This window comes from Talpa europaea, assembly GCF_964194135.1.
Source record: "Talpa europaea genome assembly, chromosome: 2".
In the NCBI taxonomy this organism is placed as follows: domain Eukaryota; kingdom Metazoa; phylum Chordata; class Mammalia; order Eulipotyphla; family Talpidae; genus Talpa; species Talpa europaea.
Genome location: NC_140068.1, coordinates 22691771 through 22980128, shown reverse-complemented (window position 1 = coordinate 22980128; position 288358 = coordinate 22691771). Strand labels below are relative to the sequence as shown.

At 36.8% G+C, this 288358-nt stretch overlaps 2 protein-coding genes across 9 annotated transcripts; one reads left to right on the top strand and one right to left on the bottom strand.

Moving 5' to 3' along the window:
- Positions 1–25278: 25278 nt before the first annotated feature.
- MYB (MYB proto-oncogene, transcription factor) lies at positions 25279–55983 on the top strand (the record flags this gene model as incomplete). Of its 8 annotated transcripts, none has more annotated exons than XM_084227767.1 (16): positions 25279–25301; positions 29552–29669; positions 31755–31826; positions 33304–33396; positions 33645–33865; positions 35532–35766; positions 37080–37160; positions 37432–37527; positions 38817–39065; positions 40228–40593; positions 42097–42239; positions 43293–43407; positions 43497–43622; positions 44401–44511; positions 46156–46263; positions 55867–55983. In XM_084227767.1, the coding sequence occupies 16 exons, from the start codon at positions 25279–25281 to the stop codon at positions 55981–55983; spliced, it is 2274 nt and encodes a 757-aa protein (XP_084083893.1). The 8 variants fall into 8 exon arrangements, with proteins under 8 accessions (XP_084083893.1, XP_084083894.1, XP_084083892.1 ...); XM_084227768.1 differs by having other exon boundaries at positions 37432–37536; positions 38817–39020; XM_084227766.1 differs by having other exon boundaries at positions 37432–37536.
- Positions 55984–119621: 63638 nt separating this feature from the next.
- Positions 119622–264878, bottom strand: AHI1 (Abelson helper integration site 1; the record flags this gene model as incomplete). Its single annotated transcript, XM_084228646.1, has 22 exons — positions 264373–264878; positions 260932–261113; positions 258192–258411; positions 257061–257253; positions 254759–254854; positions 251889–252074; positions 250300–250452; positions 248681–248813; positions 245341–245464; positions 240613–240842; positions 239220–239326; positions 236381–236499; positions 232810–232940; positions 231438–231578; positions 219502–219698; positions 218904–218930; positions 205578–205695; positions 181003–181055; positions 154797–154959; positions 151441–151541; positions 130870–130928; positions 119622–119706 (listed from the first exon to the last, which is right to left on the bottom strand). Exons 1-22 carry the CDS (start codon positions 264846–264848, stop codon positions 119622–119624), a joined length of 3294 nt encoding a protein of 1097 aa, XP_084084772.1. The 5' UTR covers positions 264849–264878.
- Between the last annotated feature and the right edge of the window lie 23480 nt (positions 264879–288358).

The following is a 288358-nucleotide window of genomic DNA, read 5'->3' as shown; positions in this document are numbered from 1 at the left end:
GTGCTGACTTGGACAACAACTTGGGAAGTAAGGACTCTGACTTTGGGACTCACACTTTTGATTACTAAGCCCTGCAGTATAAAAGAAAAGATGAAATGCAGAATGGATACAGTGACTCTGTAGGTCAGCGAAGACATAATATGGTTAAAGACTTGCAAACAGAATTGGAATAAGGCAAGAAGAAACTTAACCATGCTAGAGTAAGAGGAAGGGTTAATAGATGCTCTTCTTTTACTTTTAAGATGTCATCTAAGGTTGCTGTAAAGCAAATTCTAAAGGATTGAAAACCCAGCTTCCATTGTCTGACCTGATGCACATGCCCACACCCTGCCATTAGCATCTCTAAGATTCTGAGAGGAAAAGTAGATGTCAGTTTATTGCTTTTTAACCACATGAGCTGTGCCCTTGCCTAGTCATAGCAGTAGGACATATTTTGATAGTAAAAGCATGTTAACTTTAGATAAACTGCTTAACTATGCATCAAAAGTCAAGAGCTGACTACACGTAATTTAATAAAATTTTCTGTATAGAATCCAGTAGGGGTTAAAGTCAGACTAAGGTAAAATACTTTAAAGATTTTTAGAGGCCAAGGTATATTACTCAGTACAATTCCCTTTACAATAGTAATTCTAGCTCTCACTGAGAATGTCCTGTGTTCCAGACACCAGATTGTGCTAGAGTGGAATGCGCATTACTTTCTTTAGTTCTTACAAATCCCTGTCATCTACCTACTGTTACTATTTCCTTTTTAGAGCTAAAAAGTGCAGCAACTAGCTCAAGTGACACAACAAAAAAAAATTTTGAAGAAATTTTTTCCCATCTCATTCCTGCTATAATTCCATTGAAAAATTACAAAATAGGTGAAAAGGAACTTTGCAAGCTCTGACTCACCAGCCACAGAATTTGTTCATCTGTGAACAATTTCATGATAATTCATGATAATTTCTTTCTGAAACCTTTGGGAAAAAAAAATTCCATGAGGGAGTTCCTGCTTTGTAAGAAGATTGACAAAAACAATTTGCTTATTGAAGAAAAAAAAAAAAAGCTCCAAAATATAAGAAGCAGCAAAATCATAGCAGTAGTTGTTAACTCTGACATATTCAAATGATCTGGGCAATTTTGAAAAAAGTACTGATATTTGAGCCCCATCCCAGACCAATAAAATCAGAATTTCTTAGGGGCGGGGACTGGGCCTTAGTGATACTTTAAAAGCTCCCTAAGTGCTTTAGTGTGGAACGGAGTTGGGAGAAGTTTGCTTTGTCTCTCTTGGGAGCTCACAACTCCTGGGCCCCTCACCTGTTTCTCTTTCTCCTGCTCCTTAACCACGAATGGCCATCGTAAAATGAAGGCAATGGCAACCAGTTTTAATGCTTCTAAATTCTCTTCACTAATAGGCCTAATTTGTACATTTATATATGACTGCTTGTAATTGCTGTTTATTTTATAAACTTATTTAGGCTCTGCCACCAGAATTTTCTAGGTTTTAAAGTCATACCAAAAGGCAACAGTAGATGGCCCACTTCTCTCAGGGAGATAGATAAAGAATCCACATTGTGTTAATTAAATGGAAGAGCCAAAACTTTCCTTGTAAATTAGCTTTTAACTAGAGTGTGGATGAGAAGTAAAAAACATGATGGAGAAGATAAGAATTCAGATGCTTTCTAGGATAATTGAAGAGTGGACTAAACGAATCAGAGACACAAATGTGAAAAAATGTTAGGCATGGAAATGAGCAAAAGTGATTCCACAGAACATGGTCTTCGATACTGATAATGAAAGTAGTGAAAGTGTGAACAGGGAAGTTGTTAAACCATAAAAGTTGAGTCCCAAAGTTCCCCTTAATCATGGATATCTTTTTTCCCCCTTTTTTTGGTGAAAGTGGGAGTGGAAGACTTGGCTATATAGGGACAACATCTGTAGGAAACTTGATTATGTCTTTCCCCTGACTGTCAATATGCACCATACAATAGGGTGAAAAAGACCAGGAATTTTCCATTGCATCATCTATTTTTAAAATTGTTTTCATTTTCACTTTTGGCATTTATATTACACTTCAGACATACAAGGGTGATATGTCACTAATTAGCAAATAATGAAAATAAAAGTCTAGTTAAAGGCTAACTTCATTCTATATGATTAGTCTTCTAATTTAAGGCATTTGTTATAATTGAAATATAGTGTATTATAAATTGAATATAAATTGAAACAGAGTGTAAGGAGGATATCTTTTCTTTTTTATGCAAGTGTAATTTTTAACCAATCAAAATAATAATATGCTCTTTCAAGAACTTCTCTCCTATAGATAGATATGCATACTCAAGGGATTTTCATTTTCATCAAATAGGAAAGAAGAAATTATTATTTTCATTTTTCATGTAGACCACCTGAGAGAAAAATGTGATTTGGCAAAGATCTTTCAAAGACTCTAATCTCATCACTCCCAACCCTGATTTCTACTCTTACTGACTTTTCTTGATTTAATAAGTCTGATTTAATACAGTTGCATTTTAACTATTAAGGAGAGTTGTGTCCTAAGACCTTCTGCTCACAATAACCTCAACTAACTATTTTTGGAATGTGTCAACTTTGCCAGCAGGAGGTCTGTGGATCCACCCATCTTACAAACATATTTTGTTTGGGCCCTTATAGTGTTTAAAAAATATTTGTGTTTGGACATCTCACAGGACTTGTAACTTCTTATGAAAAAAAAGGAGGAATAATAAACATTGGGTCTATGTTCCTGTACAACGACGAGTTGAAGCTAAGTAAGGGTATTTGCTTTAGATACAGCATGCAGTCTCTCATTCTTCACAATTCCCACCCCTTCTCATTGCACCATTCTGTTCTACTCCATCATTTCCTTTTTCTGTCTGATCCCTACAGGACCATGCACTTTTCTAGTTCCTCCTTGGGAAATATTCTGAGTTTCTCTCTGGTAGACTTCCACCAGTCCCAATTCAGTATCTCCCCTACTATGAAGTCCTTCATTTGTTTCCTTCATCTACAATGCCTTACACATACTGTTATCATAGGATTGATCACAACATATTAGAGCTCATTATAAGCATCAGCTTCATAACTATCTGTGCCTTTCCTACAAGAATTTCAATTTATTCACTTCATTACCAGTATTTAGCACAAGTGCTATACATGAATATATAACTTTAGATACAGCTGTAGATACAAAGGTACTATATATGAATAAATATCCAAGAGAATCACGACATGATGTAGAAAGAAGGGAACTAATTCCCATAACAATGAAGGAGGAGTTGCTTTTTTTCTGAGTCAGGCATCATTGTGTTAATCGTGGTTGAAAGTGGGGCAAAAAAGTAGGGTAACAAGAAAATTAAGAACACTAACAGAACCCTTGTCTAAGAACAAACTCAGAAAACAGGACACAAAATTGTACCTACCCCACAAATACAGAAAGATAAACAATAATAACAATATTGAGGAAAACCATGAAGAAAGTATATAGACATACAAGTATTTCTATTTCTCATATCTAGCTGAAAAAATTTCAAATGTAATCATATTGTCATACAATTAAGAAATGGCAATCTCCAAAATTGTTTACAAATCTGTTCTTTCACATGATAGATGTAAAGTTTCAAACTTTCAAATATAAGTGGAAGAAAAAACAAGAAGAGAAAGTAACTCATTTTTTCTGAAACTTTCACTAAAGAATGAAGGGAAAGGGGTGGAAAATGTTTAATTCATTAACTTGAAAAAGATTTGACTGGTACATAGACCAGAAGTTGCTGTATTTTTACAAACCAAGAATTACCATTACATTGTCTTTCAATCTCTTATGCTTATATCTTAGATTAATTATAGTAAACAACAAAAATGTGGGGAAATGGTTGAGCTGCTGTTGGTTGAATGAAGTTTAGAAAAAGTAAAAATTATTTTCTCACATCATGATAAAACTAATGCCCTATTCAAATAAATAATAGTGTGTTTGTGTAATGGAGTCTTCTTTATTACTCTGAGAGTTTCTCTTGTATAATTCTAGAGTACTCCTTTAGTTTCTAATTGAAGTCTCTGACAAATGTGTGTTTGCATACATTTAAATTCATATTACCTACTATTCATCTACTCCTACTTCTTTTCCATTAGTCTCTGAAAAAAAGGAAAAAGAAAGAAGCATGTAGTAATTGACCTAGAAAGACAAGTTGCCAACGTTTTAAAAGACCAAAAGGAAGTGTAGGACTGTAAGATGACAAGTATATGTGGGAGTGTTATTTTGAATGACTTCAAGGAACCTCATATTTTTCTAGCATAACATCAAGTTAGTGATATGCTCTTAATTTAAAAAAAAAATGTTCACCCTCTTACAAAATCTTGTTGGAGAAATAAAACATGCACATCTAAGTATAAGATACTAATTTCCTCAAGTATCTTCTATGAAGTTACAAAACTCGTGATGAAATAACAGCCTCTTAAAACACTGTGTTCAATATCTCTGACTTCAGTTTATGCCGTTAGAAGGTCCCTGACATTCACATTCAATTCCATGTCCCCAAACCTTTGCCTTATAGGCAAATAAGAGGCAAAAATGTTAAGAAGAACATGTCAGTTCTTACTCCCAGAGGAGGAAGAAAGTGTCTCCACGTTATCATTCTAAAAATCTATTATCATGGTCAAATCCTTTCCTGTCACCAGTTTTTAAAATTAAAGGTTTTATTTTACTTGAATGAGTGGGAAAATATATAAGTCTTAAAGTCTATAAATATATGAAAAAACCGATTTCTTGTATCCATTTCCTTTATGCTTGGGAGCTAAATTGCTTCTTTTGGAAAACTGACTAAAACTTCACCAGAATATTTAAGACAAAATGACATTAATTACAATCTTATTTCCTTCCACTTTTGTTCTTCACCATGGGAGAACCTGACCTTTGACTTTTAAAAATAATGCAAAGTTCATTACCTCTTTTCAATGAATTAGTCAGCGTGAGATCTTACCTATCATTTTCCATTGAAAATAATCATCTCCCAAGTATATCAGTGCCATCTCAATTCAACTTACCTAACTGAACATATGCTTTTAAAAACAAGTTTTGTTTTTATAGCTTCATCCTTGTTTCATTGCATTGCCTGGAAATGTGTGGCTCTGCCATTTATAAGAGTAGCATTTTTACATGTATAGATCAAATATACAAATACAGATCTAGGCTTATTATGGAGGGCGACAGTATGAGCCCTTTTGACTTTGCCAATTTACTAACTGTGTGACCTTGAATAAATTGCTTAACCTCTTTAATTCTCAGTTCCCTCATCTCAAAAAAGAGTGTAATATCTAAATTAGAGTGTTGCTTAAAAAATTAAATGGTGTAATGTATTTAAGTTCTCTGTCTAGCCCCCAGAACATAAAAAAACATGGTAAGTAAATGATAATGATCATCATACAGGGGGTGGAGAGGTATGGTTTTGATGATTTCATATTCAACCCATTTAGACAGAATTCATGATTTGTTCACTCAATCCAGGAAATGTTGGGAAGAATGCAGGGCTTTTGAAAGTATGGAGGGGTGAGACAGCTTATTGACAAGTTGTGCAGAAATAACCATGTCTTTTGTATTCCTTCAAATTAATTGTGCTCAATATATACCAGGCACTTTTCTAGGCAAAGGAGAAACAGTTGTGAGAAAACAAAATCTCTTTCTCTCTTGAGCTTGGAGTCCAGTGGAGGAAGAGACAATTTCAAAGATAAATCCAAATATATTGTACATCAGAAAGTGGTTTTCTGCCAAAAGGATAAATCAAGTAAGGAAGAAACTTTGGGATCATGAGATTGGGGAGCTGGAATATCAGACAGAGTACACAGAAAGGGCTTACTAAGAAGGGAAATCTGAGTAAAGACCTAAAGGAAGTGAGGGAGCAAGTCATATGTTGAAGAAAGAGCATCAAGACAGAAGGGAAGGCATACTCTGAAGTAGGAGCATGCCCAGCATATTCCAGGATCAGCCGAGAAGTCACAGAGAACAGAGTGGTGTGAACAAGGATATGAGGAGAATAAGAGGTACATAGTAGGTAGAGGGGTGGGAGGTGGGGATCAGGGAGGGGTGATCATACATATGCCATTATAGGGATTTAGATCTTTACTCTAAATGGGGAAATTATAAGATTTTAAGCAGAAAAGTGCCATCATGGCCTGAGTTATCTTTTAATAGGATCTGGTTTCTAGGTTGAGACTAGACTGAAGGCCACCAGATAAAAACAATGTAATACTGTAGGTGAGAGATGATAGATGCTAGTCATAGAGTGGCCCAAGTGGAAGTCATGAGATGTGGTCATATTCTGGATGTCTTTTTAAAGTAGTGCCAACCATATTTCTTAATTTCTTATTATGAAGAGAGAAATCAAAGACAACTTCCCAATTTTATAGCTGGGAGAATGGAGACACCATTTACCAAAGTACACAAGACTTGTAAGGGGCCAGAGACGAGTACCAGGTTTTTATCTACTTGAGTCTGAAGTTCAAGAGACAGATCCTAACTGGAGATAAAATTCCAGAATCATAAGTAATAGAAGTTTGTAAAGGATTTAAAACCATTTGTAAAACACTCTAAAGCAGCAATGGGATAAACATCAAAACTAGGCTTTGAGCAAGCAGAACAGAGCATAGCAGAGGAGAAAGGACCTAAGCAGAAGAAACCTGTTACAATAATTTGCTTCAAGGGGCTTCAGGGTCAAGGGTGCAAAGCACACACACTGTAACAGGAAACTGGCAGGGGTGTGATGGTGGGACGGTTGGCAGGGGTATGAATGAAGATGAACAATTCTGCCTCCTGCCTGATGATCTCACCTTGCTGTCAGTTCTTACACCTCAACCTACTCTTCAAATTCATTTGAGAAACACCTGCTTCATTATTCAATCCTCACTTATTTTTCTGTTGAACAGATAACAACTTACCGAAGGACTTACTGTATCATTAAGTAATGTAAAAAATAGTTTAGAAAGTGTTTAAACATTTGTTGTCCAAGCAAAGAATATGTCGTGCTTATATTGACCTTTGCTTGTGCTTATTAGGAATCATTTGTATTGATTTATTGAAACAGGGTCTTGGTATGGGACACCTTTGTTTGTTATAACTTGGCTTATGATACCTTGAATTCCTGACACTTTTCTGCCTATATTCTGCTTTTGACTAGCTTTTCCACTCCCACCCCAGAAATTCTTTTCCGCATCCCTGTGCTTTTTCAACTTGTACTCTCTCTAGAGGATCAAACACCCTATGCAATTGACATACATTGCTCATGCTATGCCTCAATTTTCCATTTCTCTGTACTAAGCCCTTGAAAACAATATTTTAATGAGCATTTCCCATCTCTCCTAAGAATCACAAAAGCTGTACATCTTAAACTCTTTCTCTCTAGCTCTTTCTCCTTATCCAGAATTAGAGGGGAATCTCACAAAAAGCACCAGCATTTATTAAATGCACAAAGTCAAAATCCTGGAAATGACCCTATACTCCTTCACCAGCTCCTTTCTCAACCCAACATCCAATTAGTCTTGTTAATTCTACAACTTAAAATCACTTCTTCTATACCTGCAAGTCCTGTTTACTTTTACCACTGCATATATCAAAAGATTTAGCAATTGTTTCTTTCTATGTCTGTGTCCCTTTTTTAGCCTGTGAATTCCTTAAAAGAAGATACTGGATCTAATTATAAAGGTAAATTTATTAACTTCAGATTTCAACAGAGTGAGATTAATTGTAAATGATAAAGTTGAAGAAAAATGACTATAGCCAGCACCACTGAGAACAGGATCTGACATCTCATAATGGTAAAGAATATTGCAGAGTTGATGTCGGCTGATTCCCCCTAAACAGCCTGCACAGCCACATAGAGAGTTGCTGATTGATGAATGTCATACATTTGAATCCATAAATGAGAGTTTAACCAATGCCTTGCTCTGTTACTATCACCATGATAGGCAGTGATGGAGAATATAGCATCAGACACAGTCGTCCTGATAAGCAAGAGACTTTCATCTAGTTGGAGCAAAGTGTTGGACAGTGCAGAATTAATGCTTTACATGGTATAGACTTTGTACACTAATACAGAGAAAAGTCACAAAGATTAGTAATGAAAGTGTTCATGCAAGGGGAAAACTTGAGAAGGTCCTCAAAAATGAGTAAAATCTACTAGCAAAGGAGACACTATGAAAAGGGAATGAAAAGACAGTTCTGGAATGTCTTCACAGGATCATCAAGAGGTTGGTCTTCCTAAAGAAGAGGGCAGGAGATGCTAGGCAGAAGGTGAGGGTGCAACATCTTCAAGGGTCATTCATTTGAGCAACTGATAAGTAAAACTTAATCCTATATTCTACTTAAGATTGAGCTTTCCTTTAGCTCAATTGAATTTCCTCAGGTCCTCTTTACACAGAAGCACAATGCAGCAGTCTGCAAAAGGGAAGGGAAGGAAAGGGTGTGCCTGCTGTCAATCAACAGAAACCTCCCAGCTGATGGAGGAGGGGCATTAATTCACGCTAAAAGGAGACTCTTTGCTTCCTCCCAGGTACTGAAAAGCCGATCCCTTCAATAGAAAAGGCAACACCAAAAAGACTTGAACAATGGGCACACCAGCGTTAGAACTCAAGAGTAAAATATCAAGGATAGCGTCCCCTCTACATTGCACTGAGAGGCATCTTAGTGCATGAGTGTGATGGAAACAGAAGATATCAGTTAAAGAGGACAAGAAAGGAAATGAAAGAGAGGTGTGAGGTTTGTCAACCTTTTCCCTACGCACCCTCTCCAATTCTCAGCGAGTGCAGTATAAGCAAGCACCCAACATGACAGAAAACTCATCGTGAAACTCAAGCCAGGGCAAAGCAGAATGAGCAATTTCATAGAACAACGGACATGAGGTCTGCAACAGAACTACAAAAGGAAGAAAAGTTAACTGTTAAACCTCCAGCAGTTATGTTCTGCCTGTTTTAGGAACAACATCATTTAGAGGCGATACAGTCTCAACTTTATCTCCAGATGTGAATGTTTTCCTTTTATAAGCTTGCTTAGAAACTGAACATACTAGACTCTAGGAGATTTTTTTTTCTGTAATTTGTTGTGCATTATCAGCTATTTACATAATTACTCTAATTAAGCTAGTTACAGCAGTTCCTGTAAATATGTGAAAGATCACTGAAACATGTAATTATGCCCTTATATCATTAATTAAGCTCTATCAGCTGGGAAAATTACTGTAAATATGTCTGGAGGTGTCATTAGTCTGTGTAATGGAGACATAGAATTCTTTATTGAGCTACAATAAAGCGCACTGCACTAATAGTCCATTTAAAACACCATTTGTGATTTTTAAAGTTCAAGATCTCAGGCATAAAAGAAAAATTTAGCTTTCATACCCACAATGATTTGAAAAACTGATACAAGTTTTAGATGTCCTGTATTACCAACTTGGAGAAAATGCAAATTGAGGATTTTCACAATGCCCTCGTGGTCAGTTCTGGAATTGCAGCTGCACGGGCAGCAGCTGATTCAAGGGAGTTCTTCCCCCAAAACACACAGCGCAGTCTGGTCTAGGAGGGGAAGTTTATCTCTCCTGCTGGGCTTGCCCCAGCTGTCGCCTCCTGGATTCTCACGTGTCAACCAATCAGCCCTCTTTTCTCAGCAAAAATATTAGATCGATAATAGTAGGATTCCCAGCTAAGACTGTATTTTTAAAGACTGTAATTTTTAAAGAGTGAAAAATTCAAAGTACTGCCTTTCTAAAAATGGAACTTAAGACTTTATGAACATGATTTATGAGGCTGAGGATCCAGCTTTTTCTCATATCAAATCAAATTATTTTTGTCTCTCCCTGAGGCAGGTCCTGAAGAGAATATTTTGGAGGTGTTTCAAGCCATATACCAGGAAACAGTGAGGAAAAAATGTAGTTTGCTGTGCCAGAGGATGACAAACAATGGCCACTGAAGCTCTTATTGGTTCAAAAGATACGAACTATAAAAGAAAAGGTAGCTAGGACTGAAAAGATGAGGGGATCCCCAGAGCTTCAGAGAGACACACAGGAAACCCCCTCCCTCAGAAAATAACAAACAGAGAAAACTTTCAGTTCTTCAAGTGCAAAAAATAAAAACTTATGACTAGAATTCTGATTCTCTTTAGTTTAATGTTTATTTCTGGGGAGAGGAAAAGGTTAACTTTGTTCCTATACCACAATCTTGCACAAGTTTTCATCTTTTTTGAAAAGCAAGAGCTACACGTTGAAAGTCCCAGTTCTCTAAAACAGAAACGTGTGTTTTGGAAGAAGGCAGATGGTTTTATTTTGTAATAATTCTAAAATATTACTTCCATTTATCTCTAATTTTTGTATGTACCAAATAACATACTCGATTTTGGTTCCATCAAATTCACATTTACGGATGAAACAGATATTTAAAAACTAGGTTTGGGCTAGGGGTTCCTGCCTTCTTTTAACTGCCTTCCCCGAGGCAGAATTAAACTCATTCTACAAAATGACACATAATAATATACCTCACTTTTTCAGTCTACCAATGACTTCGTAAATCTACTGACTACTATGGAAATTCTTCCCTTAAAAAAGAAAACTTGTATAACTTATATACAACTGAAATGTATTCACAGATCCAGGTTAGAAATCCCTAATCAAATATACTTTGAGTTTTTATTTATGTATTTACTTATTTATTTTGGATTTTGAAGCTCTCTCTTAGGAGCTTGGGAGTAAAGTGAAATAGCAACCAAAAACCTATCATGAAAGAAAATCATGATTGATAACAATGTGTAACATAGAATACTGGCAATATTTTTATATAAACACTGGTCAGGAAATTAGACTTTTAGTACATAAACACTATCACTCCACTCCCACATCCGTCTTTCCTTCAGTGACACTTGAGATCATCTCGGAGTATTTTACATATATAAACTATTTCCCAACATATTCCTAAAGAAGTATTTTTTCTCTGATCTCTCAGTGTTGTCCTATCTGCCACCACCCTCCCCCTCCCCCAATGAGAAAACTTAGCAGATCTCTCTGCAAGCTCCAGATTGCTTCTATCTTTACCACAGATCTCACCTACCTTCTGGTATAATCTGCTCTTCTCAAGGTGAGGGATGCCTCCAAAAGTAGGCTCCTTTCCAAATGAATCCCAGTAAATATGGGGATGGAGGAGACTGTGAAGAGAAAACAGAAAACAGGGGAGCTCTTGGTTTTCTGGCTCCTAGAAGCATCGCTCCCAAAGTTGTAACTTGCTAAATGGAGCATCATGGTGAGAGAGATATTGCCTCCACCTCAGAGACAAGATCTGTGTCTCCTGGATATCTGCTGTGCCTTTTATTTGGTAACAGACAATTCATGATCTTACTGGAAAGGCCTCTGATAAGCTGTGTGATACTACTTTCAAAATCAAGGTTCTCTTAGATCTATACAGACATGGAAAAGCTATTATGAAAACTGTAGTTTTCACGTTGACCTGAAGTCGTACTCCTTCTGGCAAGTAATTGCAGTACCTAATCTCATGGTCAGCCAGAATAAATAAGACTTCAGGATCACATGCATGGCCACAGAGTTCATCCCAGGATATTGGAGTACAGATGGAGGCCCTGATACCATCAGTGGATGAACTCACCTCGATTAGGTATGTAGTTGCTCTCACATATATTGCCAGCATGCCTGTTTAAGAAAACAAGACTTACGTAATTTTAAATAATTTAAAGGTATCCCAAAAAAAGAATATATCTTTGAAGAAAAATGTTTCAAAAACATTTTACAACATATTGAGTATAATATGCACTTTGGAGACTGTATTTATTATAGGCAGGTTAAAAATCTAGGCAAAATGAAAAGTCAAGTTAATTCTCAAGCCCACCAAATGGGATACTCTCACTGAAATTATCTCCCACCATATTTAATCTGGGCCTATTCTCAACCAAACTCCCAACTCAAAAATAAATGTACACTGAGAGGTAATAGTTACAAATGGATTTATTTGGTCACTTAATTCAAAGAAATAGTTTGAGCAGAAATCTGCTATCACCCTAAGGGTTATTAAAAGTCAGGGGAACAGAGAAAGTATTTATGGACAGGCAAGTCCACTAAAAGCACACTAGACTGGCTGATTCAAGGCATGTCCTCACAAGCATCCTCTCTGGTTACTTATAACTAAGGATAATCTAAGCTCTCTCCCACAGGACTTTATACACCTTCTATGGTGTTACTACTTGTTAGTCTGAGCTCCTAGAGGGCAAGGTCTTGACCTCCTTGTCCATCAACACTTCAGGGTTGGAGGTCATGTTGATGTTCAGCTGCATCACAAAACTGCTGATCCTAATCCTGCTGATGCTGAGGGTGGTGCAAGATCTCCCAGCTGGGCTTGAGATCCTGCTTCGCTGGATTTCTAGGAGAAGGGGTCAGCAGAGTAACTCACTCCTGTGGAAAAGACTGATGAGATCATCCCAGTGGAAACTCAATATTTGTTGACCTCAAAGGAATGGCTAAAGTGCTCAATTTATATCAACACAACATGATGCTATGAATCTTGAAAATTATTTTCTGACTCCAAGAAGAAGAAATAGAAGATAAATGCAATTCTTTCCTATTCTACCAAAGAAAAAAACTGTTTAAGTCACATTGTTAGATCTGCCTTACATCCTTCTTGGTACAAAAGGTGGGTCGAGAAGGTATCCAATTGTGTAAATATAATAAAAACCTTGCATTTTGATTTTTGGAAGCAACTGGCATTGGTCACCCCTTATGGTTTCAGTATTTGTTGTTGATTCTCTTTATTCTCTGAACATCAAGCTGTGTATTCCATCAGAGAAAAGTTTTTAGATTCACATGGAACCCGACAGCAATACTCCTAAAGCCCAGCTATTTTCTTTAATGAGGGTTTACTAATCATTGCCAACTAATTCCTATGGCTCCAGGCATGGCTTAAAGCCAGCAATGTCAATTATTGCCAACCTCAGAAGGTCATGTACTCCTTCTCAGGGAAATTATCAGAAGCAAATCCTTACTCAAAAATCTCTGTGGAATTATTTCTCATTCTGTTTGTTGCAATGTGTTAACACTGTTATAGGCCTGGAATTCCACAACCCCTCTCCCAATGAATCACAGTCTCAGAATAATAATCATTAATGGCTTATCTTATTCCATTACTGAGAAGAAACACAGGAACCTCAAATTTTTATTTTCTGGTGGTAATGACAGGGGTAAATATATTAAGAAAGCCCACAGACTTTGGGACATAAAAGCACTGGGTTCAAATCCTGGTTCTGAACCTTGAAGATTGTGCAACTTTGTACATGTACTTAAACTTGACTGCTCTGTTTCATTCTCAGTCCAGTGGAAGCCATGTCACCAACCTGGCAAGGATGTTTTGAAAATCAGAGTTAGCCACAAAGTACCTGGCATATAGCAAGTGATTAATAAATCAAAACACTGAAGTTTGTACTCTATTTGCAAACCACATTTGTGTTCTTATAGTATTTACATTATCCACAGTTTATGAAAAATATTGACATATTTTACCTACTTGGTCTTCACTTTGATTTTGCAAGGTCATGCAAAGAATAGGGATCATCTCCATTATATAAATGAAGATACAAATATTAAGCATTACACCCAAAGTTACATTTTGTTTGGAAGTGCTAAGACTACTCAAGAATTCTGATTCTAAATCAGATACATATTTCTGCCCACATACTACCCTGTTTCTTATCATTGACCCAGTCAACCCATTGATTCATATTAAGTAAATGAAAACATGTTAATTATAAAATTCTAATTTTGGATAACCTAAATGCAATCTATTGGGGAAATGTTCCGTATTTTCAACATTCAAGAATTCTGCAAATACGATCCTTAAGAAAATGATGAGAATGGTATGAATAACTTGAATAGCTTTAAGATAACTTATTAATAAGTATTTGACTGTGAACGTGTCCATGTTCCATAACTCCACTGTCTACCATAATAGGCATTAGCTACCTATGGTCACTGTCGCTTGTATGACTGTGGATCTGAATTTTAAACTATTTTTAATTAACTTGAAACTAAATTTAAAATCTGACATTTGCTTCAGTTAGTGGAAAACTTTTTAATAGGTTTGAAACAATTTAGGTATGTACATTTACTTTTTCAATTGTGTATTTTATGAATTCTAATAACAAGTCAAATGTTTATGATGAAATGTAGCATTTGAGTTATGTTCTGAGTATAATATGTACACTAGCTTTCAAAGACTTGGCATAAAAAAAGCCAATATCTTCTTAAACATTTTTAATATTGATTGTGTATTGAAATGATAATTCTTTGGATATATTAGGTTAAAGAAATATTATTACAGGTAGGGTTGTCAGTTACTTTTTAATTTTTTAAAAGGGGCAGTAAAAATGTAAAAGAACTGTGGCTTGTATTCTTGTATTAAATTTTAGTTGGCAGCATAATGCAACAGGAAATTCAGTTATTTGTGTAACTTGAGAAAGTCACAGGTAATGTCCCATTTCTTTTAATGATAAATTTTAATTTTTCACTGGCCTAAGTCTCAGATTTTTCATTTTTCAGAAGTGTTACTTTCTCTAAGACAACAAGACAGAAGGCAAGAATGTACAAGAGGCTTTTGGTGAGGAAAGGGTGGAGAGACACACAAACGGTCTGAAAAATGCTGAAATTGACATAACTCTTGAATTAAAAGCTAGAGTAAGTCTAATTTAGTGCCACCTACATTTGTGGAAATCAGTGGAATGAAAATGACTTGTTACATGAAGTAACCCAAAATGCTGGCCCTCAGATGTTTATCAGAAACCATCACTTCAGTATCTCGTGATTCTACCTGTTAAAAAAGCAGATTCTTGACTGACAACAGAACTGAGGCTTCCGGAGGGAGAGGGTGGGGAATGGTGTACAAAAGGAGCTCAATGGACTGTGTTGGAGGACTACTGGTGCTTTGGTGGAGGACATGGTGCGGTAACACACATTTGTACACATATGATCTATACCTCTAAATAATATACAGCATTGTAAACCAGAATTACCTCTATAAAAGTAAATTAAAAACAAGAACAAAAAAACCCACACAACACTGCAGTTTCCTGGATTCCAGTGAGGGCTATTGAATTATTCTCTGAACATGATTACTTAGGAATCTGTGTGTTGAATGGCAATTCTTGTGCCACTAAATGTGAGACCCACTGTTCCAGCAGGTGAAAGAGATGTAAACGAAGATTGGACAGAATGGAAGTGCTCTGCTGGTGGTATCGAGGCATTCAGGTACACCATGGAAGACTTTCCTGAGCAGAAGCCTTCTAAACTGAGCCTGGAGGGCCTCCCTGGTGGCGCAAGGGGTTAAGCACAGCATTGTGAAGATATTCGCAGACTCTGCAGCATGAGTTCAATCCCCAGCTGGCCAGGGAGCTACTCACATGGCACAGCAGACCTCTCCTGTCTGGCCCGCTGCTCCCCTCAGCAGTGTATTTCAGTCAGTCTGCCTGCTCTGTTCCCCACTCTGTCTCTGGTGAATTCTCTCACCCTCCCCACTGCACCTCTGGCCTGTACCCCAGTTCTTGTACACATAGATAAATAAATCTTTAAAAAAAAAAAAACTGAGGCTAGAATGACAAGGAAGGATTAATCACCCAAGGAGGATAGAAGTAAGCAGAGAATCAGAATGAGCAAGAACTTATACATGTATCTAGGGCATGTGTAGTAATCCTATAAGTGGTGGACTTATTGGCACATGAGCAGTATGTGAGACTAGGAAGGGGTTTAAATGCAATGCTAATGATTCTGATCTTCAACCTCTAGGTAGGGTTTTTGGAGGATGAAGGGGTACTGGTGAAGGTAGCAGGGGAGGCATGTATAGAATAAAACAGTTTGCAGATGATTCTAATGCTCTCTGGTTCAGAGACACTGCTACAAGTGGGAAGTTTTATTTTTAGAAAAAGAACTTTTACTATTAGATAAGCAGTAAAGTAGAAAGTGATACACATCACAGGCAATTTGCAAGGACAGAAAGAAATCTTACCCTTTTACATAATCAAGCAGACACAGTCCAAGTGGGATTTAAAGCAAAGCAATATTATGGTCATGTCTGTGTTTCAGAATTTTTCTGTCTTATACTGTGAAGAGAATGACTTTTAAGGAGACTAAGGCAGCATCAGGGGGTAGATAAGTGTCTAAATTGTGTTGGTAGAAGGAGGGAAAAAAGGAAGGGAAGCCATCAGATACATTTTAAAGAAGTAAATTTAGCAATAATTTGTGCTTGATTGAATACTGGGGCAAAGAGCGTTTAGGGTGACTCCCAAATTTCTGGCTTGACTAACTGAAAGGGTGATAATGCCATTCACTAAAAGAGAACATCAACAATCCAGACTATTCTCATTTCAAAACTGTGCTTGGCATGCTCTTTTGAATGAGTCATTCTATGCAAAACCTGTTGACAGTCTTCAAAAGGAACCAATAAAACCATAACATAGCACAGGATTGTGTACTAGTATGCTGGCTACTTCAGGAAGTGCCTGAATAATTTTGCTTCCTATGTTACATTTTCAGAGAAACCCCTATCATGGATGGTGCATGGGTACCTCGGGGAAGGAAATTCTAGGGGAACTCAGACTGAGGGGGTGGGGGGAAGCAAATATTGTCTAAAAAATGTAAAAAAATGATAAATGTTAAAATAAAAAAAGAAATAATATTAATAAAACAAAACCTCTATTTACTGTGAAGTGCTTTTGGGATTTTAATCAATGTGATCATCATGAAATTTCTGGTATTTATATACTTTTATATGTTGCGGTGAGAGGTTTTTCATACTTTAAACAGCAGTCAAGACTCTGCATACGTGTGTGTATGTTAAATGGTTAATTAAGAAAAATGTTATAGCCTCAAGAAGATAGTATCTTATTTCCATAAATACTTTCTATATGCATTGGTCTCTAATTGTTCCATGAAGCTATCATTACTTCCCAGTTATTTAAAAGCAAAAAAAAAAAAAAAAGCAACATCAAGGTTGCCAGAAAAGAAACTACATGTAATCTATACTAAAACATAAATTAGAACTTTTATAGGAGAACCTGACATTCTCCAAACAAAATATTGCCTTTCAGTTTGCAAAAGTGCTCTCTCAGTTAGACTCTAAACTAAAATAGGCTCGTGTGCACCTCACAAGATCCCTAACAGAGTCAGCACTTTGCAACTTTTTCAAAAATTTTAATACAAAGGATTATAAACACTTGATATTATTTCCTTAATGGCTTTAATAAAAGTAAAATGTTTTACTTAACACAAATATTTAAACCAAATTAACCAAATAATTCTGGGAACTGATATTTTTCATAGGCCAATTAACTATTTTTATTTATTTCCTTAGAACTAACCGCCTATCATTAATACCGAAAAGCAAATCAGATTGTTATCTCTATAGATATCATATCTATAACTTCTTAGTATTGGTTTTATACTTCTACAAACTTTTGATATTTCTAGCATTAAATTGAAATGAAATGGGTAAAGTTACTGTATATTTTATCTTAATACAGTTGACATTGTAAATTATGAAGTACAATTAACATGAAGGGTGATAAAAAGACTCTTATAGTTGCTGGAATTAAGCACTCAGACTTTTGTTGATTTTATGACTGGTTTCAAAATGGTAGCCCCTTGAGGCAAAGGAATGATATTCAACATTATGTAAAGCTATATTAAAGTAAATAAATGGAGATGAGTATGAGTGATAGATCTTGATGGGCAGAAATAAGATTCAGAAAAACAATATGTGAAAAAAAATAAACAGGTTTTGAAAGAATAGAGCTCTAGAGTAAAACTGCCAAAAGGACAACAAACTCAACATAGGTTAGTAATAAAGCAACACTACTAAAATTAAAATGATGGTGTTGCCATCATTTGTAAGTTTATCAACCTTTAACTAGGGACAGAAATAAGTCCATGTTAGGGATTCACAATTTGATAAAAATTCCAAGAACATAAAGTTGGAGGAATTATAAATTGGAGGCTACCATAGAATAATGGAATTTTAAAAACTTGGGTTTAAACAATTCCAGCTCTTCAATTATTTATCTGTATGACCTTGGGCAAATCAGTTCACCTCTCTCAACCTCTGTTACCTCACCCCAAATTGAGGAAAATAGTATTTGACCCTGGGTGTGCAAATGGGACATAGGAAAAAAAAAAAAACATAAAAACTGCTATAAGGATTAAATGAGGTAACATGACAATACCTGTTGTAAACTTTAAAACCAATGGTAAGGTATTATTCAGTATGTTAAAATACACATGTGCACACATAGGTACACACACATGCTCCAATTAATTCCTCATCAATTGTCATCAGCAGTAATTACATGTATGTATGTCAATACTTGGACACTGCTCTAAGAACTAAATATAGAGAAAGTATATCTCTCCCTTCTAGCTTACAATGGAGAATCAAGATATGAGATAAAGCCAATTTAAGAAAAACAGAGAGCGATGTAGACAGATAGTTAGCATAAGATGGTGATCTAGGCCAGTTAATCAACAGTGGGGGAGGTAGACATTAATGCATCTCATGGGGGAGGGGGTCAGGGAGGAGAGCATTGACTGTGTGCTTGGGACATGTAAAAGGATTTCAGAAAGAAAGGCGCTTCAGCAGGCCCTGAAAGATGGGTGACACTTACATAAGCAGAGGGGAGGAAGGAAAGCATTGCAGTCAGGAGGCATGGTGTAAGCAGAAGCCTGAGATTGCCAATGGATTTTTGGAGAGGAAACTGAGTAAAAAGCATATTAGGAGATAAGGTTGGAAGGCAGGCTGTGTTGTAAAGTAGAAGGACATTCAGCCAGCGCACCCCACTAGAGCTACACAGGGTGTCTGTGGCTGGGCATATTATGATTGGTTGGTTCATGAGGCACCAATTACTACATACCATGACCCCTGGGGGTAAGGTTGTGCAGAAACAGAGGCTACAGCAAGCTCAAGACAGGGAACGCCAAGTTAAGGAGTTCTTATCTTTTCAACATGAGGGAGCCAGTTATGGGTCTTTAGACATGAGTAAACTGCCAAAAATGGTCATAATGAGATTGATTCAGCAGTAAGCTGAGAATGGGAAGGGAGAAAAATTATAGAAGGAAGCATTACTTAGGGAGTTGTTCAAGCAGCTCATGGTAGAGTAATGATAATAATAGAAGAAGGTGGTTGCAATAGGCATCAAAAAGAGGTTGTGAATGTTCTAGAATCATTTTGCAAATGGCCCAGCTTTCTGCAAGACTGTACCTACCAAAGCACCTAACACTAGTACATACTCTCCATGTTTTTATCAATAATAAAGAAGTATGGAAATATTGTCAGGTACATGGATGTGAAAGGGGAGATATGGGTATTTTTGGGGGGAAACAGAATAGCTAAGTCTGGAAGCACCTTGAAAGCTCTCCACTGGGATCCTATTTTGAAGATGTGGGACATGAAGCCTAGAGAAGTTGTGTTGTGTTCTGTCTGTGTACCTGATACACCTGGCTTGGTGAACTTGCCATTTTGTTACTCCAGCAAGCCCCTAAGTGTTACTGGTTTTTCTTGTTAAAATTTCTATTAATAAAAGCTTGCTATGTTGTTGACTCGCTTTGAAAGCTGCTATTTTACATTTATAACATATGTGGGGGAAGTGTAGAGAGGGAGGAAGAATTGACTGAAAAGAGGTGGGAGAAAAATTCTGTAAGCTGGTTTTGAGGACTTCCCCCCAAAAGTTTTGCAAAGGTAGGACTGTCACTTAGGAAAAAAAACTTGCAATGCCATAAAGTAGGTTTTTTAAAGCAGAGAGAGGAAAGGTCTTCATCCTCTCAGCAGTGATCTTCAAACTGTGACTCAGCTTCTGTAAGCAGGGTGCATAAACAATGAGGGGTTCCTTACAGGATGTATTTAAGGTAGAATAGGAGGGGATAGGAAGATGATATAGTATGGGTTAGAACAGGATATTGATAGTATAGAGTAGAAGGAAAAATATCAAATTGCATCACTGGTAGGATGGGTGAGCATTGTTTTGTGAAACTTTATTTTTAGGTATGTGTGTATGTGCACACGTGTGTGTGTTAAGATGGGCTGCAAAATGGGTCTCTTATTCAGAATCACACTAAAAAATACTTGAAAGTCACCACCCCATTAATACTTTACTCAAAGGAAATGAAAAGTTTTCAAAATCAGATGACAAAATACAGAATTCTGTCTGCCAAAAGATGATAAAACATTTGTGTGTGTATATATATACATATCTATCTTGTGTGTGTGCATATTATAAATTTTATAAATATACATGTGTATGAAACTTTCTTTACACCCCAACTGGTCTCTTTATTTAGCCCCTAAACTCAACCTCATCTTTCAAACTTCTTAAACAGTCCCCAAAGTCTTTCTCTTGGTTATCTCTCTATACAAATGCGTATTAGCAAATCCATGATATAGTATAATTATTGTCTTCGTGCAGATAACTCTAGTAAACATTTAGTAACCAGTTTTCTAGTGCAAAGAGGGGGTTTCCTTATAGCCTGTGTTTTCTGTGATGTAAATACTCCAACCACAGCTAATTGCAAGCTACCAGCACAACTTCACTCAATACATTACACAGATAGACACATTGGCACACTTTATAGACTATTTCCATTTTGCAGATATAACAAAGATAATCAAGAGTGTATATATATATAATAATTAGGAAATGATGAATTTTGAATATTGACTACCTTTTAAAATAATGTAATTAATTGTAGGTTTATATAACTTAATTTTTTAATAATAACTGTGTCTAACAACTGGTTCACAACGTTCAGCTCTGCCACACTACTGTGTGCCAACCATCTAGCAGGCTCTGATCCCACCCTCTCCACCACCTGCTGAACCACTCTACCCGGATCTCTTCCATAAGAAACCACAAACTTAACATACCGAAATCTAAACTCATTTTCCTCTTTGAATCTCCTTAGTGCACACTTCTCTTCCCCTGTTTACTTCCCTATTTCTATTAAAGGCATCTCCAATGTCCATCCAATCAGCTACTAAATCTTGAAGGTTCTGCTTGTGCAACATTTTTCTAATATGTCCCCTCTTTCATTCCAATTAATATTACTGTTCTAGTCCAGACCAATTAACTGATCTCTTTGCTTCTACTCTCTTTTCACTCTAATCTATGTGATAATACTGTTTGATTAATTTTCCAAATGCACAGCTCTGACAATGTAGCTCTTTCACTACACACACGTGTGTGAGCACACACACACACACACACACACACACACTAATCTGGCCTTCAAAGTTCCCCCTTTGCTCCAGGCAATCTGGACTGTTCCTTCTTCCTTGTGCTTGGATCATGCCTTGTGGTTCCTGATTGTGTGTTTTTGCTTACACTTTACCCTTCCTCTGGAATACCCTTCCCTTATCATGGAAAAACTCATACCTTTTACTCAAGACTCACCTAAAATAGTGATGAACATATGTGAGCTGGCTATCAAAGGAATATCTAAGTTTCTGAGAATGTGGATGGAGAGCAGAATCAAACAGTAAGTGCCAAATATCAGGAGTCATTTAAAGATATCATTTATGTGGTCACTCTTTCAAATGGGGGACTTCAAGAAACATACTGTACTAAAATAACATTTCCCCTGTTGTTATTACTAAAAGGTTTGTTGTGAGCCAGCATGAGGTTTATCTCAAACCTATGGGTTCCAGTTATACATGCTACAGCTGTTACTCATAAAAAACAATCAAGAATTATCTGCCTTTATCTATTTGATTTTTACTATAATTATTTCCCTCTTAGTGCTCTGAACCAAGTTGAGTTGAGGAGTAGGGGAAAGGTGGGCAGTTAGGGAGATGGAGCCCCTGAAACCTGGCCTGTCACCACCTTTGACAATCCTCATTCATCCTTGGGATACAATCACAGGTATCAAAGACTAACCGCATACCCAGGATTTCTCTGCAGTCACAAGCATAAGAGTTGCAATTTGTATCTTTTCTATATCTTTCTTCTTCTAACCTTTCCCCAATGTTTAGAGCAAAATTAAAAGGCTTAGATAATTACTTTCTTGAGGACAATCATACTGATGATCAGCAGGTTAACAAGTGATCTCTTTTCTTTCACATTTCAGATAGGAGGCTGAAGTTCAGCCATAAAGCAAGAAAGAATGGGCTGCTACAGCCATTGGTGATCACTGGCACCAACTTTCCCATGGACTTAAATTATATTGGGTTGAGAGCTTGGCAAACAGAAGATGAAAGAGAGTGAGGGGAAGGTGGTGAGAGAAAAGTGGCAAAGGTAAGGGCTTGCTCTTACTCTCACATGGTCAATGACTGATGGAGATGACCTCCACAAAAACTACTTGGGTACTTGTTAAAAGGCAGATTCTTGGGCCTTGCCTCAGACTTACTGAATCACAGTCTCTTCCGGGGCTGCCACTTGAGTTTTTTATGGATACACCCAGAGATTTTGATCCACACTAAAAATTGAGGCTCACTGCTCTACTGTTGGTCAACTATGGCCTGCAAACCTTCAAACTAAAAGTTGTTTTTTCCCAAGGGTTGTAAAAAAGGAAATAAAGAAAAAGAAAGGAGAATGTGCAACACAGTGCACAAAGTCCAAAGCATTTACTCTCTGGCCCTTTACAGAAAAGCTTCCTTATCCCTGTCTAGTGCATTGTAAATAAGAGGTTGTATTTGAATTTAGCCCAGCTCTGCCTCAGGTCAGCCTCAGCTCTACCTCAGCTCTGCCTCAGGTCAGCCTCAGCTCTGCCTCAGCTCACAGCTAATACAACTAACGTAGTAGATCTTAAAAAAACACACACACACAAAAAAAACACTAAGAGTGATGAAATCCATAAAGTTGTCTTCTAAAAATGTATCTGTAATATGTGGAGAGAAGAGTGCATCAATAGTTACAATAAACATCCTGCAATGTATCTGAAAATGCATTTTCATCTCCACAAGACTTTACGATAACTTCATCTCATTCTGTTCTTTCATTTACTAATCAGGTAGCAACATGTCCTAAATTAGTCAGTAAGAATTATTACACATATATCAATAGTTTTTATTGCACTACACTTATTCCTAAAAATATGTTTGTCACACATATGAAAAAAATGTAAATTTACACCCCAAAATGTCTGAGGAAGGAAAAAACTTAAATTCTCAAAACAATATACACGTAGAAAATGATGCACAAAAAGAATAAAGGAAATAAAATTGAATTTAGTCTCTTTCTAGTTAAAAGGAGTTTAAGAATCAGCACAGCTTCAACTCTGAATCTTGGGAGAGAGATTATGACTTACATCTCGAAGGATTTAAACATTCTCATTGTGCCAAAGTCTCAACAGGTAGGAATCATTCAAGTTAAATTCATAAAGTAATCCCAAACAAAGAATGCAATTCCTTTAGATGGTTTTTAAGATGTTTTAATTTTTTTTTGATGTGGAGAAACCTTATTATAGGACCCAGAAGTAAATATTGGCATTAAAAACATTTTAACTTGCAAATGACTTGTCTTTCAGAACTATATCACCATAACTTTGTTTCAGAGGCTTTTTTTCTCACGAATTCAGGAATGTTAAAACCTTACTAGCAACTAACGTTTTTTTTTTTTGATAAGGACTTAAACTATATTACAATTTTAAAAACCAAAGTTTAAGGCACCAGATAAAGACTTGAAACCTAACATGCTTCACCATTTAATAAAATTATGACTCATTTCGGTAAGAAAATGTTTTTTTTTGTGTGTGTGTGTGTGTTTTTTTTTTTAGTAAGAAAAATGCTTTCTGAGCTAAGTTTGAACTGCAGGGGCACATGGGACACCCACAAACCCAGTAAGCACAAGTCTCAAACTCCTATAAGATTAAAGGAAAAATAAATTAGCGCGTACAGAGAATGAAAAAAAAAAAATCCCCAATGGTACAAATCTATAAACGGAAGTAAAACTAAAACTCCCCTAAAATCCCCCAATCATCAATCCTTATAAATTCAACACTTGTCATCACCCTTTACTTCCTCGGGAGTCCCTCGTTAAATAAAACAAACGGCTTCGATGATTTTTATCCAGCCAAACAGAGCTCTCCAACTGCACCGAGCTTGGAGACCGACCCTCGTATCCCAAACTGTTAAACTTTCAAAAGCTCGCAAGCCAGCCTGGGGCGTCCTGGTCCAGCGGGGGCGGGTAGCCGGGAAGCCGCGGTTGTCACAGGTGTGTGATCCCGGGCGCACGGCACGGGCGGCGCAGGAGCAGGGGCGCGGGGGAGCGCCCGCGCGGCGAGTGGGCGAGAGGGTGGGGCGGGCGCGCGCCGGGCGTGGGCGCAGAACCGGTGGCTGCGACAGAGGCGTGTCGGCTCCAGGATCCGGGAGGAGGCGACAGCTCCGCCAGGGTGCCCCTCCGTGGTGGCGACCGCTGAAGCCCCCCTCGCATGAAAGCGCCCTTTGCCACCAACAAGTGCAATCAGAGATGTCCCTTATTTTAAAAAATAAAATAAAAAAAAAAAAGCAAAAAGCGAGAAACAGCCTGGCCCAACATCTTGCGAGGACACATGCTCCCCACCTCCCTGATTGCTGAACTTTCAACCTGCCTAAACCCCACTGCGCGGCCCCGGCCGCCCCGTGGCGGCGAGGGGGTGCGGGGCGAGCGGGGTCCAGCGCCGGGGCTCGCGGGTTGGCGGGCGCCGGCCGGCGGGCGCCCCGGGATGGTGGGGGGCGCTGGCCGGCGGGCGCCCCGGGGGGCGGGGGGGGGGGGGCTGGCCGGCGGCCCCAGCAGCGGGACTCGGCGCGGGCGCGCGCGGCCCCGGAGCGGGGTTTGCGCAGGAAAAGGCGCCGCCGCGGGCCCCGGGCGCCCCTCCCGTGCCCGGCCCCGCGCCCGCCCGCCCGGCCCCGCGCCCGCCCTCGCCGCGCGCCAGGCGCAGCGCGGCGGCCCCGCCGGCCCCAGCGCCCCGCGGGCGGCAGCCAAGGCGACCGCGGAGGCGGCGGCCAGGGCGCGTGCGCACTGCAGGGGCGCCAGATTTGGCGGGAGGGGGAGTGTCCAAAGCCCTTTGTTTGATGGCATCTCTGTTTACAGAGTTTACTCTTTAATATCAACCTGTTTCCTCCTCCTCCTCTCCTCCTCCTCCGCGACCTCCTCCTCCTCCGCCTCCTCCGGCTCCTGAGAAACTTCGCGCCGGCGGTGCCGAGCGTCGCCGCGGAGCCGCGCAGGGACGCAGGGAGGCGCGGGCAGCGGGAGGCGGCAGCCCGGTGCGGTCCCCGCGGCTCCCGGCGGAGCCCCGCGCCCGCCACGCCATGGCCCGGAGACCCCGGCACAGGTAACGGGGCGCCGGGACGCCGGGGCGCGCGCGGCCGCGGGCGGGGCGCGCGGGGCGCCGGGCGAGCAGGTGGGAATTCCTTCCCCGACCTTCCGCGGGGCTGTCAGAGGCTGCGCGGACCCGGGACCGCTGCCCCAGCGGCGGAGACGGATGCAGGGAAGGCTCCGGGAGGGGCGCGTGCCGGGACCCCGGGAAGCGCGCCCTCGGGCTCACTTTGCAAGTTGCAAGGGAATGCGCTTCCCCGAGGGCCGGGAAGCGGCGCCTTCCAGCCCGGGGCGCGCGGCGCCCACCTGCCCCGGGGCAGCCGCTGGGTCCCCGCGAGATGCCGCGCGCGTCGGGGAGGGAGGCTCTGCGTCCTCGCTGGATGCACCGCGCTGGACTTGGGCTTGGAAGTGCAGAGCATATGGCAGAGACAGGGAAAATGCCGGCTCGTTTGGTAGCTGCAGGTAGTTCATTTAAATTTCATTCATTCTTTATGGAGGCGAGGTGGAGAGTCAGCTGACAGGCGGCTGGAAAGAAGAAGGTTGGGGGGGGGAGGAAACGGTACATTTGCAAATTGTTTTAAGTGTTCTAAACGCTCTTCTCTGGAGGTTATTTCTAATGCAAACATTACACACACCCACGCGCGCGCGCGCGGCACATGTCACTGCACTTGGGGAGGCTCGTGGAGAGGGCGAGCGACGGAGTCCTCTGAACGTTTCGGCCTGAGCGAGAGGAAGGAGGGGCGGAGAAGGGAGATTCTCGTCCCAACTGTCAGTTGCCGGCGCCCCTGCCTCCCCGGGTCTCTGGACTTCCCAGCCTGGATGCTCCACGGCTCCCAGCCGGGGACCGGGTGAGGGGCCGGCTTGGCGGCGGTCGCGGTGGCCGCTCGGCAGGAAGGGTCGGGCGGGCAGCACCCGAGGCCGCTGCCGCGCAACGGGGACGCGGTCCCTCGGGTCCTCGCCCTGCGCAGAGGTCCGGGCGCGGCACGCACACGTGGGCGCCGCCGAGGTGGCCGCTCCTCCCCGCGCGCAGCTCCCGCCGCCTTAGGTGGCCTGCGCGGGGAGCGGCGATCGCAGGACTCTCGCGAAGGGGATCTGGGAGGAAGCCCTGGAGGCAAAGCAGATGCGCTCCCCGCTCCTCTGGTCTGACTCGTCCTTCTGTGTTTTTGAACCGGCGGCCTCTGTCCCCGCGCGGTGCTGGGAACGCGCCAGGAGCGTGGGCGTGGGTCCTGCAGCAGCACCCTGGGGCCCGGCCTGAGCGAGCCGGGAGCAGCGCCAAGGCCTAGTTGGGCGCCGGAGAAAGGGGGGGGGGGCGACGCCGGGGTTGGGGGTGGGGGTGGGGACTTGGTGCGGGCGCCCCAAGCCTGGCTCTGGGTCCGGCCGCGCGGGGTGGAGGTGCCAGCGCTTGGAGGGGTTCACCTTTGCCCGGAGACTTAACTGGAGAGCGGCCGAGGTCACTTGTCACTTTTTAAATTTTTATTTTATTTTTTTGAACTGGGGAGATGAGGAGGGAGCCGGGAAGGGGTTCGGGGAGGAGACGTAGTGGAGGCTTCGCGGGGATCGCGGCTGTCCCCGCGGGGCGGGGCCGCGCAGGTTCCCCGCGACTCCCAGGTAGCGGAGAAGGGAGGCGGCCCGCAGGGGCGGGAGTCTTGAATCTGCTGCAGGGGGAAGAGAAACCCGCTTGCGGGCTCCTAGCCGTTTCTTGCAAGGCGAGCGTCAACTCGGTAGGGATTATTAACCAGGTCAGCGAAATGAGTCTGAACCCCTTTTCTAGAATCACGGTAGTGGCCACAAGACACTTCCTCCCGCTCCCCTCCCTTTTCCCAACCCCCAACACCTCTTTTCTTTTTCGTTTCTCTGCACGGTTTGTTTCCTTGATAGAATGTAATATTCATAGTTGTACTCTGGTAACCACACCAGGTCTGGCAGGTGGGGGAGTCAAGTGCATCAAGCCTGAAATCAACTTTTGAAAGTCCTCTCTGTCTGTTGGGTGAGATCTTGTCAAAGCAGATAAAGGAAAAGTTATTTCAGGTCCTTAGTAGAAATTAATCATGTTGCTTAAGGGGCCGGGACGACTTAGAGCGAGGGTATCGTATGCAAAACTCAAAAGCGAGTCCCGGTGCCCAGTCGGCTGATGGACCCGGGAGCCAACAGCTTGAGCTGCCTGGAGCTTGCCTTGCTCCCCTAATGGCCGCTTCGAGACCTGCACAAGTCGCTCACCACGTTTCCCCCCAAGACTTTACTTTTGCATGTCTCTGCTTCTGTGCTTACTTTTTAAAAGACACAGAAGACTACGAATTATCACTTAAGAGCACCGGAAAGTAGTTCAGAAATGGAATCCAGGTCCTTACTAGGTGCAGGCAAGGAACTGAGGTCCTGAGAGAGAGGAAGTGAAATGCCCAAGTCTGGCAGCTAGGTGGGGGCAGAATTAGGACTGGCACCTTTGCCTCCAGAACCCTAGTCCACTTTGGTAGCTGTTCTGTCTCACCTGACGTTGCTGCCCCCTATGGGCCACTGAATATGTTGCTTTTTCCTCAGTGTTGAGCTGTTCCCGAGAGGTGCCCAATTACTGGTTTGGAAAATGTAGTCATCAATTCTGAAAAGATGATCTCCAGATCCAGTCAAACCTGAAAAGTTAAGTTGAGTTGAATCTGTGATGCTACTTTCAGATTTCTGTGGTTTTCTTCGTATCCCTGATGTTTCACCAAGGTGCCACTGCGTTGGGGGCTTTCCAAAGAGTTCCCTATGAGTCTTTAAGAAAATGCTGACTTACAGCGCTGGGCTTATAATAGCTTTTTTTTTTTTTTTCATCTTACGATGATTGTGTTTTTTTTTTATTAAGGAAAAGCTGTTGTAATTATTAATCAGAAGTTCTTTAGATCCTGTTGTTGACAGTGAGAAACAGGATTAGGCTCGTGTTTAAAAGGATAGACACTAGATGAAAGAAATTATAGATCATAAATATAGTTTCGTGGCCTTTTTTGTGGTGGTATTTTAAGTTTGGAACACATCCTACTTGTCACCCTGCTTCCTGGTCTTTCAAATTGTTGCCCAAAATAATAGTTTTAAATGATAAAATCTCAATTTGAGGATTTTTGATAAACACTTTTGCTTTACTTCTAGAGGTCAGTGATATGTATTGGAGAGTTAGCTTGGGAAAACAAAACCTGCCGTGAATATAGATTTCATTTAAAAAATCATTTACATTATGATACTGGTTTGTATTGTTATTTGCTTTGGACTCAGCTTGATGGATTCTTCAATGTTCCCATGGCAAATTTTAATGAAGTTTCTAAGATAGTATAATTTTCCTCATATTAAATTTTATCACTAAATATATAACAAAAGTAAACTGTGTAACTGTAAAAATTATTCTCGTCTATTTAGTATATGAGTAATAGGCATTAAGTATAACATTACTTCAAAAGTTATGAGTTCTTTTTAAACCCACCTGAGGGAAATCCCTTAGTTTTGAATAGGTATGTTTTAAGATACCTCAGATCCTAATTAGTCAGAGATAGAAAAAACAAAAGTGTAAGTAAGATTCTGACTATCAAGTGGCCTAGTTATTCTGGAAACTGAGTATTGTCAACATGACCACAAATTGGATCAACCTGGCCTGGAGTTTTGAGCTGTTTGATAGTAATGTTATTTACAAAGCAGCTTAATCACTTGATGGCCTTATCTGTCCTCAGGTTTTTTGATCTTTTCCTCTTAGATTCTCTTACTCTTCTAATCTTTAAGGGATGACTATAATTATATTGTTGGGTGTATTACTTCTTGATTTTTTTTTCTTTTAATATAATACCAGTTCCTATTGCATTGACACAATTGGGTTATTTATTTTATTTGGGAAATATTATTTAAGCGATATGTTGTAAGCCAAAGATTTTGAGTGTGTACTTATATAAAGGATATGGACTCTCATTCCTTTAATTGTCCTTAACATTGTTTTAAACTTCACCTTCATTGGTTGGAAGGTTGCCAAAAGTGTAACTTGTCACTGGCCTAACAGTAACAGCAGGTTTAAACATGCAGAGCAATAAGAAAGTGCCAGGTCCTTTGCCGTATCTGTGGATACCAATAACAGCAGAACCAGTTTACAGAACGAGAGCAATAGAATGCAGAAAACAATCTTGTTGTGCCAGTTCTCAGTTTTATCTTTGTAACCTTTGAAAAGATTGTTGAGGAGCTTTTGTGTATGTTTTGTAATTCGATCGTTTAAATCTTCTTGTTTTAGTCCACAACTGCCTATTTTTATTTCTGCAGCATATACAGTAGTGATGAGGATGATGAAGACATTGAGATGTGTGACCATGACTACGATGGACTGCTTCCCAAGTCTGGAAAGCGTCACTTGGGGAAAACCAGGTGGACCAGGGAAGAGGTAAGTACTAACATTATCAAAACATGGAAGAAAACCTGGAGTGTAGCAAATTGTGTAAAACCAAGTTTCAGCTAAGGAAGAGGGGCTCCAAATCATTAGGCTCTTCAAAATCTTGTCTTCATTTGCATGTGCAGCATAGTTAGCACTTACACTCCCTCATGTATGCTGTGTCAACTGTTTCCAAGCTATTTGTTCTTTTCTGAAGGTCTTCTCCTTCCCACCTCCTGTTTCATCTGTTTCCCTCTACCTGTTCTTTCTTGACTTTTATCTACAACTTGTTCCTTCTTTATCACCCGTGAGGATACCACCTATTCTGTGATGCCATCCCTAGCTTTCCCCAAGTTGGATGCATCCTCCAGCCACTGGATGCATGTTCATGCTTATTGTTGCTGTAACACATATGCCTCTCCAGTAGACTATAAATCTGCTGAGGGCAGGGCAGTTGTTCAAGTATGTTCATTTTTGTGTTCTTGAACTCAGAATTGCTAGACATGGGAGTAGAATACAATAGACCCCCCCCTTGTCTACACTTTAACCTTCTGCAGTTTTAGTTACCCATGGTCAACCACAGTCTGAAAATATTAAAAACAATAAGCTATTTTGAGAGAGAGACACACATGTTCACATGACCTTAATTAAAGTATATTATATATATTATATTTATTATTGCTGTCAATCTCTTGCTGTGCCTAATTTATAAATTAAACTTTGTTATAGGCATGTGTGTATTGGAAAAAAGCATACATAGAGAGTTGTTCTAGCCTCAGTTTCAGGCATCTACTGAGGGTCTTGGAATGTATCCCACTCTGTTAACAAAGGTTCCCTGAACAAATTAATGAATTACTATTTCCAAAAACAAAACACTCATAGATCTGGTCTCATTTTAATGAATTCATTTAACATTCTTGTTATATAATATTTCATAGCCACATACATGAATTATCTGGTCTAAAAGCATTCAGTAGTGGATGGAGATATATTTGTTTCTCAAATTTCTTTTTCTTTTTTATCAAAAGCTTGATCTTTATAGGAATGAAAAAGTAGTTAAGGAGCAAAATTATTAATGTATGGAAATGGTTGCTTTTTCTTTAAAGTTCTCAAAAAATGCACCTAATATTAGAGCGTTTCATGTTAGGGTACATTGAATTGACTCTTACTCCATTTAATTCCACCCTACTTTTACCAGAGCCCCTTTTGATGTCCAGGTAGGATTTCCAGTGAGGTCCATAGGAAATGCATAGTTTACCCATGGAAATTGTGTACTTGAATGATCCTTAGTGATATAGCAGTTCTGTCATTGACTCTGGCTTCGTAAGTCCCATGTCTTGTTCCTACCAGGGACTCATTGTGTGTGAAAGTTTTCTTTGCAGAAACAGGAAGGTGCTTGTTAGCTTGAAAGAACATGTTTACATGGACATTTGTGAACTGAAAAGTTTCCCCTTGATGTCTAGTGTCTTTGTGCTTTCATAAGTTTGGCCTCATTTAAATTGTGAATATATTGATACAAAAACTAAATTATTTTCTTATATCATAGGTGCCTTCAAGTTTAAGAAGTGTGATCTTCTATTTTTTATGTGAAAGAAACTATACTAACAAATTGTGGAAGTTCAGCTACTTGTTACCTGATTTTCTGTCTATTGTCATAGTTCAACATCTACTGGATCTAACTTTGGAATTAATTTTTACTCACAAATTAAAACTTTCAAGTGTTACAATATATTAAACACTCAGTGTGCCAGTCATTACACTGAATGTTTAACATAATTACCTCATGCAATGTCCAAGTAACCCTACTGACATCCGCATTTCCATGGTATAGATGACAATATTTACACCCAGAAAAGCAAAATGATATACCAAAGCTTAGGCAACTAATCAATAGCTGAGTACAGCTTCAAACTCTGGTCTGTTTGCTTGTAAATGTGTGTTCTCCACCAGTATGTTATATCAGTATCTGTTGTAGTTGGATGCTCTTGAGAGGTTTTTTTTTCTGGATTGGATAATGGTATTGCTCTCCTCCTTGACTCTAACAACAGAGTTTACAGTAACTGATTGATATACTAGGATTACCTTTAAATGTCTTAGGATGAAAAGCTAAAGAAGCTGGTGGAACAGAATGGAACAGATGACTGGAAAGTTATTGCCAATTATCTCCCGGTAAGTTAATAAATTTTTTGTCTCTGTAAAAGGAAATCAGCCAAATATTTAAATAAGATATTCTCGAAGAGACTATTAAGATATTACATATATGCTCATTTGAAGAAATAGGGGAGGAATAGGATCAGGTGTTTACCTGATCCATAACTTATAGTTTATATTATACACCATTAAAGTGATGTTTCTAAATAAACAGTTAAAGTATAACATTTTTAGAACAATTTTAAACATTTGCTTCTTATCTTTTCATGTATTTGGATAACATAAATTATTATCATTCTGATGATTTGTCATATGGTTGATAACTAAACTGGTGATATTTCCCCCCACAAGTTAGCTTCTTTTAGAGTCCCTATTTTTGTCATATTTTTGGTAACCCAGTTTCAAATTTTGGAGTCCTTCTAGACTTATTTCTCTCCCTAACCCCTACAATCAAGTGTTTGCTAAGAAATATAGAATTCCTTTGTCTTCAGTTCCCTCTTTTCCTTCTTCCATAAGTTAAAACCCCTTCCTTGGACTACTCCTCCTGGACTGTTACAATGGCTTCCCTGCTTACAATTTTTCACTTTTCTATCCGTCCCAAGCACCAGTGGTAGATGGAGCTTCCTATAATGCTGCTATATCTTATCTTTTCAAAACCAACAACCGTGACTTAAATTCTCACCTATTATGTAAACTGCCTCAATATGGCACCCACAGGATCTCCCATGTGGCCCCAATTTACCACTCTAGTTTTGTTTTTTACTTCCTCTCTGTAAGCACGTTTGGTTCAATTCATTTCTGCTTTCTCTCTTCTGGGCTTTTGTTCCTCATGGCCCTGTCTTCTAGAATGTTCTATCCATATGTCAAAGTCTATATCAAGAGTTATTCAGGACTCCTCCTAAGGAAACATAGTAAGTCATAAGGAGATGCTCCTTTTCCCATTCCAATTTTATTTTGCTTTGGTCTTTTCATATGAATGAAATTCTGTCTTAATATGAATCAAATTCAGGGTCCTGTATCTCTTATTTATCTTTGTTCCTTCTGCAATAATAATACTGTGCTACTGAATTGAAGGGCATCCCCTAGTTTGAATGAGAAGCAAATCTGAGTCATTTATAGTGGGTATCCATAAGAGTCCAACATTAATATGGATCTCTAACAAGTCTTAGTCTCTGTCCATGTAGCTATTTCCAAGTGCAACAAACTCAGGTTAAGCTTAAGTTACATTGTTAGCCATATGTATAACATGATGATCATTTGTTTCTCATGGCAGAATGGTTTTCCTCAGGAGGCAGTGCTTCTGACTTTAGATGTTACTTTGTATATTCTTACACTGTAAATAATGAGGGATGGATGGGCTTGCCAAACATGCCCTAACTACTCTTGAATGTTTTCTCCATATGTTGTCTATGAATGATTCATATTATAACAAGGCCTTCATGTACTTATCACATCATGCCTATATAACAGTGAATACTTAATCTTATTTGCCTAGAATCGAACAGATGTGCAATGTCAGCACCGATGGCAGAAAGTTCTAAACCCTGAGCTCATCAAGGGTCCTTGGACCAAAGAAGAAGATCAGAGAGTAAGTTCTTTCTTCACAGCTGTATGAATCACAATTAAGAATTTTCCCTAAACATCTCTGTTGAATGTTTCCCAGCTGCAGGAGACAGGTAAAGTATGCAAACAGGAAGCAGAGGACTCTATTCCCGTATTTCCAATGAATGAAAGCCGGTTTTTAGAAATTTTCTAAAGCTTTTGTAACACTGAATGATTACTCTGACTCATTATATGACATTAAAACATAGGTTATTTTTGTGTGTTTATCTGAAGGTGATAGAGCTTGTACAGAAATACGGTCCGAAACGTTGGTCTGTTATTGCCAAGCACTTAAAGGGGAGAATTGGAAAACAATGTAGGGAGAGGTGGCATAACCACTTGAATCCAGAAGTTAAGAAAACCTCCTGGACAGAAGAGGAAGACAGAATTATTTACCAGGCACACAAGAGACTGGGGAACAGATGGGCAGAAATCGCAAAGCTACTGCCTGGACGGTAATAATATGTACAAAATATATTAATGGGGATGCATAAGGGAGTGGGTATTGAACATTCTGTTTTAAATGTATGGTGAGTGACATATATTTTATCAATCATAAGTATCCATACGTTTTAGATTCACACCTTTTAGAACTAGAGGAGATCTTAATTAAGGTTTATCTGGTCAAGGACTTCCAGAATCTACCCAATAGTGAGCCTTGGGCCAAATCATTGAGGTTTCCTTGGCCTCAGTTTCCCCATTTGCAAAGTGAGTAAGAACCTATTTCATAGGATCAATGTTAGTATCAAGTAAAATGAATGCCAAAGCATTTTGTAAACTACAAAACTCTAAACACGTAGAAGGAGACTGAGGATAGATGGTTTCTCTCTGGTCTGACAGATTTCACACAGCTGCTTAAGTGACCAGAAGGAACTTGGCCACCATTTTCCTGATACAGTGTTCATTTCATTATACCACTTGAGGAAAGAAATAGTGTATTTCTAGAATCATCATACTGCTTCTAGGTTTTAAAATGTGTCATAGCTTTTTTTTTTTTTTTGATGAAAAAGGCACAAAAATCACCTTATGAACCATCTCTATGGAAGCTCATTTGTGTCCCCTCTTATAAAGTTATGACAGATTTTGTTTAATTTGGAAACATAATTTTTTACTTACATTTTACATTAAAAAAAGTAAGATGGAAAATATTTTCATTTTTGAGCTTCATAACCCAAAAGTGGAGAAAGGATCATTTCAAAGAAGCCCATGACTCTGCTGGATTGTGTAGTGTTCTTTTATGATATTCCAAAGAATATCATTGCTCATGATTCAGTATAAGTTTAGAGAATTCAAGAAGTTAGTAAAAGGAAGCTTTTTATTCTGCATGGTCTGAGAGGATATGCTGTTGATTCTTCTAAAAAATTAAGGGGCTAGTGAACTTCCTCTTTCTTTAGCTTACATCCCCCCATCCCCGTCGAAATAGTAAAAGAGAGGCTAAAACGGTTTTTTTGAATTGAGAAACTGTTTTCCTGAAAATTGAAAGACTTTAGTAAAAATGCTTTGCAGTATGAGAACATATTGGAAGTTAGCACTGTTCCCTTCTGAATCCCGTCTTTCGTTCTCACCCCTGTCTGGTCATAAAACAAATGGGGTGGTTTTGAAAAGTGGAAGTTTTGTGGGATTTTTGTTGCTGTTGTTTTTTGATTCAGAATTTCTGGCTAGTGCCATTCAAGATGAAGAGTGGACAGAGAGGTGACAGCAGCAACATTATCATTCACCAGACTTTATCGAATGCCTATTGTGGTAGGTAGGCCTTGCCAAACCACACTCAAATCAGTAATTTTCTAGACCAGCCAGAACTTTTAGTTCTACCACAAATAGAAAAAAGCATCAGTGTTGTGTTGAAAATACTCTTTCATGAAGGAATGAAATAGTTAAAAGATCTCAAAATTTATAGAAGACTACAAACATTCTATATTTTTAATTAGGGGAAATCTTTGGGTTTTTAATAAGTATTCAGGGAAACATGGTTTTGGGAGGTAGAGATCAAAGCAATTAAAAAAAAAAAAGACTCTTAGTGGACCAAAAGGTCTCTGTTAGAAACAGTTTTCTGTCAATTAACTCTAATCTGAATTGAAATTTTTGTTTTGTAATATTGTTATGTGACATATTTCTGTGCAGAACTGATAATGCTATCAAGAACCACTGGAATTCTACAATGCGTCGGAAGGTGGAACAGGAAGGTTATCTGCAGGAGTCTTCCAAAGCCAGCCAGCCAGCATTGGCCACAAGTTTTCAGAAGAACAGTCATTTAATGGGTTTTGCTCATGCTTCACCTTCAGCTCAACTCCCTCCGACTGGCCAGGCTTCAGTGAATAATGAGTATTCCTATTACCACATTTCTGATCCACAAAATGTAAGCCATTCCTAGGGATTTGGCTTATGAGAAATGGTTATGTTAACTCAAGGTATTAAGATAAACTTGCAGTTGCTACTCTTCAGAAAGTATCCAAAACATGATCATGATCAATCCCCACCTACACCTTTTGAAGTAGACAGGGCTAGATATTGTCATCCCTGACATGTGTTGAGAAATGAGGATATTGATTTGTCCAGGATTAAACAGCTGGCAGAAATAATGCAGACTACAGTCCAGATTGTGTGAGCCTAACTTCCTGCTTCAACTCTAATTCGAAGTTAGCTTTTAAATATAAATCTACCTCATCAGGCACTGCTAAAGAAGAATGAGGGAATGAAATTACATTTGTAGTCTGTTTTTCACTTTCAGAATGAAAGTGAAGGGAACATTGCATTTAAAGTGAAGATGGATTGACACTGAAATTGGGCAGATGAAATTTTAAGTTTGATTCGAGTGGTGATTCAGTGGGAATGTCGTAATTGGTTCCCTCAGTGTTCATCTTCTGTGAGTCAGGAGCAAGTGTATGACACCATTCTTTGATGTCTCCTTTTAAACCTCCTGTGGACCAATATGAGCCCTTCCTCATTTCTAGGTATTTGTAATGAGGGAAAGAAATATTCATAATGGTTGGACAGAAGAATAAAGAGGAAAAATAAAAAAAAATTTCATCTTAAGACTAACAATAATAAATGATGAAACTTACCTAAGAAAATAGAGCCCACATACAAATTCTATGCAAAACATATTCATAAGTAGTTTTTACTCTCTATGTGTTCCATGCATTTGACTACAGACTCTGCAGAAAGGTCTCAGATGAATTTATAGAAGACTACAAACATTCTATATTTTTAATTAGGGGAAATCTTTGGGTTTTTAATAAGTATTCAGGGAAACATGGTTTTGGGAGGTAGAGATCAAAGCATGGAGTATCTGTGGTTTTTTTACTAAAATTCATTATTCCCAGAAAATCATTTTTATGTATAAACAACTGCTGCTATCAGCTTTTCCCATCAAAACTTATATATTCATGAATGTATTTTAGATTATGTTTTTTGTTGTGTTTTTCTTTAATCAAAGAATACTTCCTATGAGGATTGGCGAGCACTTTAAGTTTTGCTCCTTATAATGTTTTAACTCTATAGCTATTTTTAACAGGTCTAGCTAAAATTTCAAATTAAAGTTTGGTTTAGTGAACTTTTTCAATGAAGTTTTTTTTTTCTTTCTAGAGCAAAATTCAGGGAGCCAAGTCCCCTGAGGCATAGATAATAGTGAATGACTAAGCCTTTGTCTGCTTTGCCTTTGTGATCTAGGTCTCCAGTCATGTCCCATATCCCGTAGCGTTACATGTAAATATCGTCAATGTCCCTCAGCCAGCTGCTGCGGCCATTCAGGTGAGAGCATTTTGAGACTATCTCATGGAGAAAACTCATGTGCTGTGAGAGGCACAGCTTATTTCTTTCACCTAAACAATAATTTTCACCTGAATTTGCTTTGGAATTCTCAGCCTCTCTGATGTTATAAATTGAAATAACTCACCAGTCAGCGTGTGCTCTAGTCTCAGCTAAAACTCTGGGTCTGTGGTGCCTGGGAACTGCTGGCCACAACCATTGTATTTACACCTTTTGATCAGAGTTTTGTCTTTTTCTTAACTTTCACTTTCAGAGACACTGTAATGATGAAGACCCTGAGAAAGAAAAGCGAATAAAGGAATTAGAGTTACTCTTAATGTCAACTGAGAATGAACTCAAAGGACAGCAGGCTCTGCCAGTAAGAACATGACAGTGACCTTGTGCTTGAATGGGAGGTGTGGTGGGGGGAGGAATGGATAGTAGCTTTGCTCCAGTGCTTTTTTGTGTCTTTCCTTTTCTTCTAAATATGACACCAATCAAGACTCTATATATCCATTAACAATGTTTAAACATGTAATAAAATATAGCTGCTGCCAGGAAGTAATACCTTGAAATTAGTACATTTTTGTTACAATAGAGACTCAGTATTCAATTGTGAGTGTCATCATCAATTTTTCTATTTTCAATAAGACTAAGGACTGTAATCAATTTCAAGACTAGCCAAGATAAAATGAACGAAAATTTGCTGTTTTTTCCCCATGAAGCTGTGTGTCTGGTTCCTATTCCTTTGATTTTTCTCTTTCTTTTCTTAACCTAGATTTTCATAACTCATAATTTAAAATCTGATTTGATGGAGGTTCAGTATATACATGTAAAAAACATCTATATAATCTCTCCATAGATAACATTAGGAATTCTCTTTTTTTTGCATGCATGAAAGCTATGTGAGCCATTACTGAATTTTGTATCTATTTTAATGATTGGACAGCAAAACCTTATATTTTGGATAGTACCCGAGAGAATAAAAGAGCTGTGACACCTAGTAGGTATTCTTAGGAATAAGGTTCTTTTTTGGTTAAATAATAAAATGATGATGTGTCTAATGTCCAACCACTTTTTAACTCTAGTTAATGTTTTGCAATTTCTCCTGTTGCATGGTCATGCTGAAAGGAGACTTCTGTTAATTTGCTCTTCTGCTTTCCTAACCACGTTGCTTTGGCAGCCCTTCATGGCATCAGTGCAATCATAGCATTAGAAAAGGAAAGAAGCAGCAAGAATATATGCAGATGAAAGCGAATCTATTGAATTCTCCACCCTTTTCACAACTTTGAATTAAGAACAGGGCATTTCTTAATTCATGGCATTTATGGTGCTATTGGAAATTACATTCAAGTAGCTTTTTAAGACACTGCATGTGAGAGTTGGCATGCACATGTCAATGTAGTCCCTCTAGTTGCAGTTTTATGATGACAATTAAGGTAATCATGTAGATGGGACTCTTCCACCATCAAAAAGCCCGGTCTTGCATTGGTAAAAGGAAACATCTTGACAACTGTTTCAGAGGCGTAAGTTTTAGATGATGCAACTGCTTTTATCTTTCCTCCAACAGCATCTAATACCTTGTGCAATTTTATTGCTAAGTTCCTTCTCCCTTTCTTCTCTCCACTCTTTCTTTATCCTCCCCACCCCCCGCCTTAGACACAGAACCACACATGCAGCTACCCCGGGTGGCACAGCACCACCATTGCTGACCACACCAGACCTCATGGAGACAGTGCACCTGTTTCCTGTTTGGAGGAACACCACTCCATTCCATCCCTGCCAGTGGATCCTGGCTCCCTACCTGAAGAAAGCGCCTCTCCAGCTAGGTGCATGATCGTCCACCAAGGAACCATTCATAATGTGAACATCTTAGAACTTGCAGAAACAATTCAATTTATAGATTCTGTAAGTAGACGGGTTAAGGCAAGTTCATATTTTTGGAAGGGGAATTAGGAAACCCATTTCTTTAATCATTGCCATTTTCTGTAGTAAATATCACGTTATTCAGCATATATAAATGTAAAGGTGAAAGTATGACTTTAGTCTTAGTGCATATGTTTTTTCAAAGATCTAATTTCATGGCTACCTAGCTCCTCACACTTTTCCTTCAAAATGCGTATTTTTTTAAATAGTGAAGTTCAGGATCTATAAGTAGGGCTTGGGTCATGAGAAAGATGTATGAGTTACTTTTAACTTTTTTTTTTTTTGGTTGCATTTTGTTATTTCTTTTTTTTTTAAGATTTATTTATTTATTTATACAAGCACTGGGTACAGTCAGAAGCGCAGGAGGGTGAGAGAATTCACCAGAGCCAGAGCGGGGAGCAGAACAGGCAGACTGACGAAGTACACTGCTGAGGGGAGCAGTGGGTGGCAGGAGAGGTCTGCGCACCATGTGGGACCCTCGCCGGGGGCCGGGGATCGCACTGGTGCTGCAGAGGCTGCTGGCAGCTTCGCAGCCCAGCGCTCAACGGATGCGCCACCAGGGAGGTCCTGCATTTTGGATAGTACCTAAATAATTGTGTTTACTCAGAGCTTATGACTTCTTTTTTTCAGTGTACTTGAAATGACAGTAAATTCATTGGTGGCCCATGGTTTTCTCCACAAAATGTTGATTATTGATGAGCAGTCCCAGTTGGTTCGCTGAGATAAGCCTTTGGTGAAACAAAGCTGAGTTCAGCACCTCAAAAGCAGACCCTCAATTCAATTCCTTGGTTTCCCCATTAATCAGAAAGCACTTATTGCATGGCCACTGGACAAGGGACAAACATTGCCCAAACATGCTATCTAGAAAAGTTTTCCTTTTTTGCTTTGAGTGCCATATAGTTGAGCGATAACTGGGAGGTCCCTGCGGCTCGCTAGGGGAACCAGCCTCGAGGCAGCTCGGCAGACCCTCTCATGAAGAGCAACAGCACAACTGCTAATCTTGAAGCTCTTTCTCAAGAAGTCAGATGAGCAGCCCAGGTGTTTTCTTTGCATTCAGCATGTCTTTCTCAGTGCTGTGTTTCAGGTGATGGCACACATCAGGCACACACTGTCTCAAAATTCTGCGCCTCCCACATTGTTTCAGGATTCTTCAGCATGGTGTGAGCTCAGCAGTTTTGAATTCTTTGAAGAAGCAGATTTTTCACCTAGCCAACATCACGCAGGCAAAGCCCTACAGCTTCAGCAGAGAGAGGGCAATGTGACTAGACCTGCAGGAGAGCCTAGAACGAGGGTGAACAAACGCAAGTTGAGTGAGGCTTCGCTTGACTCGCTCAAGCCCTCACTTCCTGCGAGGCACAGCACAATTCCACTGGTCATCCTCCGAAAAAAGCGGGGCCAGGAGAGTGGCCCCTTAGCCACTGGAGACTGTAGCTCCTTCCTACTTGCTGACGTCAGCAGTTCAACTCCCAAGCGTTCCCCTGTCAAAAGCCTACCCTTCTCCCCCTCACAGGTAGAGCAAATTTCTGCACAGCTGTTACTAATTTTCAACAGACACTTGAGCCTTAATAATCTAGAAACTAATCCTTTGGAACAAATGACTAATTACTGATACCCTCACTGATTTCATTTTGTCCTTGAATCTAGCTATTGCTAAGTCATACTGTCTCCCCAAGCATATAGGCTGTTAGTAGGCTGACTGATGATTTTGTCTTCATTCCCTCTCCTTTTCGTGATTTGGAAGATGGTTAGTTGCATGGGATGTGCTTTTATTTCCTCCAACACCAGAAGCTAACATTCTGTCCCTTTTTCTCCTCCCATTCCTTCACTCCTGTTAAGTTTTTTAACAGTGTTTCTGCCTCTTTGTAAACATTATTATGTGAATCACTTCCCCAGGGGAGGAGCAGCCAAACTATGTTTAGATAAGTTTGGGATGCAACTAGAAATTCTAATGGTTCCAGTGTAAAGTGGGAAAAATTTTGGAAGAGGATGAGGAACAAAAGCTGAAGTGAAATAACCTATGTTTTAATTTCAATTTCTCAACATTGACTCTTAGAAGTTGTGCCATAATATTTGATTAGCATTGTTTTTGCAAATGAAATTCTTGTTGCATATCTTTTTTTAAGCATCAAAATTGTAATTCTTATGAGTGATTTGTATTGTTTTTAAAATAATTGAAGTGAATAGATGATTTGGCACTTTAAAACAGTTTTCCAGTTATGTCTGTTGAGGTTTTGTTTTTTTTTTAAGAACATCTTTCAGTATGAACAAATCATGTGCCCACCAAAAAAAAAAAAAAATCTTATTTTTTGCTTGTATTTTCCAGATTGTGTCCTGGAGAATATTAATTCTGCAGGATTTTGATAAATATTTCAGACAATCATCTAAATATATTTGGAAACAGTGAATTAAAAAAGTTAAAACTTAGTTTCTTTACAACAAGACCTTTAGGAATGCTTAATAAATGGATGTGCATTATGAATTTCTTGAAGAAGATTATGATATGTAGGTTACCCACATTTATATTACCTTGGAACTGTTAGAGGAACACCTATTATTTTCCCCAAAATATCAGTATTCTGAGAGACACTGATATTCAAGAAATTTCAACATAATGTAAACCTATAATAATGGTTTGTAGATGATTAGAGAAAACAGGGTCATAAAAGGGAGATAAAATCAATTTCCAAAACATCACTTTAACACTTTTAATGTTAATAAAGAGTGGCAGATATAGTATAGTTACTATTTTCTTAGAATTTTGCAAGCTTTTCATCATTAACCTGAGATTTTATTTCTTGGAAATCACTCAAAATCTTGGGTGTTCAACTGAAATAAAACAATATCCTGTCCAACACTATATACTCATTAACTTCTTTGTCATTTTGTGTAGTGAGTCAGTAAAATATATTTACTGTTTAAAAGTTGTGATTTTTTAAGTTGAGCTCAATAAAGAATCAATGTTTAGTGGGTTTTTTTTTTTTTAACTTTAAATTTTCTTTTTTCCCTTGTGTAGTTCTTCAACCCTTCCAGTAACCATGGAAATTTAGACTTGGAAATGCCTTCTTTAACTTCCACCCCTCTCAATGGTCACAAATTGACTGTTACAACGCCGCTTCATAGAGAGCAGACTGTGAAAACTCAAAAGGAAAATACTATGTAAGTTCTTGGTTTAAGAATAAAATTATTAATCTTATTTAATTATATATATATATAATTAATAGTACATAGTTCCCAAGTGTCTGATACATATATGTGGATTTAGTCACATGAACACACTTGTATATATATTCCCACATTGAATATGTCTAGCCCAAGCATAAAGGTGGAATTTGGGAGTATAAACTAAATTGCCTTTTGTAGTTAACTTCAAAATTTCCTGTATATATGCAGAGGGAGTTTCATATAGTTTTTCCACTCAGTTTTTCTGTGTATTTTCTGTTGGACCTTTTTTTCTTAAGTGAAAGCAAGATTTTCAAACTTCTTTCATCTCTTATTGTAAGCTTCTGAATAGGAATGAATATGACTCTTAGTTCATATTTTTTCAATCTTATTTTTTTCTTTTGGAAATTTATACATAAATAGGACCTCTTCTGACATCCCGAGGAATATTATTATTAGAAATTAAGGAGTGATTAAGTAGTCATTTATTTTCAGTTAAGCCTTAACCAATTCAAAGAAATGGCAGAGACCACCAATGTAAATTTTAAGAAACCATTAAATAAAGTGAAATTTTATTATTTCCAAGTATAATAAAAGTATTTATAAAAGTTTTTATAAGTATTTATAAAATACTATACTAAGTATTTATAAATACTAAGTATTTATAAAAGTTAGTGTATGTTCCTATTGTGGGCCCTGTTTGAATGAATACATAAAATTAATTTGTACGTGAGTGACATCATATTGTCACAATGCTTATGGTCATTATAAAGACCAATGGGGTACTAACTTGTGTTCAAAACCATTAAAGAATGATGAAAACTATTCTAATGCTCATAGACTTTGGTGTGTAATATTTGGAAATATTTGAAAATATGTGCTGTCCTATTGTCTTTTTCCTAACAGTACATATATTAGCCAGCATACCCAATTCCAGATCAATTGAGCTTACTGCATACAGTAGAAAAAAATATTAAATTTAATAGGTAGAGCAGTGTAAGAAATATATGTTATTTTTAATATTGAGCCAACCTTGTTTTCTTTTTAAAGCTTCAGAACTCCAGCTATCAAAAGGTCAATTCTAGAAAGCTCTCCAAGGACTCCTACACCATTCAAACATGCACTCGCAGCTCAAGAAATTAAATACGGCCCCCTTAAGATGCTAGTAAGTTTTAGCAAAATTCTTAGACTTACTGGATGTGGTGATACAAAAAAATTTTCCTCTCATCCCAACAAACACACTCTTCTCTTTAGCCTCAGACACCATCTCATCTAGTTGATGACCTACAGGATGTGATCAAACAGGAATCTGATGAATCTGGAATTGTTGCTGAGTTTCAAGAAAATGGACCACCTTTACTGAAGAAGATCAAGCAAGAGGTAAACAGGAGATCCTTTAGAAGGAACAGCTGCGAATCTGAGACTTTTGTCCCTGTGGGCGGCCCTGATGTGTCTGACTTCACACCAACTAACAAGACCAATTTTCACAAAAGATTTTCATACAAGATGCAGTTAGGAGGTAGTGTCAAACCCCAGGCCTTTGACCTTTCATTTGGGAAGCCACACCCCTTTTATCTGCTTCATGTTTGAACAGAAAACAACTAGAAAGGATTCAGAAAAAAGAAACAGCTTTTTACTGATTGTTTATCACAGATATATATATATATAATATATATATTTAATGCATAGTATAAAATAACAGGCATCTAACTAGCAAGGATCAGAGTTTTAACTTGGTGACAAGGAGTCACCCCAACAGATTAGATTAATCCCTCTTAAATTTATTTTCATAACAGGTAAATGTTTTAGAGACTGCCAGAAAATTCCCTTTTTTTACAGCTTTACTGAAATGTAACTGACAAAATTGTAAGAGATTTGAAGTGTATAATGTGTTGATTTAATGGATGCATACTTCATTGAAAGGATCCCACCCCACTGAGCTAATTAACACATCTATCATCTCACCTCACATACATACCTTTTTTTATGAGAACACTAGCAAATTTCAGTTATACAATACAGCATTGTCAATTGTTGTCACTATGTTGTACATTAGATCTTCAGGCCTCCTTCATCTTACAGAAATTTACTGGAGACTAAATTTTTCATGGGTAGGTATAGTGCTAAAAATAATAAAGCATTTCTTGTGTGCTTTTAGGTGGAATCTCCAACTGATAAAGCAGGAAACTTCTTCTGCTCAAACCACTGGGAAGGGGAGAGTCTGAACACTCAGCTTTTCACACAAGCATCGCCTGTGGCTGATGTGCCAGTAAGTACATGCCCATGTGTTATGCGATGTGGGAGCCTCACAGAATTCTGAGTGTGGCATGTGGCTTCCCACTCTTTAGGACATCTTATTTCTAAATACTCTCTCTAGCATAATTATTTGTTTAGGATTATTAATCTTGACTTATGAAGTTGAGATTTTGTTTACATATTGGAAACAGATTTCATTCCATCGCAGACTTTTTCAATTTACCCTCTATGATTTGAGAATCCATCCTAAAAATCTGCTGCATGAATATACATATTTCCATGAAAAAGGAATGCTGAATTTTATATTTTCCCTTCATTTATTTGTCTTCTATGTCATCTTTGCTAATTTGTCTTTTGTTTCATTTTATATAGCATCTAATATAGTGCCAAATATGGTGTCCATAGTAGATATCCTTTATTGTACCCAATATTGCTTTGCTTTGGTTACCACAATTTTTTCATAGAGTATATATTTTAGGGTAGTTTTAGGTTGACAACAAAGTTGAGAAGAAGGTGCACAGATTTCCCATATACCCCCTATTCCTACAGATGCATAGCCTTCCCTATTATCAAAATCACCTGTCAGGGTGGGACATTTGTTTTAACTGATGAACCTACAATGATGCACATCATATCACCCCAGTGTCCATAGTGTATACGCTTGCTGTTGTAAGTTCTGTGGGTTTGGGCAAATTTATAGTGATTTACATCCATCACTGTCCTAAAAATCCTCTGTGCATCATTGAATTCTCCCTCCTTCTTTCCTAACCTCGAGAACCATTGATATTTTTACCTTCTCTATGGTTCTGCTTTTCCCCAAATGTCATATAGTTAGAATTATACAGTATGTAGCCTTTTCAGAATAGTTTCTTTCACCTATTAAATGAACTTAAGTTCCCTCTTTGTCTTTTTTATGCCCTGATAGCTTATTTCTTTCTAGTACTTGGTTATCTGCCCTTCTAAAGTTTATAATTTGTGAGTGTTGCCCTTTTCTCTCGAATGGAAAATCAGAGCTAATAACAGTTGCTAAGATTTATTCAGTACATACTAAGTAGTAAGTATTATTCTAAGACCTTTAGCTGCATTAACTCCTTTAATCCTCACAACAACCCTACAAGGTTGGTAGCATTATCATTTCCATTATACCAGTAGGGAAACTGAGGCCTACAAAGGCTTAGTCACTTGCTCAAGATTATATAGCTAGTAAGTGGGGCTTCTGGAGTGGAACTCAGAAAGTGTGGTTCTACATTCCATACTTTGAACCATTATACTATACTGCCTTTAGTTTGTAGCTCTAAAGTTGCATTGTACCATTATAGGAGATAACTCTTACCAGAAACTCACAATCTTTCACTTTTAAGAACATGTATTTATTAATTTATTTAGCAGATGTTTTTCGAGTGCCTACCTCTTTCCCAGAAATATGTGGGGCCCTGAAACTTTGTTTTGGTGTTGTTTGCCATGATGGGAACTAGGGTTAGTGTATAGTTGAATTCTCCTTCTAATTTGTTAGGAAGAGAATTTCTGGCAGATACTTGTATTATTTTTATGCTAATATGTACCACCTTGTAGTAATCGATTTTCTAAATTGTTAGAATTGTGTCAGCTCTCATATTATCTAACCTCATTTAAATTTCAAATTATTCTTTCCCTTTAGAATATTCTTACAAGTTCCGTTTTAATGACACCGGTGTCAGAAGATGAAGACAATGTTCTCAAAGCTTTTACAGTTCCTAAAAACAGGTCCCTGGCGAGTCCCTTGCAGGTAATCACCGTTCTAACGTTGGTATCTTAAAAGTCATTTGCTGAAAAATTGTCATCTTTTTTCCAAAAAAAAATTTTAGACATGAGAAGGGTGATGCTTTGAAACAATTCTTGATGTCTAAAAAAACCTAAAATTCCTTATTACTGCTCATTACATGCTGAAAAGTTTTATTAGAGCAGCTTCCCAAAACAGGATGATATGGAGCATTTCTTTTCTGTGACTGTGGCTGGGTCAGTATCTCCTTCGGCTTTTAAGAATTTTGTGCCATTTATTGGCTAGAGTTTACTCTTCATTCCAAAATGTTTATTATTGAAGCTCTCTCACTAAGCCAACAAAGCTCAGACATTGTCTACATTTTAAACAAAATTTAAAATTAGCTAGCTAGAAAATAATTGCAATATATTCTACTGTCAGAATAAGAATGTCAGCTGTCACTGTTGTCTGACTTAACTGTAGCCAACCATCTGCTGCTGGGTTTTACATGGAGAGAGATTTCCCTTGTAACCCTGAAGTAGGTGTATGTTGATGAAACACAACAAACTCCAAATTAATCCTGAGCCAAATGTAAATAGGAATGCAAATTTGCTCCCCTAAATTATTTAAAGCAGTTCCCCACATTAAATAGCCCAGTGTCCAGCCACCTGCAGGGCCCTCCCTTCTCTCCCCGATGGTCTATGGAGAGGAACATAAGCCCTGCTGCATAGAGAGAACCTGGAATCAAAAGTGAATTTAAAGACACTTAGCAAGAAGGCGTGCTTTGAAAGTCTGCCCTTTAAAGGAAAGGACTTGCCCATCATTATGATAGGCCTTCTCTCCCCAAATTGTGAGAAACATGAAACTTCCCTTCTTTAAGTTTTTGTGCCTTTTAACATTTTTTTAAATAATGCAAATACAGCTGGAAGGACTTATAGGCACATTTTGTTTCTTAATTCCATCAAAGTGCTTTCCTTGTGACCTCTGTCTGATCCTCCTGCTTTGGTGAAAGATGAGTGTTGACTGGGGAGTGGGTAGGGAAAACCTGTTCTTGTGGAAGTCTGGAGTTGCCCCTGGGTCCATGAGGCCTGTAGGCCCTAGAGCAGAAGATTAGGTGGTGTATAAAATTGGAAGATAAGGAGTAGGACAAACTCAGCTAAGACATAAGAGAGACACAGAAAAGGGATAAAAAGAATGTCAAGGCAAAGGTCAGCCGTTTCACAATTTTATCGGTAGCTGATCCTGGGTCCAAAGGGAGAAACTCTGTTTTACTTTCCCTCTTCCTTTCCAAATTACTTAACCCTTGATTACCAGGGTACAGAATCTGACTAATACTTTTCGTACTTTAAGCTAGATAGTTTTACATATATTTTGTAACCTAGTCTGGGATTCAACTGTACATTTAGTAGTATAGAGAAAGTACATTCTTTTTTTTTTTTTTTAGAGAAAGTACATTCTAAATCTCAAAGTGCAAACCAAATCATTATGTAAGTTGAAAATCCCTGATTATTTCCTAAGATTGAATCCTAAAATTTCTTACTCTCATCAGATAGTGTTTATACAAAATGATTAGAACTATTGCATTTTTAAAAATAAGTATGGGATCTTATTATCCACATAATTTGTATTTTATTTGATGGAAGTTTTAGTTTTGTTTGAGTTCAAGATTAAGTAGTAACTCTATTTTATTAGTCTGTATTTTCTAGTATATATGTCTAGCTTATCAAGTGGTCATATTTGATAAACTTGCCTAAAAGTTAATTTTAAGATCAATATATCTTCTCAATATGGTTTACTGATTTACACAGAACAAATGCATTTTAATAATGTGCTAAAATAGATAATTCATTTTAAGAAACAGTCACTGAATTAATGAATGGTACACACAAATTGTCTCCATTTTAAGTCATGGAGATCTAGCTCCTGATACCATAAAAATATATGATTTCTGAATTGGAAATCAATTATATTTATGTAGGTATTCATCAGTTTGGTGACATTTGTTTAAAACATAATGCTTTATCATATAATTCAACTTGACCTCATTTGGCAGATTTCTTATGCATGGTATATTTTGAACATACAATGCATTTGTCCAAGGATCTAACTCTTAGACTCAAGAGTATTTTATATACTCTATAACTTTTTTTAATATAATCTATTATTTGTTCTTGTAATAATATAAAATTGGACTTTAGCAAAACAGTCAAGACATTTTTGTCATAGTGCTTTAAATTAAAACAAGTAGCCCTCATTCCCAAAACATTTTTAAATTCTAAAACTTCCAAAACATAAAATACTTGCCACTTATATGATCTAATTGATTATGTATCCATCTTATTATTAAAATAGCATTACTTAGATACAAGAGAAGTTTGTCAAAGGCTATGGTAACTGCAACATTGTGTTGTCCTTTCATTGTTAATTGTTTCTGGCTTTATTGTGGCAATGATACTTTAGATAGAGCAGCTATTGTTTTTGAGGCCATATATGGGCTTTTATGGCTCAGCTTCTGATGTGCATATTAATATTTATGTGTACTTACGTGTAAGCATAAGTACACATGCTTACACATAAATATGTGTAATTACATTGTTACTTTAAAATTAGACATGCAACAAAGCCATGAGTTTAACTTTTTTTATAATACATTTCAAACATACATAGAATATAAAAATATACTGTGATTTAGGTTTAACAATTATTCACATGTTTAGTTCATTTACTTTTTTGAAATAGTTTAAGGTAAATTCTATGCAGTGTAACATTTTACTTTTATATACCTCCAGATGTAGCTCTAAAAAAATACATTTCTATGTGTTGCCTGATACCATTATTGAACATTAATAATAATTCCTTAATCTTCTAATTCTTAGGCTATATTTAAATTTTTCTTTTAATTCAATAAAGAATACTTTGATTATTAATTTGATCAAAGTTGAAATAGTTTCACACACTGTTGTTACATTTCTTTTCGTCTGTAGGCCAGTGCTATCCAGTAATTCTGCAATGCTGGAAATGTCCAGTGTGCTCTTGTCCAAGAGCAGCCACTAGTCCTTTGGGGCCATGGAGCCCTTAAACTGTGGCTAGTGCCACAGAGGAACAGAATATTCAATTTTATATTGTTTAAATGGCTTTCATTTAACACATTTCCTTCCTCTATTCCTGGAACCAGCCATTCTCCAAGGCGCTCTGGTCTTTTTTGTGGGAAATGGTATACAGAGATCAAAATCAGGTTATTACATGTGCCTGTTTGTTATATGGGTTGTCACTGAGAAGTGATGAGTCTTAGTAACTCAGAACTTCCTATATATCCCCCATCTATATAGTCATGTTTAAATAGAGGCTATTCTAAGCCATTATGCACAAATAATGCATGATTGTTTTTTTTTTTTTTTTGTGGGACCCTCGCCGGTGGCCGGGGAACGAACCAGCACTGCAGAGGCTGCGGGCAGCTTTGCAGGCCAGCGCTCAACCGCTGCGCCACCAGGGGAGGCCCGCATGATTGGTTTTCTAAAAATGTTTATGCTTAATCTTTTTCCAAGAGGAATTTATGACAGCTGCATAATCTTATAATTGTTGGATATTTTTAAATTTTCTCCAATTTAAATTATAAAAGCAAGCAGATACTTTTATAATAAAAATGTTGAGACATTTTGAGATTTGTATCTTTCATATAATTGAGCATATGTGAGGTTTCTACAGTGTACCATTATAGTGTTTTTTCCTCGTTGTGGGAGTCACATAGAGGATGGTATCTGGAAGTGTGTGAACTGACTGCATATGAGGAAATCAACATTCAGCTTAGAAAGTTTGCAGTTTGGGGTGGGAAAGGCAGATTCAGTGTCAAAATGCTACTGAACTCTGCTATTTAAAGTTTCTTCTAGAGAAACAGACAGACATACAGATACACACACACACAAAGCAAGAAGAAAAGCCTATTTTTCTCAGTATGCTTTCAGTTTGCTTACATTTTGAAATAATATTTTATGCTAATAAACACTTTTAAACTGAACAGTTTCATTGATAGATTCAAAACTAGAGTTATAAGCCTTCTGAACTTCTGTATTTTTCCCTTAAAGGGTTTTTTTTTTATTCCTACTTAAAACCCAAGTGTAAAAGATGTATTCATATACTTTTTACTTACCCACTTTCCTCTTTTTTGTAACCACAGAATGACAGCCTTAAATTTTAATTTCCTGACTTGGCTTGTCTTGGCTTTACTTTTTTAAAACAGTGACTTTAAGTACATTTATCAAGCCATTATTATTTAAGACATTAGCACAGCATCAAAGAGTCTTCAAATATTATTGCAAGCAATCAAAACTCCTTTTATTCCATGTATTTTGTTTCACCCCTATCTTCATATGAATTGTTTGTAAATTTTTCAAAAAATAGGACAGACTCTCTGTGTTGCTGACAAGTGCTAGTCCTTGAATGAACTAGCATGCAGGCAGAATATGGGGTTCTAGTATGGACTCCACCATTTTGTAATGGCATGCCTCCAGTGCATTAACCCTTCAGACCAGAATGTTCTCATCTATAGATTGGGGGTCATAGTCTATTCGCCATTCATCACACAAAGCTGCTGTGACTATCAAATGGATATACTACTGCTTTCAAAATGGCAGCACACTTGCCAATGTACATGGGTGGTACCTATTTATAGGCAAAGGCTGTGCACAGTTCCTGTCCTTAGAAACTTGGGCCAGGAGGCCTCCCCAACAGCCAGATCTTCTGGCATTGTGGTGTATTATTTCCTCTAGCATGCTTTCTCATTCCCTGTTCCACTCTTGCAGAACTGTGTCAGTGGGTCACCAAAAGAGATCGCTGATTCAGCTGACTCCTGAAATAAAGAGAGTCAGAGCTCTTTGGTGTTATGGAGATGAAACAACTGATTTACTGGTTTCTCTATTTACTGGTTCTTCTACTTGTGTTGGCATATCAACAGGCATGGAAAGTCTGTGTACATGTGCTGTAGATCCTTCCAGGCATTTCGTAGTGTTCTGTGTTGTTGACCTGCTCCCCTGAACACCTCTTTGCTCATTTTGTTTTCCATGTAGGTCATTGCTTTCCACTTGCCCTGGCAGGATTCACATGGCTGTCAGTAGTCTTTCAGTGACCCGCTTTCAATATATAAGCTAAACAAGTATGCCATGTGCAGCTTTTAAGTTGAACTGAGAAAAGCTGCATGAATGGGAAGGTATTTTCTTCAGATGAATTAAATAGAAGAATTAGATATCAGATAATTTTTACTCTTTTGGACACCATTATTTAAAAAAAAAAAAAGAAAAACATACTACCATCTCTGAAGTTGCTTTGTTTTATAATTTTTTTTTTAATGACTAATCCAAGTTTCCCTTTAGGTCTGTGATTGTAAAGCTTTACCTTGCCAGGATTCTTGACATCAGCAGCTATGTAAAAGTTGCTATAGGAATATAATAATAATAGTAGCAGTTGTTCAGCCTGATGAAAAAACTGTTCATATTCTACATGAAAATATCAAGATTATCTAATTCTGACAGAAAACCCCCTGTGGACATGGTCTTGTCTCATTTTATTTCTTGAGTTTTCTACAAAGGATCTGAATGTTTATTTAAAGAGCTTTAGCAGGATATCCCAGTTAAAGCGTTGACAGTCTATTTACAGTTCACATATGCCCAGGGGCAATTAAACACACATCACAGGAGAAGCAAAATGACTTGCAGGCAAGAAGAGGAGGATGTGTAGTAGGATTATTAATGTTGGAAATGAATTAGGGTAGAGTGACATGTCAGCAATAGCACCATGGGTTAGTACTTTACCAGGAATTCATGTGCAGAAGTCCCATAATTCTTCTGAAATTCTTAGTGAAAATGAACATAAAATTTAAGGAGAGGGAATAAGGAATAAGGAAGTATATATGACACTACTAAAAAATATTCTTCCAGCACAAAGACATTTAATCCTCCTTTGTCAAAACTGTTCTGTCTGCTTGAAAAGTTGGCCCAGGTCCCCAGGGCTTCAAGGTAAGGAAGAAACTGAAATAGCAAAAGAGGAGGCAGCTGCCATTTTGACTATTGGACCCAAGCATTCCTGTTCTCACCCAGTACTTGACTTTCTGCTCTTCCTTTCCTTTCTGTCTGACCCGCTTTTCCATTCACTGTTTGAGCAGTGCTTGCTTTGTGCCATCACAGTGCAAAAAGGAGCTGCCCACTTGTGCATACCCACTTTCCTTCCTGTTTCTGCACACACACTGACCTTCTTGTTTCTGCACATGGTGGTGCTTGCGCACAGTGGCTCCTGGGTCGCGGTGTCGCTCTATACTAAGAGATTCAGCTGGTCCAGGTCCTTTGCCTTCCGAGGCCCTGAGCTCAGCTCTCTTAAGTCCCTGAGTGCTCTGCTTTCTGGCATTCAGTCAATTTTCTTTGTTTTTTCATAAAGTCTGTTATGACTTAGGAGAAACTATCTATTTGAAAAGTTTCCTCAAAACACTATTTAAAAACACATACTACTTGCTTTATATTGGCCTTGTTTTAAATACCTGGTCCTTCTTTTAAATACCAGGGCTAAACTGGAACAAAGCAAAGAGCCCCATGGGAGAGCAATTTCGAGTTGAAAATATCTTAAGCTAATAATACTTAGTATTAGGCTCTCCTGAACAGATTTGGGAAGTTCTCAGTTAAGAACTAAGTACTATATTGCCACGAAAAAGCAAGTGTAGGATTGTTTTAAAATCATATTTTAAGGTACTTTATTTATGGTTAGAAAATTAATGCTATAATTACTTAAAATGAATTAAATTAAAAATTGATTCTTTTATATTGAACTCTAAATTAAAAATTAGTCCTATAATTTCTATAGCTCAGTGGAAAATATTCACAAAACAATCCTTCCTTCCCTTTCTCTTCTAATCTCACTTTCACTCTCCCACCCCATCTGTTTGAATGTCTCCTTGTATTTTTGTTTGTGTATCTTTATGTTGATTTACATTTACATGTAAGATGTTAGTTTATTAAGATAGTTCATTCCACTTCTTTGATCACTTGCTTTGTAAGATGTATGTTCTTCGCCCTCTGTACAGCAATGACTGTAAACCCTGCAAAGTGCATCCTTAGCACCAGCAAGACTCCATGGGAAAAATCCACCCTCCTGAACTAATCACTCTCGAGCACTAGTTATGTTATGTCACATTGCTCCAGTAGCTACACATACAAGCTTGACAGCTAAAATGATAACCATTAACTTTTATGTTTTCAATGACTTCTAGTGACTATTTGGTGCTGCCTGTGCTATATTTCAAAAACTGAAGCAACAGCATGTAAGCAATCAACTAAATTAAATGTGGAATTTGGATGGGCAGATACACCACAGAGAAATTTGTATATTTATCCCACTTGCTTGAGCCTAGAGAAATATCATGTATTTAGAACTATTTCAAAGATGCTCTAACAATCCTGGGGGTTTATTTAGAAAATATGAAATATGACTCATTGGCTAGAGTCAGCCCAGAATCCCTGTTGTCTGTCCTGTCATTTTTATGATACACAATTCCAAGAAAATATTACAGTCATTCATCCTGCTAGGTAATATTTCAAGTTACATGTTGAGCCTTCAGAGTAAACACATATGAAATTGGACATATGTGGGTGGTGAGGTGGCATGGCAGATTTGTGTCTTAGATTTGTGTTTTGTGGCATGCAATTTGTGTTTTAGGAAAAGTGACAAGTTAGTAACATGGTGCCGTAAACCTTCTGTCCCTGAAACTTTGTTCCAGCTACTGGGTGAGGAAAAGTATCACCATCCAAATACCACTTTCACCTGAAATTATCAAGCCTCTTTGCTAAAAGTCTGTGGACTTCCATATCCCATGTGAATGCTTCTTCCTGCCCTCCAGGACCTGCCCTCACTTCACACGCACTCACCCGTCCCCCCGACATGCACTGTATGGAAGTAACATCTGATCCTCATCAGGCTCTGGATCCCCATTTTTGCTCCATCACTAATTACCTAGCAGACCTTGAAGCTGTTGCTTATATTCACTGGTACTTTAAAATTGCCTGGTCTGTACAACAGGTGCAATGATTCCTACCTGTGCTACAAATGTTTGTGTGTAGATTAAACAAGATGATGCAAAATACCCAGAAGCATGTATGTCACATAGTAAACACATTCAGTGCTGTCATTAAAGCCATTCTCTCTCTCTCTCTCCCTCTCCTTGTTTCTCCTACCAGCAGTGTATAAAAATTCAGCTTCCGGATTCCTTCATGCTGTTTCTCTACCTGTGTTCTGATCCTTCCTTCCCACTGTCTAAATCTTGTCTGTTCTTGCTCTTTCCCTACAGCATTGCCCTGTTAATTCCTCAACATCCATCTTCACCTGGGCATGACACCACACACCTCTCACACTGCCTGTTATTGCTCCCCCTGTTTTACATGTGTTCCTTTTGTCTCATCAAGGACACGAGGATCTAGGGAACAGAGGTCTTTCTTAATTTTTTGTTCCACAACAAAGTGGTGCTCTTAGATGTCAATACCACAAACAGTTGTGTTTTTTCTAAACCAGCTTTGGCTTTCATTTTGAACTCATGGATACCAGATCTTGTATCGACTTGTATTTGTTTTCCTCTATGCTTTGACTGCTAGGAAGCTCAGAATCAAGCTTGAGGTTTACATGTACTTCATGGCAAGTGTTTTCTATGCAAATCTCACCCATATTCATATTTTTTATTTTTCCTACATTTCTCTGTGACCCTGTCTGGTCCACTTTGTAAACCCTGTTATCTTGTATTTAGTGCCTAAAATTTGTCTGAATATCTTAAATCCTTTTGGGAACTAAGTCAGTCACAAATAATAGATATTTTAGTTTGAGGCAACATGAAGGGAAGGCAGAAGCAGGGCTATGCAGGAGACAGAATTCGATTCAAAGCCTCTCTACTACTTACTGTGGGTGGCCTTGAATGAGTTATCTCCCCTCTCCCCGTCTCTGTTTCCTGCCCAACTAAAGAAAGAGTGAACCTCCCTCTTCTGTATAAATAAGATCATGTCTGTGAAGTCTCAAACCCTGGACCTGAATCTGAATTCTGCCCATTGGTATTTGGTCTATCTTGTATTTTCCATGTGTCTTTAAAATGTAAGCTATCCTGAAAAACATATTTCTATATTAATGGATAGAAAAAGATATTGCAGTTAGAAAATGAATATAGTATGGTTGATCAATCAATATAGTATGGTTGATCAGCTTCAGGAAGCTTTTTTGCTCAGGTGACTAAAACACTCAGGAGTTTCTTTAATGACTAAAAGACTATAGGTCACCTTGGATACCTGCGGATTCTGCTCATTCCCATCATTATCTTGATAAAATCGCCCAACAGACAATAGGTTCAAGTATGAAGATGCAGTTGTATCTTAGGATACTGTTTGGAGTGGCCTTTCTCTCTTAGTGATGAACCATTTTTGATAATTGCTAGCACTTGAGAATGCTAGATTCCTGGGTTTCAGAGGATGAAGGTTTTATTTGCCAAAGCCTTCCTGCTGTCAACCACCTGCATTCTGTAGGTCAAAACTGGCTCTGCTGAGATTGGGAATCCATTTGTGACTAAAGGATGCACTTCTTGTGTGGCCTTGTTCTTACCCTCTTTCTCTCCATTAGCCTTGCAGCGGTGCCTGGGAGGCTGCATCCTGTGGAAAGACGGAAGATCAGATATCGGCTTCCGGTCAGGCTCGGAAATATGTGAATGCCTTCTCAACCCAGACTCTGGTCATGTGAGATGTTTCCAGACAAGCATTATGGTTTTCAGAACACTTCAAGTTGTCTTGGGATATATCATCCTCTACATGAAATTTTTCATGAATGGGAGAAGACCCTATTTTTGTTGTGGTACAACAGTTGAGAGCAGCACCAAGTGCATTTAGGTGGATGAAATCTGACCGGATTTCACCCAACTAAAAAGATGTTTTTTAATAAATAAATAACAGTCTTACCTAAATTCTTAGGTAATGAATTGTAATCAGTTGTTAATATCTTAATGCAGATTTTTAAAGACATAAGATGATTTATTTGTATTTTCAAAGATCTAACAGACCAGTATTTTTTTCCTGCGATGGGGTTTTGAAATTTTACATAAAAAAATGTACTCCAATATTTCACTTTTCTCAATCACTAAACACAATGCATTACTATAAATGTCAGCTTACTACCATGAGATAATTAATCGAGATTGTAAATGCTCATTTATGGTTAATAACATTGGAGGTACATTTGTTGTACTAAACCATTGTATGAGTTTTTTGTTAGCTTGCTTTTAAAATTATTACTGTATGAAATAGTTTTATAAAAAATTATATTTTTATTCAGTAATTTAATTTTGTAAATGCCAAATGGAAAATGTGTTTTGCTGCTATGGTCTTAGCCTGTAGACATGCTGCTAGTGTCAGAGGGGCAGTAGAGCTTTGGATGGAAAGAAAAGAAACTTGGTGTTAGGTAATTGACTATGCACTAGTATTTTAAACTTTTGTTATTTTTTATATATATGTATATCTACATTTTTCCTTTTGTAATACATTGGAAAACTTGTTTGGGAGATTTTTTTGCATTTTTTTTTATTGTTGGTTTATAAGAGCATGCATTGCACTTCTTTTTTGGGAGATCTATGTTGTTAATGTCCTTTATTTTGTTTTGAGTTCAGCCTGAGTGTTCTTTAATTCAGGGGTTATATGTTCTATCAACATTCCCCCTGGTTTCTAAGTGTATGGTCTCAGAACTGCCACACAGGACCTGTGTTGGCAGCTGGGGTCAAAAGACTGGGATATATATCCGGTTGCTGCCTTAAGCCAGTGGTGCAAGATGGCCAGCACTGAACTTCTGATATGACAGTGTATTTACTGCCTTGTAGTGAAATAAAGCTGTGCCCTTATTTTACTTACTTTTGACTTCTCTCTTATGATTGTGGACAATAATTCTACTTTTTAAAAAACAGAGCGCTTTCTTCTAGAAATAATTTGGAGATGATCTGAACTTCACATAAAAAAACAAGAATCATTACTTTGGGAAAGAATAAACAAATCAGCTTCAATAGTTCACAAAGACATTTTGTATAGAATTACCATAGAGAGGAATCTTCTAGAATGTATCAGAGTTGAGCAACATTCAAACTGGGATGCTATGAGGAGAGTTCGTGTACAAGGTTACTGATACCCATATTGACCTGGAAAGAGGGCAGGAGGACCACAGGGGAAGCACAAGTATGTGGATGCAGGCCTGAAGACTAGTGCCACATGAAGGGGAGAATTGTGCAAAGAGGAGCCCTTGAGAGGAGCCACAACCTTTGGAGACCTCACGGGGACAGTCAAGGGTGATTCCTAACTTCTCTTCCTCCCATCTCTACCAAGGGTCCTTATTGGTAAAACCAATCATGAGCTAGAGGGCATGGGAGGACCTGGCTACAAGGCAGGAAGTCGCCTCAGAGGGTAGAGCCAGAGGATATTTATCTGTTGGATAAGAACAGAATGTCCCAGCCAAATCATTCATTCAGCCCAACTCCCGGCTTTCCGGATGAGCCGCCACTGACTTCCATCTTTCAGCTCAGTATTCCTTACACTGTGCTACAATTGCCCTTTCACATAGATGCCTCATAATTTCCTATAATTACTCTTATTCAACTCAGACTTCATAGTCTCATAGGCACAATGCCCTTAATGTTCTCACACCAATGACTTCTTATCCCTAATTGCTAGTTCAAGGTGTTTCATAGTCTTTGATTGTCTTTCTGATAAAAACATGTTATCCCAGTGATAGGAAGCTGTTTATATTCATGCACTCTGTGAGTATTTTCCAGATGCCAATTCTGCCACGTACTAGCAATTTGAGCTTGGAGAAGTCATTAACCTTTCTAACCCTTTTTCCTTCATCTGTGGAATTAGCTCCTATGATGAACTCTTAAGTACTACACTATACAAATGTTTGTTATTACAAATATTTACCATAATTAAGTGATGCTGGCCATGTCATGTGTCAGATGCTCCCTAAGTATTGTGCATTGCTGATTGCAGACTTAAATTTATGGATCATGTTATAATTATTAAAATAAATGTATAGGGCCTCCCCAGTGGCACAGCAGGTTGAGGGCTGGTGCTGTGAAGCTGTCTGCAGCACGGGTTCAATTCCCGGCTGGCAAAAACCTTGATATGTACTTTAAATCTCCAATATAAGTAAGATATAAATAAAATGAACCTTAGAGAATTAAGACTCATACAAAACCTTTGCTTTCTGGTAAAGGACAGAATCTAATTTCAAACCAAGATTGATTGAACTCCCAAGCTGATTTTCTTTTCTTTTTAAATTTAATAACATTTTCTGGATTTACCATTGTTTTACAGTCCTACATAAATTTCAGAGGCCTATGTGGATAGAAGCTTCACCTCACCTACCACCAAAATTCCAGTGTCATCCCACCATATGTCTCACCCGCTGCTCCCCTCAGCAGTGCTATTGGTCAGTCTGCCTGTTCTGCTCCCCCTTTGTCTCTGGTGAATTCTCTCACCTTCCTGCATCTCTGGCCTGACCCCAGTTCTTGTATAAATAAATAAATTTATAGCAAGAACAAACATAGCATGCTACAGAACTGAAACAAATATTAATTTCCTAATAATTACATAATACATAATCCAATCCCTCAAAACTAAAAACCTAATCTAATGAGAAGTATAAATTTAGGTTTTATACACAAAAACTCATTCATATAGTATCAATTTCACAAGCATCTGTAAAGCATTTTTTTGGTCCTGGCAATTATTTTTTAATCCTCTTGCTCTCTACCCCAGAGATTCAGGTAATAAAATGAATGAAAACAGTATTACAGTTGACCCTTGAACAACATGGGGGATAGGGATGCCAACGCTCTGCACAAAAATCCAAGTATAACTTTTGTTTCCCCCAAAACTTAATAGCCTGCTATTGACCAAACATAAACATAATGTAAGTTTTGTATGTTAAATGTATACTGTATTCTTAACAATAAGCTAGAGGAAAGAAAATGTTTTTAAAAATCATAAGAAAACACATTTATGCATTGATTGAAAAGAATCCAAGTGTAAGTGAACCCAGGCAGTCTAAACCTGTGTTGCCCAAGGGTCAAGCCACTTACTCCTTAAAGAAAGTTATCTTTTGTGTTACTATATCTTTGGCCCACAGAGGCATACCTGGAGAACAGGAGAAGCACTAAGATTCTGAATTGTCTTTCCTCCACTAATGTTACTAATGAGTCAAGATAAGAAATATTGAGACAAGAACTTCATTATTTCCTTAGAAATCATAAAATAGTAGAGCCTTTGGTGTTAGAAGGGACTTCCAATAAGGGACTTGCCACATTGGTTTGGGGAAAGAAAATCAAAAGGAGAGATGTCATCTCTTTTCATACCTGAATAATATTCCATTGAGGGCATACACTACAACTTCTGTATGTAATCATTTGTTGATGGGCATTTAGGTTATTTCCATGTCTTAGCTGTTGTGAATAATGATGCTTGGAACATTGGGGAACATATGGTGGGATGACACTGGAATTTTGGTGGTAGGTGAGGTGAAGCTTCTATCCACATAGGCCTCTGAAATTTATATAGGACTGTAAAACAATGGTAAATCCAGAAAATGTTATTAAATTTAAAAAGAAAAGAAAATCAGCTTGGGAGTTCAATCAATCTTGGTTTGAAATTAGATTCTGTCCTTTACCAGAAAGCAAAGGTTTTGTATGAGTCTTAATTCTCTAAGGTTCATTTTATTTATATCTTACTTATATTGGAGATTAAAAGTACATATCAAGGTTTTTGGTTTTGTGAGGATTATGTGATAAATGCGTTTTTGCATTTTTGTAAAATGTTTCTGTTCTTATTAAGTAGTAAGTCATTACAATAACTTATGATCAAAGAAAAAATATCTACACTCTAGCAAAGGGGAAGTGAATACTATTGAGGCTCATGTCCCTGATTATGTGTTAAATCTATTTTTTGTGCTAAAATTAACTTTTAATTAAGTTTATTCAATATATTCTTAAGCATTTTAACATATATAACTGAGTGTATGTTTCTTTTTCTACAATTGTTTGTGAAAATATGAAGCACATTTTTACTTCAACTTGTTGGTTTCTAATCCTAAAAGGAAAATAACCTGGCAGACAAAATATGATGTGTAGTTCTGTTACACTGTACTTAAAACACAAATTTGGTGCTTATTTTTCTCCTTAAACCATTGTTGCTACAGAATAAATTTTTCCTATTCACCATCCTTACAGGATTAAAGTTGAGGAAATGAAACCAGCTAAAATGTAAACCTCTTTTTTATAAAGAAAAAGAATGAAATTATGTTGACTTGCATACAATCGTAATTAGTAAATTTGGGAACTTCAGCAAGATGAAGCTGAACTCTTAAGTTTTAGGAGCCTGTTAGTGGTTTGGTCATAAACAGGTAAAAAAAAATTAATTAGCAGTCAAGCCATCTAATCTTGATGCTACTGTGGAAACTGGAGGAATTGCTATTTGCCTTATGGATCATATTTCTTTATTTGTTTAGTATATGTCTAGACCCTATTGTGTGCTAATGTATTTGAAGTTGAGGTGAGAATTCAGAGCAACATACATCAAAACAAAAATCTCTGTTCTCAAGGAGTTTACAGTCTGAAATGAGGTACAGATGTGCAAGTGGATGATTGCACAAGGGTCATGGTAAGAGTGGCAGAGATCATAGGAGGGCATCAAAGGTAGACTTGGCAGAGCAACATAGGTTTCCTAAAGAGCTGGCATCCAGGCAGAACTAACAGATTAGAGCAAAGAAACATTGGCAGTAGAGTAAGGGTACATCTGATATTTGCATGAGAAAGACTCCCAAATATAATGACTTCTGTTATTTTAACTTTGTGATGACAAATTGCAAATGGGCATACAGGCAATTCTACTACTTAGTACATTCTTTTTCCCCCATACTCTGAACAATTTCATACCTCCTCTTCTCAACTCCATCTAATAACCTTGAATCTAATAACCTTCCATCCCATCTCTTATCAACTCCCATCTAATAACCTTGAATCATACATCAATGAGAAAACAGAAATATTCACTTTCTCACACCCCAAAATCATCCACATATCTGCACATGTATGAAAAGCCTTGCCTTAAACACTCCCAGCTGCCATTACAGGCCAGGCTTTCCACTGGTATCTATCGATACAAGCCTTTCCTTTATATCCTTCAGAATCTCATCCTGCAGATACTTATCTCTTTCTCCTATATCATACTGTCTTCCACATTCCTGAGTCATTCTTACCACACTAGCATGGTTTACATCTTCCTGCAGTCAAAAAGAATACCCCGTTTATCCCATATCATCATCTTGCAGTCCCTTTATGTGCTCCTCTTGTCAGCAAAACTGCTTAAAAGAGTATTCTCTGCTCATGGTTACCACTTCCTAGTGGTGCCTCTTCCAGCAGCCCACACCACACGAACTTCCATTGCTCCTACTCATCATGCTTGCCCTTGTCCACGGCACCAATGGCCTCCATGATACCAAATCATAGGCCTTGTTTGACTTCACCTATTGACAGCTTTCAATAGTGTCAACACTCCCAATTTTTTTTAAAGATTATTTATTTATTTATTTATACATGCACTGGGTACAGTCAGAAGCGCGAGAGGGTGAGAGAATTCACCAGAGCCAGAGCAGGGAGCAGAGCAGGTAGAGGGACCGAAGTACACTGCTGAGGGGAGCAGTGGGCGGCAGGAGAGGTCTGCGCGCCATGTGGGACCCTCACCAGGGGTCAGGATCGAACCAGGGCTGCAGAGGCTGCGGGCAGCTTCGCATCCCAGCGCTCAACTGGTGCGCCACCAGGGGAGGCCCAACACACCCAATTTTTGAACCATTTTCCTTTCCTTCTGGGCACCTCCTGGTTTCCTTTCTTCCCCACTGGTTTCTTCTATTTGCTACTCCTGCCCTCCTCATCCAACAGGCCCCTTTCCTCCTCTCTCCATCATTATTCCTCAGGGGTTTAGTTACTGCTGCTGCTTTAAATACCATCTCTACCTTCAGCTTTGAAACGCTTCTGGAATTCCAGACTCCTATATCCTATTCCACGTTAATATATGCTCCACATACACATCTTACATTTGGCATGGACACAATTTATAATCATTCAACACTTTTGTTTTTCCAATGTGTAATAATTACCCCTGAATCCTTAATTTTTTCACTTCTCAAGTCAAAAATTTAAGTGTCACCCTTAATTTCTTGCCTTACTTTATTGTTCTTCCTTATACCCAAGTGCTCAGAAGGATCTCATGATTACACTCTATCTTAAACATGTCCACTTTTCCCCACTGTCAATATTATTAGCAATGACACAATTTGTGTCAAGTGCTCCTTCTCATGCTAGGGAAGAAGGGAAGCAAAGGGAAGGTTCCTGGCAAGAAGAAGGATAATGGTGGTATCTGAGAGATCAGAGTGAGGAGAGGCTGAAAGGGAAATCTAGGGCACTGGGAAATACAGAGAGGGAAGCTATGCAAATGGTCTTTAAGAGTTTGGACTTTGGCCTTAGAGGTTAGAGAAGTCATTAACTGGTTTTAGTAAGGAAACTAAAAATGATTAATTTATACCTGATTTATAGAAATAATTCTGTTCAAATTCCGTTTTTCATAGATAGTATAAAATTAAACCTCAAGTTAGCATAGCCAAATGACTGAGGACTCTGGGTTTATATGCAGTTAATAGGATTTTACATAGTACATTTCCTACTGCTCCTTCATTTCAAAAGAATTTGCTTTAATTTCAGAAAATCTTATTGAAAAATACCTTTTGATCTGAAGTTTGTAAGTGCTATCTTCATATTTTATCAACTATGAAGTAATTTAATGCTAGCACTGTTTGCACTTTTTTCTTTAAGAGCAGAGTATTTTCAACCAATAATTTGCCTGAAATCTTTCTTGGTTTCAAATCTTCCTCTGACTTTAATACATTACATTTCTTGATTTTCCTGATAATGTTCTCCTGAAGATGTCCTCAGCTTTCTTTTATATTGATTTTATTTTTTTCTTTAATGTAGAACACATTCCTATAATTCACTGGTTTTCAACTTTCTGGGCATCAGGAATACACTGGGAACTTGTTTAAATTGGAGATTCTTAACGCTCAGTTATTCTGAATCAGTCAAGTGTAGATGTAGGAATGTTTTAACCAGTAAGTGATTCTAATGCAGGCCTACACTAAAAGCCCTGCCCTAGGAAAACCCACCTACCGCACCCCAAAAGCTCCCTGTAACTCTCCAGAGTTTTTAATTTCCATTGGCTTACAGATGATTCAAAAAATATTAACCCCATAACTATACGTAGAGTTTCTTAAATGCAGCGATGCACTATGTTACAGATGTTGACAGTTAAGGCTGACCTTGGCCTTCAGAACCACCTTTTACTTGATTTTTACAATATCAGGGAAAACACCATTTTACTCACAGTATGTCTGAATCTCTTTAACAGTATGGTTCTATTGCACATGATCTATCAAAAGGGAATTAATATCTAAAGAAGTTTAGCACATAAACAAAACCAAACCACTGTTTTCGTCCAAAAGATCCTTTGCTCTACACCAGTTGCTAATAAAGATGCCGAAATGCCTGTTCAAGACACTTTACACCTCTGCGCTTTGGGATTTCTATTTAAATGGGGAAATATGTAATCCTGTATATAGTTACAAAGCTCTGGGAGGTCCTCAGATCAAAGACAAAATTCAAAGAAATCTTCAGTACCCAAAGACATTGAAGTACTTAGAATAGAATTGTGAGGTTTTTCTATTAGAAAACATCCCCTGAAATGAGTTTGTGGATTAACAAATCACCCTTAGTCTTGTTGAGGGGCAGATGTTAAGGACAGAGCTAGGATTTGTTTTCATTCAGTCACTTTTCTAAAGAATGTTAATCAGTCCACCTACTCCTTAATAATCGCGACTATCTAATAATAGTCAGAATTTCCTGTTTTCCCTTCCTTGGACTATTCTGAGTGAGTGCAAGCAGAGACCAAGTAGGGGAACACCCGAAAGCACACTGGGAAGGGGTCACTGTCTCAGGTAGTAGCAAGTTAGTCTTAACAGACCATCATAAATCCATTCCCCTCCCCAATTAAATACAGTTTTTGGAACACAACCACACCCTTCCATTTATATAATCCCCTCCCCAATATATTCAAATGTGTCAAAGTGAGAAGACATTAGAAGCCTGTATGCAAACCTCCAGTACTTCAGGATATAACTGTACTTGGAAATAGGGCCTTGGAGACAATAATTAAAGGAAAATGTAGTCAAATGGACAGGTCTTCATCCAATATGACTGATTCTCACAAAAAGAGATTAGAACACAGACACCAGAGAGAGACCACATGAAGACACAGGAAGATGGTCATCTACCAGCCAAGGAGAGAAATTTTAGAAGAAACCAACCCTGCCAACACCTGCATCTCAGATATCCAGCTTCCAGAATTGTGAGAAAATATGTTTGTTTCTGTTGTTTAAGCACCCAGGTTGTGGGACTTTGTTATGGTAGGCCTAGGAAACTAATGCAACATTTGCTAAACCCCAGTTGCATAAGATGTTCCATACCGTGGAACTCCTCCCATCTCCGTCACTAAGCCTCACAATTGCTGCTTAAATGGAAGCCCTTTTATTCCAAGAAATTCAACAATACTCTGTTGTGCCTCTTAAAAGCTACTCAACATATGAAAGTTCTCCGCATCAGCCTTACCACTAATTTGCATAACTTTATTTAAGTCAACTAGCTAGCTGTTTGATCATGCAAAATTCTTACACAACTCATATCTACTCTCTAGCACTCAATGGAAAATCCATACCATAGAACAGGGTTGTCAAAGTATGGCTCCCCGCCAAATCTGTCTTATTACCAGTTTTAGTAAAATACAGTTTTTCGGGAACACAACAGCACCCTTCCATTTATATATTCTCCATGGCTGGCTTCCCACTGCAATGACTGAGTCAAGTAGTTGATTCTGGAGGTCTAGGGTGGAGCCCAAGATTTCCATTTCTGACAAAGTCCAGGTCATATTGACGCTACTGGTTCCATATCCATTCTTTTTTTTTTTTCTATTTTTTTTTTAAGATTTATTTATACAAGAACCAGGGTATAGACCAGATGCACGGGAGGGTGAGAGGATTCACCAGACTGGGGAACAGAACAGGCATACTGAAGAAATACACTGCTGAGGGGAGCAGCGGACGAGACAGGAGAGGTCTGCTGCTCCATGTGGGACCCTCGCCATGTGGGACACTCGCTGGCGGGCCAGGATCAAACTGGTTCTGCAGAAGCTGCAGACAGCTTTTCACAGTGCTGTGCTCAACGGCCTGCGCCACCAGGGAAGGCCCTCCATATCCATTCTTGAAGAATCACTGTACTACTATCTTCCATAGGTAGAGTGCCTACCTCATATTAAATCTTTCTTGGATGTCTGTTGACAAGTTAAATGGGAGAATTGTGACAGAGATTAGTCTGGTAATTTTTGCTCTGTTAGATGCCAGGGATATACCAGGAAGCAAGACAAAGGCCTCTGTTCTCATGGAACCCACGGTCTAGAAAGAAATACTAATGTCAAGGGGAAACATGGAATACTAGAGCAGCACATAGAAATCCCCTAATCCAAGGCTTCCCTGTCCTCTGAAAAACCCCTTTTAAATACCATGTTACCAAGTTCTATCACTACCAACCAGCTGGAATTTAAGGACAGAGCACTCGTTTGGGAAAACAATTGGAGAGAAAGAAGGGGGTTTGAGAAAAGAGAGAGGAAAAATGAGAATGAAAGAGAACAAAAAAGCAAAACCATGTGTTTGACCAAGAGTCCTACTAGGGCCCCTACTTTGAGCTTATTACCTCTGTATTAGAACTGCCGTAACAAAATACTACACTATGTATGGGTAGCTTAGCAGAAAGTCTTTTTCTCACAGTAGTCTGGAAGCTGGAAGTCTGAGATCAGGGTGCTACCATGTCAGTTCTGGAGAAGGTTCTCGTCCTGTCTTGTAAGGTCACTTCCTCACTGTCTCCTCACTTGGCCTTTTCTCAGTAGATGAGTGTGGAAAGATCTCTCTCTCTTTTTCTTCTTATAAAGCCACACCAATAGCATAGCATTAGGACTCCTCCCCATGACCTCACTTAACCTTAATTACCTTCTAAAACCCTGTCCCCAATTATAGCCACATTGAAGGTTAGGGCTCAACTTACAGACATAATTCAGTCCATAGCAACCCCTGACTATAAACATAGCCCTACTTACTTAATTATAAAATTTTATTGTTTCCAGATACTTCTAAGACCTTAATACTTCCTAAGAGGAAGCCATGGAGGTATGAGTGAAGATTATATAACTCCTTCCTCTTCTCCTCTGATACACATACAGCTCCAAGAATGAGGGATATTCTCCATTTTCAGTGACCTGAGCTGTTTACAATTGCTCAGGTCTTCTGGAGAATTAGACAGCTGTCACAGCAATTTTGATGATTCCAGTGCCACAAGTAGTCTTTCATTCCCAAACTCCCCTGCAGCTCTCTCCTTCCACTCAAGTTTGATAGCCCTTCCCAACATGACTGATTCCTCACCGCTCTTTTTCATCTCTCTCATCATCCCCCTAAATCATTGAGATAACTATGTCCTGGCTTAATTTTTAAATTCTTTTCTATAAACTGTTATCACAGATGCTTATTTTTCTAGCCAAAGTCTAAGTAATCTTGTCCATGGGGAAATCCATAAATAATTAACTGTCCCAATAGTAATATAGCTAGAAGGCCTCCCTGGTGGTGCAGGGGTTAAAGTCACAGCACTATCAAGTCATTGCAGCTACTGCAGCATGAGTTCGATCCCCAGCCAGGGAGCTAACCCACATGGTACAGAAGACCTCTCCTGCCTCGCCTGCTTAGGAGTGTATTTCAATAGATCTGCCTGTTCTGCTCCCTACTCTGTCTCTGGTGAATCCTCTCACCTCCCACAACTCTGTCCTATACCCCCAGCTCTTCTATGCAAAAATAAATAAAAATAAATCTTTTTTAAAGAAAAAAATTTTCTAGCTAGAGTAGACATTTTCCTTACTTGCTATTACTGCAAGATAGTTGCTAAGTTGTTCCAAAATTCCCTCTTTGCATTCTTCTAATTGCTCAGCTCTGAGTGGTCTCCTGGTAGGTGATAACACTATGCAAACATCTGCTTATCCCCAAACTAGGTGGTTGTGGTTTTAGCAGTGGGAGGAGGAATCTCTGGTCACTTACTGGAGAAACCCCCAACAGCTAGAGTCGAGCAGCCACGGAACTTCCCCCTCCTGATTTACAAAAACTACCAACATACATTGGAATTTATGGGGCTCCCATAAAGTTTAGTTTCAAATCCATTTTTAGGACTGTTTCCATTTGGTTCAATAATTGTGTGAAATGAGAGTATAAGGCATGAAGCAGCATATTCCAGGGACAGAAAATCAGGTATCTGTCTAAGTGGGCATGATGGCTTTAAACCAGTTGTGCACAATTCCCAGGGCCCAGATTTCGGGTTCCCGTAGCTGTATTGATCACTCTACCTCCTAACATTTAGCTGTGTCAGTTTTCTGGAGTTGTCCTGCTCCTCTCTATCACTATACATTCTTTAGATTTTTGGTGCTCAGGGAACATGATCCTTCATCTCCATCTTCGACATCTGGCCCTTTGGCAGAGATAGGGGGTTTCCTGCCTTATTATCCCACGATTCACTTCCATGTCTTATTTTTGTTCAGGTCACTATTGAGTCCCAGGAGTTATTAAAAAAGAAAGAAAGAAAGCCCAAAATGTGACTCAGAATTAGATCTTCAGTAAAGGGACATCCTCTGGACCAATTGGCAGGTGTTGCATTCTTGCCAACACTTGCTATAAGTGGGCAGGCTATGCCTCCATTCAGACTTTGTAAGTCATTTTGAAACTGATTGCAGTTGGTGCTTTTATTGGCATCCTTCCTTTGAAGTAGACTTTCAGATCATCAGTGGTTTTGTCTGCAGACCCCGATGCCAAGATGAAGTAACAAACCTTTGCTCACAAAGCAGTATTTTTAACAGCATTTTGTCCTGGGCTTCTGAACTGTCTGATTAAAGATTACAGAATGATAGATTGGTGGGTAGATAGGCATGGGCAGATGGGTAGATGATATGATAGAATAAGTATTGTAAATGTTAATTTTAGAATCTAGGCAGTGAGCATAAGGGTATTTACTTTAATTTTTTTTCAACTTTTCTGGATGTTTAAAATATTTACAGTAAAATGTTGGAAGGAAAAATGAATACAATGTCAGCTGTGGGATTAGCATGAAAGTAAGACGATAAAGTTTTTCTTTTTCTTTTTTTTAAAGATTTATTTATTTATTTATGTATACAAGACCTGGGTTGTAGACTAGAAGTGCAAGAGTGTGAGAGGATTCACCAGAGACAGAATGTGTAGCAGAACAGGTGGATCCACTGAAATACACTGCTAAGGGGAGCAGTGGGTGAGGCAGGAGAGGTCTGCTGTGCCATGTGGGTTATAGCTCCCTGGCTAGGGATAAAACTCATGCTGCAGTGGCTGGCAATAGCTTGAATTATGTGAATTATCTGAAGGATGTGATGCTGCACCTCTAAATCATCTATAGTGTTGTAAACCATTGTTACCTCAATTTAACATTTTTTTAAAAAAAACAAAATAAGGCAATAACAAAAGTAAATAAACAACATTGTTTCTATTATTTCTCCACTCAATATTTTCCAAATTAAAGATGTAAATGTTATATAACAAGGAATTTAAAATTTGCAGACATTAAGTGAAACATGCTATGTAATTTCAAATCATGATCATTTATGAACACATGGAAAACCATGGGCTTTGGTGTTGGATGGTAACAGAACATGCTGTCCCACTTCATTTATACCAAGTTACTTAATCTTTGAGTCTTGGTTTTCTCATGAGTAAAGTGGGCAGAGGTTAGGGATGAGGAGAATAACACCTACCTCTTAAAGTTACAAGGCTTAAATGCCCTATAAAAAATAAAGTAGCTCATAAATACTCATTAAAAGAATTTAAAAGATTTTTTGTAATCCAGATGTTTCAGACAAATCCCCCAAATTTTAGCCTATGCTATGTGAATAGCACCACTGGCATATTATGAAAGCTTGAGGTCCAGAAGACCCACAATTAAATGTTGCCTTTTTTTTCTGTGAACCCCCCTGAAGCTTATTATAATGGGGTTTTTCCACTCTTAGAAAAAAGGATGGAATAAAATAATGTGAATTTTAACCATAATTCTTAGTAAGTTATACAAAACCTGTGTGTGCCAATCACAGAAAATTTGCACATTAGTGAAACGAATGAAATATATCACACTTACAAAGTTCCTGTGAAAAATCTGTGTCCCAGTTTACTATTTGCAGTTGGTGCTTTTATTGGCATCTTTTGCTATGAAAGAACAAAGTGGGACTGTCCTTTTAACCTGCCTCAGAAAAGAAATGGAATTATCATAGTACTTTAAAAAACAACCCAAAATTTAATATCTCAAATTAAATGCCATTAATTATTTCTTTGTAGCCAACATTTCTGTGGCTTTTGGTTGGGTTTCCTCAAGCACCTGAAATCCAGTTCTGCTTCTAGATTTGGTTGATAGGGGTTTGTTGAGCCCCAAAGTAAAGGCAGGTGGGCGGGGTCTCTGGAGTTTAGGGTTCAGAATAGGCTAACTCACTGCATTTGCATTCTGTTGGTCAAAGCAAGTCACAAGGTCAAGAGAGAGTCAAAGGGAGGGAAAATAAGGCACAGCTCTCGATGGGAAAAGCTACATAATCACACAGCAAAGATTGCTGAATAGATGTAGCCATGTTTGCAGTCTATCAAAGCAATCACCACATCAATCATTTTTATCCTGAAAGATGGTACTAAAAGACACAGCACATCTTCCCCTTCAGCAGAGAGGCAGTTGTGGACCACATCCTCTGTATAAGGCCCATCAAAAGGTGAATGGCCTAAAATGAAGAAATCTTGAGAGCAACTGGAAAGCCAATGTGAAATGTCTGCATGTTTTATTATATTATTTTGGACAGAGAACAAAATAGCAACCATAATCTGTCGGCTAGTATCTGAGTGTGGTGATGTCATGGATTATCTTTAAATAATCAAATTTGTATCATCTCAGAATCAGAGTTACTCCTGCTTTAGACACAAAGCTCATTTCTGGCTTGCTGGCACATGACCATGCATGTCACGGAGGGCGCTCCAGTAGGATCTTGATAAATGGCATTGCTTCAGGTGAGACAGTGAAAAGCCCCGGATGCCTGGTCTCTACAGCCCTCACAGCAAGAGCTGTGCCCCCGGGGAATCTTCTGAATTCCATGGCTGGAAGTAATCTTTCTTCCCTCTGACCTCACATAGCTTTTTATTTTTATCTCTCCTTTGACACTTATAAATGTCCTCATTATCTTTTACGTACATAGATCACCTTCCTTACAAGATTTTGATGTCAAATCTCTATGTATAATCTTTCTATCTCCCATAGCACTTTATAAAGTGCTTTCTTTTTTTTTTTTTTTTTTTTTTTTTTTTTTTTTTTTTTTTAAACATTGTGTTTCTTTTTTTTTTTTAAGATTTATTTATTTATTGATTGATACATACATACATACAAGCACTGGGTACAGTCAGAAGTGCGGGAGGGTGAGAGAACTCACCAGAGCCAGAGCGGGGAGCAGAGCAGGCAGAAGGACCGAAGTACACTGCTGAGGGGAGCAGCGGGCGGCAGGAGAGGTCTGTGCGCCACGTGGGACCCTCCTCCGGTGGCCGGGGAGCAGCCGGGGATCGAACCGGTGCTGTAGAGGCTGCAGGCAGCTTCGCAACCCAGCGCTCAACCGCTGCGCCACCGGGGAGGCCCTATAAAGTGCTTTCTAAAGGAACACAGCAGGGCTGCTATTTAGCTGCACTGAGGCTTCCATACTTGTTGTACACTGTGATTGTTCAGTGGCATTGTAACACCATTGGAAAATACACACACACACACAATTTCATTCAATAAAGAATCAGCAAACACAGGGGCCTCCCTGGTGGTGCAAGGGGTTAGGCACAGCACAACGAAGCAGTCCACAGCCTCTTTAGCATGAGTTCGATCCCCGGCTGGCCAGGGAGCACAGCAGACCTTTCTTGTCTCTCTCGCTGCTCCCCTCAGCAGTGTATTTCAGAAGATCTGCTTGTTCTGTTCCCTGCTCTGTTTCTGGTGAATCCTCTCACAGCCCCTCCCCCTGCCCCAGCACCTCTGGCCTGTACCCCAGTTCTTGTATGCATAAATAATTTTTTTTTTAAAAAATCAGTGAACACTAGGGGATTAAATACTCAAATAGCCCTCTCATTACAACATAACTAGATCCTATATACATTTCAGCCACTACAAAAAACTTTTTAGCCTCACAAGAAAGGAAGAGAAATCTCTAATTGCACACCCTTACCCAGTCAAAGATGACAGAGAACAAGATGAAGAACAGACAAAATCCAAGTTGTGAGCATGAAGTAACTCCCAGATCTGAAGTTGTCTTTGGAGAAAAGACCCACAGCAGCTCTGACATCTGGAGGCTTCCACAGTAACCCAGGGCTCAAAAAGAGAGTTAAAGTGTTTCTAAACTTGGTTCCCCAGCCCAGCCTGCCTCACACCTCAAGAGTCCTCTGCCCAAATATTAACCTTGGTGCTTCTGGAAAAGATGTTCAGCTATAATTAAAGTCCCAAGTCAGTTGACCTTAATGGAGATGCCATAGGTATTTTTGATCCAATCAGGCAAACCCTTTAAAGCAGAGTTTTCTCAAGAAGTCAGAGGGATTCAAAGTGTGAGGGGGATTCACACACATCCTTGGCTTTGAAGATCAAGAGCTTCATACAAGGAACAGAGAGAAGCCTCTAAAAGCTGAAAGTTGCCCCTACTTGACATTCAGGGAAGAAATGAAGACCTCAGTCTTCACCAAACATGAGGAACTGAATTTCGTCCATATCTGGATGATCTTGGAAACAGAGTCTTTCCCAGAGTGATAAGAGCATGATAGGCCAACAGCTTCACTCCAGCCTGTGAGGCACTAAAGAAAGAACCCAGATAGGTTCTACCACTTACTGACAGCATCACTATGAGTTCATGAATGGTCACTGTTAGCAGTTGCTACATTTATGGTAATTAGCTTTACAGCAACATATGACTATGTAGTTTCAAGATGTGAAGTTTAAAGGAGAAAGGGAATATGAGCTGTCTATTCTTGAGAACTTGTTACAAGGAAAACTGTCATCAAGCAAAACCAAGTTTCAGTTTAGGGGCAGAGGTGAGACAGAGCTAAAATTGAACACCTGCCTGTCAAAATGAGAAGGTGATGTGATTAGCAGAGGGTCGCTGACAAATACCGTTGTCAAATGAAGTCTGGTTTCTTTTCCTTCCTTTCTCTTGCTACAAAAATCAAGGGATAAGCAAATAAGTTTATATTTTATAAAGGTGACTTTTCATAAAGCAGAAATGACACATACAGAGAGGAAGTTTCTCAGGTCCCAAGAAGTTTCCCAAAGGGACACATGACTATAATAAGAACATTCTGCCATCCTAGAGTGAGAGTTCTGTCAGGTCTGAAGAGCTACTTTTTTCCCTCATGAATTCCAGTGCAACACGTGTAGAAACCCTGATTTTCTGCCTGCTCACCAGGGCCTGGAAACTAGCACAAAACAATTTCAGAACATTCTTGAGTGTTTGCAGTTAGGTGAAGGAATGTAAGGGCAAATGTCCTGAGATCACCACTATAAGCAGGCCTAACTGCAGGTCCACGCCCACAGGGCTTCCCTGATGATAAAGGGAAGAAATCACTGACCTCAGAGAAAAGAGCATGAGGTGTAACTGCCATGGGTGAAGGACAAAGGAAAGAAACCTGGGCTGTGTGCATGGTGCCTAGGTGTTGGGTTACTTCATCTTTTTTTTTTTTTTTAATTTATTTATTTATGCATACAAGAGCTGGCAGTGTAGGCCAGAGGTCAGGGTAAGAGTATTTACCAGAGACAGAGCAGAGTGGGGAGCACAACAGAGGGATTGACTGAAATACACTGATGAGAGGAGCAGCGGGCAAGACAGAAGAGGTCTGCAGAGCCATGTGGGTCACCTCCCTGGTGGGGATCGAACTGATCCTGCAGTGGCTGTGGTTTGCTTCGTAGTGCAGAGATTTAACCCCCTGCAACACCAGGGAGGCCTGACTTCATCTTTTTCACTTCATGTCTGGTGTGGGTTGGGATGCAGGACTGGAAGATAAGAGCTCTCCCAGCTCTCCTGGGAGAAATGCTTTTTCTTATTTGGACACAACTGAGAAGTGACAGATGTACATAAACTGATGAATTGTGGACCTAAGTCATGGTTTCTACTGATCTTGCTCCAGGGTAAACTTTTTTTCCTATCAAAGAACTGCTACAACTGAGGTATTGCTCAGTGATCCCATTGCTTCCTGTCCTGTCCACTTGTTTTCATGAACTTACTGATTCTGGGCTCATTTGTACAGCTTTGAATATGTACCCTGGTTGACACATACTTTTTTTAATATTCTTATTCATTAATTTGATCAGCTGTGATTTTTATATTGGGGACTGTGTTTATTAGGGGAATAAAATTCCAGACCAAAAGACCTACTTAGTCTTTTTCTCAAAAATTTCCAACAGATTAACAAGCAAGGCAAGCACTAATGCCAAAAGGAGCAACAGACAACTTTTGAGTTTGAGTATCCTTACGTCAGAAATGTACCTTTGATGCTAATACAGGTGTGGAATTCGTGAATGAGACTATGAACCCTGTTATGATGTACAAAGTTTTGACTAACTGTGCTTTTTGTTCATGAACAGTCTTTAGCATTTGAGATCTCTTCAGTTTCCAAGATATTAATTGGGATTTTCTCGGATGCAAATGACAGGAAGTTCATTTAACTATCTCAGCCACATCTTCTATCTCAACCACATCAGGGAAGGCTGGTGTGGAGCAGCTACGAGGACAGCTGAAGGCAGGGACTGACATGTGGCTTGTGCCTGATGCTTTCTATGAGTCAGCATCATTCTTTCCAACCACCAGCTGCGGCAGACCTATCCTGACAAGCTTTCTACCTCCGGATCCAGGTATGAAAAATCTGAGAGAGTGGGCCTCCCCGGTGCAGCGGTTGAGCACTGGGTTGCGAAGCTCTCTGAAGCCTCTGCAGTGCCGGTTCGATCCCTGGCCACCGGCAAGGGTCCCACATGGCGCGCAGACCTCTCCTGCTGCCCGCTGCTCCCCTCAGCAATGTATTTCGTTACTCTGCCTGTTCTGTTCCCCGCTCTGACTCTGTTGAGTTCTCTCACCCTCCTGCGCTTCTGACTGTACCCAGTGCTTGTATAAATAAATAAATAAATCTTAAAAAAAAAAAAAAGAAAAATCTGAGAGAGACACTCATTGACCCAACCAGAGTCAAATGCTGACATGGACTAGGCCGCTAAACATCAGCCCCCTTTGAAGAGTTTGTGTATTCAAATCATTTGTAAAGAAAGTACTCTCAGGAGAAAGGAAATGGGGTGGGGGAACCAACAAGGGTGTGATTTTAGGTAGAGGTCCAGCTTCAGCTAGGTCCTGCAGGAAGCTCTAGAATGAAGATAAGACTCATTTTGTCTGGACATCAGCAAGTGTGTGATGTTTTTAAACTCTCACATCAGTTTGTCTTTGGCTAAAGTTCATCTTGAGAAGCATAAATTCCAGTTCTCTGCACTTGCTCGCGGCGATGTGCAAAAAGCTGAGCATCTTCAATGCCCCAAGACAGACAGCTTACGAGAGTTAGATACGTGACCTCTTACATAAAAAGTGTAAAATAAGCCAGCCAGTCACAGACATAGAAGTAGGTAGGGAATTGGTGCAAAAAACTAAGAATGAATGGTACAGGTAATTCTTCCAAGATAAAGCACTGTAGGGCCTCCCTGGTGGCGCAGCGGTTGCGCACTGGGTTGCAAAGCAGCCTGCGGCCTCTGCGGCTCCAGTTCGATCCCCGGCTGCTCCCCGGCCACCGGAGGAGGGTCCCACATGGCGCGCAGACCTCTCCTGCCGCCCGCTGCTCCCCTCAGTAGTGTACTTCGGTCCTTCTGCCTGCTCTGCTCCCCGCTCTGGCTCTGGTGAATTCTTTCACCCTCCCGTGCTTCTGACTGTACCCAGTGCATGTATAAACAAAGAAACAAACAAGCAAATAAATAAATAATACATGCCTCTTAAAAAAAAAGATAAAGCACTGTAATCAGTTTTGAGTTCCTATGTATCTTCAGTTGATTCAGGGATTCCCCTGTTGAATAGACCTCAACAAAGGGTATAGGGTTTTATTTTATTTTTTTTAATAAATTTTATTTTTATATTCCCCATACAATTGCAACCCCCTTATTTTGACCCCAATCCCTCCCATCCCACCCTCTACCCCCCATAGAGTGTCTCTGGTTCATAGTTTTTTGTTGATTTTGATTTTCACTTTCTTATAGTTATTCATTTTCCTGGTCCCTTATTTAAGTTTTCTAGATTCCTGCTATGAGTGAGACCATCCGGTATTTTTCTTTTTCTTTCTGGCTTATTTCGCTGAGCATGATCCCTTCCAGCGCCATCCATGTTGCTGCAAATTGCATGTGTTTATCTTTTTTGAATGCTGAGTAATATTCCATGGTATATATGGACCACATCTTCTTGATCCAGTCATCTATTTTTGGGCATTTGGGCTGTTTCCAAAGCTTAGCTATTGTAAACAGTGCTGCTATAAACATAGGGGTGCAGGTGCTCTTTGGAATGGATGTTTCTGTGTCCTTTGGGTAAATACCTAGGAGTGGAATTGCTGGATCATATGGAAGCTCTATGTTTAGTAGGTCCAGACATCTCCACACAGCTCTCCATAATGGTTGGACCAGTTTGCACTCCCACCAACAGTGCAAAAGAGTTCCTTTTTCTCCACAACCTCGCCAACATTTGTTGTTGCTAGTTTTTTTAATATGTGCCATTCTCACTGGTGTGAGATGGTATCTCATGGTAGTTTTGATTTGCATTTCCCTGATTACAAGTGTTGTTGAACATTTTTTCATATGCCTGTTGGCCATTTGCATTTCTTCTTCAGAGAAGTTTCTTTTTAGCTCTTCTGACCATTTTTTGACTGGATTATTTTCTTTGTTGTTGTTGAGTCTCATCAGCTCTTTGCAGATTTTTGGTATAGGGTTTTATTAATGATGGCTGCTATAGATCTCATCTTTAGAGCTAAGGGAAGAACCCCCAAAGGAATGTGATAGATAAAATATAGTTGTCTACTATAGCTCTCCCAAAGATTAAGAATAATGGAACAGGCCTCCCCTGGTGGCGCAGGCAGTAGAGCGCAGTGCTGTGAAGCTGTCCGCAGCCTCTGCAGTGCTGGTTAGATCCCGGCCAGCCAGGGAGAATCCCACATGGCGAAGCTGCTCCCCTCAGCAGTGTATTTCGTCAGTCTGCCTGTTCTGCTCCCCTCTCTGTCCCTGGTGAACCCTCTCACCCTCCCGTGCATCTGGCCTGTACCCTGGTTCTTGTATAAATAAATAAATAAAATCTTTAAAGAAAAAAGATAAAACATTTTCAACTAGAATTCTACAGATAACTGACGCTTCAAAGAATATTGGTATTGAGATCTAAATTGGAATAAAAAGTATTTATAAAGAACACAACATTCTGTTCTTTATGATGCTTGTTACTTTAAGTAATATTTACTTGTGGAATTGTCATTTATAAAGAAGTGCTTCTAATGAAAAGAAAAAGCAATGGAGAATTTCAGAAAACATTTATAAATATGATGTATTGAAATTTGAACTCAGTAATGTTTGAGTAGTGATAGATTTATGGGCAACTAATATGGCATATTATTCTGTTATCTCAATCCAGAGTTCAGAAACTAGAATATACCTGAAATTTGTTGTTGAAAGAATTGTATTTCCTAAAAAATTATGTTTGTAGTTAAGAGAACATCATGAGTCCATCTTATTAAAAAATACACAGCAATTTTGAAGTTGGAATATAGGAAGGTAAATATTGTGACTTAAAATTGATTCCCAAAGAGTACAAATTTCAAAACAAAATATTGCAAAATAAACAAAAGTACACAAAATAAACATTACCTGGCTTATTAAAAAAATCTATAGTGAGGCAACTAATATGAAAGATTCACTGATAATTTGTGTAAGATTTCTGCAGAACATACCAAACACTATGGAAATCTGACAGATGCTTGAATTTCATTGAGACATTTTTCTAGGGTTATAGAAACTTCTTTCTAATTAAGAAAATGCATGGCTAGGTCCAGGATGACAGTGCTAATACAAAGGGCAATTCAGTGAAGTTGTAGAAAATACCAGCAGGAAGAACCAAGGGTTGGTTATGCATCAATGCTCATGTAAAGTCTATTTTCTGATTTATTCTTGCTCTCCTGGTTTCTTGATTTCTTAATACCCTTCCTACCTTTCAAGATTACCTTGATCTTCTTAGACATGATTCTTGACATTTTCTTCCAACATGGATTTGGAATCATCTCCTTGGCTATAATTTATGTTGGCTTCTTAGTTTATATCTGCTTCAGGCTATTCTGAGCAAGAAAACTCACATAACCTAGTTCAGCTCAGGACATTCATTGCTATAATATCTCAATTGTCCTGTGCCACCTTAGCAGTAACACAAGAAAGTGGTGGTACAAGAAAGAATTTCTCAGGTTTAAAGAAATACCATCAAATTTCTGCAAGATCTTTTTAAATCTGATAATATAATTTAAAATGTCTCACTCATAGCAGGAATCTAGAAAACTTAAATAAGGGACCAGGAAAATGAATAACTATAAGAAAGTGAAAATCAAAATCAACAAAAAACTATGAACCAGAGACACTTTTAGGGGGGCGGGGGCGGGAGGGGAGGATTGGGGTCAGAATGGGGGGCTGCAATTGTATGGGGAATATAACAATTAAATTAAAAAAAAAAACAAACAAAAAAAAAAATGTTATTTCAAGATGAATTGGTAAAAAAATCAGAATACTCTAGAAAAGAAAAAAGTATTAAGAAGTGCAATCATATTAGCAACAATAAGTAGATGTGTAGTGCTCGGCTGGCATAGCTTCCAATGATAAGAATTTAATATATCACAAAGGAGGCCTCATAAAATAATCAGGAAAGAAAGGGTGAGTGATGAGCGGCTAGCATTGGAACATAAAATCCATTTATATCTGTATCCCATACTATATAATATAGTAAAAAAGCTAAACATTTTAATTTCTAGAAAGAGCAGACTATGTATAAAATATATATCAATATATGCAAGATTACTGTATTAACCTTAGAGTGAAAGACTGAATCAAAAAACTAGAAGTCATTAGATTTTTTTTGAAAACCTTTCCATCTCTAAAAAAATGTTCCTTGGCCAAAGTAGAAAGACAAATGAAAGATTGTGGGGAAAAAAATAAATAGAAAATGAACAAATTCTCAATTATTTAAAGAATTCATACAAATTGGTAAGAAAGAATGATTCAAACGAGAGGTAACACAAGTAGCAAACGAAAGGACTTAAACTTACGAATCTCACTAACACAACAAATATAAATACAAATAACAACAGGGATTTGGGCTATTCGAACACAATTTCAAACTATGAAAATAGGCTCAAGATACTTTGAGACACTCATCTACCACTGCTGAGAGTGTGAATTACTACAAATATTTTGGGAAAACAAGTTAGCACAATATATAAAAAACAATAAAATCATCATTTGCCTTGACACAGTTGATCTTACTTTTTGGAAAACAGGTATAAAAAAGCCAAAATAAATAAGAAGCAGTAAGGTTTATATCAAGAAGAAAGGAGGGAGGGTAGGGAATGAAAAAGCTGAAGTAAGAAAACAGCAAGACATAAATTAAATTATACAATGCTGCCATTGGAAATACTATGTAGTCTATGAAAAGCAAGCAAAATGCTTGCTATGTAATCTTCAGTAAATCAGGACATATCCTTTTGAGATATTAGAGCTTCTCTGCAAAAATCAAGCGTGCTTAGGAACTATAATAGGAGGGAATTTTCAAAAGTGCAAATAGTTGGGATTAATTCTTCCCACCTTCCAAATTTTCGTTACTGTTGCTTTATGGTATTAACAATAGTAACACAGCATAGTCAATGCTAAGGGGAAAAGCAGATGTAGCCACCAACTCCTGCAGTTCAGCATGTGGCCCCATTCTTCATTGTTTACAGAAAGGAGAGAGATTTTAATTCACTCTAGAAGTTTCTAGAATCAGGATAACAAAGAAAAAAAAGGAAAAATTTAAAGACTTTTTTTTTTAAGCCAGGGGACATCTAAGAGCATCCACTTTCTACCTACACATCAAAGATGAGACATTATTTAAGCAAGTGATCATTTTTCCATGCAAGCTTCAAACAAGCATGTGATAAAATCCTCAGAATAGGAATTGCATATCAAGCCACTTACTGGTGCTTTGTTGTATACTTATCAGCATAAAAAAAAAATCAACTATTTACTAGTTCATCAACTATTTACTAGTCACTGGTGTATAGGCACTACTCCAATGGTTTTTGTTTGGTAACAATGCACGCCACCTGGTTGGAAAGAGACTTTTTCTGAGAACATGGAAAACCTGGCTTTTGGAGGAGACTATCGCCTCCTCATCCATTTTACACTGGTCTGGTAGCTTGGTTTCCAGATTTGGGAGCAAAGGGAGTGACTGTCCTGCTGTAGGCATTTTCCACTGGTTCAGGGAACACATTTTCCTTTTTAATGATTAATAAAAACATGGTGGAATTTTTCTATTGTTCAATTGTCATGTCTAAGCTCTCCATTGCTGTCAGTCTGACAGTCAAAAAAAAAAAAAAAAAAAAAAACCTCTAACAAGCCCAGAAACTACGATCCTGGCTGGGGATCAATGGGCAGCAGTGTTTCTGAGTTGAAGACATTAAATGAAAGAGCTGTCAGGTTTGCAGATGTACCTGCTTTTGCTCCTCAACTGTGAAAAGCTACAAGTACCTGTTTCCTTTTAATACCTAAGCTCAAGACTATAACATAGGAAAAAGACTTCTTCCTGCCGCCTACTCCTGTAATTGTAAAGCTGTCTTTTTGACAAGTTATTAAAATGTTTAAAGTTGACAAGTGGGTTGGTTTTTTTTTTTTTTTAAGTGCTCACATTGATGGTTTTAGGATATTTTGAAAGGCAAGGAATAATTTAGCTTTCTGAGGACAGCTTCAGGTTGTACCACCTTGGCCTGGCCTCCCAGATGCCACTGTCCTGCTATGCAGATTCTGGAAAGGAGCCCCGGAGAAAGCGGTGCTTATTCATTTGCCAGGTATCATGACAATAACATTTTTACATAAATAGCGAACTAGGGTATACTTTTAGTACAGCTCAGACTCAAGACTGACAGCTCATTCTCTCGTCTATATTGTAGACCTGATATGATTTAGTTTCTGGTAAAGAATTCAAAATCTTGCAGAAACTGATATTAGCAATAAACTGGAACAGAGCAAGAATCCTGACAGATAAGATGAAGAGGACAGTATGGTTGAAAATCCATGTACACAACCAGCCCAAAAGGTGCTCAGTTGTATTTTATAGAGAGACTGTTAGAGGCAAATCTACTTGATCCATGAAAATGCATAGTGTTATTCCCTTGTTCCTTGGGTAAACATTTCATAAAATACCAGGTAATTCCAGGAAATAAGAAAAATTCCAAATGGAATAGTGACATTATATAGAATGTAATGTCAAAAGCCATTTTAAGAAAACTTTAGTTCCACATAATTGTCATTGCAGTTCCAGATGAAAGTAGTTCCTGTCCAGGATGTGACCGAGGGTGCCCCTCATAGGACACCCAAGCCGCTTTCACACATGGCTCCTTCAGCATCCACCCTCACTTGGGACATTGCTACCTTGGTGTAGGGTAAAGAAAATGTCAGGCTTTTCTGCCCTCCCACCATCAGGATAGATGATGGATCCTTGCGGTCCTGAATGCATGCCTGATGGCGGGCACCTGGAGTAGGGTGTGGGCATAGGTAGATGGGATTCACCTGGGCTGAGACTGTGCTTTTAAGGGCGGCGTCACTGGGACACCAGCAGAAGCCGAAGAGAAGCTGAAAGAGAAGCCGAAAGAAGTAGCAGAAGCTGAGAGAGAAGCAGAGAACACTGGAGAGCCCAGATAGAGTGAAGACTTGCTGGGGGCTGGGAGGCCTGTCAGCCTCCCGGCCCCCCCCGCACCCCTGCCTGCCATATGCCTGGTGAACCCCAATAAAAGACCTGCAAAAAACCACTGAGAACTCTGACTCCTCCTTTACCTTGTCTGCTGGATCTTAGAAAACCTGTACCGTGTCTGTTCCTGGCCCTGACACTTGGCTTTCCAGGCTTCACACTCTGTGCCTGGTGTCATATGGGCCCAGTTCTCCATGAGGAAATTCAGAGAACATTCAGAAAGGGCACTCGGGACTGTTCAACTCTAGTGCCTGCTTTGTGACGGACCCACTTTCCTTCTTGTTATATTCCTCCTTGGGGTAGCAAGGCCTCAGTTTCCTCTTCAGTGAAACAAATTTTAACGCCCTCCTCCTGTGACTGGTTTGAGGAATAAACATGTTCAACAAGTACCTGCCACAACTTATTGCCGATAGAAAGGAGTGAAAAAAATGACAGTTGAAAATGAGAAATTTAAAATATAACCTGGATGTGATCAAGTAATTTAAAGGGAACATCAGTTCTCTTTCCTACCTGTGAGAGCTATTCTGTCACAAATCTTGACTCTGCTAGAATAGTGATAGCACATGCAAGGAAAGTGTAACGCAACCTACCCATACCCGGTAGGTTCATTACCGGGTCTAGCAGCAACGTTGTCTTCATGCTCTCCCCTGTTCGTTGTCACCGTACTCCGTTGCCCTCTGCCACTCTCCGCTGCTCTCCTCCATCCTCGGCGCCACACTACCACGCTGCACTCTGCTGCGCCACCCTTATAAACCCAGTCTCTCAGCCCAGGTGCACCCACTTCCGCATGCCCAAACCCTACTCCAGGTGTCCGCCATCAGGCATGCATTCAGGACTGCAAGGATCTATCATTAATCCTAATGGTGGGAGGGCAGAAAAGCCTGATACTTTACTTACCCTACAGAGCTACCTGGGGCCCAGGGCAGTTGGCAGTGTCCAAGTCCAGGAGTTATGACTACAGAACAATACTCAAAATGATCTTCCTGCAGTATCAGAAATGCAACATTTTACATATAATGACAATTAGCATTTAGAATGGGATATACTGATTTATAGTACAAATGTGAACATGATGTGGACCCCTTCATATCCTGAGGCGTATAAGTATTTGTACCATATATGCTATAAATCAAACAGAAGTTCTGTAGAGCTTCAGCTCCTGACTGCTCTTCCCTCCTTTCCCCTCAGGCAGGGGGGCTGAATCTTCACTGCTGGGGTATGAATTTTCCTAGGGGCCAGGGGCCAGCTCATGTTGCCTCCAAATGAATTTCAGTACCTGAGTTCATTCTTATGTCACGTACCTAAACCTAGAAGAATGTGGAAATTATATAAAACTATATTTTGTTACCAGAACCCAGATCCCTTTTTAAAAATAGAACTGCAGTATTCCAAAAAGGTTAAAATTACAGAGTAAGCTTCGCTTACTCACACATGCCTTCCTATTTCCTCCAGTTCCACTCCACAATAGTCATACAGTTTTTGCATGAAAAAAGGAACAAGGAAGGGTCCTCCCTTGCAGTCTTCATCAGGGCTATCCTCAACTCTCAATTAAAAGTGTTTTCCTGGGCCTCCCTGGTGGCGCAGCAGTTGAGCGCTGGGTTGCGAAGCTGCCCGCAACCTCTGCAGCACCGGTTCGATCCCCGGCTGCTCCCTGGTCACCAGAGGAGGGTCCCACATGGCGTGCAGACCTCTCCTGCCACCCGCTGCTCCCCTCAGCAGTGTACTTCGGTCCTTCTGCCTGCTCTGCTCCCCGCTCTGACTCTGGTGAATTCTGTCACCCTCCCGCGCTTCTGACTGTACCCAGTGCTTGTATAAATAAATAAAAATAAATCTTTAAAAAAAAAAAAAAGTGTTTTCCAAGTACATTTGATTTCTCTTCTCCACCTATTCTCTGATAACCAAAACTTAGTTTTGTACTGTTATAGACAGTTTATAAATTTTACAGAGCCTCCTGGCTTTTAAAGTATCTCTCCTTTGAGGGTCATCTTGATAACAAGATTGAGTTAGAATTAAAGTAAATGAATTTTGTAATTAGTATTTTTAAATGCCTTTGGAATTTTATTTCCTTTAGAAAATATTAATTGGTTTACTGTCATTCCATTTTACTTTACATGAAAATTCTCTTAGTAGTAGTTAATACTTAGCAAAGAGTACAACATAAGAATATTGAGAAATGAAATATCATTCATTAATAAAATATAATAATTAAACTAACATGCTTATTCTTTTGAGTTACTTTGAGAAGGCAACCAGAGGTTGGTTGAAGTTGGTTCCTCAACATATATGTATTCTTAGGCAGAGTTCTATTTTAGTGACTGTGGGAAATCACCAAAAATGTGGAAAAAATGACCTCTGCACACCGAGTGACTCATGTTAATTAGAATGAGTGGGGAGTTTCAAAAGATCTTTTTGTCCAGGTTCCCTATTTTTAAGTATGCCTATAGTTTTGTCAATAAATAAACAATCCACATATCCATGGATTTAGGGGATACTCAAGTTAAAAACCTATAGCATTGTTTTGAGTAAATGAATAGAACTTGTGTGAGTGTGTGTACCTCTTGACTCTATGTGTATGTGTGTAACTTTACGGGGTCTATGTAACTTTCAGCATCTTTATCCAAGGAGCCACTCCCATCTCTCTTGCATTAAAATCAACTGTGTACCAGCCTGCTTTGAATCAGGGGGTACACATCACCTCATAACTGCTTTTCAATGTTGGACCTGTTGTGAAGAAATATGTTCACTGGTGAAAAACATTTGGCCTTCTGTGGAGCTCCTTCGCGGGCCCGGTAGATCTTAGGGGTGGCAGAGCCAGCAACAGGTTCTTTCTGAGCATCAAGCCTGAGACTCATAGCAAAGCAGCAAGGCTGGCCTGTAATGAGAAGTGACAGAGCTGCCACTGATGGGAGGCGCCCCTGGGGAGCAGGCCAAGAGTGCCTGGAGTTAGGGGAGATTTGCATAATTACATTCACCTGAGGGATTCCATTTACTCAACAATGGGTCTCATTGTGGGAGAGCCAGCAGCTGGCCATACTGTTCCAACAATGTGAGCCATGCCCTTGTTCTCCCAAAACAAATGCTTGGACTTTGAAAAATGACAATTAGCATTTAGAATGGGGTATACTGATTCAGAATACAAATGTGCACATGACATGTACACTTTCATATTCTGAGGCGTGTTTGTGTAGCACATAGGACTTCATACTAAGCAGGATTATATACTATCAATTAGCAATACCACATTTGCATGTGTACTACCTGTACAGTATATAGCTTCCTATTTTATACCTATATGTATATACAGATATATATCTTTTTATCTCTCTATATAAAATAGAGTGAGATTTATGTATTCAGGTGTTCAGAGAGTGAGAGGATCCTGGAAATGTTGGTGTTCGCCTGATGTTCAGTAAAGAATTATGTATTAAAGGATTGTTCTGTGTAAAGCACTTACTTTTTTTAGTTTGGGTACTGTGTTTTGTTCTTTGACTCCAAAAGATCACTCGGGATTGGAGGAGATGCTAATCAGAATTTAGAGAGGAGGTACTTTGTGGAAGAGGCAGCGGAGCTCACACCGGGCTGTGCCCTGGGGCTGGGGGCATGTTTACCTTAGACTCCAAACAGACAGAGTGCAGATAGGAAGACCGCACAAATAATGGGCACAGCTCATTTCCTGGTATTGCCTACGTTTACATTAAAAAGGGAGGTACAGGGGTGGAGGGTGGGTAAGTTTCAAAGCAATTCCTTTTATTGGACCCAGTAATTATTATATTTTGTGCCTGAAATTTAGAACAGATGATGCTTTTCTAAGGGGAGCAAAACCCCATAGGGGTTTAACTATTCTCAGCTTTCATTAAGTACATATTTAAAATGAATATCATTTTGTCAGCACAGTGGCATCTGAATTTCTTTTCAGCATTTTATTGAAAAGTAGGGACATACGAAAGCACGTCATCTGGGGCGGGAGCCAAGTCTCCCCATTTGAAACTCAAGCCGCACCCAGCCAAATGCGAAAAGGGGGTGTTTGCTTTAGCCATTTCCTGGCTTTCTGATAAGATGTCGAAACTAGAAGTTAGCAGGATTCCAAAGCTGGGAATCAAATATGAGGTCCTCCTGACCTTGACTCTGTCCATGTCTTCCCGATATGGCAGTCTAATTAAAGACAAACACGCTGGGTTTTATCTCCTTCATCAACAGGCAGTGGGAAGCACTAGTGAAAGGTGGATCGCTGCCATATAGCATGCTCACCTGAGGGGGACCATGGCCACACAAAATGACAGAGCAGGTGACAGGTGCCTGAGGTACACACACAAGGAAGCCGCAGGAGGGCCCCCCACTCCCTAATGTCCAGTCCCCCTACTCCCCTCCTCCCACCCACCAAGTGGGCTTTCCAAGTCAAAAGCACTTCCTTAGACTCTCCCAGTCCCCGGTCCTAGAGTCTATGTCAGTAGTCTCCAAGTCCAGTAGCCTACCAGAGTCTCTTGTCAAGACTCCGCACCCCCAAACCTGTGGAAACAGGTAGCACATATCTCCCCGCCAAACTTCCATGATACATATCTTCAAAGAAATGTTTTTTCCCTCCTAAACTTCACTAAGGATTCCTGGGTTAAGGGGTAGGAGTGCTGAGATTTTTCCTAAGTTTTTTTCTTTTCCCCACTATGCCAGCTCAGTGTTCCTGCCTTCCACTTTTTTTCTTGATCAGCTTAGTGGATTCTATTCTGTCTGCTTCACCTGACCTGCTCTTTCTTTTCCCCAGAGGGACATTTGAGCTTAATAAATGAGCTTAATAAAACTTAATAACTTGGGGAAGATTCAAACAAGGTAATATTTTTTAAATGTTTTATTTATTTATGTTTTTACATCCTTGTTAATATTTGGATAGCATTTGATTTCTTCCCTCCGGTGTAGTCCCTGTAGTTCTGCCACCACTATAGCACCCTTGCTCATCACCACAGTCCCTTGTGCTGTTCCTTTATTCCTCCCTACCCCCATAAAGCTAGACAGTACTTAAAAGAAGACACCACTGCTCTGATAATAATTTAACCCTTCCCTTCATAGAGAAGTCACCAGGAGTTTCTGTTTGTGTTTATGCCCTGACCTTACAGCGACCCTCCACACACCAGCCTAGGAGCTAGTGTTCCCATCTCTCTCCCCCAGTTTCATGTCCTTCCTTGATATCAGCTTAATATTTGAATCTCTCTTGCCAGATTCATAGTTACAGCTGTAACTTGGAGGTGGGGACTTTGAGGACTAGGGCTAGACGAGGACATGAGGGTGGAGCCCCCAAATGGGATTAGTGCCCCCATAAGGAGAAGAAGAACAAGAGTTCTCTTTCTCTCTGCCACGTGACCACATAGCAAGGAGTCACTGTCCACAAATCAGGAAGAAGGTCCTCACTAGGACCTGAATCCACAGGCACCTGGATCTTGAACTTTCCGGCCTCCAGAACTGTGAGAAATAAAGGTTGTTGTTAAGTCACCCAAGTCTATGGCAATTTGTTATGGTAGTCCAAGCTGATGGAGACACTATCTCTACACTCTAAACTCTCTTGTTGAGGATCTTCTAGGAACATTACAGAAGATGCCCCAGTTAGAAGCAGCTATTCAGCTTCAGAGAGAACCCTCGGCTCCTTTGTTTTGCAGAGAAATTTCAGCCTTTGGGTGTCTGTCTCCCCTCCAGGCAAGCCCCTGAACCTTGTATTTCAAAAATAGCATTAGTGTCTATCCGTAAAAGAAAATAGAGTGGTATTCTCCCAGGAAAAATTCTGTAATTTCCTACATTGTGAGATTTTTTAAATAGCAAGTATCTCCTTTATTGAGAACACTGAAAAAGCTCTCCAGAAAATTCTGATGGAGCCAGTCCTCTGACAGTGTCTGAGGACCTCCCCCTCTGTGAAAGATCTTTCTGGTAGCTCTGTTCATCTAGGGACTCCTGCTTACCCCAAAAGAGTCTTCCCTGACTATGGTCCAGGAAATTTTCTGTAACTACACCCAAAGGAGCTTTTCCTTTTGTCACACTACTACACTTTGTACCTATCAAGATGAAAGTCATTGTATGGTATTGGGATTTGGTGGGTGCCACTTCAGACTGCCCCACTGCTCTGAGAGCACCTTAAGGCAAATCTTTTCCTGGCATCCTATGTGCTTGGCACAGAGTGGAGTGTTTTATATTTACTGAGTGATGTAAGATGTGGAATATATACGGTTGCATTAGGCAATTAGGAGGTCATTGGTGGCCCTGGCCACTCTCGCTGGGAGCAGGATGTCCTTGGGGCTACTGCCTATGGGTGTGCAGACTGGGGACTGCCCACAAGTGCTTAGCAGATGGGGACACTGGTGGTGGGCATCCTGCCCACTTCCCTTAGCTACACCCTGTGCTGTGATTGTTTCAGCCCAGTGGAGAGATGCAACTAACTCGGTGACCTACTCAGAGGGTCAGCGTGCAGTGTGGACTGGAAGACTCCTGATAAAGTCATGCAGAGGTATTGTGGGTGTTAGTCCAGCCTCTGCTGCTGTGTAGCTCCCACCTCCTGAGATTGGAGTCGGTGATTGAAACCCTACTGAGTCATTTCATTCCTTTTTGTTTGTGAAGAGGGAACTGTTACAAAGGTAAATGAAGTACTTTAGGAGAGTAGAAAATGTTCAAAGAGACAAAAATGTTTCTACAGGCACTGGGAACTCAATATATGTAAAATGGAAATCCTCACCTCTTCTGGGCAGACCTGCCTTCCTCCTGCTTTCCTTCAGTGGGTACCTCTGATGGCCCCCGCTAGTATCATCACCCTGAATCACCACCCAGTTCATCTGCCACAGGTCTTACTGTGTTCACATCAGAAGACTAATGCCAATCTTTCCCTCTCCTTTCTTTGACCATCATCTTGACTTACTGCTTCTTGCCATCTCTTGTTACACCTGGCCTCTACTCACAAATTCATCCTCCAGATACCCTCCAGACGTATTTCTAAAAACAGGATCTTACTCCCCTGTTTAAAACTCTTGCCTCTTCCCTTTTCTCTGACCTCACTGGATGAATGCAGCTTCTCTAACTTGTTATATGAATCCATTTGCTTTGCACCAACTTACCACTCTGTCCCTTATCAGATGGCCTGTGACATGCATTAGCCAATTTCCTGAGAGCGCCGTGAGCGCCGTGCTCCTTCAAGCTCCCTTGGCTTTGCATATGCTGTTCCCTATGCCTTTGCCTTCCTCCCAGATCTGGTTGTCTCATCCCCCAGATGAATCTGAGTCCTCCACAAGTTCTCCATACCTTCTCTGAATAACGTATACACCTCCACTGTAGTACTTCATATTTACATCATTAATTTAGTCTCCCACCCTGGACCCTGACTTCATCAAAGACAATGTGTTATTCATTTTTCTCTCAACTTGCATCAAAGTGTCTAGCAATTATTTTGTGAAAAGTCAGTGTTTGTTGAATTAAAACTCTATCAACATGTACATCAACAACATGCAACTACTAATAAGAGAGAGTTAGGGCCACATGTATTCATTATAATTCCAGGGTGAGCTGTATGGCACATCTTTTTTTTTTGTAAAAGGTAAAAAAAAAACTCATTCCTCTTATTTTTATCTATTTGAATATAACAAAGTGATGAAAGAAATCCTAAATACAATCCTCTGTTAACCAAGTGAGTGACACTGAAAGATAGAAGGGAAGGGTGATTTTCTTTGTAACTATTATTTGATTTGCCATAATGAGTTTATATCATTTTATATATTTTATAAAATTAATTAAGAAAAATACAGGAAATGGTCAAATCATTAATGAGATTTAGGAAAGAAGTTATCAGAAGTTACTGTTCAAACCCTAAGAAAATGTGATGAGGAAAATCAAAATTCCTCTGCAGATATAATGAGGATATTATTCACTTTGTAAAGCATTTTTCTCTTTTCCGAATTTCCACAGGCTCCATACACTCTCTTAGGTACTTGTTAACAGGTCATTAACTGCAGTGGCTGAAAGGAGGGGTGGGGCACAGAAAGAGAAAGTTTAAGGAGTCGGTGCCAATTGAAGATCAATCAGAAGTGAAGATAAGCTGCACTGATGTTATAATGTCATTATCAGGAAAATTCAATTACCTTGAAAAAATTCAAAGGTCACCCAGTTTTTCTAGAAAAAAAAAGGCACCCAGGGTTGAGGAAGAAAGGGCAGGGAGGATGCACAGGGACACAAACCTGGGAGTACCTGACCCAACAGGCAGGCATGTGGCCAAGCCCTGCATCTCACTAAGAAAGCAAATTCAGGTGTCTGGAATTAGTCAGAGAAGGGAGTCGAGTGTAAGTGGGGAGAGAAGAAATCTGTTTTTTTTTTTTTTTTTTTTTTTTTAAGAACTGGGTATAAAGTAGAACTGGCAGCCACCATAAAAATGGAGAAAGCACTAAGAACATTGTCTCATGAGGATGGTGTGGGCCAGTCTTAGACTTCAGTCAGCAAAGAAGACAGAAGTGAGAGCCGCTGACTCAGTGTTACAATTTAATTAAAGGAAAAAACTCAATCAGTTCACATTATTGACTGACTATAGGCTTGTCACTAAGGATAATTTAAAAAAACATTCCTCCAACAGAAAGAATATCCATCTATTGACCTCTTGGGCTCTCACCCACACATTTTACATTATAACGTCAAGTTACTAACAATAACTGCAGCCTTCAGTATGAGAAGAAAAAGGCACAGCATGGACGGATATTTGATCTTCTGGACTGCTTACAAAAGGGGCAGACTGTTTCTGCAAAGAGCCAGCCAGATAGCAAATATTTTAAGTTTTCTGGGCCAAGAGATAAAATCTAGAACATTATGTAGGCATTTTTATAACAAAAGTGCAAAAAAATTTCCCAGCCTCTTTTTTATTTGGCCAGATTCAAAACTTTATTTAAGAACAATGATATTTGAATTTTATAGTATTTTCATGTGCCACAAAATAGTTTTTTTTTTCCAAAAGATTGTATTTTTATACAAGAACTGGGGTACAGGCCAGATGAGCAGGAGGGTGAGAGGATTCACCAGAGACAGAGCGGGGAACAGAACAGGCAGACTGATGAAATACACTGCTGAGGGGAGCAGTGGGCATGACAGGAGAGGTCTGCTGCACCATGTGGGATTCTCGCCAGCTGGCTGGGATCGAACACACGCTGCAGAGGCTGCGGACAGCTTCACAGCGCGGCACTCAACCACCTGCGCCACCAGGGAGGCCGAAAATAGTGTTCTTTAAAAAAAAAAATTTCCAATTTGCCAAAATGCATGTTTAGCTCATTTGAAAACAAGCTGTGGTCTGGATTTGGCCTGTAGGCTAGAGTTTGCTGACCCCTAACATAGAATCCTGCTGAGTCACGAGAGGTATCCTTAGTCAAGACCCTTGGAGATCAAGCTGATCTCTCCTTGACCTCAGAATCATTTTATTTTTTTTAAAGATTTATTTATTTATTTATTTATTTATTTATTTATTTATTTATTTATTTATTTATTTATACAAGCACTGGGTACAGTCAGAAGCGCGCGAGGGTGAGAGAATTCACCAGAGCCAGAGTGGGGAGCAGAGTAGGCAGAAGGACCGAAGCACACTGCTGAGGGGAGCAGCGGGCGGCAGGAGAGGTCTGCGCGCCATGTGGGACCTTCCGCTGGTGGCCGGGGAGCAGCTGAGGATCGAACCGGCGCTGCAGAGGCTGCGGGCAGCTTCGCAACCCAGCGTTCAACCACTGCGCCACCGGGGAGGCCCCCCCCTTTTTTAAAGATTTATTTATTTATGCATTGAAGAAGTGGAGGGGTATGGAGTGTAGGCCAGAGGTGCAGAGCAAGGGTAAGAGAATTCACCAGAAACAGAGTGGGGAGCAGAACAGGCATCTCTACTGAAATATACTGCTGAGGGGAGCAGTGGATGAGACTGGAGAGGTCTGCTGAGCCTTATGTGGGTTAGCTCCCTGGCTGGCTGTGGCCTACGGGTTAAGTCTCAGCACTTCCACTGTGACAGCCAAGAATCCTTCCTCTTTTTTTTTTTTTTTAGACTTATTTATGTATGCACACAAGAGCTGGGGTGTAGGCCAGAGGTGTGTGTGTGTGTGTGGGGTGAATCCTTCTTAACACCACAATGCTGCGGGTGACAACCAGGAGTCCTGGGGAAGGGTAGGCTGCCTGCAGGCACGTGGGCAGACAGGGAGGGGAAACTGCCTGTCTCCATAGTAACTGCTCAAAGGAAAGATAATTCAGAAACCAGTTGAGTTCTCCCTGCCCTTTCAGGTCGGGGTGCAACTGACTGAGTCCTTCATCCCCAGTCTCAGGAAAGTCAAATTCCATAATTTCGATTAATCCCAAAGGAGCAGCTGCTTTGCTGTATTAGATCAGTTTATGGGTTGGTTTGCCTGCATTTTCATTATTGCTTCAACAAGAATGAAAAATAAAGTTATTTTAATATATTAAATATTTTTTAACAAACACACACACTTAGTTGCAGATTTGGGGAGACAACTGCAATTTACACACATTTGCTGCATTATTATCATCACCAACACTTCCAGACCCTTGACTTGTTTTGTGAAATACTTTTCATATATCTTATTTAATTCTTAAAAAACAATTATTCTCCTATTTTATTAAAAAAAAAGCATTGAAGGTGCAAGAGATTGAGGAACTTGCCAATTGCAGAGCTAATTAATGGTTGAGCTGAATTTTGAACACAAGTCACAGACCAGGCCTCTCAGTGATGCATTTTCTCCTTCTACAGAACTTTGAATGAACTCGAGATATTTCTGGTTTTGAAAGTCCTGCCCCATGTCCCAGGGAAATCTCATTGGCTACAGCACCCCATGGAGCTTCCAGCCATTTTCTCTGGTCTCTCTCCTCACTCATATCTTTCTCACCTCTTCACCAAAATGGCCTCCATGAACTCCCACTAGTTTGATACAATCTGAGAATTTGGCTCTTGCCAGTTCATATTCCCAAACTGAGATATGGGAATTATATCACTCTATAGGAAGAAAACCTTGATTTGTCAATTGGATGAGGAAAGAAAGAAAAAAAAAAGTGTGCAAGCATAGGATAGGAGAAATGAAGAACATTTGAACTTTAGAAAATTCAAGAATTTTCTTCTCTTTTCCAGAGTGCAAGGGAGATGAAGGTCATCTGAGAACCATATTACAGAGGGCAGAAGAGAGATTAAACATGGGTCTTAAAAACAGGCAGGATAGGGCCTCCCTGGAGGCACAAGGAGTTGAGCTCAGTGCTATGAAGCTGTGCGCACCCTCTGCAGCACAAGTTTGATCCCTGGCCAGCCAGGGAGCTACCCACGTGGTGCAGCAGACCTCTCCTGAGTTGCCAGCTGCTACCCTCAGCAGTGTATTTCAGTCAGTCTTCCTGTTCTGTTCCTCACTCTCTCTGTCTCTGGTGAATCATCCTCTCACCCCTGCACCTCTGGCCTCTACCCTGGTTCTTGTATGCATAAATAAATAAATCTTAAAAAAAAAAAAAAGAAAAGAAAATAGGCAGGACAGTAGAACTGAAAGGTTGGGGCCCATATGAGGGAAATGATGGCTTTGGCTGGGATTCAAGGGCAAGAAACAGGGATGTCTTTAAGTATTTCAGCCTGAAAGAGATATGATGTAGGGAACTAGGTTCTAGCAATTTTTTTTTTTTTTTTGGATATCAAGAGACTCTAGGCTAACTGCTAGGAAGAGCAGCATTGCAGGATGGCCTACCTGGAGGTTGCCCCCTCTCAATAAGAAAAGTGGGCAGTCAGGAGGCCATCTTCATCTCTGGATTGAGAAGGGCCCACTCTACTGTGTCAGAAGCTGCTGTCATGGCAAGCAGTGGCTCTAGGGGTTTGCTGTGCCTGTATCATCTGCATCTTGAGTGTCCCTGTCTGCACCTGGTGACCCTCAGGGCAGCGAGAAGTGAGGTGCTGGGGACAATGGTGCTTGCAAGGAAAACCAGCATAGAAAGTTATCTTCCACCTCAAGCTTGCCTGACAATTTCACATGATGCATCTTTTGGTGGAACACAATCACGCTAATACCCTAGTATCACGCCTAGCCATCCTGGAGCCAAAGGCAAAAAAGGAAATATCAGTAAATCTGCACTGATTTTTAATTGTCTTAAGTACTCCCAATGATGTTGATTACTGAGTTTCTTGGTGACCCCTTAAATTTTGTGCCTGAGGGCACTTCCTTGCATTACGCTAGTCCCAGTGCTGAAAGGGAGTCTTAGAATTATCTTTTTTTAGCTTTTCACCCTCTGCTATATGAAAGGCACAGGAGGAAGCTGGAATGAGCAGGAGAGGCATCTGTGACAGTTAGTTCTGTGCGTCAACCTGGCTAGACTCCAGCGTGTAGTTGTTCGGTCAAACACCAGTCTAGGTGTTGTTGCGGAGGAATTTTTTAGATGTGATTAACATTTAAATCTTTGTCTGAAACAAGTTACCCTCCATAAAGTGGGTAGCCTCATCTAATCAGGTGAAGGCTTGAAGAGAAAAGATCAAGGTGCCCAATGAGTTGAAAAGCAGAAATTTCTAGTATGATGTATGAACACTGGGAACATAGCACACAACATGGTGAAGGAGGTTAACACTGCTGTGTGACATGTGGGGAAGTTGCTAAGACAGTAAATCCTAGAAGATGTCATCACCAGGAAAAGGTTTTTTAAATCAATGAGATGATGGATGTTAATTAAATCTGTTGTGATAATCATTTCACAACATATGGAAAAAGAAAAACTGAAGGTCCCACAGAGGCAGATATTCTGTCTCTATCATTGTGTGAGTCAGTTCCTCAAAATCTCTCTTTCCCTCCCATAATGTATATAAAATATATTGTGTGTGTGTGTATTTGTGTGTGTGTGTGTGTGCGCGCAGATAGAGAAGTAGATACACACAGTTAAGTATTTCTACCAGAAAGCCTCATAATTGGGTTCTCTCAAATCTTTTTTTAAAAGATTTATTTATTTATACAAGAACCAAGGTACAGCTCAGATGCGCGGGAGGGTGAGAGGATTCACCAGAGACAGAGTGAGGAACAGAACAGGCAGACTGACTGAAATACACTGCTGAGGGGAGCAGCGGGCAAGACTGGAGAGGTCTGCTGCGCCATGTGGGATCCTCGCTGGCTGGCCGGGATCAAACCTGTGCTTCAGAGGCTGCGGAGAGTTTCACAGTGTGGCGCTCAACCTCCTGCGCCACCAGGGAGGCCCTCTCTCAAACTCTTGTGAAGGATGAGAGAAATAGATTCTTCTACATCCTACTGATCCTATTTGTTCTGTTTCTTTGGAAAACAGAGAACATACTTGGAAGAGGTGGGGGTGAATATAGAAAGCCAGTATAGTGGATCTACCAATATCAGGTAGAAGGAACAATACTGGTTATATTTTCAATGCACAGAGAGAGAAAAAGAAGAGGAGAAAAAGCTGAAACCCCAGCTGGTGCCCCTGACAGCGGTAAGAAAGACAGATACAGCACTAGGTATCTCCAGGAGAAAACAGACTACATGCACCTTATCCTTAGAAGATACAGTTTACGTCTTCCAAATGCTATTATGTTCTAGCGCATGAGACTCTTCCCATACATCCCACAGATTTCCTGGGACAGGCAAATTGTTCACATATTCATTCAATTTCTCATGCATTTAATTATATATTTGTTAAACACCTGACACTGTCAGGTGGCAGTCTGGGTTTTGGAGTTATAAGGGTGAAGTTATAAGGTTTTGGAGTTATAAGGGTGACCAGTTTGCATCTTTAATTCTAACTTAGGAAGATGTGATAGACACTCAAAGGAAAATATTCCAGACAGTGTTAAGAGGGGTGATGATCATAATGTGGGGTAATTCCATGAGAATGACAAGGAGTGGGGGGGGCTTCTCTTGACATGGTTATTTAACTCAAATAAACTTTTAGAATGTATGGAGCAAACAGCTATGGTGTAGAGGAAAAACTGAGCTGCTCTGTGAGTGACCAAGTGAAGAACTCCAGGATCATTTTCTTTTCTTTTCCTTTTTACCCAAGTAACATTAGTTTGCAACACTCATAGGTTTAAGGTATAAAATTCCTCACCTTGACAACTATATATATCACTGATGCCTACCATCAAATGTCTAATCACCATCCACAACAAACATATCATCCCCCTCTATCTATTGTCCCCTTCTTCTGTTCCCTCTGATAACAACTATTCTGTGTTTAGAACCTAAGTTGATTTTTTTTGTTTGTTTTTATTCAGCTTTTCCCCCTTTATATTCTACAAATGAAAGAATTCATACAGGATTTATTTTTCTTCTTGTGACTTCATTTGGCATAATTCCCTCAAAGGCTGTCCATGTTGTCACAAATGGTAAGATTTCATCTTTTTTACTGCTAAGTAGTATTCCATCGTGTATATATGCCACATCTTCTTAATCCATTCATATGTTGGTGGGCATTTGGTCATTTCCAGATTTTGGCTATTGTGCATAGTGCTACAGTGAACATACAGGGGTTCATCTATCTTTTTGAATTCGTGGTTTTCATATTCTTTGGTAAATACCCAGAAGTGGGATTCCTGGAACATACGGCGCTTTATTTTTAATTTTTTTTAAGGAATTTTCATTCCACTTTCCACAATGTATGCACCAATACATATTCCTACCAGTGCATGAGGGTTCCTTCCCCCCACATCCTCACCAGGATAATAGCCATTATAACTTATGTGAGGGGTAAAAACATTGTGCTTTTGGTTTGTAGTTTCCTGATGCTAAACAATGCAGACTTTCTCCACATGTCTGTTGGCCATCTGGCCATCTGCTTATCTTCTTCAGGGAAATACCAGTTTAGATTCCTATAACATTTTTAAATCAGATTGTATTTTTGTTGTTGTTGAATTACATGAGTTTATGTTTTGGATACTAACCTTTAGTCTGATATATATAGTTTGTAAATATGCTCTCTCAATCAGCTGATTGACTTTTTGTTTTAATGATGGTTCTTTTTGCTGCCCAGAAATTTTTTAGTTTGATGTAGTCTCATGTGTTTATGTTCTCTTTTGTTTCTCTTTGCTGTTGAAGACGAGTCCACAAAGACATCGTTAAAGCCAATGTCATAGAATTTATCACCTATGTTTTCTCTTATGTACTTTGTAGTTTCCAGTCTTATATTCATGTCTGTAATCCATTTTGAAAAGATTTTAATATACGGTATTAGTGTTTTTCTTTTTTTGCATGTGGCTGTTACTTATACCATTTATCGAAGAGATTTTTCTTTCTCCTTTGTATGAAAATGGATACTTTAGCATGAATTAGTTGTCCATATGACCATGTTTATGGGGTTTTGATTTTATTCCATTGACTTGTGTGCCTGTTCCTCCCCAATACCATACTGTTTCGGATTACTATAGTTTTGGAGTATAATTTAAAACCAGGTCATATCAAACCTTCATTTTTGTTCCTTTTTTCTCTGGATGTGCTATGCTATTGAGACAACTCCAGGCTTCTGTGATGAGTTATTAAACAGAACTCAAACAATCCAATGTGTGTAATGCATTCCTTGGTTTTCCAAGGGCTGATTGAAGAGGAATAGAAAGTAACTAAAACAGCCTCTGTACTGCAATGTGGATGGCAAGCTGGATGGTGAGGCCTAAAACAGAGTCTAAGAAGAGCAGTATCAGGATCCCAAAGGGACTAGAGGCTTTCTGGGTGAAGGCAATAGCTGGGGGTTGTTATATTCCCAAATTAGCATAAAACTTGGTGCATGGTAGTCTCTATAAATATCCGTTGATAAAGTAAGGAATCCTTAGCTGAAGTTGGGGGTGGGGCGATCATTTACATTCTGCATGATTTCTTCATACTTATGAAGAGTACTTGCCTCCATCCATTAAAAAAAAAGACAATACTCTTCCTACTCTAATGCCACTGGATTAGCCAAACAACTCTAGCACTTGCCATCCCAAGGAAGACTATGATTCTATTTCAATTTTCTGGAGGATCAATGACTGGAGGATCCTGTTTCAACTGGAAACTCTGCTTAAAGTATAGCTCCAAATCCGTTCCTTAGGTTTGTCACTTTGACACAGTTGCAATGGCCTGGAGATTTTAGGAACAGATCATTAATTGCAAAAAGAAAAGAAAAGACAAGAGAACACGGCAAGAATAAGCTGTCAGGTTTATATTGTAGAGATTCTGATCTGTAGACCTGATGGCTCTGGTACCACATACTGTGCAGAAAGGTTGCTCTGCTCTGATCCAACCCTGAAAGATGGGTTCGGTTTCACAGATGACATGACTTAGCTCTGGGCCCTCCCCATAACCGAGGAATGAGTCTTGCTTCCCTTCCACACAGAAGCTGTATGTGCCATGAACATAGTAGGCCCCAAATAGTACATGTTTCAAATGAAGCATGATTATAGCATAATTATAATTAAAGTGATCTGTTATTTTTCTGAAATTCAGATTTGACTAGAGGATCCTGTTTCAACAGGAAACTCTGCTTAAGACCAAGAAATAGATTTAAATTCCGTCACAGGCATAAAACCTTTCCACTCCATCCTGATTGTTGTGAGTTCCAGCCTGAAGTTTTCATACATCTCCCAAGGAGGTGGAGGAACTTTTTACAACAGTTCCAATAAATGACTATGCCCTTTTCTTGAGACCCCAGCAATTCTCTTTCTACACAATCAAGAGTCCTTGTCTGTCTGGACAGAATTATAATATCTAGATATATAATGAGCAAATTCATAAAGTAGATATGACTCATTCTGTAACACTTTTATTCAGCATATGAGAACACATGTAGTTTTTTTGGAAATACTCAGTTCATTTTCCCAGTGATTATGCTCAAGAGTCCCCAGGACAATACAGTTTCATGGACAGTGGGTAAATATTCAGACTAGAAGATTTCCATTTCTCTGACATATCAGAGGATCAAATAGTCAGCCAGCCATATGACAAGCCCAGGAGCTATTTTCGGCTCTGTTTTAACCTGTTGAACTCCAGATAGCAACTTCTGTATTTTTATCTAATGTTATGCTTCCTTTGAAGCAATAAGTGTAAGGCAGTGAGGTTAAGAAGAAATAACTACCAACTTTCAGGAAAACAATCTAAAACAAGCACCGGTGTAGTGATTATAAAAATATACAGATTTCCTTTGCTTGTGCTGATAATGTCGAAGCCCACACATTTGTGATGTGTTGCACGTGATGAGTTTAGCCGCACAGTTCTTTTCCATTTAACCTTTTAGGTCAGATCTCTTAGATTTCCTCCCTCACCACATGATCAGTGCAGGATTTCTTGCTTTCTCATGTTGAAGCAGAGTGATAATACTGTTTAACCCTTAATTCAAACATAAAGGATCAATCCTTCATTTAAATAAGTGGCCACTGAAGCTGTATGAAATCCACCTCCGGATAAGCTGGGATTTGTGGTCTTGGTTCTTTTACCCATTTTGAATGTCCAGAGAATGTTGAAAAGCGTTTCCTTTGCTTCAATCAGTATAAGATGGTGAGTTCAATAGATGAGGGCATGTTTCTTGTCTTGTTTCTGCTGTCCTCCCTTGCTAGGGCTGCTGTAACAAGATGGCACAGTCTGGGTGGCTTAAACAACAGAGCTTCCTCGGAGTTCTGGAGGCCTCAATCCCTGGCTTGCAGGCAGCGGCCTTCTTGCTACGACTTTCCTTGGTCCTTTGCTCAGTTGCGTAGGCCCCGGAGATCTTCTTACATGTCCAATTTTTTTCTTCTTATGAAGGCACCAGTTAGATTGGGCTAGAAATCACACTAATGACCTCATTTTAACTTAATCACATCTTTAAAGGCCCTGTCTCCAAACACAATCTTATTCCAATGTACTGCAGTGTAGGACTTCACTATATTTTTCCCCAACAATAAATTTTGAATTTTTAAAAAATATTTATTTATTTATGTATACAAGAGCTGAGGAGTTGGGATACAGGCCAGAAGTTTGGGTGGATCCACCAGAGACAGAGTGGGAAACAGAGCAGGCAGATTGACAGAAGTACACTGCTGAGGGGAGCAGCAGGCAAGTCAGGAGAGGTCTACTGCTCCATGTGGGTTGCTCCCTGGCTGGCCGGGGGATCGAACTCATGCTACAGAGGCTGCGGATAGCTTCATAGATTGCGTTTTAACCCCTTGTGCCATCAGGGAGGCCCAATGAATTTTTTTTATTAATTTTTAAAAAATTTTTTACATCGTTGTTCATTTTTAAACAATATTTGCTTCCCTCCACCCCCTCAGGTGTAGTCCCCATAGAGTTTCCTTCACCAATGCACCTGTGCACCATCATCTCACTCTGATCCCTCTCCCTCCTCCCCTGCAGGATGTCTCTAATTTATAATTGTCTGTTTTTGCTTTGTTGTGTTTTGTACTGTTATTATTTTTTTACACTGACCAACAATGAATTTTTGAGAGATATAACCACTATCTAATTACAAATTATTTCTTGACACATGATGGAGAAAAAACATTGAGTCAATGCAAGAACTTTGGTAAAGGGTAAATCCTTTTACCCTTGGTGAGATGTGACATTTGAAGTTCCTTATGCCTGTCAATGCAGAACATCTGATGATTTTTAAATTGCTTTTCTACTTATACGTTTTACTGGTCATTGTGTCATGGCAAGCAGTCTGAACAGATATAAAATGTGTGACATCTGCTTCCGCAGAGAAGGGGTTGCATATAACGACAACATTCCTATTTGCAGGCACAGAACCTGCTATTTCCATGTTGTTTCCACCTGCTCCCCAGTGGGCTCTTCATGGTGGCTGATTGTCCATACAGTGGTAGCAATGTGGCTGCCCAGCTGTCACACGCCAGCCCTCTTTTCAGCAAAGCCTGACCTCATCCTGTAGAGGCATGCACCTCCCTGCTTCCGATATTGCCTTTAAATTGGGAAGAGCAAATATAATCCATCAAAGATCTCCTGTGACTTTTCTGAGAGTGGATGGGCACCTCAACAACATACTCATTGTCTGGTCTGAGCTTCACTCTACTAGTTTTTCAAGGAAAGAAAAAAAAAAAAGCCCAAAAACTTTGATCCCTGGGGAGGTGAAGCGGAAGTTGATCTTCACCATTAAATTTTTTTATAGATAGCAAAGTCCATGCTTCCACCTGCATCCAAAGCAGAGGCAGCTGGCAGAACAAAGCACCAGAGAAAAATAGCTGACCAGAATCTCTTAAATTGCCCATGTACAGGTGCAGTTTGTTTTTCATCTCAGTGGCAGTCACTAGTGATTGACAATGTTTTACCCAGAGGATTTAACCCTTTCCCCTGCCTGAGATGAACCAAAGAATTAAGTCTTGTAGTTTAGGAAACAACCCGTACCCTTCTGTCCTAAAGAAATTCAACCCAAATGGTCAGGAACAATACTTCACCCAATTTTACCTTCAATGGAAGGAGGAGCTAAATAATTGCAGAGAAAAAGTTCTGAAAAATTATTGCTAGGCCTCCCCAACTTTGTGCCAAGGCTGAAGCATACCTTTCACACACACACACACACACACACACACACACAGAGAGAGAGAGAGAGAGAGAGATTGAGTGCACACATGAGCTTCTTGCCCCTTGCCCCTCTGGAATGGGAGGGATCTGTTGTGAGGGCTTCTCCAGGCATTCAGTGATCTTGAAGTACCTAGAAAATCAATTTCTGTTTGCCCTCAGCAATTTTTCCATCATCATCAAACAAGTTATTTAGAGGGTAAGCAGCAAGAGAAGAGACACTGTCATGCAGTCCAGTTTTAAGACCTGCAAAGACAGTGATCTGGGCTCCTTTGCCTCACTGGTTCTGTGCGGGTTTGTTTGTTTCCCCTGCCATGGCTCCCACTGTGTCTCACGTGGGATTACATGTGTGCACGAGCCATTTGGGGGAGTCCCCCTGAACAGGCTGAATTTGTGTAGAGTCCAGACAGGCAGGCCATCTGCATGGTGCTCTCTCTGGCTGTCTTCAGCACTTTCATGGGGGATGAATTGAGAGAGCACAGGGGACAAGGGCGGTCTTTATCAAGCACATGGGTGACATGGCGAGCCTTGCACTGGTAGCGCTCAGAATCTCCAAAAGGGCTGAGCACTTCAAAAGAAGCCCAATGCAAAGGAGGAATTACTTCTTAAACAGTGAGCCCTCCGAGGGAGAAGGGAAGTTTGTTCCTGCTGATTGTAAGCCAGCACTTCAGGAGAAGGTTCCAGAACCCTCGGTGGACTCCTCAGTTCTCTAAAGCCTCAGCAGGATGACAGCCAAGAGAGAGACTGTTAATGAAGTGAACTATCACTTCATTCTGGATTAGATGGCTCCCACCTTCTGTTAGGTGCATGTTAATTCATCTCCTCTTAGCACAAGAAGCTTCACAGATAAACATTCTTGATAATTTGAATGCCTGGAACGCACCATAACATGAGCGCAGTGCATGACCTAAATAACTTTCATTGCCACGGGGCAAAGGTTTGACTTTTGAGTGGAAAAAATGACATACAGACTACTCTGATGCTTCCTTTCAGAGTCTTAGTAACTTTCCAGTTATCTCTCTGCCCAGGAAGCCTCCCACACTGTGTCTTTGGCCCTGACATTGGCCTTTAAATTCGATCCATGCAAGGTTGAGGACATCTGTCCACATGTTCAGGTCTCCACAATCAAATCAATTAATCTGTAAGTAAAATAATCAAAGGAACTCTGTGATCTGCAAACCAGTCTATCTCATTCATAAATCAAAACTTTTGTATGAATCTTAATATGTCAATGTGTCCACAGCTGTTGAATTAAAAAAATTTTTGGAATTATCATTAATTGATTTGGTCTTAGACATGGATAACAGCTGCTAGTGCTTGTGCATGAAATAAAATACCCGAGATTATCATGGAGAAGTTATAGCCTCGGCACCATGGTAATAATCTAATGAGGCAAAAGCCTGGATCCATGTCAACTTAATCAACAATGGGTGCTGTCAAGCAGGCAGAGATACCGCAGGAAGTAATGGCTCGGAATTAACAGTCTTGAGTTAGGAGGTGATTCTTCTCTCTGTCTGAGTCTATGGTGGGTACATGGAATAAGAACAATTCTGCTTTGATACAATTCATAAATGCATTTGTGAGTGAGTAGTGAGAATAAATCTAACATTCAACTTCCATGTTTACTCCTTTCATTTGGACTTATGTCACCACTTCAGTCTGGAAGCAGAAAACTCACCAGTCCAGACACTCATGGGACAGCTGAGCACTGGTGTTCTTTTCATTTTGGTGATTTGTTGAGGGAGAAACTCTAATCACCACACACATTCTAACAGATTTATGCACAAGGGGTGATATAGAATGCTCTAGACTTTGGATATCTTTGGCCTTGGGAAGAAATTTTTTTTAGTTTGTAAAGGTAATTACCATTATTTACAGTACTGAGGGCAAAGCCCCACCCTGGGCTCCAGGCCAGGGGATCTGAGACTAGAGTGTAGTGAGGTGAGCCAACTCCAAGACAAAAGCACAATTATACTCACATAAAACCAACACTGGTGGTAGTGGGATGAAGGAAACACCCACACAAGGGGGAGGTGTGTGCAGGGAGGGGCTTGCTTTGAAGTTTTGCATAAATCTTGAAAATTCCCCTGCACTCCCCACATCGCCCCCAACAAGCTGGGAATGAGGATTCTCAGTTTTCATCCTGGGTCTCTTATTAAGCTGTGCCATAAGGAAATGGATTTCCTTCTTACTTGATTTGCCAATTTTTTAAACTGAACTTTCAAATAAAAGAATTTTGGAAGAATTAAGAAAACGGGAAATGTTGTGTAAGGTGTTATGAAGCTTTCTTCATTTCTTGGCAAAAAGGAACTCAGGACCGAAAGACTACATCTTATATTTTAGGCCCATTCACTTCACTTTACCCCCTTTCTGATTCACCCTCACTTTCCACTCATGAACGTTTTAAAGTTGTGTGTATTATCACCGCACACATGGTCCTCCCAAACAGAAAATAATCAGCTCATGCCTAATTACTCACATAGCATAACTTACCTCCCAGTTACCTATGCCAGAGCTTTTTCTTCCTGTCAGGATGAAGGCCAGATGATTACATTGCTAACATTATGAATTAGTAACAAAACCAGCTCACTGGAAGTGTTGCCATGGCTTGAGATGCATGAGCACTACCAGGTAACCTTGAGCAGAGATGAGGAGTCATCCCCTAACCCCAAACACCTGACCCTAGAGTGGTTGTAACCAGGAGCTGCTCGGAGGGCATTGCTTCCCAACAGAGCCGGAGATCTTTCAGAGCATGGTAGTTCAGGAGATAAACCATAGGAAGTTGGATTTTCCTCTGGTCCAGGAGGAAAATGTTCTTTGGGAAGCAGATGTGGTGAAGCCATTGCAGACATTAGCCTTCCCCTCACCGCTGGGTACCCAGAGGCAGACACCTGTGAGCACTCGAACAATCAGTTCTGCACACTCAGCCCTCCACTGCCTGACAGCAAAGAGGAAAGGGGAATTACAGGCAGCCTGGACTTGAAACACTGCTATGGCCCCACCTGAATTTCAGGTGCCCCAGGGAGTCCTTTAAACCACCTGGAATTGAGACTGTTTCAAGGTACAGATGCTATATGTGTTTATCTTGCTTTTGTTTGCACCTAAATACAAGTACCAGCTGGAAGCCAGAAGGTGTGGGACATTGCAAACAATTTTGACTGTAAATAAAGCTAATGTAAGAGTTTAAAAGGCACAGTTATGGGTGAGTCCTAGGGGCAGAAAAAAGGGGGGGCAATGGAGAAGAGAAGAGGAAAGTGTTGGGGGGAGAGAGGGATGAGAGATAACAGAAGGAAATAAGGGGAAAGGAAGAGGAAATAGATTTACTATAGGAAATAGAAAAATACATAGAGCAATTTGCAATGGTATGATACTACTGCATATTTTCTATCGTGAATATCCCTACCCACAACTCAGACAATGTTTCGATGCATAAGAAATAAACCTTTGGTTCTGTGCTCTGACTTGCTCGGTACTGACTGTGCCTACCATATGCCATTTACTAAGGTAAATACTGGGAAAGTATTTAAAGAAAAAGATGCTACAGCTAAACAGCAAGGGAGTGCTTGCAATACGGTGGCTGTGGGGACAAGATGTACCAAGCAAAGGCGATGACGCCATTAAGGACAATTGTGGCTCCTTTGGATCCTGAAGAGAGACTAAAGTGAGAACGTGTCAGGAAACTCTTCTTTCACCCTGAATGCAACATTAATAGACATCATTCCACAAGAGTATGAAACACACTGGGGATGGTATTCTATTAGTCAGTCCTTTTGGACTAGGATAATGTCTCTGTAACAGAAAATTTGGAAATACAATGTTCTTCTCTTTTTATTTATTTATTTATTTATTTATGCATACAAGAACTGGGGTGCAGGCCACAGATGCGGGAGTGAGAGGATTCACCAGAGACAGAGCAGGGAACAGAACAGGCAGGCTGACTGAAATATACTGCTGAGGGGAGCAGTGGGCGAGTCAGGAGAGCTCTGCTGCTCCATCTGGATTAGCTCCCTGGCCGGGGATTGAACTTGTGCTACTGTGGCTGTAGATAGCTTCATAGTGTTGCATCTTAACCCTTGCACCACCAGGGAGGCCCCCAATACAATGTTCTTAAACACCAAAAGTTGGTGTGAATATTTCCAGGGCAATAGGCAACTTTTTAATTAATTTTTGATCAGTTTATTTTGTTGCCAGTTGTTTTGCAAAAGGTATTAGAAATTTGGAAAATAGTAAATTTTTAACCTCAATATTCATATGATAAATAGCAGAAAGTCACTTTTTGTCAACTGGGAGTGGGAGGGGGAAAGAACTCATTTCATTTTTCAAGAAATTATTGGGTAGTTTGATGAACTCAAGGGCATTGGTCTAAATAATAAGAGGGGGACTTTGGAGTCACACAAACCAGAGATCTAATCCTGACACCCCAATTGCAATCAATGACCATAGACATGCTACTTAATCTTTCTGAGTTTTAAGGTAATTTTTTAATGGGGGCAATAATAATGATCCCTATCTTGTAAGTTAATTTTTTAAAAAATATTTTATTTTTAAAGATATATTTATTTTTAAAGATATATTTTAAAGATATACATACATACATTTAATTATACATACAAGAACTGGGGTACAGGCCAAAGTTGGGGGTGAGAGGATTCACCAGAGACAGAGTGGGGAACAGAACAGGCAGATCTACTGAAATACACTGCTGAGGGGAGCAGCGGGTGAGTCAGGAGAGGTCTCCTGCACCATGTGGGTAGCTCCCTGGCTGGGGATCGAACTCAGGCTGCAGTGGCTGTGGATCGCTTCATAGGTTGCATCTTAACCCCTTGCGCCACCAGGGAGACCCTGTCTTGTAAGTTAATTTTAAAAATTAAGTGAGATAATGCATATAAAGTCCCTGACATGGAGCCTAGTACTTAGCCTGTGCTCAGCAAATGGTAACTGTTATTAAAATTAATTTATAGTCATGAATTACTACGTTTTCTTTTCCTACTAAGTTATGACTGTGCACAGGACAAGTGAATTGGAATAATGACAATCATTCTGTGATTTTAATAGGTATAGCTGACTCTAATAGTTAATTCAGTTTTTGAATGGAATCAGCTGGTAGTGCCAGAGTGATTTATTTAATGGGATCAATGTCAAAGTTGTATTTCCCTGGCTGTGTAGACAGAGTGTCATCGAGAGGTTACTCACAATGGCCTCCATTCTCAAGAAGTTGACCAGACTAACGTGCATATTCAGGAGTAGCTATACTAATCCCTGGGAGAATGATAAGATCAAAAGTTGAAAGCGAATCAAGAGAAAAAGTTAAAGGTGTTTAACAGCATCATCAGTCATGTAGAAATCTGAGTACAGAGTGTCAAGACCATAAGCAGACCTGCTGTAGCTGAACCCATGTCAACAGATGTTGAGCCCCTGTCTCTCTATTTCAGTCAGCCACGTCTGTGTGTGATTTGTACATCTCTGCCTCAGGGTCGTTCCAAGGGGCTCCTGAAACTTTTAATGTAAACACTGCAAGGTTGGGTATTGGGCTTGCTTGTTGAACAAAGAATTGTTTGAAGTTTTTAGATGGTAAAAATAATGGTGATAAAAATGACTGGATTCATTTACTGGTATGAAAATAAACAACATGAAGCCGTTAATCCTTAAAATTAGATGCTCAGACTAAGTGAGAGTGATACTGTGGATTTGTTTATAAATCTAGGCATCTTCTCTCAGAAAATGATTGAGAAAAGAGTGGTCAAGATATCAGATTCACAACAGGGTTCAGGGACGCAGGCTTTAGAGGTTTTTTTGAAGGCTTTTTACAGTGAGGTGAATGGAAATGCAAAATTTTATGCAAATAAGATTTAATCTTCTGGATAATTTGCCTCAGTAAAAAAAATTAAAGACATAAAATACATTCACATTTTAAGTGTGTGTTTTTATGTAAATAATGTATTGCGCAAAATGCTCTGAGGGTTTGAGTAAAGTTACCCAAAGTCACTGCCTGATGGGTCCCCCAACTTGGATTCCTGAACTTCAGGAGCAGACTGAGATGACCATCAGAAATGGGTTTAATGTTGAATTCAGTGAATGCCAGTGGATACTGTCAGGCAGGAAAAAAGACAAAGGGATCCAGAAAAAAGGAAAAGGGGAGTGTGAAAAGGGGGAGAAAGAAAAAGACAAAACATGGTGACATGGGGAGCTGTGTTTGAATGACTGGCAAGTTCTTTGATTCATTTCATAAATTCCCTATTCCTTTTTTAAAATATATATTTTATTTATGCATACAAGAAGTGGGGTACAGGCCAGAGATGTGGGGGGTGAGAGGACTCACCAGAGACAAAGTGGTGAGCAGAACAGGCAGATCTACTGAAATACACTGCTGAGGGGAGCAGCAGGCGAGACAGGAGAGGTCTACTGCACCATGTGGGTAGCTCCCTAGCGGGGACTGAACTCAAGCTGCAGTGGCTGCCAATAGCTTGATAGCACTGGGACTTAACCCCTTGCACCATCAGAGAGGCCCCTAAATTCCCTATTCTTGGTGGGCATTTAGAAGATTTAAAAATATTGTATTCCACTTGAGAATACCCTGACTTATTGAGACCAAACACAAATTTAAAAGAATTGTCTCAAGCACCTAAGACATGTTAAATAATAATATACTCATCACTAGATTATATCAGTTTCAATGTCTTGTGCTAAGTGTTTTGATGGATATCAGGTATAGGAAACTGTGAGAATACAGTAAGGAAGAGGGAATCTTAGTGCAAGTGATGACTAAGATGACACCTTATTGGCCATCTTCACCATGGCCTTTGGAGGAAAAGGTATTTTCAAGTGAAGAAAACCAGCCAGGGCTTGAAGTAGCTAGGGTTCCAGAGGGAAGCGGTGTGCTCTTGCTGAATGTGAACGGAGACCCCTACATGAAGCCATACATGGGGCAAACAGTAGGGGCAGAACATGGAGGTTTTTGCTTGCCATGCTCAGTTGTTTGGACTTCCAGAAATTAACCAAATTTCTTACTTTTGCTGTCACTTCCAAGATGGTTGAATTTCACTTAAGAGTTTCCTGTAATAGACAGCGTAAGACTTGACTTACAGGAATACTCTGATTCAAACAGAAAAAATACAGTGGATTCAGTGATCATGAATGAGGGCACCAGTCAAGTTCGAAGAGGGTGTGATGTGGTCAGCTTTGCGTTTCATGAACTATTCTGCATTACATCCAAGTTGGTCAGTTGACCTAACAGTTTTAGGTCAAATGGGAAATTATTGCCCTTTAAGGGAAAATGTAATTATTTGGTAACTTAAAGAATAACTACTTGGCTCAACTATACAATGCATGAAATGATCTTTTTTAATTTGGTTCATGAAAAGTTTCTGGGAAAGGGGTTGGCACTTTATGCTCATTCCTTCTTCTTTCTACAAGATATATTTAAAACTCTTTTTACATGCTCTGCTTTGGTTTGTTGTAACTTCACATATTAAGTTCTTACCTTTAAGAAATATATTTAAATATAATTCAATAGCAAAAATATATTTTCTTATAGGCACATGCCTAAATTAGTCTTAACCCTTTGCACTCCGCTGTCCCCTCTCAGGGGACATTGGTAGCCAATGTCCAGAATGGTTCGTAGTGCAAAGGGTTAATAATTTAGTTGCCTCCTGCACAGGGGACATATATTGGCTTTCCTTATAATTTATTTCTACATTTTTCAGCTGTCAGTAAGGAGTTTTACTGGGAGGAAAGAACACAGCATGGGTAGAGAATGGCTGGAATCTGATCAACAGTTTATAGGGTAAGTTATTTCACCTCTTTGTGGATGATTTGGAAAACAAGAGTAATGTCTTTTCTAACAAAGGGTGTTATGAAGTTCATGTTTGGTAATGTATGTGGAGGGCCTCTGGAAAACACTGTGACTGTGACAATAAACATGAAAATCTTGAGAAGCAGTGCTGAAGAGGTGAGACAGTGATTCCACTGTCTTTCCAGCTCAGGTGCAATTCTTCAAACAATGCCTACCTGTTGAATAAGTGTGCTTGCATGCACATACTCTTTTAAGAAAGATTAAAATTTTAAAAACTATTAAGGATACTGAAGTTGAAAAAATATTTAGAATAGTAGTAAATCAATGAAGCCATTGATACGTAAGTCTGTATCCTGTTGTTAATTAAAAAAGTAATAAAAATCTCTCTCTTCCCATGCTTGCATAGATGTCATTTCTCCTGACTTACCTTTTTTTTTTTTTAACCTTCTTTCAACCCTCACTCATGCAAATCTGTCCTTGAAATAACCTCTTTTTAAAGGTGAATTTATCTGAATGCAGATCATGCTCAATAAGTGATATTTACTTTTAGTTGTGTATGAGGGAGAAAAAAAATTTGGACTTTTTCAGAATTGAGGTCTAACACAGTTTTAGGTGAGAAAACAGCAGATGGAATAGGAGAACCAGCAGTTGGAGGCAGGATACTGTGCTGGTTTCTGTGAACTTGGACAGATCATTTAACAGGTGTGAAAGAACACACACAACCCTACCCTCTTACTCTGCACCCCCTTTCCAAGTCTTATACACAAGAGCTTTGAGGGGAGATTTCCAGGTGAAGAGGAGAAGGATACAGAAGCTTTCCTACATTGCTGCTTGTTCACTTTTCCCTTAGATTGGTTATTGAGTTGCAGTTACTGGTTGTTTTTTCTTTAAAATTTGGGCCTAAGCAAGAAACTTCTCGAGACTTCTGAGAAGGCCACTTTTAATAGTAAGGATAAAGAGAAAGAGAATCATTAGAGAAAATGCAAAGAACAGAAAATATTTTCAGCCAGCCTTTGGTAGCAGTGCTGTTATCCCTCCCCCTCACCTGGTCTCTAGTCTGTTTCTAGTGAGTAGGGCCCGTCTTACTCTCCATCACTTGGGATCTTTCCCCTCACTGCAACTTTCTGATTCAAGATTCCCAGTTGATGTATGGTCTTGCTTGTAGTCTGAGGTACTCTGACCTTTCACAGGAAACGAGCAAGGCTGTGGACATGGATGCCAGGTAGATTTCACTTTTTAGGATTGTGATATCTGCTACCCTGGCAAGGAGCCTCGTTCACGACCACCTATCCTTAACATCAACCTCAGTAGCACCTATGTCAAATTGCACACATCAGGTAAAGACAGGATCATTCTTTTACACTGATATCAACTGACAAAAGAATTTATTGTAAAGTAGTAAGTTCTATTTTGGCTAAAAAGAAAAAAAATTATATTATTTTTCATTCTTTTGGAGTGGTTGGCAGGGATAATTTCTGCCTTTGGATGTGGCTTCCAGAAGGTGACACTTCTAGAAGATAAAAGGGTCCTGTGAGTCTTCTTTAGAGGAAGAGCACATATTCAGGAGACTACCATAACTGACCCTTCAACTCTCCCAGCTGAGATCCCATGGCACCTAGCATCTAGTCCACACATGGTAAAGGGTGACCAGACTGTTTCATACCCTTATCCAGAGCTGTCCCTTTTCTGAGAAACATGACAAACATGTAGGTAACTGTCTAAATTCATTATCTCAATCCAGAATCTTTTCTGTATTTTAGATTTTCTTATTTCAAAATTGAAAAGTGACAAGTCTGTCCTTGGTTATAGGGCACTATATATAACAGTCCTGTGCTCACATTTGAAAGGAAAGTCTACTCTCTGTGACTGCACATCTCCCACAACTATAGTATAACAGTCTGTCGCAAGTATATTGGATGTTTCAGTTTGCCAGACCTGTCATGATAAATTAATTACAGGATGTTGCAGAAATGGCAAAGTTCCAGCAGCATCTTGCATAGTTTAATATAGCCCATTTCCCCATTTCAATGTATTTGTGGTTAGATAAATCCTCAGAAATTTACAGCTGCTATAGATGAGTTTATTATGTACTCTGCCTGTACACATGATAAGTATAATAAGAATTTGATATTCTTAAAGTGCATAGATTTTACTGACATTTCTTTACCACTATGGAAATATTTAGTTGCTAAAAGTAGCATCTGCAGATACTTTTGCACACCAACTTCTGTCTAACAGGCAGGGATGGTTAAAGACATTACTGTGCTTAGCCATCTTTCATTTAAGCTGAAGCACTGCAGTTCAGAGAAAATTATGTAGTGCATTTACTAGAAAAAAATTAACTACTGATTCTCAGTTTAAAACTGAAAAAGCGAATTGAAGCTACGAAGCTTTTCTCCAGGGAACCTCTTTCTTGGTCTCATGACTGCTTTTCGGAAGTTTCAGTTGCTCATTTTTGCTTTTCGACTTTCTCACCTTCTTGCTTTTTCTTCATTTGGTCTCTATTTTTTTCTTATCTTCATTAAGCAAATCATCTCCAAGCAACTAAAAACAACCCTTTTAATAAACAGCATGTAACTTACATATAACATATAACTTGCATATAACATATAACTTGCATAACTTATTTACTTACATAACTGCCTTGCAAACCAAGATTCCTACCTTTTCCATTATCCTATTTCCACAATTCTTGACAAGGATCAAGCGTCGATTTAAGAAGAAATGAACTAGAATATGTGAAAAACAGATTGTTCAGGACTTTGAGAAATGACACTGTATGGTTGGAACATTCTGACACACGTGATAGAAAGGTGGACTATTCTAAATAGTTCATAGACACTGAATAGTTCATAGACACTGACTATTCTGAATAGTTCATAGACCCCCTAGAAATTGATTGTGGATTCTTAGGCAGCATCAGTCCCAAATTTTTGAGACTATAAAAATAATCCAGCCATGATCAGAATTTTAGGTGTTAGATGTTAGATGAACACCTTTAGAAAATAAGTTGCTTACAACATATGCTTGATATAGATTCCAAGGGGTTCATTAGACCAAAAAAGCATTGTGTTTACAAAATAAATGTTTCTGTGTTATTCAATTCCTGCCTTAACTTAAAGTATTTCCTATTCACTTTAATAATTAGAGCAGAAGGATACGATGAATGAAGTGCCTCATTACTAAGCTTGCTTCCTGGCTCTCTGCAGAGAGTAGATGTCTGCTTTAGCCTTGTTGGTCCATTGTTAACCCTAAATGAGGCTGACATCCAATTCTCCTACACATGATTGGGTCCAACCAGAGACTGAGTTTGCCAGTCAACACAGCCTTTTGATTGATGTGATTCATAATGTTTTCATTGTCTCTTCCATTGGCTGGAATGGCACCTTTTCTGTCACTCGAATAATGTTACTGTACACGTGTTAGCTTGATTTCACAGAATCTATTTCTGTGTGGTTATGTAGTATGGAGTAAAGATTTACCCAAATAATTATAGATTAACAAATTATTAGTTTTTTTAAAAAAGTCCACTCAAATAGACCATTTGATTTTATTTAGGTCACTGTTACATTAAAGATAAATTAGATGTTTCTAGTCCCTGTCATGACTAGTCCCTGTCATTCTAGTCCCTGAATGTTGTTGTAGGTATATGTGAATTGCTGTTTTAGCTACTCTCGTGTGTGCTGGAGTTTCCTACTGTATTCGTTACTGGCTGACTCTACACGGAGACTCAACACTTTGGAGACATCTCTGTGTAGTCTGAACCTAGGTCCAGCTGGCACCGACATTTACTGGCCATGTGCACTTGGACAAGTTATTCAAGCTTGAAAGTCTTGGTTTCCTTATTTGCAGGGTAAGGAAGATTTTATCTACCTCAGGGGTTTGATGTGAAGAGTAAATGAGGTCATGTATACAAAGTGAAGATTTGGGAAATATTTTCTGTAAATAAGTTTAATGAAGTAAAAAGCAGCAAATATATGGTTTAAAAAAATTGAATTGTTGAAAATGCCCCTCTAATTTACTTAACAGATATGGGCCTTAAACAGAAATCAATGAAATTATGTATAAAAGTACACAGTCACAATTTTTTTTTATTAAAGTTTCTAGAACTTCCTATCTTAAAAATATTTGTGAGTTAATCAACAATCAAAAATGATCAACTCAGGGCCTCCCCGGTGGCGCAGCGGTTGAGCGCTGGTTCGATCTCCAGATGCTCCCCGGCACGGGAGGAGGGTCCCACATGGCACGCAGACCTCTCCTGCTGCCCGCTGCTCCCCTCAGCAGTGTACTTCGGTCCGTCTGTCTGCCTGCTCTGCTCCCTGCTTTGGCTCTGGTGAATTCTCTCACCCTCCTGCGCTACTGACTGTACCCAGTGCTTATATAAATAAATAAACAAATACATCTTAAAAAAAAAAAAAGATCAACTCATGCCATTTGCAGGAACATGGATGGAGCTGGAAGGGATTATGTTCAGTGAATTGACCCAGAAGGAAAAAGAAAAATATTGGGTGGTTTCACTTCAAGGAAGAATATAGGGGAACAAAATAAGGGATCAGGGGAAAAAATAGTTATAATAAAAAAAATTAACAGGCAACTATAAATCAGAGACATTCTGCTGGAGGGGGAGGAGAGGGTTCAAAACAGGAGAGGGAAGAGCACAAGGGACTATTGTGATGGTGCACGGTGAATTGGTGTGGGAATTTTACAGGGACTACCCCTTAGAGGAGAAAGCTAAAAAAGGGAAGAGTGACATAAAATTTATATAAAATAAAATAAGAAAAAAAGAAAAGTTGTGAGTTAAATATACAACTAAAGTGACATGTTATATATAGATATAAAATGCAAAGTTATTCCCCAGAGATAGCCTTGCTGAATTCCTAAACAGGAAATATTTTTAATAAAAGTGAAAAATGAATTTAAGGTCAAATATTCACTTTTGTGGAAAGACACCTATGTAAGATTTCGAAAGTACCAAGTCTTTATCATTCAGAAACACTGATTTCACTTAACAGGTTCATTTTTAAACATGAATTTATATTCATGAGTAGAATATTTCATGTTTCAAATCTTTCAAAAACTTGGTTTTTATCCTAGCATTGCAAATTATATTTTATTGTATTGTTTTGATCCTGCAGGAACTTTAATCTTCAAGATGGAGTAGAATAAAAAAACAGAACATAAATTTCAATGAGAGGCTTAAAAAAGATATTGTTAAATTTGTGTGTGTGTGTGTGTGTGTGTGTGTGTGGAGAAAATAGCCTTCATAAAATGAATAAAATTCAGAATGAAGAAAAACAAAACCAATTTCGTACTAATACAATGTGTAGTATCATAACCCTTCCAGTTCAGTCTTGTATCTGATTCCCCTGCTTGAGTGTAATTTGAACTTATTAAGTGGAGGGTATTGTTATGGCCTCCCATGACCCAGCACACCTCCGAGAGTGTGGTAAAGTCATTTTATTGATCTATTAGTGAATGTAACCTGAGTCTTGTTTTGTCAAGGACAGAAGAGAAAAGGACTGAGCTTTGAGGAAAACTACCTTTTCATAGTATTTGCCTTTATTATTTCCTCTTCAGTAGTTGCAATATAAAATAACCTTTTATCATTCATATGAAGATTGAGATCTCAGCAAATGCTTCCCTCCCTGGATGTATTATTTACTTTTCTTGATTTAAAATCTTTCTGCAGCTTGTTGAAATTCTTCATGATTAAAAACAAAATCAGAGAATCAATACACATCTCAAAAGTCAGAGCTGAAACTGCAGAGAGATGTATATTTTTATTTTTTAATCATCAAGGGCATTCACGAGAGAGAAAAAACAAGGGGGACTCAAGCCCAGCTGTACCTGAAGTGCAGATGGCACCTGCATCCAGAACCAGGGGGCGAGCGCTGTTGGCAGAGACCACCCCTGGGCTCCTTGCTAAGGCCTTCAGCTGCTGCTGGTGCCACACACCACTTAAGAGACCCCTCCCTTTGTCAGAGTCCACAGAGCAGGGGCATGTTTACCAATTTTCATGCCTCTACAACATGTGCAGGGATAAGAGCCAAACATATTTTTACTAGAAGATATTTCACATCGGGTATACATCTGGGCAAAATTTACACCTCAATGCCCAGCATGCTTTTTCTCACTTCTTAATTTAATGTAATCAATTGTCTGCTTTGTTAAATAAGCTTTCTAATTTTATATTAGTCTTGACTTTCTTGGAGTTGATATTTTATTGACAGATTTATAATCACATAGAAAACAAAAAGAAAAAAAATCACACTTTAATAGGCAATGTAATAATATAAAAACAAATATTAAGACTAAAATAAATATTAAACAATATTAGCATACAAATCACTGATATGCTTAAATAGGAAATTCTTTTTTCTAAAAAGTCATGTGGAACACCGTTGTTGTTGGTCTGGCCACATGCCACTTTTAGTTTATGTGTATCAAATTATATCTACGATTCATTTGAAACAAACACAAATTTTAATTCTAAAAGGCAAATTGTTCCCCTTTAAAGTTTTTGTTACTGGGACCATTTTGACTACCCAATGTTCCTTTAAATAAATTTCAAAAGCACATATTTCATATTCTGAGCAAAAAACTTTCACATATAACCACATTACAGTTACAATAATATTAAATTATTACTTAACAGACATTTTAACAATGCAAACACTTTACCTTCACATTTGCTGGTAACAATTATGCTTTTTCTTTATTGGTTTTCTAATAGTGGTAATGTAATTTTGATGTAATTATAAATAAATAAAAGTAAATACTTTGACCAACAAGAGACACAAAGGTTTATAACAATTAACTTCAAAAGGCCACATTTACTTTTCTACCCATACCTTATTTTAGATTTTTCTAGATTCTTTCTTAAGGATGCAGAGTAGAGAGTCCTTCCTTTCCCCTTAGTGTCTCAAAATTCTGAACTTTGAAGAAATTTGATTTGATTTAAATTGTCATTCTGTTTATGTGTATTGCTTCTTGAATCTTCATTCTTCAATGCTTTACTAGAAAAAAACATACAAAAGATATATTAAATGAATGTAAACAGTGTCTTTTGGTCGCAACCAAATCTTAGCAAGCTCAGGCATGCACAGGTAATAAAACACACGGTGTAACTAACATATACACATACATATGCCACCAAATAAGGCCAAAATACCAATTAGCTACCATTTTGCCTCTAGAACTTAGTGTAAACATCTTTTAGTATCTCCTTTAGTTGCTTAAAATTTGCTGTTGCATTGACAAGTTAATGAAAACAAAAAAGAAATACACTTCTAAAATACAAACATTAGGTACTATAAATTCTGCACAATTACAGTTCATAAAATTCTTTAGTCACTGGGGAAAAAAAAAAACAAAAAAACCTCATGGATAATCCTTCAGGGTTAGTGCCAGAAAGGAAATAGACCATTTTATTAAATTGCATTCTTTCATTTAGCCTGTGGCTATGTCTACTTTTATAAAGTGGGTTATTATATTTTTTTTAAATCAGTCCAAAATAATGGTGTGTGTCATTTTGATTGAGAAAGATATGTGATAATTAATATGCATCTAGATGTATCGACAGCACTGGAATAAAACAAATTACACCATTAATAAAAATCAAGAATCAATATGCATATGAAATAGGAAAGGTGCTTTCTTAGAGACTATGTGGTAAAGCACACAACAACTAGAGGGGTATAAACTAGTGGAGCTGAGTCTGAAAATTTTTGATGCAATTATTCATATAATACCAGGGAAGAGAATCAGAATTTATGCAAAAAATGTTGTCTTTCCTCTAAACGGAAAGGACTTCACCCTTGGTTACTCTTAGCAAACAATGTGCAGCTTAAGAATGATGGCACCAGGGGAGGGAGGGAAAAACAAGAAAGAACAATGGCGCCCTGGCTAAGGTGGTGGTCAGTTTCATTGATGCTCCTGAGAAAAGTAAGGGCTGAAGCATTATGGCAAGAAAGGGTGGGTTAAGCATTTGCTAAGGGTGACATGGAAGGGCAGGGAACAGCTGTGCTTTTAGGGACAGGCCCAATCTTTCTTTTCATAATGAAAACATTTATAACTGGAAGGAAAAGAAATGTTTTGTCAGTCTGTGTTTGCTAATTTTAAATTTGTTAAAGAGAGTCACCACAGATAAACTGGTTCTATATATAGAAGCCCCAAACTATGTTTCAACTGAAGCTCATGGTAACAACTGAAGTAGAATATGAAGTGGCACAGATATGGGGTGTCAAGGCACAAATTTGCCGAGTGTCATTTCTTTGCCTGCATGCACGTGGGTAAAATACAGAAAACTTGCCCCAAATAAGAGTCCAATAAAAGTGGAAAATGGTAGAGGCTCAAATGGATGGTGGGCACGAGGTACACCCATCTTCAAAAGGCAGTGAGGAGGAGAGAGATCTTAGAGGAACAACACGGCAAAGCAGAGTGAGAGCAGGAGTTCATGACAGCGTCAGAAGAAAAGAAGAAGAAAAACAGAAAAGGGAACAGGCAAAAGGAGGAAGAACAGCTGGAAGTGGGAAGGTGGACCCTGCACATGCAGAAGAGCCAGGACAAGTTAGAAGCAGAGGACAGGAGGACCTGGGGAGAGGGACCTACAGAGATATTTAACTAGAAAAAGCTAAAGTAGGGAAGAAAGACAACATCTTTAAGGGAAATGAATTAGATTAAGCAGAAGCAGCAGCACTGGATGGACAATGCCAAAGACTGGCGTGAAAGGACCACTATGGAAAGCTGAAGGTTGTTCCTCAGTTACTAAAACTGGAACTACAATAAGACCTGGCAATTCTACTCCTAGGAATCTACCCAAAGGACACAATGATTCAAAAGAACACCTGTACACCTATGTTTATTGCAGCACTATTTACAATAGGCAAAACCTGGAAACAACCCAAATACCCAAAGATAGATGACTGGATCAAGAAGATGTGGCATATACACACAATGGAGTATTATTCAGCAATCAAAAAAGATAAACTCATGCCATCCACAGCAACATGGATGGAATTAGAAGGAATTATGTTCAGTGAAATATGCCAGAAGGAAAAAGGAAAATATCGGATGGTTTCACTTATAGTAGGAATACAGGAGAACCAAATAAGACATCTGTATAAAAAAATAATAACAGTACAAAACACAACAAAGCAAAAATGGACAACTATAAATCAGAGACCGACTGCAGGGGAGGAGGAGGGAGAGGGATCAGAGGGAAGGAGGGAGGAGCACAGGGGACTGAGGTGATGGTGCACGGGTGCATTGGGGAAGGAAACTCTATGGGGACTACACCTGAGGGGGTGGGGGGAAGCAAATACTGTTTAAAAATGAACAATGATGTAAAAATAAAAAAATTAATTAAAAAAATAAAGAAGCTAAAATTGCAAAGGAAAAAAAAAAGAGGGGGAGGTATCATTTACTCAAAGACAAAATGAACCCAAACCCAGTCTTTCTCAGAGCCGTCTCCCCATCAGCTAACAGAGGATGAAAGCAACAAAGTGAGGGCCATTTTTTCAAAGGCAAAGCATGAGAAAAGAAAGGAAAATCTGCATAATGAGTTTGAAAATGAATATGAAACTAGGTTAGTGTTTGTGTGTGTATCATGTGTGAAAATAAGGTTTATAAAAACACTTGGCCCTAGCCCACAAGCAATTCAGTGCACTCAGGGTGGCCTGAAGGTTTACTGTATAGCAGGTACCAGACTCAGACATTCAGAAAAAATGTGAGCATGTAAGCATCTTGGCCCAAAAGTACTTACCATCTAATTGGAGTTATAATTTCATAATAGAAAATACTTCATTTATAAAAATTACAAGAGAAAATAGCATGAAAGAATTTTTATCTGATGTCACACTCATCCTTGAGGCAGTTTAATTTGCCTTGATTTCATAGGTGTTGAGTAGGTAGGAGCACGCCCTGCCCAATACTAGTCTGTCCCAGAGGGGCTTACATACAGCATATTACAGTTGGCCCTTGAAATTCAGGGGTCCACTTATTGGAGATTTTTTTTCTCACTGTGGGTTTGGCATTCAGGGATTCAACTATCTGCAGGATGCAGAAAATAGATATGGAGGGTCAACCATAAGTCATGATTGGATTATTACTGGGAGGTGGGGGGGGGGGACCTCCAGTGATCAAGGGTCAACTACAATTGCAGAAGGGGATAAGGGCCATGGAAAGTGTGTGGTTACATTTCTCCAACTGCAGTCAGGAATGGAGCTAATGGAAGACAGCACTACCCTCAATAAAGATAAGCAGATTTAAGAGCCTCAATGGAAGATGCAATAGGAAATGAAAGCAGAACATGACAGGCCTGAAGCTACTGGCATGCTAGAAAGCCTCCTGGCTCTCTATAAGCATCTGCTGTGTGCAGAAGCACTCCTGAGGCTACCCTATATTTTCTGACCAAATGAGCTGTGGGGCACAGCTCTAGGATCTGTGTTTGGGTTTATGTCACTTGCTTATCGAGCAGCTGAGCAACACAGCAAATCCCAGTATTTGGACAGAAACTTGTAGCCCATAGATAAAGTCCTAGTTTAGGCACCTTTCAGCTGTGACTCTGAGACCCTGGTTTCATTAAATGTAGAAAGAATGGGCTGTATTTGAAAATCTCTGAAAGTACTTTCATTTTAAAAGAAACAGTCATTGGTGGTGGTCATGGTGTGGTAACATATTTGAAGAGTTGTAAACCTATGCCCCTAAAACATTGACGGTGCTGTAAATCATCATTACTTCAATAAAAGCAAATCAAAAAGTGAAAGATCAAGTAGTAAATTATCAATATATATTGAATAGAAAAGCTGACTTCATGACACAACTTCTGCCTGGCTTTCCTCTTACCTCTATTAAAGTGACTTTTCAGCATGTTTGCTCATTCTTCTTCACCTGCATGTCCATGATGTGTCCTTGGTCCTCAAGGGTTTGTTCTCTGCTCATTTCAGAGCTACAGGAGGGAAAGGCCAGAGATGAGTCAGTAAGAAAGTTGGTGTAATAGCAACAGCCCAGATGAGGCTCTGATCTAAGGAAGTGGCAGTGGGAATGGAAACAGGAGATAAATCAAAGGGGAGGATCTGAGAGAAAAACACTTGCTAGACTAAATGAGGGATTACATATGGGGGTGCGAGACAGGGAGCTGCTCAAATAATAAAGAGACACAAACTTTAAATGACAAAGGGCCAAGAATATATCTGCCACAGAAAAATATTAGATGCCTGGGAAAACCCAGAAAGTTTTATCAAATTAGATGGAGAAATATGTGTGTGTAAAAGTACAGAAAATTCCTTAATGACCAAGAAGGGGTGATGGAAGTTTAGACATAAAAATGCTGTGGTATTCATACCAGTGGAGTGGGGAATAAAGATTTTCAAATGTTTCATTAGTGGTAGTAAAATATAAAATAAGTATTTTGGGGACAGTGTATAATAGTACACATTATGTCAGGAGAAAGAAAATACAAAAACAATGAGAAAAGTGAAAATTGAAGAATGAAAGCTAATTTCTCCTTTCTAGGATGCCTGGGAATGGATAGAGATATCAAAATAGAGCTTGAAAAAAAATTAAGATTTTTTTGATGCCAGGCTGGTAAGTAGGACTGAGCAGAGATTGTTGTGGACTGAACTGTGTCCTCCTGAAATTCACAAGTTGAAGCCCTAACCTCCAATGTGAACATAGTTGGAGATAAGGCCTTTAAAGTTAAATGGGGTTATAAGGGTGAGGTCCTAATCTACAGAACTGGTATCCTTTATAAGGAGAGGAAGAGGCACTAGAAAACTTTCTCTTCACATTTATAGAGAGGAAAGGTCATATGCGGACACAGCGAGAAGAGGTCACCTGCAAGCAAGGAAGGTGGAGGTCTTGCCAGAAATCAACCCTGCTGGAATTTGATTTTGAACAAGCAGCCTCCAGAACTGCAAAAAATTAATTTCTGTTGTTTGAGCCACCTAATCTGTGGCATTGTAATGGCAACCTTACAAGATTAATATGGAGATGTGTCAATAGTAAAATAAGGTTAAAATGGCTGAGAAGGAACAGGTCAAAAATTATAACAATGAAAGAACAAATAAAGTATATTGAGAAAGGAATAGAATGATGAACAGGAAAGAAAAGACTGAGTTATGAAAAACAAAGTACTGAAATAATTAGAGGGGTTAATAAGAATATAGTGTTTTTAAATGAATTCAAACTTAAACTGTTATCAGTGTAGAATAGGAGGAAAGTGTACTATTTACAAACTCTTGAAGCTACACTGTGTGATAAGGATTTGTATTATAAGCTCCAAGGAAATCACTAGAATAGTAAAACAGAGAATTAAAGTAAGCTGACAAATAAAATTGATGAGGATAATATAAAAGAAAGCAGAAAAGGGGGGGGGGAGAAATAATTGATGAGATAAAAAACTAAAAATATGTATTATCATGGCTAAAACTCAATTATATTCATAATCACATTAAATGCAAATGTCTAATCACCCTAATTGAAAGGAAAAGATTATCATATTGTGCTTAAAAAAAACATGAATTCAACTATATGCTGCCTACAAAAAAAGACACTTAAAATTTTTTTTAAAAGATGTAGTTATGCATACAAGAACTGAGGTATAGGCCAGAAGGGTGAGGGGTGAGAGGATTCACCAGAGACAGAATGGGGAATAGAACAAGCAGATTGACTGAAATACACTGCTGAGGGGAGCAGCTGGCGAGACAGGAGAGTTCTGCTGCGCCATGTAGGTTGCTCCCTGGCCAGGACTTGAACTCATACCACAATGGCTGGCGATAGCTTGATAGCACTGTGTCTTTAACCCCTGAACCACCAGGGAGGCCCACACACTTTTAAATTTTAACCTATTTGTGTCTTTAATTAAAGTTAATGTACTAAATACAAAGGTTGATTTTTTTTTTAAAGATTTATTTATTTATACAAGAACCGGGGTACAGGCCAGATGCATGGGAGGGTGAGAGGATTCACCTGAGACAGAGTGGGGAGCAGAACAGGCAGACTGACAAAATGCACTGCTGAGGGGAGCAGGACAGGAGAGGCGAGACAGGAGAGGTCTGCCGCGCCATGTGGGACCCTCACGGGCCGGCAGGGATCAAACCAGCACTGTAGAGGCTGAGGACAGCTTCACAGTGCGAAGTTCAACCGCTTGCGCCACCAGGGGAGGCCCACAAAGGTTGATTTTTAATGATTCACACCTGAACCTTATGAAATGTTATAATGCAATGTTCAACTAGAAAGAAAAAATCCCAAACACATACCATTCTAACATTATTAAAAGAAAGTTGAGTGACTTTATATATATTAAACAAATTAGATTTCAGGACAAAGAAAATTGCTGGGAAAAATGTTATTTAATAATAATTAGGTAGTCAATCCTTTAAAAGGACATAACAATTTTAATTATATGAACACTTAGTAAAGAACTTTAAACACATGATATAAAATCTAATAGAACTTCAGGGAGAAAAATCAGCCTATAATATTAGTTGGAGGTTTCAATAGCCCACTCTCAATTATTATTATGCAGATAGATAAAATAGCAATAAGGCAACACAAGATGTAAACAACAGTACTGTCCCATGTGATCTAATTTATTTATAAAATACTCTAATGCACATTTCTTTCAAGGGCACTAAAAACTTTTACCAAGAGAAACCATATCAAGGATTACAAAATTTCAATAAATTCAAGAGGATTCAGATAATGTAAAGTATGATCCCTGACCACAAAGGTATTATATTAGAAATCAATTTAACAGAAATGTCTCTAGAAAATATCCGTAAATATTGGAAATGAAATAATTCATTTCTAAATTGTCCATAGGTCAAAGAAGTCCAAAGGAAAATTAAAATGTTTTGAGCTAAATGAAAATTAAACCACAACATAACAAAATCTGTGAAATGCCATTAAAGCAGTACTTAGTGGGAAATTTACAGTACTAATAAATGTTTATATTAATAGAGAAGTGTGAAATCAATGATCAGTTTGAACTTTAAAGACTTTGACAAAGAACAAATTAAATCTAAAATAATCAGCAATAATAAAGATTAGAGTGAAAATCAATGTAATAAAAGACAGATAAACATAAAAAGAAATCAATAAAATTAAAAGCTTTTTTTCTAAGGTCCATAAAATTGATCAACCAGTAACTAGGCTGTCTGAGGGAAATTATCAATTTCACAAATTATTACAGAGAATATAAACATACAGGACTATATCAAACTAAAAAGTTTCTGCACAGTCAAGCAAACTATTGTTAAAATAAAAAGACATACTACTAAGTGGCAGAAAACATTTGCACATCATATACATCTAACAAGGGGCTGGTACTGAAGACCTACAAAGAACTCACACAACTCAACAAAAACAAAACAAATAACCCAATCAAAAAAATGGGTAGAAGAGTTAAACTTCCCCAAAGACGATATACAGATGGCTAACAAGCACATGAAAAAATATTTATCATTATTTGTTATCACAGAAACTCAAATCAAAACTAAGAGATATCACCTCACACCTGTGAAAATGGCCTGTATCAAAAAGACCAGAAACAACAAGTGCTGGCCCCAATGTGGAGAAAAAGAAATCTCATATACAGGATAACATTAAGTGAAATAAGTAAGAAGGAAAAAGACAAATATCATATGGTTTTACCTGTATGTGTAATATAGAAAAACAAAACAATTGGTCAGACAGAACGAAACCAGTAACAAACCCTAGAATGCTGCCTGTAGAATAAAGGTTACTAGAAGGGTAGGGTAGAGAGCAGAGTATGGGGGGAGCATGGGTTATGCCTTATTGCATTTCTTGAATGATACAAATATTCAAAATATCAAAGCTTATACAGAAAGAAACAGATAACTTTAATAGGTCTTTATCTCTTAAATAAATTGAATTTGTAGTTACAAATATTCCAAAAAAAAAATTCTAGGTTTCAATAGCTTTATATTGGTTAATCTAATAAAGATTTGAAGAAAGAGTGACATCAGAAAAAATGGTGGAATAAGGACTTCTGAAAATTCTCTTTTCTAAATAAACTATGTTAAAACTGGCCAAAATGGTCAGAATCAAATTTTTCAAAATTCTGAAAATTAGACAAAAGCAATGTTTATTCAGGAAAAATGGTAGAATCTCTCAGTAAAAACAGTGAAATATGGCATTTTCCACTTGATCTAGTCCCAGCTACATTCTTTAGCTCTGTGGGGCCCATGAAAAAGAATAGCCTTATTTTATAGTGAAAACCAGTAGACTGGCCAGCACCAAAGTGAAAATGTAGCTGGAGCTCTTTCAAAGCATTATTCCCAAAGAATTGTTAATATCTGACCTGTCTAGTGGGTCACTGGAGGACACCATGTGTAAGGCTGTCTGCATCTGAACAATCTTAGAACTTGCCTTTGCACCTGGGAGTCACATTGGAAACAATGACAATTAACTTCGTGGCAGACTGAGTGGTTGATAACAGCAGGCAAACAGTAGACTAATAGCTACAATATGTTGCCACCACAACAAACCAGGGGAGGGAAAATTTGATTTCCAGAGTTGTTACATTACATTATATAAAATGTCATTTTCAACAAAAACTTACTAAACATGCAAAGAAACAAGCACGGCCAACGCACAGGAGGTGAAAAAAGCTATCAACAGAAACTGTCCCTCAGGAAGCCCAGTCACTGAACTTAGGACAGAAAGACTTGAAATCCAGCAAACAATCCAAATAATTAAAGGAAATATGTTCCTTGAAAGCCATGTCTAAAGAACTAAGTATGAGAATAATATTTATTATTTTACCAAACAGAAAATGTCAATAAAGAAATGGAAATTAGAAAAATGAATAATAACAAATCTACACACACTCCTCCAGAAAACTGAAAGGTAGGAGTTCTTTCTAAACTGTCTTCCAGGAGGGCAGTTTACCCTGATATCAAAACCAGACTAAAACATCATAAGAAAAGATAACAACAGACCATATTTATCATGAACGGACTACAAAAAAATTCTAAATAAAAAATTAGCAAATCAATTTCATCAACTTACCAAAAGGAAAACACACTATCACTATTCTTAAGAATGCAAGGTCTGTTTTCACATTTGAAAAGGCAATACAAATTACCATATTAACAAATTAAAAAAAGAAATACCATATGATTATCTTAATAGATGCAGGAAAAGCATCTCCCAAAAGTCCAACATCCATTCCTGATAAAAACTTTCAGCAAACTTGAAAATGAAAGAAACTACCTGAGATAAAGGGCAAAAAGAAAGCCACCTATGACTCACACCTATTGGTCAAAGATTGAACACTTTCCTATTCATTCCCCATAAGATCTGGAAGAATAGAATGTCAACTCTAGTCAACACTAAACCAGAAATTCTAGCCAATGCAGTAAGGCAAAAGAGAAATAAAATGCATCCTTGTTGAGAAGGAAGAAATTAAAGTGAATTTATAATTTGCATTATTTCCTATGTGGAAAATCTGGTGGAATTTACCAAAAAGCTATTAAAACTAAAAAAAAGTGTTTTGTAAGGTGGTATGCTAAATGATTAACATATGAAAAATCAGTAATATTTCCATGAATCAGCAACAATTTAAGTTGAAAATGAAAAGCAGTATCACTTACATACAAAATATGTAGGAATAAATCAAGTAAATATGTGCAAGATTTATATAATCAAAAACTAAAAAACAGCACTGGTAGAAATGAAAGAAGACCAAAATAAATGGAGAAATATATTATGTTAATGAGTCAAATGTCTGAACACTACTAACATGTAAATTCTTCCCAAAATGATCTGTGGATTCAAGGCAATACCCATTGGAATTTCAGTAGTCTTTCCTGTATAAGTTAACAAACTTATTCTAAAATTCATTTGGGCATGCAAAGGACCAGGAATAGCTAAACCAATGTGTTTTTTAAAAAAGGCAAAGCTGCAGGAGTGATAACAACTGATTCTAAGACATATTATAAAATGATAGTAATCAAGATAGTTGTGCTACTGGTATGAAGTTAGAGAGATAGATCAATGGGTCAGAGTAGAGTCCAGAAACACATTCACACATATAATAAATGATATTCAACACAGAAGTAATAGGATGTTTGGTTAAGACAGGATTGTTTTTTCAACAAATGATGATGGAATAACTGGTTATACAAATGCAAAAACAAAATAAAACTTGATCCAAACCTTACAGCATCATGAACAAAAACTAACACAAAACAGATCACAGACTTAAATATAAAACCTAAGATAATAAAACTTTTACAAGAAACCTTTGTGGCTTTGGCTTGGCAAAAATTTCTTAGACACTATACTCAATCATGATTCATAAATGAAAATAACTGGTAAACTGCACTTCATCAAAATAGAAAAGTTTGCTCTTTGAAAGTCACTATTATAAGAATAAAAAGGCAAACGAGAGACTGGAGAAAATATCTGCAAATCATGTATCTGATAAAGAAAAGATTTAGAATATACAAGGTACATTGTGATGTCAGGCACCTGAAAAAGGATGGAGGGAGAAGGGTGAAGAAAGGTTGCAAATGGATAATCAAAGAATTTAAAAAAAGAGTTGCAAGAAACAGGATAAGGGAAAAAAGGTATCTCCCCCAAGAATGCAACTAGACTCCTATCTGACACCACACACAAAAATCTATTCAAAATGGATAAAAGACTTGGGTATAAAATCTGGAACCACAAAATACACAGAAAAAAACAGGCAAAACATTTCATGACATAAGCTTTAGTGATGCCTTTAGGGATTTTTTTTCCCCAACAGCAAGGAAAATAAAAGAGAACATAAACAACTAGGACTATATCAAACTAAAAAGCTTCCACATAGCAAAAGAAACCATAATTAAATCAAAAAGTCACCTTAATGATTGGGAGAAAGTCTGCACACCATACATCTGACAACGGACTGACAACAAAGATACACAAAGAACTCATAAAACTGTACAAAAACAAACAACCCAATCAAAAACTAAACAGAAGAAGTAACCAGAAACTTCTCCAAAGAAGACATACAGACTGCGAACAGGCACATGAAAAAAATGTTCACTATCACTTATTAGGGAAATGCAAATCAAGACCACAATGAGATATCATCTCACAGCTGTGAGAATGGCCCATAAGGAAAAGACCAGAAACAAGTGCTGTCAAGGATGCGGAAAAAAAGGAACCATCCTACACTGCTGGTGGGAATGCAAACTGGTCCAGCCCTGTAGAAAGCAGTATGGAGGTGTTTAAATATTAAACATGGATCTGCCATTCGACTCAGTAATTCCACTCCTACGCATCCAACCCCAAAATTCAAAAATACTAACTTGAAACTTTCACTACCATGTTAATTGCAGCAATATTTAATATAGCTGAATTATGAGAACAATCCAAGTGCCCCCAAACAGATGAGTGGATCAATAAGATGTGCTATATATACACAAGCGAATATTATTCAGCAATCAAAAAAGATAAACTCATGCCATCTGTGGCAACACGGATGGAGCTGCAAGGGGTAATGCTAAGTAAAATAAGTCAGAAGGAGGAAAATAAATACTGTTTGGTGTCACTAATATGTGGAATATATAGTCCCTAAACTAAGCAGCAATAAAGACAAGCTTAAAGTCTAACCTCTTGATAGCGGTGACTATAAAACTAAAGCACCAATAGGGGGAGTAGGTGGGGAAGGAGTAAGAGGAAAAAGGGAAGGAAGGACAATGCACCATGGTGGTGGAATATGTGTGATTTTGTGATAGTGCACCCAGTGGTAATACTTCATAGGGGTATCCAACTATTATCTTAATTAAAAATAAATTTAAAAAAGAAAACATAAAAATGAATTAAAAAAAGTAGAAACTGAAAAAGTCTGGTATAGGATTATTATAAAGGTGGAAAAATATATAGTAGAGGAGTGATAGGATACTTGGAATTAACTCATTTCTGTACTATATTAAGAAGAGATTCATCCATTCATTCAGTTCATATTTGAGTGTCTTTGAAGGCTTTTAATATAGTTGACTGAATTAACATCTCTCTAATCAAAGCTGTTAATGAAATAAAGCAATTTTTTTTTTTTAGAAAAACCAACATACTCAAGATAAAATATATCAGTGACTAAGGAGCACTAATATTTATTATCATAATATATTTATAAAAGTTTCATTATGAACTCTGGAGTGGGCAGAGATAATATCATAAGGGCATGAGATTCAAAAGAAAATGCCTTTGTTAAATTAACCAATAAAAGTTTCTTTTTGATACTCAAAAATGAGCATGTGGCTTTACTAAAATGTATATAAACTATACAGAAGTGACTGATGTTTCTTAAAAAAAAAGGATAAACAAATGAGAAATTCATATGAAAAGTAGTTAAGAAGCATTTCTGTGTGGCTCATGTATATATTTTGGTCATCCATCTAAGCAAATGTTGCAAACTAAATGGCAGGGCTGTCATTTACTTGGGTACAATGGAATCATTTAGGTAAGTTAAAGAGATGATGTCTCTGTACATACTGGGTTATAGTATTTCCAACTCGCCTACAGTTTTCAAGTCATGAGAAATGTATCTGAATTTATCCTTCTAAGAAATTATGAGTATAGGGAAAGCCCCAACGCTTTAGATGAACTTGAACATCTAACATATCTGAACTTCTCACGAAAATTTCTTTACTTTTAAAAGAAGCTTCTTTTGTGCTGTGTTCAAAAGGAGAAGCCAAACCTCCCTGATGGTCTTTAGAGGTAGGGGTATTTGTGAGGTTTTGTTGAACTTCCATTTGGAGAGCATGGCATGGATTTCTGTATCATCTGAAAATACGGATCCAATGTAGTTAGTGACTACAGAATAATTCTCACAGTAGGCAAAATGTTCTAAAAATTTGAATCAAACATGTTCAGAGACACCAAGAACATTGTCCCCATAAAATATTAAATATAGCTTTTTGGTTGTTGAAACATTTTGTCCCTATTAGTTTCAGTCTATTGTTTTTATGTGGTATATGTAACCTGTTTTTGAGTATAAAGTTCCTAAGGGCCAGTGACTGTATTATCAAATACTATGTAAAATTAAAATTGCTCAGGGATTGCAACTGAAAACATACCTGGCAGATACAAGAGAAACAAAAAACTGAAAGACCTGGTAGGCCTGTCTGCACCACATGGCAGGCAGGGGGAAGCAGGGTGCGCAAGAGAGATTAGAAAGGAGAGGACCCGTGTTCCGGTACAGGGTCTGGCACCACCTGCAATGATTTGAGACATGTGATAGCCTCTCAAACCCTCTTTCTCCACATGTAAAAGAGGGGTCAGATGATGGTTAGCAACTCCCAGGAAAGTAGTGAGAATCAAATGTAATTATGTGAGAGGGTGTGCTCGGAAATGATACAGAGCTACCCACAGTCCTGACATTGATAGATTTTACCTCTCATAATGAAAGTTTTAAACCTTAATAAGCACAGTATCTTACCAAGGAGACTGACAACACTGAATATAGTTCAACAAACAAAACCCTAAGGAGACTTAGATCTGTGCCTCTTCAAGTTCTGTTTAAAAATTATGTCTGTCTTTCATCCACAGGATGAAATGTTGCCTTGTGAAATATTGTATAGTTTTAGTTAACAATTCCTACAAATTAGCCTGCCATGAATCAGAATTTTTGTACTGGAAGAGACATTAGATTCTGCAAAATGTTGATGTGTTTAACACCGTTAACTTAAAGAACACTTTTGTGAAGGAGATTCAGCAGAGACTATGTGTGTAAGCATGTTTGTACCCCGATGTATATACAGTGATGATGGGGTGGGACAGGAGGGCATAGCAAATACCTGAGCTGTTCAAGGACATTACTCCCAGGTGATAGTTTGCTGGAAATGTGGTATGAATATAAAATTTGAGCACAAAATGAGGTCCAAAGAGACCAGTGGTGAGGCAAACTTTGGGAAAATTTTTGACATAAAATTTTTATTGAGGTAAAAGGGGATTTTCTATTTATGTTTTAAGTGACACAAGTAACAAATAAAATTAAAGAATCTCTCTAGAGATCTTTAAAAAAACCCTCAAAATAAATTGCTCAAATACATTAGTTAGATGTAGAAAATATACAGTGATAATGTTCTGGGGATTAGATTTTATCCTTTAATCCTCAAAATAGTAATTTCATAATTTGATTTCTACCACATCATCTGTTTGTTTTCAGTTAATGCCATTTCAAAATGTTAAACAAAGATAAATGACAGGGCCTCCCCGGTGACGCAGCGGTTGAGCGCTGGGTTGCGAAGCTGCCCGCGGTTCGATCCCCGGCTGCTCCTGGGCCACTGGAGGAGGGTCCCACATGGCGCGCAGACCTCTCCTGCCACCCGCTGCTCCCCTTAGCAGTGTACTTCGGTCCTTCTGCCTGCTCTGCTCCCCGCTCTGCTCTGGTGAATTCTCTCACCCTCTCGCGCTTCTGACTGTACCCAGTGCATGTATAAACAAACAAACGAACAAATAAATAAATAAATAAAACATGCCTCTAAAAAAAAAATGACAAATTAGGTTCATAAAAATGAAAATTCAGTGATATTTTAATATAAAATTATTGCTTTGTAATACACATCTCAAAGTTCAACTGTCAAAATGGTCTCCTTAATATAGGGAACCAAATAAGACATTAGGGGAAAAATAATAACAGGACAAAATATAATGAAACCAAAACAGACAATTATAAATCAGAGACATCCTGCAGGGGAGGAGGAGGAGGGAGAGGGATCAGAGCGAAGGAGGGAGGAGCACAGGGGACTGTGATGGTGCACAGGTGCATTGGGGAAGGACATTCTGTGGGGACTACACCTGAGGCGGGGGGAAGCAAACATTGTTTAAAAATGAACAATGATGTAAAAAATATTAATAAAAAGAAAATTAAAGCAGTAAAATATTAGTGCACGCATGCGCGCACACACACACACACAAATGGTCGCCTTAGTTTAAACTAGTTAAATTGTCTTGAAAAATCGATTATCTGAAATTTACCTTACCTAATAATGTTAAGGAGACAGGTAATTGAGAAACTGTCCTTAAAAAACAAACAAAAACCACCATCTCACCATCTTAGTATTGTAAATTATTTAGAAGCAAAGTTGCTTACTGTGCTGTAGACTGTGAACCCAGCCTGAAATCCTGGGACCTGTCTTTCTTGAGTGACTTCTGTGAAAGAAGAAGAAAAACAAACACCAAGTCAAAAATCAGAAGACGACAGTCAGATATTCATATCCCCCAAACCCAGTAACTTGAATGAGGAGAGGGCATGCGGGTTTTGAACATAAAGGTCTACCAGCTTACTATATTCACTTTTGTGGAGAACCAAGGAAATAGTTCACCAGGTTGTTTACCCCTTATCAATACAGACAGTTTTTAGGTATGTGGCAAAAAGAATCAGTTCTGAAATCAGCCTAAATTAATATAGCTATACTATATGGCATATCATTTCTAAATTTATCTTTCAGCATTGCATGTTTCCTTTGTAATCATTTTAATATAATCTGAAATACTGTCTCATAGTGATTGACATTCGCCGTCTAAAAGCACTTTAAATCTACAAAATATGTTTAGTATATTTGCTTTATTAATGGCATCTCAGTGATAAATACCAATTAATAAAAACTTTCAATGGTGCCAAATTATACTCTGAGTGTTAGAGGGTTTCTCTAGAATCTGATTATTGACTTCAGATGAAAGTATACTGTGGGAAAACAGTATTTGTCTTGGGACAGTATTTTATAAATCAATCCAATGTTGCTATAAAACAGACTGTAAGTGTTTTATAGAGATAATTATATGTTATGGAAATGACCCATTTAAAATTCAAAAAAATTGTTAGTATGCTAAAGTTTGAATTATATAAAGATGAAAGGGGCATACCATATCTACCTAGCTAATTAAATTAAAAAAAATCTCAGAACATTAAAAACCAAATGAAATGAAAGAAAAGGGCATAGTCCTTTCCTTTCAGCTTTCTTTGAGTAGCTACTTATGCTCCTAGTCTTCTCTCTTCTGAAGCTTGTTTTGCCTTTTAGGTTTCCTCCTTCAGAGTCAGATTTCTATAAGGTCCTTTTTCAGCAAGATTTGGCACTAAATATCTTCAAATAAGAATCACTTTTCTTATCCTAAAGATTTCAAGAGGGTATCATGCATTTCTGGGCCATCGCTAAGTGATGTTATTCCTAACTATATTAGTATAAATCAAGCATATAACAAGAAGTGCAAGAATTAAAAAATGAGATTAAGTGATAAGAGGTGGATATTGTAGTAAGTGACCCAATTTCATAGTACAACAAAAGAATCAATAACACCTTGATTTTTCTCTAAATCTGAAGATGATCTGACTCAGTCAAAATGGGTTTGGGGGCAAAAGTACAAAAAACATGGAAAATTCCAATCCAAGGACTAGTTCAGAATTACTCTACTTGTCCTCAAACCAAAAGAGCAAGAAGCAAGGAAAACCATCAAAACCTAACTCAGAAAGCATCAATTATAGCTGAATTTCTTCAGCTTTTTTTTCCAGTCTAATGAAAGTAAATCCAAATGAAAGAAGCAAACTAGAGGTAAGATGCTTTATTCCTTATATGGTGTAAGTATTACTTCTATTTCTTTTTTTAAAATATTTTATTTCATATAATTCTTACATCATTTTTCATCTTTGTACAATGTATGCATTATCATTTTGGTTATATTCCCCATACAATCGCACCCCCCCCCCTTATTTTGACCCTAGTCCTTCCTCTCCCATTCCTCCCCCTGCCCCCATGGTGTGTCTCTGGTTTATAGTTGCTTGTTGATTTTGGTTTTTACTTTGTATTAATTAGTCTTTTTCCTGGTCCCTTATTTAGGTTTTCTAAATTCCTGCCATGAGTGAGACCATCCGGTATTTTTCTTTTTCTTTCTGACTTATTTCGCTGAGCATGATCCCTTCTAGCTCCATCCATGTTGCTGCAAACTGCATGTATTTATCTTTTTTGATTGCTGAGTAGTATTACTTCTGTTTCTTTGCTCTGGGCAAGACCAGCATTTTACCATAAATATGTATATGTGTGTGTATACATATATTCATATATACATGAAGTTTTGTAAAATTATTGCATAAAAAAACCTTCACTGTAACAGCTCTACTCAGAGTTTGGCCTATTCCAAAGGTTGAGGAGAGAGAAGACAGACTGAATTAAACATCACTGTTAATTCAATGCTTTTAATTCTTTGTTGTAATCTTGACACATGAGTGACACTATATATTGCCACGTGCAGGTATTACCAAATCTACTTTTAATAGTCTGCTTACGTAAAATGGATGCTGTGATGTCTTTGGGAAGTTTGAGTGAGTTAAACACTGTCTTTGTCATCTATCCTACTGCACTACTGTAACTGGCACATCCAAGTCCTTTTTCATGATGCAAAGGTGGCATGATGCAAAGATAGCATGATGTGTTCAAGTCCTATAAAACCCAAATTAGTATGGTATTCACATTACAAGTTTTAACACTTCTTTGAAAGAGTATACTTGTTTAATGAGGGCCATTACTTCACTTCTAAACACCTATACTCTCTCATTCCTTGGTCCCAGCAGCAGCATGACATATGGGTAGTTACCCATGGAGGCAAGAGGAGGAAGAAGGAGGTGCCTCTGTGAGTTGTCACATTATATCTGTAAACAAGGCTATAATATAGTCAGCCCATAAACACCCCCACCACCACCATGGCCAAAGAGCTTGGCTGTCCTTTCCTTTCTGTTCACACATCTCTTAGCTGTTTTGTGACTTCATTTTCTCTCCACAGATACCCTTGATTTGGGGAAGGAATGGAGAAAGGAAGATGGCCAAAGTGAAGGAGATGAATGAAAGGAACAGACCTCGAGACTCTTGTTTCCTAAACCCTCACAACTTCTTAGCTATACTTTCGAATTTAGATGCAGTGTAACTTCAACATGAAAGGAAGGAATGATTAATGGAATGATTTTAAATGCCTCCAATGATTACATGGCTATTTAGCTAGAAGAAAACAACTCATAAATAGCTTTGTAGAAGAGCAATGAGCCATGCAAACAAACAACTCATCCAAATATTTCTATAAACTTGAAAAATGAATGTAAAACAGGTAAATGTTCAATGTTTATTGCAGTTGGCACACCAGCTTTAAGTAAGGCAAATGTATGATATAGCTCTATTTTTTACATGATATGTATATACCTCCTGGTATTTATCTTTTCCATAGAATTGATAACTATAATTTTTAGGAATTTTTAAAATAGAAAAAAATCACCACCACCAGGGCTGGAGATGAAATTCTTGTTTGTCATGAACTTTCCATGTGGCCTGTGTAAGCCACTTCATTTTTCTTGGGGGTCTGTTTTTCACTTGAAAATGGAGAGGAGGGGCTCAGAAAAGCAGAAACTATCACAGTGTCATTTTCATAGTATTACAGATGAGGAAATGGAGGTCCAGTCACCAAGGTTTTAAAAGCAGGCAGAAGATTATAACTATGTTCTCAAACCAACAGCAAAACTATGTGCAATATAATTTTGTTTGAAAACCTCAAATTTAAACACTTCAAAGCCAAATTACTCTAGGTGAAGCTAAGTTTTATGGTCTGGCAAAATCTCCTTCCCCAGGACTCCCACTGCTCCTCAGCCATGAGGAACAAGATTCCAGAGAGGACAATTTATAAAACACTGCACAAGAAAGCTCTTTTCAGGTTTCTTCTGTTGGTAAAATTCTGTTTCCAGGAGCCCAATTTTACAACTTAAATATTGATATTGATTCTTTAATTTTAGAATTTACTATTGATTATATGAGTTGCATTTGATGCAAGCCCTCCAGTTATAATGCATGTTCTTAAGTAAAAACCTTCCTATGCATTAAGATGCAGTTTCCAGAGTATATTATAATAAAAAGTCAAGACCTTCTTCGTGAGTACTGATTTGTAGTTCAGAATGCTAAACTGCGCAGGTGTAGAACAGCAGTGGATACTTGACAGAGCACCAGCTGAAGAACAAGACACTGTGCTAGAAGCCCTGGGGAAACAAAGCTAAGTAGGCCCTAAAGTTTATGATCCAAAGGAGTAAGGAAGTAGATATAACCAACAAGGCAGAGACACAGATGCTATGATAAAAATAAAAAGGATATTTGTGGAAATAAAGGAAATCTTAAATTGTCACTGGAGGTTTCTGAGAAGGATTCACAGGGGAGGGGGGACATTTAGCTAGATCTTAAGGGTTAACTGAAATTCTGGTAACTGGAGCAGCACAAAAAAAAAAGAAACAAAAAACAACAAAACCTGTAACTTTGGAGAAAACAGAGTGAGTAAAGGTTTAAGGCACAGTGTGCAGGGCACACACTCAGGAGAACATTTTGGAAGATGAGGAACATTAGGTTAGAACTTTTATTCCATTTTTGAGGGATAGGATCTAGGTTAGAAATCACAAGATTTGTTTTTTATGGAAAATGTAGAGCTGACGAAGATTTAAGAGTTGGTAAAACACACAACTTGGTTTCACCTTCAGGAGATTATCTCTGGGGCAGGGAAAGGTACACCAGTCTGTACAGTGATAGCCTGGAGCCTGCTGTGGGCTGCAAACAGGGGCTGCTACAGAGCGATACCCTTCTGCAGCTCCCTCCCTCCCTTAAACACTGAAAAGACTGGCATTCCTTAGTGCAGTCTAGCTGCTGGCCTTTCATTCTTCACAGCCTTCTCTTTCCATGGATTCACCCAGCCTGTTTAAGCTAATAATTTCCCAATCAATACCCTGAACCCAGATTTCAAGTTTTCTTCAAAATGATTTGGCAGCCATTTATTTTCTGCCAATTGATTAAACAGCATTTTTTTCTGAAAACACACTTGGATGCACTAATTTTCATCAAACCTACCTCCTGGGTCTGAGTTTTCAGCAATGGTCTCCCCTTGTGCCATGGGGCCTGTAGGATGCCTGCCTTTGGCTATTGCATAGGACTGCAAATTTATGTTTCAAGTTGAAGTTTTTACAGTCTTACATATGTAATGTTCAAATTGGAAATGTAGGTTTCTTTTACCTTCGCAAGGATTTAGTCACCAAGCTCTAGTTTCTCATTATGTTTAGCTTGAATTACTGTAATAGCCTCTCGTGGTCATATTTCTTCCTATATTCTCCCCCCACCTACCCTTCCCCCCAGACTTTTTGGAGTTTCTCAATTTGAAACAATCAATTTGATCAAGTCATCCTCCAAGCTTTAAATCCTTACACAGCTCTCTGCTACCTTTCAGGTAAAATCCATCTCCTTAACATGCCCAGCAAGGATCTTCTCGAGCCTGTCTACCTGTTCAGGTTCAGTTGTTTTTAATTTTGCACCCTTGCTATAAGTACAAAACACTTATATTATTCTGCTGTTAAAAAAAAAAAAAAGGCCAGCATTTGACTGATTGCTTTTTTGAGAAAGAACTCCTCAAAGGTGAAGATAGATGATGGCTCCAGGAACACACTGGAGAATCAGGTTTTTAAAATGGATTTGATTTCAGGCAAAGAGTCCTAGATTCCTGAGTATCTACATCAACATTTCTTTTTTTTTTTTTTATAGAATAGTCTTTTGATGCTTAGACTTTATTTATTTATTTTTTTTTTATAGAGGCATGTTTTATTTATTTATTTGTTTGTTTGTTTGTTTTTGTTTATACATGCACTGGGTACAGTCAGAAGTGCGGGAGGGTGAGAGAATTCACCAGAGCCAGAGCCGGGAGCAGAGCAGGCAGAAGGACCAAAGTACACTGCTGAGGGGAGCAGCGGGCGGCAGGAGAGGTCTGCGCGCCATGTGGGACCCTCCTCCGGTGGCCGGGGAGCAGCTGGGGATCGAACCGGCGCCTCCGAGGCCGCGGGCAGCTTCGCAACCCAGCGCTCAACCGCTGCGCCACCGGGGAGGCCCTACATCAACATTTCTAACAAGCAGTTAGAAATTCAGAACAGGAGCTAGGGTTATAGATATAGAATTTGATATATGTGAAACATCAAAGTAATTTGGTGTTTGAATCTAGATTCAAAGTATTTGAATCTATGGGAGTAAAAAAAGAATAATTCAGAAAAAAAAAGCTAGAGAAATTTAAAATGATGTGGTCTATATCTTTATAATAGCGTGCACTTTAGTAGCAGGCAGAATCAGAGGATGAAAGACAAATAGGAAAGGTAAATGCAGTGTTACAAGTTATGGGAAGAGAGAAAAAGTAGAGAGACAGATGGTGTGGACCCAGAATGCTGGGGCATGGAATATTTCTTCAAATGGTCTGTAAACTGCTGGATTTGGCCCCTCCCTCTATCCCTCACTTCATCCCTTTCTCCCAAGATCAGCTGGTTTTCAGTTTCTCTGATGAGCTTTTTTGGCCACTTCAGGGCACTTGCACATGCTATTTCTAATGCTTCAAATGTATCCTCCTGCCCATCTCCAAGTGCCCTTATAAAAACTGACTTTGCATTCCATAGTCCCAATGTCCCTTTACTGTTTGTAGTGCCAGAGCAGGTTTTCTATAATCCAGGCAGATGGGTAAAGGAGGAGACCTGGAGCCCTCAGTGGCTTTTTTAGGCTTTTAATGATTTTTCTACAGCATATGTACTGAGGCAACCAGGTACAGGGCAGGCAGGGAGGCCGGGGAGCCAGGAGGTGCAACCCCGGGTGAATCTTCACTCTTTTTGGGCTTTCTGGGCTCCCTGGTGTTCTCCTGAGGTTTCTTCTCAGGCCTCTATTGTACTCTGCCACATGGTCCTCTGCTCTTTGTGCCTCTGTGGCTCCCCAACCTCTGTGATGCTGCCCTTAATGCTCAGTCTACCGGCTCAGGTAAGCCCACTTATGCATGCTCACACCTTGCTCCAGGTTTCTGCCATCAGGCATGCATGTAAGACCACAGGAGTCGATCACTGATGCTAATGGCGGGAGGGTGGAAAAATCCTGATCACTTCCATTTACCCTACACTGTCCTTGCATTGTTTATGTTTAGTTCTGTATCTCCATAATTAAAGTTAATTTCACTCATTAGACTGCAAATTCTATAGGAGGAGGGACTATTTCTGTTTAATTCGCCATTATACCATCCAGACAACATTCCTTTACAGTGCACGGAATAACACTAGGCATTCAACATATACGTACTAAAGGACTAAATAACGAGGATGCTAAAGGAGGTGGGGGAGGATGGGCGTCACTGACTGAGTGGCTAGAAGAATATGGGTTGAAAGCGACCAAAACGGAAAGGTCAGCTGCAGGAAGGAGGAGCACTTCTTTTTCTGAGATCTCTGAAAGGAGCTGGAGAAGGAAGGTGTTTTTACCAAAATACAGAGAAAGTGGGGAGAAGAGGTTGAGATAACTCATGTTGAAAGACTTGTCTTCAAGAACGCATGAAGAAAAAGTCAACCTGAAGAAAGAGGTTAAGAGCTTGAGAAACATGGACATTATTTTGACCAGGCACTATAAAGAATAGAGAAGAGAGTGAATCAATCAGGAGGAACAAAAAAAGGTGAACAAGACTGTTGGCCTCACTGAGAGTGGGAATCATAAATAGGACAAAGATGACCAATACAATTATGTGTCTCCTTTAGAAATGACAAAATTCCATAGCAGTGGTGAGAAAAATGGACAGTGGGTTAGGGGCTAGGGACTAGAGAGACAAGTACATCGAGTCATACATTCAAAGCACAGTGCATATGCCTGACACCAAACTACTTCCCACACACTTATTTCCTGGTAGTCTAAGTGACCCCGTTTGGGGAGAATGAAAGTAAGAAGCACCAGAAAATCATCCCTTCCAGTCCCCCCGCCTTTTTTTATTCCTGCAAACTGCAGTTGTCTGACTCATCTGTGTCCTCTTTTGTGACTCTTTAGTGATGGGAGATAAAGGAGGGACCGAAAGAAACCGGAGACACTGAAGGAGACCTGGGAGCTTCAGAAGCCTATGGCCACCTTTGGTGTACTGTTGAACATCTTCCTGTTAGAAACACAATCGATGCTGATGCCTCTGACAGGCAACAAGTCTGAACTGGAAGATTAATAAATACTTGGAAACAACTGCTCCTATTTGTTCACCTGGTCCTCCTTCACTGAATAAACTCTTACCAAATGCCTGTTTTATTATAGATGCTACAAATTCAATTTTGAATAAAGACAAGTTCCTTCTTTTAGTCCTTTTATTTCCATAGAGAGGAAGAAATGAAGAACAAAGAAGTCATATGCATGGGCCATGCTAGAAGTAGGTTATCCTTTTCTTTTTGACCCAAGTACCTTTGCCTGACTTTATTTCTTTATCTTATTATAAAGACTTATAGGTGGTCAGTGAGAATGGCACATATTAAAAAAAACTACCAATAATGAATGTTGGTGACGATGTGGAGAAAAAGGGACTCTCCAACCCTGTTGGTGAGGATGCAAACTGGCCCAACCACTATGGAAAGCAGTGTGGAGGTTCTTCAAACTACTGAAAATGTAGCTACCGTATAACCCAGCAATTCCACTCCTAGGAATCTACCCAAAGAACACAAAAACATTAATTCAAAAAGATACCTGTACCCACTATGCTTATTGCAGCACTATTTACAATAGATAAGATAGGGAGAAACTCAAATGCCCAAAAATAAATGATTGGATCAAGAAATGTGCTATATATACACAATGGAATATTACTCAGCAATCAAAAAGATAAACTAATGCCATCTGCAGCAATGTAGATGGAGCTGGAAGCTATTATGCTTAGTGAAATAAGCCAGAAGGAAAAAGAAAAATATCAGATGGTTTCATTTATACAAGGAATATAGGGGAGGGGAACCAAATAAGGGATCAGGAAAAAAATACAAAATTGACAGGCAATTATAAATCAGAGGCATTCTGCAGGGGAGGATGAGGGAGAAGGCTCAAAAGTGGGGAGGAAAGAGCACAAGGGACTATGGTGACAATGCATGGGTGAATTGGTGGTGGGAATTTTATGGGAACTACACCTGAGAGGAGAAAGCATACACTTTACAAAAATTAAGAATAATTGAAAAAAGAATATAAGTATGGAAACCAGGGAACACTACATAAAGTTTCAAATTGATTGTGGAAAAAAAAAAAGATAGGTGTTATAGAACACCTATGTACTTTTTTTTTTAAGATTTATTTATTTATGCATACAAGAACTGGGGTACAGGCCAGAGATGTAGGGGTGGGGGGTGAGAGGATTCACCAGAGACAGAGTAGGGAACAGAACAGGCAGACTGACTGGAATACACTGCTGAGGGGAGCGGCGGGCGAGGCAGGAGAGGTCTGCCTCGCCATGTGGGTTGCTCCCTGGCTGGCTGGGGATCGAACTCGTGCTGCAGAGGCTGTGGATTGCTTCACAGTGCGGTGCTTAACCCTTTGCGCCACCAGGGAGGCCCCATCTATGTACTTTTAATAAAGTTTCAAAATCCAATTTTATGCTCATTATTTTTGGATTCTGTACTTGAAAATTCACCTCCTTACTCAAATTTATTTGTAACGCTTAAATCAATACTTGTGGCACTTCCAGTCATTTGAAGACATGTATCTGTGCAGAATGGTGAGAGATTTGAGCTGCCTGGTGCACACATTTCAGCTGAGGTTGAACATTAAGAACTTCTGATGCTGTCACATGTTTCCCTTTAGCTATCTCTTACTGCTTTAGCTTTCATACTGTAGATATGTGTTCTTTTTGTGGTCTGTTCAGTGTAATGTTTTTCACATATTTGTTGGTGATTTTGCTGTTTAAAATGGTCCCTATGCATAGTGTTGAAGTTCTGTCTAGTGTGACTAAGAGCAAGAGGGCTGATGTGCCTTATAGATGAAATCCATGTGTTAGTTACAGCTACAAGTTACAGTGATGTTCAGCTACAAGTTACAGTGATGGTGGGTAGGAATTAAATTTTAATGAATAAATTTTAATGAATTTTAATTAAATTTTAATGAAATTTAAATTTAATTTAATACAAACACATAAATACAAGGTTATATACTAACTGGTTGATGAAAATGTGACCAGAGGCTAATAGGACCTAACTCTGTCTCCCCAGCAGCAATGGTTCAGTATTTACTAACTCAGGGTTCATGGTGACTTATAGAACCTAACTACTGTGATGAATGAGAAGAGACTATTTTTCAGCATGGCTTCTGTGTCTCAGTCAAATCATTATTTTATTGTTCTCAGTTGCTATTTTCTCCAATCTTATTCCTGACATAGTCATCATATTTCTGGAAGTTTTATCTCGATCAAATTATAATCATTTCTAAGAATCATTTTCTGAAAGCCTCCTTTGTAAAGTTTTAAGGTAAGTACTTTGGGGTGAATATAATGACTGTTAGAAAGTTGACTGCTATTGGTTTCAGGTAAACAGGCTTAGAGACTGCCAGATAGTCAAGTGAACTGGAAGTTTATATCCAGAGATCAAGGGGCCTGACATAGGAATAACATAAGTTATTCCTCCAATAAGGTTGAAAGATCATTCTGTAGCTAAATTCCCTAATTTCCCTTTGCATCCATAAAGGAGCTTCAGAAATACAAGAGTAATTTCCAGAGTAGCACATTTGATGCGGGCACTGGTATTTGTGTGTAAGTGCTCAAGGTAGATTCTGAAGCTGAGCAGTTTGGCATATGTTGCACTGGCGATTTATGGGGGTAGGAGAGTTTAAGTTTTATACTTGACTTGTGTGTCTGAAGCTAACTTAGTGAATATAGCTTAGAAATCACTAAGCAAGGATAGATCTGATCCCTAACATCTCCTTTACTTTCTTGCCTCTAGTTTTAGTTTAGATCTCAGTTTATCAGGGATTTCAATCTTCCCCCTCAAAAAACAATATTCATAGAAAATGACTTCAAGGCTCATGATCTAGTGAGGTCAAAAGACAGGAAGAAATAACCTGGCATTGATGTAGCAGGAGATAAATGCAGTAAGAAACAAACAATATGCTATGAGATTATGGGAGAAAAAGATTCCTCAGACCAAAGGGAGTTTCTGGTCTGCCTACAGCGCAATTTAATGATTAATTTCTGGGGTCAATCATCTAAGCATTTCTTCCTACATGTGTTTGACTGAAACCAAGGTAAGCTGAAACAAAGAATGAACAACATCAGAAAGCATAGATCAACTTAAGGGTCAGGGCGCTGAAGGAACTGGAGAACACACTATCTATTCCTTTCTATTCCTTTTGAAAGAAAATCAAACCATGGAAGAACCTTAAAGTAACAGCAAGCAGAAAGAAAAAAAATATTATCTTTAAGTGCTAATAAACCAGTTCTAGGTATCAACGACTTTAAACATTCTGGACCTCCCATTTTCCACAAGAATCTGTTGCAATGGATATCACAAAGATTTGATTCCAAGATGTTCTGATCAGATCTCAGCTAGTGAATCAATTCTCTGCAAATTATGTTTTACTGAAGATCTTTGTGTGCCAATGTCTGAAAAGAAGATGTACAGTAATTATTCATGAGGAAAATAAAATTCTTGATAAAGAAATTACATAAAATATATATAAAAATGATTAATTTCCTTTTTCTTATCATCTTAGTGTGTGTACATATGTATATATACTCATCAGTTTAAATAAAATTTTTTGGTCCTGCTGCTTTTATTTTTTTTTTAATTTTTTTTTTTTAATAGAGGCATGTTTTTATTTATTTGTTTGTTTGTTTGTTTGTTTTGTTTATGCATGCACTGGGTACAGTCAGAAGCCTGGGAGGGTGAGAGAATTCACCAGAGCCAGAGCGGGGAGCAGAGCAGGCAGAAGGACCGAAGTACACTGCTGAGGGGAGCAGCGGGCGGCAGGAGAGGTCTGCGCGACATGCGGGACCCTCCTCTGGTGGCCTCGGAGCAGCTGGGGATCGAACCGGCACCGCAGAGGCCGCAGGCAGCTTCGCAACCCAGCGCTCAACCGCTGTGCCACCGGGGAGGCCCGGTCTTGCTGCTTTTAAATTTGCTCTTTGGCTTCTTTAACAAGTGTATATCCACTAAGTGCACCCAAGCACAAACCACACTTTTGTCGTATGATATTTAAATGCAAGTTTATCAGATATAAGACTAAATAATTACACTTGGTATTTGTGGCAATTAAAAATTGTGATAAAAGTGACCTATTTTATAAAAAGATATGGAAAAATTCAATTTGAAGTGCATGTAATTTAGAATAACATGCCAGTGAGATAAAAGATAAGGTAATATCTCATCTTCATCACCCTGGCCCAGGCAGGTTTTTCTACAGTGATCTTGGGAATGATACTGCTTCCAGTCAGTGACTCTGCAAGCTGGCATACCACAGGCAGAAAATATTTTCTTACAAAGGAGATGCTACTTTTTGGAGGTCTATTAAACATTCTATCACCTCTGTGTAAATATAGCAATGTATAAAAGGTTGTTACTTAAATATGCCCATAGTAATAGGGTAGGGGAAGCAGTAAGAAGGTAAAAAGAATCACTAATACAAAAAAAGTTCAGTAAGAGTGACAAAAGCAAACTGTTCCAATGTGTTGAGAGAGATCTTTTATTTTTTGCATGGATTGGGTAGATAAAAGAGACATTTAAATAAAGAGAAGTTCTTTCCTTTTTATGTCAACTAAAGGAGAACCACATTTAAATTAGTGTCTAAGATGACCACATTATTGGAATTGCCAATAACAATAACAATATCACATAGCTAATTTCCCATGATTTATGCAGAAATTACCCTACAACTAATTTACCAAGGAAATGACATAAACAGTAGTTAATAGATATGTAAATCAATGGACATTTTATATATACTCATCACACTGAATCTCACTTAGCTAGATATATCTTTATGTGAAGCTGTTATTTTAAAGTAGTCTCTAACTCCAACACCATCACTTACAAACTTGTAAGTAATAGAAAAATTAAAGCAAATTTTCACTAACAGGGTCTTAAAAATTGTAACTTAAGGAAAGAACACATCTTCTAACATGTCTATTTATATGTGTGTATGTGTGTGTGTGTGTGTATATATATATATATATATATACACACACACACACACATATATATTTCTATTTAAATGGAACAGTTCACAATTTGGGTGGGGTAATTCTGATTCTCAGATGAAATTTGGCAATGTCCGGAAGACATTTTTGGTGTTGTAACTAGAGAGGGGGGTACTTATGGCAACTAGCGGATAGAGGTTAGGAATGCTGTTCAACATCCTATATTGCACAATATATCCTCCCCAAACAAGGAATTATCTAGCCCCAAATGTAGGCCAATAGTGCAAAGATTGACAAACAGTAGAGAGCTTGGCAAAAACAAGAAAACAGCAGAGTCATGAAAAAAGGTCAAGCTGCCTGCCAAGTCAGAAGACAGGGTGACTGATAGTAATCAATTATGCCACTATCTAAAGGACAACTTCTGACTAGGAATGATTGGAGGGAAGTTCTCCCACTCACATTTTAGATGTGTAATAGATTACTGTAGGGTTGCTACTAATAATTACGCTAACCTTTGAAATATCATCATGAAGATCAAACACCATGTTATACCATCCAATCCCCTCTAGGTCACTGTCAGAAACAGTACAAGTCCAATTAGGACATTGGTTGACCCAGCATAACATCACTCATGATTCCAAGATTAAAATCCATATTTGCCTTTATAGAGTCATCAAGGACTGTCCTATGAATACTTACAAATAGTTTATTGAAACAATTATGAAATCTTTCTTGAGAATTCCTATTAGTCTCTAAACTGATGTTTGGTATAAGACTAGTCAGATATGATAGAAGCTGAGGCTCAGAGACTCAACTTTCTGAGCACTTTATTTCAGAACCACTGGCAATTAGCCAGGGTGCTGCTCCCAGGATAGGTAAACTGAGAAGACAAGCTGTCTGTGGGATCTCACTACTGAAGATAAGAGGGGTCTGGAAACATGGAGGAGAACTGCCCAATGTAGCAAGAATTAAACTGCTGGGCACCAGAGACAAGCAAGGGCTGAGGCATGCATGTCAAATACAATGGCTGAGGCCAAGGTGTGAAATAAGCATGAGTAGCAAGCTGCTTACCAAACCGTAAGAGAATTAAGACCTGATGGATTCCTTTAGAAGTTAAGAGAGATGCTGGAGGCTTTCAGAATTCCTTCTTGTACATTTAGGGACTTTATTGTTGGAAGTGGAGGTTGTGGGTGTGTGGAGACTCACACTGTCATATCATCAAAACCCTACTCACTTTCTTTGCCGGAACACAGTATCTCTCTAGACTTATGGATATTTTTCATGTTCATAACCTTTTTGAAATAAGTTTTTCCTCAAAATATCTGTTACTAAAATAAATTATGAAGAAAAAAGAAATACAGTGTTGTCTGCATTAGGATTCTTCATGAGACAAAAGTAAGTTTTAATTGTAAGATTCTGATTTAGCTCTCCTCAAATAAAGGGGGAAAAACTTCAAATATTTCTGAGTTTTCATAACAAATCCAAGCATAAATTATTTTCTAGCAAATACCACAGATTAGAGATAAATCAACTATATTTTCTTTAGTAAAGAGAATTACTAAAGTAAAATAATGTAAACTTACATTATTCTTTAGCATCACAAAGAAGGCAATGATAATTATGATTGCATTTTCAATGCTTTAATGTACATTAATTAGCTTCCAGATATTTGGAAAAATTGCTTCATCATACCAGTAATAACCGCTGCCTATTATAAGTTTGTTGTTGGCCTTGACACAATAGTCAATCATATTATATCTATGGTTAAGAATAATTCAGATGTACTCCTAGTACAAGGATCAGTAAATGAAAAAATGTTTTTTTCCTCTATGAAGCAATTTTTGAAAATAGTACTACATGGCACAATTAATCCAGATTTTAATGAATTCTCTACTTTGGGGATGAAAAGGGTAAGTGAAAATTAGATATTGTTCACACTAAGAAAGACACATGCACAATGAAACAATCACTTATTGCCTACTGTATTTCTGAAAGGTCAACAGAATCACCAATGTAAAATTTTCTGTGCATATGTGTTCGGGTGGAAGAGGAACTACCATAGACTTATCTTATGCTTTTGAGTTCTCATTTCTTGTTTTGGACTAGACATGAAAACAGCTGTTCCTGAACAAAACTGGAGTAAACATTTTGGTTTAGGAGCTGGCTCTTTTGAATTAAACCAACCTGCTCTCATTATATCTACATACAAAGTAAAATATGGAAATAATTAAAACATTCCCCTCAAGTAAGGACATCAGTTGTAATGAATATTTTTATAATTGTGTTTTTAGATAAAGAATTTAGCAATTTCTCTACATTCACAGAAATAATCTAACATTCCTGGGCATAATTATTCTACATCTGCTGTTTATCAAAAATATGCTTGGTTAAATTTATAGACAATAGAATTACTTCTCTACTTTGGGCTTGTTTTTTAGAAGTAAAAAAATGAGCATTTTAGGGCCTCCCCGGTGGCGCAGCGTTTGAGCGCTGGGTTGCGAAGCTGCCCGCGGCCTCTGCAGCGCCGGTTTGATCCCCGGCTGCTCCCCGGCCACCAGAGGAGGGTCCCACATGGCGCGCAGACCTCTCCTGCCGCCCGCTGCTCCCCTCAGCAGTGTACTTCGGTCCTTCTGCCTGCTCTGCTCCCGGCTCTGGCTCTGGTGAATTCTCCCACCCTCCCGTGCTTCTGACTGTACCCAGTGCATGTATAAACAAAACAAAACAAAACAAAACAAATAAATAAATAAAAGCATGCCTCTATTAAAAAAAAAAAAGAGCATTTTAGTACCTTGCAATTGTTTAAAAAATGTATAACTCTGCTAATAAGAAAAGATATATTGGTGAAAGAAAAATGAAAATATTAAGTAGGATCATCAAAATAAAGTTCATCAAAACAAAGAAAAGACTTAAATAAAGACAAATATGTTTACATAGGCAGAGAACATTACTAGCTAGATATGTAAGAAACTATTAGCGTGAATGTGAATATTAGCAGGACAGAGGGCTTTTATTTTTATTTACCACTATTCTTTACTGACTGATTTTTAAATTATGAGCATTTATCATTTTGACAGAACATAAAATAATTAAAAATCTAACAATTTTAACGAGTTTTCCCCTTCCCAAAATGAATGAAATAGGACAATGCTTAAGCTAGTGAAAATAAAAAGCCTAAAAAGAAGTCCAAAATATAGACACAAATAGGTCAAGACTGTCAACACCAGTCTTTAAAAGTTGCTGAGTTTCTTTCCTCCTTGACAGCACCAACATTCTCTTTTTGACCAGATGCAAATTTTACTGCACACTGTGATAAATACATTCTGAAAAGTCTTAAGGAAAACATCCCTCTGCTTTTACTCCCCTGTGTACAGATAATTATTGATTTGTTTAGGGACTGTCAGGTCTATGGAGGAGAATAACTCAAGACTCAATCTCTCTTCCTGCGGTAGAAGAGCCAAATGCTGCCATCATCCACTAACACTTCAGTGAACCATATGAAATATCGGAAGGTACCTGGCACATTTAGCAACGGAACAGGTGTGTTCCACTTGGAAGAACTTACAAGATTTAGCAGCTGCCAAGCTATTAAAGGTATAACTTTACTCCTTATTCTATAGTTTGAATAGAAATAATTTAAAAAACAAAGAAAACTATTGAGGTTTCTTTCCTTTTTTCACTTAAAAGTACAAAGAATATAATTCTAAAGACTTCCACATGCAGAAGGGTACAATGAAACAAACATAAAACAGAGATGCAAAAAAACCAGCGTGACACAAAACGCGGCAAACTGTGCAGATTACAGCTATCTGTGTCCTTCAGTAGGTGCTAGAGGATAAAGAACACTGGCCCGAGAACAAGGAGGTTAAGTTCCTAATCAGGACTGAAATTCTGAAGGAACCTCAGAACCTATTCTGGATCTCCATGTCCTCATCTGTACATGGGGTTGACTAGAATTACTGGGGATGAAACTCTTAGGTTCCTGTCAATGTCATCAATTCTGTAATTCGGTGAACTTAGGACATCTCTCAGACCCAAATTCTAGTTACTTACCAGAGACTACTTTTCATGTTTTTTTTTTTTTTAATATACACAAGAAAAATGAAACTTGCTTATACAATTAAACATCTTATAGAATTTGTAGTTGGTTTATAAGGCAGGGTCTTGATAAAATCAAAACATATATATTTTGATATAATTAAATGAAGTAATACAACTATACCAGGGGTCAAGGAAGCCAAGCTGCACATTTCTCAAGGGCTGGCTGCAGCAGTCATGACTCAGAGTACACCCAGGGCATTCTGATTACCTGGGACAATGTTAAAACTTCTCAGGGACTTTTCTTTTTCTACATGAACACAGATCACTATATTTATACTTTCTCCCATTGGGAAGTAAAATGCATGTTATATCCCTAAGAGAAAAGACAGACAGGATTCTAACACATGGATTCAAATAAAGCAATCAAATCATATTCTTAAAGAAACTCAGGCATTAAACTTAAGCCCAAGGCAGGATGCTTCTCTATGAGACCTGTCCTACTTCCTCATCCAAATGGATTCTTATGCTCTGCATCTCCTGTTTTACCAATTTCATGTTTTTAAATGTTTTATTTTGCATGTCTACAATTCCTTGAGATCTATTAAAATTAGGGTTTGGGCAGCAATGGGATTGGCCCACAGCTGACTTCAAAGGTCAAGTTGGAGATATGAAATACTGGCTTTCTGGGATATAACTATAAAGGTATGTTTAAAGCATGGTCAGTCTGAGAGGAGAAAGCACAGTAAATTGAAAAAAATCAACTATAGTCTCGCCAACTCCACAAGCAGCCAGTAAGCTAGTGACAGCATTCCTTACATTTTCTTTGGCTGGGGCATGATTAGTTCAAGGCTATTAGACAGAAGCACACAGAGATGGGGGCTAGGTAATCCCAGTTTCAATGGGCAGCATTTTGTGGAGTCAGGGATACCAGCAACTGCTATAAGTCCAAGCTCTCACAGCACCTCACACAATTCTGACGGAGACTACAAACACTGTTAGCTGTCACAGAACCTCCCCGACATCAAAGTTAGGCTTTTACTTCATTAAATGTCTTTAGGTTATAAATTTATATTGAAGTCTTCCAAAATTCTTAAATCTGATGAATTTCAAAAAAAGGATAATATTATCTGAGTAGCATTTGCCCAAAGTCAAACTCCTTGCCCATCTTTTAAACTGCATCCTCTGTAGTCCTATCAGCAACAACCATCACCATACATCCTTGCTGTATTTGAAACCAACCTTTTACTGAGAAACCATTTTTCTTTCAGTTCTTTGCAGCAAAAGCTGTGCACTCTCACATCACCCGTCTGTGAGCCACAGGGCCTGGAATTAGCACTCTGGCCTTCTCTTAGCTCTGTGCTGATGATTTTAGGCTATTATACTTTCAAAGCACTCCTCCTGGGCGCCTTGACACCTGATGTAACACCGTCTATTTATCTGTGGCTGTGACCTTCGGACCTTGTGGTCTCTCTAACACAATGGTTTTCAGTGTTAGCTGCAAGTTAAGATCACCTGGAAAGCTTCTGCAATCTACCCATGCCAGACCTATTAAATCAATTTGTGGGTGTGAGGACAGGCATCGATATTTATTTTTTAAATTTCTTACGTGATTTCAATGTGAAGCCAGGGTTTAGACATCTGCGCTAACACAAGAATTAAGGACTTCAGAACTTTACCAGTGTCCCTTTCATTCCAACTCTTGCAATGATCCTGGAATTTGAGTGTCCAAGAGAACATTTACCTAACATGCTGGATCCCAGTTCCTCTGCCAGCTCAATTCTAATAACCTTTCCTTCGATTTTGCTTCCACTCTTACATACTCAATGAATTAATAATAAACCTTGAGATGTTGACATCTAAAATATTACGTAAGTGAAAGAGTATTTGGCTCTATAAGCCACAGTTCCAGTTTTTAAGTCACTTACTGTATGACACTATGCCTTCACGTGGGTGTGGGTGATGGCTGCATCTGGCAGCCTCGCTTTCTAAGTCTGTCAGTCTTCTAATTCTACATTCTTTTCAATCTGGTTTATACTCCATGGTGAGTCATTCCAGTGACTCTCTTGGCAATGTTACAAAGCCTCTTACTCTCACCCTTTATCATATCCAAGCAACTTCAACTATGGGTCTAATTGAAGCTACCTTCTCCACTGCTATGCCCTAGATGCTGAGCACTGAAGGAAAAAATCCAACTCCACAATTATTCCATTTTAAAGGTATCCAAAGAGCAGCTCCCAGGACGACTCAGGAATCGTTTTCATATGTCCCAAATGAGCTCCTGTTCTTACTATTCTTATAGTTATTGTAATGGTCACTATTCTTCTTCCACCTCACTCCTGTGACCCTAACATTTTAAGTAGATCTTTCTTTCTGTCTTGCAGAACATAAAAGTTATTCTCTATCATTTCTCACACTAACCTGGCAGGTTATTGCACTAACCTGACTCAGGAGCTTCTGCTCTAAGGTGAGCATGGCTGACCCTTTTGTCCAGTTAATTCTTTGTTCAGCAGGGCTGATCTGTGCATCCTCGGATGCTTAACAACATCCATCCATGATCACTAACTACAAGGTACTGTTGAGACAACCAAAACTATCTACAGACATTGCCAAATATTTCCTGGGGGTCAAAATCATACCATACCACGCCTTATTCAAGTTATTCCTTCTGCTGGTATGTTTTTTCCTAAGATTCTCTACCTAGCACACACATTTCCACCCTATAAATCTCAGCTCAAGCACGGCATCCTCTGGGAAATCTTTTTGGACTACTTCCAGGTGCTCTCAGAGGATTTCTTTCTGAATGTTCCCAATGCATCTTGCACAATCTTCATTGCAGTTCTTTCCATAGTCTGTTGGTATTGTCTGCCTGCTGGTGTCTCACCTACTAGTCTGGAAGCTCCTCAAGGACAGTGCCTGGCCTCTTAATCCTGTTTCAGTGAAGACTAATAAAGTACTCATAACGAAGTCATCACTCAACATGTACAAACTGAATCACTGAATGATACATGAAACTTAATAATGATGTGGCATTTGTAAAAAAAAAAGTGCTGGTTCATGAAGTAAAGAAGCAAAGTTATTCTAAGTAACAAGCTAATATCACATAATAAGACAAGTTTAATAAGCAATATATACAATAGTACAGTGCTTGCAAAACTTTTTTTTTTACCAACGTACTAGTGATATCAGAAGAATACTAATTGAGATTCGTGATGGATTTGGTGACACAGGCTGAAAAACATGACATACTGGTCAATAACATACTCATATTAAATTTAAAAGAAAACATTTTAAATTATTAGCAAGTAAAAGTATCGCTCCAGGAAGTATAGCATCTTTATTCTGTGGACCCTGGTTACCTTTGGCATGAGATGTACCCTCAGCTGGAGAAGATGACTGTGTCTGCCTCACAGCTGTAGAGCCAAGTGTAGAATGGAAACAGCACAACACTTGACAGTTACCAGTTCCACTTTGGCCTACGTCCTGGGGTCTACTTTAATGACTCTGAACCTTCTGGGTTTCCTTATATGAAAAATGGCCACTATATTATTTGCCTTTTAAATTTTATAATGTCAGCACCAATATATAACAAAATTAATAATGAAAACAATGAGGAAGACAAGCATGAAAAACAAGCAATATTTTATCGAGACTGAGTAAAAATCAAAGGATATGTACAACACATATTTTTGAAAATATTTACCTTCTGAGGAGCCAAAAAAGGTTTTTCCATCTTGTTTTTTTCTTTAAGGGTTAAAGGAGGAGATCGCTCCTTTATCTTGGGAGGCAGTTCTTGGTACAGTGCTGGAATGGAAAAGGAATTTATGTAATTAAGTGGAGGAATACTGTTCTGTGAGGGGAAAAATAGCAATGGAAGGGAGCAGATGTGAAATTAAAGAAACTGATAATTCACTTCCTTAGTGTCACAATAAGCTGCCTTGGGTTTACTGTTATGGTGATTTGTAGTCTTATATATCAGTTACCAAAAGAACACATGCTCAGAAGTTTGAACTTCAGAAATGTAGAAGGCGTCATTTCATTTACTATGTGGTCATGCAGATGCTTTCATTTGATGTTAATGCACATTTACCAGGAACCTGTGCTATGCAAGCTTATCTGCTAGGTACTGCTGAGGAGCTATGAAGTGGATCAAAAGACAGTATTTGCTCTCAGGGAGCTTACAATCTCGTCAGAGACAGGTATGTTCCCAAGATATTGTAATATGAAATAGAATGCGACATTATTTGAAAGACAGACAACAAAGACAAATTCTGACTGGGGAGGGCAGATGTTGTAGATGCCTAATGAAAAAACTGGAAGGTTTGTCAGACTCTGAAGGATAGGTAGGGTTTTGCCAGGTATCGGTGTGGAGGAAGGATAATTTGGAAAGATGGTCTGAGATAAATAAGCACAGGGCAAGGGCCCAACAAGATACTGAATATATTCACCAGTGTTGAATCTAAGATTATAATTTGCATAATTTATTTAATCTACACACAGTATTTAATTTAAAAAGTTATGTGAGAATATTAAAGGGCTAAAAAGAAAATCTATTTTGGTTAATTAAAGGACTCACACAACTCTGTATTGACAGAAATTGTTAAATTATGCCTCATCAAAACTCTAAGATTAGGAGATACAATTAATTGGCTTTCTTTATCTACTATGGGAAAGGATGTTAGATGTCATTAAGAAAAGCTGATCATGTTTTTCTTTCCAGTGGTCTAAGTTATAAACAGCATTAAGTACTTTATAATAATTGAGTACTAATACCTTTTATTGTGCTATAGTCTTGGAAAACAGGGCTCTCAATTGAATAGTGGGTAGGGATTCTGTTTATACACACACACACACACACACACATACACACACACAGAGACATCTTTTGCTTTGCATATCTGACTTTAGATAAAGGGCAATTTGTCCTGCTATTTTTAGAGAAGAGCATGCTGCTGGCCCTTGTTTTTTTTTTTTTGTTTTGTTTTGTTTTTTTTCTCTCTAATGTGGAAACTGGGTAGGTGAAATTTTGTTAAACTCATATTTAAAAAAGTAGAATAAAGGAAAGGAAAATAACCCCTGAGTGCGAACTCAGTCATTATATTCTCAGCTTCCTGAGAATTTTTTCTCTTTGTTCTAACCTTTCCAAGGTGACTTTTCAAAAAGCAGTGATTGATGCCATAAGACAACATCAATTCTCCTGGGATACAGTAAGGAATTACAGCAGCCATGGGGTCATCACTACTGAGAAATGGAATTATTTTCTGCATGTAGTCTTATTTGATTATTATGGAAAAAACCAGATTTTAATGGATTTTTAAACCATTGAGATCAAGCACCCATAGCCTCTCAAGATCCACAGCCTAAGCAGTTATTTCTGCAAACTAGATTCTAAAGTTAAAGCACCTAACATCATCCTGCTTGGAAATACACAATCTCTTCACGTTGCCAAATGAAAAAATATTTTAGATGTCTCCAGTGTATCTGGAAGAAAACAATAATTGCAAGAGCTAGTCAGAATGAGATATACTCAGGAGTGACTATAACAGTGCAGGCAGCTCTTGATTTAAAAACAGAAGCTGCTTCTGCTGAACTCCAGCTGTTGATACTGTGGGAAAGACATCCCTGGGAGGGGGAGGAAGGAGCTTGATATCTGAGATGATCTGGAAGTTGGCTGTGCCATGTTTATGGGTGATGACAGGAGAAAATACTGCTTTAAGTTTTTTTCTGTTCTGTTTCCTCTTTTAATCTTAAATTTTAAAGCTAAAGTCATTAACCACTTAAATAAAATGAATGAAAACAAGTGCACAGAGGAAATTAAGAAAGTTGTCATGAGAGAAGTGGGTCACTTTGGAGATAGTCAGTGCTTTCCAGAAGAAGGGTTTGCTGAAAGCAGCAGCTAAGCCTAGGAAGGGAGCTGCAGAGACTGACAGCGCTTGGAGCAGGGAGAGGTCCACTGGGAAGTACCAGGATCAACAGGATAGATCGGGGCCAGAGATAAATACTATTATCTGGGCCGAGACTAGCACTCAGTAGACATGGAAGAAATTCTTCTTCCTTTCCTTCATTTCTTTTGTTCTTCAAATTCAGAATTTAGGTTAGGAATCAACAGTACTTATGTTCAGCCATTTTCGGCTAAATAGAGTTTCACACATTACTGAAAATCAACTAGCATTTATAATAACTACATCTTGGCAGAAATAAAAGACTATTTCTAATAAATATTCAAAGCAAGGCTGCCTATACTACATTTTAAATCAGAACTATACAATTCTAGTGTTTTTGGAAGAGAGATTAGAGATAAGCTCAAAGTCCTCATTGTATAGGAGGAAACAGGCCCCTAGAGCTTGGGTTGGAAGTCAGTCTTCCTGATCCTTCAATGTTGTGCTTTTCCTACCACATTATCAAGTTAGTTGTTGACAGGAAGCATTCTTCTGAAGCATGACTATACTCCTTTTTATTAGTTTTTATTTTCAGGCTCTCTGTTTTCCATTTTTACCTCTTAAGGCCTAATTTTTAAGGTCTTTAACAAAGGTTCACCTCTTAAGGCCAATGCAAGAATATCAGTAGCTGCCACTTTCAGGAATCAGGAACTCTTTAGAATTTTTCTGCATTTCATTTCTTTTTCCTTTTATAAATGAGGGCCTAATTTACTTGAAAATTAAGTAATAGGTGGCAGTTCTGTCTTAACAGGTACCAGCTAGGACTGAGGAATACAAAGTAAAAGAATGGGAGCTGGGGCACCTGTCACTGTGGAGTCATGTAGCAAGAGAGGCGCTGACATGCTGTGTGCAAAGCAAGTGGCAGGAACTAAGAAGTCCCTAGACTAAGAAGTCCATGCAGTAGACATCCTGATCTCAGAGCGTAAAAGCTCTCTAGTGTAGTAGTGCCCTCCCTTTTTATTATTTATTTATTTTTGCATCATGCCAATGAAAAGAAATTACCCATTGGTAAGCATCTGCAAAAGTTACAAAGACAGTAAATGAAAGGCTAGAAAATGATAAAATCTTGGACTATCAGTTATACCATATTAGTAAACCAGGAAGGGAGCATAAAACTTACTTTCACTAGCCACATGATTAGCTGGAAAATAACCTTCTTGTCCCTTTCCTATGCTGCCATACCACCAGTCTTCATTATCTTTGAAAAACACTCGGATAATGTCTCCGCGATGGATGGTTAGTTCATCTGATCGATTCGCTGTGTAGTCATAAAGAGCCACTACCTAAGAGAGAGATAAGACCACCACAGCTTTATCACAACTGTACCACAGAGAAAACCCCCAACATTCACTTCCTCTTGCAGAAGAGCAGCTGAAACCAAAGCAGTACTTTGGTAAGTCTGAGGCTGTCTCAAGGTTTGCTAATGGGATCAGGGCTGGTGGGAACACAGCAGGAGAAGCAAGATAAAAGACTGTGGGGTTGAGAAATGGTTAAGAGCATTCAATACACTAAGATTAACTTCAAAATAGCAGATGTCAATTTTTTTTAGTAAATTACTTGTGAAGCAAATAAAAAAAATGCTCACACCATTCGCTTTCTTAGAATTGCCTTATATGACACCTTTATATACCATTCTCTGGGCTAAGCAGATGCATCTGAAAACAAAAAAATTCTTCAGAAGGTCAACAATTTTACACAAAGGAAAAAACTCAATGGAACAACTTGATTACATAACTACATGGTGATCCCCTGGTTTACTGTTAATGTCTCTTTTTTTGAGATACGTTTCTCTACAAACACATATGTTTTTGACATTTTTATATAAACAACATAACCATTTGACTACCTTTAAAAATACTCTAAGTTTGGGCCTCCCCGGTGGCGCAGTGGTTGAGCGCTGGGTTGCGAAGCTGCCCGCAGCCTCTGCAGCGCCGGTTCGATTCCCGGCTGCTCCCCAGCCACCAGAGGAGGGTCCCACATGGTGCGCAGACCTCTCCTGCCGCCCGCTGCTCCCCTCAGCAGTGTACTTTGGTCCTTCTGCCTGCTCTGCTCCCTGCTCTGGCTGTGGTGAATTCTCTCACCCTCCCGCGCTTCTGACTGTACCCAGTGCATGTATAAACAAAACAAACGAACAAACAAACAAATAAATAAATAAAACATGCCTCTATAAAAAAAAAAAAAAAGAAAAAAAAATACTCTAAGTTTATTTTCTAAGGATATAGATTTAAGAGGAAAAGTCTAGGAGAGACTGTGTTGTTACAGCAGTCCTTTGATTTTTTTTTTTCCTTTCGAAAAACCCAAATCAAAATGAATGTGAGTGGCTGCACAGGTATTTAAAATGCCACACAGCAGTTACAAGGAGGCAGAGCTCAACGTGTTTTAAATATGATGCACTGTATAAAGTAGGACTAATGTACATATTAAGGATAACTTATTTCTACTTTTTCCTACTTAAATGGGACTTGAAAATTTGTAGGTTATATAACTATACATATAACAGAAAATTATTATTACAATCCTTTGACTTTAGATTGAGTACTGACTCATTCACTTTAACAAATATTTATTGAAATCCTAATGCTTGTGGTACTATACCAGGAGATTAATACACAATGATGAATAGGATAATTTCTAGAAGGGGTACCTTATTTAGGCTTTGCAGGAGAATAAAGGATAATCAGGAATCAGTCAGGTGAAAAGACTGAAAGTATATCTCAAGTAGACTGAGTTGTATAAGTGAGAGTCAGTGGACGAGAAAACCAACATAGTTCAATATGCTGGAAGCCTGGCATTGGAGGCAAGAGTCTCGAAAGAAGGGAGAGGGAAGTTGAGATGACAGAAATAGGTAGGTGCCCAGTCAAGTGTGTTGAAAGAGTTTAGACTCATGAGGGAGGAGAAGGCAGAACTCTAATGAAGAGGTTAACAAAACTCTTTGTGATAACTTTTAATTAATTTACAATATTTATTAACACATTAACTAGGAGATTTTAAAATTTATTTATGCATACAAGCACTGGGTTACAGGCCAGAGGTGTGGAGGGTGAGAGGATTCACCAGAGACAGAGTGGGGAGTAGAACAGGCAGACTGACTGAAATACACTGCTGAGGGGAGCAGCAGGTGAGACAGGAGAGGTCTGCTGCACCATGAGGGTAGCTCCCTGGCTGGGAATTGAACTTGTGCTGCAATGACAGCAGATAGCTTCAGAGTGCTGCATCTTAACCCCTTGCGCCACCAGGGAGGCCCCCATTAATGGATTTTAATGGATAAATTTGGAATTAACTATTATCACTATATGGCATAAGGGCAGAAATGACAATTTAATTAAAATGGTACAAAAGTAATCCTTACTGAACTGCTTAGCACATTCCTTAATTTATAACATGGTATGTAGGGTATTTTTTAGTTTACAAATATTTTATAAGTTTTAGTAAATTGATGCGAAATCACTTATATAAAATTGAAACTTTTAACTTTTCCCTTCATTTTTCCTCCTTCAAACCTTTATTTTCCTACCTAGCACTCTCAGAGAAGAGGAAAAGCTAACAAAATGTTCTGAGTGACTGCCAAGTTCTAGATACTCGGCTAGCTGCTTATGTAAATTAGGTAACTGAATCTTTATGACAATCCTATGAGGAGATACACTCATTTCAATTTTGTAAATGAAAACTAAAGTACAGAGAAATGGAAGAATTTTCCCAAAGTAAACTAGTAAGTGATAGAACCAGGATTTAAACAGTTTGCCTTTTTCCCCCCTTACAAAACTATATACATTTATAGCCCATCTTTGTCTAGCATCAAATATGGGAAGGGAGCAGCTGAGAGGGTAAGAGGAGGAACAGGAGAACCTCATCACTCATGAAAGACAAGACACATTCTTGGAATAGTAGTACTATGGCAGCTGGCTATGATAAGACCAATTATCCTGGGTCATTGTAGACCTACTACGCTCCTTTCAGGATACGCAAAATAGCCTGGGTGTTGAAAGCTGTGTGGCCTTGTTCCTGATATTCCTCCCCCTGGCTCTGGTACACAATTTCAATGTATTTTATGCAAATATGAGGTCAGTGTATACTTATTTGGAGCCAGAGGTAGCTGCTGGGAAAGAGAGCAGGAGAAACCAACTTCGGCAACAGAATCACTAAGGAAGTTTCACATCAGCTTTTGTTCTTGTGTGGAACACTTGTGTAGGTCACTAATTATCTAGGATTTATCAATGTGGAGTCAGAAAACCTTTCCTGAATTTTCTACCAGGCATGGTGAATCTTTTCAGAGGTATGGGACCCAATGAACTTGTAAGAGTCTATATTTTAACTTTCCTACTAAAGTGCTTACACCGATGTCACATGACCTTGAGGTCCTTGTAAACATGTTCTGTCCTTTGTCTCTGTTACAAACTGAATTGCACCCATGCCCAAATTCATAGGTTGAAGATTTAAGCAACAATGTGATTGCTTGGAGATAGCAGCTTTAAGGGAATTATGGACAAATGAAGCCATATGGATGGGGCCCTAATCCACTAGGACTAGTGTCCTTATAAAAAGAGGAAGAGACACCAGGAGCACATGGACATGGAGTAAAAGGCCATGTAAAAGAATGATGAGAAGGCAGCTGTCTGTACGTGAAGAAGAGAGGCCCCAGAAGAAAATCAACTTGTAACTTGATCTTGAACTTCTGGCTTCTTGAACAGTGAGCAAACATATTTCTGTTTAAGTCACCCAATCTATGCTACTTTGTTACAGCAGACTTGGCAGACAAACATAGTCCAACAACCTAATGGTGTCAGATGAATCACACACAACCACACACAACCATCTTAGCACTGCAGATGGGTAATGTTTCACTTCTATGCATTTTAGGTCCTTAGCAGTTTATGATGTGTTCCACACTGCTATTATGTTATCTTCTGTTGTAGAAACAAAGACCCTGTCACAAACTCCACAACCAGCATCCTTAGGAGGGTGATGGTTGTGGAAGCTACAAACTCCAAACATATCACCTAATTTTACCATTATAGAAAAAAAATTTGCTGTGCAATCAGCAATCAGTATGTTTCACATTAGCTAATTCATTTTAGCAGTGGATTCTGCCCATATCATGTCTACCCCATTTCCAATTAGAATTTGTTATGATCTCACTATTTCAGGATAAAGTAAAGCTTCATAAAAAAGTTGGGAGACACGATTCCATGAGGAGATTAATACTTTGTTTTTCCTTATTCTGGTAGGTCTTGTCATAGAAAATACAACTTGACCATTCTTAATGAGTATTTTCTATAAGGTATCATTCCTTGCACCCAGTATTCTAACATGTAGGTATAACAATCTCCTTGACAGTGCTGAGCTGACAGTAGTAAAGAAATCTTTCTATAATAGAAGGTTAAGTATATGAGTTTATTCGCTCATTTCAGAGGTCTGGGAAATGAGATATAACACAAAATCCACGAGGTCAAATTTTGACCACTATTAACATATTTGAAACAGAGTTCTCTTTCTCAAAGTTTGCCAAGTTGCTTGGGCATACACAATGTGGAAATGCAATTGACAAGCTTTATTTTGACATAGAAATTTCAGTCTTCATAGCAATGCTTGTCAGATACTACTTCTTGGTTTAAATACTACTCTTGGTTTAAATACTTTTTTTTTTTTAAATAACAGCTTAGTTTGTCAAGCTGTTATAAGACATTCAAGTGAATTCTTTGTATTATTTTTGGAGAGATGTTTCATTATTATAGTTGTCTGTGAAGTTCTCTCAATGGTTCTTCAAAGCAGAGTACTGAAGGAACACTAACCAGCACTGTTATGTTGTTTATGTTACCTTGGGAGTGGTGGGTTTTCTTGCATTCCTTTAGAGTGTGGACTTTTTCTGGTATATAGTTACTTGAGGCTGGTTTGATTCGTTCCAAAGTTTTAAGTTTTGCTAGAGCAGATTCAGAGAAGACTTTACTCTGGGGCTCAATAAATCTCATTACCAGGAATTTCTACCTGATGTTTCACATACAGGAAGGGTTTTAATTTCTGGCTATCCCCATCCTATTGTGTGACTTACTACTTTCTGATATATTTACCCCATGCACATGCAGATCAGCACTCAGTCAATGGCTTATTAAGAGGGCTTGCACTTCATATAGTTATTGACAGGATCATTTACCAATAAGAAAGAACATAACACTCTAATATAGAAATATTTAAATTATACTGAATGTGTGCTCAAGTAATAAAACATTTGTCCTTTTTTGATCTCATACATTTTTTCCTCAGGAATGGCCCATCTCCCGTGTGTTTGTAGCTTAGTGCAAACCTTGGCTATATAGCTGGCCCTGTTATTTTACCATTCTATATAGAATGGAATAGAAAGCAATTTACATATAGGAACAATTAATTTGAGAAAGGGGAGAAGAAATTTCTTTGTGTAGATTTCATAAGGACTGGAGAAACAAGAGAAACAGTAATATTATAATATATATATATATGGCCTAAGCCAGGCAGTTTCATTTACAGTATTGTTTTCTATGTAGTTACATGATGTGACTTTTTTTTTAAAGGTTTATTTATTTATTTATACAAGCACTGGGTACAGTCAGAAGCACGGGAGGGTGAGAGAATTCACCAGAGCCAGAGGGGAGAGCAGAGCAGGCAGACTGACAAAACACACTGCTGAGGGGAGCAGCGGGCGGCAGGAGAGGTCTGCGCGCCATGTGAGACCCTCACCAGTGGCTGGGGATCGAACCGGAGCTGCAGAGGCTGTGGGCAGCTTCACAACCCAACGATCAACCGCTGCGCCACCGGGGAGGCCCCATGATGTAACTTTTTTAACTATGTTTAAATGTAGTTTATAATGTAGTTACATGATGTAGCTTTTTAAACTATGAAACTATTAGAAATTTTCCCATCTAGTAAAGTATTCATAATTGTGGGTTAAGATGCTGTTGCTGATTCTTTGGCCTTTAAGAGACATTCTTTTTTTTAAATTTTTTTAATATTTTATTTATTTATATAAACACTGGGTACAGTCAGAAGCGCAGGAGGGTGAGCAAATTCACCACAGGCAGAGCGGAGAGCAGAGCAGAGCAGGCAGACTGACGAAGTACACTGCTGAGGGGAGCAGCGGGTGGCAGGAGAGGTCTGCGCGCCAAGTGGGACCCTCACTGGGGGCCGGGGATCGAACTGGCATTGCAGAAGCTGCGGGCAGCTTCGCAACCCAGTGCTCAACCACTGCGCCACCAGGGAGGCCCTTAAGAGACATTCTTGATGAATTTTATAGAATTCTGAGGAAAGGTGTTTATTTTTTCTTTCAACTTCTACGCTATTTCAATATTTTAAGAGGTCTGGGTCTACTGTAGCATTTCATATGCTTTCCTACTTCTTAGGTGACTGCAGATACTTTTCATACACTCAACAGCAGTTTCTATATCTTGATCCTTTTTTTTTTTCCTTTGGAGTTAAAAATGGGTATGATTGCCTATTAGCCTTTGCTTTCTTCTGTGTTAAAATTGACCATTCCATCTAGGAGCATGCTTCTAACTCTTGTGATTGTTTTGTTCTTGTTCCATACCTATGATTTTTCTTTCACATCATTTAGCCTTATTAAAATTTTGGAGTCTTCTTAGAGATCAATCTGAGTTCCTATTAATTAAAAGGATACATTTGGTGCATATTCCTTAAATTCTCGTGCACTTTGAAATGAAGCTGGATTTACCATAGAGAAGTACAAAAGGAAGATATCAGTCAGTCACTGGATGAGACAAAGGTGACTGAAGTCAGTCTTCTTGTTAATCATGCCATAGAGTCCCAGGAGATACTGCCTGTCCTCTACAGTGAAAAGTGGTTGAAGATGCTGGGCACCTGCTCCTCTGGGAGGCATCGTTGGCATGGCTCATGAGTAGGCACCTCTTGTCCACTGCCCCACTGTGGGCCATGCTGCCACTATAGACAGGTCCCCCCAGCAGGGCCACCCTTGGCCCCCCAGGCACTATTTTGTAAGTGAAGTTTGTTCCATCTTAACAAAGTCTCATTTTTCAACAATGCCAATTAAGGAATGTTTGGTCTTTATTATTAAAATAGTAAAAAGAGCAGATAAAACATGTTAGTAGAAAATCAAATTGAACAATAAATCCTGAATTGTTCAGAAACACTCTATAAAACATTATCCACTTTAAATTATCACTTTAAATTATCCATTCAAATTATCCACTTCCTAATGATGGCTTTCGAACTGTTTATTTCATATGAGCAGTGAAGAAACATGGCTTTATTTCTAGCATCATGTGGTAGAAATATGAATGTACTTCTTATAATTATTTACATAAATACTATGTAAGACAACTTTAAAGAGACCTAAAAAAGAAACCAAGATCCTGTTCCTTTTAACTGATCTTATCTAGTTAATAATAGATTAAGAAAATAGATACAGAAAGTAAATAATCACACAAAGTTCACTGCCTCTGTACCAGACAAATGATCTGTTCCTATACGGGAGCCGTAAACACATCATCAAATGCTGGAAAATATTTAATTCCAAGTATCTTCTGGTAAAATAATAGAAAGAATACCAGATTATGAATTAAGGCAGTAGGTTTCCCAGTCCTGTCTGGGCCTCCAAGGCTAAAGTATATCATAAAACATGCAGACTGGATGTCAGTAAACAGAAAAGTTTGGCACAAATGATATGTTGTATACTTTTCAGATTTTAAAATTCTAGAATTCTAACTGTAAATTGATGCTATTGAGGGCGGGGGGTGGGGAGGAGGCGGGCCGAGGGTGAAGAGAGAAAGGGAAGGGGCAAATGGACTGGTGGAGTGAGAATGGCACATATTAAAAAAACTAGCAACAACAAATGTTGGCGAGGGTGTGGAGAAAAAGGAACTCTTCTGCACTGTTGGTGGGAGTGCAAACTGGTCCAACCACTGTGGAAAGCTGTGTGGAGATTTCTGGACCTACTAAACATAGAGCTTCCATATGATCCAGCAATTCCACTCCTAGGTATTTACCCAAAGGACACAGAAACATCAATTCCAAAGAACACCTGCACCCCTATGTTTATAGCAGCACTGTTTACAATAGCTAAGCTTTGGAAACAACCCAAATGCCCAAAAATAGATGACTGGATCAAGAAGATGTGGTACATATATACCATGGAATATTACTCAGCATTCAAAAAAGATAAACACATGCAATTTGCTGCAACATGGATGGCGCTGGAAGGGATCATGCTCAGCGAAATAAGCCAAAAAGAAAAAGAAAAATACCGGATGGTCTCACTCATAGCAGGAATCTAGAAAACTTAAATAAGGGACCAGGAAAATGAATAACTATAAGAAAGTGAAAATCAAAATCAACAAAAAACTATGAACCAGAGACACTTTTAGGGGGGCGGGGGCGGGAGGGGAGGGATTGGGGACAGAATGGGGGGCTGCAATTGTATGGGGAATATAAAAATAAAATTTATAAAAAAAAAAATGGACTGGTGGAAGATTATGGGAGTCTTGGTGTTAGGCGTGGTATGGTAACACATCTGAAGAGGTGGGATCCTATATTTGTGAATCAGAATCTGTTCTCAACCAATGTTATCTTAAAAAATTATTTAAAAAATTTCTAGCACACAGGTATTCAAATAACTACTCTAAATGAACAGCACTCAGATTTTAAAGTAAATTAAAAATATTAATTTGTGCGATAGTAGTATGACTGTGATCACATGTACATCAGCTTCTTTACTGATTGCTATAATACTATAAAGGAAAATCCTCTCTAATAATTAAAGAACAATCATGTTAAGGCATTTCTTTTGAATTTACCATTTGGAAATTTCTTTTTTTCTTTGAGAAACAGGAATAAAGTTATTTTAAATCTGGACACAAGTTTTTAAATTATTGTTATCAGTTAAACCTTTTCTCATTGAAAAGCACAATTCACATATTTTGTTACAGTGAATAATTAGTGCTTCAGTAAAAAAGTTCTAAAATACATCTTTTTATTGGGCTATTTTCTTAAAATATAATGAGAACAATGCAAACCTTTATTCAATCATTTTTTTTAATTGAAGTAATATTATAACCATATAAATGTCAGGTGTGAGTCACTGTAACTCAGCACATACATGTTCTGTCTTAGTCTAATTCTATCCATCATTTGTCCCCTTTGACCCATCACCCATGCCCTCTCCCTTTTGGTAATCACTAGCTGCTCTTATATTCTAATTTATTTTTTGTTTCCTTTAGCTCATCCATTCATTTTCTCTCCTACATCATATATGAATGAAATCATAAGGTTTTTGTTTTTCTTCATCCAACTTATTTCATTAAGCATAATTGCCATACTTCCATGCACTGGGTTACAGATTTTTTTATTTTTGGTTAAGAAAAATGAGAGTATAATTTTCTTTCTTGAGAGGGATAACGAAAGGAGAATTATGAAGCAATGATTTATATTTGGGTTCTCAAAATATGGGTTCCAGGCCAAAAATAGCAATATTACCTGGAGACATATTAGAAATGCAAATTATTGAGCTCCATTCCATACCAACTTAAATCATATATTAGATGGAATCAGTAATCTGTTTTAACACGCCTTCCAGATGATTCTGATGCACCTAAAGTGTAGTAATACTATTTCAATCATTTACAAAACATTTACATTTAATTTTTGCACATATTAAATATGCAACTAAAATGGGTAAGAAACCAAATTTTACATATAAAGCCAAATCTTAAAATAGACAGCACTGGCAAAACTTAAGAGAGTAAACTTGTTCTTCCTTCTCCTCTTAATTTTACTTATCTTGCTATTTTCCCTTTTGTCACACTGAAATGCTGACTAGTTCCAGATTTGAGTAATTTGCCATCTACTTCATTTTTTTCAACAAGTTCATGTTCAAACTGTAAGTAGGAGTCATAGTAAACATTTCTTAGGTTTTCCTCTAACCTCCTAAGGATTAGTGAACTTTAAAAATAGAAGACAAAGCAAAAATGAAAGAATTTGTATCACCAGCAATAATTATTAGCCTCTATTGTACACAAGTTACCCTAAGAGGCTAGAGAAATAGTGAACAATATACACAAATCCCTGCCCTCAGCGATCTTCTATTTCATTGGATATTCCATTATTTCTTGGCGTGGTGGTCCACTTCAAAGATAAGACAGTACTTTAATGTCTGTGCAAGTTAATGCTTCTGTTTCTTTACTTTTAAGTTGGGTGCACACTGATACTGAATATTTAAAAAGTTATTTATGAATCATTTCAGAAAAGTGTAATGAATTTCATTAAATTCTCTAATGATTAACCATGAACTATGAGTAAATATAAAATTGCTAGTAAAACTGAACCTTGCTATTCTTAACATAGAAGAACTTATAAAACCATTATGTAAATCGCTAAGATCCTGAAAATAAAAATAGAACAATAAAAAATCACAGAGAGGAAACAAATTGGCTTTAAAAACATACAGGAAAATATCTGAACTTATTAGTAATCAAAGGAACACTAATTAAAATGGGAATACTATTTTCAGTTAGCAAATGTGTAAAATTTCCCCCACCCCCAAAAAGACAAACTGATGGGGATATGGTAGAAATGATATTCTCATGCACTGTGGGAGGCAATGTGAATTTTTACAACCTTATCAAAAGCAAATTTGCCAATGTATTATATATCAAGATCCTTAAAAATATCCATATTTCTTAATTCAATAATTCTATTTTGAAGGCAGCAATCCTAAGTGCAGTCAGAGCTTTTTTGTGTTAAAAACACTCACTGTAAAAAACATGCTTAAGGATTAGATTAAGATAATGTTTTTAAACAAATTAAAATATTTACAATAACATTCACAATTTATTAAGAGTTTTAGTATAGAAATTATGAAGTTAAAAAAATGCAATATTTGCAAGAGTGGAGCTTTAAGCTGGTGGAGGAAAGAAGCAGAGAACTTTTAAGATAAGTAAATTCAGATTATCTGGCATGAGGAAGAGAAAGGAAAAAGAATGAAGAAAAATGAACAGTCTTAGAGATCTATGAGATGCTGTCAACACATGGATAATGTACCAACAGAAGCATAAAAGGAGTTCCAGAGGAGAGGAGACAGAAAGCAAAGGAAGAATATTTGAAGAGATAATAGCCAAAACTCTCTATTTTGATAAAAACATTAATCTACACATTCATGAACCTAAACAAATTCAGTGTAAGACTAATTAAAATAATCCACACCTAGACATAGCAAAACAGCTGAAAGACAAAGAAGCTTACAAGCATCAAGAGGAAAACAACTCATCATATAAAAGGAATTCTCAGTAAGACTGACAATAACTTCAAGCCTGAAACCTTAGTAGGGTGATGTTTTCAACATTTAGTGTTGAAAGAAGACTCATCAATTATTTAGTATTAAAAATAAACAACACCCTATCCTTTAAAATGGACTGAGAAACTAAAACAGTCCCAGATAAATGATAACATAGAACTCCTTGCTAGCAACTGCCCTTTGATAAAAACTAATAGAATTCTTCAGACTAGGAAAAAAGGGCAACTAACAGTAATTCAAATCTGCTTGAAGAGATAAAGAGCACTGGCAGAGGTAACTACAATGATATAAAAGACATTTTTTGGGTAACTCTTGTTTCCATTTGATTTTTAAAAGACAACTTTGTAAAGGTATAATTATAAAATATAAAGGTATAAATATAATTATGTATTGCTGGATTTCCAAATATATAAAGATGTAATTTGTATGACATAATAGCATAAAGGAGGCAGAATGAAAAAAAAATGGAGCAAAATTTTCACATACTACTGAAATTAAGTTTGTATTAATTCAAATTATATTATTTTAAATTAATATGTTAAGTGTTGTTATCAGGGTAATAGAAAGTAAAAGTAAAATGAATGCTTTCCAACTCATTCTATGAAGTCAGTATTACTGTGATCCTAAAACTAGGCAAGAATAGCAGAGATGAAGATTTCTTATGATTACTGATATAAAAATATCAATAAACTGCTAGTAACAGAATCTATAATATATTGAAAGGATTATATACCATGACCATGTGGGATTTATCCCAGGAATGACATGCTGGCTTAACATGTGACAAACAGTCAATGGAATAAGTCATATTAATAGTGTTAAGGACAAACCTCAAATAATCATCTCGCTATATACAAAAGATGCATTTAACAAAATCCGCATCCCTCAATAATATAAGAATATAGGGGGGTTTCTTCAACCAAATAAATTGAGCAAGTGAGCTAAGATTTGTAGGGTAAAGCAAGAAACCCAGAATAAACCAAATCATAAAAAAGGAAAAGTTGGGGGACACATACTGACTGATTTTAAAACTTAGTACAAAGCTATGGTGATTAAAATACAAAGATATGCCTATGGATCAATGCAATGGCATTTAGAGTCCAACATATACCTTTGACAAGGACTCCAAGACTATTAAATGGAACAAAGGATAGGCTTTCTGATAACTGTGCTGGGACAACCAAATAGCCCAAAGGACACAGAAACATTAATTCAAAAGGCACCTGCACCCCTATGTTTATAGCAGCACTATTTACAATAGCTAAGCTATGTAAACAACCCAAATGCCCCAAAACAGATGACTGGATCAAGAAGATGTGGTACACATACACAATGGAATATTACTCAGCAATCAAAAAAGATAAGCTCATGCAATTTGCAGCAACATGAATGAAGCTGGAAAGGATCATGCTCAGAGAAATAAGCCAGAAAGAAAAAGAAAAATACCAGATGGTTCTCACTCAGCAGGAATTTAGAAAACCTAAATAAGGGACCAGAAAAAAGCCTAATTACAATAAAGTAAACACCAAAATCAACAAGCAACTATAAACCAGAGACACACTACCGGGGTGGGGGGAGGAGGGAGTAGGATCAAAACAAGGGGGCATAATAATTGTATGGGGATTATAACCAAGATGAAAATGCATACATTGTGCAAAAATGAAAAATGATGTAAAAAATATATAAAATTTAAAAAAGAAAAAAATATTTAAAAAAAAGTTACATTCCTAACTCACAATATAAAAATTAACTCAAAATATAGACTGAAAAAGAGCTAAACATTAAATTCTCTTTATGATCTTGGATTAGAAATGGTTCCTTAGGTGTGACATCAAAAGTGCAAGGACAAAATAAAAGATATGTAAATTGGGCTTTTTACAATAAAAAAACTGTGCTTGTGATCAACTGAAAGAAAAGACAACTCACAGCATGGGAGAAAATATCTGTAAATCTTCCATGTGATATGAGACGAATATATAAATAGTTACAAATCAATAAGAAGACCCAATTAGATAAATATATTTATATATTTATATAATTTACATAATTATAGAATTAATTTTTAAACAATAAATGCACCACATTTTCCAAATTGGCTAACTTCGACTCCACTTCTAAAAACAAAAGCTTATTTCTACATTTGGTTTATGTTTTGAATTTCATATATACAAAATAACATACATTCATTAAAAACATCTGATTTACATAGAGTAAAATATAATTTGCCCATTAGAAACTGGGGAAAGAATTTGAAAATATTCGCCAAAGAAGGTATACAAATAGCACTTCAAAAGATGCTCACATCATTAGTTATTGAAGGAAATGCAAAATAAAATCACAAGATAACACTTCCCACCCACTAGGATGGTTATAAGAAAAAAGGACACTACCAAGTGTGGGTGAGGATATGGAGAAACTATGAAAATCTTATACATGGCTGGTGGGATAGTACAATGGTTTAGCCACTTTCAAGAACATTTTGGTAGTTCCTCAAAATGAAACAGATACCACATGACACAGCAATTCCATTGCTAAATATACACCCAAGGGAACTGAAAACATATGTCCAAAAAAAATTTTTATGTGAATGTTCATATAGCATTATTCATAATAGCTAAAAATAGAAGCAATCCAAATACTCATTAAAGGATACATGGATAAATGAAATCTGGTATATATCCATATAATAGAAAATTATTCAGTTATAAATAAAATAATGAAATTTGGATGCATACAAAAAGGATGAATTCTGAAAATATGCTAAGTGAAAGAAGCTAGATGCAAAAGATCACATATTATTGAATTGCATGAACAGAATATGCAAAACCATAGAGACAGAATATAAAATGTATTTTCCAGGAGGTAGGGAGAGAGAGCAATGAAATGGAGGGAGGCATGGTGAACTAGTGAGTATGAGATTTCTTTTGGGGTGATGACTATGTTTTAAAATTACAGTAGTGATGGTTGCTAAACACATTTGTGTACTTTATTTTTTTTTAAGATTTTTATTCATTTATTTATACAAGCACTGGGTACAGTCAGAAGCACGAGAGGGTGAGAGAATTCACCATAGCCAGAGCGGAGAACAGATCAGGCTGACTGACGAAATACGCTGCTGAGGGGAGCAGCGGGAGGCAGGAGAGGTCTGTGCGCCATGTGGGACCCTCACCTGGTAGCCGGGGATCGAACCAGCGCTGCAGAGGCTGCAGGCAGCTTCGCAGCCCAGCGCTCAACTGCTGCGCCACCGGGGAGGCCCACATTTGTGTACTTTAAAGGGGCAGATTTTATGTGAATTACATTGAAATAGTTATTATAAAAAAGATCATAAAAATTATGGTTATGGGAGGTGAAGCTGGTTATATAAATAAAGCAACAGACACAAGCAAAACTACAAAGAAGACCATAGCTCCCCAGGTCAAAGAGGAGAGCCCTGAGAATCTGGGCATGGAAATGGACAACAGAGATTAGACTATAAAATGTAATGGAAGGAGAAAGCATACATGTGGGATAGAGAGAAATTGACTAAGATTTATATATTATCATGGTTTTATTGGTCAGAATTGAGCAGCTGGTAGTGCCAGTGACAGCAAATTAAGGTGAAGAGGCCCATTGAAGTTCCCAGGAAGACAAACAAGAATTTTGAGCTTTACTTATTTTTAGGTTCTTTGGGTTACCAAATGGTTATCAGTCTAAGTACTTACTATAAAGATTATTTCAGTGCATGGAGAAAGGAAAGAATAATTCAGATTAGACACATCAACTGAGAAGTCTATCCTATTGAAGTAACAGCTGAATCTTAGAAGTAGGTCTCAAGCTTAAAAGGATGAAGCCAAATCACCTCATTCTTGGGTGATACTCATAATTACCTTCTCATTCCTACACACTCGTTCTTCAAACAGCTGTCTGTGGCATGTGGGTAGCATAGTTTGAAGGGTAGCAGGTGTTTATAATTTCCTTTCTCAAGGTCACAGGTGACTCTGCCAGTGCGCTAGCAAAACCACAGCTTCTGGGCCCCTTTCTTCCCACCAAACCCCAAGATCCCCTTCTCACATCCAGACCACTCTCTGCTACTTATGTGTCTTCAATACACCGCACAGCGATTAGAATCGTAGTGCCCCTATTCCTAGGAAATTTACTAAGGTTCTATCCACTAACCTCAAATCATTAAAAGCTTCTTGGTGGGTGGATGGGATGTTTCCCAGAAAAATTTTAGAAATTGGCTTTCTTAGATAACTTCTGTGGCAGATTTTTAAAGAGGGAGGAATCGGTATGTGGCTATATGCCCTCATCACACCAATGTCTTTATGGCCCTTATTAGCTGTCATTCTGGTCACTCTTTCCAGTAGCACTCAGTTGCCTGCACACTTCATTACCACCTCCTGGATAATCCCATTAGAAGTTACAATGATGATACAAAGATCAGATGAGATAACATGCTGTATATAGCAGGGCTTTTAAAAACTATAAACTATGAGTGTTAATTGCTGTTATTATTACTTGAACTGCTCCCAATTTTTATACAAATCTTTGTGCCACTGATGACATAAAAGCTTAAGGCTGATTTTGCTTTAAGTTAGTTAGAATTTTTGGCTTATCTGCCATAACGCATCAGCACATTCAATTTAATGTTTCTAGAATTCTCTTAAAGATCTTTTGTATTTCAGTTTCTCCATTGGCAAATGATGATACTTTTATAGAATTATTATGACACTGAAGTGAGAACCTACAAAAAACACTGCACAGTGCCTGGCCCATGGTGTCCACTAGATGTTACGTGTAACTATTATTATTCAACTCCCAAATTTCTTTGAGCTATCATAGAGGAATATTATTTTGCAGTAAAACACTTCCACAGAAACAGCCATAAACATGACCATATTTTCAAAACCAAATACATATCTACTAGATCCAATTCCATTTCTAAAAATAAAAATTTACAGCTAGGTTTGGCAAAATAAACTCTGAATCCAGAAAGCACCCTCAGAGAAGTCTGTCTCCATTGCCATAAGCTATAATCAGGCAGTGATGGTCAAGAAAACTTTATGAAGTTTCATTTCCTCTAAGGATTTATCTCATTTAATCTTTATGCATCGAATTAATCTGTGACCCATTTAGGTAGTTACACTAAGTGTGTCTGTGTTATTGACTACTGTGCTGCTATCGCTGGGGCTACTGAGATGATGGCGGGATAAAGAATAACACAGCAAGAAAAAACTTGCTGAACTTGTATATGTTTATCAAGGAAACATAATCTATGGAACACCAGCAGCAGCGGATGGTAGTTATCAATCTAGGCAGGAACCAAAGAGTATTAGTTTGATAACTTGATTGTTTCTCCCAAAATGGAAAATAATATTCCATAAGGTAATGAGTGTTGAATTTTTTCTTTTCCAAATAATTGTTTCCTTCCTTTCAAGGAGTGATCAACTCAAGTTTTGGTTTCTGATCGACAAAACTTTTGATTGCCTTATTTTAATACTTCTTTAAGGGGATTAAGTTAGATATTGACTGGAAGGAAAATGTTAAGTAGGCACCAAATCTTTTAAGAGACCTTTGGGTAAATGCTTTGTTAAAACACAATACAACATGACATTGAAACTGTCTATAAGTAATAATGCCCCCAAACAAAATGACTTGTAAATAAATTACAGCTAAATCCACAATCACTTTCTTTAGTAATCAGTGACATATCTTTCTCACGTGCTGACATTCAATAGCTAGAACTGTGTGGAGATAAAAAAGTCTCAGTACTGTGATCACAGGGTTCTACTATTGGTAGGTAATAAATCCTTTGGAATAGTCTTGATGGAAATATCAAGAACTCCAGAAGCTCTTAGACAACACATTCATTAAAAAGGAAAAGGACCTCTTGGTGTGTTTCTAAGCATACCTCTTTACTTTTCAGTTTTTCAGTTTCATAATTTGTAAAATGGAAATATCTATCCAAGAGTTATACAGCTGAAAGGAGACAATAAAGATACACTGGAGGGCCTGTCTGGTGACCCAGGGGGTAAGTCTCAGTACTATCACCTTGATGAAGGCTTACCATGATGGCCTGAGTTTGATTCCTTGCCAGGGGGCTAACCCACACATGGCATAACAGACTTCTTTTTTGCCCGCTGCTCCCCTTGGCATTGTATTTCAGTGGACCTGCCTGTTCTGCTCCCCACTGGTCTCTGTTGATTCCTCTCACTGTACCCCCGTACCTCTGTCCTGTGCCCCAGTTCTTCTATGCAAAAATAAATAAAATCTTTAAAAAAGAGATACACTGGTAACAGTAATTATTCAACACATGAATAACATCAATATTCACAAGAAAGCATTAATGTCAAATAATACTTTGATATGTTTATGATTAACCTATTCTCAGAAATTCATTATATCAATAACATTATATTAATAAATACCATGTGCAATGTACTGTTGAGTACTTCGATTTTAGTACTGAACAAGACCATGCAAAAATCCCTCTCTTGAGAGCACAGATTTTACAGGGGAAATGAAAGTCCTTAATTATGTATTGGTTTTTCTGTGATAAAGCCTCACAGTTTTTGGTAAAAACTGGGCACTAAATATAATGGGGCTTACAGAAAAAGTAAATTTTTGCATGCTGCTTTTAGCTATGGAGCTTTGTGACCATGGTGCTGATAAAAACTAACAATCCTAATCAAAGTATGAAATCAGTATTATGTTTTTGCTGACATTTGTACCCATTGCTCCCGTTAGTCAATCCTGAGCCTGTTTTCTTAAAATCTAGTATCCATGAGACCATCTTTGAAATGCAGGTCCTTGAAATAATCTACTTTCAATAGAGATCATTTTATCAAAATTGAAAAGCCAACTTAGATTTTAGATTCTTCATCAATAAAACAAAACAATTTTTTGAAGTTAGGGGAAGAAGTATTGTTGCAGCCTCTTCATCTTTCCTAGCATCTACTGAAGCTACTAAATGGAAAGAAAGCTACTTATGAAAAGAACACTTACACATCATTTTTGTCCATTTCAAGCTCTTTCTGTATTTTTCCTAAAGAAAAGCCATTTTCATAAAATTGTTCAGTCTTTTCTTTTGATTGTGAGTCTCCCTGACTGCTTTAATACTGCTAAATACAGAAAAAAATTCTGCATTCATACAGACATCATTCATCCATTTGTAATGGCACATAAACTAATGTGTATTACAGAGACATAGACTGCACTCAACTTTTAGTAAGTGCTAGAAAGAAACAGGTTAGGGGGCTAAGCAAATGTCGTAGCAGGGTACGCCATCACCTCAATTTATGGCATTTTACAGAGCTCCTGCCTTTTGGCTTGTCTTCCTAGTTTAAGCTACTGAGGCAGCAGACTCCCTTCTTGAACTTATTCTTTTCATGGCTTTCATGGGAAAAAGGACTGAAACAATTCCTGTGGAATAAGGTCTTTGGGAACCATGTGTATGTTTAGATGATGCCCTAGTTTAAAAAATAGGTACCTCAGCCTGTGTCTAAAATGGGATGACTATAATTTCTTTGGTATTCCAATGCTCTAAGGTGTATTGTTTAAAAATAATTATACTCTTGAATTGATTCATGGTTTTGGTTAGCTGATTTCTCAAGTTTTGCCACATTGTATAACTGGAAATACCTTTTCTTGTGTTAGGAAAAATACAGAAAGAGCTTGAAATGGACAAAAATGATTTCTAAGTGTTCTTTCCATAAAGCATTAGGAAGCCTGACCTTTTAGTCACTCTTTCCCACTATACCACACATGCTCTCTAACCTCTATCTGCTGACTAAACTGTACTGATATCTAGATACCATATCCAATTGCTTGGTATCATTTCACCAAGCACTGGGTTTATGAAGATAGAGATATTGAGTCCTACAGTTTATGATTTTCTGAAGACAACTAACATGTCCACTACGTATGCAGTATGAAATTTCCAATAGCAATTCGGTAATGAACAGCTACTATTTGACTTGGAGGACGTAACTGTCATATGTATAAATATGGATGTGAATTTTAAGCGAACCATGAAAGAAGGAAGAATGAGCGAAATGATGAGTGAGCATGTATGGGATGACTATTAGAGATATGCTTAGTTTTTCTGCTTTTAATATGTTCACTTGGAACAGTAGGAGCCGCTGGCGAGCCTCATTTTCTCACTCTGAGTGAGTGTGGTGTGTGTGATGTGCCATGTGATACATGGGCATCTTGTCCAGGGTTGAACCCTGTCTTGCACCCTGAGCTGCTGGGATAGACTCTAGCCACCCAAAGCCCTCAAGTGGTATAAGCAGGTTGGGAAAATGAATGAATGAAAATTACAAAAGAATTATACAATTATAGTGTTTAATATTACAAATGTTCTGGGTATTTAGTTGGAAGTTTGGGCTGTTTTTGTGACCAGAAATATGCCATAAGAAATTAATTCTTGTTTATATCAATTAGCCTATAGTAAAAGTGGCTTCATTAAGCATTTTTACTTAAGTTGCGTGGGGGAGAAAGGAAGGGGTGGGGAAGGCAGGCAGAGGAGATGTTGGAACAGGTGGTTTGATGGGGAGTGGGTGGAACATGTGTACATATGGAAGATCAAAAATCTAACCCCAAAATAAAAAAAATTAAAATGTTGCAGTTTCCTAGAATTTATAGACAATAGGGAGGAGCTATTGTACTTGGGTAGGAACTCTCTTAAGATAGAACATCGGTTCCATATTGCTTTGAACTTTTTAAATTTCATAAATTGGAATTTAACTGTTTATGGCTCACTTTTCTAATGACACAAAAATACTCAAAGATAAGAAAGCATATTTTATATTTTTTGGCTTATCTACTTTCCTCATTTCACCCCTATACCCACCCAGTGCTTGGGATAGCACTATGCAATGCACTCTGTATACATAATGTTTGCTGATCATTTAGAAAATAAATTCCTATTATGCCACTATTATGTAACAGTCATCCAGCAATGTGAATTCTCAGGATTTAAAGAGTTTCTCAGGTAGAAAAACTTAGCAAAGTCAAAAGAGAATAGGGGGAAAAGTCAATGAGAAACATAAATCTCAGTGGAGTATGCTAATGGAAAAATATCAACACAGCTTCATAACTGATAATATCTAGAGAAAAAATTACTGTTCAGACATTTAAGAAAACTGTTATATTATAGAGAAGTCACAAATGGTCTTAAAGGTGAGTCTATTTTGCATTTATATTGAAATCTCAATAGAAGGGCTCTGAATTGCTACTTTATTGATAAGTGAAAACATATACTTTTATGACTTAAGTTATAAAAGCTTATAGTTTATCAGTTCCCTCTCCACCCTGTAATTACCTACAGGAAGAGATTGGTCATAGGTCCTATTTTATGAGTTTTATAGGGGTACATTCAATCCAGTTTACATACTGTGAATTCCTGGAAAATTTTATAGATTACAAAAAATAAAGTGCTTCCTTTGGATCAAAGACATCTCACTTTAAATCATGTATTTATTAACAAACAAGTTATCCCAAATATTATGCTAAAATGTAAAACAACCATATTGTTCTCTCTCTCCCCCCCTAATGTATAGTAATGTAACAAACAGCAATTTTACAGAATGGGCTAAACAGTGAAATAATCCAGCAACAAAACAACTCAAAATGTTGTATAATAAGTATTATAAAATTTAAGATCTTCAATATGAAATTTAATTTGAATAATTTAGGTTAATACATTTATGAATGAGGTTAGTGCTGAAGACAAGCAATATCACAAATATTCAGATATAGTTTCAGCATAATAAAATACTCTAAAACATACAGTTTACTATTGTAGAAAAGAATGTGACAAAATTTATTACTGGCCCTTAGAAAATCTAGAAAGAGTATAAATGCAGAAAGAATGAATAGATTATTAAATTGGTCTTATAATGATGGAGAATAATGAATCAACAATTTAATTTCCAATCAGCTTAGTATATTTTAATCTGAATAATTCATGTAATACTCAGAGGAATGGCAAAAGTATGCCATCTGGCATAATTCTGATGAGCCAACCTGAATTTTATTTCAATCTGTGTGATGAATGCGTAAGCGCCTGTGAAAATACAATCTATAATATCATAAACTGCCAAAAAACTGATAATTTAAAAGAAAGCTTGAGCTCTTTAATGGGGGCTATAAAATCATTAAATATAATAAGAAAGTAATAATAATGTTACACATTTGGAATGTAGACACTTTATAAAAATAAGCGGATGATCATAATAGGCTACACTGATGTTATTTGAATTTTATTATGTTGGTTTTCACTGGAGATTAAAAAACAATTGTTTCCGATCACTAAAAATTCTTTATATATTCATGATTTACCATGTTTTAATTTTATGAGAAAATATAAAAAGTTGTGGTTAAATGCTGTGCTTGTGCTTGTACGTGAAAAGACAAGTATGTTTTAACTTATGTTTCTCAGGTAATGACATTAAATAAGAAAAGACCAAACATGTGGGAGGGGGGACTTCCTTATACTAGTTACTATTTCCCTTTGATTTGCAAATAAGTCCTTCTTTTAAAGTAAATATGGGACTGGAGTCTACACTGACTTAACTATTAACTTTTACACCTGCTTTTCAGAGTTTAGACAATGACCTCTGATTAATCTGAGTCTGATATTATCTGTAACTTGCTATAGGCTACAAGAAGGTGCAGCAACTAGTTCTTAAAGTGGCATAATCTAATTATTTTCATTTAACCTAATTGTCTGATGTCTTATTTGGTTTTGCTATAATAATGAAGTATCTAAGTAAATACCATTCAGGACAAGAATCAGTGAAAAGAAAGATAAACATTTAACTATCAAATCTGAACTCTAAATTAGGTTTTAAGAAAATAAAAGAATATCTACAAAACATGAGCAGGCAAAATAGGCTTCTTAGACAAAACAGTAACTATCAGGCTGATACCCAATGTCTCTCTTGCAATACTAAACATGAGGAGGCAAAAGATGACCCACTTCCACGATGTTTTGAAGGGAAAAGGTTATGTCCAAATAACTGAAACCCTGGCAAACTGTCTTAAGTTAAGATAACTGAGATTTCAAAATAAGTAAATTCAGATAACACAATCTCAATTTATATTTCTTTTCAAAAATGAACAAACTAAAGAGCTCAGCATGCAAAACAATAAGTAGTGATTACATTCAGCTAAAAAATAAAGATGTGGTTATTTTTGATAACTAGGGCCATGGCACAAGGGGATATTCTTGTTTATTTTCTATCAAAGGCATCTCAAAAATAAATATGGTATTATTAATGTCAAAAAGAAAAAAAAACATTGTAAACAAAAAACTAAAGTTCATGTAATAAATGAAAATGCAGGAAACAAGTAAAAAGTGAGTGAGACATGTCAGATAAGGGGTTAATTTTCAAAATATATAAAAAGCTTACACAATTCAACATCAATATACAATCTAATTAAAAAAATAGGTAGAAGAGCTAAATAGATACTTCTCCAAAGAACACAAAGATGGCCAAGGAACACTTGAAAAAATGTTCAGTATTATTTATTATAAGAGAAATGCAAATCAAAACCACAATGAGATGTCACCTCACCCCCATGAGAATGTTTCATATCAAAAAAGACTAGAAACAACAAATGTTGGTGAAGTTGTGGAGAAAAATGAGCCCTTATTCAGTGTGGGTAGGAATGTAAATTGATACAGTCTATATGGAAAATGGCATGGAGATTCTTTAACAACTGAAAGTGGAAATGCCTTATGATCCAGTAATGCCACTCTTAGATATTCACCCACAGAATAGGAAAAGACTTATGAATGCCTATGTCCACAGCAGCATTATTCATAAAAGCCAAGCTATGCAACCAACCCAAATGTCCATCAACAGACAGGATAAAGAAATTGTTGTATAAATACTCAATGGAATACCATTCAGCTATTTTAAATAATTATTTTCTCCCAACTGGTCGAAAATGTAATTTTGAGGGGATTATGCTAAGTGAAAAAGTTAGAAAGTAAAAGACAATTACAAATAATTCCACTCATTTATGAAATATAAAGAAAACAAACTGGCAAACAAAAGAAAATGGTTCATAGACTGTGAAAAATACAGGGATTACCAGAAGCAAGGGAGGAAAGAGGGGTAACATAATAGTGTTCAGCCCTGGAGCTTTGACGTGGGGTGAGTGAATTATATATTTATATTAACAAATTACAAATCAATAAATTTTGAGAATTAGGTAGACTACAGACCAAAGAGACAAAGATGGTTCTTAGGCTACCCTTATTTACTGCAAGGTCAGTGAATTACATTATGTGCTATAGAATTACAACATCCTCTACAACCATATGTTTGTTTACTGAAAGGTTCATTCAGAATTCTAACATGAAATGTTAAGAAACATAACTTTCTCTTTTACAGAAGCTTGACAGTGTCTCATTTCCCTCACTTGCTGTAACTAGTATGTAGCATTCTCCTAAATCTGAAGTCATTCATGGTGGTACCTGAGGCAAGAGGAAAGTGGGAGTAATAATGAACTGAAAGGTACGCTGGAAAGTGGAGACTAAATACATGGTAAGACGCCATTCAGGGCCCAGTTTCTGTCATTCAGAAATTCTGGACTTTCTCTTTCTATTTTTTCCTTAGACTTCAGGAGTATTATGGGTCCACATTGTACAAAATTTGAATTTATAAATACCCCACCTTGTTAAATTTTTTGATAGACTTTTTCCTATTTCTCCTCTGTAAATATACTTCCTTCTCTTAAACCACTTCAGGGAAATAATGACACAGAGGTACAAAGGATGGAAATTAGGCAAAATTTTATTTCTATGAAAATCAGACCTTAACCTAGGTTAAGGCACCAGAGGATATTAGGTTACTAAGCAGACTGAGATTCTATTTAGAGGTTATAAAGAAAGGGACAAACTGAAATGTAAGTGTCAGCAAGGTAGGGAGCTATGGGGGCTGAGGCATAATAGAATAGGCAGAAAAACACATTAGATAGGAAGTTTGGTTCAAGTCACAACCTGAAACACATGGGTCTTGAGAGTGGCAATGTAAACCAAGTATACTGAAACTTATTTATTGCATGGAGTAGAAATGTTAGTAACATTTCTATCATTTAATAATCTAATTGAAATAGATAATCAAAATACCAATATCTAAATTATATGTATTTTTAGATTATGTTCCTAATTCACTAGGATCATTTTGAGATTAGAATACTTCTGCAAATATTGTTTCTCATGATTTTTTAGGATTCAGGTCTATTATTTCAACATCTAATTAATGTGGAAATACACAATCAGCCCACAGGGTAAAACAAAAACTCTGCAAGGATGCATTTTTCTGAGGTCTAGAATGTACACAAAAGATATGTAAATACAGGAAAGCCTATAAGAATAAATTTCAAAATTTTTAAATAATTTTGAATAAAATTTAAATAATTTTAAAATAATTTCATGACTGAGTATATTATACAAATATATTAAAATTATATTTTCTACAATTGCTAATCTTTTTAATATTAAAAAATAAAATCTACAAATGTAGAATGCAACTGGAGTTTATATTATAAACAAGTTCCTTTTTATGATTATATCAATAATTAACTGTTCAATATGAGTCCTTTTTTGGAGTCCTACCTATTAAATTACCAAACATGCTGAATCAATCATATTGGGTTTATTACAAAGTAGAAATGGAGTCAATTTCGTATTGTCAGTGAACAAATATTATTGTCAATAAAATTCAAATAGTTTAACATAGCTTTTACTTTCTTAGAAAAAGTACTGTCAGCTCTTTCTCACAATAGGAAATGATGCATTATATAGAGTACTAAAAACACTTATTGTCTAGAAAGGATTAGAAATAATATTAAGCTGGGGCCTCCCCGGTGGCGCAGCGGTTGAGCGCTGGGTTGCGAAGCTGCCCGCGGCCTCTGCGGCGCCGGTTCGATCCCCGGCTGCTCCCCGGCCACCGGAGGAGGGTCCCACATGGCGCGCAGACCTCTCCTGCTGCCCGCTGCTCCCCTCAGCAGTGTACTTCGGTCCTTCTGCCTGCTCTGCTCCCCACTCTGGCTCTGGTGAATTCTCTCACCCTCCCTCCTGCACTTCTGACTGTACCCAGTGCATGTATAAACAAAACAAACAAACAAACCAGCAAACAAATAAATAAAGCATGCCTCTAAAAAAAAAAAAAAAAAAAAAAAAGAAATAATATTAAGCTTAGTGTACAGTAAGATATACTCCAGGCTCTTTTTCCCTATGAACCTTTCTAGCAACTGATGTGTCATACAAATATAGCTGGAGATTAAAGGGAACCCTGTCTTCCTTTTATATTATCTTTTACAATTACTTTTAATATAGTAAATAGATACTGTAATTGTGAAATGTCTTTTGTTGTGTGGGAGTAATACAGAAGGGTGAGAGATAAGATCTCACTTCTAGAATAATAAAGCATAACACTAGGAGAGAAATGAAGCATAAAGGTCTGCGTGCACCACTGCAAAACATTTACTCCAAATAATGATGCTAGCACACTAAACACTCATTATTAAAACAGTGTAAATAAATCTGCCTAAAGATTTACTTTATTTTTCAAAAGTCTAAAGTATTTTTAAATTAAAAAACCCAAAACAACCCTAGAAATATGACTGCAGAATTGAGGGTACTAGAAGGGGAGGGAGGAGAGAGCTAGGAAGGGACCCCATAGTCTCAGGTAAAGGACTATGGGTGCTCTGGTGGTGGCTGTGTTGTGAGGTACATCTGACACTGTGTGAACCTATTTCCCTAAGTCATAAATAATGTTGTAAACCAATGTTACCTCAATAAAAAAAAATTCTATTTATAACACTGATATAAACAAGTACCTGTAAAAGAGATAGTGCATCTTATTTTCCTTTATCTTGGCAAAAAATGGTAGTTTTCATTAATTAGAAAACATGGCTATAAATTTTTGGTAATATAAAGATTAAAAGAGTTTCCTACAATTGCATTTTTTGTCACTGTAACCAGTATCATTTTGTAGCTTCTCATTAGTAGTAACACTGCAGAAATAGATTGCCTTACCGTTGGTGCTGTATCTATATGATGGTTACAAGGTTTTCTTACTGTGCTGACACCTGTGAAAAGAAAAGTGTGAATATTTGCTTATGGTATGCATCCATTTTACTGTAAAAATGTTTAAGTCTGCAACATGTGATTCCTACAGTATACAAGAAAAAAAGCTTCTTTTGGCTGGCAGGATTCCTTCAAGTTTTACCAAGAATACATTGATAAGAAACAGTTCAAGAGGTTAGTTTACTAAGAAACCTGACTCAAGGTGAGTTAAGCCAACTTTCCCATCCAGTGTTGTGTCCAGCAACAGCACAAGATGTGTCCACATCCTGCTTGGGGCTCTGAAATTATACCATTATGTCTGCTCTGCTGTATTTCTTCCATAAAAGTTCCATTTCTGACTTGAGGTCACCAAGTTTTCATAAAGCAACATCATGAGGGCAACAAAAGGAATCAGTTCTTTATTTTCTCAAAAGGAATAAATAAGTCTATTTGAATTTCTCTTTGATCATTTGACTTCCTACTATGACATAGTCTGCTATCTATTCAATCACCACAGAGCATGTGAAGAAAAGAGTTACTCTGATTCCTTCCTTTAAAATGATATTGACTGCTAACTTGAGAAAAAATCCTTTAATCATGTGTGGATTTACCTTTTCGTTCCCAATATTCTCTAGTGAATTTTAAGATAAACAGCTTCTACAGATGTAACACATTGCATCTCATCTATGAAAAAAATACTGGTTCAAAGTGTGGCTCAAGTTAAAAAAGAACACAGGTATGAGTTTCACTTACATTATCTGGTTACCAGCAGATCATTGAGTGAATTAAAACACTGGCATGTTCAAATAATGCTTAAGGCTGTCACAGCAGGGCTGATTATAAATGCGAACTGCAACGTATGGTTAGTGGCAACTGCCAAAATTCCTAGTTGTAACAAAATATGTTTCTCTCAGTTACAGGCATTTAACTAATTTTTCTTAAAGTTTGGTAAGGGATTAAACTGAGAAAAACATAAAATCATTTTTCACCACTTTGCAAAAGTATATTCAAAATGAACAAAGTACAAACATGATTTTAAAACAATGTAGTTATTGTTTCATTAAAAGGAAAAAAATCTCTCAACCATCAACATTACTCAGATACCAAAAGCAGACAAGGACATTATAAAAGAAAACTACAGGCCAATATCCCTAATGAACAAAGATCCAAATGACTCAACAAAATCCTAGCAAATGGAACTCAATAATACATTAAAATGATTAGACATCATGACCAAATGGATTTATTCTAGTGATACAAGGATGGTTCCATATTCCAAAACAATGTAATTCACCACATCAAGTAAAGGAAAGATAAAAATCACATGATCACATCAATAGATGTAGAAAAAATATTGATGAGATTCAACATTCACTTTTGATAAAAACTGAAAAAAATGGGTATAGAAGTAACATATTTCAACATAATAAAGGCCATTATAGGACAAACCCACAACTAAATGTCATATTCAATGACGAGAAACAGAAAGCTTTATCTCTAAGATCAGGTACAAAACAAGGCTGTCCACTTTCACCACTACTATTCAACATAGTATTGGAACTCCTAGAAAAAACATTTAAGGAAGAGAAAGATGAAAAAGGAAACCAAACTGGGAAAGAAGCAAAACTATTACTATTTGCAGATGATATGAAAGTATACACAGAAAACCCCATGGACACCACTAAAAACTATTAGAAACAATAAATCAGTAAAGTGGCTACAAAATCAATACAAAAAATCAGTTGCATTCTTATGTGCAAACAATGAACTGGAAGAGAAAGAAATCAAGGACACCATTTCATTTACCATCATATTAAAAATAAATACCTAATAATAAACATAACAAAAGAGGTGATGGGACTATTCAATAAAAACTGGAAGATACTATTGAAAGGAACAGAAAACAAGGAGAAATATTCATAGAAAAATATTTCCTGCTCATGAACTAGAATAATCAACATTATTAAAATGGCCTTCTTACCCAAATGGATATAGTCATTATGAAATATATGTATTACAATATGTATACTTACAGACTGTAAATTCAATATACATATGAAATCCCTAACAAAGACTCAATGGAATTCTTCAAAGAAATAGAGCAAATACGACTGTAACTTATATGGCATCACAAAAAGCCCAAATAGTCAAAGCAATCCTAACAACAAAAAAGGAGGTATCACACACCCAGACTTCAAACTATACTACTAAGCTATAGTAATCAAAACAGTATTTTTTGGCATAAAAACAGACATACAAACCAATGTAATAGAATTGAGAACCCAGTAATAAACTCACACTATGTGAATAGTTAACCTATCACAAAGGAGTCACAAGTATAAAATGGAGAAAGGAAAATCTCTTGAAAAAACAGTGTTGGAAAAATTGGACAGCCATAAACAAAAGGATTAAATTAGACCACTATCTCACACTATATGCAAAAAAAAAAAAAATCAAAATAGATCGAAGACTTGGGCATAAAACCTGCAATCATAAAATATCAATATGTAGGAGAAAACATAGGCAAAATATTTATGACACTGTTCCATGGTTATCTTTGGGAACTCAACTACAATGGCAAGGAAAAAAAAGCAATAAACATATGGGACAATATCAAACTACAAAGCTGCACAGTGAAAGAAACTATCATGAAAACAAAGACACTAACCAAATGGGAGAAAATATATTTGAACATCAAACATCTGACAAGGGAATATCTAAGCTTTACAAAGAACTCATACAACTCAACAAAAAGAAACAATCCAGTCAAAAAATGGGCAGAAAAGCTAAATAGATGCTTCTCCAAAGAAGACATACAGATGGCCAATGGGCACATGAAAAAATGCTCATCATCACTTCTCATCAAAGCCATACAAATCAAAACCAGTGAGATACCACCTCACACTAGTGAGAATTGCCCATATCAAAAAGACCAAAAACAATAAGTGTTGATGAAAGTGTGGGTAAAAAGGAACCCTTCTATAATGTTGGCGGGGGTGTTGCTTGGTTTAGCTCCTGTGGAAAACAGTAGGGGGAGCTGTCAAAATAGTAAAAATAGATCTACCACATGATCGGGCAATTTCACTCCTTGGTATCTGTATGCAGAATACAAAAAAAAAAAAAAACCAACATTAATTTGAAGGGATAGATGCACTGCTATGTCCATTGTAGCACTATTTACAACAAATTATGAAACCAACCTAAGTGTCCAATGACATATGAGTGAAATAAGATGATGAGATGTGTATGTATGTGTGAATATACACACACATACACACACACACAGAGAATGTAATACTACCCAACAATAAAAAAAGAAATTTTGCCATTTTCCATAACATGGATGAACTGGAAGGGACGATGCTAAGTGAAATAAGTCAGAAGAAGAAAGACAAATACCAGATGATTTCACCAACATATGGAATATAGAGAAACAAAAAAAAAGGAATGGACAAACCAAAACATACTAGAAATCTGATGTAGAATTGAGGCCACCAAGGTCGAAGGTGAGGAGCAAGATGCAGAGGAAGCCCAATGGTCTATAGTGGACTTTGCATGCCTTGGTGGTGGTTTTGGTGTGGCAACATACATCAGAAGAGGTGAAAGCCTATGCCTCTAAATCATAGATGGTGTTGTATACCAAAGTTACCTCAACAAAAAAAATACAATTTAAAAAAAAAGAAAAAAAGGCGGGGGGGGGGAATCTCTGAATCTCTACTTTTAGCCAATGAAGTGTAATATAATATACTACCTTCATTCAAACTGATATCTACTGAGTGGCTATTTGGCAGTGATAAAAAATAAGTTATAAATAAGTTATAAATTATGATTTCCAATCTTAAGTGTCTAGTAAAACAGTTGTCTTTTTTTTGAAGAAATGCTAAGTGCAATTTAACAGATTTGTCTTAATTGTAATCACAAAGGTTTAAAGGTTATTTTGATGGAAAGACAGATTTCCCTTCATAAACTAATACCGGGCTTGACTTTAAAAATATTTTAAAATCTAGGGGCCTCTCCGGTGGCACAGCGGGTTGAGTGCCGTGCTGTGAAGCTGTCTGCAGCCTCAGCAGCACAGGTTCGATTCCCGGCTGGCCAGGGAGATTCCCACATGGCGTGGCAGACTTCTCCTGTCTCCCTTAGCAGTGCACTCCCCTCAGCAGTGCTTTCAGTCCATCTGCCTGTTCTGCTCCCTGCTCTGTCTCTGGTGAATCCTCTCACTCTCCCGTGTCTCTGGCCTGTACCCCAGTTATTGTATCAAAATAAAAAAAAAATTTTAATCCAGTTAATCCATATTGGAAAATAGTCAAACAATGCCCATTCTTATTGTAAGATCTTAATAATACTGAAGCATACAGAACAAATGGTGAAATCCTTACCTCCTCAGACTCTACCCCTACAAACTCTCTAGTAGCAACCATTGAGAACAGTCAGGCAAGACACACTGGCTTTTGAGTGAGAGGGGTGATACAATGGGTTTAAGAATTAGCAACATCTCACTAATGCAATATGATCACTATAAAAATGGCTTAGGCTGATTACTAATTTTAAAATTCTTATCCCATTAGAAAGTAACTTCAAAATTATGAAAATAAAATTTATATCCTCTGTTCATCAAATTACAAAGAAAAAGATACATATTTTCCAATTTCAATTTGGGGATAAGAGTGTTCAAAACTAGAATTTTCTTTAATGGATTATAAAAAGATACAATCTTAGTTTTAAATTTAGATTGCAAATTGAAACATCATTTGTAATACATAGATATTTGTAAGTATACAAGTTTTTCAAGCTTTGAGTGCACAAAGGAATAAGTTTAAGGAACAATATCCCAATTATAAGTTTCTAAGTAGATTTGATTTAAAAAATCTGTATTTGTGTCTTATTTCACTTATATTAAGGTATAAAGATATGTGAAAGCTCATAATTAGTAGCTTACTGTAGTGGTTATTTTTAGTGTGTCAACTTAACTAAGTCCCAGTGCCAGATATCTGGTCAAACATTACAGGTATCTGTAAAGGTATTTTTATGGTATGGGATTAACACTTATATCAGCAGACAGTGAATAAATCAAATTGCTCCTCATAAATTGGAGTGTGGCCTTAAGAAAAAGACCAACCTTCCCTGAAAGAGGGAATTTTGCCAATAGACTGCATTCAGATTTGAACTGTTACTTTCTCTCCTGGTCATATCTCATTGGGCACTTTATATATTGAAGTTTAAATGGATGAAAATACAAAGGAATCTGTGACGTATTAAGTAAGAATTTATAAACAAAAAAATACTTTAATAAAAAAAAACTTAATGTTTCCTCTATTCCTAAGAGAAAAATCTAAGGTTTTCCCTTATAGCTTGAGGTTTCTGTTTTAATTCATTTGGCTCTCAAAATTCTTATATATCAAAATATGCTCTCCTTTGCTGACAGAAATATGAAACTTTAAATAAAGGATTATGGATAAGAAACCCTTTACTTTTGTTGTCTGAATATGTTATTACACTATCAGACAGCTTCTAGAGTTTTAGATGAGAAGTCTAAAACTCTTCTTCTATCATAAATAACCTGTTCCTCTTCTGTAGAGGCCTTTGAATTTTTTCCCATTATCCAAGCAATCAGGAATTTCATCAGGATATGTCTAAGTGTGTCTTTGTTCTAATTAATCTTTCTGGGGACTTGATAAACTCTTTAATCCACAGAATCTTCCTATTCTTCAGGAAATTTTATTATTTGTCTAATTTTATTATCTGTCAAATAACAACTATTATTTGTCTAACTTTGCAGCTCATCTTATATTTATTTCAATAATTTTTATCTTTGCTAAAGCTACTATATACTTCATATTCTAGGTCTCTTCCAAATATGTAAGCAGAAAATGGGTTTTAAAGAGTTCACTGAGCACTCTCAGGAAGCAAAAGCTATAAAATCTCAGATCTGCCTATCTCTGTCAGTTTAATGTTTGTAGTGAAATCAGTAGCCTTGAATATTCTCCGCACCACAAGAAACCTAAACGGACACCTGGAGGTGCAGTCATTGTAAACTGTTGACTTAACACTGTAACTTAGTATTGATGAGATTTGAGGAGAGAAGCTACTCATGTGCCTAAATTGAGGACTATTGGTTAGGCAGTTTTGTTTTTTGTTTTTTTTCCCTGCAGCTCAGACTTCTGTTACTATATCTGGGACCATAAATCATGAGTATACAAAGAAAACTAACTCATATAAGGAGTTTCAGTAATCTGAAGACCACCACATAAACATCTAATTCATAGTGCAGCTGCTGATAATGGAAGAGTTAATGAATCTCTTAAATAAAAACAAAAACAAAAATCAACAACTGTTAGAAATTTAAGATAATGAACAACAAAGATAACTCCATATTAAAGAAGGGAACACTTCTCAGAAAGTAATTTGGAGGATAGGTAACCTCCCAAGTTCACATAGAGAATCAGCAGTAGTACAATGACAGAAACCCTTGTATCCAAGTCACAAACCCTACAGACCCATTTATATGTTAGTGTAGCCCCTGTGGTTGGGCCTTGATTTTATTCATCTTTATATCCCTCTGGCTTCACCCAAATGCTTGAAATACAGAAGGTCCTCAAGAGTTGATTCAAATATTCACTCAGTGAGTTGGAATCTATGCTATACTCACCTGATTCATATACTACCATGAAGTTTCAACCGTGTATGCGAGTGATCAAAATATTACTTAATTAGTGAACTAACACTGCATTACAACATCATATAAATTTCAGATGTGCATAACTGAGACTCAATATGTGTATATTCTACATTAAGTTTACCACCAAATGTCCAATTCTGTCCATCATACTACTGTTACCATTTACCCGCTTCCCCCTTTTATTTTGGTGACCACAAATTGGTATTATTGTCCAAAGGTTTATTTTAGTTCTATTTAATCCATTTGTTTTTTGTTTATTTTCTTATATACCACCTATACGTGAATTCACGCAGTATCTTTGTCTGGCTTATCTGACTAACCATAACACCCTCTAGGTCTGTCCATGTTGTTGCCAACAGCAGGATTTCATCTCATAACTGTATGGTTTTCTACTGTTTATATACATCAAATCTTTATCCATTTGTTGATGGCCAACAGGATCCATACCAAAAATCCCAATGGAATCCTTTATTGGGATAAAAATCATGAAATTTACTTGAATCTATAAGACTCTGAATAATAAAAATATTCCTGAGAAAACAAAAGAACAAATATAGAGGAATCACACTCCCTGACTTCAAACTATACCACAAAGTAATTAACATAATTTGGTATTGGAACAAAACAAACACACGGGTCACTGGAAATAAAGCCACACACATAATGACAACTAATTTACAACAAAGTTCAAATATTTAAGAACTTCCAGCAGAGAAAGAAAAGTTTCTCTTAAAAATGGCATTAGGAAAACTGGACAGTCACATGCAAAACAACAAAATTAGAACACTATCTGACACTATACACATAAATCAATTTGGTATTAAAGACATGGGTATAAGACCTGAAACCATGAAAATACATAGAAAAAAATAGGACATAGACAATTTGATGTCAGACTTAGGGATATGTTTGGGAACTAACTCGAATAGCAAGAGAAACATAGATAAAAATAAATAGGACATCAAACTAAAAAGCTTCTGTATAGAAAAAGAAATGCATTAAAAGAAAAAGACATCCTACTGAACAGGAAGAGATACTTGTACATGCTATGTCCAAAAAGGGTATAATATCCAAAACATACAAAGACCTCATAAAACTCAACAATAAAAAAAAATTTAAAAATGGGCAGATGATATGAATAGACACTTGTCCATAGAAGATACACAGATGGCCAATAGACACATGAAAAGATGTCCATTATCTCCTATTTTTAGACAAATGCAAATCAAATCAATGAAATATTATCTCACACCTGAAAGAATGACTATTATCCAAGAGAAAAAACAAGTGTTGGAGGGGATTATAAATTAGTACAATCATTATGGAAATTTCTCAAAAAGTAGTATGGCAATTTCTCAAAAAATAAAAATTATAAATCCTATATGAATTCCACTCCTGGGCTTTTACCTGAATAATGCAAACACTAATTCATTGATTTTAAAAAACTGATTTCTAGTTATGTCCACTGAATGATCCTAGAAGCACAGATACCAACAGCAGTGAGTGTTCTTAGTACCAGATTTTAGTCTCAAAGTTCACTATTCACTGAATAGTATCAGGCGCCTGGGAAAAAAGCCCAATTCCAGTTTGGGGGCAGGGAAAGTACAAGGTGAAACTAGGACATCAAAAGCAAGGAAGTATTCAAAGGTTAATTGGTTCCTATCAAAAGATACAAGAGTAGGCACTAAAGGGATTTCTTTGGCCAAATTAAGGGACAATTTGAGCCACACAAGGAAAATAGTAAAGAAGTATAAAAAACTGAATTAAAAGAAACCCATTATACTCAAAGAAACTGGCAAAGAAAGAAGGAAACATTCTTCTTGACTGAATACCAGCCAATAAATATAGAAGCAACATTAGAAACTAACCCCTTCGCACTCCTTCACTATTTTAATAGTCGATTTAGCTAATGATGATCAATAGATCTGAAAGTACTGAGTAAGGCTGTTGGGGAACAGGAATTTTCACGTGGTCTCAAAGTGTCATCCCACAGATTACTCAGCAATTACAAACGGAAAAGTTTTGCTGTTATAAAACAGCAAACAAACAAAAGGTTGCTTAAGAAATTATTAGATACAATTAGGGAAAATGTGAATGCGAACTATTTATTAGATGATATTGTAGAATCATTTTCAACTTTCCTAGATGTGATAATGGTATAATGGTTAAATAGGAAAGAAGCAAATGTGAATTTAGTTTTTTTTTTCCAACTTTTATGTGGTTTTTTAAAAAAAAAATCAAAATAAAATTGGGGAAAGGATTTATAGGCCTTAACAGACTCTTGGTATTATGTTTTACTGAGGTAACAATGGTTTACAACACTGCTTATGATTGGGAGGAATAAGTTTGATAGCTTTTTCCAGATGTATGTTACTAACACCACACCCACCACCCAGGTACCCACAGTTCTCTACTATAGTCCACTGGACTCCCATCACCGTTTGGGACCCATTCCCTCCACTCCCTGGGGTAGCCTAAATTCTACAGTCAGATTTGTCCTTAATAGACTTTTAATGACTTTATAGTAGGCAATTTAAAAACAAACAGCCAACTACAATAGCAGCAAAAACTCTCCTCTCCCAACTCTGAATAATTAAGACGCCTCTCTGAAAATGAGAGAAAGCTCCAAAAATGATGCACAGATGAATAGTTACAATATGTATTTGTATTTTATATATTGATAATTCCATTCAATAAATCTACTGTTCACTGAAAAAACAATTTTCTGGGCACTGTCCCAAAACAGAGGTATGAGTTATTTCTAATTCTCTATAGTAAAATAAATTTTAGTACCTCTACAATTAGAAAAAAATGCATTTCCAAGGACAAATTATTAGTATAATAAAGCCTGACTCTGGAGTCTCTTTATATATACTGTAAGATTGGCTCTGGCAATTATTAAATATGTGACCTTGGGCAAGTTATTTATCCACTCTATGCCTCCATTTCCTCATTCAGTACAGGAGAAATAATATGTATCTCAAAGGTTGATCAGAGGATTAAACTAGTTAATTAATATAGGAGAAATATTTCAAATTGTACCTGGCCTACTGATCACAATCAAGATAGATACACCATACCTGTATCAGAATGTTTATTTTGACTTTGATGTTTAAAATATTCTGTCATACTTTTTCAATAGGTTTTAAATACATATAAAACTAAAGCTCTAGAGGAAACAATAGTGTTATAATTAAATATTTATATGATAAAGGTCTGATATTCTAACAATGAGTTCTGCTTTATAAAACTTAATGTCTTGCCTCATAAAACCTGAGGTGACAATATATGTGTATAATACCTTAAAATATTTTTATTAAAACACACACACATTTATATATGTATACAGACAAATGTACACATACAAATACCTACATGTTTATAACTCCATCCATCAATCCATTGATCAAAACTCTTGTATTTGCCTATGTACTCAATTTTTTTCTTTATTGTCTCTTTGGGTAGTAAATATCTAAGCCCTCAATCTCATAGTTATCTCAAAGGTTCCTAATCAATTGGTCTATCTTCATTCAATAGCATCTTTCAACTTATCTCATTAACTCCTGTAGGTTCAAAGACTACACTTAGGTTACTCATTCCTTAACCTATAATTTATGATCCAACACTGAATTTCAAGGTATGCAGACTGTTCTTAGCATAAATCTCTTAGCACAAGATTTGACTCACAGTAGGATATTTAATAAATAAGGCTTAAATGAATGAGGAAACTATTAGGTAGCTTGTTTCAGATGTCTTTCAGGCATCTTAAACTCAGTATTTCCTTATTTCCCTATATACTAATATACTGTCATCCACTCATTCACCAAAATTAGAATCTCTAATTACCCTCAAATTCTACTTCTCTATCCCTTACCACTACCATTCTAAAGGTCTAAGTAATGATTTAACATATTCACATATAATTATTAATCTTCTCATAACAATCAGTGTAAATACTGCCTTCTCTATGAGGAATTATTTGCCATACGTCATATACTCTTCTCCAATATACTTTGTCCATTTTTCTTAGTATAGCAGTAGCAAACTGTATAATCTTACCCACCTCACTTTTTAAAAATATATGTCTAGTATATAATGCCCATGCTGTGGGTGGGGCAATGTTTTGCAGCACTTCATTTATACCAGTTTCTGTATAATCGGGCTCCTTACTACTCCCCAGACCTTACTGTCTTCCTATTTCCTCCCTTCTAGCCGCACTGACCTCTGCCACTCAAAGTGCACACCAAGCACATTTCTGACTCAGGATCTTGGTTATGCTGTTTTCTCAAACAATACAGCTTGCTTGCTTTCTCCTTCAAAATTCTCCTAGAGATTCTTTGTGAAGCCTTCTTCACCACCCTATTTAAAATACAACCTAAGCCACTTTCCAGTTCATGCTATCCTTCTTCACTGCCTTGCTTGTTATTTATTGTATTTTTATTTGCTTATTGTCTTTCACTCTCTACTACAAAGTAAGATCAACAAGGCCATGGAATTTTACTTGTTGTGTTCACCAATACATTCATAACATCTATAACAGTGCCTGAAATAAAGTAAGTACTCATTTGGTACTTACTGAATGCATGAATGAATCCTACACTTAGTACCTGCATGTGTAAGAATTAAACATCTTTTAGAATGAAAAAGAACAACAAAAACCCAACATTACAATGAGAAAGAATTTAGTGATGGAAGAAGTATTTTCATCTATTGTTACACTGGTATGCTATTGAAAATACAGGAAGGTGAGAATTTGTTTTACAAGATCCAATCATAAAAATAACGCAGAAATCTTTTAAATAATTTTTTAAAAATGACCAGTCACTCGATTCAGTCATTTCTTAGTTTCTGTATTTGTCATCAACTTTGGTCTCAGACTTAAAGACAAGTTGCTGACTAAGAACAACACAGAGAGTGATTCTTCACATTTTCATTCACTTTTCATTCAAGGAAAAAGCTTCCTGAAAACACACATTTAAAATTCTGGAAAATACAAATCAACATCTTGACTTCTCTGACATTACCAGAAGGTCTGGTTCCCAACCCTAATTTCCATTGTTAGTTAACGGTTTCAATAAGTAATGGACGTTCATTTCCAGAAAACACTGCCAGTAAATTCTATGATATCATAGACTGTTCACTATACAGACCAAACTGACTAAACCACAAAATGCAAAAGTATGCGCCAAGGCAAATCTTAGAACTCTCTTATTAGAAAAGTATAAAGTAAATGAGAATTTATTTTAGATAGCCCTCTTCCCTATGAATTTCTGGGGTCTTCCTCTAAATTTCCAGTGCTGTTAGTAGACACCAAAATGTTTTAAAACAAAAGTAGTGCTTGTCAGATACTTAACTTAAACAAAAATGGCATTCTGGGACATGGGAATTTACAAAATTTACATAGGACACAGAGATAACAATTTTTTTATTTTTATGATATTTTCATTTTTTTCTCTCTGTCCAACAGGAAATGAGAAGTTGTTTCCCTGGTTCTAAGTAATACCGAACCCAAAGCAAAATTAATGAATAAAAAAATGAGTGCTAGCTTTAAAAATTCATCACTGCTCACAGAATAATAGAATGTTGAGAGTGAAAGGACAATGATGTGAATGAAATATGTGAAAATGTTAATGTGCATGCATATAAAGGGAAATAATAAGTATATAAGACAATATGGAATAAAATATGACCTTTTAAACACGAATTAAACTACTTTATCAGATTATGTGGTCAACATTTTGATATGAACATGTATTTACTATTCGTAATATTGGGAATAAATAATAATATCTTTTAATAAAATTATGGCTTCAAATTTATGTAATACTCATTTTTTAAAAGCCCATACATTTTTATTATTAGAAAAAGTTATAAATACCTATTTAAAATTTACATATTTGAAAATAGTCCCTATAAAATTTTGAATAACTAATTGTCTTAAAAACTGAACAATTATGAATTTCAAAGGAGGTAAAATAAAATGTTTTATATTTCTTATATTTAAAACCTGTCTTATGATTAATATAAACACATTACTAAATGTAGTCTTATTCTCAAACTATGGAAACAAACAATAAAGTTATGCCGGGTCAAAATAATTTAGCCATTTTATAACCTGACATATTACCTAGTCTGTTGCAGCCATATAAAGCTGTTATAATTCTTTATTTAATCCTCACCTTTGGGCAAGCTGATTACTGACAGTTTCACACTACTCTAGTCACTGCAACAAGTTACAAAACATTTACTTCTTTTAACATGATAAAAATTATGTTCTGACAAAGAGTTCTAATCTTCAAATATTCCTACTTTAAAATTAACTAAATACTACTTTTGTCATTGAAACGTTTTAATCAGCATGCCTAAAAGTTGTGTTTTGAAAAAAAACATGTACTACAGTAATAAGGATTTTAATATAAGACATTAATTAAGTTTAATTCTAAAAACACAGATTTCTCTTTCTATAATTTAAAATTGTGGGAAGTTAAATGAATTAAAAATAAGAAAGTTCAGTGATTAAAATAGTTCTGATACAGTCATAAAGATGTTATTTATAACTCTCATTGCATTGCAAGTCAAGCATAGGTTGGTATTTAAAAACTTTCACTTGCAATAAACAGTTTCTTATCCTCTATTTTAAAGGACAAGTTACTAAGATGAAATAACTTGCTTAAGGTCACAATCTAACAGACTTTGAATGTAAATCATGTGTCTTTGACCTTTTGGCTAAGTGTTTCCAAATATTGTTTGTATTTATTTAAATAAGAAAAATATGAAACTTCTAGAATCCCTATTTAAGTTAACCAATATTGTTATTAACATCTGCATAATCATGATGAAATACCATAAAATCTTCAACATTACATTTAGGGGAATTTTAATATTAAAGGCATTACTTGTATTCAATTTTAAACATTGGTATTCAACACTCTGTATTTTAACACTTGATTTGCTTGGTGTTAAACCATGAAGACTAACATAGAAGTAGATTTTATAGGTGTGAACTATCCAGTGTGACCGCTACTGACCACATGTGGCTATTCACATTTAAATTAAAATGAAATAAAATAAAAACCTTAGTTCCTAAGTCATACTAGCCACATGTCAGGTATATAACTGCCACATGAGACTAGAAGCCTACCATACTGAACTCTGAGTGTCTAGATTTCTGAAAAGAGGTCTGGGTTAAAGAGGAACAATTTGAGAATGACTGACATAGGGGTTTTACTAAAAGTCATGTACTTCCAAAGAAGCGAACATATATAGGAAATTAAAGAAGAACAGATTGCAGTGGAACAATCTAATAAAAGGTGGTAGAAAAGAGGAAGAATCAGCAAAGGAGAATGAAAAATAGTGAGTAATGAGAAAAGAGTAAAACCAAGTACGTGGTGTTTCAGAAACCAATGTTTAAGGAGTGATCAAATGTGTCCAACACTGTTGATAAGTCAAATAAGATAAGCACAAAGAACTGACCACTGGAATTAGTAATGTGAAGGTCATTGATGAGCTTGGAAAAAAAAAACAGATTAGAAGAATCAATAAATTTAGAGAAGAGGAAAAATAATCAGAAACATTTGTCTGAAAACATTATGGTGGCTTGCAATAGATATAAGATCCACCTGACCATGTAACTTGGAAGATGTGTGCACAAGGAATGAGCATATTTGGTTAAGGAGCAAAATTAAAATAAAACAAACTTTGAAGAAATCACTGAAGGTTTATGCGTAAAACACTTAAGCCAAACAGACTGCAGATCCCACATAATGTGCATGCTGCAAGCATTAAACATGGATCTGTGAAAGAAGGTGGAATTGTCTCTAAAAATAATATTAAGCAAACCACTTGGGAAGAGTGAAGTCTTCAGAGTAGATACTGTTATCTCACTTATTCTCATTCTGGCATTTAATCTGTCAGTCTAATGGGTGGACTCATTTATTTTGCCTGTTAATTTTAAATAAAAGCTGCCATTACTATGTCTTAGTCATATATACAAAGTTCTCAAAAGGCAAACAAAAATAGCAAGATTATAGATATAGTTATACAACAGAAGAGGAATACCATATTTACACCCAGTCCTTCATTTTCAAAAAATGACAGATACCAAGGATCACCAAATAGAAAGATCAATCAGCATGGATTTTATAAAGTGATTTAAAAAAAATACTAAGTCATACTGGAAGCAACATCCAATCAGAGAAGAGAACTTCTACACAGAGAGATTCAGTAAGATGCACTGACAGTCACAAAACGATGATACTAGAAAAAAGGAAGAGAAAAAGAAAAAACCACAAGAAAAGACACCATAAAGAATGATTGGAGAGGGCCTCCCCGGTGGCGCAGCAGTTGAGCGCTGGGTTGCGAAGCTGCCCGTGGCCTCTGTGGCACCGGTTCGATCCCCGGATGCTCCCCGGCCACCAGAGGAGGTTCCCACATGGCGCGCAGACCTCTCCTGCCGCCCGCTGCTCCCCTCAGCAGTGTACTTAGGTCCTTCTGCCTGCTCTGCTCCCCGTTCTGGCTCTGGTGAATTCTCTCACCCTCCCACGCTTCTGACTGTACCCACAAACAAACAAACAAAATAAAGAAAGAAATAAAACATGCCTTTATATAAAAAAAAAAAGAATGATTGGAGAATTAAGAGAAATTCAGAATGAAGATATGAGAGGACTCAGTGACCAACTAGGTAGAAAAAGAATAGTCAGACGAGTCCATAGTTTCCATATGAAAGAATGACCATCGCCATCAGAAATGAGACAAAAGAGAAAAACAGAAGCTTCCTTCTAAAAACACATGCTCACTCACAGCAATGATGACTTTTCTGTTACATAAATGACAAAAGTGGTTAGCTTACATATCTTATTATACTAGTTTGAGATTGAGTATCTTGTCCGAGATTAGATTTCATATTTCAGAGACACATATACTACAAGAGCTGTTTGACTTCACCTGAACTAAAAAATTTTACATTTGATCTTTTTTTAAAAAAGTTGATATAGGGGCCTCCCCGGTGGCGCAGCGGTTGAGCGCTGGGTTGCGAAGCTGCCTGCGGCCTCTGCGGTGCAGGTTCGATCCCCGGCTGCTCCCCGGCCACCAGAGGAGGGTCCCACATGGCGCGCAGACCTCTCCTGCCGCCCGCTGCTCCCCTCAGTAGTGTACTTCGGTCCTTCTGCCTGCTCTGCTCCCCGCTCTGGCTCTGGTGAATTCTCTCGCCCTCCCGTGCTTCTGACTGTACCCAGTGCATGTATAAACAAAAAAAACAAACAAACAAACAAATAAATGAATAAATAAATAAAACATGCCTCTATAAAAAAAATAAAAAAAAAAGTTGATATATACAAATAACCTCTTTAAACCTTCAATACATAAAAAAGACAAATTAAGAATTGTTATTAATGGGAAAAATTGTTATTAAAGGGTAAAAACCATAAAATGCAGATTCAATTATTTGGCAAGCATTTTGGCTATGTTAGGATTGAATTACGTACATTTAAAATTTATTAAATCAGTAAGATCTCAATTTTTTAGAGTTTATGGTTTCAGTTGCTTTCTATTTTTCATTGACTGTTAAATAACAGCACTTCACTTAAAATCTGGCTTGATGCTACAGTATACTGTAAATTTAGTAGATTCTTAATACAGAGAGCGAGAGGAGAGAGAGCTGACTGAACAAGAAAAGCTTAATTTTTATTTTCAACAAATGGGGTAAAAAGGTTCAAGATTATATGGCTGGCACTATACATGGCACATAATGTCATATAAAATAGCTTCTTACAAAATAAATCGCTAGGAAATAATGGGCTTATTTAAGTTCAGTCAAATCAGCATATTTAAATGAGAAAAGTTTGCATTCATATTCTCACCACAGAGGGTAATAAGAGAAATTTAATATCTCCAAGGTGACATTAATATAAAATACATAGTCTGTGCATTAAGAACCATTTATTAAGTATATTAATATTTACCAGAGTTGACAAAATGATTTTAACATTAGAAAGTGATAGACCTACAGATACCTTAAGTAATCCACATGGTTAGAAACACTTTACTAACTCAAATGACATTTATTATTTAGGAAATACAGGGGCTTGTGTTACAAGTAGTGGCTTAACTCAGAACACTGGAGAATTATGTAGAATACTGATATTGGTTATGAAATGACATCATATACTTTTAATGCACCAAACATTAATTCTAGAGACTCCAATCATGAATGACAACAACAAAAAAATCTAATAAATGAAAACTCAGTCTTTGTGGAAGGGAAAAATAAATAGTAACATGTTTAAGAAAAATATTCCATATGAAACAATATCTTTTGCCTACTGTTCAGAAAAATCCAAATATGCAGAGTCACAACTCTAAGATTTTTAACGTTAACTGCCACTTACATAGATAGCCAAACTTTCAAAAGTTAAGTGAGTTCCAGTAGACTATGTAAGCTTGAGATGTTTGTTATTCTTAAAATTCATCTTATGTCTCTTTTGGCATGTTTTTCAAAATTCTATTTTCTGTATTTGCTCTATGACACCTCCTTTTTAAAATAATCATTATTTAACACATTTTGTAGATCATGTTTTAAAATATTTTCTCCATTTCTTTGGCCACAATGCAAATTTCATAATTCTAAACTTAAAAAAAAAATCAATTCTCTTTCATAAAATCTCATGTTGTTTATTCTCAAAATAGCTTATGAATTTCAAAGTATTAAAAATATTTTTCTGGGTCTCCCTGGGGGTTTAGGGGTTAAGTTTCAGCACTATCATGCTATCATCCCTATGGCATGAGTTTGATCCCAGGCCATGAAGCTAACTCACATATGACACAGCAGACCTTTTCTGTCTTGCCTGCTGCTCCCTTTAACAGTATATTTCAATAGATCAACTTGTTCTGCTTCCCACTCTGTCTCTGGTGAATTCTTTCACTCCCCACACCTCTGGCCTACACCCCAGTTCATCTATGCATAAATCAATAAATCTTTTAAAAATATATTTTTTTGACTCTCACAATTCTATGACATAGGAAATCCATATAAAATAGAAAAGAGAAACATTAGATCGACAAAGAAAAAGTCAGCTTCCTACAGTTACAGGGAAGTGGTAGAATTAGGGATCAGGTCTGACATTTCTAGCTTCTGAACCAATGTGTAGTGCTGCTTTGACCAACACACATTGCTGGTCAGAAAAGTGACTGTCTTAGAAAACAATTTTTGCTTTTAAAAACAACATTAACTCATAAAAGAGAATTTTTAAAGTCTTTTTAGCACCACAGAACACATTTACATATATTCATTAGTAAAATCAGTTAATTCGTAGATTATATTTATTGTGATAGTAAATTTTTTTCAATCATCCACCACTCAACTAAAGGCCTGGCATTGTGGAGATTTGGAATCAGAAATTCAATAAAACTTCTTTTTTAATTAATAAAGTTCAGTAAGTAATATTACCTAAAACTCTGCCAATTCTGATGGGATGTCTGAAACTTCTTTGAAGCTCATTTTACCTTCCTTAAAAAGGAAACCCCCTTTTATCATCACCTGTGTTTATTGAAGGTCATGCTAATCCTTAATTTTTGCCAAAATGTTTTCCTTTTCTTTTTTTGAAATACAAGACCCACCTTGTTTCCTGCTTAGATGTAATCTACCTTTTACAATGGGTTATAGAAAGTTATCATGGAATCTCTGCTGAAATGATGACCCAATATTCATTTTATATTGGTCATGTTATTCAAATGTTTTGCATTTCTCTACAAAAAGTTCAAAACTTTAAGAAATACTGTAATTTTGGAAGACAAAAAATTAAATGATTAGAAAAATAGCTCATAAGTTTAAGAACTGACGAAGGGAATGAGTGCACACTTGTCTAACATAGGCAAAATAAAGGGAAAAGTACTTAAAATATTCAACATGCAGCGCACAAAAATTAACTTGTTACTTAATAGATATGACAAACAGTACTGAAGTCATTTGAATAATGTTATGATTTTGTTTAAGCAAAATACACTGGCTGTTTAGGATATGGGGAAAATTTAACTAAATGGTTGTCTATCAAGTTTATGTTTATTTTTTATTTTATATATTTTTTACATCGTTTTTCATTTTTTGCACAATATATGCATTTTCATCTTGGTTATAGTCCCCATACATTTCCCAGCCCCCTTGTTTTGCTCCTACTCCCTCCTCCCGCCCTGTTGTGTGTCTCTGGTTTATAGATGCTTGCTGATTTTGATTTTTACTTTATTATAATGAGTCTTTTTCCTGATTCCTTATTTAGATTTTCTAAATTTATGTTTATATGGTCTAATAGTTCAAAAAAAAATGAAGACAGAAGCTATTGATTATTTTTAAAATCTGGCATACTCCCCCTCTCCCAACAAACCCTAAGTCTACAATTTTAAAACATATAAAGGTTAATAAAATCATATTACTATAATGATTAATTTCATTTTGCATGACTTGATGCATCTATTTAATATAATTTAAACTTAATTTAGTGCAATAGTGAAACGGCACAGTAAATAAAAATGAAATTTGTCTTCAGATGTAAATTGAATACAATTATATGCAAAGAAATACAATTACCCCACTGTCAATAGAATAAGTGCCTATTCAATCTTAACCCCCCCCCCATAATGATTGGTTTCAATTACAAATGAATAATTCTCTCTTACCATTTAATTCTATAATAAAGACTCTTAAGTTGGTTAAATGGAATTTGGGGGGGGTCAGGCATACTGTCTCAGAGCAAAATTTCTGCTTAGAGAAACTCTTCATTTGACTAAACAACTAATACTTGGCAAAAAGAATTATATTCAAAGAGAAACATAAGTTCATTAAAATTCAGAAAATACCTACTTGACACCTTAGTTTTAGCAACTACTTCTGTTCCAAACAGGCAATACTGTGTAGGCTTTTACTCTGCAATACATCTCAGGTCTCTAAAGCAAGTAACCAAAGACAGCACCCAAAGACCCAAGCACCAGTTGGCAGAGTAGGAAGACAATGGGTTGGGAATGAAGGAGGCTCCGCCTCCTTGATGGTCTTGGCCTGGCAGTTCATTGCTCTTCCTGAGCTTGAGCCCTGCTCTAGACCAGACAGTTGGGGAGGTGAGGACGAGAAGCACTGGTCTGGGAGTGAGATCTTGTTTCCCACACAACTGCCACTAAAAGTGAACTCCAACAAGTCAGCCCCTCTGCTTCCTTCCTGCGCTGTAAAGGGACTGAAGAACAATTATTTGAGGTCCTAGAATCTCTGAACAGATTTCACTTCCTGTGCTTTTAATGTTTATCCCACTTCTCAGGGAGTTTTGTTAAGGATCAAATAAGGAAATAATGAAAGCATGTTGTATATCTTTTTTTCTTCCTTTTTTTAAAAAAAGATTTATTTATTTGTTTGTTTGTTTGTTTATTTATAAAAGCACTGGGTACAGTCAGAAGCACGGGAGGGCGAGAGAATTCACTACAGCCAGAGCAGGGAACAGAACAGTCAGACTGATGAAATACACTGCTGAGGAGAGCAGCGGGCGGCAGGAGAGATCTGTGCGCCATGTGGGACCCTCGCCCAGCGGCCGGGGATGGAACTGGAGCTGCAGAGGCTGCGGGCAGCTTTGTGGAACCCAGCGCTCAACCGCTGAGCCACTGGGGAGGCCCCATATTGTATATCTTTATACAAACCCAGATGCGGTTATTGTTTTATAGATTTCCGTCATTGTACTAAAAAAGTTTGGAAACAGTTTTGACATAAGTGTAACATGATCACTACATGGTGAGGTATTTATTGGATATAACTATAATTTAACCTAAGTTGTTAAAATTATATGTCCAAATTTTATTAAGGTATAACTGATAAAAAATTGCATTTATATAAAGCACTCAGGGAATATTTATAGTTTTAATTTTAGCAAAATTAGCTAATTTATCATTTCGTAATTATGACCTTAGATTAAAAGCTTAATAAGCAATTTTTAAAATAAGTAACTCATTAAGAGCTGTAGTCAGCTTTTTCCCCTCTCTAACCCATTCCTCACACAGACACCAGCTATATTTTTTAAAACACAATTTATCCTATCATTTCTGTACTCATAGCTTTCATTAGCTCTATTTTTACTTAGAGAATCAAATGTGAATTACTTAGTATGGCACAACTTGTGACCCCAGTCTACCTTTGCAGATTCAGTTTATTTTAAATATATCTATCTCAACATCTCCTCTAAATAAACTACAATTCAGACCACTCCCTGTTCACATCAAGCTCTTACCTGCTACTTGACTTAGGGTGCCCTCTTGAATTCAAACCTGATAATGAGACCAATGATGAAGACAGAGGCAAGGTCAAAGAAGGTTTTGTAAGAGAGGATAAGGACTCTGGGGCTCATTCCAATTGTGTCAGAGAGCCACTTAAGAGTTTTTAGCAAGAAAATAACCTGACCTAACCTTTTAGCATGTTAAAAGACAAGGGTGGAAGCAGGGAATTGGAAGAGTGAGAAGAAATCAGGAATAGTTTCCAGGTTCACTTAAACAGCTGGTAGAGTTATAGGGAATACTGGGTTTGGAAAGAACCGGTTTGTAGATTGAAAGGTAAAGGTGGAAGGAAAAGGTTTGGAGCAAGAGTTCTATTTGGGCATGTGAAGTTTGAGAACTCTCTTAGCTGCCCTACCCCGCTCTCATTTCCCAGTGATCCTTTAGAATTCACCATATTGATATAATTGTTGCATGCTCACTTTTTTCTCCAGACTACAAACTACTTAAGGGCAAAGACTGTAATATTTAAACCCTCTGGAGAGGGTTTTAGACAAAGTTGTCATTAAAAACTATTTAAAATGAATAAAGGTATATTCTAGAAACTGAGGAGCAGAAACCAAAGAAGAAAGAAATAATTATTTTTCTAGTCATTTCCATTACTCACCCTGAATAAGGGCAGCAGAAGTTATAGAAGACCATAAATCCATCTAGAGTCCAGCTCTCCAACATATAAATTCACTTCTATATATCAAATCAATTGCTGACCTTATGTCTCTTAGAACAAGGGCTAATGGGCCTCTGTTAGTTTCTTTAATCCTATACCCAGTCAAGCATCTACAGATAAGACTTGAATATTTAGACAGATTTTCAGTGAGATTTTAATTTTTAAACATCCTATCTTCATTATATTTCAGATTTTAACAGATCATATATATATATAGTAAAGAACACTTAACTATCCCTTTTTAACAGTTTGAATATTTTTAAATAATTTTACTTATTATTTTTTTAAAGATTTATTTACTTATACAAGAACTGGGGTACAGGCCAGTATTGCAGGAGGGTAGGAGAATTCCCCAGAGACAGAGTGGGGATCAGAATAGGCAGACAGACTGAAGACACTGCTGAGGGGAGCAGCGGGGGAGGCAGTAGAGGTCTGCCCTGTCATGTCAGCATCTCCCCGGACAGCCAGGAATTGAACCTGCACCACAGAGGCTGTGGACAGCTTCACAGCAATATGCTCAACCCACTGCGCCACTGGGGAGGCCCCAAAACAGTTTGAATAGTAATAGAATTACAGAATTTTTAAAATTGTATGGTTTTTCATTGCAGTAATGTTGGTTTACAATACTACATATGATTTAGGGGCACAGGGTCATACCTCTTCGGATGTATGTTAACACACCAGGCCCACCACCACAGCACCAATAATCCTCCACCAGGTCATTGGGAACCCTCCTGCTTCATGCCCTCCCCACCCACTCTGGTGGCTCCAGTTTTGCAGTGAGACACAAACTACCAAATCCAGGCCTCTCATTTACTATAGGGATAAGAAAATTGTTGTCTAAATAAATTGCAAAAGATTACAAAGTCATTTAAAAGTGAAACCAAGTACAGAAACTAGTTCACGTTTCCTAATGAAGATTCCCCCCCACACACACAAAGATTGGCTTAATGTAAAAAAATGAACTAATTAGGTAAAGTTCAATGGACTACACATCCTTTTATAATTTTATAATTATATAAGTGCTAACTCAATAAATTTTATAGGAAGCATATGCCTTAAAATGAAGTCAGGCATATTAATATCTAAAACAAAATCAAGTGAAGTAGGGTTACCATGTATCTTACAGCTTAATAATGACACTTGTAATAGTTCACTCGTGGAGGGATATACATGATACAAATACCCCCAAGACAATGCCTATATGTCTACAGAAAATTAAAGATGAAAGGATCCAATCAATCTTCTGTATAATTATGAGGTTTAAAAGCATGCCTTTATCATATCCAGTTTTCCCTTTATTTTTTATCTTTAAGCTTTGTCTCAGTGGTAATCCTTCTCATTTCAAAAGCCTTCCAATCTATTCTCTGTGCTTTTCCCCTTTACAGGAAACACTTTTATATCTATTATTTACACTTGGTAAGTTAACAAATTGAAGATACCACTTGAATTATTTTTCAATTAATATACTATTAATTCAAGTGGACATTTACATTTTATGCCTATAATCCCCAAATATAGAATGAAAGATTCATTCCCAGAAGAATTTTAGACCTCTGCAGAGAAAAAGATAGGAAAATACCATCCTTTCGCCCTCCCACTAAATGACAGGGCATTAAAGTAAACAAAGTATTTAGTTAAAGTCTAGAAAATAAGAGTCTAATGGCGTAGAAAATACTATGCCAAATATCTAGCTATGGTACAGACACTAACAGTCTGAAAGTGTAGCACATGGTGCATCCTCTTAAGAATGACCACTATTGCTCCAACTTAAGGCAGATAACTGAAACTCTAAAAACAAAGTTTCCAAGGCTTGAGAAAACTGTCATAATGACTTGCAATTAGAACTCCAAGTATTTTCAAAGCTAGCAAACATATACTCATGGTTATACGCATGCTGTACTCACATAGTACCTTATGCTTACAAAGTATTTTTATACACACTATATGACTGAATTTCAACTATATATAAGATATATATAAAAATGTTTTCTATATAAAACATTTAAGTTTGTAATGAAGATTCTTAAATGTGCACATAATAAGAATAATAAAACACAGTCAGAACTAAACACAAGAGTTCTTAGACTAATCCAAGTATTATCCATTGTAATATGTAACAGAAACCAATATTATCATTCAGCAACATTAAAATGACTTGCATATGTAAAATCTAAATACTTTCCAAGTAGGCAAGTAATACTGTCCCCCCAATTTCTAAGTAAATTATATTGATCTTTTAGAGCTCAAGTTCCTTCTTATTATTATTATTACTAGTCTCTTTGTCTAAGATAATTGTTATCTCAGTTGTCTTACTCATCACTAATGGACAGAAATTGTCATCTTTCAAGACCAAAAATCCATATTTCTCACCTAGTTACTTTCTCTTTGATATCCTTTGAAATTCTTATTTGAGAATTTAAAGCATTCATCTAAAAATTTGCAATGTAGTTCAACTCAGCAATTCACGTGGGTTTTTGTAACGAACTTCTTTGTATATTTTATTAACTTGCCAACTTTGAAGAAACATGGTATGATTGACAAGTTGTATACCACTTCTGCTAAAGTACATTTTCCTTGAAATGATTTAATGAAATGGATTACTCATAATCTATGGCTCCTGTATCTAAAAGGGAAATTAAAGCAGATTTAATATTATGCATATTTTGTTATTTTTTAATTATTCTGCTGCTGAAAATTATTTCAATAAAATAAGGTTGAGAGTACCTACTATTGAAGTAACCAATTCCAAGTAACTTTTGATTTTAAAGGAAAAAATGGATATAAATCAAGTGTAAAAAGTGACAATTATAAATGGTGTGAGCTATATTTCTGAAATAAATTACATTCATTAAGAAAAAAAGAACATCTGAACATTTAAAAGAATAGCCAAAGTAAGAAAGGGCTCACCAGTCTCAGTGAAACCAAAATGACGTAGAATCTGATGAGCGTCCAGCATGTTTGACTGTTTTAACTTAGTCTGTTGTGAAGAGACTGATGTTGAAGTAAGCAAGAGATTTTTGTTGACCTGTAATAGGAAAGGCAAATCAGAAACTAAAGTGTAATTTCCTGGGTTACTGATGCAAAAACGATGAGAAATATTTGCTCTCATGCAAACAAGGACACATGGCAGAATAAAGGAACGGAAATGAATTTGTATGTAGGTAGGTTGTAAATTCTACACTTGATCTTAGCCAAAAGGCCAAGAAGCGATAGGTTTTAAATTCTGAAAAAAAAAAAAAAAATAGTTTTCATCAAGGAAGGAATGCAATGGAAATGAAAGCATAACTAATGAAAGTAAAAATGCCTTACTAAAACAAATTTGTTTATCATGGATTTGACATTGCTAATAACTTAAAACAGAGTGGTCTTAAAAGATATGCAAAGAAATGCCAAAAATAAGTGACTTCTTGATTGTATTCAATTAAGAAAGATTTAAAATGTTTTACATTTCTCTAGCCTTTTGTGAAATAACAGGTACTTCCTTTCCAGAAACTGCACAGAACACCTGTAATATTCATGTTTATATATATCATGGTGACATAGATAGCACAGCTGTAACCTAACTTGGCAAGTGAAGTAGTTTCCAGTGCATGAACAAACCTTTCTTTTAAGACAATGTCTAAGACCATCACTCAAATAATGAACAAATAAAATTTCTCCTAGTAAATAAAATGTTCTGTAACACAAAAGCCTACTACAGTTTTCTAAGTAAAAAGATCCTACAGAAATTAAATGTGTAACTAGTGCAATAGTACAACTACAGTTATTAGAGGGAAACAACAGTTCACAAAGCAGTTTTGAATGGTTCATTGCAACTTGGAATTAATTTCAGTAATGGTCTAGTCTGTTGCTCTTTATTAACAAATTATTCTGTACATTTTTATATTTTATCATTTCAAAATACACAATAAATGTCATCTAATTTTGGAAAACCTGAAACAGTTTGAATTTCTAATTTATAGCAAAAAATGTAATACATGAATTAACAAAATGCTAAATGATTGTTTTTATGGCATATAAATACCAATATGTGAAAGAGAGCTTTCTTCTCTCTTAAAAAAAAAAATTTGAAACCACACACAATATTTCCACTGTATTAGAATTTTAAAATTCCCTTTTTGATGTTCTGTAAAAAATAGTATTAGTTACATACCCTTTATCTGACTCATCATTTACATAATGCTTATAAATGCGTCTCTTCTTCCAAACAGTAGTAGTGAGTGGCATATTAGCTTAAAGTTTTACTTCTTTTAGACGCAAAGAGATTTTATACACTTGGTGAAAAAATTAATACCATAAGATAATATACACCAATATTATCAGCTAACTATTATGACATCATTTCATACAAAAACACAGGTATTTTTCAAAGTGGTTGGACACCACATCAGTGCTAAAAATATTATCTCCAGTATAAAAAACTCTATCAGGAGCCATTGCTGAATAGTCATCAAAATTCATGTTGACTATTTATACTAATATACTATTTATAGTAACAAGGAAATCAGTATATATATGATTCATGGGAATGTCCTGGGCAATAATTATGAACTAATAGTCTGCAGTGCTAGATATGCTAACCATAAAGTACAAAGCAACATAGTAAATAAGAAAATGATTAAATACTGTATGTTGGCAAAGGGAAACGAAGTGCTACATAAATGCTTGCTACTATTAGCCTCACTAGAAGGAAGGGTAATTAGGAATATATGATATAGTAAATTTTTCAGAGCACTATGGTTCTAAATGGAAGTACTAGATACAAAGTGATATATTTGTCACTTAACTATTTAATCCACTTCTCTTTTTGGCATCATTTTTCAGTTTTACTTCTGTGTTCTTGAAAGTTTTTGTATTACATGTCAAAGAATATGTTTTGAAATCTGGTACAAAAGAACAGGTGTACACACACACACATACACACACACAACTTCCCAAAGTCTTCCTATTCAGAAATTTACTTGCACTAAAACAAAAGAGTACCAGATGCACTAGAAAAGCATACTTAAATATATTTGATCAAACAGAAAAGCTTGTCATTCTTTTTAAATACAGTTGTTTCAAAAAATGGAACTATAACCTACAATTATACATTCTTCCTAAGCATTTTTACAATTTTGCTCTGCCTTGACACATTTCCTTAAAGAGTACCAAATATCCATGAAGTGATAAGCAGCAGAACAGAACAGTTAGCAGTTACAGAACAGATAGCTCATTTTCTAAGGTTTGGGAAAATAATACAGTAATTTGAAATTAACTAGTGTACACATTCACTATTTCATTTAAAGGAAGAAAAGTAATAATAACCATTAAACAGAGTGAAGCAATATCTATTTTTGAAATATATGCTGTGGAAAAGAATTGCCTAATAATTTTACAACAACAGAAAGGTTGGCTAAGATAGTCTATGCTACGCCAATCTATCCTCTTTTCACAACTCATTTTTCTGCTTGCTTCATGCAAAAACCACAGTCTGTCAAAAGTCAGTTTAATACCTCCACAGTGGGGGGTAGAGGGTGGTGGGAGGAGGAACATCAACATTTAATGAAATCTGTAATAGAGGCAAAAGTAAGAAAAATCATCTTGAACTTTTGCCACATTTATCACAAAGCTGTTTTTCTTACTCTTTCAGGGTATAACAGCTTTGTGTAAAATATGCAAATATTAATTCTCTAGGAGGGGTTAGTTTGCATGTTGAAAGTCATTGTCTCAACCTAAAATTGAACATACAAAACTAAAAAAGCTGACAACTAGTTTCTCTTTTAGTGATTAAATTTCAAAAGCACTATGTGTATATTCTTTATATACTTACAATTTTAATCTTTTTAGTTTATTTTGGATTATATGCTACATTCATCTGAAGTAGGGTTGTTTTTAAAATTTTAAGCTTTGAAGACACTTCAAATTGGTTTTAAATTAAAATTGAAAAGCTGTTCATATAGTATAAATACACAGGTTTACAAATGTATCCTTCCAGACAGCTGTCTATTTTTTTCTACTAAATCTGAACAACAATGCAGATAGTACTTTACTTTGAAGACAGGTGTGGTGGCAAAACTCCAATATCTAGGAAATGTTTGTTGCAAACCAAATGTCTGTTGTAAAAATTAAACCCAGTAAAAAAAGAACAAATTAAAAAGAAAACTTGAAACAAATTAAGATTCAAGGTCTCTGAAGTTCAGGTATCTTAATATTCTCCTAGCACAAATCCTAAAACACCTTACATTCCTATGATTTCTAGTTAGTAAAAGCTAAGAAATGAGGAGCCCAAGGTAACATAGGAGAAACTCAAACATGATTTCTAGGACTCCAGATATTTCTCTGAAGCCAAGACAGTGAGGTGAGGCATCAGGAAGAAATATTACTGTTAAGATAAATTTTTACAATGGGGTAAAGTACTAGAAACACCGTCTCCCCCATTAGTTCATGGCTATTTCAAAATTAAAATTTAAAATCAGTTATAACAAGTTTATTTTGTAATATTTAATCAGAATTATTTGATTTTGTGTGTGTGCGTCTGTGTGTGTATCTCCCAATAAGAAGCTCAAAATTGATTCCAAAAGCAATATACAGATTCAATGCTATTCCAATCAAAATTTCAATGTCATTCTTCAAAGAAATAGAACAATTATTGATGAAATTCATATGGAATCACAAAAAACCCCGAATAGCCAAAGCTCTCCTGAAAAAAAAAGAAGGGAATGGAGGCATCAGACTCCCAGACTTCAAACTATACTACAAAGCCATAATCATCAAAACTGCATGGTATTGGAACAAGAACAGACATACAGACCAATGGAATCGAATAGAAAATCCAGAAATAAACCCACAGATTTATGGTCAACTAATCTTTGACAAAGGAGCAAAGAATATGCATTGGAGCAAAGAAAGTTTGTTCAATAAATGGTGCTGGGAAAACTGGGTCGCTACATGCAAAAGAATGAAGCTTGACCACCACCTCACACCATACACAAAAATCAACTCAAAATGGATTAAAGAACTAGACATAAGACCTGAAACCATAAAATATATAGAAGGAAATATAGGCGAAACACTACGTGATTTGCACATCAAAGACATCTTTACAAACACATCACCCAAAGCAGTGATAGTGAAGGCAAAGATAAACAGCTGGGACTATATCAAATTAAAGAGCTTTTGCACAGCAAAAGAGACAATAACAAAAACAAAGAGAAACCCCACCAACTGGGAGAACATTTTTGCACCCAACACTAATGATAAAGGACTGATCACAAAAATCTGCAAAGAGCTGATGAGACTCAACAACAACAAAGAAAATAATCCAGTCAATAAATGGGCAGAAGAGCTTAAAAGAAACTTCTCTGAAGAGGAAATGCAAATGGCCAACAGGCATATGAAAAAATGTTCAACATCACTTGTCATCAGGGAAATGCAAATCAAAACTACCATGAGATACCATCTTACACCAGTGAGAATGGCACATATTAAAAAAACTAGCAACAACAAATGTTGGCGAGGGTGTGGAGAAAAAGGAACTCTTCTGCACTGTTGGTGGGAGTGCAAACTGGTCCAACCACTGTGGAAAGCTGTGTGGAGATTTCTGGACCTACTAAACATAGAGCTTCCATATGACCCAGCAATTCCACTCCTAGGTATTTACCCAAAGGACACAGAAACATCAATTCCAAAGAACACCTGCACCCCTATGTTTATAGCAGCACTGTTTACAATAGCTAAGCTTTGGAAACAACCCAAATGCCCAAAAATAGATGACTGGATCAAGAAGATGTGGTACATATATACCATGGAATATTACTCAGCATTCAAAAAAGATAAACACATGCAATTTGCTGCAACATGGATGGCGCTGGAAGGGATCATGCTCAGCGAAATAAGCCAAAAAGAAAAAGAAAAATACCGGATGGTCTCACTCATAGCAGGAATCTAGAAAACTTAAATAAGGGACCAGGAAAATGAATAACTATAAGAAAGTGAAAATCAAAATCAATAAAAAACTATGAACCAGAGACACTTTTAGGGGGGCGGGGGCGGGAGGGGAGGGATTGGGGTCAGAATGGGGGGCTGCAATTGTATGGGGAATATAACAATAAAATTTATAAAAAAAAAAAAAAAAAGAAACAAAGGAAATTGGAAGCCAATGGAGTAACAACTTTAAATCACTAAAAAGAACAAATCATTGACCTGGAATTCTATGCTTGGCAAAAAAGGTATGTGCCAAAAATGAACACAAAATAAAATCTATTTCTGAAATACAAAAAAAAAAAAAAAAAAAAAAAAAAAAAAAAGAAGCTCAAAATTGAAACCTAGTCCTTGGTTCAAACCACTTATCCAGGAATATGTTATAGCAAAAGTGAACTTACCTCAATGCACCTTGGGTTTCTCCAAATTTTACCTCCTTTATTTTTAGTGTATTTCCTTATTTCAAAAAGAAAATGTGGTCTTGAGGCCACTGAAATTCTCACTTTCCAAATGAAAGACTAACCCCCTGGCACCTATCCTCTCCTCTTTGCATCTAGTGTTAAAGGAAGGGGTGCTCTTCTGTTCAAGAAAATCCCACACAATCTGTTCCCTTGTGGATTTCCTAAAAGCTCGTCCAAATTCTAGTTTCAATTCTCTATTGGCTGTTACTCTACAAGTTATAATCCTAGATCTTTCTAATGAGTACAAAAACAAAGAGCAAACAAGTGAAAATTCACACTGACTCCATAATTACCATAAGCTTCACTGAAAGGTTAAATCCTTGAAAACTGGCACACAACTGCTATCCATCTCCCTCAACAGTTCACTTTCACCAGCTACAGAACAGCCTCTTCCATTAGAACATTCAATCAGAGGTCCAAGTTACTTTGGACTTCAAATGATGAAAGAGTGGATTTATTTAGGCCGTTGAGACATCTGACACTGGCTCCCTCTCTTCTCTTTGTGGAACACAATTTTCTGTTCATCCTGCCATTGCTAGAGCCCCTCCTTCCCTCACACTATATGGTTACCCTGGGCAATAACATTTCTTTTTATATCGTCACCTACCTTCTATGCCAATGATATTTCTTAAATCTGAAACTCTTCTGATCCATAAGACAGAAGTAAACTAATCTTTTGTTTGTGGCTAACTAAAAGAACCACTATTTGTTTCCTCAGGGAAAGCTATCACTATCCACCACCCAGTTGCCCTGCCAGAAAGATGGGAATGGTCCCGGACTGTTTCACACAAAGCCAGTTACCAAGCCCATGTGATGTTCCAGCTTTTGCTCCTGCTCTTTCTCACATTCAGTGCTTTGGTTCAGGTCTTCCCTGCTGCTTGAAAACTGCAATAGTCTCTGATTCATTCCCTTATCTCTCCTCTGCTTCTCTAATTCTTTTTGTATAGTGCTACCAGGATGGTTTTTCTAAAATGCTAATTTTATTGAGCAACATAAAACCCATCATCCATTGTCTGATAAAATCTGTATTTCTTAGCATAGACAAACCTTTTATAATTTAAACAATATAAAAAGCTCTCCAGCCATCCCTAGTTCTCCAACCTTATGGCTCCATCTCCTTTGTCTCATCTCCAACAAACTGCATCTAGTTCCCACACAAGAGATCATGCTACTCTCATTTCCTGGAATGGGCTCCCTTCCTGGCTCTATTTCCTGGTGGATGCCAACTCCTTTTTTCAAGCTTTAACTCAAGTATTACACGATGTGTGAAAAGCCTAACGGACTCTTCCAACAGAACTTACTTTGTCTACTAGGTCCCATAGCTTCTATTTACATAGCCCTGGTAAGACTTTATGTGCTTATTTATTTAATTACCATCCATAAGGCCATAATCTTTTTGAGAATAAGGACCAGTTTTTCTTTCTCATTCTTTAGTAAATGGATGATACAGCACTAATAACAACTGCCTACAAGCTCAATGAAGGAATAATGTGAGAGCAGTATATGTATTAAACCTCATCCAAATGGAAGGTGATACTTGCATTCAAGACTTCTTAAATATGAGTGGCTTTTTGATGGTAAAATTATAGAATATAGGGCTTGAAAGAAAGGAACTCATTAAGGTACATGGTTTAACACTGAAATTTAAATCTAGAAACAGGAGAGTGAAATAGAAAGCATTCCTTTGTCAGGAACTAGGGCTATATATATTTCTAGTCCGAGTTTCTGACACCGAGCTCCTAAAACCCTTGTAATTTTCTAAATGATAAGAGAACTAGATGCATTTTTTTTTGTTGTTGTTCTAATACTTGATTTTTTTCACTCTGGTTCCTGAAACTGAGCTCTTAAATTCCTTAAAACTTCCCAGGTGACAGGAGTGTCTTTTGCTCTCATGACATGATTCTTGGTGGAAAGAGGCTAGTCATCAGAAATATTAAGTAGTAATAAGAAGCTTGTAACTTCCGGCCCATTCTGCCCAGAGGGAGAAGGTTGGAAATGGCGTTAGTAACTCCATAATGTTAATATGAATTACATAAAATGGATTGCACTTACCCGATGAACCCTCAACAAAAATTCAAATAGGATGGGGTAGTGAACATGCAGAGATGCTGGGAGGGTAGCATGCCCAGGGAGGGCAAAGCAGCACTACACCTCTCCCTACATACGTTGGAATAGGCTCCCTTCCTGGCTCTATTTCCTGGTGGATGCCAACTCCTTTTTTCAAGCTTTAACTCAAGTATTACATGATGTGTGAAATGACTCTTCCAACAGAACTTACATGCCCCTCTTTGTCTACTGGGGCCATAGCTTTGATGTTCATTTTGTTTGATGTCCATTTTGATGTTCATTTTATTCTTTATCATATCCTTTTATAATAAATTGGTAATCAATAAGTTGACTATTTTCCTGCTTTCTATGATCTGGTCTAGCAAATAAATCAATCCCACGGAGGGGTTAGTGGGAACCTCCAATTTATAGTTGAATGTTCAGAAACACAGGTAACAACCTGGCTGTGAAATTGGGGGGCATCTTGCAGGACAGATGCCCTGTGTTTTTGATCTTGTGCAATCTGACACTATCTTCAGGTAGGCAGTGTCACAACTGAGGACACCCCACTGATGTCACAGAATGGCTTGGTAGGAAAAATCCACATATATCTGGTGCCAGACGTGTTATGAGTACAGAAGAGTACAAGAATAAAGGAGACACAGAGGAGGGAAGTTAGTTTTTCAAGAACAAGGAGTTTTTCCAATTTTCTAGGATTTCCAGTAGTGAAATCTAATTTATCCTAGTGGCCTATTACAGCTTATATTATTCCTACTGTCAAGGCAGTCTTCCAAATACTATCATAATAATAAAGCTTAATTTGCTTTTAGTGAGTTTGGGAATGTCATGAAGAAATAATTGTGCATTTAAAGAGATTATTAAAAAGAAACTTCTCCAAATAATTAAGCCACTATTCTACTCAATTTTTCTTTATGCTAAAAATACCAAAAAAAAAAAAATTAAGGAGATTTAAAAATTACCTTCTCTTGATTCTCTACAAACTTTTTTATTTTTCGGTGACTAATATGTTGAAAAATAGATTAACTTGCAATATAGATTATTACTTTGCCTTTATAGCATTCTTTTACTAAACATAATTAAATTTTAGCTTGCCCAAGTTTATATTCATCTAGGGTAGGTGACATTAATAAACAAACAAAAAGATAAAGGTCAAAATAAGCCACCACAGGCAGACAGCTAGGCTTTAACTGTCTATAGTCTATAACTGTCTATAGTCTGTAACTTTTTTGCTTTGCTTCCACATTTTCTTCAAAAAAACCTTCCTGTATTTAGAGTGCTTCCAACCATTTCTGGTTTGGCACTGTTCAACTTGACTTTTGCTCAAATAAACTCATAAAATATCTCAGTTTATCTTTTTACACCATCCTACCCCATGCTACCATCACCTCTTTCTTGGAGTACTGTAAGTCTGCTATCTGGTCTCTGCTTTGAAGAGTCTTACTTTCCTTTTATGATTCATTCTCACATTCTCCCCAGTTAACACCTCAGACATTTACATCTCTAATTAAAATAGCATCCTCATTACTCACTCAAGGGTAACAGAATATGCCATCCCCAAATATGCCTCTTTGGCATAAGACTTACTTTGAGAAACCAGACACAGGAGAGGTGCTGAAAGCAGAAGTTACCTTTCTAAAGGAAATTTACCTCATAAAGGGAGCCTGTACCAGGAAGAAAGCTATTATTACCAGAGATCACTTTTTCACCTGAGTGTGGAGCCACATGGAAGGGCAATCTTTGTTTAACAAACATTTCCTCTGCTCACTTTCCCATAATTGCCTTTCCCACTTTGAAGCCACAGAGCCATCTAGTCTCAGGAGGGCACAAAAACCCCAATTGCCTGGCAGTCTTTGCAGGCTTCTACCTTTGTGGAGCTCTCATATGTGTGTAATTAAATGGCTTTTTTTCCCCTCCTGTTAATCTGTCTATGTCAACTGAATTCTTTGAGCAGTCATAGAACCTAGAAGGCTACAAAGGAACATTTATCTAACCCTACATACCATGCTTACAAGGCCCTTGCAAAGGCCCACGTGATCCACTCCTAATTACCTCTCCAATCTTGTCATGAAACATCATGCCTGCTGGCAAACACTGCACTATGCTAAATGCATTAACTGTATGACAGTCTTCTTTCTAATCTTTGTGCATGCTGTTTTTACTTCTAGTTAAGGACTTTCGCAGGATGGCACTAACTCCTTATTAAGTGTTTCTCTTAGAGAGGCCTTCCATGATTATCCTCTGAAAGAAGCCTCACTGCCCAGTCATCCTTTGTCCCATGAATCTATTTACTTCATATCACTTATTGTCTGAAATTATTTCTTTCCTTTTTTATTGTTCGTATCCCACAATAAAATGTTCTTCATCAATGTCCTATAGCAAACACCAAAAAAATTATTGGGATGCACTCAATAAATAATTGTTTAAAGGATACAAATGGAAAATAAGAGTAAATCCTCAACAATATAAAAATCTGGCTGGGATTTATGGAAGAGAAAATTGTAGTTCTTGGGGAAAATGTATTATCTTAGATGTAACAGATGAGAAACTATACATCCACATGGACCTCTACATCACCACATTAAAAAAAAGATAACTCAAATAATCACAAGCCTAAATTTGAGAGTTAAAAATATTAAAAGCTTAGAAAACAGAGAAGGCAAATCCTTGGAAGCTAGGATTAGGCAATGGTTTCTAATGTACGAATAAATGATATAAGGAAAAAAATGGGCAAATTGAATTTCATAAAAATTACAGCCTTTTTTATTTAAAAGAAATAGAAAGTGAAGATAACCTAGAAAATGGGATAAAACATTTGTAAATCTATCTAGTAGAAGACTTGTCTATGAAGAACTCTTCAAAGAGAACAATAAAAACCAAATATATATATATATATATATATATATATATATATATTTAAGGTTTAAGGAATGGGGAAAAAAAACTGAACAAGTATTTATCCAAAGATATACAAATAACATGTTAAAAATGCTCATCACTGTTAGAGAAATGCAAATCTAAATCACAATGAGAAATTACCACACACTACAGTAATTAAAATAAAAAAGGCAGAAAATAACATGTGTTGGCAAGGATGAGGAGAGAAAATGGAACCCTTTTAATTGCTGGTGAATTAATTGATAGTGTAACCCCTCTGGAAAAGTTAGACAAAATGTTAACATGGAGTTACCATAAGACTCCAGTCCCAGATAAATAACCCACATTTCCAGTCCTAGCTATATACCCTAGAGAAATGAGAAGACAGGCCTACCAAAAAATTATACCTGTATTCATAGAGGCATTATTCCTAATAGCCAACAAGTAGAAGTAACCCAAATGTCATAAAATGATGAAATGGTAAACAAATACACTATATTCATGCTACAGAATCTTATTTGTCAACAAAAAGTAGTACCGATACCTGCTACACATGGAGGAATCATAAAGACACTATTCCAAGTGAAAGCAGCCAGTTACAAATGACCACATATTATATGAATATACTGACATAAAATGTTCAGAATAGGCAAATCTATAGAGACAAATAATATTAGAGGTTACTAGAATGTGTGTGCGTGTCTGCGTGTGTGTGTGTGTCTGTGTGTGTTGCATAATACATGCAGGAATGGGGAATGATGGCTAAGAAATGTGGGATTTCTTTCTGGTGCAACGAAAATGTTCTAAAATCAGACAGCAGTGATGTTGCACAACTCGAAGATGGTAAGCCTAGTGAATTATACACTTTAACAGGGTGAACAGGAGGGCATGTGGACAGCACAGAGGTATATGGTATATTCATTACATGGTATATTTGTCAAAAACAAGAGAGAAATAGCTCTGAATTGCTAGTCAGAGAATAAAGTGTTTTTTTAACTCTAGTTTTATATAATATGCGTACTTAGGAAGATTTAGTAATCTTGGTGCTACAATCATCACACCAATCATTGCTGCTATCAGGAACAAGTTTCCTGAACATCTGTAGCCCAAGTCAGAATATAGCTTGTTCTCTTTTCTCCTCTGTCTTCCTTCCCCTTGTCTATATTCTATATCCTGTTGACTTGTGATAATTAGGTAAAAAAAAAAAAAATGATGGTCCTGACTGATACTGGACAGCACAATGATGGGGCAGGCTAGTGTTTTCTGACAGCTTTCCTCCACAAGATGCCCGGCGGAAAAGAGACAATAGCTGACTTCTGTATTCTAGGGGGTAGCAGGGAATAAAAAAAAAATAATCTTCACTGCACTGACATATATGAAACAGTCTTTAACCATCCTCATACCATCTAATTCTTTCCCTATGAATGGCTCACCCTTTCACTTTGTGATACATAATTACATTTTATAAATGAATGGCTATTAACTATCCAATTGACTTGGTGGGGGGCAGAAGAAAAAAGGGAAGGATGAACATTCCATGTCTTTCAAGTTAAAATTTACTTTAACAACTGAGTTTAAAGTTATACATAAAGCAACCTTGCATGTAAAATGAAGAGCTGCTGAGCTGAAAGCATCTCAGACACAATTTAGTTGAAATCGTTTAACAAACAAGAGCCTTTCTATATACCATCATTTTTATTTTTTTTTAAGATTTATTTATTTATGCATACAAGAGCTGGGGTACATACAGGCCAGAGATCCAGGGGGATGAGAGGATTCACCAGAGACAGAGTGGGGAAGAGAACAGGCAGATTGACCAAAGTACACTGCTGAGGGGAACAGCAGGCGAGTCAGTAGAGGTCTGCTTCGCCATGTGGGTTGCTCCCTGGCTGGGGGTTGAACTTATGCTGCAGAAGCTGCAGATTGCTTCACAGTGTGGTGCTTAACCCCTTGTGCCACCAGGGAGGCCCTACACCATCATTTTTAGACTAACTTTGGGGTATTGTGATAATCACTTATTCTCAACAAGTCTCAGCTTCCTCCTTCCTAACATTGGAATTAAAATAACTAATCTCGGGCCTCCCTGGTGGTGCAGGTGGTTGAGCACAGCACTGTGAAGCTGTCCGCAGCCTCTGCTGAGCTGGTTCATCCCTGCCAGCAGGCGAGGGTTGCACATGGCGTGGCAGACCTCTCCTGTCTCACCCACTGCTCCCCTCAGCAGTGTATTTCAGTCTGCCTGTTCTGTTCCCCACTCTGTCTCTGGTGAATCCTCTCACCCTCCCTCACATCTGGCGTGTACCCTGGCTCTTATATAAATAAATAAATAAATCTTCAAAAAAAAAAAAAAAGAAAATAACTAATCTCTCAGGATTGCTATATAGTTTAATGGGAAAAGACATGAAAAATTTGTGTAAATGATCAAAAGCATCACCAACATAATGTACCACTGCTATTTATGTGCTTCCATGCATTTCAAGGTTTACATAACTTACTCAACACACACACACACACACACATACACTCTGGAACTGTATTGGTACTTCTATGTATTAAATATCACATAATATTTTCTCAGAAAATGAAATGACTTTACTGATCCTTTACTAAAAGCAGATCCCAGCCACTGAATATTCTTAAATCTTACAAAAACACAAAACTACTTGCAAAATTCTCTGGTTCCAGTATTATATAATTCCTTGATAAATTCAAGCTCAAATAAGGAAAATATATAACAGAGTTACTTTTGTAAGAATTCTATAAAAAACTATTCTTTTATCAATATATACAATTTTTTTACAATTTTCATTGTGTACATCACAATGAAAACTATTATTTTAATGTTATCTTCCTGGTAATAAAAACTACTTACCTTTGCTGCAGAGGCTCTTATCACCTCCTAAAAAATACAATAAGAAATAGTCATAATTTCATTTTAATGAAAAATAACTGTTTTCAACATATTAAGATGCTAATCTTTTAATACCAAACATCACACTACTAGAGACCAAGCCTTCCCTTCGAGGCAATATCTAGTTTCTGTGGCACTTGTTTTCATAGTAGTTAGAACATTTAAACATGCTTATAAAATATTTAAAATATGCTTATGAAATAAACATGTTTATTTCTTTTATCCGTTTGTTAAATTCTTACTATTTTTCCTTTTTGGTTATTTTTTCCTTTAATATATCTTACATAAATATTTTCCCAGGTTGGTGTTCGATGCATGTGTGTGCGCTGTATATAAGCACACACATATACAAATAGTTTTAAACAGAGAAGGCTGCCTTTACAGAGATATCACGTGAGGAAAACATGACGGATTATCCTAAAGTCAGTTTGTTTATTGTGATTAGTACCAAAAAGGCACTATAAAAGTATAAGAAAGTCTAGTTTTAAGGCAATGTAAAGCAGGATCACATGGTTTTAAAATTTCCAACTTCTCAACTGCATAAAAAAATTCAACATACTGTGACAGAATCAAGTTTCTGTTTCACTTGCTGCATCTTCAATGATGAGGTTTCAGTGTGGACACAGTCATCAATCTGAAAAGAGCCTTGATGCGGCAGTTTAGGGCCAGTACATAAAGCATCTTGACTTTGGTGTATTCCAGGTAATGGAAACGTTCCATTGTAGCTTTTCAACATTTCAGCCTCCTGTTGGGCAACTGGGAAAATGAATCCATGATTATAGGAAAGGCATGTAATTATGAAATAATCAGTCCATGAAATTATAGCATTAAATGATCAGAAACTGCATGATACATTTTAAATACTGAATAATAAAACATTACTCTTGACATGTGAAATTATTAAATACTGTAAAATCTTGAAGAAGGAATATATATTAATTGGTATGAGAGCTTAAATTTAAATATACATCTATGTAAAACATAACACAAAGAATCAAAGGCATAAAGGAAATTAAAAACAATAAAAATTATTCATAAACCCATCTTTATAATATTTTCATATGCTTTTCCTAATTTATATATATATTATACAATATATTATAGTATAAATACAAGTTAACATATTTTCAATTTAAATGAAAACATTTTTTGTATTTCTACAATTATATAATTAGCATTTTTAAATGCTTACAGTATCTCACCTAATTTAGTATGATAATTTATGCATGACTTCTATTACCAAATATTTACCATATTTCTTCTTTTCCCTCACTACAGACCACTGTAAATGCTTCCATAGTTTAATTAGTTTCTCAATATAATTCTTTCTTTGGGCTTAATTACCCAGAGTGGGGTAGATGACTCAAAGGTTGATTGTTTTTGATGACAATGATGATGATACAAGGAACAGCATCTGTACTGTCCTTACTGGTTTCTAGGATGCTTTCACAAACATTATTCCATTATTACTTAAAATGATTATAATGGAGGGGAGAAATTAAATACTATCCAAAAACTGACAAAGATGTAAGAAAATAAAACTTTCAAATCTGAAAACTCGTCAATGAAGATGCAGTAAAACATTTTAAAGTAAATGACCTGAATAAACCAATCACAAGCAAGAAAATTGAAACAGTAATAGAAAGTCACCCAAAAAACAAAAGTCCAGAACCAGATGGCTTCACAAGTGAGTTCTACCAAATCTTCAATGAAGATTTGGTATCCTGCTCAAACTCTTCCAAAAAAATGAAAGTGAAAGAAAACTTCCCAATCTACCTTATGAGGCCAACATTAACACCAAACAAAAACAACACAAAAACAAGAAAATGACAGACCAATTTTCCCAATAAACAAAGACATAAAAATCCTCAATAAAATCCTAACAAACTGAGAATCCAACAAAGCATTAAAAGGATCATATGCCATGACCAAATGGGATTTATACCAGGGACACAAAGGTGGTTCAACATACAAAATTCAATCAACATGATTCATCACATCAATAAAAATAAAGATAAAACCATATGATCATGTCAATAAATGCTGAGAAATCATTTGATAAGTTCCAACATCCATTTATGATAAATGGAAAAACTTGGGATAAATGGAGCTTATCTTAATAAAAGTTATTTACAACAAACCCACAGCTAATATCAGTAACTAAGATGGAAAACTAACAGTTTTTCCACTAAGAGCTGGTACAAGACAGGGACATCCACTCTTTTTTTTTTTTTTTTAAAGACTTTATTTATTTATTTATTTATATAAGCACTGGGTACAGTCAGAAGCACGGGAGGGTGAGAGAATTCACTAGAGCCAGAGCGAGCAGGCACAGCAGGAGAGGTCTGCATGCCATGTGGGACCCTCCTTCCATGGCCAGGGAGCAGGCGGGGATCGAACCGGCGCTGCAGAGGCTGTGGGCAGCTTCGCAACCCAGCGCTCGACTGCTCCGCCACTGGGGAGGCCCAGGGACATCCACTCTTAACATTACTATTCAACATAGAATTGGAAGCTCTACAGCAATTAGATAAAAGAAAGACATAAAAGGAAGGCAAATTTGTAAAGAATAAGTAAAGCTATTGTTATTTACAGATGACCTGGTAACATACATAGAGAACCCTAAAAACTCCATGGAAAAACTAATCAAAACAATTACTCAGTTTAGCAAAGTGTCAGGATATAAAACAATGAATAAGGGTAGCCAGCATATATTGAAATTCTGTTTAAAATAATGGAAGAACATGTAATAGAATTATACAATAGCATTTAAATAAATTATTCCTTTTATGAATAGAAGTTGTTACTCAAATATACATAAGTAAATATTTTTAAATATCATTAATTGGGAGGGAAAATATTAAAAATATAAAAATATAAGAATGGATGATGACATTTTTTTAGTTAACTATCTTTGTTTCTCCAACTATGAATTTGAGATGGCACACATTAGAAAAATGTTAGCTTGGTCTTTGTATCAATATATTACTTCATTCAAACATCCCAAACAAAGAATAGCTCAGTAACAATTGGTGCTCTCTCCTGTAGACCTAGTGTTAGAAGTACCAGAGAGCACTTTTGAGGGAGACCTGCTTACAACTCATCCCTCTATAAGCACGCACATTCCTTAACACCAATCACCATTCCTAGATGGAAGTGCACCTGTTCCTACACTTAGATTTTCATGAGTTTGATTACTCTTTTTCATTGCACATTTTGAACTTTTTTTTTTTTAATCACTGGGACATTTAACTGTCAAATACTCAAAAACTGTTTAAAAGACAAGAGAAAATTTAGAGCGGTGAAAGAAAACAAAAGTACTCCATGGACTGGAATTTGGATGGTTTAACAAAGGTAGACTGGAGATGAAGGAATCAACACATGAATATCATGGTTCATCATCTTTTCATCTTTGCTTTATTTACTTTTCACAAGTGTCCTTTTGGCACTTCATTATTTATTTATTTATTTATTTGCTGTTATAGAGAATAGAGTATAACTATTTAATGGGATTTTCTCACTCCCTATGTTCCTGCATTTGCTATATATTTTTTTCAATTGGTATTTCACTTCTAGCTCTGAGTAAGCTAAGTTACACAGGATAGTAAAATTTTGGTATTTGCCTTATTGTATTTGCCAGACTTTATTTGCCAATTATTATACTATGCTAAACATGATTTATTCTTCTGTGTAAAGAAGGAATTTGACTAGTAAAAAATAACAAAAGGCACTAAGTATTTGTTTATTTTTCCAGGCATTAAGATGCCTTTCAGAAAGGACTTATGACCTAAATGAATGCAGATAAGAATAAACCCCAAACAACCATGAATACTTGTTTCTATTGTCTGAAGATAATTTTATGACTAGATTTCAAATAGTCAAATAAACACCCTACTTTATTTTTAGCACTTTTCTGTGAAAAGTCAATTTTTGCAGAAATACTCACAAAGACCATCTCAAATACTAGAAACAGAAGCTGCTTATGGGTTCTTGCATTCTTTCCTGTTCCCCACCCTCCATAAAATAAAATATATATATATATATATATGTATCTACTTGTAAGATATTACAAAGATTATTTCCTTGTTAAATAACTTATAACCAATAATACTGAAATTCCTCTAAGCTCTCTGCTTCTGACATTTTTAAGGTTTTAAATAACTTTTACATAGGCCATGGCTGGAGTATGATGTTGCAATTAAATAACAATTTCTTCACTTCTTTATTTTCTGTTCTTTGTGCTAATTAATTTTATACATTTAAAACTTAGCTCTAACCTAACCTGCTATGTTTAAAGCTCCTAGTTTTCACATTCTCATTCCCATCCTTCTGTAGCCCTTTGAGGCATGCACTAGAACAGTATCTGGGAATACCAAGACAGTGGCCCCTTCTGGGGGCCTGTATCTTTTGCAGATCAACAAGAAATGACTTTAATTTTCTAAGTGGTACAGCAGAGGAATGGACAAGGTGCTGAAAACACATAAGTGGCAACTACAACACATTCACTTAAAGGAATGCCAAGCCCTCTAAACACTTCTCAGCTTACCTCCAATAGGCTATAACTTGGAGTTCTAAATTTTACACAATTCAAACTCAGTATGTTTTCATAACTGACAATCCTTTCATTTATATAGTAAATTCAGTGCTTTTGTGTATGTTCTGGTCTTAATTATAAAAAAAATAATGGGGCTTTCTCAGGAGATTTTTATCTCTATAGGAGGAAGAATAGAGGAAATAAGATATTTTAATCCATTGGAAGTAAATACAAGGTTTATTATTAAAATTTATGTGTGTTTATGTTATTACTTTAAAATAAAGTAAAACAAAATACACAACATATTTTTTCTTACAGTTACTTTAATAGGAAGATTTCCTTCTGATTCAAAATTCAATTCCTTTGTTCAAGACCTGTTACTGCATATAGCCCTGTTACTATGCAGTCATTTTACTTGATAGTTAATCCCTTCCTTCAAAAAAAAAAAATTAGCTTCTAATTATGATTACTGTAAGCTGGTAGGTATACTTCTCTAGTTTCTTTGCATTCAGCTTCCTTCTCTTCCTTTAACATCTGCTATGTGTTGAGAATTTCTGTGGTCTGAAGTTTGTGTTCCTTAAAAATATATATGTTGAAATTCTAACCCCAAAGTGATGGTATTAGGAGACAGGGCCTTTGGGAAGTGAATAGGTCATGAGATTAGAACCCTCATGAATGGGATTAGGGCCCCTATAAAAGAAGCCCTATAGAACTCCCTTGCCACTTCCACCTCATGAGGTTACAGCTGGAAGGAACAATCTATGAACAAAAAAGTGGGTTCCTGAGGAACACTGAATCTGCTGGTGTCTTGACCTTGGGCTTTCCAGCTTTCAGAACTATGAGACAAATTTCTCTTGTTCATGAGTCATGCAGTCTCTGGATTTTACTATACCAGCCCAAATGGATTGAAACAAGAATATAAGTCAATAAGACACCTCACTTCATTGAGAATGATCTGCATCAAAAAAACAGAAATAACAAATGTTGGTGAGGATATAGGGAAAAAGGAACCCTTGCACACTGTTAGTGGGGATATAGACTGGTCCAACCCCTATGAGAAGCAGTGTGGAGCTTTCTTAAAATATTAAAAGTAGATATATCACATTATCTAGCAATTCCATGCCTTCGTATTTATCCAAAGAATGCAGAAACACTAATTCAAAGGGATATATGTACTCATATGTTCATTGCAGTACTGTTTACAATAGCCAAGTTGTGGAAACAACCCAAGTGTTCAACAACAGATGACTAGATTATGTGGTACACACACATGATGGAATATTATTCAGCTACACAAAAGATGAGCTTGTGCCATTTGCAACAAAGTGGATAGAACTGGAGATGATTAAGTGAAATAAGCTAAAAGAAGAAAACAAATGTTGGATGATTTTACTCATGTAGAGTACAGAACAATAAAACAAAGGAACCAACAAAACTAAACCAAAATAAAGCCTAGAAATGACAGCAGAATTGAAGCTGCTAGAGGCAGACAGTGGGGACAGGGACAATGTGGGTAGGGAACCCATTCGTATATGAAAAAGGGACATGGGTATTCTGGGTTGGATGGGGTGTGGTGATGCACATCTGAGAAGGTGTGATCCTATTCCTCTGAATCATATACAGCGCTGTAAGCCAGATATCTCAAAAAAGAATACATAAACAAAAAATTGTCAAGGGCTTATGTTTTCTATTGTATTTTATCGACTTGATTCTGCTTCAGCTAATCTTAAGATAATGTATAGATGAATTAAACAAGTTCTACTAACAATTCAGTTCTAGCAGCCTAGCTGTATTTCAGGGTCAGTTGTTTGTCTTGTATTTTCTTGATATTTTCTAAACATCAAGTAGAACTTGAATCACTAATAAAACTGCTCAAAAATGTAATAGATTAGTGTCTCATAGTCAACCAAAAGGGAAAGCACCTAATATTAATCAAATCTGTTAGCTGAATACTAAAATAAACTATCTCCAAATCCCCTAAGCTTCATGTTATTGTCCTTTTGTTGGTTTCCTACTCCATTATTAATCATCATGCTCATGCTTCTCAATTGAAAATGCATGTTACGCATATTGTTAAAGACAACAGTTAGGATTTCCCTACTGTAGCTCAGTTCATTAATTCTAATAATCTATATTCCATGTCTTGCTTCATACTTTCATTTTGTCCTTTGATAAATCATAAAACATAATTTTATGGGTGAAAAAACAGATACAGAAATGCTAACTTATTTGACCTGGGTGCAGCAGAGATGGATGGCATTTTGTCTAGAACCCCAGTGCTCTACTCCTATGCTAGTCTTCCCTACCACACTGTTGTCCACCATATCATTCCACCTTCCTGGTGCATTTTAAAAAGCACCAGTGTACGCATTAAAAAATTTGCCTGGATGAGGAATTCAGAGTTCTGATTTATGCTCAAAACATTAAGTTGACTAAGTTTTCCAGTGTCCAGAATCTTTGAATAACATACTTTCAAGTCAAAGTATCTATTATATGAAGAATATTAAAACAGATATCTGCATCAAGATATGACCAAGAAATAGGCAGTTTCAGCATGTCATAAAAGTTGGCATTTCTATCTCTTAATTTCTCCTACTGAGCTAAGACTAGATACTTAAAAATTTTTATCTACAATCAATTATGCATATTCCCACATGATCTTTTCCAAGTATGAGGATTATAATGAGTTTGCTTTTGAGTCATTTATCATCAGTAAGTACTTCAAGAACACTATTAAATTATACATAAACTATGATTATTACAATTATTTCAAGTAGATATTATCTTATTCCTAGAATATTGTAAAAGTAGTTACATTAACAGTTAATGCTACATAATAAAGAAAATTCATATATTTATATTATGGCTTAATGCATTATGATTACCCCAATAGTCATAAAAGAATTAACTGTTGATAATAATTCCAGATAAGCAAAGTTCCTTTTAATTGTAAGGCGTTCTTTTTAATACTAAAATTAAAAACAATATATTTCACCACAGGAAACTTAGTTACCTTCTTAAGTTACTTGATGAAACAGGACATGCAAAGACTAAGTAGCTGTGACAGCTTACTGTTTTAAGAGCATAGATAGGCTCTGAAGTCAGCCAGAAATCAATTGTAGTTTTATTATTTACCAACTGTGTGCTCTTAAGTGAATTACCTCATTCTCCCTGTGCCTCAGTTTCATAATCTGGACAATAGCACCAACCTTGGGGGTGTTGGGAGTACTGTATGTGTGTGTGCAAATGCTCTTAAAAGTAAGGGGCACACAGTAAATGTCTAATAAATGTTAGCTGCTGCTGCTGCTGCTACCAACTCCACCACTACTAGCCTCAAATTTACTAATTAATCATGCTTTCGTTCCATACTTTTATAAAATTTAAGGGAAAAATGCTTTTCTATAATATCTGTGATTATGATTTCAAACACTTACTGTATATCAGTAATACACCAAGTACAATATAGGGCATTACAAACACCATGGATTCTAGTCCATGAGTCTATAAACAAAATGTTTATAGGCGCCTAAAAGCATACATTTCACAGAGTCTATTAGTGTGAAAAAAATAATAATGTAGGTCCTTAATGAACATGAATTCTATAAATAAAATCATTTTAGTTTATTGGTTTAACTATTTAAGAAGCACAAAGGACTGGAAAAGAGCATGATAATCCATATGCATGTATTTCCTAGGTTTCATAGCCTTCTCCAACTTGGCACACAGTAAGTGCTCAATAAAGATGATTTTGCATCAGACACTAAGACTGGAAAGCACTCCAAAATTAATTCTGATTTGGGGGAGATATTGCCACCTAGTGAAAAATTTAGCTCATTACCTAGGATTATCAAATAATGCTGAGAAATTTCCAAATTAAGACTTGATCCCACATAAAATATTATATAAATATGTATTATGTGAGGCACTGATAAGAAAAACATGAATAAGCCTCCATCTCTGCTTCCTACAAAGTATAGATAACACTAAGAAATCACATACTCCAGAGAGTGACATAGAATAAAAGCTAATGCAGGAAAAATAAAATATTTGTTTATCAGACAATCAAAAGCTAGTATTTCAGGAAATCTGCTAAAAAAGTAGTTAGCAAATAAGAGATTGGACTTCAAATCCAGATTTCTGGATCTAAGTCCTGATTCTTATAAAATGGGAATAAGTACAATATTTATTTTTTAAGATTATTGTGAAAAATAAATATATGTAAAGTGCTAAAAACAGTACTAGGACCATAGAAAGTGCTATGCACTAGCTATAATTATTATTAAATGTAGGACATGTTTCTTCAGGTTAGACAAATACTCATTAATAACAGAAAATTAATTGCTGGACTATAGCTCCATAAATTTAATTCAGTACAAGCTGTTTCTCTGACTAGTACCCTGTTATTATGGGAATCCTAAAAGTACATTGTCTGTGGTACTCTGTGACTAAATTTTGTATTACTAGATGATTAACCCTTTCAACATCAGGCAAATAAAACTGGTTTCTGAAAGTAAAAATTATATTTCTTACCAAAAAAAGCAAAAAGTCAGTAGAATGAAAGACCCAAAAGACCACAACCTGAAAATATGCTTAACAGGGAAAGATGCTTGCTGACTCTTCACAGATTTTGCTAGAACTGAAAGATGAATGATACATTTAGCTACCATTGTGGTCTCATTCGCAGTAAATCTGACTTAGAAAAAATGAGCTTGTTCCATTTTCCCTGCAAATTACCTATGTATACCACCAACTTAATAAATACCATTTAAAAATCATGTAAGTATGCTACATAGTTCAAATTTTATACCATTAAAGCAGTTATCAAAAGCTGCAGTTAAACTTCATTTTCAGATAAGAAAGTTTGAACAAAATATTGCTGCATTAAAAAATAAAAGGGAAGGCAAAACTATAATAGGCCAATAATACATACAATTTAGATTATAAAATGTAAAGACTATTTGGACTGATTCTGACTTGTGTTAAACAAGTGAAATATTTTAGAGTCCAAAAAAAACTTAAGGAGATATATATATCCATTCATAAGAACTGTGCTAAATCTTCGACTGCTTGGGGTTATATAACTCCTTCCTAAGCTTCCTCTTTTTAAAAATAGGCAACAAAGAGTTGGGAAAATGTGTTGAAATATTGAGTTTTGTTTGAAAAGGTGTGTTAGTATATTAAAAATTGTGCTCTAAATACATTGCCTCCCTGGAGGCGCAAAGGGTTAAGCACAGCACCATGAAGCTATCCACAGCCACTGCAGCAGGAGTTGGTCCCTAGCTGGCCAGGGAGCTACCCACATGGTGCAACAGACCTCTCCTGTCTCGCCCACTGTTCCCCTCAGCAGTGTATTTCAGTCAGTCTGCCTGTCCTGTTCACCACTCTGTCTCTGGTGAATTCTCTCACCCCCCTGCACCTCTGGCCTGTAACCCAGTTCTTGTATGCATAAATAAAGAAATCTTTAAAAATAAATAAATAAATATATAAATACATTCTACAATATAACTCTAATTTCACGAGTATTATTTGAATATTTTAATTTCTAAAACCCTCCAAAATCTTCTACACTACCATTAACAAGGCATGGATAGAACATAATGTTCTTAACTTTATGCACTTGTTTTCTAATTGACCTGAAAAGGTACATGCTCAAATAAAAAGAAGGCTGAAGAACAAAAAGAGATGGGAAAAAAAAAAACTAATTTCATTTCCATTCCATAAAAAGATACTTATCAGTATATTAAAATGTGAGTTCCCGTAAAGTCAAATATATACTGGTTCAATGAGCATGTAACAACCCATTTTACCTTTCTGTTTGTTTTTAGTTTTTATTAAATAATGAAGTACTTTTGTTGGGGGGAAAGGATGGGCTACCCTGTAACACTTTCACAGTCCCTCTCTCCTAGTATCCTCACAAACGTCTATCTCTTACATAGGCTAGGTATTAGTAGAACCAGTAACCAGATAAAGACATGCAGCTTTGGCAAGACAAGAGGCTTATGCAAGATACAGAACTGAACCTTAACCCTTGTTTTGGGGGTCCTGTTTTGGGATTCTTTCTACTTGTGCTTCTAGAATAGAGTTCTTAGTCTAAATGCCCACTGTGTAAAAACTTAATGGGCAATCCTATTAGGGCTATTCTGTTGATTAAATGACATAAAATAAATTGAGGAAAAAAGGTTAAGAGTAGAACTTGAACTTACATTCATAGTAAACATTTCAAAAGCTTAAAAAGCAAATTAGAAATTGAATGAAGACTGTTGTGAAACCCCTTAAAAGTCTGAGGACATAACTGTGCTGCCCATTTCCTGTGTAACAGCTCCAATTATTAAGTAGTTAGCATAACTCTCCTTTATGTGAAGATGTGGAGTGGATACAAAGAAAGATCTTGTTTAAGATACATGTTTGAAGTAGACACTAAATTTGGACATGGGATGATCTGAAAAATTCATTTGTCTTTTCCTATAACCAGGTAGTGTTTATTTTTGTCAATAATTTCTTATAAGAGTAAATGATACTGAATTGTTTAACAATTCTACCATTAGTAATAGCTGTCTGCAAATCTGAATGTGTTAGTGAAATGTATTATTTCTTCTCTTAAAGATCTTTAAGATACACCTCAATTTTACACATTATTTTCTAACATAATTTGCTGAAAAGGCATAATAAAGTCCATGCTATGATCAACAACTTCAAGTTTAGAACTTAACTCAGTCATTCAGTAACTCAGCACTTATCACAGCCACTAAACAATCTGTCTTAATATAAAGAAATATATTTCATCAATGTAAAACTCTCCAAGTAGTTTCACATTATTTTTACCTATATATATATATTTATGTATTTATGAATATACACCACTGTAAGCCATCCTAGCTTAATCAGTAAAAACAATCATGATACATGATATCCTAAGCAAATCAAAGAGTATAAAAACTTTTTACATGTATAGGAATATATGAAGAAAATGGAATTGCAGTTTTGAGAGAGACAGCACTATCAGTATAATTAGTAGACTAATGAAACTATAAATTCACAACTGAAATTAAAGAAATATATCAAAGACAGCATAAATCCAAATAATTTTGAGAATGCAATACTATTCCAAAGGAATGTGTTCAAGGTCTTTATTTCCTATTGTTTCTCACAATGATAGAACAGTGTAATTTTTAGAGTAGAAAAAGACATTAGATTTCTAATTCCAGATTTTGTTGTTATTGATACTTAATCTTTTGCTTTATTTTTTTAGAAACTCTCAAAGAGTTTATTAAAACTATTTGCTTTACTAAGAGCAAAAACATAAAACAAGAAATTAACTCAATATTCAGCTAAAAGTATAACAGATTCACATTTCCTAAATGTTTTTTATCTTTTAATTTGGTTAACATAGGGCCTCCCTGGTGGTGTAGGGGTTAAGTCTTAGCACTATAGCTGCTTCTGTTGCTACTGTCTGAGTTCAATCCAAGCCAAGTAACTAATCCACATTTGGCACAGCAGACCTCTCCCATCTTGCCCCTGCTCCCCTCAGCAGTGTATTTCAGTAAAATGCCCATTCTTCTCCCCACTCTCTCTGATGAATCCTCTACCCCCCACACCTCTTGCCTATACCCCAGTTCTTGTATACATATTTAAAAAATAAAAAAATGAATCTTTAAAATAAATTTAGTTAACATATTTAAGTGAATTTTCTATTTAAATTGATTTACAAAGAAAGTTATGACTACCTTATCTATGAATACACAAATAAGGTCACAACCATTATGGACACGTTTTCTGACATTTAAATTAATAATAATCATGCTTATGGAGAGGGAAATATAATAACAAATTTAATCTATGACTCAGTATATTCAAGATATCTTTGTTAACACAAAGGACTACAATTTTCAGAGTTCATAATTCTGATTCAGTCTAAATATAAAGGTTACTCTAAATATTCTTGACTCATCAAGTAGCAAACTTACCATGGAAGTCATAAATATACAAAAGAATTGGCTCATTCTGCCCAAATGCACAAAATGCAGCCAAATTTTCAAGTGGGTGATAAGAAATGTCTCGAACAGGTGATTTGAAAGGCAGGTCAGAATACACTGCTACTTGTTCTCCTAAAAGAGATGACATATGCTAACTTTTATTGTCTTAGATATTTCACATTATAAGATTACTTTTCAATATATTTAAAGATATATTTAGAGTAAGTATAACAAAGTTCACATTATTTGCATGAAAACCTCAAGTACTTACAAATGTATGAGCATCACTGTATTAAATATTTTCATTCTCAGTCTTCCTCTGTCTACTTCTCAATTCAACCTCTTTAATGAGGTGTTCAAGGTATAAGACAAAGAGCTTAGAAGGAATAGTATCTACCTCTGAAACTTGACAGAGCTGTGCAAATGCCAACTGTTAATTCTCTGTTAGAATTCCACTCAGAACTAGGTGAGAAACTGTAGGTCTCAAAACAAAGAATCTCAAAGCAAAGACGTTTAGTGGGAACTAATTTTTACATTAAATTTTCTGTTTTTTTTTTTTTCAGAGGCTGCTGGAATTATCTGTTTTAAAGATATTTATGATTATTAATGGCTAAAAGAGGTCTATAGCAGAGGTTTATAGAATCTGTGAAAATGAGAACTCAACAAAGAATCTAGGTCCAGTTATTGAAAGGAAAAAGATTCATTTACCATTTCTGAACTGATGCTAAAGTATCAAATCACAGTAAGAAAAAAAATCTAAGTAAATTGACTAGTCAAGAAATATCTAAAGGAAAGATTAATGGAACTGGATAAATGAAATATTTATGTAGTTTTGGTTTTACCTCTAAAAAGCAAAGGTGAGGCACAAATGAACTTCCCAGGGTAATAGGTAATTTTTTTTGGGGGGGAACCCTGAATTGCAGTAAACTGTTATTGAATTTCAGACATCAAAAATTTTGATAGGAATATTTGTTTCTAATAAAAATATATTTTAGATGTTTATCCATTTGCATGATAAGTTGTATTACAAATTAAGCTTATACAGAAAAATAAATATTCTGTGTTTTTCATTACAGTACTCAGTATTTTTCTAAGATCAAAAATATCTCATTACAAGCAAGGAAAGAATAAACCTTCAATTTTGTAATGTAAAATTCTAAATCCATTAGGAGCACAAAACAATAAAGAACAGAATTTAATATAAATTTAGAGTGTTGCTCAGTTCCAATTTTCAATTTTGAAAATTATCAATTTTCCAATTTTGAAAAACATGATTGAGAACTTAAAACCAGAATTTCCTTGAAAATTATTCCATAAAATGGTAGTTTTATACAAAATTTTTAAAAATCAATGAGATATTTACCTGTTTCTGAGTTCCAAACATATACTACGCCATCCTCACTTCCAGCAAAGAGAAAAGTCCCACATGGTGTCAAAGTACTATGAATCTTCTCTCGATAATTTGCTGCACCTACAAATTTCCTTGCTGCTAATCTATAAACAACAAAAGACTTTACAAATGTAACCTGTCTTACACATTTAAAAGGCTAGCAGTAGAGAAACTTAAATATTTCATTTGCATTTAATAAACAAATTTTTAATCCTTTATGTGGGAGAAATTCTATGATGGATATAGAATAATCAGTTCCAGAAATCAGAGAGATTATAATTAAATGGGAGAAAGAAATCAATCAATGTAAAACGGAAAGTGGATGCAGAAAGTACCACAAATGAAGAACAGAAAGGAAACTGCAGATCTGGATAACAGATTAATTCTGGCTATGGAGAAGGAGACTACATAATAAAGTAGCATTAGAGTTGGTGACTAAAAAATGAACCGAATTTCTATATTTTTAGATATCCTTCCCATGTGATAAATTATTTTTTTTCTTTTTTCCATATGTGCACATACACACTCTGCCCAGCTACCAGAATCCATATACCTACCTATGCTTTTCCTCCATCTCCTCTTTCCTAGTCCCTGCTCCCTCTGGTAACCACTATATTCTTTGACTGAGTTCAAGATTTATTCCTACACTATTTTTCCTTTGTATATTTTTGGTTATTTATATTTCACAGATGAATGAAACCACCTGCTATCTGTCTTTCACTATTTGACTTATTTTACTTAACACAATCACCTCATGGTCCATCCATACTGCCCCAAATGCCACTATTTTATCTTTTTTCACAGCTGTGTAGTGCTCCATTGAGTATATATTCCAGTTTCTTTATCCATTCATCTGCTGAAAGGCATTTGGGTTGGTGCCATAATTTGGAAATTGTGGACAGTGCTTCTACGTACACAGACATAAATATATCTTTTCATATTAAGACTTTGATATTATTTGGATAAATACCTAGACTTTGATATTATTTGATATTAAGACTTTGATATTATTTGGATAAATATTGTGGATTTATTCCTGAGAATGTTCTGTGTGCACTGGAGAAGAAAGTGTATTCATTTTTTTCTGGGATGGAAAGCTTTATAAATGTCTAATAAATCTATCTGTTCTAACAGTTCATTTAAGGCCTTTATTTCTGTCTGTATGCTCTGTCTATATGATCAATCCCTTCTTGTCAGTGGTGAGCTGACATGTCTTCAACAATGATTGTACTTTTGTCGCTCTGTTGTTTTAGTTCTGTTAATAGTTGCTTCATGCAATATAGTTTTAAAAATCACACAAGGAATATTTGATCCTCACAAAAATGTTAGCAAACACATTATTAAGTCATCTATTGAATATAGAATCCAATCTCACATGCTTTTTCACTTATGAATATCAGATAACACTGTTTCAGTGCCTACTGTGCACCCAGTTAACACTATTATCATCTCTGGTTTAAAGAGAGATTTTGGTTTTATAGATACCACGCTGTTAATCTGCTTTTTTCACTCAATAATAAACCACAATGGTCCTACATGTAAGAAAACTTGAGTATGTATTATAATATTAAAAGCTTTATGCTACATAATTGTCTAAATATATTTTCAATTTTCTATTCTAGGATAACACTTAGTGTGTTTCTAGGTTTTCCCCACAATGAGTATGGTTTGGATGAACAATCTTGAATGTATATTTTTTACACTGTTTTATAATTGTTTTCTTTACATAAATGCCCCAGAACTGAGGTTACTGGACTAAACATTTCTTAAGTCCTTGCAATGTGCTGTAATGATTTAAGTGTTTTACATTATAAACTAGTATATTCCCCACTAGTATCTTCCCCTTTATGAAGATGGTATATATTATTTTTCCCATTGGAGAGATGAGAAGAGAGACACACAGAGGTCATCAGTTAATAAAGGGTGGAAAAGGCAGAATTTGATTCCAAGCAGTTTGTCTCTAGAGTCATGACCTTAGGTTGAATATTATATTGCTAAAAAGAAAACCAAACTCCTAAGGCCTTCTAAAATAGGGCTCTAATCTCTATTTCTGAAAAGTTTTCTCTTAATACTCCTTGTCAGGAAACCTATGCTCATACAGATGAAAACTGACTTTGTCTCAGGTACAACTTATATACACCTCTGAATATTAAATTCAATTCAAGCTTTTCATGCTTCCCACTCTACTGAAAACACATCCAACTTCTCTAAATCCACTTTCTCTAAATCCACTAATGCTTCAAAACTGAGCTCAAATGCCCACTTCTCCATTAAGTCCTTAACAGAAAATTTTATTATACCTACCAGCTTTACTGCTGCCATGAAAAATATAGTCAACTTTACGATATACTTATGTTCATTAAAAAAATACACACTGTATACTTGCTGTCTGCCAGGCATAACATGAGTATAAAATGTAGGAAAAAAAAGAAAAGTAGGGTCTAATCAGAAAATATCTTACATTTAGCCTAATTAAAGGTTTTGTGTGTTATTTTGGAAGTGACACAGCTAGATAATAAATTCTAGATAAGCTGATGGTGCTTATCATTCCCCCGCAGCACCCAGGCCAGTGTTCTGAACTATTCTACATAAATATTAATGGACTTAATGGTTAGTCACAAAAAGATAATTGCAGAACAGACTAACAAATTACTATCTTGTTTTCTAAACAAAATAAAGAAATCTTAAAAAAAATGCTATCATTATTTTCCACAGGAACTGTTAACATCTAAAGGAAAGCTCACCAGAAATTTACACTGGTTTGCCCAAAATTTCTTTATTAAAGGCATTTCCTTTCATTTACATTATTTAAAAGTAAAACAAAAAAATAAAAACAAGAATGTATTAATTAAATACTTCTCAGTCAGCTGTGATATTGTATCATAATAATATACTATCATAGAGATGAAAAGGTACAGCAAGTAGAAGTTTATTTATTTTTAATTATGAAAATAAAAAGCAACTGACTACACTTTAGCCTTAAAACTATTCATATTTTGGGCCTCCCCGGTGGCGCAGAGGTTGAGCACTGGGTTGCAAAGCTGCCCGCAGCCTCTGTGGCACCAGTTCGATCCCCGGCTGCTCCCCGGCCACCAGAGGAGGGTCCCGCATGGCGCGCAGACCTCTCCTGCCGCCTGCTGCTCCCCTCAGCAGTGTACTTCGGTCCTTCTGCCTGCTCTGCTCCCCACTCTGGCTCTGGTGAATTCTCTCACCCTCCCGTGCTTCTGACTGTACCCAGTGCTTGTATAAATAAATAAATAAATAAATCTTTAAAAAAAAAAAAAAACTATTCACATTTTGACCCAGATAATTCTCTGGAGCAGGGAGTGGGAGGGACTCTGTCTTTTGAACTATAGGATATTCAGCAGTATCTCTAGTCTATAGCCACTAGGTGCTAGAATCAATCTACAAAAACATTTCCAGACACTGCCAGATGTCCCAAGGGACAAAATGGTCTAGCTGAGAGTCACAGCTGCATTTTATAAATATCAATAAATTCAATATTCTATGAATCCTTGAACTGTCAATATTTATATATACTTACAGTCGGAGATCCATAATTCTCAAAGTACTATCTTTGGTATGTATTAACAAACGTTTTCCATTGGGATGACCCTCCAAATAACTTATTGGAATCCCTTTAAACTCACTTTCTTTAATTTCCTGAAATGATAAGATAATTACTGCTGTAAACTCTGTCTAGCAATGAGCCTTTTTACAGTAAAAAAATTAAGATATTTCATTTAATTGTAGTACACAGGATGATTTAAAATTATTGGCAATTTTAGAAGTCCCAGTGAGTTCAAATTAAGGATAAAAATAAAGTTAATAAAATATACTTTGTGTTGTGATAGAAAGTCGTACTTAATTAGTCACAATGTGCTTTTGTATTATACATGATTTGCCAAAATTTAGTTAGTTCCAAGGAAGCATTTCCTAAAAACATATTCTGATACCACTTTTTCTGTTTGTCATCATATAAGAAAGCTTCCAGTTTTTATAATTCAAAAGCACAGAATTAACTTTCAAGTTCTATTTCAGACTCAGATTATTTCCTCATACTTTTACCTCCACTTATCCTTAAAAGGGTATATGATCAACAATTTATTCTGAAATCATTGAATTTAGAAAATAATTTTAAGGGTTTTTTTTATATAGTTATTTAAGGCAGTGATGGAAGTCACCTAATTAATGATGTCAAGGTCAACAACACTGAGAGAGAATGTGTCAATATAAGTTTCGCGTAAGAAAAATTACCAAATGTCCTCCTTGCTTGGATTACCAGTTGAGAGAAAAAAATTGCAAATGTAAAACTGCTGACACTGAAGTTCACTGAGCCAAAGGAAAGCCTGCTTTAGTGACATGGATGGAATTAGAAGAGATAATGCTAAATAAAATAAGTTAGAAGCAGAAAGATAAATATCAGCTGGTGTCACTAATACATAGAATATAGAGAAACCATACCAAGAACTAGAGAAAGACAATCTTAAAAGTTAGCCCTTGAAAACTGACTAAAAAACTGAAGCGTCCAAAGGGGCAGGTGGTGGAGGAGAGGTAGGAACCAAGAGGAAGGAAGCACAATAGACTAAGGTGGTGGACTATGGGTGATTTGGTGGTAGGTACCTTATGGTGGTGGTGATAGTTGATAGAATCCTAATGATACCACATTTAAAAAATAAACTAATTTTTAAAAAAGGAAAATCTGCTTTAACCTACAGAAAGAATTTCTGAATTAGGCTTCTCTTATTTTGTATTCCCTTCTTCTAGGGGGTCTTCTCGTCAGAGGTGGGTTGGCACCAGTAGAAGTCAGATACAAACTGCTACAGACCTATTATCAGCAGTTGAGCCCTGGTTACTGCTTTTTGACGTTAAAACCTGCTTTCACCCACTTTTTAAAAGTTATAGAAAAAGTCATATGCTGACACCATAGATGGGGATTTTACTGAGCTGATTTACAACAATTAGGGGTAGGTATGCACTATGTGGGGTTTGAGCAAATGAACAGACACTTAGCCAATGCAAATGTGCAAAATCAAAACCAAAACCATCTAACAAGTTAATTGTTAAGTGTAAGTTTGAGAAACATGCTGGAAGATTTCGTGCTTGTAGTATCCATTAATGATTTTGTCTAAATTTTTTCCTTATTACATTCACGTTCAAACTAAAAAAAAAAAAAAAAAACTTGCTTAAATATCCATGTCATTCACCTTGGAGCATGTACAAAAGCACATGGACAGATGAATATAATTTAGCATTCCCCACAAAACTGGCTGAAGAGAACCAAGCAAGAAATCGTACTCTCCGGTTTGTCCTAGGGCATTAGCTATGGTAAAGATAACTGTCTCAAATAACCACCAGGCTGTAGATTTTCTAGATAAATTTGCCTTTTGGTTACCATAATACTGTAAAGAAACACACATTTTTTTTTTTTAACACAATAATGAACTCTTCTTTATAGATGCAAATAATTGAAGTCAGTGCCTTTGGAGCCTTGCCAATCCCTCAGGTACATAAGTAATTAGAAAGCTCTATTTTCAATGTGAGTGAAATTAGACTATATGAATTCCAAGATATCATTCATTAATCTGACAGACTAGGTGAAAATGACTAAAAATAGACTTTTTAAACTCATAGACTGATATAATTATATAATATTATATATAAAACTGTAATTCATGAAAATTATTTATTACATAAGAGTAACTTTTCAAATAAGGACAATTGTTACAATCTAGTCTAACAAACAAAAAAATTGAAGAACAAAGGCAGCATGTAATATAAAAATTGTGTCAGTGTATACAAAACAAACTCAAATTTAATGATTCATTTTGCATTTTAACTAAAGAAATCCAACAAAATTGTTTAGTCTACAAGCTACCTTGAAACACTGTACTCCAAAAATGAGCACCATCATTCATATCTATTTAGCAATTTCAAATGAGACAATGATGATAATTAAATGATGAACCACCCTCAGCATCATATAATTCTGAAAGCTTGAGAGTACGGAAAGGTTTTAGAGTGGTGTCACTGGATCAAGGGGAAAAAAAAAAAAGATAGGCAAATGTATTATCTATACATCTATAAATACATCTAAGTGGTATAACATAATCCCACTTAACGTAAATTTCCTTAATAAATCATTAAATGTCACAGTACAGTTAAGGTTCAAAAATAAAATCAAAGTAAAGCCTGGTTCTAGTGAAGAAAATTTCACTAAGTCACTGTATCATCAATTAGCCAGCAGGATGGTCATCAATGATAACTGACTTTTCAAGAAGTGAGAGAACTTATTTTTTTGAAAAAGACAGGACACAATGTCATGTGGATTGACATTTTTTCGTTTCTCTAATTGAATACCAATATGAAATATGATTTCATACCTTATTTACACTCCAGTGGTGCACTGAATGTTGTACATCATTAACTTTGACATATGTATTCCAAACAACAATCACTCCTGTGCAGTCTCCTGAATACATGTGATGACCTAGTTGAATAAAGAAATTACTCGTTTATAAATGTTATACAGAGGTGGAAACAAATATGACATTGAGAAAATACATCACAGCAAAACAGAAGGTTATTAAAAGATATTTCAGTTAAAAAAAAAATCCCAAATATAAAAAAAAATTCCAAAGCAAATCCCAATTATCTAGGAGTTCTAGTTTAATATCAATCTTAGAATAAAACCATCTTACAGCTGAATGGGCCCTCAGAGACCATTAAAAGTTCAGACCCATTCAAGCATATCTTACACACCATTACAAAGAAATGGTTGTTCACCAAATAGTAACTTAAAATGTACAAAGCAGCTTATACAACTGATGAACTATGAATGCGAATGTTCTTTTTCATTCTGAGCAAAATCCCTCTATGGCAACTTTAACCCTATCGCTACCTACTGGAGTAACACAGACTGACTTCTCTTTTTATCATATATAAATATCTTAATGCCAAATATTTGAAGAAATTCTTCATCTCTCTTTTACAATATGAGCTACTTCTAATATGACAGCTTTTAAACACCTTTCCATCCAAGGTTAACCTTTCTTGAAAGTGTTCCAATTTAGTAACATCTTTGTATTGTACTGAGTATATTAACAATATTATCATTTTGATTTGAATTCCATGCTAATTAATTATAGCTATAGCCTAAAGGTCTAGTCTCTGCAATAATGTAAAAAGTGAAATTAATAGATATAATGAATTTCTTTATTCTTCCAACTGATAATCTATATTTACATCTTTAATAAAATACCAGCTATATTATTCATAGAGTTAGACAAGTCTTTAAATAATTTTGCTTATATGTTTTTGTATTTGATAAGCTAATGGCTATATTAAAAATATATATTCTCAATATTCCTTTTGGATTTCACTGTACCTTCCTCATTTTTACCCTGTAGTTTAAAAGGTCATTAAAAAAAACTACTGAGAATAATAATTACTAATCCAATGAAATTTACTTATTTGGAATAGGAATGCCTGTTACATCAAAGATTAGTTAATTCAAAATGTTTAGGAATTTAATACTTTAAAATTACAAATAGAACTTCATCAGTACCAAATCTATGCTCAGGTCTATCAGATGATCTGAACATATGTATAAATCTAAATATCTACAAACAATTATAAACACATAAAATTCCTCTCAAACTCAAATAATAATTATCCCAGTGCAAGTAACATTTGTATAGTTTTTATAGAACTAGCCCTCATTTGGAACATATATATATGTTATAATTTTATATACATATATTATTACTGACCTACCTTCAGTATCAAAACAGAGAGAGTTGATAAAACTCTTGTGAGTGTCAAACTGTCGAATCAGAATTGCAGGGTCCTCTCCCATATCAACTTTCCATATCCGTATCACAGAATCATAGCATCCTGTAACCACCAGTTCTTTCAAAGCTGGATGGAATTTAGCCGTGTAAACAAAAGAAGGATGAGGTAAAACTCTGAAAGTATTTGTATTGTTTATTTCATTTTTCCAAATCCTGGAGAAGAGTAAAAAATTAATATCATTTCTAAAAGGCAGACATTTCTCAACAACCAATGTAGCCAACAGATTTAAATAAGTTGACAACACCAATGGTAAATTTTAAAACAATAAAAAATAATGGGATCACATGTTATGGCTTTCCTTATAGTCATTATCAAGTTTAAATATTGTTTACTAATATAATCTATATAGTAAAATGAAAACCTGTATTTATATTTGAATGTTTATCTGTTTTTTAAATCTACCTATCTTTGTCATTCAGTAAATGTATAGTTGGTAAAATATCGCACTTGCTATAACATACATCAAAAATAAAATATCAGGGGCCTCCCCAGTGGCACATCGGTTGAGCGCTGGGTTGCGAAGCTGCCCCCAGCCTCTGCAGCGCCGGTTCGATCCCCGGCTGCTCCCCGGCCACCGGAGGTGGGTCCCACATGGCGCACAGACCTCTCCTGCCACCCGCTGCTCCCCTCAGCAGTGTGCTTCGGCCCTTCTGCCTGCTCTGCTCCCCGCTCTGGCTCTGGTGAATTCTCTCATCCTCCCGCACTTCTGACTGTACCCAGTGTTTGTATAAATAAATAAATAAATATAAATAAATCTTTTAAAAAATAATTAAAAAAAAAATCAGGAGAAACTTTAATGATTTAATTAGGTTGTGTATATTGTTTGCTCAAAGTGCTTACTAGTGGTAACTTAAAGAATAAGGCACTCTATTAACCTGTAGTTGTGATTTCTGAGTCTAGATTTCTGAATAAGAAGATCCCAAAGACTTAAAATCCATATTGAAATTACTATATAACTTACTGAATAAAAGATTAAAATAACTGATATTTTGATAGAAGACAGATTATCCTGGGCCTCCCGGTGGTGCAGTGAGTTGAGCACCACACTGTGAAGTTGTCCACAGCCTCTGCAGGGCGGGTTCGATTCCTGGCCAGCCAGGGAGCAACCCACATGGTGGAGCAGACCTCTCCTACCTTGCCTGCTGCTCCCCTCAGCAATGTCTTCGGTCTGTCTGCCTGTTCTGCTCCCCGCTCTGTCTTGGTGAATTCTCTAACCCTCCCATGCCTCTGACTGTACCCCAGTTCTTGTATAAATAAATCTTTAAAAAAAAAGACAGATTATCCTACATTAAACTGTTTGTCTCTTCCGCTAAGTATTGGATAATTAAAACATTACTATTACACTCATATCTACAGTCTTGACAAAAGCATAAGCCCAAAGGGTAAAACTGTTATGTCGGTTACTCTATACTTTTAGTCAATGTATAAAAAATAGGCAAAATCTAGCAACAGACGGGAGTTATATGAATGTGGAACAATGGGTTTTTAAAAAGTTTATGTTTATTCGAATTAGAAGAATATGTTTCTTTTTTTAATATGGGGATTCAAGTACTGCCAGAAAACTAAAGCAGATCAAGGCCTTCTCAAAATTATCAATAAAAGAAAAAAATTGCAGTTGCTATTCAAGAATAACATTCTGTGAGTTTTCTCAACAGCTGCTTAAAATACAGGATATGATCTTCAATTACTAAGAATTCAAACTAATAATGAAGGAAGTGAAAGAACATGTTTTCAAGTAAAAACAAGCATGTGTGTTACTGCATAAACATTTTTACCATAGCAGTACTTTCAATGAACAGATGCTACATGAAATGTAATACTTACTGAAAACAAAATCACTAATTTGGAGGGAAATATTAAAAAGATAGCTAAAATATAAAAACTTCAGGTGCTTGCTATTAAAGCTTAGCAGCATTATTTGAAATACCATGTAACAGGCAGAAATGAAGCAATATCTTAAAAATAGTTCAATTAAGAAAAAAATTACTACTTTTAAATAAAAATGAAGCTTTTATGTATAAACTTAATTGATATCATTAACGATGGTTTTAGTCACTGAAGCAATGGTAGAATTCCAATCAAAACAAATTTACCAACAGATTTGGGAGGGAGGGAAATCAGGTTAATCACAGAGAACAAGAATACACAAATTTGAAAAGATAACACAAAACAATTTTTAGGATTGAGAATGAATAAACCTACCAAAATTAAGACCTATGTGTAAGAGGGGATGGAGTGGGAAGAGATGGGCTTGTTAGAAATGATATAATAGGATGGTGAGCCTTCTAGGAGGGAGAAGTGACATAGTTTAGTATTAGTTAGATGTGGAAAAGAATGATGGTCAAGAGGGAAGAGAGGTCCCAAAATCAGAGACAGTGTGGCTAAGGATACCTTTAAAACAGTAGAAAAAGTGGGGACATTTATAAGTTTGATTCTGGATTTGAGATACTACCAGGATATCTAAATAAATATCAGACTCAGGAAAAAAGTGTGGGAGCTAGAAGTATTAGCGTATAAGTGGGATTCAAAACTGAAAAAGATGAGAGAAATGTGAATCAAGATTACAATCCAGGGAAGATAATCAGGTAAAGGATCCTGGGGACACACATCTGTAGAGACCATTCATATGGAACAGACAGAGGAAAAGGAATGAGAGAAGTAGAACAAGAATTGATCAAAGTCATGAGAAGAAAACAGAAGACACTGTCAGTGAGAATCCTGAATTGAACATATTTCAAGACTGGTCAGTAATTAAATTGCTGTGGTGAATGCAAACTGTCCAATTCATCTGAAAATTAGTATGAAACTGGTGACCTCTGCAAAAGTAAGAGTGAAAAAAGCCAGACTAAGCATGTTGAAGTAAAGACAACACATACTGAATGCTCTTGATAGCATACAGAGGAAAAATAATGTGGTAGTCTGGAAAGCAGAAAGAGTAGGGGAAAAGATTTTTTTAAGATAAGGCGATTTGAACATATTTCCTAAGATGAGAGGGGAAAGATTTACTAAAGAGACAAGATAGGTAGAAAATAAAAATAACAAAACCACAGATTAAAGGACAAAGATTAAAAGTATAGGTCACAGATTAACCTTGAAGGTTCTGTACCTTTTTAGTAAGATAGGTGGGTAGATATAAAAATGGGTTAATTTATAGGTATTAAGAGGGAAACAGAAAAGCTCATGTCTGGCTAAGTGCCAGTGTAAACTGAAGGCAGTCATTATGAAAGCAGGAAGACTGAATATAAAGAACCTGACGCACGGTAACGTCTGGAACTACTGTTAGAAGAATGAGAAAAGGCAGCTGGATAAAGATAAGTAAAAGTACTGCTCTGCAAAAATGACAGCTCGGGTGACTTTAAGACTTACAGATCCAGTCAGGTCTTAGATGAGCTATGTATTTTTCTCTAGAATAACTTGACATCAGACAGAATTGGCCATGTTAAAAAAACAGACCAAATTCTTTTGGGTATTGTTAAGAGGGACTATAGGTGCCCAGCTAGATAGAGAGGGAAATGAATTGTCACAACTGCCATCTTTTTTGCTTTAATAAAAAGAGTATTAATAGCTTGATCAATTAGATATTTTATATTAAAAAGGAAATGGATAAGAGTAATAGAAGGACCACAAATACCAGAAGTAGCTATTAAAAAAAGTGTGTTAAAAAGAGCAAAATGCCCAAGTAAATATGACAGAAGTCAGAGTGGATCTCAACTTGCTCTAATGGTCATTTTCTCAGTCTGTTGAGATAATAAATATTTATATGTATCTACTTAACATTTATTGGAATTAAAAGATTATGTATGTATATGCATAAAGACAAGCAATATTTTTAGAAAACATCCAAGATAGAACAAGCAGCCAAAAAAAAGTATAACTGAAACTCTAATAAGTAGCTTTTTAAATATTTCATTGTGATATTAAACTGGAAAGGATTAAATTAAGACTACATTCTGAATAATGCAAATACCTGACAAAGTATAAAGTTCTTAGAGCATAAGGTACACGCTCATGTATTTTGGTATATACTGACCACTAGGGCCTGGCTTCTGCATCCAGGCAACAGTGAAGATGGCATCCTTGCAATCAAGAGCTTATATTCTACAAAAAACCTCAGCTGTTCAATAAAATCATTTTAAAGTATTAATTGAAGAGTGCACATAATGACTGTTACCTAGGACTAGAAGGATTATCTATCACATAAATAAATATATATATTTTACAATTTATTTATTTTTATAAAAGAACTGGGGTATAGGCCAGAGGCGCAGAAGCATGAGAAGAGTCACCAGAGAGAGAGCGGGGAGCAGAACAGGCAGACAGACCAAAGTGCACTGCTGAGGGGAGCAGCGGGCAAGACAGGAGAGGTCTGCCCCACCATGGGGATTGTTTCCTGGCCGGCCGGGAATCAAACCAGCTACAGACAGCCTCTGCAGTGCTGTGCTCAACCCATTGTGCCACCAAGGAGGCCCTAAATAAATATATTTAACAAGAACATGCAATAAGAAGTTTTCACTACATTTATTCAATCTGTATGATATATATTTATGACAACCCCTTGATTAAGAAAAGTAGTTATAACACTTTACACATTCCCTTTGTTTTCCTTGATAACAAACTCCTCATACAATAATTTTTTTCAGGTATACTAACCTGGCAGTGCCATCAGATGATGCAGTAAGTATATAGCGATCATCTTTTGACCAGCAAAGATCATAAATGATATTAAGGTGACCACATAATTCTCTCATGAAACGTCCAGATGGGATTTCATATACTAATGAAAATATTAAAAATTAGTAGGTTTCCAGTGAATCCTTAATCCAGCAGTACACAAATACATAACTTATAGTAACTTGTACATAAGGCAAGCATTGTCTACAAGAATACTATGTCATCGAGGACACTGTCAATATAAAAAATTTTAACCTACTTAAAATAGTTTTTTATTTGCTTTAGACACAAGAATTTACACACACAGAATTTTAGAAAATGCTGCAATTAACAATTATTCTCATCTCTTCAAAGAAATTCTAGTAAATGTCAATAATCAATTTATTAATAAAATAACAAGACATTGAAAGTGCATTTCACTTCAAAATTTCTATAATTTGGGCGTTTATGAATGTTATTGTTTTACCTGAAAATCAAAAAGATCCAACCAAAGGTTTAATTATTTGAAATAATAATTTAAACTACTAAAGTGATTTTATATACATACATACATAAATACATACATATATTGGGGTATTACTATTTTATGTATAGAATGTATAGAATGAAACCTTTTGTGTATATAATGTATATAATGAAACCTTGAACAACAAAAGTTTCCACATCTCTACTTCCACCTAGTGGTAAAACCAAAAGCCATTTAAGCAGTATAGAATTATTTCTGGAACAGAAAAATAAGAAATTTTTTTTAAAAAGCAAAAAGAACATGAACAAAAGTCAACTTTTCCAGAACTCTGAATATTAAGCAAAAGCTTATAAAAATAGGAGTATTTTTGCAAGAAAAATAGCTGCATCTTGGTAAGAACACTGAGCTCAGATGTGTTTTAACTTGCCCTTCCAAAGCTCCAAGGAAATTTTAAAAACCAAAAATCTCACAACTAAAACCAGTAGTCTAGCTGACGTGGGATGAGGCACAAAGATCTGACGTTTCCCCAAAGTCCCATCTTCACGACATCAGTGTTAGTGGGGCAATACCCTCAGTCTTCATTCTCAGTGTTTGGCTTTATTTGACCTGACTCTGTGCATGCTGGTCCCAGCCCTAACGGAAGGATGCATGCTAAGATAACCAGTGGCATAGCCCTCAGAGGCTGTGATACCAGCTGGGGCTAAGAAGCTGACCAAAAACTTAAAAGGAAAAGTCTGGGAGTGAGATATCCATGAGGGGACTTAAAAAAACTTCGAGTCATTCCTGGGATTCTAGATGAACACACACATGTGAAAGGTTGTGTGCATGCCCAAGAAAACCTGAGAGGCCCTCTTTCACACTGGGTACCCTGAAGAGGCTCTGTTCAAATAGGAAGAGAAGGCCACGGCATAGTTGGAAAATGCCTGCGAAAGCCTCACGACCAAGGCTGGGTTATCTATTCACTCAAGGCATTTAAAAATCTCTGTAACCATTAGCTGACAACTAACCAAACAGAAACTTCAGGAGCTATACATGATGAAGGAAAAAGATGATAGAATCACTCCAGGAAAATCACTAAACAAACAGGCTACGATAAATAATCTCTGTTGGGTGGATGGAGAATTGGACAAAGAAGAATATGATTTCCAGAATTTCCACATTCTCATATATGAAATATCCCATTTTCAACAAAAAATTATGGAGACAATAAAAAATTAACAGGAAAGTATGCCCTTTCACAGGAAAAAAAAAGTTAATTGAACTCTCCATAATGAATTCTAGATATTGTTCTTCTTAAAGACTTAAATCTACTAATGTTTAAGTATCTAAAGAAAACCATTAAAAACAATTAAGGTGAGAAATTATTTTATTTCTCATCAAAAAAAGAGATCATCAATAAAGAGACATAAATTATCAAAGAAAGCCAAACAGAAATTCTAGAGTTGAAAAGTACAATTAACTAGAATAAACAATTCACTGGAGGAGCTCAAAAGCATATTTGAACTGGTAAGCCTGAAGATAGTTCAATTGAGTTTATGCAGTCTGATGGACAGAAAGAAAACGACTGAAGAAGAATGAAGAGGAAAGCTGAAGAGACCTATGGGACAGCACCAACTATAGCAACACAGAAATGATGGAGTTCCAGAAGAAGCAGAAAAACAAAATGGAGTTCCAGGAGAAAAAAGGGGGGGAGGGTTAGAAAGGACATTTGTAGAAATAAAGACTAATTTTCCCAAATGTATGAAAAACATCACCTGCACATTCAACAGTCAAAACCAATTACCAGTAGAAACATCATAAACAAAAACCAAAAGCAGAGCTTTTGAGCCTTTTTCTTTTGAGATTTAAGCAGTAAGTATATCTAAACTTAGCATTTTGAACAGGTGTATTTTTGTCATAAAGTAAGATATTTATCACAGAAATGTAAAAACAAATCAGAATCAAGTAACTATTTCACTGTCACAAAGAGAGATCACTATTAATATTTGGGGTGCTTCTTCAGAATTTTTTTTACCCTATGCACAGATTTTGGTAAATTTTTTAAATCATATAATGGTGATCAAACTACGTAAATAATTATGTTTTGCAAAGTTAACGTTATTTCATGGGGAAGAATATTATTTAATAAGTGCTAATCAAACTAATTATGAGTCCCTGCTGAACAAAAGCAAATCAGTCCAGGAAAATTCAGTAAGATCTCTTGCAAAGGACAGAGGATGAAAGGCTGGCTATTTCCTTCTGAGGTGAACTGGTATCATTATTGAGCAAGAATTAAGGGAAAGGATTTATTGCTTCTAAGTGTCATAACACTCACTTCAAAAAAAAAAAATCTATCAATATAGAAGTAGTTTTTCTTTTTAACATGGTTTTCTATATTTTTAAAGGCAGTTTGAGATTGGATTTGGGTCTCTGCAAACTTCTCTATCATAACAAGAAGTATTAATCCAGGTACTCCTGGGCCAATTATTGTTTCATAGCACACATGTTTGAGGGCTTCTACAGTTTAATTTAGGTTGCTATCACCTGCCAACATTGGATTAAAATTCCTCATGAGATCAATTAATCCTTTGTCCCTAAATTTCTGTATTTAAAATGAAAAATGCTTGCAAAAATCACCCTGCATGTTTTAAATATGTATTTACATCTTCATTTCATCATGCTCATTCTATTTCTAAATAAAAATTATACAGAAAAATATAAATTATTTTGAAAAAAACTTGCTTTACTAAAGCCTATTTTCTTTAAATTAGTAGAACTAGGGCATTACTCAAATTAAGATTTCAATTAATTTTAAAAATCAAAGAATGCCCTCCATATAGACTATAATCAGATTAAACAGGATAATTTACTTACAAATAATTGGATATCCATCCCGGCTAGCACAAGCTGCTGCTAATATTCTTCCATTATGGGAGAAAGCAAGACAAAAACATCCTCGTTCTCCTGCATTTAGTGAGAAGAGGTGCTTGTTTGGGATACGGCAAGCCTAAAAATACATTTAAAAAATATAAATTAGGAAATATTGAAATAGGAAGGCCAGGTTTAACTTTACTTACTGTAGTGATAGAGTTGTATTCTTTCTTTCAAGTCCCAGAAGAAAAGCAAGTAAGCAGAATGGAAAACGCTAACAAATTACTTTTGAAACAGAATCAGTTCTCCCTCAAATTAAATGAATTTAAACTCTATGTCTAATACTTAATTCACATCTGTAATGCCAGGAAGGCACAGAGCAGGATCTCTATGACCGGGCAGATGGGTAAAGGAGAGTCCTGGGACCCTCAGTGGCTTTCTCAGACTTTTGAGCTTTTTACATCACTTGTAATGCGGCAACCAGGCACATGACATGCGGGGTGGGAGGGGGCATGTGGGGGGAGAGGAGGGATAGCCTGTCAGCCTTCCAGCCCCCAGTGAGTCTTCACTCTTTCTGGGCTCTCTAGTGTTCTCTCGCAGGCTCTTTTCTGCTCTGCTTCTCTGCTACCAGCTGTCTCAGTTTCTTCTACCTCTGGTGTAGAAGACGCCACGACGCCGCCCTAATAAGCCCAGTCTCACCCCAGGTGTGCACACCTACACATGCTCACACCCTACTCCAGTTGTCTGCCATCAGGCACGCGTGCAAGCCCACAGGTGTCAATCATTAATATTAACAGCGAGAGGGCGGGAAATCCTCACAATTTTCACTTATCCAACAACGTCCTTAAAAGAAGAGATCTAGGGGCCTCCCCGGTGGCACAGCGGTTGAGCGCTGGGTTGCGAAGCTGCCCGCGGCCTCTGCGGCGCCGGTTCGATCCCCGGCTGCTCCCTGGCCACCGGAAGAGGGTCCCACATGGCTCGCAGACCTCTCCTGCCGCCCGCTGCTCCCCTCAGCAGTGTACCTCGGTCCTTCTGCCTGTACTGCTCCCCGCTCTGGCTCTGGTGAATTCTCTCGCCCTCCCGCACTTCTGACTGTACCCAGTGCATGTATAAACAAACTAACTAAATAAATAAATAAATAAAGCATGCCTCTATTAAAAAAAAAAAAGAGATCTATATGAGGGATATACATGCTTGGAGAAAAGGCCATGAAGAGGTAGCAAAATGGCAGTCACCTGGCAGCCAAGGAGAAAGCCTCAGAGTAAACCCAACCAGTCAATACCTTCATCTTAGGACTTTGAGACTCTAAAACTGTGAAATTAATTTTTGTTGTTTCAGATTTTCAGAATGCAGTATTTTTTGTGGCAGTTCTAGCAGAGTAAGAAAATGGCATGGGTTCTCAAAGGACCTAAGTGCTTTTATGCACTTGATAGGTATTCCATTTAATTATTTGTCAAATAATTAATGACCTAATGGAAAGATAAGACTGAGGTAACAAAGATGGACAATCTGGGGGATTTAAGTAGCAAGCTAGTTATACCCTAGAAACTACTAGAATTTTTAAACTAAATATCCAAATGAATCTAGTATTATAAAAAATCTAGTATTATCAAACATTTCACCTGCCCAGGTAGTCGCTTCCACTTTACAACTTCCTTTGAATCTTCTAATCCAGGTTCTGAGTCTCCTGAACTTGATTCATGGTGATGTTCACAATGCACTGGTTTACCTTTTTCCTCCTGAAGAGCCATCATAGAACGGTAAGATGGCTTTATCTAAGTACATGTAAAAAATGAGAAAGTTTTTATAGCGCATGTTAATCTTTTGCTCTTTGCCAGTATTTATTGCTTTGAAAATAGCAAACACCACAGAAATGTTTTCAAAATGTAATCCAGGAAAAAGCCTATATTTATTGGTGCATTATTCTAATAAAATGAAAGTTAAATTAAAAATGCCTGTATTGGCAGGATGGGCACAGAGCAGGATCTCTATGAGCTGAGCAGACAGGGTAAGGAGAAGTCCTGGAGCCCTCGGTGGCTTTTGCAGGCTTTTATTGGGATTTACCAGGCACAAGGCAGGCAGGGGTGCTGGGAGGCTGGCAGGCCTCCCAGCCCCCAGCAAGTCTCCACTCTTTCTGGGCTCTCCGGCCTTCTCTCATGTTTTCTCTGCTTCCTCTCGTGGTTCTGCTGGCATCACCATGACGCCGCCCTTATAAGCTCAGTCTCTCAGCCCAGGTGTACCCACTTACACATGCCCATACCCTACTCCAGGTGCCCACTATAAGGCATGCATTTGGGACCACAGGGTTCCATCTTCAATCCTAATGGCGGAAGGGCAGAAAAGCCTGATACTTTTTTACTTACCCTACAATGCCTTAAAAGCTGGGAGAAACTTTTAAAACCTCCAATGGTTTGTATGAAATGGTTTTAATAACTCTGTTCCCTTGTTTTAGCCTCTTCACTAATATCTACCAGACATTATATAATAGTGCTGATAGGCTCTCTCTGGCTTTAAAAATCACAAAACTTATATAATAAAGGTCAAAGGTTTTGATACACAGGTTATAATATCAACTACAAAATATACAACTGATCTGAAATGTCTTAAGTAAGTAAGACCAAAGGAAAAGTTTCACTTCGTTTTAAGACCAATTTTTTGCTAAGATTATTTGTAATTTCAGCCTATGGAAAATGGCAGTAGAGATACTACTATAAATAAAACCGTTGCCTGAACTAAATCTAGCCTGCTATTTTTGTAAAAAATGTTTTATTGAAATACACCCGTACCCATCATTTAATTATTACCTACTCATGTCTATGTAGTTACTTTCATGCTACAAAGGTAAAGTTAAGATGGAGACTATATGGCATGTAGAGACTAAACCATTTAATTCCTGGTTCTGTATGGAAAACATCTGTCAACACCTGCTTTAAATCACACTTCTATGGTTAATTTTTAAAACTAATATATTTTTAAAAAACCCTTTTTCCCCTAACACTCAAATCTATATTTAGGACTTAAAATTCATTTATGTATCTTTTAAGTATCAGCTACTACAGGTCTAATATATAACCTCTGATATTACTTTTCTAATGTAGTAATTTATAAGATAATCTAGAGACCTTATCATTTTAGAAATGGAAAACATGTCACTATTTAATCTCAACACAATGGACACAGATTTAATAATGTTAATGTGCTATTAACTTACATATTCAGGAATTTTTAGTCCTCTTACGGTTACATACAATGTTGATGGATAACGATTCCTTGGACATTTTGACCACCATTCAAAAACTTCAACCACTTTTAAAGGAGAGCGAGGTTTAGCAGGTGGGTAATATAGCTGCAAGCGCAGTTTTGAATCTATGTTTACATTTCCATTGGCTCCTAGAAGCTTAAAATAAGAATTCAAATGAAATCTTATCCTCATTGAAAATAGGTACATTCAATAAGGAAATAGTTAATAACCAAAGACTCATTAATCTGGCATGCTGAAATTCCTTACATTTATAAGGCAGAGGAAAGAACTAGACACAGATGGTTAAGCCACAGTTCCAGATCATTTTGACAAAATATAACCCAAATGGCTTTTTAAATATTTTTCTGATAGCAGCATGAAATACAATTTCAGACTATTAGAAAAGCATTTACATTATTGTGCCAGATGTCACTTGCATCAGGAGATAATCAATATACATTTGTTTAAAATGATGACAAGAATTAAAATACATATTATTTTAAAAATAGGAGCACACTTTCCATTTGTTTAGTATCAATATTTTAAACAGTAAAGTTTTATATTGTGTTAGTTTTTAAAAAGTTAAAATAAATTTAAAAAGTCAGAGTCATTTTCAAGAAGTAATTAATAATTAAGAAAATCAAACTCATTCAAATCATTCATCACTTATTAAGTATGTGAAGAAGTCTGCCTCCTCCTTAAGGGCTATTCAGTAAAAACTGATTAAATAATGGCATTTAAGGTAAATAAATGGAGATTAATATGAGAATAAAAATCTCACCAACTCAAACAGATACTCTTTCATGGACTCCTTTTTGTGTACTTTTAATAAGCTAGGAGCTGGGATATTATGGATTGAGCATTTCAAGAGAGTGATGTATTAAATTTAAAGAGAGACAATAAATAAGGAATAATTTTCAACAAACTTTCCAAAAAGAAGTCACTTAGATTTTAAGAAAAGACTTCCAAAAAGAAGTCACTTAGATTTTAAGAAAAGCTTACAATCTAATGAAGGCAATATAAAAGTGGTTCAATAGAAGAAGCACTTGACATACTTTACCCTGTACAAGGAATGGAGATGAGAGACTTCGTCACTGCCATTTCCGCTAACAGCATCAGATGGATAAATTTTAAAGATCCACAAGCACTTAAAGGTAAAAATGCTATGAAATACATTTTTGTTTCTGCAAATGCTACTTATAGTAAACACTGCAGGTCTGTACAAACAGCATAAAAGGAATGAAAGTGGTTTCTAGTAAAACCACAAGGTGGCAATGTCTACTATGTGAATGTGACTTTGTGCTTTGTTTACTACTCAGCTATCAAAAAACATAAACTCATGCCACATGTGACAACATGGATAGTGCTGGGAGGGATTATGCTAAGTGAAATGAGCCAGGAGACAGATAAATACAGGATGTTGTCATTTATATATGGAATATAGAGAAACCAGTTTCAAAGACAAACTTTAAAACCAACCCTTAAAAACTGACCACAGAACTGAGACATCTGGAGGGGAAGAAGGGTGGCGAAATTACTTTCTCACTACTGCTAACCAAACTGCCTTTCAACATTCAGACTGCACCTCTTTCAAAGTCTTTCCTAACCTCCAATGTGGATTAAGTGCTTCAGCTGGGTTTTCACAGAATCTTTATTATAGCACAAAAGTATGCAGGTAACATGTTAACATAGAAACTGAACTAGAAAACAAGAATGACTACTGTTACAGACATATAGATATATTTGAATGATGGATGTGCAAATATAAAAGATATATAAAATTTACAAAATAGGTTAATTATTTAAGACTTTTTAATAAGTCAAATTTATGTTTTAACTCATAAAGAATATCAAAAATAAAAGAATTATAAAACTAAAATTTTTTTCAACATCAATCTATTCACATCTTTCATCTCTGCCAAAAGCATCCCATAATTTCTACCATTTATACTTTGACTGCTGCAAGAATTTTCTATCTTGAACTTCCAGCATAGATATTTGAGCCCTCTTTAATCCATTCTCCATCCAGCAATCTTTCCAAAACATAAATCAGATTATTTCATCCTTTGTTTAAAATCCTGTAATGATTTCTCGTTGTTCTTTAAATTTCTACAATGCCTTTATTTTGTTAGAAGACTCTGTTTAAACCCCCCCCCCCCGACCTCAGCAACCTCTTCAGGCACAATTTTCTCTCTTAGTCTTTGTCCTACAATCTCAGTGGCCTTCCTTTTGTTATCTGAGTAGCTCCTTCCAACATCAGCATCTTTACATAGACTGAACCCTCTACTGGAAATACTTCTCCCCACTGCCATCATCTGGCTCATGCTCAGGTTCAATGTCGCCTTCTTTAGGAAATCATTCCCTGACGCCACAGGACTTTTATCATCCATACCATAACACCCAGAGATTTTATAAATATTATAACAAAGATAAATCACATAATCAATTGTTTTATATCTGCTTTTCTTTTTAGAATATAAAATCCTGGTGGCCAAGGAGTCTGTCTTCTTTGTTACTGACTAGAAGAGTGACTGAAACATAGGAAGGGTTTAATACATATTTGTTAAGTTGAATAAATTATGCCTGGACTGTCTCAATGCTACATTGTCAGAGCCAAAGAGTATGCTCAGCACACAGTAGGAACTCAAATATTTAAGAATCTAAATAAATTTAGATTCTTAAATATTTGAGCATCCCCTGAGCTTGAATTAATAACTCTTTACCGCTATAGCCTTATCTTAGGTCATAGCTCCTTATATAAAGTCAAAATGACTTGAGAAAAGCAGTAAATCAGATTTGAAGATTATTTTAAAAGTGCTGAAAATAGATGAAAAACATACCTTGAGAAATGCCCAGGCAATTTTCCGGAAGCCACATTCTTGGTTTTTAACTTCAGAGTTATTTCTAATTTCATCCATGCTTAAGAAATCAAGAATCTGGTAATAAGTATGAAAAAATTATTTCACAGAATATGAGGATACCTAAAATTTAGTATTTTCTAGTAACAAAGTATTAAAATTAAAAAATCACTTGCATACATAAAATTGTTTTCCTTATAGGGAGGAAAACACATTTTCATCTAATTTTATTTACCTTTAAGTAAATAATCCGGTCAATGATAGTCGTTTATCTTTTTAACCATGTTATCTTTTATGAATATTGTACTGAGCTTTATTTAAAACCAAGGCAAAGTGTTTATTACCTCAAATATATTCTATGCACAAATATACCAAGGAGAGAAGGCTTAAGTTTAGATTACTTCCTAAATAATAACAGTAGACTACAAAGAATTGTCTTAAAAAGCCATGGCTATATCCTGACTCTGCCTTGGATCGTCTTCCTTTAAGTTTAGGAAAGATCATCCTTCCTAAGTATTCTTTTTGTGCATATGTTCTACTTAGGCTTCTCAAAAACATTTCTTTTATATATATCCTATAGGGACATATATAAATTTACAACCAAGCAACCACAGACACTATTCTCGGTAACTGCAGAGACTATCACTTTGAAAATACTGGTGCTTATTGAAAGTTCTTTATGAAATAAAGACTCTTTATAGAAAACTACTAAAAAATACATGAACTCCATCCTTTTTTATGTACTTAAGACTGTCTTCACCTGTAGTATGTGCTCAGTGAAAAAAAACACTGAAAGTGCAAGAAAAATATTTCACAAAAGGAAAACAACTTACAATTCAGATGATTAACATTAACATCTGGTTATCTGAACCTTTTTTTCTGTGTACTCCTGAATGTGTGGCACTATAATTCCAATGTCATTTTGCAAACGATTTTCATATAACATAACGTGACATCTCTTCATGTCACACACACATATGTAATCTTCTGCCTTGTAAATATCAGGATTTAATAATGGCTTAATTATGGTTTAATAAAAGCCAAATTTTATTTTATCAAATATCTTACTAAAGAATGATTTCTACCTAAAATTTTCGCTTCTATAACATTTTGAAATAAATATCTTTCCATACATCTGTATTTACTGTCATTTTCCCCCTAGGAAAAATACTTAAAAATGGAATTATGGTTTTAAAGAATTGCATTACTATCAAGTTTTCCTCAAATAACCTTTCAAAAAGCTGAAATCAAAAAACAATTGTAGACAATAACATTGTTATAAAGTAACCAAAAATATTTATAATCCAACAATCTATCTTTTTTTAGTTTTGTTATACTAAATTAAAAAGATTATAAAATACTTAATAAGTTTCTACCACAAAGAAAAAGTTTCTTGAAATACAAATTACATCTTTCTAAAAATAATCATAAAACATAACCATGTATGTACATGGTGGAAAATTTGTATCATATAAAAGTTAGGATATAAAAACAAGTAACCTGACAAAAAGAACTACTGGCTCTGGTCATGTCTTGCTATTCCCATGTGAAAATTCTCCATCTTGCTTAAACTGAAAAAGAGACTTTCTCTTTTTCCCTTTATTTATGGAAAGCTAACATGAAGTAGAGGGAAAATAGGAAGAACTTTAGGTTCAAACTATTTTCAAATACAAATTACCTGCACTTAAAACTGGAATAACTTTGGGAAAGTCATTTTATATCCCAAAACTTGATTTTCTTTGCAGTAAAACTTAGAATTACAAGCCAGCTCAAAGGTGAGATGTTCCACTAAAATCTTCCCTGACTGCCTCTGACCCTCCACTAACTCTTCATATCTGAGTTCTATTCCATTTTAATTATGTACTGCATTACATTGTTTTAACCAGTTGATTTATCTATGGTTACCTTTATGTATCTAAGTATTATACAAATTTCTAGAGAATTTGATATAAATGAGTTTATACTTTGTGAAATGGGCTATGAATGGAGGATTGCATATATAGAGATTGGATTCATTACTTCAGTTAACTGTCATGGTGGTGTAAGGATTAAATAATACAGAGCAAATCAAATGACTAAACACACAAGTAAATGCTCAGCAAGTATTACTTGTATCCCTCACTTGTATTTCCATTATCATATTACAAACACTAAATGCTAGAGATTAAATTATCACCATACTTTGTCATATTATTGCATTGTTGTAACATTAAACTATTAAAAACTTGGCTTATATTAAAATAGCAATTAAAATTTACTTTAAACTGCTCTATTTAATCCATACCTCAAAGAACAAGATGACTTTTGGGCTCTCATCAACATCATGGAGCAAATAGGAAAAGTTTTCATTAAATATAATTTGTTCTTCCCACTCTGGAAGTCTTGACTTTAACTGTTTAAAATCATATGGCTGGGTCATAATAGGGAGAATATAATTCACACTCTCTTTTTCATAGTAAGATGAAACAGGCCGTTCACTGTTCAAAAACAGGTATTTCCATTAAGACAATTCTTATAATAATTTTGAGATGAGAAAAAATAAAAATAGTTTAAGGTAAATAATGAATAGTCATGATACAAAAGAAAAAATTATGCTCATTATCCATCTAGAACACTATGAATTTTAGGAAACATAAAAGTAATAATACCTTACTATCACCTTGTATTATATTTCAGTGGTGTCAAAATTATTTTATTACAAAAATATAAAGTGAGAGCATACCTTTAGCATATAAAGCTGGAATAAAGTAACTCCCTCAGAATCTTAAAAGAATTAGTGATAAAACAGTACAATCTAAAAATGAAAAAAAGAGCATAACAGGATTGCAAAATCTTCAGGATGTGTCATATTTTTTCTGTATGCCCTCAGAAAATTGAGTAAGTCAATGGCCTTTTTGATAATCTTCATAACTATTCCTCCAACTTTTCAAGTAAATATGTATGTGTGTGTATATATACACATATATGCATTCATTCTAGCACAACAATCTATTTTATTGTACTTTTTTATTTGGACCTTCCAACTTGTTAGCTACAGAACAGTATTAGAAAAAAATTAAATTGAAGATTCATTTTTCTCACCTGTAGCCCAAGTAACATTAATTTCATAAGGAAAATATGAAACCAGACAATAGAGCATAGAGCAAAATAAGATAATTTACAATCAAGTTAAATGCTGTAAGTTGGTCATTTAACTTGTAGAAGCTTCCTCAACTTCCCTCTACTTTCAAGACTCCATTAATTAACAGATGTTTTCCATTTCTACTATAAATTATATTCATCAGTATCAATGTTTGATGAACACATACAATTAGTAGACTGTTCTCTAATACATATCCATAAGTGTATTCCATTTAACTTTCAGTAGCAGAAAATGACTTCTGTAGACAGTTTTAATTTCAACTTAAAACATTACCTATCATCTTTCTTGACATATTGACCAGTATTCTCATCAACCACATGAATTTTTACCATTGGGTGAGAAATCAAAAAATCTGACTTAAGTCGATCAGTTCGGTGAATGTAAACTCCCAGGACAAGGTCATCATCAAGCAAACGTTTGGGATAAAGTGGACTGTCCTGGCTTGTTATTTCATGAACACCATCACCATCAGTGTCTTCATTATCATCTGAAACTATAGGCATATAAGAAAAGTTGTTACAATTATAACAGGTAATAATTAATTGTTCCTACAACAATTAAACAACGGAACTTAAAAGGGGGAAGAAAGAGCCAGGGGAAAAAAAGCACACTAAACTCTAAGAGTAAAATATTGTGTTTATTAAAGTATTAAACTGGGGTGAAGAATATTTATTTCCCCACCAATGACCACAGGTAGTGGCCTGAAACAAATCAGGTAAAGATGAAGCCCTATAAATTAAATGGTTAATTTACACCATAAGCCACTTTTCAAAAACAGTATTTCAAGAAGGTTAAAGTAATAATCACTTTCCTCATCACAGATATAAAAACCCCAAATGAACTATCAACAAGTCAAATCTAATAGGAGATAAAAGTGAAAGATAATACATCACAACCAAGTGGGCACTCCTACTTCTGTTAAGAACACAAAGAAGGTTTAATGCCTGTCCTAATAAAACCATATTAATTGAACAAAGGGTGAAACTTATCTGATCATGTTAATAGATGCAGAAAAAATATCTGATAAAATTGAAAAGCTACTCATGATAAAAAAAAATGGTCTCCCAATTAAAAATATAAGTCATTGTCTATTAGAGATTATTTACAAAAAAAATCTCTAGCAAACATCATATTCAAAAATGACAAAATGAAAGCTTCCCACAGGACTGGTAACAAGAGAAGAGTACATGTTATTCTATTTGTATTTAAAATTGTAATGGGAGTCCTTACTAGTGTATCAAGACAAGAGAAAGGACTTAAGATGTACAGACTAAAAAAGAAGCAATAAAATTATTCTTCACAGATGATAGGGCTGTACATGTGGAAAATTCAAAATAATCTATGGATAAAGTCTTAGAAGTAAAATGAATTTAGCAAGAACACTGACACAATGTTAACCTTTTAAAAACAAATTAACATTTCTATATATGTATACCAGAAACAAACAAACAGAAAACAAAATTTTTTAAATCATTATCTTTTAAAATAGCCTTAAGAAACACCAACTACCTACAAATAAATACAAGAAGAAACTTTACTGAAGTTTACAATATTTTCAAGGTAAACTGAATAAGTAAATGCCAATTTCATGTATGGTAAGAATCAATACTTTGTAAAGATATTAAGACTACTTAGAGAATTGTTAAATTGTGACTCTCTTTAAATTGACCCAACGTGCACAAAAAATCATGAGGGGTGTTAAAAGGGTAAGGAGGAGGGAGAACTGTGAAGCTGCTTCTAAAATTCATATAGAAATGCAAGGAGAAAATAATGGCACAGGCAATGTTGAAGTAGAGGGAAAAAGCTGAGCACTTACACTCCAAAATAGTAAGACCTGTTATAAAACTACAGTAATTAACACAGGGTGGTGATGATGTGGACTAATGTAATAGAATGGACTACAGAAATGGATCCATTTACAAGGTCATGTCATTTATGATAAAAGAGACACCGCAAAACAGTAAAAAGAGGCTCTCTTCAGTAAACTGTACTAGGTGAATTATATATTCACATGAGAAAGAATGGTTCTTGACAACCACCACTCACCATTATAAATTAATTATAAATTATTAGAAAATATTTCATTGAAACACATCTTTAGGACTATGGAAAGATTTCTTATATCACAGAAAGAACACATGATCGAAGCAAAAAAAAAAGATAAATTGGAATTTTACTTTAAAATTCTGTTGATCAAAAGACAGCAAAGAATAAATAAAACCCAGACTGTCATGATATCATAATTGCCCTATGTGTGTTTATTTATAACTGAGGAAAAAAATGGATATTCAGATATATAAAATATTCTCACACATTATATAAATATAAAAAGATAATTCCATTTCTTAAAATGATATATAGAAGACTTGAGCAAATTTAAAAATGAAGAAATTACCGATTACATCATTCAATGAATAGGTACCATAAATTCCAAAATTGTCTATTTCAGTACCAATTTTTGGCCAAATAAATGGCAATTGAGAAGAAAAAATGGAAGAGGTTTTAAAAAGGCAGGATTATTAAGAAAAAATAATAGAAAAGAGTGTAGCGGTAGAGCAAAAACAAGGGGGTAAAAGAAAAAGTGGGGACAGGACAGAAGCTAAATTAGCTGAGGAATTAGGAAAATTCCATGATGGACACAGGGATACAGGCTTAAGTTCTGAAATGTTTATTGGCTGCTGACCATTTATAGCTTTCAATAACTATGAATTAATTATTTAGGGGAATCTAAACAATTGTATAAAGAAGAAATCTTCTATGTCACAATATCAACCACAAAGTAAACATCATTCTAGAGCTAAATTAAAATAAGTCAAGAATTAGAGATAACTCAAATAATACTAGCTCATTACAGAGACCCAGAGTTATAACTAAATGAATATTTTAATCCAGATGAATTCAAGAATATCAAATATTCTATACTGGATTTTTTTCAGTTAGATTCATTAAGGATAAAAAGTCTTAGAATAAAGTTTTTTTCTACCAAGGCACAGATTTAATTTGGATAACAAACCTGCTTTGGCCTTCTTTTTCTTCTTGGGGGGTTTGGATTTTGTGTCTTCTTTGATGCTATCTTCTACATTTTGTAACATTGAATTTATTTCATCATTTTGATGAGAATCAGAAATAACTATTCCGGGTGCAGACTCCTTTTTTTGCTCATTTTCAACTGTGTCATCAGACTTGGTCAATGTACTAAAAATATAACCACAAAGTACAAACCAGCACAAATAAATTATTATTATCATTCGTGGTAAAACAAAGGGAACAGTTAATAAAGGAAAGGACCATCCTAAAATCAGCATTATCTCTTTCTAAAAAATTAATTTTCTTATGTTACCTGTCAAATGGTTACCTGCTAAACTTAGTATTATGGATATTTTTTATACACAGTGATAGGTTATATATACATATCCTATGAGCTAAATTAAATTGAGCTGGAAATGTCAGCAAAAATTAAAATTGCAATTTATGAGCAGTGAATCTGCTTTTAAATAATAGTGATCAAAGCATCCTCACCCTACTTCCAAGTAAATGATTAATACATTTCTAAATTTATTCCAAAACCAAAAGAATGTTTTCAGATATTCAATTTTTGATTTCTAGGTAAAAATGAATTGCTTATGTTTTCCAATGTGCTGTGCCACTACATCCTTTCATAAAGATTTAAGAAAATTTCTTAAATTAAGAAAATTAAAATCGGTATCACATGAGCTGATAACTGTAGCAGTTCAGAAATATGAGTTGTAACTACGTGATTTGCATATCAAAGACATCTTTACAGACACATCACCCAAAGCAATGATAGTGAAGGCAAAGATAAACAGCTGGGACTACATCAAATTAAAGAGCTTCTGCACAGCAAAAGAGACAATAACAAAAACAAAGAGAAACCCCACCAACTGGGAGAACATTTTTGCACCCAACACTAATGATAAAGGACTGATCACAAAAATCTGCAAAGAGCTGATGAGACTCAGCAACAACAAAGAAAATAACCCAGTCAAAAAATGGGCAGAAGAGCTAAAAAGAAACTTCTCTGAAGAGGAAATGCAAATGGCCAACAGACATATGAAAAAATGTTCAACATCACTTGTAATCAGGGAAATGCAAATCAAAACTACCATGAGATACCATCTCACACCAGTGAGAATGGCACATATTAAAAAAAAACTAGCAACAACAAATGTTGGCGAGGTTGTGGAGAAAAAGGAACTCTTTTACACTGTTGGTGGGAGTGCAAACTGGTCCAACCACTATGGAGAGCTGTGTGGAGATTTCTGGACCTACTAAACATAGAGCTTCCATATGATCCAGCAATTCCACTCCTAGGTATTTACCCAAAGGACACAGAAACATCCATTCCAAAGAACACCTGCACCCCTATGTTTATAGCAGCACTATTTACAATAGCTAAGCTTTGGAAACAGCCCAAATGCCCAAAAATAGATGACTGGATCAAGAAGATGTGGTCCATATATACCATGGAATATTACTCAGCATTCAAAAAAGATAAACACATGCAATTTGCAGCAACATGGATGGCGCTGGAAGGGATCATGCTCAGCGAAATAAGCCAGAAAGAAAAAGAAAAATACCGGATGGTCTCACTCATAGCAGGAATCTAGAAAACTTAAATAAGGGACCAGGAAAATGAATAACTATAAGAAAGTGAAAATCAAAATCAACAAAAACTATGAACCAGAGACACTTTTTGGGGGGTGGGGGGTGGGAGGGAAGGGATTGGGGTCAGAATGGGGCATTTGCAATTGTATGGGGGGAATATAAAAATAAAATTTATTATTTAAAAAAAAAAGAAATATGAGTTGTATAAACAGTCCCTGTTTATTTGTAATTTATCAATCTGTATTTAAATAATAAAAAATTGACTCCTAATATAGTCATATACACAGAGGTTGAAAAAATATGATTATTTCAAATTAGTAATTTATGAAACCCATGCCATTTTATTACATTACCAAATATTAACATTGTGCATGTCACTGTCACACAGATGACATGGTTTTAGTCAAAATTCATGAACTAACCTTATTTAATAGTGGATATAACTTACTAGTTCATATAGACAGATAAGCAACCATTAGAAGAGGATTTAAAGAATTGTGTGGGCTCTGGTGACATTTATTATCTTCATGGAATCCTTCCCCTAACTATAGACTGTACCTAGTGATTAATTTCTAAAAGACAGAATGACAAAAATAATGAAAGCCACTTCTAACATTGGGTTCTAAAAAGACAATGACTTTGGTCTTGCTCTCTCTTGGAGCCCTAACTCTGAGGAAGTCAAAAGCCAGCTGCCAGTCCATGTGGCAAAGAACTGATGTCTCCGGGCAAAAATTAGTCAGATGTGCCAAAGGCCACAAGTGTGCATAAAAGTGGATCAGCCAAATCTTCCAAGGCTTCATTACCTGGCAAATCCCCACCCCTCCCAGCCAGATCACATGACATCCTGCTTGAAGCCTATGAGAGATCCTGATTCAGAAGCACTCAGTTAAAACATACCCAGACTCATGATCCACAGAAACTGAACAACAAGTTTGTATAGTTCTAAGCTGTTAAGTTCAGTGATAATTTTTAAGTATAGCAATAGATAACCAAAAAATATATTAACATGGCCCTGCAGCAACTCTATTTGGCCTCTCTTTGTTACCATGAGTTGTTTAGCCTTTGATAAGAAGGGAATTATTTTCATATGAGGACATTAGATAAAATTATCCCTGAACTGGGAATATCAAATACAAAATGTTCATTGCCTCAAGTTGTTTATTTAAATGTGGAATGCAGAAAAAGCTAATAATGGTAGCTAAGACATTCTCATTTCCCTAGGGCAGACATAAAAATATAATAACCAAAGTTCATCTTTTATATGCAAGCATATATGTCTAAGTAACATATGTGGGAAAAAGGCTAGAAGAACACAAAACTGTGGACTATGGATTAGTAGATTGTTAATGTTTTCTCCTTTGTGTCTGTATGGTCTAAAATGAGCAAATATATTTTTATAATAAGGAAACAAAAGTATATATATATATATCCAAAAAGGCATTTGTGACTCAAAAAAAGGGATGTAATTAAGTTTATATTATTTAAAAAGCAGGTATAAGTGGGTAGTTAAGGGTAGAAATTCTGGAGCAAGAAAGCCAAGGTTTTGGCTTGGCTTCCTAGTTGATCTGTAACTTAAATCCTTGTGTTTCCTCATCTGCGAAAGAAGATAACATATCTCAAAGAGTTATCATAAGGATTAAATGAGTTAACACTCATATAGCATTTAACACATAGTAAGTTTCTACATAAAAGTTAGCTGTTGTTATTGTACTGGCAATGTGAACAAATGAAAGGCTAAGAATTTTCTGTCAAACTCCCAGTATCACTCAAAAGCTGAAAATAAATGTTTTTTTTAAGAGGGCACTGCATATTTATCAATATGAAGTACCTTGTTTCATCTTTAGATAGGACTGGAACTTTCTTTTTTTTCTTTTTCCTTTTTTCACTGCTCAGTTTGTCATCATGCAATGAAGTATCTGAAGGTAAGAAAGTCAACTGCTCTTTGAGTTTCTTCCTTATTTTCATCTTAATCTCCTTTGCCATTTCTTCAGCCACTTGGACCTGGTACATTTGCATTAGTTCATCTTCTTCTTCATCTAAATTTTGATGTTCTCTTTCTTCATCTGCCTTCTCAATTTTCTGATGAACAACCCTTGGTGGTGCCTTTTTTTGCGCTTTCTGAGGAGTGGAACCCAGCTTCTTCTCAGGAGCCTCTAGGTCCATCTCCTGTGCAGTCACCTGGCGCGCTGTTTTGATAACCTTCCTGTGCTCCATTTCCTGCTTGTCTTCCTCTACACTACCATCATCATCTGCATTTTCAGTTGCTGACTGCAGATTCCTGGATTTGTTTTTAGTGACTCCCATGTTCTTTGGATTATTAGTGCTAGTAGCACTTACTTCATCACTTTCAATTTCTCTAATATTCTGAAGATTGCTTCTTACAGTGTCAAGCTAGATAGAAAACACAGTGATAGTTTCAGCTAAGCAGAGTTTGGTTATAAAAAGCATACCAATTAGTGTCATACTGGGAAGATTATCACATTTCTTACTTGAACACAGTGATTCTAGAGCATCCAAAGAATACTTTCCCACTTCATTCTCCCAGCATTACATTAGCAATTTCTGGCAGTAAATGCAGATTAAATGAGTAAATTAAGTAGTAATTTAATCTGAAATGCTACTTTCCTTTGGCAGAATGATCTACACTCTGATTAAGAAATATCTGACAAACTGGTAACAGAGCCACTGAGTATAAAACATTTATTTCCCTAATAAAAAATATACTAATTATTTATCTTGCTTCAAAATAATTTCCAAAACCAAAAGTCTATACATAGCTTGAGGATTACCCTGCAATTAATTAGTCTACATGTATCACTAAAAATGGCATTAAATACTATCAAGTTAAATCAAATGACAGACTAAGCACACACCTTACCTTTGATTCCCAATTGAAATTATTTAAAATGAGGGATATTTTTAATTAAAAAAAATCACCTGTGTCATATGTTTCAAGTGGGTTTCCAATAGTTTATTTAGTGATCTGATAATCTCCACCTTCTAATGGATCTGTAGGAGCATTTATATTTAAAGTGATTCTTGATATAGCTAGGTTCTGCTATACCACTGTGTTGCTTGCTTTCTATTTGTCTAATCTGTTCTTTCCTTTTTCTGCTTTTCCCATATTTTATTGTGGCACTGGTTTTTTAGCTTTCAACTTTTTTATAGTAATTGCTCTAAGTTTTACAGTATATTCCTTTAACTTATCACCACCTACCACCAAATAATGCCACTTTACTTATATTTTAAAGAGTTTACAAAAGTGTATTTTTATTTATTTTCTCCTACACTTTGTGTTATAGTGTCAGATTTCTACATATATTATAAATCCTTCAGTAACCATTGTTATCATTCTCGCTTTTCAACCCCTTGAGAACTGACTACAGAACTGAAACACCAGGGGAGGAGGGACTGAGAAGAAGTAATAAAGAGGGGAGGAAGCACAATGGACTATGGTGGTACACTATGGGTGATTTGGTAGTGACTGCACTATGGTGGTAACACCTGACAGAGGTATCCAAATATTACCTCAATTAAAAATTAAATTTTTAAAAAGTTAAATTATAAAGAGAATTTTTAAAATGAGGAAAACCCTCCTATATCACAGTTACTATTTGCTATGTGCTTCTCTCGTTTTTGTAAATTCAAATTTGCACTGGGAATTATTTTACTTTAAAAAAAAAAAACTTTCTTACACTGCAAGCCTACGAATAATGAGTTCTCTGAGATTTTGTTCACATCAAAAAACTTATTTCACCTTCATTTTTGAGAGACTTATCTTCTGGATGTAGAATTCTAGGTGGACAATTTTTTCTTTTAATATTTTGGCCCAATGTCTTTTAGTTGAAATAGTTTTGACATTTTCTGTTCTGTATAAAATGTCTTTATTTTCTCGGGCTGCTTTTAAGATTTACATTTTATTCCTGGCTTTCAGCAATTTAAGTATGAAATATCTTGGTATAATTTTTTCTCTTTTTCTAATTTTTCTAATTTTTTCACCTTTTTTTCTCTTTATTTTTGAGTTCTTGGACCTGTGGGTTTTTGTAAAATCCAAAAATATTTTATCACTTCTTCAACTACATTTTCTGTCTCTACCTCTTGCTCAAACTCCAAGTATACGTTTATAAATAAGTTAAAATGCTCAAGACGGTCCTACAGGTCACCGATGTTCTGTTCCACTACTTTCCACCCCCAGAGTTTCAGTGGCATGCTGATAAACAAATGCTCCAGACAGGGTAGAGCATAATGAAAAAAGTCCTCATGTCTAGGGCTGATGATCTCCATGACTTAAGTATGAACAATTTTAAGCTACCAATAGCTTAACAATCAATTTACAAAGTTGCCTAATATTTAATCAATAGCTCTTGTCACTCAGCATAGGCTACTCAATTCAGATCATTTATGTTATTTCTTCAAGTTTTTTTTATTCTGCAGTGCCCAATATGATGATAATCTCCTTTAGTCTATTTATAATTTCAAGTACTATATTATTTCAATCATTAGATCTGTTTTTAATCTCCTATTACTTTTCTAGAACTTTTTCTCCTTTGATTATAGGTCATTTCAGTTTCCTTTTCTTAAATCCCTGGTAATATTTGATCAGATGCCAGAAATTTTACATCATTGCCTAGATTTTGTTGGGACTCTTTTAAATACTACTGGGCTTTTCTCTCACAACAGTTAACTCACTTTTAATCAGTCTGATCCACTAAAAAGTTCTTTATTTACTCATCCCAAGACAACCAGGGTCTTAAACTTGTTCTAACAGAGCCGAGATAATTCAACTTTAATTACAAGTCAGCATTTATAGAAGTGAATGAATACCTAAGTTAACTAAAGCTAGAGAATCTAGAAGACTTTCCACATTTTAAAATAAATTTGATATACAAAACAAAAAAATTCTAGACACTATCATTCATAAAAGATAACACCATCACAAGAGTTATAAGGATAAAATGAGACACAAAATCAAGGAGTAAAATCAAAATGAAATAAAATAGTCAGATGATAATGAACAAAACATGATTTAAACGTCTACCTTTAAAAAGCAAATATTCAGATGCAACTTCAAAATTAGTAACAGCTAAAACCTAATTGTTTCCTCTCTTCTTAGCACTTGTAAGCATTTATTCTTACTACTGCTGAGTATCAAGCCACTCCAGACTTAATGGTATCAAATAATAGTTCATTATGCTCAAAACCCAATACATTCTTATTTTTCATGCTTCTCTTAAACACAGTTCCTGATACTTTGATTTCACACTCCATCACTTCAGTCTTCACTTGCCATAATTACGTACTTTCCATTCATCACATTTATCTGCCAAAAACTCAATAAACTTATCAAAACTCCAGCACTGTTCAAATTAAGTGATCTTCATCTCCATAACTATAACCAAGATGTTGAAAACTGGTGAAAAACAACACCACTTCAAAAGCTGGTGCTGTCTCAATTATCTGGTTTACAAACTCTACCGAGATTTCAAATCAAGTAGGTGATTCTCTTCTGTGCATATTGTGCTCATTTGCACTCTCTTACCTTCTTCACACTGGCTATATTTCAAATTTTCTTTACTCACCTGTAACATCTAATGTCATTTCCTGCCTATTCTCACAGATATAAGTTCTCACATGGAAAGTTGGAACTTTCTGCTATCAAGTCTACAAGTTTCCATGCACCCAAAATGATCTTCCTTCTTTTCATAATGAACAGTGGGTCTTTTCTACTTGCATTCTAGAAAACTCTCCTCTCCCCAGATCATCAATCTCCCCACTATCTAGTCTGTTACCAGTGTTTAAATACCAAGCATTTAAACGCTTGAATTCAATCAATATCATCTTGATAATACTCCTTTTATTTACTCATCCTGAAATCCCTGAAAGAGTTGTCTATATTTGCTTTACTATTTCACCCTTCTACTAGCATTGTATTGAAAAGCCTGCTCTCTATCCTACAACTAAACAATATTCAAATATCTACCTGGTAAACAAAAGTATCACTTCTGTGTTCCAATCTGAATCTCTTTTAAAGTGTTTCTATATTTTATCAGTCATTGTTATTTTCTCATGTGATTGGTTTTATTTTTCATGCCTTTTGCTCATTTAGTGATTATGCATCCTAATGTTTATGGCCTTTATTTATACTATTTCTTTACATGCAACGACAGAAATTACTCAATAATGTTATCCCGAACTTATTCATAAGGCTATCCCTAGGATAATAATTGTAAAACTCAAAGACGTTCCATCTGACTCAAAAATATATATGTTCAATAAAAATTAGCAATTAATTTTAGCTATTGGTAAAAATATTAACTTTGTGACTTATCACAGTGATAACATACAATTGGAAAACAGTAGTTTGAAATTGCCATTATTATACACTTTCCTCTTATGGCTTTTTCCAAGCTCCATTTCCTTATCTCAGTCTCCTCCTTATTCAACCTCAGCCTATTCTGTACATAGCACCCCCTGTTCTTGTTCTGAAGAGATATGATCTCTTCATATCTTATTAGAAGAGGTCCTGTTGGGCTGTGGCTAAGAGAGGGCATTATGCAGTAAGATTGCTAAAGTTTGTGTCTTGGTTCCACCACCATGCAACTTTGGGCAAGTTACTTAAACTTTCCTCAGTTTTCTCATTTATAATAAATAGAGATTATGTCTCATAACTTTTGCTGTCTGTATTAAAAATGAGTGCATATATAAAATGTTTACAAGAATGTTTGAAAGAAAGCACTCAGTTATCTAATAAATGAAAGCAGGTATTTCTTCTCTATTTCCTAAAGCATTTCAAAGAAGTTTTTTTGTATCTAAATGCTCCAGAAGTACTCCTCTTCTTTTAAACTGAAAAGTTTCTTCCTACTTTTTTTCTTAGTGTATGCATAATCTCTGAATGAAAAGAAACCTTGAGTAGAATGGTATTTGCCAAGAGTTTGAAAAGATTATGCTAAGTGACCTCATTTTTGTGACACATTTATGTGTCCCAATATACAAACTGGACCTTATGGAATTGTACATAACTTCTCCCCATTTCATGGTTATCCATTTCATTTAGCACTCCTGGGTTATTTACTGCATTTTATTCACTCTCACTAATCTTAGTTTTAAAACTGTGAGAAAAAATGAGTTTTTCCTTTGAACAAGTTCATAAAATACCTGCATATAATTGCTTCCAACGTTCTTTTTGCTTTTGCCCAACATAGACCACCTCTTCTGACAGAAAGGCATATACCAATGTGCAATGTTTCATCCTCCACTTGCACTGACCCTACTGCACTGCAAGAGAGAGCCACCAGAAGCAGCTCATCTGTCTAGGGTAATACAGGCATACGAATTGGCCCAACTGTATCAGTAGTCCTAAACTGGGGTGAGGTACTACAATGGTGTACTGTGTACCTCTCACAAAGTGTGCAGCTAAATTCTGACCAATGTTAGAACTTATTTTTGTCTCCATTTAGATTATATACTACTACATTGATAGCTCCTAGAAAAAAAAATTAAAATGAACAGGTCACTTTATAGAACACAGAATGGGGTAAAAATTCTAGATGCACAATTTAAGATGTATACAATTCATCATAAAACACTGTCAAGAACTACTATGATCAATCATCAGAATATACAAGAGTTATGTGTGCTTGTACAAGAACACAAGAGATGAGGGTCACAGGAAATAAAGGTGCAACTGAAATACTGAGGTACTTTTGAAGAATGAACAATGCATTAACTATGGATGCTACTAAAGACTCTATAAAACTCCAGCAATTAGGTTGTAGTCAATTGTTGATTGCTTAGTATAGCCTGAGTTCTGTATTTTCAGTGTTCAAAAGTTCATATATGTGTTCAAAAGTTCTCTCAATTAAAAGCATACCTCAAGTACAAAAGGCAAATTATTACCTTAAGGTTCCACTGATTTCTCCAGATTCTGGGCAGCATCACAAGAATAAGTCCAAATAAAGATAAGCCACTGAATATCTATCTGGAATAAGATATTGCCTCCTAAGTTCGCAACTCAATTCTGCGTTAAGAATATTGATTTTCTTTAAAAATGTGTAATAAGACTAGTTTTGAGTTTCCCCTTACCTGTAGACACTCTTGACTGTCTGTTACTCAGTACTCGAGACTAAACTCAATATTCCAAAAGTGATGCTGACTAATGCTAGTTTTATGATGTTTGATTGACCATGACATAAATTTCCTGATATTAATATGCAAGGTTCCTTAGAGTTTTAGTATGAAAGTCACAATTTAATGCAGACAATTTTATGTCCCCATTATAAATTATCAATTACTCACAGATATTTTTTCTCCAGATTTAACAATTTTTTTCTTCAGCTTTTTTTTTTCACGTATGAGGTCATTGTGGGTTTTAAGTAATTCTTCAAAGCGAACTTTGGTTTTCAGTTTGGCTTCACTCTCAACTATAAATGATAAAGACTCACGTCATTTTCTATACAACTCTATTATACACACATCTGCATTATTAACAGTCTTATAAACACTTGCATGAGTTTTCCAGCTGCACTTGAACAATTTACCAATCCTTTGTTTAAAAACTTTGCTTTTGAGGGCCTTCCCAGTGGCGCAGCGGTTGGGCGCTGGGTTAGGAAGCTGCCCGCAGCCTCTACAGTGCCGGTTTGATCCCCAGCTGCCAGGCAAGGGTCCCACATGGCGCGCAGACCTCTCCTGCCGTGCCCGCTGCTCCCCTCAGCAGTATACTTCATCAGTCTGCCTGCTCTGCTCTCCCCTCTGGCTCTGGTGAATTCTCTCACCCTCCCGTGCCTCTGACTGTGCCCAGTGCTTGTATAAATAAATAAATAAATCTTTAAAAAAAAAAAAAAAAACACAGAAAATTTAAAAAAAAAACTTTGCTTTTAAATTTAGCGACTCATCACCTATACCTCTCTTACTTTTTGGCCTCCTTTCTTAAAAATTCCCTTTGCTAAGATAACTTTTTATTTATGATGAACATTAGCTTCACCCACTGTTAATTATGTGGTCTTAAACAAGTTATTTTACATCTCTAAATTTGATCTTCATTATCTGTAAAAATACAATAGTTCTATGTCAAAGATCATCCTGCATAAAAAATGCCAATACTTGCTTACACAATTATGGACATTCAGTAAATATTAATGATTATAAGTTTTTTTTTCTCTTTAAAACATAAATCAGATCATGTCATTCCCTTACTTAAGACTCTACAAGTTTCCCATTTCACTTAGTACAAATCAAACAAGTTCTTTGCAGGTTCTATGGGGATCTTGCTGTGCCTGCCTAATTCCCTAGATTCAAATCAAGACAAAATCCTTTCCCAGTGAAAGCATTTTTAGCTGGCACAAAATTCCACTAACTCCTTACCTTGCTGGTGTTAAGCTGCCTGTTATATACTGCTTCTAAACTTCCTGTTAACCTCATCTAAATTTCCCTGGTTCCCACATAGAAGACTGTTCTTTCCTTTTAAGCACTACAGTTGAAATTGTAATTGTGACTCTGCAAATAAACTGTGTCTCCTCCTATTCTGTATAGTTCATAACTATCTACTATCATAAGTCCAGCACTGATTAAGTCCTCAATAAACATTTAAATAAATAAATGCTGAATGAATGAATGAATGCGCCAGGGCAGGTATTGACAAAATGCAAGTCAGTCACCTGTTTATTGAAAGTTTTATTCAAAGAAAAACATGCCCAATTCATTTAAGAATTGTTATGGCTACTTTCATGCTTCCACGGCAGAATTTAGTACGTGTAGCGAGACCAAATCTAAACTATTACCTAAAGTTCGCCCTTTAGGAAGAAGCTACTGACACTTTCTCTAGAATTAAGCATCCATTCTGATGATGGTCTACAAACTAAACATATGCTGCAATTATTATTTACCAAACTGCTATCTGCTGAATACATACTAACAATAGTCACCAATATCAAATAGAAAATTGAATACCAAATTATTAAATATCTCTAGATGTATTGTTTAGTCAGTGGTATCTGTTACATTCATTAATTGGTTCAAGAGCCCCTTAAAATAACCCAGACTTTAAATAAAAAATACTTTATATGAAGAAATTTCTCAAAAGTCTTACCAGTGGGCATAGCTTAGGTTTATGAAAAGCATTAAGTTATAATGTAAAGCAATGACTCAACCAGGATCCTGTCAAAACAAAGAGAATTTATAATAGGTAACTTCCAAATAGAAATGATAAAGTATTCTTCATGCAAGAATTTATCATTGTCCATTACATCATCTTTATGTCAATAAAGATCCCTTACTCCAATCTTGTGCAAATGACTTGAATACATGTGAACCAGTTTAGATACAAAATAAGGTAGAGCACATAGGAACATATTTGAATATAATATATATGTGAAACAACAAACTTTTTGAAAGGAAACAAATCTAACTTGGTACATAAATACATTTTTAAAAGTGTTTCAGGTGTTTGGTAAGTTACCTATGTCAATTATTATAACATTAAAAGCACATGATTAGGTAAACCACACATTCACAATATTTACTTTAATAATTTAAAGTTTAATAGTTAATGCACAATTTTTAGTAATTTAATAGTACCTAATTTAATGCACAATTAATGTGTTAATATCACTTCATGATAACACAGCAAGGACATTACAGAAATAAGCATGTGTAGATGTTAAAGAGTATACTACACGGCCTCCCCGGTGGCACAGCGGTTGAGCGCTGGGCTGCGAAGCTGCCCGCAGCCTCTGCAGCGCCAGTTAATCCCCAAGGGTCCCACATGGCGCGCAGACCTCTCCTGCCGCCCGCTGCTCCCCTCAGCAGTGTATTTTGTCTGCCTGCCTGTTCTGCTCTCCGCTCTGGCTCTGGTGGATTCTCTCACCCTCCTGTGCTTCTCACTGTACCCAGTGCTTGTATAAATAAATAAATCTTTTTTAAAAAAATTAAAAAAAAAAGTGCTACAGCAAATACATCAACAAATGAATGACTAATATTTGATGAGTACTATCATTAGCAAAAATTAAGGTTAGACTTAAAATGACAACCCTGACCCTTATATGCCATTATTTTAAAGCGTCTCCCTTGCAAACCCCTTTACAGGAGCTGCTAAGAGGAAAATTAACTACATAACATTTCACCTCATTTTACTTTTTCCCTGATCCCTTGACTACCAGTCAATACATGCCTGAAGGCCAAAGGGAGAAAAATCAGAGGCTAGGACAATTCACTCACTCCTTAGTCAAATTTTACAGCAGGGAGGAAACGAAACAAAACCCCTGCATACATAATTTAATCACTAAATAAGCAAGAGTCTAAATAAACAATAGTCTAAATATAGTTTTAAAAGGCATTTAAATTGCTTTCAAATGTTGTTTGTAACCATTTCTCTAAGTCCACTTAAGCAATCTTCTTTCTGAAAGGCAAAGAAGTAACTGCAATAGCTAATGCAACAGGTGACAGACAAGTTATCATCCCTGCCCCAATTAAGGAAAAGCCAAACTCATCAGTAAGTAAATGTTTTCCCAATAATGCTGAAACGCACACAACCATTTGATAAGGATTCTTACATGGCATACATTTTCTCCTGTTTTTATACCTACGGAACTCTTCTTATTAATGTAACTGTTCTTACAAACGTTAACACATCGATCACCTTTTCTCGAATGTATTAAGAAGGCATTTCACAGGTTCAAGATTCAGCACCAGGTTGACAGCCTACAAGGGAATAAGAGCACTTAGGACGCAACTGATTTAAAGAGTTTAAAGCAGAATCTGGAGCAGGGACGGCAGAGATTGCCTTCACTTTTCAGGACACCAGGCCAAACACTGGAGACCAGAAGCCACAGCGAGGAGCGGAAAAGTACGAAAAGGCACCGCTCAAAAATCACATCCCCGACCTCGGGGGAGCTCGGCCGGGGCGCCCTGCGGCCCCCACTCCCTCCGATCCAAGAGCCCCCCTAGTCCCCGACCCCCCCGAGGACCAGGGCTGGCCGACCGTCCCCGCCCGGGCTCCCCCGCCCGAGAGCGCCTCCACACGACTCACGGAGAGAAGCGCGCAGAGCAGCCTCCGGCCCGTCCCTCCGCGGCCGGCCCCGGGGTGGGTCCACGCGGCTGCCGCGGCCGATCGGGCCCGGCAGGGAGGGAGTCGGCCGAGCTGCCACGCCAGCCCCCAGCGACCTGGGCTGCTGGAGACGGCCGGGGCCGCAGCGCCGGCCGCGCACAGCCCGTGACGTCGGCGCCTGCCTAAGCCGCGGTTCCCATGACAACCGAGGCGGCCGCGCTCCCGACCTGGCCCGAGGCCCAGTCCCGGCACCTCCCCGCGGCCCCGCCCCGCCCCGCCCGCCCCCGCCCCGAAGGGCTGCGGTGCGCGCGCTCCCGCCGCGGGCTCGCGGCCGGCGGCCGGGCACGCGCTCCGGGGCCACGCGCCCGACTCCTCGAGCCCGCGCGGAAAGCGCGAGGCCCATGGTGGTCGAGGAGGGTGGGGACCCCGGGAATGGGCTGCCGCTCATCGAAGCGTGAGCCCCCCCCCACTGCAGGCACCCGCGAAAAAGGCAATTTGTGTGTCACAGCGGCAGCCAGCACTGGGGGGGGCGGGGGCGGAAACTGGAGGGTCAGAGCCAGGCGGGGGGCTGTTGTGGGACCCGCCTGGGCTAGGAAACATGAATGAAGCAAAGATACAGGTTCCCCAGCCCCGCCATCGCGTGCGTACAAAATGAAACATCCTTTTAAGCATGGCCCCCGAAGAGTTAGTTGTACTGGAGACCACATCTGAAGGCAAAAGAAAGTTAGCCGCAATTCGTCCGGCGCTGAGTTCTCTCTCTGTGTGTTTAAAGCAGAGCAACAAACAGAAAATCGCTGTCTTTCCTCAACACCCAGCAACCGCCCCCCCGCCCCCCCAGCCCCGTCCCCTCAGCCGCGCGCTCATGTCTGCCGCCGGCGCCATCTTTGCGTCCGCGGGAGGGAAATACCCGCGGATGACTCGTCGAGGCCGCGGTCTGAGCGGCTGTAGTCACGCACCAGGACCTGTTGCCTCCTTTGTACCGTGAAAGTGTTTTGCCTATTTCTTTGCATAGCTTTTCCATTCCCATGGGCATCACTACATCTCAAAATGTGTCTCCAAATCCAATGAAAAGGCATTGAAATTTTTTACCAACCCATTGAGTCCCAAACACTCTGTTTTTAACACAGCCAGTGGATATAACCGACCCAGCCCAACTCGATGCCTAATACCAGTCTTTGTTTCTTCTCGCGGGGTTTATTGTGAGAGTACTTTTTACCATTTCTCTCACTCTCACTTGGACCCTTGAATTCTGGTACCAGAATAATCTCACTAAAATATGTGGATCTGATAAGGCCACTCTTGTCCTGAAACTTCTTCAAAGATGATCTGTAGGAGACAATCTCATTATTTTGCTTAGAACACAGCATTCCATTTCCCTGACTGTTCTCTCATGGCCTCTTTCATTTTTATGCCTCAACTGTATTGAATTACATGCACCATACAAAATAATTCATAACTTTGTATGCTTCAGTTCTTGCACATCTTGTCCTCTCCCTTGGCCCCCAAATCCTTCCCTTATAATGTCTGACTCCTGTATGTTTCATTCCAAAATGTCTATCCTTTGAATTGTAACCAGTTTTACTAACTCCTTAAAAAATTCCTACTATACCTTTTTATGCTTTGGAAATTTTCTATAAATCATATTTTAGTCATTTGCATTGGTTCTAATTTTCTAATGCCAGCATCTACTGCAGTATCTACCAAGTAGTTGGTTTTCATGAATATTTGTTGAATGTTCGTGACACTAACAACAGATGATATACATAGAGCTCCTTCTAGAAGCTATGTGTTGTATGTTTCTTCCTAACAGAGAAGAGAGTTACAAATGAGAAAGAAGGAATTTCAGCATGATGCTTAAGGTGATACTGAATTGGAAGTATCTTATTATGAACTCACAGTTTTCAATATATATGTAAATAGAGAGAGAAATATAGATAAATGTCTGCCTGTATCTCTTCCTATCTATCTGTCTGTCTGTCTGTCTATCGATTGACCCATCTTCCCTAACTCTCTCTGCTACAAATCTTAGGAGTAATGATTCCTTAAAAGTAATAAGCACATAGCATCTAGATCTTGGTTTCTAAACAAGATAGATAAAGAATGCAATAATTGAACTAAAAAATATAATAAGAGGCTCAACAATAAACTCAATGAGGCTAAGAAAAATAACAGAAACATTTCTAGAAGATAGGATAGTGAAAAGCATCCAGAAAAACCAGCAAAAAACATAGAGAATTAACAAAGATGAAGAAAACATAAGATCCTTATGGGACAGCATCGAGGACAATATTGTATCATAGTGGTTCCAGAAGAAGAGAATGGACCAGAAAATCTGCTTGAAGAAATAATTGCTGAGAAATTCCCCAAACAAGGGAAGGCATCCAGATCTAGGAAGGTCAAAAAGTTCCAAGCAAAATAAACCCAGGCATACCCCAAAACCCACTGTGCTTTTACTTGCATTTCTATGATAGTAAGAGACAATGAGTCTTTTTTTCTTGTGCCTGTTGGCCATCTGTATGTAAATAGACACATTTTCAAAAAGGACATCTAAATCACCAACTAGCACATGAAAAAAATGTTTATCATCTCTTACGATCAGGGAAATGCAGATAAAAACCAGAATTAAAAAAAAAAAAACAGAATGAGATGCCACGTCACACCTGTGAGAATGATCAATATGAAAAAGATCAGAAACAATTGTTGGTGAAGGTGTGGAGGAAAGGAATCCTCATATACTGTTGGTTGGTTGAAATTTAGCCCAACCTTTAGGGAAAATAGTATAGAGGTTTGTCAAAGCATACATAAATCTACCGTATGATCTAGCAATCCTTCTCCGAATCTTCTACCCAAGGAATGCAAAAACGTTACTTCCAAGAGATATGTGAACTCCTATATCCATTGCAAGACTATTTACAACAACCAAGGTGTAAAAACAATCTTAAGTACCCAAGGATAGATGAGTGAATAATAATTTTTTAAAAATGGTGTTATAAATACACAATTAAATACTACTTAGCTACTCAGGGAAAAAAAGATGAAATCTTGCCATTTTGATGACATGGATAGAACATTTATACTAAGTAAAATACGCTACCAAATGTCAAAAGGATAAAGAAAATAATAACTTCACTCATATATGGAATATGGAGAAAGAAAGCAAATCAACAGAAAAAAGCAAATCAAAGCCTTGACATTTGATGGCAGATCTGACACTATTAGAAGGTGTCAATGGAGGGGATGGGGTAGGCTTTTGGGAGGTTTTGTGGTGGGTATGATGTGCTAACATATATTTCTAGAAGTGTAATCTATACCCCTAAATCCTATAGACTGTTGTCAATGCAAATTAACTCAATAAACATAATTTTTTAAAAAGAACACTAGTGGTAAGTCCTGAAAATAGATTTAGTCTATTCACAAACATTTAATAAACAGTAAGCAGTGTCTTTATGATTTAAACATAACTATTGACATAAAATATATTTAATCTTATGTGCAGAATATCTATTAACCAATCAGAAGATATTGACTTTCCTCCTTGTATCTGTTTACTAGACCTGCCAAAGTACCACAGACTGGTGCCATAAATAGAAATCTATTTTCTCACAATCCTGGAGGTTAGAAGTGCCAGGTTAAGGTGTCCTCACAATTAGTTTCTTCTATAGCCTCTTTCCTTGACACATAGATGCCTGCTTTCTCTGAGTCTTCATATGGTTGGATTCTCTTAGTATACCTGTCTATGCCGTAATTTCCTGTTACATCAGTAACAGTGTATTAGGAGGGCCCACTGTTACAACCTAATTTAAACTTCCCTCTTTAAAGGCCCTCTTCCTAAAGCAGTCACATTCTGAGGTACTGATACTAGGATTTCAACATACAATATTGGGGCCTGGATACAATTCAGCTCCAACACTGCTGGAGTAGGAAGCATATGCAAAGCAGAGCACAATGACGAGAACTTGTTTAAATTTTCCTTTAAAAAAGCATGTCTTAGGCAATCAGAGATTTTTCAATATGGGATTCATATTAGATAACAGGAATTTTATTAATTTTTTAATGGATGAAATGGTTTTGTGACTTACATGAGAATGTGACTTTCTAAAGTGCATAGAATAAAATGACACAATGTAAAAAAACAGGTGGGGGCAAGATAACACTTGAATATCTGAATTTTGATGTTTTAAAACTGGCCACTAGATATGTGGTACTTAGATCATTTTTCTTTGCTCATTTGGAAAATTTCATAATAAACAGTAAAAATAAAAGTAGGAAAACTCAGAGACAATATGAATAATACAGAATCATGCAAAAGGGGGAAAAAAACCAGCACAATCCAAAGAGAATTTTAATTAAATTTGTGAGCAAATTTTTGGGGTCTGTTTCCATGCATATTGTAATTTTGATCATATTGTATATAAGATGTTTATTGCTGCTTTCTTAAATTAACATTATGTTATAATTTTATTTCTATGATATTATACTTGCTATATAAACATCATCAAAAATTTTTTGTTAACAATGTTTGTGTGCTGATAGTAAAAATTCAAATATTCATGCAGATATTTATAATGTAAAAATTAAGTTCTACCATATGCTTGATAATTGGCAGTAGAATTTTATGCACTTTTCCAGACTTCCTTTTATATATATATATATACTAAATATACTAAATTATAAAGACAGGTTGATACTATAGATGTTGTCTTTTGAATATTATTATCTTAGAACACACTGTAATGTCAGTAATATTCATCTATCATTCATTTTAATGGTTTCATACTATATCATCTATATTCCGGAATTTATTATAATTGAAATGCCAAATGATGATATGGAGGATTTTTTTTTTTTTAAAGATTCATTTATTTATTTATGCAAGCACTGGGTACAGTCAGAAGCACGGGAGGGTGAGAGAATTCACCAGAGCCAGAGCGGGGAGCAGAGCAGGCAGAAGGACCGAAGTACACTGCTGAGGGGAGCAGCGGGCGGCAGGAGAGGTCTGCGTGCCATGTGGGACCCTCACCCGGTGGCCGGCATTGCAGAGGCTGCGGGCAGCTTCGCAACCCAGTGCTCAACTGCTGCACCAACGGGGAGGCCCAGAGGGTTTGTTTTGTTTTTTTTTTTAATTAAGAGCTTTCATTTAAATCTCTCATATTATTGTTAAATTTATTCTTCAATATTTAAGATTTTTTGGAGTTATTTTGAATGCATAACTTCTATTATATTTTCCAACTGACGACTGTCCATTTTCCTATTTTCCCTCCTTCTGGTTCACTTCTGTTTTCCTTCTAGTTCGCTCCTTGACTTCTTTTTTTTCTTTTTTTCAAATTTATTTATTTATTTGTTTGTTTCTTTCTTTCTTTCTTTCTTTATTTATTTATTTATACAAGCACTGGGTACAGTCAGAAGCGCGGGAGGGTGAGAGAATTCACCAGAGCCAGAGCAGGGAGCAGAGCAGGCAGAAGGACTGAAGTACACTGCTGAGGGGAGCAGCGGGCGGCAGGAGAGTTCTGCGCACCATGTGGGACCCTCCTCCGGTGGCCAGGGAGCAGCCGGGGATCGAACCTGCGCTGCAGAGGCTGTGGGCAGCTTCGCAACCCAGCACTCAACCACTGCGCCACAGGGGAGGCGCTCTCCTTGACTTCTTGATATCGGAATATCTCAGAGCTAACTGTGTGGTCCTCTTCTTTACACATCTCTACAGTTACTTGGAGATTCCAGTCTCTATAGTTCAATAGTTGTACAGATTATTCCCAAAGGTATCTCCTCAGCCCATTCTCTCCAGAACTTCAGATTTACCCACCCAACTCCATACTAGATAACTCCACTTAGATGACTAATAGGCACTTCAAACTTACCTTCTCTCACACTGAACTCCTAATCTTCTGCTTCCTCAGACAACAACTTGAAACTTTCTCCATTTAATATAATGGCAACTACATTTTCCTGTAATTCAAGCCAAATCCAAAACATCTTGGAGTAATTCCTGACCTTTCTCCTTTTCTTACATTACATATTCAATCTATCACGTTACTATAGATTCGAATCAAAATCCCATGTAAGAGAGACTTTGTTTATAAACTCAGAGGGAAGATTTTTTTTCCTTATCAGAACTTTAGTCCCGACATTCAAGCCTCCTTGTCTCCCTTTATTGTTGTAGTCTTTTTAGGATCCCAGTTTTATAGAAAGACCTTGGTTCTCATACTGAATGAGGTGTCAAAGCCTATATTTTAGAAGGCCATTTAATTCTAGGACTACAGTAAATAGGTTGATCCCAGAGAGGGTAAAGAAGGATCTTATGGACCACAAACATAGCAGCCAGGTAGGTCTCATAAGGCAAGTGAAAGAAAGAGTAAGAAAGCAGAGGAACCCACTGATGTTATTGTAATGGAAATACAGTCAGTGAAGAGGGCACCCCTCTCCTCATATATATCATTTGCTACCACTTATCTAAGTAGAAAACTAAGGTCCAGCCAGGTTCAGTAACTTGGCCAGCATCTCCCTGCTGGAATATCAGGGAGCCAGAAGAGGTTGCCTATCTATTTACGGGCAGACTGACATGGCCATATGTGTAAACTGTGTTGTAAAAATTCATTTATATTCAAATTCAAACATAATTCATGTCAATCATATTTTTCTAATTGGTAGGAGAAAAAAAGTCCAAATAAATGCCATTGTTATTTTATTTTCTCTAATTCCTTATAGTTTTGTCTCACAGTTAAAAAAAAAAAATTCTAGGACTACATTGCGGTTTCAGCAAAATGCCACTGGTGTAAGAATACTTTCAGTCCTGGCTCAACACTCCTGTTTCAATTCTGTCTTCTCTTTGCACCCTTGAGAATTTTCTTTACTTTTTGGTGTGAGCTCAACAATGCAATTTAGTCAACAAGTCTAGCTGATTTGCAAAATGCTCTTTCTAGAGGATCTTGTTACTTATTGGGTAAAGTAGAATTCCTTTTCTCTCAACTCTGTACATTTCAGGGAATTTTATGAATTCATAGTAATTACCTTATAATAATGATTGTTATTCAAATTTAGCAAATGACACTGAAATAATTGAGTCTTTTTATAAACTTCCTGCGGGGTGAATGTTAAGAAAACTCCGTGACTCCATAAATATAAGCCAGATCAGAATTCAATGAAGCCCCCACAATGTATAAAGCTGTGTTACAGATTTGTTGTTTATACGTGAATAGCATTTTATTAGGAAAAGGTTAAACGTATGTCTCAGAAGTTCCCCTGAAAAACAGAAATTGCTGCAGAGACTAAGGACAGAATACTAAAAAAAGCAAAAAAAAAAAGCACAGTCAACCTCGGTTTATAAAGCAAAAAGCACACTAGATGGCAGCATATCAATATGCCATATTCTGATCTGTACCTAAAAGAGCCCATCAAATATACAAAAATGAACAATGACATAAGAAAATTAACAAAAAGAAAATAAATAAAATAAATAAAAATAAAAATTATTTGGACCAAAAAGAAAGTTATTAGATGGAATATACAATTTTCACTAACATATAAAATCAATATATTAAAAATCTAATGTAAAAAATAAGTGTGTAAAGCCTCATTATAACATCTTATTATGCACCTATTTGTTATGAAAGTCATTTAATTTACTGAAGTCTAATCTACTAGTTTGAATTATACAAATTATGAGATGCATTTGATGCCAGAACTGAAAAATAGTTTCTTGATTAATAAATCTAATATCTAGTGTGGAGTGGTGCCCAACCCCAAGGGTTTTCTAGAGCCATTTCCTGTCATTAAAGGCCACTCTCTAGAAAGCTATTCTTGTATCTTGGCCAGATGTCCCACCAATAGGACAAAAGGCACATTTTGACACTCATTGTTGTCCCAAGTTGTAGGGCCTTTGGTGACTGGTAATGCTTAAATTTCCACCTTATTATTAAAATGGTGTCTATTTAATAGATTGAGAACTAGCCCATTTCTCTCAGGAAGTGTGAAAATAGGACTTCCCAGGTCCTGTTGTGAGTAATTATGAGGCCTCCTTCTCTGAGGGACTTGGGTCAGATGGTTCTATCATAATTGCTTTCACATTCAAGATCATCTTTGCATAATTAGTATGCAAAATAAAAACATGCATAGTTTTCTTTAAAAAATTAGCTTCATGACTTCATTTATTCTCTCCTTGCCTGAAATAATTTATTATAATTTAATGTCTTTTAAATGTTTACATAAATTATTATTAAGGTAAGGCATTAATAGTATAGAAAAACTATTAAGGAAAAATGACAAATCCCTGGTTTACCACTTCCTTCCCACAGTGCTATACTTGAGAACAAACCTCTTTAAATAGTTTCTGTTTTTGTTTCTTCTGGTGATTACCTCTCTATCTCTTACTACACTTTTTCAGTTTGTCATTTTTTAAATAATGCTTTAATTTGTTGTTAAAAGATAGGACTTAATTCACTTGCATTGCTTTCTAACATCCCTAACCATCCCTTCTCAATAAAGTCATACAAGGGAAGAGTAGAACATATCAATAATAGCACAGAAGTCCACTTCTGCCACTAGGCAGATCATGAGCAAATTATTCAATTTCTCTGAACCGTTGTCTTCATCTGTAGGATGGGGATAGTAATAGTCCATTCTCAGAGAATTTTTATGGTAAGTAGGTTAATACCTTTATTTTACTTATTTTTTAATTTTCATTTTTAAATTTTGGGGTTATATTTTTGTTCTTTCTTATGTGTAACTGTTCCAGTGACCCTCCACCAAACTACTCTGCCAATACCCCATCTGCCTCCCTCCCCCAACCCTTCCTTCTCCCCACTGTTCCCTCTGGTACCATTATATTCTTTCACTGAGTTAAGGTTTATTCCTACTATACTTTGCCTGTGTATTTTCTTTGTTGTTATTTATATTCCACAGATTGTGAAACCAACCAATATCTGTCTTTCACTTTTTACCTTACTTAACATAATCACCTTGAAATCCATCCACTTTGTCCCAAATGCCACTATTTCATCTTTGTTATAACTTTAATATTCCATTGAGTATATAAAATGAACACATTTAAAACACTACACAAATGTAATTATTACTATATTTAATTATTTTTTTATTATCTTTTTAAACTTAATATATTTACTCTTTTATCAACTATACATAGTGTCTCTCACTTCACTGTCTAAGATTAAGATATTGGCAACCTTATACCTTCCATAGAGTGCTCAACCAGCTTTTCATTCATTACCTTATTTTGACAAATAAGTAACTAAGGAATTCCAAACATTTTTTGTTTTAAAAGGCTGCAGAATTGGGCCTCCCCGGTGGCGCAGTGGTTGAGCACTGGGTTGCGAAGCTGCCCGAAGCCTCTGCAGCACAGGTTCGATCCCCGGCCGCTCCCCGGCCACTGGAGGAGGGTCCCACATGGTGCGCAGACCTCTCCTGCCGCCCACTGCTCTGCTCCCTGCTCTGGCTCTGGTGAATTCTCTCACCCTCCCGTGCTTCTGACTGTACCCAGTGCTTGTATAAATCAATCAATCAATTAATCTTAAAAAAAAAAAAAAGGTTGCAGAATTAAAGAGAGAACAGAGATAAACAGGAAAAAATAACGTCCACAGAGAAAGTTGAAATAATCACAACAGAAGAGACTAAGACAACAACAAAGAAGGCAGTGTATTTATTGAACTTTTAAAGATTCAGTGTTTTATTGACTATTACCGTGTCAAGGGGACAAAAATTACTGTACTCCTAATTTAAATAAATAAAGTAATTGTGAGCTAAAAAAAGATGTATCAACTAAAGGGTAAAAGAGAAATTTAAGATATACATATATAGTAACTTCCAGAGAGCAAATGTTATTCTTCGGGTTGAGAGAAAAACGAATAAAGAAAAAACTTAAATATATTTTTTTGACTGTAGCACATCTCTTGTGGCTCACACTTAAAGAACTTTCTTGATTCGGGTCTAGTTACAAATCTAGAAGCAAAAGAGAAGGGGTAGTGGTTGATCCCATGAAGAATAAGCTTTGTCCTATTCATGGAAAAGTGCTTCAGAGAAAGTCATTAAAGTTTACTCGGGCAATGCAGAGTTAATCACCTCAGGCATTGGTGGAGAGGTCTCATTCATTGGTGTTGGCAAAAAAATCTTACCAGAATTTAGGAGTTGAATGTTCCCAACACCATCAGAATCTTCCCACACATCCTTATTCCAAACTTCCAGACTCTCATCCCTTCCCAATCAATGTCCTCCTTTTAACAATAGACACCCTGCAAGGCAGGGAATTCAAGTTGTGTTGCAACTCAGCTAGTCATTGAATGAAGTTCTGTGTTTGGTTTCCAGCAATTTCAGCCTTATGGCTACAGGAGATAAGGGTCTCCTTCAGAGTATACACAGAAGCTGTCAGGTCATTTATTCAGGTCTTAATATTTGGTTTATTCATTCTTTAACTTGACAATTACTGTTGAATGCTAACTGTGCACATGGCAGACTTCAATGAACAGAGAGACAAAGATCTCTTTGTGGATCTGATGTTGTACTATATAAAAGAATGGTCAGTTTTAACATAGTTTTGGGCTTTATTTATTGTTTATTCCAAAATAAAAAAAAAATTCCTCAAACTTTTAGCTTTGGCATAACCATGCCCAAAAAGCAGATGCTACACAATGTCAATTTATAGACACAACACCGTCAAGTTGTTCCTCAAGTTTGGCAGGATGTCAGGAGTTCCATTTCTATCCATAAACAGTGTCTGGAATTCATCTACTGTCCTGAGCCTGCTACTAAGTGAGTCTGTGTAAACATCCATGTGGCCACCAATATTAAGTTCCTGGTCCTGACCCCAACCCTACTGTCTACCTAATCTCTTGCCTCTGTTCTGCATTTGCACTTCATCCTCTGCTAGTAATGGATTCCAGCCAAATTGTCTGGGCCTGGGAAGCTGGCTAGTCTTGCCAGCCCTTACTCTCTGGGGGATCTGGATCATATCCCAGCATTATCCCCTCTTCAGCCCACTGGCTAAGGCCCTCTTACAATCCTGACAGCCCCTCTCATTCCAAACATAAAACTGTCATCCTTTGGAAAGTAACATTTCCCACAAAACCATTTCTGGTATCATGCTCCCACCTCACATATTTGAGAAGATGACTATCAACATTATGATGAACTGGGCTCAAGTTTGGTGTGTCTGCTTAGAAGCTGAAATTGGGGGAAGTTCAATAGCCATATCCATCAGGGTGGCCCTGCCCCTAGCAGTCTTGGCTTACATCCTTCTCCCCTAAGGTTCAATAGTTAAGGTTCCCTTCTGAATCTACTGCTAAGGCCAATGAGATCACAATACAAAAGAGCAAGAATTTTCAGCATCCTGTAGTCTGCTTTTCTAAACAGTTCTTTAGATTTCCATGCATATTCATCAAACTTATAAGTAACATTTTATCCTTCATGTAGCAGATTAGACCTTCTGCAAAATAATCATTTTCAAAGATTGTCAAAGATTCAGATGTTACACCAAATGTTTATGCTTTCCTGCAGACCAGAGTTCCTTCTAACCTCAACAGTGATAAATATTTATTAAGTCTCCACTGTGTTCATGGCACCATACCAGGTGCTGCTATAACTATTTTTCTTTTCCAGGAAAAATAAATTCAAATACAGAATAAGAAGTCCAACTCATAAAACTAGACTGACTTTTCTCCTTTAAAATTAAACAGGCTACAGTTGTGTGCTTACATCTGATTCAAATAGGATGATGAAACAAAACATTATGTTTGGGATTATCATAATATTTTAATAAATAACCAAGTGAAAACTCTCTCTAAAAACCATAGCATATAAATGTGAAAACTTTAACTAACTTATATATTCATCCGCTGTTCTGTGACATGACCAATTCAGAGTGTCTTACCACTGAAAGACATTTCAAAAGTTTGTTTTTCCTACTCTTTTTCTTTAAAAGATTAAGGGAATCTTATTTGCAATAAAAATCTCATAATGTTTTATTTCTTTTTGATATAATCATTTTTGATTATATCAACTTCAATTATTTAGATTTAAAATAGTGTTCCAGATTTTTAGCAATGACAACTCCTATTTACTTCTTCTACCACCTTTACCCTAATGAAGATAAGTGGGCAGACAACATTTGTGTGTACTCTATGGGATACAAACCAGGCCAATTGCATCACTTTCGAAGTTCTTTAGATGACTTTTTCAAACTTCATTAGATGACTTCTGATGTTGAATTTTATTTATATCTTGAACAATTATGACTTTTTGGGTTTTGTTTTTCAAATACTTACTAGTGGAAACACTGAAATGTAGGCTATACCAGATAAGGTCTCTTTAATGGCTTTTCATATCTGTGTGATGATGTTTGACTTAGAAATAACATTTTTTTTTATTTTGTGCTTCAGATGCTGTAAACGTTAAAACCTACATGACTGTAACTTTCACGAAAGAATAACAGTTAAGTACTAAGAAATGATCCAAGTTTTAAATAATTCTGATGCTATTCCAATGTATTTCCTAGAGTATTTTACTTTCCAAGACTTTCTGACCCAGACATTTATGGTTAAAGACAAAATGTTTTAAATAAATCAAAGCCTGGTTATCTTGTGGAGGAAGGCAGATAGTAGTGAGTAGTGCCTGAAGGAAGTGGTAAATAGTATTACACAATTGTTATTTCTGCTGGTTAGTAAGCTAAACTCTTGGGGCAAGAGAACCTCTACAGATTAGCAAAGGTTCTTAGTTTCATTACAATTCTCTATTTTTTCTAAAAGTTCTGCTTTTCCCATAATTTGGCAGATGGGAAGAGAATTTAGTTGAGAAAGTGGCTCACTCCCACATAATCACTTTTTATTCAATTATGTTAATTTATGAATAATAATTTTCTTTCTTGTTGAGGCACATATCATGAAGTTCAGATGAAGGTTACTCTTTATCAGATAAAACTAATTATTTTAATAAGAAAGGGTTGTAATTATCAGAGGTAATACCAGCACATATATTTTCAACTTTTTGTAAAGAAACTTTATAACAGTTATTATTATATCAAGGATCCTCTAGTAGGAACTGTTAGTACTAACAACTGGAATTCAGTGAGTACTTGCTATATGTTTTATATTTCATTAAGCATGTTATATATTTATTCACTTAATTCTCACAAAAGCTCTATGAAAAATATGCTATTATTATCCTTATTTTAATGTTGCTTCGCTGACACCACAAGGGAAAGTAACATTCCTAAGAGCAAATAACTACCAGGTGGGGAATTGGGGGATCCCAAACAATGTAATCTGACTCAACTTTCTGTGCTGCATTAACATTTTACTTGTGCTTTTCTTAACGCAAGAACATCTCACTTTTCTTGTAAGTTCCCTGGTAAGGAAAGACCATATCCTATTAAATCTTGATGTTCAACACTTGCTTTGGGCACAGTAGGGATCTAAAACTGTACGAATAAGGGCCTCCCTGGTGGTGCAAGGGGTTAAGCACAGCGCTGTGACACTATCTGCAGCCTCTGTATCGTGAGTTTGATCCCCTGCCAGGGAGCTACCCACATGGCGCAGCAGACCTTTCCTGTCTAGCCCGCTGCTCCCCTCAGCAGTATATTTCAGTCAGTCTGCCTGTTCAAATCCCCACTCTGTCTTTGGTGAATCCTCTCACCCCCCTCCTCTCTACCTCCGCACCTCTGGCCTGTACCCCAGTTCTTGTATGCATAAATAAATAAATCTTAAAAAACACTGTACCAATAATAATGCTGTAACATATAATAGTATTTTTCAGTTTTTAAAGGGTTAAGTAATGC